Source organism: Microtus oregoni, unplaced genomic scaffold, assembly GCF_018167655.1.
Source record: "Microtus oregoni isolate MIOR12 unplaced genomic scaffold, Mior012 000152F_000, whole genome shotgun sequence".
NCBI lineage: Eukaryota > Metazoa > Chordata > Mammalia > Rodentia > Cricetidae > Microtus > Microtus oregoni.
Window position 1 is genome coordinate 99,336 of NW_024544802.1, and position 288,358 is coordinate 387,693.

At 42.3% G+C, this 288,358-nt stretch overlaps 1 protein-coding gene and 1 pseudogene across 5 annotated transcripts; one reads left to right on the top strand and one right to left on the bottom strand.

The window, feature by feature from the left end:
- Positions 1 to 4,831: 4,831 nt before the first annotated feature.
- On the bottom strand, positions 4,832 to 217,218 carry LOC121444983 (transmembrane protein 164). 5 transcript variants are annotated; one of them, XM_041646946.1, is made up of 7 exons: positions 216,419 to 216,554; positions 215,034 to 215,692; positions 150,954 to 151,003; positions 128,205 to 128,271; positions 88,732 to 88,810; positions 8,666 to 8,766; positions 4,832 to 7,094 (listed from the first exon to the last, which is right to left on the bottom strand). In XM_041646946.1, the coding sequence occupies exons 2-7, from the start codon at positions 215,418 to 215,420 to the stop codon at positions 6,888 to 6,890; spliced, it is 891 nt and encodes a 296-aa protein (XP_041502880.1). In that variant the 5' UTR covers positions 215,421 to 215,692; positions 216,419 to 216,554; the 3' UTR covers positions 4,832 to 6,887. The 5 variants fall into 5 exon arrangements, with proteins under 5 accessions (XP_041502880.1, XP_041502881.1, XP_041502882.1 ...); XM_041646947.1 differs by lacking the exon at positions 216,419 to 216,554 and adding an exon at positions 216,031 to 216,128; XM_041646948.1 differs by lacking the exon at positions 216,419 to 216,554 and adding an exon at positions 216,008 to 216,074.
- LOC121444984 lies at positions 123,021 to 124,075 on the top strand (annotated as a pseudogene).
- Positions 217,219 to 288,358: the final 71,140 nt, after the last annotated feature.

Below are 288,358 nucleotides of genomic sequence, written 5' to 3' on the forward strand. Positions count from 1 at the left end.
ATAGACTGTCAGGTCAAAGAGATGACTCAGAACCTAGAAGCTTAAAGCAAGAACAACAACCACAGAAAAGTTTGCTTGGAATTATGTGCTTGAGTCAGGGCTCGGCATTGACATTCTCTACCTGACCACCACCCCCGCCACCGCCTCCCAGGCCATAAATACACAGCATTTATGAGCCTGCCCACTCTGGCACACTCTGAACCTAAAGTATGTCCAAGAATGCATAGGAAGGCCTGAGTTCCCATAAGACATAATACAGGAGGGCCTGGGATCTTTGCGAAAAACTGAAATGGCAAAGAGGTTGTGCTCCTGACTGGTAAGGAAGAAGAAACTCTAGACAGAGCAGGAGCAGGTGAGTACCACCTCTGAAAGCCCCTGGGAAAATGAGGTTATGGACAAGAATCAGCAGGGAAAGCTGGTGGCAGGAACAGAGGTGAGGCCAGGATCGAGTTGCTAGACAGAAGAGTTGACCAGTGGTTCATGCTACTGTCCTTAGACCCTAGCAAGGATAGGCCAAGGCAGCCCCATTTTTATTACTGAGACTTGCCTTGTGAGATGCTGACACACAGGAGCCACAGATTCTAATCTCTAGAATCAATGGAAAAGCCAGGCTTGCCTAGATGTCCCTTTAAGCCCAGCACTGGTGGGAAGGGGACAAGAAGGCTGCTGGGGCTTGCTGTTTGACCAGTCTAGCTGAAAAAATTAGTGAGCTCCAGCTTCAGCAGACGAGGACGGTCTCAGTCAAAGTTAGTCTGACTCGTCTCTCCGAGTCAGTGTTATGCATAGCATTGAGGTGGCTTGAGTTGCCGGTCAGGGGGCTTCCTGATCAAGTTTAGGGGGTCTGCTAAGACAGAAGGTGTTATCGACTGGAGCAAGCTCTCCTACTGCCTTTCCGGAAGCCCCCTGACCGGCAAGTCAAGCCACCTCAATGCTATGCATAACACTGACTCGGAGAGACGAGTCAGACTAACTTTGACTGAGACCATCCTCGTTTGCTGAAGCAGGAGCTCACTAATTTTTTCAGCTAGACTGGTCGAACAGCAAGCCCCAGCAGCCAGCCTTCTTGTCCCCTTCCCACCAGTGCTGGGCTTACAGGGACATCTAGGCAAGCCTGGCTTTTCCATTGATTCTAGAGATTAGAATGTTTTTCACAGCAATCTCTTCTCATCTACAGTCATCTCTGCAGCCCTCGCCCCCCTTTTCTCTGAGAGCTTGGTTTCTAAGCTATGGTCTCCCTAGCAATCTAACAAACCAAAAAGGCAGCGGGGCCCAAAGGAGGGGTATCATACAGTGCTAGTTTCCAGCTTCTTGCTGATGACTAAAGTAGAAACTACAGTGGCAGTCAACTCACAGAGCACGGGGGGGGGGGGGGGGAGTATTTTGGGAACACATGGAGAGGCACTGACCACCGGTATGGATACACAGTACAGAGTGGGAACCTCAGCAGCCAATGAAGAAATCGCCAAGCTGGTTATTTCTAGTCTAGGACTATATACGGTGCTGTGCACTACACAGCCTAGGGGGCCCACGCCTGGCCAATGGGGGTGAGGGGAATCCACCTGCACTGACTGCCACTATATCCCCTTCTAGAAGTGGCAGCATCAACAAAAAAGACAGAGGACTTTGGGCTGTTCCCAAAGGACACTATTACCTTGCTCAGAGTCTTCGCCAAGGGACAGTCTGAGCCTATATGGATACTACTTACTTGAAGAACATTTGGGGCTCTGGGCCAGAAGTCATCATATTTTAAAGTTACATTCTTTCTTGTGTATGTGGTGTGCATGTGTGTGTGTACACTCACCCACATGTGTGTGCAGAGATCAGAGATGAACGACCAGTCTTCGCATTAAACCCATAGGCTGTACTGATTGGCCAGACCAGCTACCCATCAAGGCCCTGGAATCCGTCTCCACCCCAAGGGCTGGGGTTAAAGGTTGATGCTGTTGCACTTGGCTTTTGCATGTGTACCTGTGATTGAAACTCAGGTGCTCTTGCTTATCCTACAAGCACTGTACCCAATGAGCCATCTCCCAAGGCCCAAAGTCGCATTGTCTGACCTCACCATCTAGCCTAGCCTACCATGGGGCCCAGAGAGCCTAGGTCCCTGACTGATAAGCTCCCCTTAGAGCCAACGGCCTGATAGGAAGTAGGCAGTGTATGGGAAATCAAGTCCAAGTCACTGTTCTACCCATGGGGCCAAGCTGGGCTGAGTCCAGCTGCCCTGGCTGGGGGAGGTGGTGACTACTGTATAACACACTAGGCCAGCAAATGACCCCTTTTGTCTACTTTGCAAAGCCTTCTTGAGAGGGTTCTCAGAAGCAAAGCCCGGACGCCTGAGTTCTCATAAATCTTTTAATAACAGCAAATGAAGAAAACATTGTAACAATAAGTCCCATGGGGAGGGTTCTTTTTCATTCAGGGATCTTCAACAGCAGGAACACCTGAGGCTAAGATTCAAAAAACGCTAAGTACACAAATTAAGGACCATTTCTTTCCAAAGGTGGCTGCAGAAACCACTTAAGTACAATCAAAGGTGTTGTACAAAACAGAGAAAACACATTACAAAAACACCCAAAGAGGGGAGGTAGACTAGAGATGGGGGAGTAAAGAGCGCCCTAGAAGCAGCCTCACAAAGAGGCTCGATGCCATCTAGGGAGTTCAGAGACTGGCTCTCAAGGGAGCCTGGCACATGAGGGTGACAGTACATGGCAGTCCCAGCTGGAGAAGAAGGATGGAGGAAGAGGCGCTCACCAGTGTTCCAGAAGAAATAATTGGACACCATTCAGTCCTGTTCTCTTCACTACAATTGCATCAAATAAACCAAGAATGCTTTAAAATCAAATAGGACATCGACACCAAAATAAATCAAGAGTTTCCAAAACATCATTTCTACTTAAAATGACTTTTGTTTCTGATCTGTTTATCACTGAGAGGGGATGGGGGTGGGGGTCTGTTCAATGCCACAAGTAGCAACTCAGTATACACAAGTGTCTCAAGATGAGGGCAACATCAAGTACCTTGTGGTCTTCCTGCAGTTGTATATACCAGCGGAAGACTGGCTCTTCTCGTGGACTCAGAGAGGGCAAGGCCGGGGAGGTTGTGGGGGAGACACAGGACATGGCTTCCCAGTCCTGGGCCTTCCCAAGTTGCCTGGGATGCCTGGCCCTGGCTCACTAAAACCAGCAGCAGGGTCATGTCCTACAGTGTAGGAAGACCCCCCCCCCCCCCCCGCAAGCCTCTCTTACAGTAGAAACCATTCAGAAACTTCTCTCCCAAAGAAAACGAGTGACAGAATTCCAGGAAAGTCTATTTGGCAGAAGGAGGGTTAAAAAGGGCCCTTGTCATCTCCCAAACACCAAGCTCAACACAACTCAAAGCATTCCCTAACCCCAGTTCTTCTGCGTAGAGCCCTGCTAACACTGAGTTATCTGGGAGAAGCTTGTAATTATGTCACAAAACACTGACTCTTCCATGATCACATACAGCAAAGCCCCAGCAGAGGCTACAGCAAAAGCGATGGTCTGACAGGTACTTGGAAGAACCACAGAATAAAGTGCACAACAGACCCTAGATAGCCCACTTAGACCCTGGAAGTCCACAGGTACAAAGAAGTCCACAGGAAGACAGAAGACAGACTTAAGAAAGGTGGAGGTGGTGGCTCCCAATCGCTACAGTGTACCCCAGGAGGACAGAAGTGCTAGCTGCTAGGCTTCTGGGAGGATGTTGGGCCAAGTCTTAGATATACAAAACCAAATACTGGGGGTGGGAAGAAGCTTTAAGTGGGAAAAACAACCTCTGTTACTCAGAGTGGCTGCCACAAATTTTCTGGCTTAGCCAATTGTTCTTGGTGGCACAGCCCCTTGACCATGTATGCTGAGGGCTTGAGGATGCACTAGGCCCTCTTGCTGGGACAATCTCAAAGAAACGGGCCCTCTCTATGAAAAGTCTCACACAGGCACAGAGCTACTGCATGGTAGGCGATATACAGAACTCTGGCCAAGGTAACTAGGGAACAGCCTTCACAGGGACAAGAAAGGCCTGAGAAGGCGCTGTAGAGTCAGTCCCAACTGTCTTCTTTGTCTCTGGTCTCCTTTGTCTCTACTGTCAGAAAGGCTGTTGGACATACCTGGGAGCAACTTCCACAACATAGAGTAGAGCCTCGGTAGGTTACCCCTTTTCATGTGGGTCTGGACCAAAGTAAGAGTGAGAAGCAATGAAGAGGGTCCCCTGTACCCCAACATTTCAAACCTAACCCAATACTCCCTGTGGAATCTGTTGAAAGAGCCACAAACTGTTTATTTTAATTTCTTTACCTATGAGCCAACCTAGAGCCCTGCATCTCTGCTTTACTTCCTCCTTCTTGACAGGTGTGTCTGACTCTGGCCTGGCCGAGCCAGGCAGCATGGCTTTGAGTTTCTTCTCTCCCTCTGAGTGCCAGAAAATGCCTACCAGAAATGGGTTTGTTGATTTGCTGCCAAAGCAGAGGCAAGCTACTGGAGGCGTGCCAATGCAGGGAAAGCCCAAGATGCCTAGCAATCTGGGCCACAGTGCCCAGACGGGGAAGAAGCGTGTACGGCACTCCCACCTCTGTGGCATTCTGGAGTTGGCTCCCTCAGCTGAGGCCCTACATCACCGCAGGCAGCAGCTATATGTTGTGGCAAGGGCCATGGTAGGCCTCATGTGTAGCAACATTTCATTTGTATTTTAATAAATAAAGCTTCCCTGAAGATCAGAGAGTAAAAGAGCCCCACTGCTCAGCCTTACAGACCAGGCAGTGGTAACCCACACCTTTAATCCCAGTACTAGAGAGGAATACAAGACAGGAGGAAGCAGCTCTCAGACACAGTCTCATTCTGAGAACCTGGACTGAGGTAAGAGCCAGTGGTTGGCTGCTTTGCTTTTCTGATCCTCAGGCTGAACCCCAATTTCTGTCTCTGAGTTTTTATTAATCGAGCTTCATTCATGACCTCTTTCCATGCTCTTCTATAGAGAGGCCCAGGGCCAGGGAGGCTCTCACACATTTTATTCACCCAAGACTTCTCTGAGGGGGTGGGGAAAACAGCAACAGAAGAAGCACTTCCAGAGACCAGCAAGAGGGCGAGAGGAGGAAGAGGCATGGCAGGAGCTCAAGGGGAACAAGCACACTAGGAGTTCTTCTTTTCCGGTTCTCCGTACCTCAAAGCCAATCAACTCATGTTCAAGCAACCCTTCCCAGAGATGCTTCCCTTAGTTTCCATTTGCTCAGGGACACTCTCCTGCCGCTGCTTCCCTGGTAAGTCCGTTTCATGGCCACTGAGTCACTGAAGCTCAGGTTAGGCCTAATACCCACAAACTCAGGTTGAATACTGCAACCGGAACCGGGACATGGGGTGGTTATGGCACAAACTTCTTTCTCTATTCTTAAACAAATCTCCTCCTACTTAGAAGCTGACAAGGAGTCAGCAATGTCCAGATACTGCTGTCCTTTGTGGTCCATACATGACTAAGTACCTTTCTTTCAACCGAAGTTCCTTCCTAAAGAACACTTGAACTGCTACCTATGGAGACCTGATCCATTGGCAGTTCCCTTTCAACCTACACATGGGCTTTGGACGTCGTCAAGCTGCCAAACCCAGGATGTTTCTCCACACTGAACACTTAAGCAGAGTCTAGCTACACGAAAGAAATCAAGCCATAAAGAAACTGCCTTGGGGAGCTGTGGACATGTCCTCAAAGTGCCAGGAATGGCTCTAGAGTACCTTCCCGAAATGCAAGGGTTCCCCCATTTCAAACATCCAAAATAGGAAACAGCCAAACAGCACCCAAGCCCCGCCTCCAACTCCCTCTTCCATGAAGCGGCCACAGACAAAGAGAAACAGCTAGACATGTACAGAGACAATGAGGATGGTTGGGGGCAGCTGAGACTAGAGTGTTGCCTAATTATCCACATGACATAGACTAGGCTTCAGATCACAGCTTTCTCAAGTTGCCACTCGACTTAGTTGGCTTCTTAATTTCTTTGCTCACTTTGGATTGGAGTGTGGATCGGCTCTCAGATTTCACAGGGAAGGTTTTTTTGGGGGACAGGAACCGGGGGGTGTCCTGCCTGGTACTGTACACACCTTCACCCTCTTGACTTCAGACTCGCTGTAGCGACAGACCTCTGGCAGCCCACTGTGGAATCTTGCCCTTGGCCTGCACACTGCTGTCACCTTCCACCCCAGGCAGCACCCTAGAAGGAGTGGCTGGGCGGCTCCCTGCTTTACATCACGGGACACCCATCACTGGAAGAATCTATTTTGGCTGTGATCTGGGAAGTCACTCGGCTCTGGGCTTGCAGCTGGTATAGAAACAAGGCCTTGGTCTCCTTTTGGTGGGGGCTATGCTGGAGGTAAAAGGGGACCCCACCATGAGCCTGGAGGTCCCTGGCAGTGGAGAAGTGACCCGAACACTGTTTCATTGCTGGGGTGCTGGGGGAACTACCGCTTGCTGCTCCCCGCTTCTTCAACTAGCTGTTGTTAAAAAGCACCGACAAACAGTGTGAAGGGCACTGACTACCATTTCTCTTGGTAAGGCCAAGCACAGGGACGGGGCACACAGTAGGGACCCAGAGGCCAGGGGATGAAAGGAAGTAAGTTCCAGCCCCCAGCACTATCCCAGGCACAAAGAGCCATTCATGGGGAGGAGCTGAGGAGGGAAGAGTCGTGGAAGAAAGGGACAGAGAGGAGGAAAAAAAGAAATTCACCAAGTATCCTATTGCCCTCGCCAATGAGTCTGTCAAGAACTGGATGTTCTCTGAGTCAAGTCAGGACTTGATTCCTCAGGGAGAAACAAAACAAAACAAAACAAAACAAAAAAACAAAAACAAAAAACAAACAAAATAAAACAAAACAAAACCCCAAGCACCTTCAGTCTATTTTCTTGGCTGGAAGCCGGAGCAAATCCAGCAGATATTTACACAAGGGCCCAGCCATGTATGAGAACAGGATGACCAGCTTCCCGTGGGTCATGGTCATGAGAGTCTGGTGTCCCGAGGCCCAGATGCGATACCAGGGGCCGTAGAATGGGTCTGAGATGGCCGGACACAGCATGTTGTTCAAATTCACTTCGGTGACCTGCAGGGACAAGGGAGGTAGAGTGAGCGTTCGCCATCCCGAGGCTTTCTCCGGCTACTGCCAGTTCAGCCATCTCTCCTCCCTAGGGACGACTGGACAAGGAGGGATTGACCAATCCCCACCTGTTCATAAAGGGGCTGCTTTGCCCTAGGCTTTCTTGGTGGGGGATATAGCACTGTCCTGGGGGAAAGCTGTTCAGTTTTGCTCAGTCCTGCTCTCCAGTTGGGCCCAGAGTCCATTGTCATTCCTAAGCATTTATCGTGTGCCTAGCTCCTGGAGAAAGGTTGCATTAATTTTTAGAGCCATTAGCTTCATGGTCGCTGTCTCCAAGTAGCAAGGGCAATCAGCTGACTGTGTCTGGTCTCCAACTAGATGGTGCCCACTAAGCTTTACATGCCACGAGGAGGTCTGAGGAGCATTTGGAAGATTTTGTGAGGGGAGTGGCACGTGAATGGACTCATGAAAGATGGACAAGGGTTATGGTGAGGAGTGGGTGAGGAGAGCTTTGCTGGTGGAAGGTGTAGCAGAACATGGTAATGTATGGTGACGTGAGCAACACCGACATCCCTAGAAACCAGCAACTAGGTGGGGAGTAGCAGGACGTAAGGAGGGGATGTGTGCGGCTCAGGAACATGCTGAGCCTTCCTATATAAGCAGAGGCAGCATCCACACTATTGGCAAAGAACCCAGCCGACCTCTGGCAACCCAGAGCAAGGAAGACAAAGAGGGTACTTGCCCTGAGGCACTGGGGACATCCAGTTACACGACCTTATCATGCAAGGCCGCACACGGCTCCACATGGCTAACCCTGCATGCCAACCACGCAAAACCAAATATGGCGTTCCTGCCCCAAGGACAGCCAGAACACCCACCTTCAGGAGCTCTTAAGAGCTTGCTCGCATTAAAGACAAGTCCTCCCTATCTCTCAAGGAAGCTAGGCTTTTGTATCTCGCTACAGGGAGGGAGAAAACTCCATCCCCACACCCAGGCATGAACTCTCTCTCCTCACTTCAGCACTGATACATACCCTTGCATTTTCGGCGCTATTGGACTCTGGATATTTCAACATTGAGGCTAGCCAGTTTCCATATTCCAGGCACTTCTCAGACTACAGAAAGCTCTGGGACTCCCAACCACTCACTTCCACTGGCCACACTGCTGAAGAAAGGGTCTCCTGAAAGACCTGCGAGCATCTCCAGAATGTACCCAAAACCAAAGGCCATCACAAGGCCCAGGGCCATCAGGATAAGGATCATACACGCCCAAGAGGTCCACAGCATAGCACTTGCCAATTACAGGTCACTGTTTCAGACCCAAGGAGCCATGAATGAAGGGTACCGTTGCATCCCCAGAAATGAAGGAACGACCATTGCTGAAGGATTCAGAAAACTCTCCGGAGAAGCCAAAGCTCTGTATCATAAATCAACACCCCAGACACAACAATCTGACATCCTGGCCTTTAGCATTGTGCATTTTTCAAAGCAAAATGATACCACAGCACCAACCAGGATTATCAAGATTTATGAAGAACTCCAAACAGAGGGGAGAGAAGGGGATCTAAGCAAACTTACCAGGCCGAGGATCTGCAGGATGCTGAAGTGGTAAAAGAACATGAGGCCCGTGGAGAGAAGAGCCCACCGGAAACTGCTGAGGGGCTCTGGGGTGTAAGCACCTGGAGGAAGACGGGAGATGGTGAGCCAGGAGGAACAGCCACTTCTCCTCTGCTCGCATGGGTGCAGGTGCTGAGGTCACAGTCACAGCTGCAGCTGGCGTGGTGTCTCTTGCACATATCAACGACAGCATCTTCCAAGGGCCTCAGCACTTAGCTAGGAACCATGGCAGCCCTTTCTTAACCCCGCTTTCTACCCATTGATATCACAGCATTAGAAAGAGCGGTTAATTCATGCAAACTAAAAGTGATTTGGATTTGTTTAAAAAACGAGAAAAGAAGATAGAAGCCAAAGAGGGACTCAATCCCAGGACTTGACTCCTAGAATAGAAGCCACACTAATACACTGTTGTGTTTCTTTGGTCATTTTCTCCATGCCCCAGGATGCATTTTTAAAATTAATTCTAATATTAGTACTATATATGCAACTGTCTTTGTTTCTGAATTTATTTCCTCGTGGTTCTATATAGTATGACGTAGCAGTTGAAAACGTTATTGTTGAGGGCAGATAGATTTGGGTTCAATTTTTTTGTTTGGTTGGCTTTGGTCTTTTGAGACAGGGTTTCTCTGTGTAGCCCTGGCTGTCCTGGAGCTCGCTCTGTAGACCAGGCTGGCCTCGAACTCAAAGACCCACCTGCCTCTGCCTCTCCAGTGCTGGGATTAAAGGCTCGCACCACCACTGCCTGGCAAATTTGGGTTCAAATTCTGACTCTACCATTCTTTAGCTGCTTGGCTCTGACAACATTTCCAACCATTTTGCAAATCTTACTTGCCTATCAAATCGGGATAGTTGTGTCCCCAAAGTCTGGCATAACATGACTGCTCAATGGGGATCATGTTCTCTTACTGTCGCTGTTAAATCTAGAGCTCTCGTGAATGTTTTAACCAGTGGTTGTGCTATTTCTCAACTACTGAATAACTCTGTCCCAAGAAAACCGAGTGATGTCTTGCCTCTTCTATTGCTGATGTGAACTCCCTTCTTTGTAGGTTTGGATGTATTTCAGAGCTTACAGAGCAGGAACATGGTAGACAGGAGACTTGGAGTATCTCTCTGTTTGGGCACTTAGCAGGGGTGCTTCAGAAAGGAACCTGAAAAACACCTTCCCATCCCCTCCAAAGTACAGTACTGTTTACCCAGGTCAGCTTTTCATTGATTCTGCCCTTTGTCCAATGGTTGTTTGTACCTTGTAGCTTTTGGAATAAGACAAGGTCCCTACAGTTTGAGAAATACAGGCAACAAAGACAATACAGCAAGCTGGGGGCGGGGTGACTGAAAGCCATACTTCCTGGTACTTCCTGTTATGGGAAGACAAAAGTCAGCCTGGGACTGGGGGTGGAGGTGGGGTAAGGAAGGTTTCTTGATAGAGGCAGCATTGGAGTAGAGTCCTGAGAAACTAATGGGACTTCAGGAGGGCCCTAGGCCTTTCAACCTGCACACAGGCAGACACATAAGGCAGGCCATTCAGAGCTATGCAGATAAGAGGTCAGTGACAGCCGTGAGGGCTGGGGGGTGATGGCTCAACAGGTAAACCTGAGCATTGTTCTAGCCTGATGACGTGACCCTGCTTCCCAAGTAGAAATGCCAGAAGTGATGGGACACGTCTGTAATCCCAACACTCCTATGGTGAGATGGGAAGAAGGCACAGAATGATCCCCGAGAAGGTTGTGGTCCAGGTGACCCAAAGAACGCAGCCCAGCATAAACAAGAGACATCGTTCCTCAAAACAAGGTGGAACAAGAGAATCAATTTCCAGAAGCTGCCCTCTAATGCCGCATGCATGTTGTGGCACATGCATGCCCACACTCACACATACACATCTCTCTCACATACACACACAACTCACTTACACACACACAGAATGATAATCGCCATAACAATAATAATGAAATAATTCAGTAGAGTTACAGGGAGAGTCCAATGGAGGTAGTGAGGAAGCGGTTAGCAAAGCTGGTCTGCCCCAGGCCGAGCCATGTGAGCCTCAAGGAGCTATGCTTGGGGCTTCGGGTACCATGTGTGCAACAGAACCGCAAGGCCAAATGTGTCTTGTCTCACAAAGATTCTAGGATGCAGAAGCAGGACTAGGACCAAGAGATACTCAGGAATATGCGAGCCTGGTAAATAGACCACGCCCTTTCTAAAGAGCGCAGTTACCACTTAACTCCGCCATCTGCTACATTGCTAGACCATGGTTCAAGAGGTGCCTGCTTCTTGCTTTTTCAAAGGAAAGCCAGAAACATGAAACTTTATGTGGAATGTCCGGATTTTTAAATGCAGGCAACTATTCAAAATGTTTTAGAATGCTCAATGGGCCAAGCAAAACATGTATTCCAGATGGATTTCAGTCCCTGGGAGGGCATCTATGTGATCCGCTACAGAGCCACCAAAAGCTGCAGGGCATTTGAGGAACGTGAGCGCTGGTCACTCAGATTAGGGTACAAGGGTCAGAATAAAGTCAGTGGTACTGCCAAGGGGACTCTCCAGGAGCCCAGAGCAAGGTAGTTTTTGGAGGTAAAAGCGGCAAGGTAGAAAATTAAGAGAGAAGTGAAAATCAGAAGGATGTGGTACAAGGCAGGAGGGTGGGGTTGGGGGAGAGGAAGGATAGGAGGGACTCTCAGAGTTGTATTAATAGCTTGGCCACCACGGGATTGATGATGCCATTTATTGCGATGGAAAAGAGAGGCAACAGCAGATTGAAGCAAGGGTAAGGAAATGATGAAGGCCATTTTAGACATGTTGAAAACGGAGTATCTGTGACTATGAAATGTCCACATGTAAACATTCCTGCAGGGACTGCATATATTCTAAGGCATGATGGGTGACACTGGATGCCAGAGCCTAGAAGGGGCAACTATTCAAACCCTGCTTCTATCAATTATGAATTTCAGAGCTTTGGCCAAATCGCAGTATCTCCTCAACTCAGTTTTACTCATCCGTATAATGCAACAGGCACCGCCTCATGCACAGAGCTGTTGGTCAGAGGAGATGACACAGTTATTGCATGGTCCCAGGGATTTAACAAGTGCTTGTTATTTTTATGACACGAACCACAGACTCCATGAAGAGGATAAGGTGAGCATACAAGGATGGGTGACGTCAGCACAGAGGAGAAACAAAGTCATGGAAACGCGTACACAGTGAGAGAAAACTGAGACCCGAAAGCAAGATACCAAGGAACAAGTGCAAGAATGGGGAGTAGGCAGGAGGAACAAAGTAGGGTGAGTGAAGTCGGGGGCTACCTGTGAAGTGCGTCCTGGACATGTTGACGTGTCTGTGCTTTAGGATTGCATGCTGGGCTATATTTAGAGCTATCTTGAGCCACATTCAGCCTGTGTGTTGGACACACCTTTGTCCCAATGTTCCACCAAGTCAAGAACCTTGTATGTCTCCCCAAATGCCCCCCCCCCACAGTGCTTGGTTGATAACAAAATGTTGAGCAATAATACTAAGAGTGTGGACACTGGTCAGTCTGATAAATGAGGATGGCCTGGGCACCACACTGTCACCTTAGTTTCCGAGGGCACACGGAGAAAGAAGAGACCTGGAAGGCTGACAGGTGCCCAGGAAGTTACGCACTCTCCTAGAAAGCTATTCTTTTCTTCCCTCTGACTTCTGCTCAACAGCCCCCGCCCCAATGCAGCTGAGCGGCAGTGACATGCCTCAGACGCCAAGTGTGGTACAGGAATGGACTTGAACACATGTGTGTCCTCAACCAGGAGTCAGCTCAGCAGCCACAGTCCTAGGGAAGAAGGGGACAAGGATTCACGCACAGGACAGTTGTCCCTTCCCTGTGCTTCTCCCACGTTGTGTTCTAGGGGAAAGGAACACTGAGATACTATCAGGGGACATGGTTTTTAGTGTGCTGACACTTTGCAAAGCCCCATCCCTTCCCTGTTGCATTAGCTCCCTCAACCAGACTGCCTGTTGACAGAGGGAGAAGCTCTCCCTCAAGCTCTGCTTTTACCTCAGTCCTGGATGAATGGTGGCTATTGAAAGGCTTACTGCATGGCCGAAGTAGTGGCAGAGACTTGTGAGGATCATAAAAGGGAGATTAAGTCAATGCTAGCACTGGGAAGATGATCTTCAAACACCTATAGAGCTCCCAAGCCACCCTTATCTGCACCAAGATATTTAGGCTTGTTTTCTCTATAATGTTGAGAAACTGGAAACAAACCAACTAGGGAGATAGGTTAAGTAAACTCCAATACCTCAATATTGTGTAAGAGTCCACTGCCAGTCAAATGGCGACCGGATTGTCCATGCATGAAGAAACCAGACCCGGATGAGCAACACCAAGTATAAAAGGCAGAACATCAAACAGCACAGACATAAAAGAAAATACAATGTAGTAGCTTAAAAACAAGGGGGGGGGGGGAATCAGACAGCCCCATGTTCCCTGTGGGAGTGACCCTGAGCAAATCACACTTCCTTTAAAGCTGTTTTCCTGTGTAGGAACTGCAGGCAGTGTCCACTGCTCAGGGCGGAGGAGTGGCAGAAGGCATTACAGAAAGCAGATCCAGCAGCTGCCTAGCAAGGAGCTATTTTCACCCTAGGGATCTCAGGCGTCCAAACTCATAGACAGGCAGGAAGAGGAGGGGCATTCTGGAGAAGTGGCCACCTCCCCTGCGGGGGAGAGACTGCCTGTGGCAAACAGGATCCAATGTTCCATTTCCTTCCAAAACCACAGTCGAAAAGCACCCTATGCACTGCTAACACGGCCCATAGGAATACATGCAAATTATATGCAAACCCACATAATACTTTGTTGGATACCTGGATGTGGCCCTTGGGATAATCCTAGTGAAAAACCAGTTTTCTTCAAAAGAAAAACAGAAACTGAATCACATTCAGGAAAATTCAACACATCATAAAATGCTTTTTCCCCCCTACTTTAAGAAAGTATGTGACATTTTTCTGCTAGCATTTTCTATCCCAGGAGGATAGAAGCGCGTCATCAGTAAAGGTAGGGGGAAACCAAGATGATAGTTTCTGGAAAATTGATTTCTGCCAGAAGGAAGCCGTAGGAGTACTGGGAACCAAGGCAATTGCACCAGCAGTAGCAAAGACCCCCAGAGGCCCCCACAAGGGATCTTTCTCTCCTCCTACACTCTCACTCAGGAAGGATGATACCAAGTACTCAACGCTGGGTAGGGTAGCCTGCTATTATCCCATCTTTCTGCTTCCTTCAGGTCACTGACTTATCTATGCTACCCACTCATTCAACAGCTCTGACGCACGTTGCACTCCATGGCAAGAGTGGGGATCCAATCTGCTGCAGTTGACAAACTGAAGTTGACAAACGAAGGGAGAGCAGACAGAGTGAAGGGAATACGTCGACACTGGGGACACTGAGGAAGGGAAGACACTGGAGATGGTTACAGTTCAGAAGATTTGAACAACAGGAAGCAGCTGGGGTAAGACGTGACTGAAGGAACATTTTAGGTAGAAGGTAGAGCCAGAAAAGAGGTATAAGGGTGTCAGTGGCCTGCTGTCTATATACGATTACGTGCGGTTCCCTGTTACAGGAGAGCAAAGGAACGCAAGAGGGGTCGTGGGTCAGTAGGTGGCTGGAGCAACAAGAAAACAAGACCTGAAAAAGGAAGAGCCTTGTTATCCTTTATCCTCTATCCAATGAGAGGCCACTGAAAGGTGTGAGTAGATAAAAGGGTGAGATCTGTGTTCTAGCCAGCTGGATGGCTCCAGCGGGAGGACAGATAGTGGGCCAGAGGGAAGGAGAACTCAGGTGCTGTTGTCATGACGCAGATGGCTTGGCTCTTTGCCAGACATAAAGGAGGACCGTCTACAGGAACTTCCAGGTCCATGCCTTCAGGAACTGGCAGGAGGTTTAGGGGAGAGATGAGCTCGGGTTGGGACACAGTACTGGAAGGCGTACCAGCAGATGCCTCCATTGGGTAATGGCTGCCCAGGTATAGATTTCAGGAGAGAAAAATGGTTTGGGAACACAGCTTGGTGTGTGGCTAAAACGGACAAAGAAGAGTCCACAAAATGAGGTTATAGTTCTAAGAGTGGGGGGGGGGGGTCTGGAAAACAGCGATATTTAGGTGGTTAGAAGAAAAGAGAGACCTATTAGAAGATGAGAGAGATGAGCAAACTCCAGAGACAGCCACAGGGTTGGAAGCGAGGTGCTGTCCTAGACCTGGGAGAGAGCACAAAGAAGGACCAGCAAGCAATGCTAAGCACTCTATCTTTGGTACCGGCCACGAGTCACATGCAGCAGCATTACTAAAATGCATTTAACCAATAATGTTTCCCCACTTATGTGAGCCACATCTCAAGTGCTCAACAGTCACACGTGCCGAGTGACAGCCATATTAGATGGTATAGACAGAAAGCACTCCCATGACCACAGAAAATTCCAGTGGGGAAAGCCTCCTCTTGTAGGAGTGGCACAGCAAAGCCAAGACGAACGAACTTTTCAGAGTTCAGAAATGCGCTGGCCGCTGGGACTCTCTGCTAGGGCAATTTCAGCGAAGGAACTATGAAAGAGCCAATTGTCAGAAGACATTTTTCTGCTAACCAAAGTGAGGAAGTGAATTCTAAGAAAATGCGTCAGAATATAAAACCACATAGAAATGATCAGCCAACCCCCTACCTTCTCAGTCTCTTCTTGGAAGGACTCCTGTTGTTTTCTTTTACGTTTTGTTTTGGTTTTGAGACAGGGTCTTGTAGCCAAGGCCTATCTCGAACTTTCAGAAATGCCCCTGCCTTGGCCTCTCAGGGGTGGTGATTATAGGTGAAAACAGCACCACACCTGATTCAACCCTGCTTGTACCCACAAACCTCTTCCTACCCAGCCTCTACTGCCTCGGCAGCCCTCAAAAGCGCTTGCTTTCTCTCCATTGTTCTCCCAGTCTGATGACTCTCTCTTCGCCCCAAAGCCCCACGACCACCAGTGGCCTGCACAGCATTCTCCCCTTTGGCTGTCAACTAGAGATGATGGCCCTTTTGCTCTGAAAATATTGATACCCGGTACTCTCTCTAAAACCATCCCCGTCCTATGCCTTGCTCATTGCCACATGTCCCTGAAAGAATCTTCCAGGATCCACTCAGTTCCATGGTCTTGTCCCATTACTAGACTTTGTCCATTCACTGTCATGGTCGAACCTGAGGCCCTGTGATGAGGAACAGTTACAGCCTCTCTCTAATCTCAAAGACAAGCAACCCCCCCCCCCCCCCACCTAGCCATCATTAGTACCTTTGCTGCTCACTTCCTCCAACCATGACCCAATCTGGCCTTTGACACAAATAGAACCTGTGATCCCTTCACCGGTCCTGCCATCTTTTCACTCAACAGTCTCCCTCCCTTTCTTAAATCCCATGCCCTGTTATTCTGATTTTTCTTTGCTGACACCTTTGTCTCTTCTCACAATGAGAAAAAAAAAGAAGAGAAAAAAAGTCCTCCACCCTGGCTAAATCTCCTCCTCCTCCTCCTCCTGCCTGTCCCTACACAGCTTAACATGGCGGAGGGGCAACGGCGGTGCTGACTATTCTCATGTCCCGTTTGTGTTCACAGACCTGAGGTACATCTTTCATGTCGCCAGGCAATCACACTATATTCCCCTGACTATTCACTCTCCGCTTTCTCAGGTCACAATTTAATATCTTCTTCTCTCTTCACAAACCTTTAATCCTTTCCTCCCAGCCTCGCTGTCAAACGGTGACCCGGGTGTCACTTCGCACTTCACCTTGAAGAAGGGAATTACTGAAGACATCCTGAGCCTCCAGACCAGCACAGATTCACACTTGCCTGGCCTGCTCTGCCTTCATCTCTGCAACACAGAAGAGCTGTAAAGAGAGGGCCTCAGTCTGGGCCAAACTTTCCTCTGCGACCCTGATGTGACTCCCTCATCTACCCACCACTCCATGAGGTTTTATTCCTGTGACCATGAAAACAAACAAAATATAGAGAGATTGCTCTCATCTAAAAACAGACACCTGACAACTCCCTAGAGCTCCCAGTAACTGCATGCCTCTCCTTTACAACAAAGATGGAATTGGCTATATCTGACCGGGCCAATGTGGTAGTTACTAGCCACGTGTCATTCAGAGCTTCGAATGTAACTAGTTTGAATTGAGCTGTGCACCTGGTATAAACACTGGATAGTAAAGAATATATACTAAACTATTCCAGTCATAATTTAACATTAGTTATATTTGAATGATAGCTTTTGGATAAGCTAGGTACAATAAGTTATATTTTTAATATTAATTCCACCTGTTTGTCTTACATATTTTTAGTGTGATTATGAACACCTGAAATAATAGACATATGACTCACATATTTTTTTTAGTAGACACTCTGGTTTATTCTCTTTACTCAAAATTTCTCTTCCTGCTTTCTCTTAAACCCACTTAGATTGGGTTCCTCTTCCTCCATTACAACTGTTCCCATCAAAGTCACAAATAACCTTTTCATTTCTAAATCCAATAATCAATTTGCAGGCCTCACCCTACATACCAATTTATTCTTAGAACACTGGGCGCTTGGTTTCTGAGCTTCTGGTCACTCTCAGCTATCTTCCTACCTCTTTTCCTACTTCTTTTTAAAAAATAATTTATCTATTTTTATTATATGTGCACTGGTGTTTTGCCTGCATGTATGTCTATCTGTGTGAGAGTGTCAGATTAGAGTTACAGACAGTTGTGAGCTGCCATGTGGGTTCTGGGAATCGAACCCCAGTTTTCTGGAAGAGCAGTCAGAGCTCTCAACCTCTGAGCCATCTCGCCAGCCCCTTCCCTGCTTCCTGACGTGTGCTCTGTCATTTCCTCCCCATGGAGCTGATCTCGAGATGATACACAAGATCAGGCTGCAGATCTCAGAGCTCTGCTGTTTACTTTTACCCTATAGCTGGTGTCAACACAGCTCACAGCTTTAATACGATCAACATGCATATTAAATAAGTATTAAATGCATATTTAATACTACTCCAAAATTTACATCTCTACGGACCTCCACCCTGAACTCTAGAATCAACAGCTAGTGGGTGTCCAACCTTCTCATCTTAGCTTATCACTGTCCAAAGGACTGTGTGTGAATTACAATTCCTTAGAATCCAAACTTTTCCAGAACAACGTGTGTGGGGGGGGGGCGGGGTAGAGGGATGGAGAGAGGGAGGGAGGGAGAGAGAGAGCAACCGACAGGGCTTGATCACATGGCTTGCTTTAGCAAAGAAAATTCAATTGGGGGTTTGATGTGCACCTGGGCACCGGGAGTTGCCCTCTTTGAAACACTACCCTGAGATCCACATGCCATGAACAGCTGTAGGAATGAAGAGGTCCAAGTATTCCAGGGACCCAGCTTGGTCCAGGGAATACCAGAGGAATGTCTCAGTCAATTCAAGCCATTTTAACATAGACTGGATGATAGAGGAGGGTTATCTGTCTATGTGTTACTCTCATTGGTTAATAAAGAAAACTGCCTTGGCTTTTTGATAGGGCAGGATTCAGATAGGTAGAGTAGACAGAACAGAATGCTGGGAGAAGGAAAGCATAGTGAGTCAGACGTCCTAGAGCCAGCCACCAGGTCAAACATGCTGAATCTTTCTGGGTAAGCCACCACCTCGTGGTGCTACACAGATTATTAGAAATGGGTTAGTCAAGATGTGAGAGTTAGCCAAGAAGAGGCTAGATATAATGGGCCAGGCAGTGTTTAAAAGAATACGATTTGTGTGTTGTTATTTCGGGTATAAAGCTAGACATGCGGGAGCCGGGTGGGATGAAAAGCAGGCCTGCTCGCCTCATCACTACAACTGGATATCTTAAAAACAACAGAAATTAATTTGTGAAAGCTAAAAAAGTCCACAATCAAGGCATATGATAGTTGGTTTCTACTGAGGGGTCACTTCCTGGCTTACAGATAGCACCTTTGTGCTGTCTTCCTCACGTGACAGAGAGGGGGTAGTACCAGTTCAAAATCTGTCCTCTAGCAAGGGCATTAATTCCATCATGAGACAATGTCTTATGACTTCAATTCACCCTAACTATAACCCAAAGACCCAATTCTGATACAGAATCACATTGTGGGGCACAGCTTCAATATATGAATGATCTTAGATGAACTCCAATGTTCAATCCATAAAGAACAGGCCAATGGGCCCACCCAACTGTGGGAAATTCCCAAAGCCTGCCTTTCTTCCTTCCTTCCTTCCTTCCTTCCTTCCTTCCTTCCTTCCTTCCTTCCTTCCTTTCTTTCTTTCTTTCTTTCTTTCTTTTTTGGTTTTTCGAGACAGGGTTTCTCTGTAGCTTTGGAGTCTGTCCTGGAACTGGCTCTTGTAGACCAGGCTGGCCTCCAACTCACAGCGATTCACTTACCTCTGCCTCCCGAGTGCAGGGATTAAGGCATGTACCACCACCGCCCAGCCCAGCCCAAAGCCTTTCTTGTTTCAGTAAAAGGCCATCTATTTCATTTGACCAGGCCCAAAACCTTAAACTCACTCTTGGACCTTTCTTCGTTTTCTTTCTCATGCATTTGATCATTCACAAAATGTTGGTTGTACCTTTAACATGTTCTCAGAACCTAACACCTTTTCGTTATCTCTGTTGCATCCTGGTCCAAGCTAGCATCAGCTGCTTCCTAAATATTGCTGAAAGCACTTACATTGCTCCCTGCATCTGTCATCTGCTGTCACACCCTTGCACACCCGCGTTCTAACGTTAGTGCCATCACTGAGCAATCCTTTAAAGAAGAATCATTGGTCTCTCCCTCAACAATCCTCCAATGATCTGGCTCTCGTTCGCTTGTCTTACCTATTTTTAGTGTGATTAGCATCTCTAACTTCATACCCTACTATTTCCCCCTCACTTATATGGAAGTAACCATACTAGTTTATACGTGGTTGCTGGAATAATCTAGAAACATGTCTGCCTCATGGCCATTTCACTTGTTATCTTCCCAGCTTGCCATATCTTTCCTAGAGGGATCAAAGGGCTTGCTCCTTTGCCAGTGAGCCTTCATTCAGATGTCACACTGTCAGTGAAACATTTCCTTTAACAGAGGCCACCTCATTCAGAACATCAGCCTCCACCTCCATGCAGCATCTCTGCTTAACTCTGTATTATCGCCTCCTGCATTGCACTTTATATCTAACTCATGCATCATTTCCCTATTCCTTTAATACCTCCTCCCACATGGATATATGTCCACGAAAGCCAGGATTCTCGTGTGTTTACTCTCATTGACTACTCCACTGCCAGACACCAAGTGGGGATTCCACGTTTGTTGAAAGAATGGCATGAGCCAGCCAGCGTGCTTAAATCCTTCACATAGTCAAACATGCTTTATTAGACTTCTGTGAAAGAGACAGAATGAGGTACTAAGGCCAGTTCAAGGAGAAACCATCTTACTACTTTACGTATTTGGGGCATCATAGATCACATTGGGACTATGTTAAATGCATAGTGGGCATCTGGGCAGGGCAGAGCCTCTCCATTTCTAACCAGCTCCTTGGAGCTGCTGAGCCTCAAACTCCCCTCTGACCAGTAAGGACTAGAGTTTGCAGGCTGAAAGGGAGAGCAGAAATAGGGAGACTGGGGAGGAAGCTGCAACCGGAGACTAAGCAGGGATGGTCTAATCTGAGCTAAGAAAGTCTAGTGGAAAATGGATCATGAGGGGAGATGGCACAATGTCATCACCAACTAAATGTGATCAGTTAGCCACTGGTTAACTTTAGAGCTATGGCTTGGCTAAGAAGCGAATTACACAATATGACTGGAAACTTTGGAAAAGGTGAAGGTTTGGACATAAGAAAGAGAATGGCAAGGTTAGCTCCCGACAATGATGCCATCTTATCTTCAGTGCTTTATGAATGAGACAGCTCCACTTCTGGCTTTTGTAAGCCTTTGTCATTATATTGAATAGGTGGTACTCCCCATGAAAGTGTGGCTAGAACCAGTGTGATTATTGCATTGTGAAGCTGTTAACTTAAATCAATGGATTAATCAACTGACGAGGTTCATCCCCTAATGGACTCACTGCAGGGAAATGGCTCACCAGAGGCATGCCTTGCAAAGACTGACCTTTGCTCTGGTCCTTTCTTGGGCCGCTCTGCTCCTGCCATCATGAGGTGAGTGAGCATCTCTGCCCCACTAGGTCTACCCTCTCTGCCACGGTGATATTCTCTACCATGCACAGGCCCATAAACTGCAGAGCTAAATTAACCACAGATAGGAAACTCAAAAACTATGAGTCAAACTCTACTTTCCCACCTTTGAAGATGTTTTTCTCAGGTATTTGTCATGGTGACAAAACAAAACATAACAAAAAAAAAAAAAAAAAACCTGACTGATTCAGCTTTAATCTCCCAGAAGATACCTTCCAGTGCTACAACCCCTGAGATGACAATGATATCTGATTCAACATTTGTAGCCACCGACTACAGGCTCAGGCTACACTTCCTTTCTCCCAGGCTGGGTCAAATGAGCCCCACCCCCACACTGAGCAAGATTTGTGACAAAGGTGGAGGAGAACTGTGTGCTGGCTGCTGCTTCCGAAGGAGGTGAATGTGCTCAGCACCTGCCCCAACAGACTAGAGAGGCCACACAGGCCGAGTTTTGGCTCATTGTGTGCTGTGTGGGCTGGCTGGTTACTGAGCCTGTGACTTAGGCTTCATAAAAGCCCACCTTCATCTCAGGACGACAGTCAGCACTTGGGCTAGAGTTCTGAGCAGGTACAGAGTCCAATGGGTGGCCCTGACCTAACAGAAATCCTGGAGTCTAAAGAGTCAGCTCCCGGCTGCTACTCTTTGCAAAGCCTGAGGGATCCTTTAGCAGGAAACTTCCCACCTGTAGCAAGCGGCCCTCCCTCCCTTCCAGCGACAGAAAAGCTAAAAGCATGGAGACACGTAACACCCACCACTGTACAGCCAAGTTAGGCACTGAGGACAAACCAAGTTCTCAGTGTGCTCTGAGTAAGGGGAGACTAACTCCTGAACCACTTGAGGCAATGAGGCTTGAGGATCACTCTGCATCAAATATTCTGAGGGCAGAGACTCAGTCTTCCATGGCACAGGACTCCCTGGATGGCTGTTTAAAAACCAGTTTTCTGGCCTCCACCCAGCAGTTTTTTTTTTTTTTTTTTTTTTTTTTTGACTCAGTAGATACAAAGAGTGACCTCCAATCTGGAGTCCAAGATCATACATGGTTCTGTGGCTCCCTGGTTCAGCTGATGCTGCGGATACAGGGAGTGCTCAGTCCTGGGGACTTTACAGCAAATGCCAATGCTTCCTGGGGTTCGAACCCTAGAGCTAAGGGCCGATCCTGCAGTTCCTATTTAAGTAACAAGCACCTCAGGGTGACCAAAAACTCAGGTTTTCTGATAACACAGGAGGTCCACTGATAGAGAGCTAACCCTGGAGCTTGAAGCCAAGAAGCCTGGGAAAAGCCACCAGTAAGGGGAAAACAATGTAGCCAGGCAGGAACTGGGGTTGTTTTCTGAAAGGTGATCAAACTAAGGCAGAAAACCCTTGACCAGCGCCTTTGTTCCCATGTGACGGCCTCCAGAAAGTCTCCAACAGCCCGTGTAAGGCCCAGCCCTTGGCTACTATTTAAATTCCTCCACTCAGTCTCCCACCCCCTCCTATCACCCGCCAGGGGCCTTTGTCCTTTCTAGGAGTTTCTCAGTCTTTCCTCTGGTCTTGTTTAACTAGAAAACCAAAGGGGGAAGCCTATTTGATAAGAACTTCCTTGAACCTTAACCTTTGGCAGCAAGGACAGACAGTGGGCTCACAGGGGCAAAGAAGCAGGAGACCTAACCTGGACCCTGAAGGAATGACCTTTGGGGCCTGTTTAAGCCTTCCTAGACAAAATTCTTGGTTCTGAGAGGTCCTGGAAAACAACTAGAAGAGGGACTCTGCCTCAATTCTGGTGCTGCTGAAAAAGCTGAAAGTCAACTGGAGAAATAGGCCTTCCCGGATAGCATAACACCAGGGTTCTTAAACCCCAGTCTCCTGAAATGGGACCCCAAGGGTTGCTGAATTGTTAGCACTTCAAAACACCCACTTCCTCACTAAAAGACCCTGTTTGCCAATTCTGAAGCTAGAGCGCCCTCTAGTGTAAACAACAGAGGCTTTCTGCAGCCTAGAGTCCAGGCAAAGGAGGGTCAGCAAGTCTCGTTTTCTATTATTTATGCTTAAAAAACAGAAAATAAAGAGGAAAGAATCCCAAGAGGTAGCACAGTTAAAATGATTATCAAAATATCGTTATGGTTTGTAACCCGGGTATGTTTCTTTATAAACACATACCCTAAGAGTTAGCAGCAAATTTGACAACGGCCCTAATTTCAAAGCATTGACGAGCACTGGCAGGTATTGGGAGGTGGCCGCGCTATTATAATGTGATAGGCAGCAGACTGTGCTGGCCAGTGACAACAAAGTCACAGGTGTAGTCAACAGACTTGGTGCTTACCAGTTAGTTCCCTTATTAAAACTTGAGACGCCTTAACTCCTGCTGGTGGGCCATGGCTAAGAACCATTGCCTAAAGAAAGCTACCTCAACTATCCAAACCACCCAATCACTCAGCACTGCAGGATGAAGAAAGATGGCAGGCAGAAACCAAGCCTGTGGCTACAGCTAAGCAGATGCACTCACCACCAACCCTGTGGCTTTCCTCCCAATCATCCCACGAGTGCATCAGGAAAAGGAAGAACCTGGCTACCATCAACTAATACTGCGTCTGCCACCTTTCTCCAGTGTCTTCACACTAAGGAGACTATGGTGCCCTAGGATGCCCCTCTACACAGAGCTCACTCTTTCCAATCCTTTGGTCCCCACTGTCAGCCTCCTGGCAGAGGAAACCTAGTGCCTGAAGCCCTCTGGGCTTGCTCTGAATGCTCATTCCCCCCCCCCACCACCACCACCACTCCTTCTCCTTTCAAGATTGCACTCTTAGCCGGGCGATGGTGGCGCACGCCTTTAATCCCAGCACTCGGGAGGCAGAGGCAGGCGGATCTCTGTGAGTTCGAGACCAGCCTGGTCTACAGAGCTAGTTCCAGGAACAGGCTCCAAAGCCACAGAGAAACCCTGTCTCAAAAAAAAAAAAAAAAAAAAAAACCCCAAAAAAAAAAGAGATTGCACTCTTCCAGGTCTCACTGTCATGGTCACTACTGCTCTCCTTGCAGTCACTAGCAACATCACCCAAGATTAATATTACTTGAATCGCAGCCCCTCCTTTCCACATTACCCCCTCCCAAGAGCATTCAGGGAGATTTCAACATCCATTTGGGCACCTCTTCCATTGGCCTCGCCTAGTGGCATCTTGAAGCTCCATAGGTCTGCTGGGCCTTGTTACTCACAACCTGCCATCTGCCGTCACTCTATGGGCCCCACCTTGGCTAAGATAACCTCACCACAACCTCTGAAGAGTTTAGCTTTCATACCCTCATTCTTATAGTGGATGGGCCCCTAGATCCCTTGTGGTCCTCGCCCTTACACACACACATACACACACACACACACACACACACACACAGAGAGAGAGAGAGAGAGAGAGAGAGAGAGAGAGAGAGAGAGAGAGAAGAGAGAGAATACCTACTTGCTCCTCTGCTCTGTCATGGTCTCCCTTCTCTCCAGCCCAGTGTTGTGAAATATTTGTAAACTGACAGTTTATTGATTGTTGTGATTGGTACAATAAAGAGCTGAACGGCCAATAGCTAGATAGCTAGGTAGGAGGTACAGGCGGGAACTTCCGCGCAGAGAGAGAAAGTAGGAGCAGATAATCGTGATGCACAGGACATGCCAGGAGACACAGAGAGAAAACAGGAGGTGCAAGATTGAAGAGAGATAATGTCATGTGATAGAACATAGGTTAATATAAATGGGTAAATTTAAGTTATAAGAGCTAGTTAGGAACATGCCTAAGCTATCAAAATTAATATGAAGTCTCTGTGTTGTTATTTGGGAGCTAGCTGGTGGGACAGAAAAAGACTCATTAATATGATATCCAATGTGTAGGTTCAATAGCCACACAGGGCCTGAGAAAGCGGTCTCTTGAGTAGGCCCAGAGGTTTTGCTGTACAGGTGGCACTGAGTACAAACTCCTACTTGAGGCAGACACAACAAATTCCCAGACCTGGGGTGGGTAAATCAGGCTCCAGGCCAGTCAGTTTACCTGCCAACCTGAGACTAGCCTCCCACAGACCAGAGCTGGCCATCGGTGAACCATATGCTAAGTGGTGGTTGGCTCATGCTGTCAGAGGACACTATGAACACACAAACACACAAAAAGTCAGGTCCTCACAAACACACAAAAAAGTCAGGTCCAGGCTGAAAAGAATCTCTGAACAGGTTACAGTGTGCTTAAAAATGTACTTAGATTATAAATTTAAAAAAATGGGTATAGACAGTCACAGAAAAAATAGCTTAAAAATAGTAAAGTAGGGGCTGGAGAGATGGCTCATTGGTTAAGAGGTCATGAGTTCAATTCCCAGCACCTACATGGTGGCTCACAACCATCTATAACGGGATATGGTGTCCTCTTCAGACATGTAGGTGTACATGTAGACATAGTACTCATAAATAAATAAATAAATAAATAGATTGAACAGAAAATGAAGTCTTTAAAGAAAGACTAAAGTAAGATAAAAGAATAAGCCACATAAAGATGGAAAATACACAGAGCATCTTGATCCTGTATGGTGCTTTGTTGACTTTGAATTTTTAAATGAAATTCAAAAACTGCTGAGGGACATTGGATTATGGAAACTGCTAAATTAAACCAACCTATATATTTTAAGAATGTCTTCACATCAGAATGAAGTCAATGTTGGGGGAGAGGTTATGCTCTTGTTTCCACAGGAAACAAATAGCTATGGTTCTTTCCAAAATTAATGAAGATCAGATTTGACCGGGGGAGACCTACAGAAAATCTTGGCTACAGACATAAAGAAACCAAGAAAGGCTACAGAACAGGTGATGTATATGTCAATTCCTCTACTATAGGAACAACTCTGAGACTGGATGAGACATGATAAATTTTGTTGGCTGATGTGGGTGTGTCATATCAATCTGTTGCTTTCATTGGTTAATTAATAAAGAAACTGCTTGGCCTGATAGGTTAGAACATAGGTGGGTGGAGTAAACAGAACAGAATGCTGGGAGGAAGAGGAAGTGAGGCAGATGCCAGATGCTATGCCGCTCCTCTCCAGGGCAGACGCGAAGAAGCTCCGACCCAGGATGGACGTAGGCTAGAATCTTCCTGGTAAGCGCACCTTGTGGTGCCACACACATTAATAGAAATGGGCCAAGCAGTGTGTATATGAATACACTTTGTGTGTCGTTATTTTGGGGCATAAGCTAGCCAGGCAGCCGGGAGCCAGGCGGCAGGAATGCAGCCCGCAGCTCCTTCTATAGTTGGCTGCAGAATCCTCATGATTTATTACATGTCATCCTTTCATATGGAATACACAGAGATCTGGTTATACATCCCAAACATAAAACAAAAAAAATATCTTTAACTGACTTGTGCACACTGCATATTCCATACCTGTGTTGATGCAGATATATATGTTGCCTTTAAAAGTTTATGTGTTTTCAGAACCAGATACCAATAAATATAAGCAGCCCAGGTGATCCAGCCTTTCAGAATGTCTCTGTTGCCGTTTCCTCAAATTCTGCATCCAGAACAACTTCAAAACTGCTAGCTGAGATGGTACAGCCTCATGCACTACTCCAGCCAAGACTTCAGATAAGCTCTACACTTTCCCATCACACAGACACTAAGCACAAAATAATACAACTATCTCTCCCAGGACTTGAACATTATTTCAATTTTCTCAAGGTCCCCTAAAGATGGCATTGCTCCTAGACAACAGGAAACAGTCTAGAAAACATGACACCACATTCCCAAGAGGTGGGGTGGGTAGCTTGTGGCCATTCAATGGATAATGGATGTGTATCATTATTTAGGGAACTTGGTTGCTGTTACTGGCCATGATAAGAGAGGAAACTAAAGAAGGGAGGTTGGATTCAAGGATCTCTTTCTGAAAAGAAAAAAGGGGGATATAGGAATGGCAGGCTAAAAGGGTAGATTATTGAATCTACTTTAAACTAAAAATCAGCCATTAATCTCAAATATTTTATAACGGTATGAATTTTTGTATATTGATACAACTTTAAGGTTATTTTTGCTATGTGTGTGTTTCTATTTTTGTTTAAAGTATTGTACCTATGCAGCTCATTTAACAATGTAATGTAAATTTCTATTATTACTAATTATTTAAGGATAAGTAAGAAATACAGGTTAATAGTCATCTAACAATCAAATTTGTAGCCATATTAGGTATGTCTTCAAGGTCAAACAGATATATTTTAGATAGATAGTCTTCAAACCCTTCACAGACCCACAGAATACAGCATTTAAGATGTTTTAGTAACCTCAGGCTTTTCATGACAGAAAGACATATCTGCTTCTGGCAGCACCAATTAAATTCACAAATGGATGATAAGCATCAAAGAACCTCCATATGGAGTTTGCTTTCAATGTGGCAAAGCTAGCCATTTGGGCAAGAAACTGCCCTTGCCTCAACTGCTGACAATCTGCTTTCCAAATTAGACAAGCAGGACACAAAAGGAGGTGACAACTGGACATTGCCAAGACAAGGTCAAACAGACCTTCAAAAACTTCCTGCTTCCCAAAAAAGTCTGCCAAATATTCTAGGCCTGTAGGCCACAGACAGATGACCCAACATCGCAGAGAATCCTTAGATGGCTCTCTAGGCAGACAGATACCTCTGTTGTTTTGATAGTTTTGGAAGTTGCTTGCTCTGCACTTCCTGTTTACTCAGGCAACATTATATCCTTCTTGGGTCTCTGATGGGGTTAAACACTAGATAGTTATAGTTTTCCTTGTTACCAATTTCAGAAAAAAAAACCTTAGAGATATAGTGTTTAAACAATTGAGAAAAATAAGAGCATAAGTTGTTTATCTATGAAGATATTTTTATGTCTAAAAAGGTATTTTTAGCATGGAAATAGAAGTTATGATAGAAAATGATTTAGATATAAAACTTTGGACTCACTAAGATAGGATAGATAATACAGTATGTTCTCTGAATTTGTCAAACAGATACGGACTAAACATTCTGAATGTAATTCTTACTTGATAATTATTCTTACTGTATACAGTTTTACTATGTTAGAGTTAAAACCATTCATTTTTATTTAGACAAAATGAGGAAGTGTTGTGGAATATTTGTACATTGTGTGAAGGTATATTGCTGTGACTGGCTAATAAAGAGTTGAATGGCCAATAGTTAGGCAGGAGATATAGGCAGGAATTCCAGGCAGAGAGAGGAAGTAGGATGATATCATCAAGGTGCACAAGAGACACCAGGAGACATGGAGAGCAAACAGGTGGTGCAAGATGGAAGAGAGGTAACACCCCATGAGAGAATGTAGATTAATATAAATGCACTAATTTAAGTGGTAAGAACTAGTTGAAAACAAGCCTAAGCTAAAGGCTGAGCTTTCATAATTGATAAGAAGTCTCCATGTTATTATTTGGGAGGCTGGTAGAACATAAAAAGACTTACTACAGTCCAGTTTGGGCCCTTCTGACCTTAAACTCTGGCACCTTTGATTTGATCTGGTGGCAAGAAGGAACATGCCCTTCTTACCCTCTTCTTTACCCTCACAGTAGGTAATTCCTGGGGCATCTCCCATGCAAAAGGTGGGAGCTGAAGAAACTGCTGATACCCCATTTTATTGGACTAGTAGGTAAAGTCTTGGTACACTGACAAGCAGAGCCATCCCCATAATACTGAACACTTTACCCATCACGGCTTATGCAAGGTAAAGACTATACACATGATGTTATGTAGTGTTCCTTATAACCCTATAAGGAAAGACAACTATTATTCAGACTTTAAGGAACTTGGCTGATTGCACAGCTGCCAAGGAAAAGAAACAGAATTTAGAAACAAGTAATCTAACTGCATAGTGCACAGCATACCTCATTATCATGGACATGCCAGTATAGGCTATATCTGAGCAGACAGACCTGTATACCTTTGTCTCTACTTCTCAGTGCCTCTGACAGGAGGGGAGTAAGGTAGGACCTGCTTTAGCTGGAGGCACCATCCGCTCTCTACGTGCATATGCGGAGCCTCCTTCCATTCTCTCTGTGCAGAGCCTCCTTCCATTCTCTAGTGCGGAGCCTCCTTCCATTCTCTCTGCGTGGAGCCTCCTTCCATTCTCTCTGTGCGGAGCCTCCTTCTATTCTCTGTGTGCGGAGCCTTCTTCCATTCTCTCTGCGTGGAGCCTCGTTCCATTCTCTACGTGCAGAGCCTCCTTCCATTCTCTTTGCACAGAGCAGGAAGCTGTTAGGTGTCCAGAGGGAAGGTGCTAAAGAAGACCTGCATAAGATGCGCTAGCATTTGGCTGCTACCATGTGTCACATTCCACTGGCATTCCCTGGGTGACTTGTTCAATGCTGGAAGGTGGTGGCAGGATTACTAATCCCAAACATCCCTCATGTTCCCAGTGTTCAACAGAATTGATCGTACTTTTAAAGCCCTCCCAAGCCAGATGCTCTCCTCTCCTCAGGATGCAGAATGTGTCAGAGTAGGACCAGAAAAACGCTCGGAGTCCCCACGCAGAATACTCCTATGCTGCGTTGCTCTCCATCTTCAAGGGAGAGCTTGAACAAGGTTTTACAATACTGTAACACCAGGCCACACGTCGCCACTGAAATGTCAACTCAAATTAAACGTCAAACCAAATTAGGAATTCAACTCCTCGGTCCCACCAGCAATATTTCAACTGCTCAGGAGTCACTGGTAGCTAGTGGGTAACATGTTGACATATACAACATCAAAAATTTTCTCATTCATTTTCTCTCCCTTCTTCTCTTCCTCCCTTTCTCCCTCCCTCTCCTACAGAGTCCTATGTAGCCTACCCTGGCCTCAAATTCAAGATCCTTCCGTCTCAGCATCTTGGGTGCTGGGATTACAAGGTATGTAACATCACATCCAACTCAATGTATGAGCTTCTTCTATCATCAAGAATGGGGAGCGGGTATGAGGAGAGACATGGTGTAGTGGTTAAGAGCACTGGCTGCTCTTCCAGAAAACACAGGTTCAATTCCCAGCATCCAACCACCTGCAACTCCAGTTACAGGGGATCCAAACCCTCCCCTGGTCTCCACAGGCACTTGCCATGCATGTGATACATAGACATCCAGGCAGGCCAAACACCCATATACACAAAAATAATAAAATAGCATATATACGCAAAGTAATAAAATAAAAATAATTTTTAAAAATAGTTTTATGGGATAGCTCAGTTGGTAAGATGATTGCTTTGAGAACCTATGTGTAAAAATCAAGTGTTCACTGGTCCACTAAAAGAACATAGCAATAAAACGGCTCCTAAGGACATTCTGCTATGCCCATAGATTAGTGCCTTGCTCAGCCATCGTTAGAGAAGCTTCCTCCTGCAGTAGATGGGAACAAATACAGAGACCCAGAGCTGGACAATGTGCAGAGAGTAAGAGACCTTGGAACACTCAGTTCCACTGAATCCCTCCCCTCAGGACCAGGGAACTGTGTGAAAGAGGAGGCAGAAAGACTGTAAGAGCCAGAGGGGATGGAAGAAACCAAGGAAACAAGGATGCAACAGGACTGATACCCATGTGAACTCACAGAAGACTGTGGTACAGCCACAGGACCGGCATAGATTGAAGCCAGATAGCATCCAGGTGCTGAAAGGGGAAGTAGACACAAGCCCATCCCAACCCAGAAGCTATCCCCAGCTAACTGCACGCAAAGAAAAAATTAGGTTTCTCCAATGGAGTCTCACTGAGGTCATAAACCATACTTAAAGGCAGGCCATATGCCCAGAAATAGATGGCCAACACAAAACGAACTCAATAGGATTTTTTATGAGGGCTTTTTTTTTTTTTTGTCTCATAAGGCCTTGTTTGGGCATGTTTTAACCTTCTAAGTCTTTTGCTTATATTCTATAGTATGTATATGTTAGTTTTCTAATGAGAAAAAGAAAGGGTGGGTGAGGAAGTGAGAGGGATCACAGGAGTCAGGGGTGGGGAAAGGGCGATCAGAATATATTATATGAAAAAAATCTATTGCCAATAAGAATTAGAAAAACAAGTTTTGTGGCAGGCACGCGTTTATAATTTCAGAAGGAGAGAGATGGATCCTTGAGGCATACTGACCACCCACTTTGTTCTGGAGAAAAGGTGCCTAGGGAGCAACACTAGAGGCTGACTTCCAGCCTCCACACGTACCCCCACGCAAACACAAACATACACACATGAACATGCACACACGAAACAATTCTATGGGCGCTACTCAAAGAACCTGGACTCCTCATGTATTTTTCTCATCACCTGGTCCTCTTGGGATCGTCATTTCCAATGTACCACCAAATCCCTGCCACTTTCAGCACGTGTCCTGACTACATAATTCACTGACTTCCGCTTCTCCACAATACTTTCAAAGTTCTCTCACGCCAAGGACCTTATCATGGGATCTGAACATGCCCAGTCCTGGGGAGAGGAGACAAAGGAAAGAACCAAGATGAGGGAAAATGGAGGTAGCAGTGAAAGGCAACTTCTCCCATCAGTTCTGCAATGCTCCTGGGTCCTTGTCTCTGGCACACACAACTTCCCCTCTTCTCCAGAGGCCCAGTCTTGTACTTCTCAGATCCCACGTAGTTTGGCTACTGTTATTCAAGTGAAACTTTCTACTTTTTTACCTTCTGGACAACTCAACTGTCCTCCTGTTGCTCCAGCCATTCTTACTATCTCCCAACAGCCTTTTATTCTCTGTCCACCTTCTGCAGGTTGCTTTACCCCGTGCGTTCTTCCCAGGCTCCCTTACCTCACCAGCTACCTAGCTACCCTGGACCAACTTATCCATTACAAAGCTTCTATCACCAATTCTATACCAGTGATACTAAAGCCCACCCCTTTCCAGAATTCCCACAAACAGCTGTAGCACTTTCTATCCTACTGCCTCCTGGACAACTCAGTGTGAACAGGTTAGAGGCACCTCAAGCTCAACCATTTCTTTTCTGTTACAGATTGAATACTTGTCCCCTAAATTCATGTTGAAACCTCACTGCCAATCTGATGGTACTAAATGGTAGAACCCTTGTAAATGGGACCACTGTCCATGTCAACTAGGCCGAAGAGGACCTGTTCGTCTGTTTGTCTGTGTAGTTTGTACTAGAAGGTGGAGCATTACAGAGTAGAACCCTTGTAAATGGGACCACTGTCCAGGTCAACTAGGCCGAAGAGGACCTGTTCATCTGTGGCACATGTGTGGATGGAGACAGACAGTGGTACCCATGAAGAAGGGGCCCTCACCAGACATTACATCGGTTAGTACCTGGATCTTGGGTTTCCCAGCCTCCAGAATGGAAGCATCAATTTCAGATTTTCTGTGCCGCCTCCTCTCTGTCAGGAGCACTCTCTCCCACCCTGTCCTAAGCTCAAATCCTAGAAGGCTTGTGGGCTGCACTGCTTCCCTTGATCCCACAGAATTTTAATTACAACAATGATTATTAGCTTATCAATGTTTAGCATTCATTTAATGATGTAAAACAAATATCCAAACCGACTTGCTCGCCTGAGATTAAAAATGTGTGACTACTGCCACCTGGTGGTAAAATACAGATTAACATCCATTAGCTGTGGTAGTTAAGGGAAATGCCACATAAAGGAAAATACAGGCTGAAGAGACAGCTCTGTGTTAAGAGCGCATACTGCTCTTCCTGATACTGAGTTCAATTCCCAGCACCCACATCAGGTGGCTTACAACTGCCTGTAACCCTTAGCTCCAGGGGATCTCACCTCTGACCTCCGTGAACACTTGAATTCATGTGCACATACCCCTCCATACACATAATTAAAATAACAAAAAACAAGGCAAGCAGTGGTGGCACACACCTTTAATCCCAGCATTGAGGAGGCAGAGGCAGATGGATCTCTGAGTTTGAGGCCAGCCTGGTCTACAAAGTGAGTTCCAGAATAGACTCCAAAGCTACAGATTAACTCTGTCTCGAAGAAACAACAAAGAAAGGATCTTTAGAAATCTTTTTCTAAAATGCCCAACGGTGGTGGTGCACACCTTTAATCTCAGCACTTGAGAGGCAGAGGCAGGCGGATTTCTGTGAGTTCAAGGACAGCCTGGTCTACAGAGTGACTTCTAGGGCATCCAGGGATTTGTTGTCTAGAAAAACAAACAACGATAAGGGAAAAGTGCTTTCCAGCTGCCTCAGTGAGAGACACCTCCAGAAAAAAGGCAGCACCCTTAAGCTAGTTTATAAAGAAGGGCCTGGGGTCCACTAGGTTACAGAAAAGAGTTGGTGTATAGGTGTGTGTGTGTGTGTGTGTGTGTGTGTGTGTGTGTGTGTGTGTGTGTGTGTTTGGAGAACAGCAAACTGGTTGAGTCAAAGGACTAATAGGGTCAGGGTCCACATGATGCAAAACAAAACAGGTTAGGCAGGTGAGATTGGAAGTGATCTGCAGTACCACATGAAGGAATAGGCAAGTTAAAAAAAAATCCTAGGTGAGAGTTAGAAGCAGCGAACAAAATCTATCAGCTCTGCTCTTTTAGACAACTCTGATGCTATGACGGGCAGAATTGGTGGAGGGCAGGAGGGGGATAGGGAAGACAAGGATGTGAGCAAGAAAACAAAGTAACCCCCATTTTAGTGGATAAGAAACTACACTTTACGCTGAGGGCAGGGTAAGGGTGGGGGGCAAAATATGCCAGCATGGCTAGGCGTTTGAGGTCAGAACTTCTCAACTGGTCAGTGGAGAAAATGAAGCAACGGAGGGGGACTGAACTGGAGGGAGATGGAGGACAAGGAAGGAGTACAAGTTGGGAGAAGGGGACAACTGAGGAGTCTGGTGCTGGCCGTAATCTTTTGAAGTGTCCGTAGTGAGAGTGTCCAGCTTGTACTGCCTGTCCACAGGCAACTGGGCAGGGTGGGCAAAGCGGAGCATCCCAAGCAGCATAGCTCAGCCAGAGCAGGAGACCAGGTAATAGGAGCATCTGGCCCTGGAGAGAAATCAGCATCTCAAAGAAGGGGGCAGAAGCCACTAAATCCACTGCTAATCATGCAATCTGTCCATGTAGGGTTCTGTGGCTTTAGAATTGATCAAGGCATAATCCTCACCGCCAGAGCCCCCAGTCTAGTCAGAAGACACAGATGTAAATTCATAAGAGGCAGAAGAGTGGTGAATGCTAATAACAGCGAGGGGGGGGGGAGGTCACCGCTAGTGCCGGCACTGCTCTCGGGACATGGCAAGCCATGTCAGCTTTGGGGGTCCTTGTGACAGTGAAGAAGGTAGGTTCTAGTACTACCCCCCAGTGTGCAAAGTGACAAACAGACACAGAGACCTCAAAGCAATAACCGCTATGCCAGAGTCCACTAGCAACTGGCAATATCAATTTTCGAACTCACAGTTCTAAATCCAGTGATTCTGTGATGTGCAAAAGCCAGCCTGCAGGGCCCCTTTTCAAGTGCTGGAATAAACTCCACAAAAAGTACCCCTCAGTTTGGGTACCATGGACCCTTGGAGAAGTTGAAGAAGCCTAACCATTCCTTCCTCTCAGAATACACACACACACACACACACACACACACACACGGTAGCTCTTGAGTAGCCAGGCAAGTCTGGGACGAGACCCATTATATACCCAAGGATAACCCTGTTTCTACCACCCAAGAGCTGGGATTCCGTGCCCGTACTACCACACCTGGTGGATGTGGTGCTGGAGACTGAACCCCAGGCTTCGTATATTGGTAGGCCAAGTCCTTGATCAACTGAGCTACATCCACAGCCTTGAATAAAAATTATAAGCAAAAAAAAAGCACAAAAAAGCAATAAATAAATAAATAAAAAATGAAGAAATTATAAGCATAGGACATAGAGAAGTACAAACGAGACCAAACATATTAAAATCTGGTTATTGAAATATTTTCAAATAGAAAATTCGAAAGGTTTTAGGCACTGATAAATATGAGTGCGTTTTTGAGCTCTCCACATCAATAGTAGTATGGGAAGAGAAGATCCCTGATTTACATTAAGGGAAATGTGCCAAGTGCTGCAGATGTAATTGGAGTTCGTTGTTGATATTCAATAACCGACTGAAACACTTCATTTCACTTGGAGTTAATACAGATGATATAGTTGTTTGGTTTTGCTTTTTTTTCATTCAAGGTCATGAGCCCCAGGTGTGTGAGGCTCCCCTAAGTCTGGTAGACTTGGGGAGATTAAATGAGATCAAGATTCTACAAAGAAAAGTAGAACAAAAGTGTGCAGCGCACAGACAACCTTCAGCTCAGAAGCCACATCTTCCCTTTTGTGTGTGTGCAGAGGCTCCTTCACTCATTCACCCCACTCTCCAACCAATAACAAAAGAAAAACTCTTGTCCTTCAGGGGCCCAGCATGTAAAAGGACACCAAAAGCCACCTGCTCAGCAGCCTGCAGAAGGAGGGAAGGAGGCAGCCAAGGAGTAGGGAGTGGGGTGCCTGGAGAAGGCCACAGCTGAGGGGAGCTGAGTGGGGAGTGGGGTGCCTGGAGAAGGCCACAGCTGAGGGAAGTTTAGAGAAACGAATACTGTCCAGGCCTGGGACTGGCAGGACGAAGGCCAATCTCAGCAGAAGCTGCAGCAATTGGAACACAAAGGATTCTGGTATGGCCAAACACTAGACTGCAAGGAAAGGGCCAAAACATGTGATAGGAGAAAAGTTAAGAGGCCAGGTTACAGGGGGTCTTTTTGTGCCCTGGGTATAATGGGGGCCACAGAAGGTTTCTAAATAGGAAGACACTTAAGAAGTGACTTTAGAATCAAGTCCAATGAAGTGTCAAGGTGAATGGAAAACCATCGGGAGCCAAATGTCACCACTGAAGAAGCAATGGACTTCAAGGCTGGACCCCAAAGAGCAGCTCTACAGATAGCAGGAACTGCTATAATTATTTTAATAATAGCTAGTATTAATCCTTTATTATACCTAACTTATAAATGAAAAGATCATCAAAGGAGAAAACATATTATGTACAAGGTTTGATGCTACCTGAAGCTGCAGGCACCCACTCCTTGGGTTCTACCCCTACAGTAAATAAGGGAGGGGTCCTACATGCTTATAGATTACCATGGAGGAGGAACGACCTTCTTAGCACAACTCAAAAGGCAGATGCCATGGAATTAAAGACAGGCAGCTTGTGCTAGAGAGATGGCTCAGAGGTTAAGAGCACTGAATGTTCTCTAAAAGGTACTGAGTTCAATTCCCAGCAACCACACGGTGGCTCACAACCACCCAAAATGAGATCTGACGCCCTCTTCTGTCGTGCAGACAAGCATATATTAAATAAAATAAATCTTTTTTTTTAAAAAAAAAAAAGACAGACAACTTAAAACCACATAGAAATTCTGCCTGATCAAAACCAAATACAAATAAAGTCAAATAAAATCAAAAGTCAAAAGACAACAAAGCTTGGCTCCGTATCTGCTATTCATATGTAAAGAGCTTTTGGGATTCAATGTATTTAATGACTGACAGAATAGAAAAACGAGCACATAGGAGAAACATGGAGTTCAGAGAAGGGGGAATCAAATACAATCCCAAACATAAAAGAAGAAACTGGGAGTGTGCCTTACTTAGTGTGTAAAGTGTTGTCCTAGCATACATAAGGCCCTGGGCTCCATCCCAGCAAGGAGAAAAAAAGACTGTGAACTTGTTCCTAAAGTGCTCAGCTGTACTCGAACAAAAAGAAACTGAGAAGAAAATTGAACTGCTATACTAGTTTGCTTTCCTTTGTATTTTTTTTTCACCCACCAGATATGCAAAAATACAAAAGACTGGAAACACATTGTCTTGGTACATCTGTATGGAAACAACCCAAATGCACATCAGTCAATAAATTATGGTCCACTCTTGTAACCCCCATGTCCCTCTTCACAGGGAAGAGCCCTTTGTCAACCCACAGTCTCCCATTCAAATGCTGCATCTGCCACAGACTAAGCATCCATTTCCTCATAAATAAGCAGAAGATAACAGGTATACCTCCCTAAAAGTGTTATTGTGACCAAGTGAGCTAAAGCTGGAAGGAATACCTGGCATTAGCTATGTTAGAGAAGGTACGATCATTCTTATTATACTATATTCTACCATCGATATATGGAATTCTAGGCTGACATGGAAACAAAGGGCCTACCTGAAGCCATTCTCTAAGCTAAACCAAGGCAAGAGCCACACTAACAACAGCGACAGCAGACATACTGCTTTTGAGTATTTGTCTTAAGAAGGGGTAAAATCATGTTTTCATTTCCTTGTATAGTTATCCCTTGATATCTAAGGGGCTTGGTTCCAGGAACACACATAGATACCAAAATAAGCACTACTCCAGATGATTATACAAAACAGAACAGTGTTTGCACATAACATACACAAACCTTCCTCATAATTTAAATCATCTCTCGATCATTCACAATACCCGATACTTTATAAACATTATATTAAACGTTGTTATACTATATTGTTTAGGGAACAATAATGAGAAAAAAGGCTGTACATGTTCAGTGCAGACAATTAAAAAAAACTTTCAAATAAAGTTTGACTGAATCCAGGGATACGGAAAGAAACAGAACCCGGTCCCAGCAAGATGATTCAGTGGGTAAAGGTGCTTGCTGCCAACCCAAGGACCTGAGTTTCATCCTCAGATCCACTCCCCAGTTTAGTGGAAGGAAAGAGCCATATCCAGCAAGCTGTCCTCTGACCTCCACATGTGTGCTGTGACACACATGCACACACAGAAATAGAGAAGTAAATGCAACAGAACCCGTGGACACAGACGGTCAACTGTATGGAGGGAAACCACGGAAGGGTATGAAAAAACCCAAAGTAGCTGCTACCTCCATAGTGAGGGCAGGGAAACGTGGATGGAACAGGAGTAGAGAAAGGGCACTTTTAACATAACAATACCGTAGGTTTTAGTATTTCCGCTCTTAAATTGTAAATTGTAAACTGTAAATTTTGTAAATGAACCTGAATCTGGAAACAAATTCAATGTGAAAAATGAGCCAGCATTCACAACCATCTGTAATGGGGTCTGGTGCCCTCTTCTGGCCTGTAGGCATAGACACAGACAGGAATATTGTTTACAAAATAAATTAATAAATATTTTTTTTTTTAAAAAATGAGCCAGCATTATGCCCTTCTTAAAACGTTGACTGCTTCCCCTGTGTTGTATAAACAAAACCAACCTCTCATGGTTCACAGAGCCTTTTATTGCTACCCCACCTGCCTGGGCTCACTGTCACATGCCTCCTCCATCACTCTCACCCTTGCCACAAATATACACGACATTTTGTCCAGCCACAAGAAAGAGTTGACGGCTTCTACAGCTTCACGTGCCTGATAAACTCCCACTTACCCTTCCAATCTTCATTTAAGTGTTAAGGGACATTCTCTCTCCCCCAAGCCCCCAGACTGGGTCAGCTTGCTTTGTCCTATGCTCTCATGAACGAGTGCTCCCTTTCTTCCCAGTACTCATCTCCGTTTTACCCTATTTCTGTAACAGATTCATTTTTCTCTGGGCAGGGAGGCACAAAAGCTGAGTGTGACGAGATACTGTCTGCGGTTTGCACACTAGAGCACCCCAGTGGCCAGTGAGGAGACTTACTGGGAAAAGGCACTTAATATAGCATAGAGGAATGAATGAATGGGTAGGTGGGATCCTGGGGCGGGGATCTTCCTAGATTCTACCTTGAGTGACTTTATGATGCCACTGAGTAAAATCAGAAAAACAGACATGCTGGAGGGGAAGTGAGAAGCATAAAATCACAGGCAGGCTGAAGCGGGTGTGCTGGGGACACTCAGGTAGAGCTGGTGATGAGCTTTAAAAATTAAGCCTTGTGGGGAAATCTCTTCTGCAGTGGGATGTTCACATCTTACCTCAATATCTTCTTTTGAAAAAATCTTACTTTTGTTTCTACATAATTCAAAGCTGATCCCAGCCATTTTCAAATGAATGTGCAATATACTGGAGATAATGGGCATGATTTTTAGAGAAAATAAAAGCACTTTCAAGTTTGAAAAAAAAAATTAAGCCTTGTGACCCACCGGCAAGATGGCTCAGCAGGTAAAATGCCTCTCCTACAGGACTTGCGATCTGAGTTCAACGCCTGGAACCCGCATAGAACTGGAAGGAGAGAATCAGTTCCCGAAAGCAAGTCTCTTGCCTACGCATGCACACCATAGCATATTCTTCCCACCTCCAACAGCATGAATTAGAGCTATGGATGGTGGCAGCAGCCAGCCCCACAGTGACTGACATTCAAGCTCTAAAACACAAAATGATGCCAGGATCTTCAAGAGGAAATGTGCCTAGATCAGATCTCTTGGGAAACAGCCACCCCAGAGGACTACAGAAATGGGCCTTGTGAGAGACATCGTGAAAGCAGAGGCAGTGAGGAGCGCAGGCCAGAAGAAAGGGAGACTGGGAAGGCAAAACCCAAAGCCTTCCAAAAGGATGCAGCCAAGAGTCTCCACTGCAGCAGGGTTCCTGTTGGATAAAAGTTAGTTATTAGCTTTGATCAGACGGGTATTGGTGGTGACCTTGGCAGTGCCATTTCTGTGAAGTGCCTCACAAGAGAGGGGATGTCAGGCTGCACTGTTTTAAGGATTAATGGAGAAGGCAGACTCAGAGCAGACTTGTCTTCCACAAGTCCACAGAGCTCATGAGGTGATATGTGGTTATAAATCATTTAAAAAGTGATATATATTTCAAGTGTCTAAAAAATAGACAGGAAATCAAAGCTACACTTTAACGAACATTACGAGGGTTGCCTTAAGAATAACCATATTTTTTAAAATCAATAGATTCAAGGGCATATATTTCATTCTGAGTAAACAGATGTTGTTCATATGAAGAAGGCAAAAAAGCCATCATAAGTAAAGAGATAAACATGTGGAAATATTATTGACACCATGCATCCTTGGCCTTTTGATATTGTGGCCTCCACAAAATTCATGCTAGAAGAACCGAGTCACCAAAAAAAAAAAACCCACAATATTTTAAGTGAGTTTATGATTTTGTGCTGAGCTGTCCTCAACTATTCCTGGACTGGACAAACAAAGACAGAACTGTGCTGGGCTTAATTGTTTGAAAAACCTGGGGAAAAGAAAGGAAAAGGAAGGGAAAGGAAGAAGAGAGGAAGGGAGGGAGGGAAGGAGGGAGGGAGGGAAGAAGGAAAGGAGGGAGGGAACATACTGTTGCAGAGGCAGGTGGATCTACGTAGTCAAGGCCAGCCTGATCTACAAAGCAAGTTCCAGGACAGCCAGGGCTACACAGAGAAACCCTGTCTCACAAAGCCAAAACCAACCAAAAAAAGAACCAAAGAAATGAGGTCTGCCCATGAGGTTCAGAGGGTAACAGAGGTGTGACTGGCCAGTCAGGACTACATCTTCTTCTGAGATGGAAGAAGAAGGGACATGAACATTGAGTCAATGTGATATGGAGAAAGACAGTAAAGAAGGGGTGACAAGCATTAGAGAATTCCCATACACTAACTTCCATTTTATCCGTCAGAGGGGTGGGCAGAGTCTGGAGCATGTAAAGACTAGGAAGTGTGAGTACAGTGAGCAGGACAGTTGAGGTGGAAAATGTTTAAACATGTGTGGAGGAAGCATCTAAGCAAAGAGAAAACAACCGAGCCACAGTGTTGACTGAAGTTGTAACAGAGACTGCAGCTTCAGTGGCCAGCATCAGAATCCCCTACTTTTTCTCCACTAGGCTAAGACTAAGCACATGACAAAGGAACTGGAAACTGCTCCCAGTTACAGGGGACAGGGCATAGGAAACGGTCAGGAGCTTGGGAAAGGAAAATTCCAGCAGTTGCTCATGGTGGCACAAGCTAAGTGGGAAGACCAGAAGTTGAGAAGAGTAAAGCTATAGATCAAAGACATGGACAGAGCAGTTTGTCATCTCAAACAGAGCAGTCGTGGGGGAAAGCAGGACTTTGGTAGTGAAAGAGAAGGGCATTTGGAAGCCAATGCAATTTATAGGCCCAAACCTTGAGAAGGCAGGGGTACAACCAACATTCTTCACAACAAGTCTCAGGGAATGTCGTCTAACACTGCAATGAAAATTCTGAGAGCCATGGGACACAGACTTCTAGGAGTGTGAGGGAAGCAAAAAAGTATAGATGAATGCTATACAGTAGTCCCCCACTAGCTCAGAATTGAGTATAATAAAGGGTTCTTTATTTACGGGTAGATTCAGATCACAATTGTAGAAGGAGCTGCGGGCCGCTTCCCACCTCCCAGCTCCCGGCCACCGGCTAGCTTTATTCATTAAACTGTATTCATTTAAACATTGCTTGGCCCATTAGCTCTAGCCTCTTACTGGCTAACTCTCACATCTTGACTAACCCATTTCTAATAATGTGTGTAGCACCACGAGGTGGTGTCTTACCAGGAAGATTCTAGTGTACCTCCATCTTGGCTGGAGCTTCATCATGTCTGCCCTCGAGAGGAGCGGCATGGCGTCTGAGCTCACTTCCCTTATTCCCAGAATTCTGTTCTGTCTACTCCACCTAAGGGTTGGCCTATCAAATAAGCCAAGGCAGTTTCTTTATTAACTAATGAAATCAATAGATTGACATATGACCTTCCCTCATCACGCAGTCCTCTGAATGATCAGGGAACAGGAACTGAATCCAGCAGCCGAGAGAGAGACTGCACAAACTTTACGTATGCATTTATAGTACAAGAGACCACATCCAAGTGGGCTGGTATCTTAAAGGCTATTGGCGGAAGGAGCTCCCACAGCAAAGAAGAAACCCAAGTGATAGTAGCAGGGAATAGGAGAATAGAGAGGGATGGGGGAATATATATATATATATATATATATATATATATATATATATATATCAATTGACAGATTGCTTGCCTAGCAAGCACAAGATCCTGAGTTTGATCCTGGCACTGTATAAACCAGGCATGGTGGTATGTATGCCTGCCTCTCACCCCTCACTCAGAAAGGGGAGGGGGAGGGAGAAGGGGAGAGCAGGATGCAGTAGTTCTAAAGAGATTGATAAAGGAGAAAGCATTTTCCCCAGAGTTGAGATGCAGCAATGACCTAGGGAAGATGGTGGAATTACCAGGCAATACATGGGGCAGGGCACACTGCACAGACCTGGGAAAAACATCAGAGTCTTGGTTCTGTAGAGAGTTGCTGGCCAGGTAAGGGGTGTTTCCAAGAGTGAACTTTGATTAGCATGACTCAAATATTATACATCATATATGCTTGAGCATTATTCTGTATCCTATATACAAGTGGATTCAATCATTCTACCATGTGTGTGTTATTGTGGTGTGCCCTGTATGCATATACAACTACAATGTGGCAAGATACAATAAGAAAAAAACACAAACATTAACAACAACAAAGGGGAAAAACAAAGAGGAAATTTTGTCTAGGAAACCAAAGACAAAGAGTTGGGAAGAAGGGAAGAGTCAGGCTGGAACAGGAAAAGAACATTAGGGCCAAGAATGGCCACATGACCTGTGATGATGCATTAGCACCATGGAAATGAGGAAGGAATGGGGTTCTCACTCAATACCCCACACCAGAGCTCTGGGAACAGAAACTTTGTGCTCATGCCAAAACTCCCAAGCATTCTTTCAGGAATATGTCCAGAGTCTCAAGGAGTCTAGAAACCAAAAACTATGGTTTCTTGCTTTATCAGGTACTTAGCATCTCATATCTCCAGATTCAAGCCTCCTCCTGAAGGGGTAGAGCCCAAGGCTAAGGACAAGAAACAACACTAGTCTTACTTTGACAGAAATTTAAAATTTTCTTCTTTGTGCTCACAATTCTCAAGTGAACAGTAGGTGGCAGCAAAGAGTCAGAAAAGAAGCCAAATCCTGGGAACTGCTCTCCACTGTCCAGACAGAAGGGAGAGGACCTTCAAGTTTTACCAATTAGTTAGGAGCTCTCACCCAGACCTGGAGTAAAAGGGACATATCCTTACAGTCTTGCCAGCTAAATCCCCACCAAGTTCAGGTGACAATGAGTTATTACCAAAGAGCAGACGGCCTCTTCTTATGGTGCTAGTTTGTATCTCCTGAGTTAGGACCCTCAGATAATAGCAGCATTTTCTCTAAGAACATACAATTGCCTTCCTGGAAACAGTAGAGAAACGAAGATGAGTTGGCATTTGGCAACAGCATTCTCTTTCCACACTCCTGTCTGAAGCACCTCCCACGCTGCACTGCAATGCTCTACCTTCCCCAGGTTCCCCATTTGCAAATGCCTGACAAATGGGAGGTGTTCAACAAATCCACAGTGAGTAATTGAACTGAAGTGGAGGAGAAAGAACACACAAGGGACAGAACTCCCAGGCTGATGTGGTAAAGGCAAAGACATTTGGCCCTCTGGATGGGATGGTGTGTGGGGGGAAAGCTTTAGTCATGGGAGGAAGTTTGGCTAGCCACTGAACTCTAGCTTTGCCCCTTAGAGCAATGGACAAGGTATGTAACATTTCTCAGCCTTACTTTTCTTGTCCGTAGGAGGGTCCATCAATAGACCATTTAAAAGTGCATGTAGAAAACATGTACACATATTCTGCACAGGGCAAGTAGTCAATAAAAAGGCAGTTACTCCTATTTACTGTGGCTCTTAGTACTGCTGCAGCTTCCCATCAAGTGAAGACTGAAAATAGGAAACAAATTGAAGACTCAGAATACCTATTTCCTCAGCTCAGCTGCCTCAAAAAAAGGCAGAAACCGCCTCAACAGAGGGTTGCAGAAAATCAACCCTGTTTAGAAGGCATGACATCCTGAGCTGTCTCTTCCCGACCCCTCACTCCACCTCAGAAGGTGAAACGCTAACCATCCAGCACGTTCCACGGTAGACCACTGTCACACAGCTACTGGACAGCTTTTGATGGTGAGCTCAGAGTACAAAATCATGCCAATGACAAACATGTGGATTTGGCCATACTTCCCAGCACACATCTTAGAGGAAAGGAACAATTAGCTAGCTACGGGCTGGATGTTCTGGTTCCACTCGGAATGCATGAACTTCTGAGATTTGATGATGACTAGACTGCTGCTGCTTCTGCCACCCAGGACAGAGCTGAGAAACAGCAGGCATCTCCTAGATGGAGTAATGTTAGGATTCCCTAGGTGTACTCAGTCGGGAAAACAATACTTTCAAATCTAACTAAAGGGAAGAGATCTTTGACAGTGTGAGACACCTAGTGGCAACATTGGGTTAAACAGCCTCAAAGGACAGTCAGTCACCAAGTGTAAAGAACAAGGGAAGAAAAGACAAATCTGGATGACAAGAGGCAGCTGAGCCCCTCCTTTCTTCAGGAGTACCAACTAGTGAGCACAAGACTCCAGGTGGCCAATTTAAAAGTAATAGAAATGGAATTTGCTGCCTGAGATGCAGTAGGAAACGGTTTGTCTCCCAGAAAACTCCCAGCAACCAGGAGAGACAGGCTCTGGTAATGAGTAGAAAAGAAAACCCTCCAGTTATAGAGGTTTTCAGGAAGCATAGAAGCCACAAGAACTGTCCTGGCCTCCTGTCCATCCATCTAGCACAGCAGAGTCACTAGCACTTCGGGTCCCTTTGCAGTCTGTGATGGGGGAGTCTTCTGTTTGTGTTAATTTCATTGGTTAAATAAAGAGACTGCCCTGGCCCTTTAATAGGACAGAAAATTAGGTAGGCAGAGTAAACAGAACAGAATGCTGGGAGAAAGAAGCTGAGTCAGTGAGTCGCCATGATTCTCCCACTCCAGGCAGACGCAGGTTAAGATCATTCCTGGTAAGCCAGCTCGTGGGCTACAGACATTATTAGAACTGGGCTAGTCCAGGTGCGAGAGTTAGCCGAGAAGAGGCTAGATAGAATGGGCCAAGCAGTGTTTAAAAGAATACAGTTTCCATGTAATTATTTCGGGTATAAAGCTAGCTGTGCAGGCAGCCAGGTGTCCCCGCCGCTCTTACTACAAGTCTGTCTCTCCTATGTCAATGCCGTCTCCTGTTTGGCTAAAGAGACAGCTGTAATCCTTTCTCAGACATGATGGATGATACTTTCACTGCCACTCTCTTCAATCCCATAATTTCCTATTCTGTGAACATCTTCAATCCCCTAATTTCCTATTCTGTGAATGTCTTCAATCCCCTAATATCCTATTCTTGTGCACGTCTTCAATACTATAATCTATTCTGTGCAGTCTTCAAGCCCAAAATCTCCTATTCTGTGCATGTCGTTAATCCCATAATCTCATACTGTGTGCACATCTTTAGTCCACTAATCTACTCATGCATGTCTTCAATCCCCCAATCTCCTATTCTGTGCACATCTTCAATCCCATAATCTCCTATTCTGTGCATGAATACAATCCCATAATCTCCTATTCTGTGTATGTTTTCAATCCAATAATCTCCTATTCTGTGTACATCTTCAATCCCCTGATTTCTTATAATGTACACATCTTGAATGCTATAATATACTATTCTGCGCACATCTTCAGTCCCATAATCTCCTATTATGTGCATGCCTTCAATGTCCTAATCTATTCTGTGCATGTCTTCAATCCCCTATCTTCTATTCTGTGCATGTCTTCAATCCCATAATCTCCTATTCTGTGCATGTCTTCAATCCCCTAATCTCCTATTCCATGCACGTCTTCAATAACAATCTTTTATTGTGTGCACATCTTCAGTCCCCTAATCTATTCAGTGCATGTCTTGAATCACATACCTTCTTTTATGTGCACATCATCAATCCCCTAATATTTTATTCTATGCACGTCTTCAATCCCATAATCTCCTATTACGTACATGTCTTCAATTACTGAATCTCCTATTTTGTGCATGCTTTCAATCCCATAATCTCCTCCTATTCCATGCATGTCTTCATTCTCTTAATCTCCTATTTTGCGCATGCTTTCAATCGCCTAATTTCCTATTCTGTGAATGACTTCAATCTCATAATCTTCTATTCTGTGCATGCCTTCAATCCCATAATCTCATTTTCTGTACACATCTTCAATCACATAATCTCGTATTCTCTGAACATCTTTAATCCAAGAAGATCCTATTCTGTGCAAGCCTTCAATCCCATAATCTCATATTCTTTGCAAGTCTTTAATCAAATAATTTCGTATTTTGTGCACATCTTCATTCTTCTAATCTTCTATTATGTGCACATTTTCATTGGCATAATCTCCTATTCTGTGCAATTTTAATCCCATAACCTCCTATTCTGTGCATGCCTTCAATCCCCTAATCTATTCTGTGAACGTCTTCGATCCCATAATCTCCTATTCTGTGCACATCTTCAATCCCATAATCTCTTATACTGTGCATGTCTTCAATCACATAATCTCATGTTTTGTGCACACCTTCAAACTTCTAATCTCCTATTATGTGCACGTTTTGAACCCCATAATCTCCGATTCTGTGCTGTTTCAATCCCATAACCTATTACGTGCATGTCTTCAATCCCCATAATCTTTTCTGTGCACATCTTCAATCCCATAATCTCCTATTTTGTACAGTTATGAAGCCCATCATGTCCTATTCTGTGCATGTCTTCAATCCCCTAATCTCCTATTCTGTGCTCGTTTTCATTTAAATAATCTATTCTGTACTCGTCTTCATTCTCCTACTTTATTCTGTGCAGCTTTCAATTCCCTAATTTCATATTCTGTCCACGTCTTCAATCTCAGAAACTCCTATTCTCTGTACGTATTCAATTTCATAATCTCCTTTTCCTGTCTTCAATTACCTAATCTCCTATTCTGTGCACATCTTCAATCCCCAAATCTCCTATTCTGTACAAGTCTTCAATCTTATAATCTCCTATTTTGTGCAGGATTTCAATCCCAAATCTATTCCTCTTCTGTGCATGTCTTCATTCTACTAATCTTTAATACTGTGCACGCTTTCAATCCTCTAATTTCCTATTCTGTGAACGCATTCAATCGTTCACATAATCATATTCTGTGCATGTCTTCAATAGCACAATCTCCTATTCTGTGCAAGTATTCAATCCCATAATCTCCTATTCTGTGCATGTATACAATTCTCTTATCTATTCTGGGCAAGCCACCAATCCCCTAATCTCCTATTCTGTACACGTCTTCAATCCCATATTCTTTTATTGTGTGCACACTTCCAATCCCCTAATATATTTAGGGCATGTCTTGAATCACATTATCTTCTATTATGTGTACGTCATTAATCCCCTAATCTTCTACTTTGTACATGTCTTCAATCTCATATTCTTTTATTATGTGTACACTTCCAATCCCCTAATATATTTAGTGCATGTCTTGAATCACATTATCTTCTGTTATGTGTACGTCATTAATCCCCTAATCTCCTATTCTGTGCACGTCTTCAACCATATAATCTCATATTTTGTGCACATCTCCAATCTTGTAATCTACTATTGTGGGCATGGTTTCAATCCTATAATCACTGATTCTGTGCAGTTTCAATACCGTAGCCTCCTATTATGTGCACATCTTCAATTCCATAATCTCCTATTCTGTGCACGTCTTCAATCCCATAATCTCCTATTGTATGAACGTCTTCAATCCCATACTCTCCTGTTCTGTGCATGTAACCCATCTGCTAATCTCCTATACTGTGCACTTTCAACCCATTATTTCCTATTATGTAGATGTCTTCAATTTCTCATTCCCTATTCTGTGAATGTTTTCAAACCCATACATTCCTACAATTCTGTGCATGTCTTCATTCTCCTAATCTCCTATTCTGTGCAAGCCTCCAGTCCCCATCTCCAATTACGTGCATATCTTCAATCACCTAATCTCCTATCCTGTGCACGGTTTCAATCCCATAATTTCCTCCTGTTCTGTACACGTCTTCATTCCCATAATCTCCTATTCAGTGAAGGTATTCAATCCTCCAATCTATTTTGTGAACATCTTCAATCTCATTATCTCTTATTCTGTGCAAATCTTCAATCACATAATCTCGTATTTTATGCACACTTTCAATCTTCTAATCACCTGTTATGTGTACATTTTCAGTTCCAAAATCTCCTATTCTGTGCACGTCTTCAATCCATAATCTATTCTGTGCATGTTTTCAATCCCATAATCTTCTCCAATTCTGTGCACGTCCTCATTCTCCTAATCTTACTTTTTAAAGATTTATTTATTTATTATGTATACAACATTCCTTCCAAGTATGCTTACATGCAAGAAGAGGGTACCAGATCTTATTATAGATGGTTGTGAGCCACCATGTGGTTGCTGGGAATTGAACTCAGAACCTCTGGAAAAGCAGTCAGTGCTCTTAACCTCTGAGCCATCTCTCCAGACCCTCCTAATCTTTTATACTGCGCACGTTTCAATCCCCTAATTTTCTATTCTGTACAAGAATGTAATTCCATAATCTACTATTCTGTGAGTGCCTTCAATTCCATAATCTCGTATTCTGTACACATTTTCAATCACATAATCTCGTATTGTGTGCACATCTTCAATCCCAGAAAATCCTATTCTGTGTACATCTTCAATCTCATAATCTCATATTCTTTGCATGTCTTTAATCAAATAATTCATATTTTATGCATATACTCAATCTTCTAATCTCCTATCCTGTGCATGTTTTCATTGCAATAATCTCCTATTCTGTGCAGTTTAGATCCCATAACCTCCTTTTCTGTGCACATCTTCATTCTAATCTCCTATACTGCGCACGCTTTCAATTTCCTAATTTCCTATTCTATGAATGCCTTCAAACCCATAATCTCGTATTCTGGATATGTCTTCAATCACATAATCTCGTATTCTGTACATGTCTTCGATCCCAGAAAATCCTAATCTGTACACATCTTGAATGCCATAATCTCATATTCTTTGCATGTCTTTAATCAAATAATCTCGTATTTTGTGCAGATTCTCAATCTTCTATTGTGTACATGTTTTCATTACCATAATCTCTTATTCTGTGCAATTTCAATCCCATAACCTCCTATTATGTGCATGTCTTCAATCCCCTAATCTCCTATTCTGTGCCCATTTCCAATCCCCTAATCTATTCTGTGCACATTTTTAATCCCATAATCTCCGATTCTGCGCAGTTCCAATCCCATAACCTCCTATAATGTGCATGTCTTCAATAACCTCATCTCCTATTCTGTGCATGTCTTCAATTCCAAAATCCCCTATTCTGTGCTCATTTTCAATTCCATAATCTCCTATTCTGTGTACATCTTCAATCCTATAATCTCCTGTTCTGTGCACATCAATACCCTAATCTCCTATACTGTTCACTCTCAACCCATTATCTCCTGTTATATACATGTATTCAATATCTTAATCTCCTATTCTGAGCATGTTTTCAACCCCATAATCTACTACTATTCTGTGGGTGTCTTCATTCTCCTAATCTCCTAGTCTTCAAAACATCCTATTCTGTGCAATTTCAATCCCATAACCTCCTATTATGTGCACGTATACAATCCCCTAATCTTCTATTTGGTGCATGTCTTCAATCCCATATTCTACTCTGTGCACATCTTCAATCCATAATCTTCTATTCTGTGCATGTTTTCAATTCCATAATCTTCTCCTATTCTATGCATGTCTTCATTTTCCTAATCTTTTATACTGTGCGCACTTTTGATCCCCTAATTTTCTATTATGTGCAGGAATTTAATTCCATTATTCATGGCTAGAATCCACTTATGAGTGAGTACATACCATATACATCTTTTTGATCGTGGTTATCTCACTCAGGATAGTGTTTTCTATTTCCATCCATTTGCATGCAAAAATTCAAGATGTCATTGTTTTTTACTGCCGAGTAGTACTCTAAAGTGTATATGTGCCACACCTTCTTTATCCATTCTATTGAGGGGCACCTAGGTTGTTTTCAGGTTTTGGCTATTACAAATAGTGCTGCTATGAACATAGTTGAACAAATGTTTTTGTAGTATGATTGGGCATCTCTTGGGTATATTCCCAAGAGTGGAATTGCTGGGTCCTGAGGTAGGTTGACTCCCAGTTTCCTGAGAAACCTCCACACTAATTTCCGAAGTGGTTGAACAAGTTTGCATTCCCACCAACAATGGATGAGTGTTCCTCTTACTCCACATCCTCTCCAGCATAGGCTATCATTGGTGTTTTTTATTTTAGCTATTCTGACAGGTGTAAGATGGTATCTCAGAGTTGTTTTGATTTGCATTTCCCTGATCGCTAAGGAGGGTGAGCATGACCTTAAGTGTCTTTTAGCCATTTGAACTTCTGTTGAGAATTCTCTGTTCAATTCAGTACCATTCTAGCCATAAATAAAGGACATGGAGCCTATAATTCATGATTCTAGAGAAGCTAAATAAGAAGGTGAACCCAAAGAATAACATATAGTTATTCTCCTGGATATTGGAAGTGGACAAGATGGCAGGTCAGGGGTTGGGAGCACGGGGGTGGGGGTGGGGTGGGGATAAGGAGAGATGGGAAGAAAGAAGGGAGAAGGGGAGGATGGGGAGAGTTTGAGAGAATGCGATGGTTGAAATGGAGGAGGGTAGGATGAGGGAGCAGAGAAGTAGACATCTAAATTAAGGGAGCCATTTTAAGGTTGGCAAGAGACTTGACACTGGAGGGGTCCCCTGGTGTCCAAGGAGATGTCCCCAGCTTGTTCCTTGGGCATCAGAGGAGAGGGTGCCTGAACTGGCCTTATCCTATAGCCACACTGATGAATATCTTGCATATCACCATAGAACATTCATCTGGCGATGGATGGAGATAGAGACCGAGACCCACATTGGAGCACTGGACTGAGCTCCCAAGGTCTATATGAAGAGCAGAAGGAGGGAGAACATGAGCAGGGAAGTCAGGACCATGAGGGGTGCGTTCACCCACTGAGACAACAGGATTGATCTAATGGGAGATCACCAAGGCCAGTTGGACTGGGACTGATGGAGCATGTGATCAAACCGGACTCTCTGAATGTGGCTAATGGTGGAGGCTGAGAGAGAAGCCAAGGACAATGGCACTGGGTTTTGATTCTGCTGCATTGACGGGCTTTGTGGGAGCCAAGTCTGTTTGGATGCTCGCCTTCCTCGACCTGGGGGAAGCAGGGAGGAACTTGGACTTCCCATAGGGGAGGGAACCCTGACTGCTCCTTGGACTGCAGAGGGAGGGGGAGGGAGAGTGGGGGAAGGGGAGGAAAGTGGGAGGAGGGGAGGAGGTGGAAGTTTTCAATAAAAAATTAATTAAAAACAGGAAAAAAGAATTCAATTCCATAATCTACTATTCTGTGAAAGCCTTCAATTCCATGATCTTGTATTCTGTACACATCTTCAATCACATAATCTCATATTCTGTGCATGTCTTTGATCCCAGAATATCCTATTCTGTGCACATCTTCAATCCCATAATCTCATATTCTTTGCATGTCTTCAATCAAATAATCTCATACTTTGTGCATATCTTCAATTTTCTAGTCTCCTGTCCTGTGCATGTTTTCATTGCCATAATCTTCTATTCTGTGCAGTTTAGATCCCATAACCTATTATGTGCATGTCTTCAATCCCTTAATCTCTTATTCTGTGAACATCTTAATTCCCACAACATCCTATTCTGTGCACTCTTTCAATCCCTTAATCTCTTCTTGTTGTTAGCATGTCTTCAATCCCATAATCAATTCTGTGCATGTCTTTAATCCCATAACATCCTATTTAGTGAAGTTATGAAGCCCAACCTCTCCTATTCTGTACATGTGTGCAACCCCCTAATCTCCTATGCTGTGTTCATCTTCAATTACACAATCTACTAATCTGTGCCACTCTTCATGCTCCTAATCTCCTATTCTGTACCTATATTCAATCCCATAATCTCCTATTCTGTGCAAGTTTTCAATCCCAAATCTCCTCCTATTCTGTGCACATCTTCAATCACATACTTTCGTATTTTGTGCATGTCTTCAATCACCTAATATCCTATTCTGTAAATGCCTTCAATCCCATAATCTCATATTCTGTACACGTCTTCAATCACATAATTTCGTATTTTGTGTACATCTTCAATCACAGAATATCCTATTCTGTGCACATCTTTAATTCCATAATCTCATATTCTTTGCATGTCTTCAATCTATTAATCTCGTATTTTGTGCACATTCTCAATCTTCTGATGTCCTATCCTGTTCATTATTTCCCATTGCCATAATCTTTTATTCGGGGCAGTTTAGATCCCATAATCTCCTATTATGTGCACGTATTCAATATACTAATCTCCTGATCTGTGCATGTCTTCAATTCCAAAATGTCCTATTCTGTGCACGTCTTTAATCCCATAATTTCCTCTTCTGTGCACATCCTCAATCCCCTAATCTCTTATTCTCTGCATGCTTTCAACCCCCTTATCAATTCTGTGCACATTTTCAACACCATTATCTCTTACTTTGTGCATATCTTCAATCATATAATCTCGTATTTTATGCACATCTTTGATCTTCTAATCTCCTGTTATGTGCATGTTTTCAATCCCAAAATTGCCTATTCTGTGCAATTTCAATCCCATAACCTTCTATTATGTGTACGTCTTCAATACCCTAATGTCCTATTCTGTGCATGTCTTCAATTCCAAAATCTCCTATTCTGTGCACGTTTTCAGTCCCATATCTCTTCCTGTTGTGTGCACATCTATTCTGTTCATGTCTTTAACCCCATAACATTCTATTTACTGGCATTATGAAGCCCATCATCTCCTATTCTGTGCATGTCTGCAAACCCCTAATCTCTTATTCTACGATCGTATTCAATTACACAATCTCCTCCTAATCAGTGCTAGTCTTCAATCTGCTAATCTCCTATTCTGTGCAGTTCCTCAATCCCCTAATCTTCTATTCTGTGTACACCTTCAATCCCATAAACTATTCAGTGCAGGTTTTAAATTCCAAATTTCCTCCTATTCTGTGCACATCTTCATTCTCCTAATCTCCTACAATGCACATGCTTTCAATCCCCTAATTTCCTATTCTGTGAACGCCTTCAATTCAATAATCTCGTATTCTGTACACGTCTTCAATCACATCATCTTGTATCCTATGCACATCTTCCATTCTACAAGATCCTATTCTGTGCATGAATTCAATCCCATGATCTCATATTCTTTGCATGTTTTCAACCAAATAATCTTGTACTTTGTGCACATCCTCAATCTTCTACTCCTATCCTGTAAATGTTTTCATTGTCATAATCTCCTATTCTGGGCAGTTTAGATCCCATAACCTCCTATTATATGCATATCTTCAATACCCTAATCTCCTATTCAGTGCATGTCTTCAATTCCAAAATCTATTCTGTGCACGTCTTCAATCCCATAATTTACTGTTCTGTGCATGGCATCAATACCCTTATCTCATAATCTCTGCACGCATTCAACTCCCTTATTGATTCTCTGCACATCATTATTTCTTATTTTGTGCACATCTTCAATCATATAATCTCATATTTTATGCACATCTTCAATCTTCTAATCTCCTATTATGTGCATGTTTTCAATCCCAAAATCTCCTATTCTTTGAAATTTCAATTCCATGACCTCTTATTATGTGCATGTCTTCAATCCCCTAATCTTGATACTGTTCACTCTCAACCAATTATCTCCTGTTAAGTACATATATTCAATATCTTAATCTATTTTGTGCGTGTTTCCAATCCCAGTCTCCTACTATTCTGTGCATGTCTTCATTCTCCTAATTTCCCAGTCTGTGCAAGCCTTCAATCCCCTAATCTCCCATTATGTGCATGTCTTTAATCCCCTAATCTCCAATTCTGTGCACATTTTCAATCCCATAATCTCCTATTCTGTGCTCATTTAAAACACATAATCTCATACTATTCTGTGCACGTCTTCAATCCCATAATTACGTGCAGGTTTTCAATCCCAATTCTCCTCCTATTCTGTACATGTCTTTATTCTCCTAATCCCCAACACTGCACATGCTTTCAATCCCCTAATTTCCTATTCTGTGAATGCCTTCAATCCCATAATCTCATATTCTGTACATGCCTTCAATAACATAAACTTGTATTTCATGCACGTCTTCCAACCCAGAAGATCCTGTTCTCTACATGTCTTCAATCCCCTCATCTCCAATTCTATGCACATTTTTAATCCCATAATCTCCAACTATTCTGTGCACGTCTTTTTTCTCCAAATCTCCTATTCTTTGCATATGTTCAATTCCATAATCTCCTATTCTGTGCTCATTTAAAACACATAATCTCATACTATTCTGTGCACATCTTCAATCCCATAATTATGTGCAGGTTTTCAATCCCAATTCTCCTCCTATTCTGTGCATGTCTTCATTTTCCTAATCCCCAACACTGCACATGCTTTCAATCCCCTAATTTCCTATTCTGTGAATGCCTTCAATCCCATAATCTCATATTCTGTACACGCCTTCAATAACATAAACTGTATTTCATGCACATCTTCCAACCCAGAAGATCCTATTCTCTTCATGTCTTCAATCACCTAATCTCATATTCTTTGCATGACTTCCATCAATAATCTCATATTTTGGCACATCCTCAATCTTCTAATTTCCTGTTCTGTGCATGTTTTCATTGTCATAATCTCCTATATTGTGCACATCTTCAATTCTATAATCTATTCTATACACATTTACAATCCCATAATCTTTTCCTATTCTGTGCACGTTTTCAATCCCATAATCTCCTTCTATTCTGTGTACATCTCATTCTCCTAATCTCCTATACTGCACATGATTTATATCCTCTAATTTCCTATTCTGTGAACATGTTCAATCCCACAATATTGTAATCTGTACACATCATCAATCACATAATCTCGTATTCTGTGCATGTCTTCAATCCCTGAATATCCTATTCTGTACAGGTTTTCAATCCCAAATCTCCTCCTATTCTGTGCACATCTTCATTATCCTAATCTCCTATACTGCACATGCTTTCAATCCCCTTATTTCCTATTCTGTGAATGCCTTCAATGCCATAATCTCGTATTCTGTGCACGTCTTTAATCCCAGAAGATCCTATTCTGTGCATGCCTTCAATCAAATAATCTGGTATTTTGTACACATCCTCAATCTTCTAATCTCTGATCCTGTGAATGTTTTCATTGCCATAAACTCCTATTCTGGGCCGTTTAGATCCCATAACCTCCTACTATGTGCAAGTTTTCAATACCCTTATCTCCTATTCTGTGCATGTCTTCAATTCCAAAATCTATTCTGTGCACGTCTTCAATCCCATAATTTCCTGTTCTGTGCATGTCATGAAGCCCCTAATCTCCTATTCTCTGCACGCTTACAACCCCCTTATCGATTCTGTGCACATATTAAACATCATTATCTTCTATCATATAATCTCGTATATTATGCACATCTTTGATCTTCTAACCTCCTATTATGTGCACGTTTTCAATTCCCAAATCTCCTGTGCAATTTCAATCACATAACCGTTTATTATGTGTTTGTCTTCAATCCCCTAATCTCCTACTCTGTGCACGTTTCCAATCCCATAACCTCCGATTCTGTGCAGTTCCAATCCCTTAGACTCCTATTATGTGCACATATTCAATACCCTAATCTCCTATTGTGTGCATGTCTTCAATTCCAAAATTTCCTATTCTGTGCTCGTCTTCAATCCCATAATCTATTCTTTGCATGTCTTCAATCCCATAATCTCCTGTTCTGAGCACATCATCAATACCCTAATCACTCTCAACCCATGATTTTCTGTTATGTACATGTATTCAATAAATTAATCTATTCTGCACATGTTTTCAATCCCATAGTCTCCTATTATTCTGTGTCTTCATTCTCCTAATCTCCTAGTATGTGCAAGCCTTCAATCCCCTAATCTCCTATTCTGTGCACATTTTCAATCCCATAATCTCCTCCTATTCTGTGCATGTCGTCTTTCTCCAAATGTCCTATTCTGAACATGTGTTCAATCCCATAATATCCTACTATTCTGTGCACATGTTCAATCCTATAATGTCCTATTCTGTGCTCATTTAAAACACATAATCTCCTACTATTCCGTGTGCATCTTCAATCCCATATTTTCCTATTCTTTGTAGGTATTCAATCTTCTAAATTATTTTGTGCACCTCTTCAGACCTCTAATCTCATATTCTGTGCACGTTTTCAGTCCCATAATCTCCTATTGGGTGAACATTTTAAATAACATAATCTCATATTTTGTGTATATCTCCAATCATCTAATCTAATATTTACACATTTTCAATCCCATAATCCACGATTCTGTGCAGTTTCAATCCCCATAACCTCCTATTATGTGCACATTTTAATCCCAGAATCTTGGATTCTGTGAATGTCTTCAATTTCATAATCTGTTTCCTTTCTTCAATCCCCCAATCTCCTATTCTGTGCACGTCTTCAATCCCACAACCTCTTTCTCTGCATGTTTTCAATCCCATAATCTCTTACTATTCTGTGTGTATCTTCAATCACCTAATTTTTTCTGTACATGTCTTTAATCCCATAATATCCTATTTTTTGGAGTTATGAAACCCATCTTCACCTACTCTGTGTATGTCTGCAATCCCCTAATCTCTTAGTCTGTGCTTGTCTTCAATTACACAATCTACTCCTAATCTGTGCTACTCTTCATTCTGTTAATCTCCTATTCTGTGCATGTCTTTAGTCCCCTAATCGCCTATTCTGTGCACACTTTCAATCCCATAATCTATTCCATGCAGGTTGTTAATCCCAAATCTTTTATTCTATGCATGTCTTCATTCTTCTAATCTCCTACACTACACATGCTATCAATCCCCTAATTTCTTATTCTGTGAACACAATCAATCCCATAATCTTTTATTCTGTGAACGTCTTCTATCCCAGAAGATCCTATTTTGTGAACATCTTTAATCCCATAATCTCATATTCTTTGCATGTTTTAAATCAAATAATCTCGTGGTTTTTGCACATCCTTAATCTTCTACTCTCCTGTCCTGTGCATGTTTTCATTATAATAATCTCCTAAACTGTGCACGTAATAATCCTATTATCTCCTATTCTGTGCACATTTTCAATCCCATAATCTTTTCCTATTCTGCGTATATTTTCAATCCAATAATCTCATTCTATTCTGTGTATGTCTTCATTCTCCTGATCTCCTATACTGTGCACAATTTATATCCCCTAATTTCCTATGCTCTGCACATATTTAATCCTACAATATCGTAATCTGTACACATCATCAATCATGTCATATCGTATTCTGTACACGTCTTCAATTCTAGTATATCCTATTCTGTACAGGTTTTCAATCCCAAATCTCCTCCTATTCTGCGCACATCTTCATTCTCCTAATCTCCTATACTGTGCACGCTTTCAATCCCCTCATTTCTTATTCTGAGAACGCCTTCAATGCTATAATCTCGTATTCTGTACGTCTTCAAAGACATAATCTCGTACTCTGTGCATGTCTGTAATCCCAGAAGATCCTATTCCATGCATGTCTTCAATCCCATAATCTCATATTCTTTGCATGTCTTCAATCCCATAATCTCATATTTCGTGCACATCCTCAATCTTCTAATCTCCTATCCTGTACATGTTTTCATGGCCAAAATCTTCTATTCTGTGCATTTTAGATACCATAACCTCCTATTATGTGCAAGCCTTCAATCCATAATCTATTCTTTGCATTTTTCCAATTCCATAATCTTCTCCCATTCTGTGCAAATCTTCATTTTCCTAATCTTTTATACTGCGCATGCTTTCAATCCTCTAATTTTCTATTCTGTGCAAGAATTCGATTCCATAATCTACTATTCTGTGAACAGCTTCAATTCCATAATCTAGTACTCTATACACACCTTCAATCACATAATCTCGTATTCTGTGCATGTCTTCAATCCCAGAAGATCTTATTCTGTGCACGTCTTCAATCTCATAATCTCTTCCGGTTGTATGCACGTCTTTAATCCCCTAAAATATTCTGTGCATATCTTTAATTTAATAACATCCTATTTAGTGGAATTATAAAGCCCATCCTCTCCTATTCTGTGCATGTCTGCAATCCCCTCATCTCCATTCTATGCTCAACATCAATTACACAATCTCCTCCTAATATGTGCTAGTCTTCATTCATTAATCTCCTATTCTGTGCATGACTTCAAACCCATAATTTCCTAGTCTGTGCAGGTTTTCAATCAGAAATATCCTCCTATTCTGTTCATGTTTTCATTCTCCTAATCTCCTATACTGTGCACGCTTTCAATCCCCTAATTTTCTATTCTGTGAATGTTTTCAATCCCATAATCTAGTATTCTTTACAGGTCTTCAATGACATAATCTCATATTTTGTGCATGTCTGTAATCCCAGAAGATCCGATTCTGTGCACATCTTCAATCCCATAATCCATATTCTTTGCATGTCTTCAATCGAATAATCTCATATTTTGTGCACATCCTCAATCTTCTAATCTTCTATCCTGTTCATGTTTTCATTGTCAAAATCTTCTATTCTGTGCATTTTAGATACCATAACCTCCTATTCTGTACATGTCTTCAATCCATAATCTATTCTTTGCATTTTTTTCAATCCCATAATCTTCTATTCTGTGCAAGTCTTCATTTTCCTAATCTTTTATACTGTGCATGCTTTTAATCCTCCAATTTTCTATTCTGTGCAAGAATTCGATTCCATAATCTACTATTCTGTGAATGCCTTCAATTACATAATCTCGTATTCTATATACATCGTCAATCACATAATCTCGCATTCTGTCCACGTCTTCAATCCCAGATCTTATTCTGTGCACGTCTTCAATCTCATAATCACTTCCGGTTGTATGCACGTCTTTAATCCCCTAAAATATTCTGTGCATATCTTTAATTCAATAACATCCCATTTAGTGAAATTATAAAGCCCATCCTCTCCTATTCTGTGCATGTCTGCAATCCCCTAATCTTCATTCTATGCTCAACTTCAATTACACAATCTCTTCCTAATCTGTACTAGTCTTCATTAATCTCTTATTCTGTGCACGTCTTCAATCCACTAATATCATATTCTTTGCAAATTTGCAATCCCATACTCTATTCTGTGCAGATTTTCAATCCCAAATCTGCTACTATGCTGTGTACATCTTCATTCTCCTAATCTCCTACATTGCACATGCTTTCAATCCCCTAATTTCCTATTCTGTGAACGCCTTCAATCACATAATCTCGTATTCTGTACACATCTTCAATCACATAGTCTTGTATTCTATGCACGTCTTCCATCTCAGAAGATCATAATCTGTGCACATCTTCAATCCCATAATCTCATATTTTTTGCATGTCTTCAATCAAATAATCTCATATTTTGTGCACATCCTCAATCTTCTGATCTCCTGTCATGTGCATGTTTTCATTGTCATAATCTATACTGTGTACGTCTTCAATCAATCCTATAAACTCCTATTCTGTGCACATTTTCAATCCCATAATCTCCTTCTATTCTATGTGTGTCTTTATTCCCCTAACCTTCTATACTGCGCACAATTTCAATCCCTAATTTCTTAATCTATGCATGTGTTCAATCCCAAAATATTGTACTCTGTACACATCTTCAATCATATAATATCATATTCCGTGTGTGTCTTCAATCACAGAATATGCTGTCTGTACAGGTTTTCTCCTCCTATTCTATGCACATCTTCATTCTCTTAACCTCCTATACTACACACGCTTTCAATCCCTTAATTTTTTATTCTGAGAAAGACTTCAATCCCATAATCTCTTATTCTGAGCACATCTTCAATCACATAATCTCATATCCTGGCACGTCTTTAATCCCAGAAGATCCTATTCTGTGCACGTCTTCAATCCCATAATGTCATGTTCTTTGCATGTCTTCAATCAAATAATCTCGTATTTTGTGCACATCCTCAATCTTCTAATCGCCTATCCTATGCATGTTTTTATTGCCATACTATCTTATTCTGTACAGTTTAAATCCCATAATCTCCTATTATGAGCACGTCTTCAATCCCGTAATTTCCTATTCTGTGTACGTCTTCAATCCCACAAACTCCTATTCTGTGCATGTTTTTAATCCTTTCATCTCTTCCAGTTGTGTGCACGCCTTCAATCCCCTAATCTATTCTGTACATGTGCTTAATCCCATAATATCCTGTTTAGTGGAGTTAGGAAGCCCATCCTCTCCTATTCTGTCCATGTCTGCAATCCCCTAATCTCCTACTCCGTGCTTATCTTCAATTACACAATCTCCTCCTAATCTGGGCTAGTCTTCAATCTCCTAATCTCCTATTCTGTACCCATCTTCAATCCCATAATCTCCTATTCTGTGCAGGTTTTCAATCACAAATCTCCTATTTCCTGTGGATGCCTTCATTCTCCTAATCTATACTGCACACGTTTTCAATCCCCTAATTTCCTATTCTGTGAAGGCCTTCAATTCCATATTCTCTTATTCTGTACACTTCTTCAATCCCAGAATATCCTAATCTGTACACATCTTCAATTCCATAATCTCATATTCTTTGCATGTCTTCCATCAAATAATCTTGTATTTTGTGCAATCTTCAATCTTCTAATCTGTTAGCCTGTGAATGGTTTCATTGCCATAATCTCATATTCTGGGCAGTTTAGATCACATAACCTACTATATGCACGTTTTCAATACCCTAATCTCCTATTCTGTGCATGTCTTCAATTCCAAAATCTTTTATTCTGTGCATGTCTTCAATCCCATCATCTCCTGTTCTGTGCACTTCATCAATCCTCTAATCTCCGAAACTGTCCACTTTCAACCTATTATCTCCTATTATGTACATGCATTCAATATGATAATCTCCTATTCTGTGCACATTTTCAATACCATAGTCTCCTTCTACTCTGTGCATGCCTTCTTTCTCCAAATCTCCTATTCTGTGCACGTGTTCAATCCCATAATCTCTTATTCTGTGCTGATTTAAAACACATAATTTCCTAGTATTCTGTGCACATCTTCAATTCCATAATCTCCTATTCTTTGCAGGTATTCAATCCTCTAAATTATTCTGTGCACATCTTCAGTCCTCTAATTTCCTATTCTGTCCATGTTTTCAGTCCCATAATCTCCTATTCAGTGAATGTTTTCAATAACATAATCTTGTATTTTGTACATATCTTCAATCATCTAATCTCCTAATATGTGAACATTTTCAATACCAGAATCTCCTATTCTGTGAACATATTCAATTTCCTAACCTCTTTTACCTGTCTGTAATTTCCTAATCTCTTATTCAGTGCTACTCTTCAATTAAACAATCTATTCTGTGCTAGTCTTCATTCTCCTAATCTCTTAATCTGTACACATCTTAAATCCATTAATCCCGTATTACTGCAAATTTTCAATTCCATAATCTATTCTGTACAAGTTTTCAATCCCAAATCTCCTCCTATTCTGTGCACATCTTTATTCTCCTAATCTCCTACACTGCACATGCTTTCAATCCCCTAATTTCCTATTCTGTGAATGCCTTCAATCCCATAATCTCGTATTTTTACACATCTTCAATCACATAATCTCTTATTCTGTGCACGTCTTTACTCCCAGAAGGTCCTATTCTGTGCACGACTTTAATCCATACTCTGATATTCTTGTCATGTCTTCAATCAAATAATCTCTTAATTTGTGAACATACTCAACCTTCTAATCTCCTTCCTGTGCATGTTTTCATTGCCAAAATCTTGTATTCTGTGCAGTTTAGATAACATTACTTCCTATAATATGCACATCTTCAATCCCCTAATCTCTAATTCTGTACAAGTCTTCAATTCATAATCTCCTACTCTGTGCAGGTTTTCAATCCCAAATCTCCTCCTATTCTGTGCACGTCTGCATTCTCTTAATCTCCTACACTGCAATGCTTTCAATCCCGTAATTTCCTATTCTGTGAACACCTTCAATCCCATAATCTCATATTCTGTGCATGTCTTCAATCACAAAATCTCATATTCTATGCACATCTTTCATCCCAGAATATCCTATTCTGTGCACATTTTCAATCCCATAATCTCAAATTCTTTGTATGTCTTCAATCAACTAATCTCGTAATTTGTGCACATCCTCAAACCTCTAATCTCCTGTCCTGTGCATGTTTTCATTGTCATAATCTCTGATATGGTGAACGTCTTTAATCCTATAATCTCCTGTACACGTTTTCAATCCCATAAACTTTTCCTAGTCTGTGCATATTTTCAATCCCATAATCGCTTTCTACTCTGTGTACGTCTTCATCCTTCTAATCTCCTATATTGAGCACAATTTCAATCCCATAATTTCTTATTTTGTGCACATGTTTAAACCCACAATATCATATTATATACACATCATCAATAACACAATCTCGCATTCTGTGCACATCTTCAATTCCAGAGTCTTCTATTCTGTGCACCTTTTCAATCCCATAAACTTCTACTATTCTGTGCATGTCTTCATTTTCCTAATCTTTTATGCTGCATACGCATAATCCTTTAATTTTTCTATTCTGTGCAAGAATTCAATTCCATAATCTTCTATTCTGTGAACACTTTCAGTTCCATAATCTCGTATTCTGTATACATTTTAAATAACATAATCCCATATTCTGTGCATGTCTTCACTGTAAGAAAATCCTATTCTGTTCACGTCTTCAATCCCATAATCTCATATTCTTGGCATGTCTTCAATTAAATAATCTCCTATTTTTGTACATATTCAATCTTCTAATCTCCTATCCTGTACATGTTTTCATGGCCAAAATCTTCTATTCTGTGCAGTTTAGATACCATTACCTCCTATTATGTGCACATCGTCAATCCCCTAATCTCCCATTCTCTGCACATCTTCAATCCATAATCTCCTATTCTGCACATGTTTTCAATTCCATAATCTTCTCCTATTCTGTGCATGTCTTCATTTTCCTAATCCTTTTACTGTGCACACTTTCAATCCCCTAATTTTCTATTCCGTGTAAGAATTCAATTCCATAATCTTCTATTCTGAGAACGCCTTCAATTCCATAATCTCATATTCTGTACACACGTTCAGTCACATAATCTCGTATTCTGTGCACATCTTCAATCACATAATCTCATATTCTATGCACGTTTTCCATCCCAGAAAATCAAATTCTGTACACGTCTGCAATCCTATAACCTTATATTCTTGGCATGTTTTCAATCAAATGATCTCATATTTAGTTCACACACTCAATATTCTAATCTCCTATCCTGTACATGTTTTCATTGCCAAAATCTCCTATTCTGGGCAGTTTAGATCCCATAAACTCCTATTATGTGCATGTTGCAATCCCATAATCTCCTATTCTATGCATGTCTTCAAACCCATACTATATTCTGTGCATGTTTTCAAGTCCATAATCTCAAATTCTGTGCAGTTCCGAACCAATAACCTCCTATTATGTGCACGTCTTTAATGCCCTATTCACCTATTCTCTGCATGTCTTCAATTCGAAAATCTACTATTCTGTGCTTGTCTTCAATCCCATAATCTCCTATTCTGTGAATGTTTTCAATCCCATAATTTCCTGTTCTGTGCAGTTATCAATCCCCTAGTCTTAATACGCTGTTCACTCTCAACCCATTATTTCCTGTTATGTACATTTATTCAATATCTTAATCTACTATTCTGTGCATGTTTTCAATCCCATAGTCTCCTACTATTCTTTGCGTGTCCTCATTCTCCTAATCTCCTAGTCTGTGCAAGCCTTCAATCCCCTAATATCCTATTGTGTGCATATTTTCAGTCCCATAATATCCTCCTAATTCTGTGCATGTCTTTAATCCCATAATCTATTCTGTACAGGTTTTCAATCCCAATTCTCCTCTTATTCTGTGCACGTCTTCATTCTCCTAATCTCCTATACTGCACATGCTTGCAATCCCCTAATTTTCCATTCTGTGAACGCCTTCAATCCCATAATCTCATATTCTGTACACGGCTTCAATCACATAATCTCATATTCTGTGCACATCTTCAATCCCAGAATATCGTATTCTGTGCACACCTTCAATTTCATAATCTCATATTCTTTGCATGTCTTCAATCAAATAATCTGGTAATTTGTGCACATCCTCAATCTTCTAATCTCCTATTCTGTGCATGTTTTCATTGCCATAATCTCCTATTCTGGGCCGTTTAGATCCCATAACCTCCTATTATGTGCAAGTTTTCAATACCCTAATCTCCTGTGCATGTCTTCAATTCCAAAATCTATTCTGTGCACGTCTTCAATCCCATAATTTCCTGTTCTGTGCATGTCATCAATCCCCTAAACTCCTATTCTCTGCATGCTGTCAAGCCCCTTATTGATTCTGTGCACATCTTCAACATCATTATCTCTTATTTAGTGAACAACTTCAATCATATAATCTTGTATTTTATGAAGATATTCGATATTCTAATAGATTATGTGCACGTTTTCAATCCCATAATCACCCATTCTGTGTAATTTCAGTCCCATAACTTCCTATTATGTCCATGACTTCAATCCCCTAATCTATACTGTGCACATCTTCAATCCTATAATCTATTCTGTGCACGTTTTCAATACCATAATCTCCAATTTTGTGCAGTTCCAATACCATAATCTCCTATTATATGCTCGTCTTAAATACCCTAATCTCTTGTTTGTGCATGTCTTTAATTCCAAAATCTCCTATTCTGTGCTCTTCTTCAAACCCATAATCTCCTGTTCTGTGCACGTCATCAATCCCCTATTCTCCTATACTGATCACTCTCAACCCATTATCTGCTGTTACCTACATGTATTCAAAATCTTAATCTCTTATTCTGTGCATATTTTCATACACATAGTCTCCTACTATTCTGTGCATGTCTTCATTCTTCTAATCTTCTATTTTGTGCAGCCTTCAATCCCTTAATCTCCTATTACGTGCATGTCTTCAGTCCCCTAATCTATTGTGTACATTTTCAATCCCATAATCTCTTACTATTCTCTGTATGTCTTCTTTCTCAAAATCTTCGATAGTTTGCACATGCTCAATCCCATAATCTCGTATTATGTGTTCATCTAGAAGACATAATCTCCTACTATTCTGTGCATATCTTCAATCCCATAATCTCCTATTCTTTGCAGGTATTCAGTCCTCTAAATTATTCTTTGCACATCTTCAGGCCTCTAATCTCCTATTCCCTGCAGGTTTTCAGCCTAATAATCTCCTAACCAGCGAACATTTTCAATAATATAATCTCGTGTTTAGTGCAAATCTTCAATCGTCTAATCTCCTAATATGTGCACGTTTTCAAACCCATAATCTCTGATTCTATGCAGTTTCAATCCAATAACCTATTATTATGTGCACATTTTCAATCCCCTAATCTTCTATTCTGTGCACGTCTTCAATCCCACAACCTCCTACTCTGTGCACGTTTCCAATCCCATAATCTCTTCCTGTTGTGTGCACGTCTTCAATCCCCTAATCTATTCTATGTCTTTAATCCCATAACAACCTACTTAGTGAAGTTATGAAGCCCATCCTCTCCTATTCTCTGCATGTCTGCAATCCCCTAATCTATTATTCTGTGCTTGTCTTCAATTAGACAATCTCCTCATTATCTGTACTATTCTTGCTTTTCCTAATCTCCTATTTTGTGCATGTCTTCCATCCCATAATCTCCTATTCTGTGCATGTCTTCAATCCCATTATCTATTCTGTACAGGTTTTCAATCCCAAATATCCTCCTATTCTGTGCACATCTTCATTCTCCTAATCTCCTACACTGCACATGCTTTCAATCCCCTAATTTCCTATTTTTTGAATGCCTTCAATCCCATAATCTTGTATTCTGTACATGTCTTCAATCACATAATCTCACAGTCTATGCATGTCTTCCATCCCAGAAGATCCTATTCTGTGCATGTCTTCAATCAAATAATCTCGTATATTATGCACATCCTCAATCTTCTAATCTCCTGTCCTGTGCATTTTCCATTGTCATAACCTATTATATGCACGTCTTCAAAACCCTAATCTCTATTCTGTGCATGTCGTCAATTCCAAAATCTCCTATTCTGTGCTTGTCTTTAATCCCATAGTCTCCTATTCTGTGCATGTCTTCAATCAAATAATCTCGTCTTTTGTGCACATCCTAAATCTTCTAATCTCCTATCCCGTGCATGTTTTCATTGCCAAAATCTTCTATTCTGTGCAGTTTAGATACCATACCCTCCTATTAGGTGCACGTCTTCAATCCCCTAATCTCCCATTCTGTGCATGTCTTCAATCCATAATCTCCTACTCTGTGCATGTTTTCAATCCCATAATCTCCTATTCTGTAAATGTCTTCATTTTCCTAATCTTTTATAGTGTACAGGCTTTCAATCCTCTAGTTTTCTATTCTGTGCAAGAATTCAATTCCATAATCTTCTATTCTGTGAACGCCTTCAATTCCATGATCTCATATTCTTTACACATGTTCAATCACATAATCTTGTATTCTGTGCATGTCTCCATGCCCAGAATATTCTATTCTGTGCATGTCTTTAATCCCATAATCTCATATCCTTGGCATGTCTTCAATCAAATAATCTCGTGTTTTGTGCTCATACTCAATCTTCTAACCTTCTATCCCTGTGCATGTTTTCATTGCCAAATCTCCAATTCTGTGTAGTTTAGATCCCACGAACTCCTATTATGTGCACATCTTCAATCTCATAATTTTCTGTTCTGTGTAAGACATCAATCCATTAATCTCCTATTCTCTGCACACTTTCAACCCCCTTATTGATTTTGTCCAAATCTTCAACATCATTATCTCTTATTTAGTGCACAACTTCAATTATATAATCTCGTATTCTATGCACATCTTCAATGTTCTAATCTCCTATTATGTGTTGGTTTTCAATCCCAAAATCTCCTATTCTGTGCAATTTCAATCCCATAACCTCCTATTAGGTGCATGTCTTCAATCCCCTAATCTCCTGTTCTGTGCATGTCTTCAATCCTGTAATCTATTCTGTGCACGTCTTCAATTCCATAATTTCCGAATCTGTGCAGTTTCAATCCCATAACTTCCTATTATGTGTACGTCTTCAATACCCTAATCTCCTATTCTATGCATGTCTTCAATTCCAAAATCTATTCTGTACTCGTCTTCAATCCCATAATCTCCTATTCTATGTGTGACTTCAATCCCATAATCTTCTGTTCTGTGCACATTATCAATCCCCTAGTCTCCTATACTGTTCACTCTCAACCCATTATCTCCTGTTACATACATGTATTCAATATCTTAATGTCCTATTCTGTTCATGTTTTCAATCCCATAGTCTCCTAATATTCTGTGCGTGTCTTCATTCTCCTAATCTTCTAGTAAGTGTAAACCTTCAATCCCCTGATCTCCTATTATGTGCATGTCTACAAATCCTCTAATATCCTATTCTGTGCACATTTTCAATTCCATAATCTCCTACTATTCTGTGCATGTCTTCTTTCTCCAAATCTCCTATTCTGTGCACGTGTTCAATCCCATAATCTCCTAGTCTGTGCTCATTTAAAACACATAATCTGCTACTATTCTGTGCAGATCTTCAATTCCATAATCTCATATTCTTTGCAGGTATTCAATCCTCTAAATTATTCTGTGAACATTTTCATTCCTCTGATCTCCTATTCTCTGCAGGTTTTCAGTCCAATAATCTCCTAATCAGTTAACATTTTCAATAACCTAATCTTGTGTTTTGTGCATATCTTCAATAGTCTAATCTCCTAATATGTGCACGTTTTCAATCCCATAATCTCTGATTCTGTGCAGTTTCAATCCAATAACCTCCTATTATGTACACCTTTTCAGTCCCAGAAGGTCCTATTCTGTGCACAACTTCAATCCCCTAATCTATTCTATGCAGGTTTTCAATCCCAAACCTCCTCCTATTCTGTGAACGTCTTAATTCTCCTAATCCCCTATACTGCACATACTCTCAATTTCCTAATTTCCTATTCTGTGAATGCTTTCAATACCATAATCTTGTATTCTGTACACGTCTTCAATCATATAATCTCGTATTCTGTGTACGTCTTCAATCCCAGAAAATCTTATTCTGTGCACATCTTCAATTCCATAATCTCATATTCTTTGCAAATCTTCAATAGAATAATCTCGCATTTTGTGCACATCCTCAATCTTCTAATCTCCTATCTCTGTGCATTTTTTCTTTGCCATAATCTCTTATTCTGGGCATTTTAGATCCTATAACCTATTATGTGCATATCTTCAATCCCATAATTTCCTGATCTGTACAGATCATCAATACCCTCATCTCCTATTCTCGGCATGCTTTCAACCCCCTTATTGATTCTGTACACATCTTCAACATCATTATCTCTTATTTTGTATACATCTTCAATCATATACTCTTGTATTTTATGAACATCTTCGATCGTCTAATTACCTATTAAGTGCATGTTTTCAATCCCAAAATCTTCTATTCTATGCAATTTCAATCCCATGACCTCCTATTATGTGCATGTCTTCAATCCCCTAATATCCTATTCTGTGCACGTCTTCAATCTCATAATCTATTCTGTGTACGTTTTCAATCCCATAATCTGATTTTGTGCAGTTCCATTTCCATAACCTATTATGTACCCGTCTTCAATACCCTAATCTATCCTGTGCATATCTTCAATTCCAAAATCTCCTATTCTGTGTACGTCTTCAATCCCATAGTCTCCTATTCTGTGCATGCCTTCAATCCCATAATCTCCTATACTATTCACTCTCAACCCATTATCTCCTGTTATGTACATGTATTCAATATATTAATCTCCTATTATGTGCATATTTTTAATCCCATAGTCTCCTACTATTCTGTCCATGTTTTCATTCTAATTTCCTAGTCTGTGCAAGCCTTCAATCCCCTAATCTTCTATTATGTGCACTTCTTCAATCCCCTAATCTCCTATTCTGTGTACAATTTCAATCCCATAATCTCCTCCAAATCTGTGCATGTCTTCTTTCTCCAAATCTCCTATTCTGTGCATGTGTTCAACCCCATAATCTCTTATTCTGTGCTCATTTAAAACACATAATCTCCTACTATTCTGTGTACATCTGCAATTCCTTAATTTCCTATTCTTTGCAGGTATTCAATCCTCTAAATTATTCTGTGCATTATTTTCAGTCCTCTAATTTCCTATTCTGTGCACGTTTTCAGTCCCATAATCTCCTATTCGGTGAACGTTTTCAATAACATAATCTTGTATTTTTTGCAAATCTTCAATCGTCTAATCTCCTACTACGTGCACATTTTCAATCCCATAATCTCCTATTCTGTGCAGTTTCAATTCCATAACCTCTTATTATATGCACGTTTTCAATCCCAGAATCTCCTATTCTGTGGATGTCTTCAATTTCATAATCTCCTTTTCAGGTCTTCAACCCCCTAATCTCTTTTCTGTGCACATCTTCAATTCCACAACCTCCTACTCTGTGCACATTTTCAATCCCATAATCTCTTTCTGTTGTGTGCTTGTGTTCAATCCCCTAATCTATTCTGTGCATAGATGTCTTTAATCCCATAACATCTTATTTAGTGGAGTTATGAACCCATATTCTCCTATTCTGTGCATGTCTGCAATCCCCTAATCTCTTATTCGGTGCTTGTCTTCAATTACACAATCTCCTTCTAATCTGTGCTAGTCTTAATTTTCCTAATATCCCATTCTGTGCACATCTTCAATCCCCTAATCTTATATTCTTGCAAATCTTAAATCCTATAATCTATTCTGTGCAGGTTTTCAGTCCTAAATCTCCTCCTATTCTGTGCACGTCTTCATTCTCCTAATCTCCTCCATTGCACATGCTTCCAATCCCCTAATTTCCTATTCTGTGAACTTCTTCAAACCATAATCTCACATTCTGTACACATCTTCAATCACATAATCTCATATTCTATGTACATCTTCCATCCCAGAAGATCTGATTTTGTGCACGTCTTCAATCCCCAAATCTCCTCTACTGTGCACATCTTATATCCCACAATCTCCTATTCTGTGAAGGTCTTCAATCCCATAATCTCCTGTTCTATGCATGTAATCAATCCCCTAATCTCCTATACTGTGCACTCTCAACTTATTATCTCCTATTATGTACATATTTTCAGTTTCTTAATCTATTCTGTGAATGTTTTCAATCACATAGGCTCCTACTAGTCTATGCATGTCTTAATTCTCCTAATCTCCTATTCGATGCAAGCCTTCAATCCCCTAATCTCCTATTATGTGCATGATTAAGTCCATTAATCTGCTATCATGTGCACGGTATCAATTCCATAATCTCATCCTATTGTGTGCATGTCTTCATTCTGCTAATCTCCTATTTTGTGGAGCTGTCAACCCCCTACCTATTATATATATATATATTCTGTCCACGTCTTCAATCCCAGAATCTGCTATCCTGAACATGACTTCAAGTCCATAATTTCCTATTTGGTGCATGTCTTCAATCACATAATTTCATATTCTCTGCAGGTATTCAATCCTCCAATCTATTCTGTGCACATCTTCAACCCCCTAATCTCCTATTCTGTGCACATATTAAATCCCATTATCTTTTATTCCATGCACATTTTCAATCTTTTAAACTCCTATTCTGTGCACGTCTTCAAACCCGCAATCTATTCTGTGCACGTTTTAAATCCCAAAATCACCTCCTATTCTGTGCACATCTTCATTCTCCTATACTGTGCATGTTTTCAATCCCCTAATTTCCTATTCTGTGCACTTCAATCCCATAATCTATTCTGTAAATGCCACCAATCCCATAATCTAGACTCTGTACAATCTTCAATCACATAATCTCATATTCTGTACATGTCTTCAATCCCAGAAGATCCTATTCTTGCACGTCTTCAATCCCATAATCTTATATTCTTTGCATTCTTCAATCAAATAATCTTGTATTTTGTGCACATTTTCAATCTTCTAATCTCCTATGCTGTACATGTTTTCATTGCCATAATCTCTTATTCTGTGCTGTTTGAATGTCATAACCTCCTACTATGTGCACATTTTCAATACCCTAATCTCCTATGCTGTGCATTTCTTCAATCCCAAAATCATCTTCAATTCCCAAATCTCCTGTACTGTGCACATCATCAATCCCCTAGTCTCCTATACTGTTCACTCTCAACCCATTATTTCCTGTTATGTCCACGTATTCAATTTCTTAATCTCCTATTCTGTGCATGTTTTCAATCCCAAAGACTCTTACTATTCTGTGTATGTCTCCATTCTCCTAATCTGCTATTCTGTTCAAAACTTCAATCCCCTAATCTCCTATTATGTGCACGTCTTCATACCCCTAATCTTCTATTCTGGGCAAGGTTTCAATCCCATAATCTCCTATTCTGTGCGTATCTTCATTCTCCTAATTTCCTATTCTGTGCACACGTTCAATTCCCTAATTTTCTATGGTGTGTACAACTTCAATCCCATAATGCTCTGTGCATACCTTAAATTCCATTATCTCCTATTCTGTGCAAGTCTTCAATCACATAACCTTGTATTCTGTGCACATCTTCAATCCCAGAATCTCCTATTCTGTGCACATGTTCAATCCCAAAATATCCTATTCTGTGTATGTCTTCAATACCAAAATATCCTAGTTTGTGCACATCTTCAATCCCATAATCTCCTATTATGTGCACGTCTTCAATTTCTTAATCTCTTATCCTGTGCATGTTTTCAATTCCATAGACTCCTCCTATTTTGTGCATGTCTTCTTTCTCCTAATCTATTCTGTACACGTCAATACCCTGATTTATTATGTGCACGTCTTCAAGCAACTAATCTCCTATTCTGTGCACGATTTCAGTCTCATAATCTCCTCCTTTTCTGTGCATGTCTTCAATCCCATAATCTTGTATTTTGTACATATCTTCAATCCTCAAATCAATCCTCTGTAGGAATTCAATTCCATATTCTCCTATTCTGTAAAGTTTCAATACCATTACTTCCTATTACATGCATGTCTTCTACCCCCTAATCTCCTATTCTGTGCACGTCTTGAATCCAATAATCTCCTGTTGTGTGACATCATCAATCCTATAATCTTCTATTCTGTACACTCTCAAACCATTATCTCCATTATGTAGATGTCTCCAATTTCTTAATCTATCCTGTGCATGTCTTCATTCTCCTAATCGCCTATTCTGTGCATGTCTTCAATCCCCTAATCTCGTAATACGTGCATGTCTTCAATCCCCAAATCTCCAATTCTGTGCACGTTGTCAGTCCCATAAACTTCCACTATTCTCTGCATATCTTCATTCTACTAATCTATTCTGTGCACACCTTCAATCCCGTAATCGCCCATTATGTGTGCATCTTCAATCCCCTAATCTCCTTTTCTGCATATGGTTTCAATGCCATGATCTCCTCCTATAGTTTGCATGTCTTCATTCTCCTTATCTCCTATTTTGTTCATGTCTTCAATCCCATAATCGAGTCTGTGCATGTCTTCAGTCACATAATCTCCTATTCTGTGCACATTTTCAATCCCCTTAATCTCATACTCTGTGCACTTTTTTAATCTACTATTCTGCGCAGGTTTTCAATAAAATAATCTATTGTGTGGACATATTCAATCCTATAATCTTCTATTCCGTGCATGTCTTCAATCCCATAATCTCATATTTTCTGCAGGTATCAAGCCATTCAAGATCCTATTCTGTGCATGTCTTAAATCCCCTTATCTCCTTTAATCTATTCCATGCACATCTTAAATAATATAATCTCGTATTTTGTGGACATCATCAATCTTCTAATCTCCTATTCTGTGCAGTTTGAATACTATTACCTCCTATAATGTGTATGTCTTCAATCCCCTAATCTCCTACTCTGGGCACATATTCAATTCCATTATCTCATATTCTGTGCACATCTTCAATCCAATAATCTATTCCATGCAGGTAAAATCCTCTACTCTGTGCAAGTTTTCAGTCTCATAATCTCCTATTCTGTGCACTTCTTCAATCACATGATCTCCTATTTTGTGCAGTTATGAAGCACATCATCTCCTATTCTGCGTCTGTCTTCAATCCCATAATCTATTCTGTGCTCGTTTTAAATCACATAATTTCCTCTTTTCTGTGCACGTTTTTAATCCCATAATCTCCAAATCTAGGCATGTCTTCAATCACATAATCTCCCTTTCTGTGTACGTCTTCAATCCCCTAATCTTCTATTCTGTGCACTTCTTCAATCACATAATCTCTTATTCTGTGCATGTTTTCAACAACATATCTCCTATTGTGTGCACATCTTCAGTCCAATAATATCTTCTGTGCATGTCTTCAATCCCACAACCTCCTATTTTGTGCAGTTTTCAAGCCCATCATCTCCTATTCTGTGCATGTCTTCAATCTCAATCTCCTAATTCTCTGCACGTCTTCAATCCCATAATCTATTCTTCTGTTTTCGCCTTCAATCAATCTATTTTGGGGACATCTTTAATCACATAATCTATTATTCTCTTTTCGTCTTCAGCCCCCTAATCTATTCTGTGTACATCTTGAATCACAAAATCTCCTATTTTGTGCACTTCTTCAATCCAATAATCTATTATCTCATTTTTGCCATCAATCCCTTAATCTATTCTGTGCATGTCTTAAATCATATAATCTCCTATTATGTGCACGTATTCAATTCCAGAAGCTCCTATTCTGTGCATGTCTTCAATCCACTAACATCCTAATCTGTGCGTGTCTTCAATTACATAATCTCCTATTCTGTGCATGTTTTCCATCCCATAAACTCCTATTCTGTGCACATCTTCAGTCCCATAAATTCCTATTTTGTGCAGGTCTTCAATCTCCTAATCTCCTATTCTGTGCAGGTTTCAATACCATAATCTACTATTCTGTGCAGTTTTCAATCACCTAATCTATTCTGTGCACAATTTCATTCCCCTAATCTTCCTAATCTCCTATTCTCTGCATGTCTTCAATCCCCTAATCTCCTATTCTGTGCTCGTTTTCAAACACACAATCTCCTCCTTTTCTGTGCTTGTCTTCAATCCTCTAATCTCATATTCTGTGTACACCTTTAATCACATAATCTATTCTATGCATGTTTTCAATAACATAATTTCATATTGTGTGCACATCTTCAATCCAATAATCTATTTTGTGCAGTTATCAAGCCCATCATCTCCTATTCTGTGCATGTCTTCAATCCCCTAATCTATTATGTGCTCATTTTCAATCACATAAATTCCTCCTATTCTGTGCATGGCTTCAATCCCATAATCTCCTATTCTGTGCAGGTCTCAAATCCTCTATTCTATTCTGTGCACATCTTCAATCCCCTAATTTATTCTGTGCACATCTTTAATCCCCTAATCTATTCTGTGCATATCTTCAATCCCATAGTCTATTATTCTGTGCATGCCTTCAATCCCCTAATCTATTCTGTGCACATCTTGAATCACATAATCTCCTATTATGTCCACGTCATCAATCCCCTAATCTATTCTGTGCACATCTTTAATCACATAATCTATTATGTCCCCGTCATCAATCCCCTAATCTATTCTGTGTACTCTCAACACATTGTCTCCTATTATGTACACATCTTCACATCTTCAATTTTCTAATCTAACATGCTGGTCCCATGTTAGATCACATAATCTCCTCCTACTCTGTGCACATTTTCAATCCCCTAATCTCTTCTGTGCACATCATAAATCCCATAATCTTATATTCTGTGCATGTCTTTGATCCCATAATCTTCTAGTCTATGCAAGTCTTTAATTCCTTAAACAACTATTCTGCGCACATCTTCAATCCCATAATCTCCTATTCTGTAAAAGACTTCAGTCCCCTAATCTCCTATACTGTGCATGTCTTAAATACCATAATCTCCTATTTTTGCATGTCTTCAATCCCCAAATCTCCTATTCTGTGCAGGTCTTCAATCCCATAATCTCCTACTCTGTGCACGTCTTCGATCTCATAATCTACTATTATGTGCACGTCTTCAATCCCAAAATTTTTATTCTATGCACATCTTCAATCTCCTAATCTATTATGTGCACATCTTCAATCCCCTAATCTCCTATTCTGTGCATGGTTTCAATCCCATATTTTCCTCCTATTCTGTGCATGTCTTCATTCTCCTAATCTCCTATTCTGTGCACATCTTCAATGCCATAATCTCTTATTCTATGCTATCTTCCAGCCCATAATCTCTTATCTGTGCATGTATTAAATTCAATTATCTCATATTCTTTACACATCTTCAATACTCTACTCTGTGCACCTCTTCAATCCCCTAATCTATTCTGTGCATGTATTCAATCCCATAATCTTTTATTCTGTGAATGCCTTCAATTCCATAATCTCCTATTCTGTGCACGTATTCAATCCCCTGAACTCCTATAGTGTGCATGCTTTCAATTCCCTAATTTCCTATTCTGTGTATGACTTCAATCCCATAATCTGTTCTGTGCATGCCTTCGATCCCATAATCTCCTATTCTGTGAATGTCTTCAATCACATAATCTAGTATTCTGTGGAGTTCTTCAATCCCAGAATCTCCTATTTTGTGCATGTCTTCAATCCCTTAGTTTCCTATTCTCTGCACATTTTCAATCCGATAATCTTGTATTTTGTGCACGCCTTCAATTCTTTAATCTATCCTATGCATATTTTCAATCACATAATCTACTATTCTGTGGAGGTTTTCAATCACATCATCTCCTCCTATTATGTGCACATCTTCTATCCCCTAATCTCCTATTGTGTGCACATCATCAATCCCATAATATGCTAATTTGTGCATGTCTTCAATCACATAATCTATTATATGAATGTCTTCAATCTCCTAATCTATTCTGTGCACTTCTGTAATCACATAATCTACTATTCTGTGGAGGTTTTCAATCCCCTAATCTCCTCCTCTTGTGTGCACATCTTCAATCACTTAATCTCCTATTCTGTGCACGTGTCAAATCCCATAATCTATTTTGTGCAGTTATCAAGCCCACCATCTTATATTCTGTGCATGTCTTAAATCAGCTAATCTCCTATTCTGTGCTCATTTTCAATCACAACATCTCCTCCATTTCTGTGCACATCTTCAACGCCATAATCCCCTCTAATAATATTCTGTGCACCTCTTCAATCGCCTAATCTCCTACTCTGTGAATGGCTTCAATACCATAATCTATTATTTTGTGTACGCCTTCAATCCACTAATATATTCTGTCATGTCTTGAATCACATAATCTATTACATGCACATCATCAAACCCCTAATCTCCTAATTTTTAGACTCTGTGCATGGCTTCAACCCCAGAATGTCCTGTTCTGTACATGCCTTCAATCCCATAATCTCTTATTCTGTGCAAGTCTTCAATCATATAACCTCATATTTTTTGCATATCTTCACTATTTTCATCTCCTATTACGCGGACATTTTCAAACCCATAATCTCCTATTCTGTGCAGTTTCAACCCATAACCTGCTATTTTGTGCACATCTTCAATCCCCTAATCTATTCTGTGCGCGTCTTCAATCTTAAAATCTCCTACTCTAAAGGCGTGCGCCACCACCGCCCGGCTACGTCTTCAATCTTCTAATCTATACTGTGAACGTGTTCAATCACCTTGTCTCATTCTGTGCACGTTTTCAATCCCATAATCTCCCCTTCTCTGCACGACTACAATCCCATAATCTCCTATACTGTGCATGTCTTCAATCATCTAATCTCCTCTGGGCACATCTTAAAACATTTAATCTCCAATTACATGCATGTCTTCAATCACATAATCTCCTATTCTGTGCATGTATTCAATCCCCTAATCTATTATGTGCACACCTTCAATCCCCTAATTTCCTATTCTGGGCAAGGTTTCAATCCCATAATCTCCTTTGATGTCTTCAAATCCATAATCTCCTATTCTATACATATCTTGAATTTACTAATCTCCTATTTGGTGCACATCTTCAATCCTCTAATCTATCCTGTGAACATCTTCAATCCCTTAATCTCCTATATTGTGCACGTCTTCAATCCCATAATCTTTTATTGAGTGCATACCTTCAATTCCCTGATCTATTCTGTGCATGTCTTATATCACATATCTCCTATTATGTGCATGTCATTAATTCCCTTATCTGTTAATCTGTGCACTCAAAACCCATAATCTATTATGTACATGTCTTCAATTTCTTAATCTTCTATTCTGTGCATGTTTTCAATCCCATAATCTCCTATTCTGTGCACATCTTCATTCTCCTAATCTCCTATTCTGTCCATGATTTCAATTCCCTAATTTCCTATGCTATGCACGACTTCAATCCCACAATCATGTATTCTGTACACGTCTTCAATCACATGTACTTCATGTACTTTGCACGTTTTCAATCAAATAATCTCAAATTTTGTGCACATCTTTAATGTCATCTATTATGTGCATGTTTTCAATGCCATAATCACCTATTCTGTGCAGTTTCAATCCAATAACCTCCCATTGTGTGCATGTCTTCAATACCCTAATCTCCTATTCTGTGCATGTCTTCACTTAATCTCCTGTTCTGTACTCGTTCTCAAGCACATAATCTCGCCCTTTTTTGTACATGTCTTCAATCCCATAACCTCCTACTTTGTGCACATATTCAATCCCTTAATCTCCTATTCTGTGCACATCTTGAATCCTATAATCTTGTATTCTGTGCATGTTTTCAATCCTATAATCTATAATGTGTGTGTCTTCAATCATATAATCTACTATTCTGTGGAGGATTTCAATCCCATAATCAACTCCTATTGTGTGCACATTGTCAATCCCCTAATCTCCTATTCTGTGCATGTCTTGAATCCCATAAACTCCTAATTTGTGAATGTCTTCAATCACATAATCTATTCTGTGCATGTTTTCAATCCCCTAATCTGCTATTCTGTCCACTTCCTCAATCACATAATCTACTATTATGTGGGAGTTTCCAATCCCATAATCTCCTCCTATTCTGTGCACATCGTCAATCCCCTAATCTTCTATTCTGTGCACATCTTCAATCCCATAATTTCTTATTTTGTACATGCCTTCAATCCCCTATTGTGTGCACATCTTGAATCACAAAATCTCCTATTATGTGCACATCATCAATCCCCTAATCTCCTATTGTTTGCACTCATAACCCATTATCTCCTATTATGTACATGTCTTCAATTTCTTAATTTCCTATTCTGAGCATGTTTTCAATTTCATAATCTCCTCCTATTCTGTGCACATCTTCATTCTCCTAATCTATTCTATGCATACTTTCAATTCCCGAGTTTCTTATTCTGTGCACAACTTCAATCCCATAAATTGCTATTCTGTGCACGCCACCAATCACATAATCTCGTTTTCTGTGCATGTTTTCAATCCCATAATCGCCTATTCTGTGCGTGCCTTCAATCCCAGACTCTCCTATTCTGTGCATGTCTTCAATTCCATAATCTCATATTTTGTGCATGTCCTCAATCTTCTATCCTATTCTGTGTACCTTTTAAATCTCACAATCTATTCTGTTCAGTTTGAATCTCATATGCTCCTACTATGTGCATGTCTTCAATCCCATAATCTCCTATTCTGTGCATGTCTTCAATCCCATAATCTCCTCCTATTATGTGAATGTCTTCGATCCCATAATTTCCTAACTGTGCTCACTTCAACCACATAATTATCTCCTAATCTATGCACATCTTCAATCCCATAATCTCCTGTTCTCTGCCCATCTTCAATCCCATAATCTTTCATTGTGTGCACTCCTTCAATCCCCTAATTTATTCTGTGCATGTCTTGAACCACATATTTTCTATTATGTGCATGTCTTCATTTTCTTAACCTCCTATTCTGTGAACATTTTCAATCCCATAATCGCCTCCTATTCTTTGCATGTCTTCATTCTCCTAAACTCCTATTCTGTGCAAGCTTTCAATCCCCTAATTTTGTATTCTGTGCATGTCTTCAATCTCAGAATCATGTATTCTGTACACATCTTCAATCCCATAATCTGCTATGATGTGCATGTCTTTAATCCCATAATATTTTATTTTCCTAATCTCCTATTCTGTGCAAGATTTCAATCCCAATTTTGTATTCTGTGCATGTGTTCAATCCAAGAATTTCCTATTCTGTGCACACTTTCCATTCCCTAATTTCTTATTCTGTGCATAACTTAAATCCCATAATCTCATATTCTGTGCACATCTTCAATACCATGATCTTCTATTCTGTTCAGTAGCAGTCCCATTTCGTCCTATTATGTACACATATTCAATTAACTAATATAATATGTGGTTCACATTTTCAATCCCATAATCTCCTATTCTGTGCCCATCTTCAAACCCCTAATCTCTTCTACTGTGCACAGCTTCAATCCCATAATCTTGTATTCTGTGTATGACTTCTATTACATAATCCCATACTCTGTGAAATTCTCTAATTCCCTTAAAACCTATTCTGTACATGTCTTCAATCCCATAATCTCCTATTCTTTCCAAGACATCAATCCCCTAATCTCCTATTCTGTACATAACTTAAATCCCCTAATCTCCTATTCTGTGCACTTCTTCAACCCCAAAATCTACTATTCTGTGCATGTCCTCAATCCAAAGATCTCCTATTCTGTGCACCTTTTCAATCCCATTATCTCCTACACTGTACATGTCTTCGATCTCATAAACTCCTATTATGTGCACATCTTCAATCTCCTAATCACTTATTCTATGCAAGTTCAATCCAATGATTTCTTAGTGTGTGCATGTCTTCATTCTCCTAACCTCCTATTGTGTGCATGCTTTTAATCCTCTAATTTCCTATTCTTTGCACGACTTCAATCCCATAATCTGCTACTTTGTGCATGCCTTCAATCCAATAATCTTGTATTCTGTGCATGTCTTTAATCTTCTCATCTCCTATTATGTGCATGTTTTCAATGCCATAATCACCTATTCGGTGCAGTTTTAATCTAATAACCTCCTATTATGTGCATGTCTTCAATACCTTAATCTTCTATTCTGTGCATGTCTTCAATCAAAACTCTCCTATTCTGTGGTGTTTTCAATATCATGATCTCCTACTCTGTGCAGTCCCAATCCCATTGTGTCCTATTATGTACACATCTTCAATTTCCTAACAAAAGGTGATGTTCACATTTTCAATCCCATAATCTCCTCCTATTCTGTGCACGTCTTCAATCCAATAATCTATTCTGCCCACGTCTTTAATCCCATAATCTCCTACTCTATGCACATCTTTGATCTCATAATCTCCTATTCTGTGCAAGTCTTCAATCCCCTAATCTCCTATTCCATGCACATCTTCAATCCAATAAACTCTTATTCTGTGCACGTCTTCAATCCAATAATCTCTTATTCTGTGCACGACTTCCATCCAATAATCTATTCTATGCATGTCTTCAATCCAATAACCTCTTATTCTATGCACATCTTTGATCCCATAATCTCCTACTCTGTGCATATCTTCGATCTCATAATCTTATGTTTTGTGCATGTCTTCAATCCCCTAATCTCCTATTCTGGGCACGTCTTCAATCTCCCAATTTCCTATTCTGTTCCTTATTCAATCCCATAATTTTCTATTCTGTGCAATTTTCAAGCCCATAATCTTCTATTCTGTGCCTGTCTTCAATACCATAATGTACTATTCTGTGCATGCCTTTAATCCCATAATATCTTATTCTGTGTGCATCTTATATCTGCTAATCCTCTATACTGTGTACGTCTTTTATCCCATAACCTAATCTCCTATTCTGTGCTCGTTTTCAATCACATTATCTCCTCCTATTATGTGCACATCTCCAATCCCATAATCTCCTATTCTGTGCACATCTCCAATACTCTAATATATTCTGTGCACGTCTTCAGTCCCATAATATTCAATTCTGTGCAATTCCTCAATCCCATAATCTTTAATTCTTACACACATTCAATACCCTAATCTCCAATTCTGTGCATGTCTTCAATCACATAATCTCCTATTATGTGCACGTCTTCAATCCCAAAATATCCTATTCTGTGCACTCTCAACCCATAATCTCCTATGATGTACATGTCTTCAATTACCTAATCTCATATTCTATTCATGTTTTCAATCACATAATCTCCTACTATTCTGTGCACGTCTTAAATACCCTAATCTCTTAATCTGTGCATGTCTTCAATCCTAAAATCTCCTAGTCTGTGCATATTCAATCACATACTCTATTCTGTGCACGTCTTGAATTCCATAATCTCCTATTCTGTGCATGTCTTGAATCCCATAATTTCTTATTCTGTGCATTTCCAATCCAATAACCACCTATTCTGAACATGCCTTCAATCTCCTAATTTCCTATTCTGTGCCAACTCCAATCCCATAATCGCCTGTTGTGCATGTTTTAAATCCCCTGATTTATTGTGAGTACATCTTCAATGACATAATCTGCTATTCTGAGCACACCTTCAATCCCATAACCTCCTATTCTGTTGACATCTTCAATCCAACAATCTTGTATTCTGTGCATATCTCCAATCCCAGAATATCCTTTTTTGTGTGCATGACTTCAATCACATAATCTCCTATTCTGTGCATGTCTTCAATCTCCTAATCTCCTATTCTTTGCATGTCTTCAATCCCATAATCTCTTATTCTGTGCAGGACTTCAATCTTCTAATCTCCTAAACTGTGCACGTTTTCAATCCCATAATTTCCTCATGATCTATGCACATTTTCAATCATCTAATCTATTCTGTGAACGTCTTCAATCCCCCAATTTCCTATTCTGCACATGTCTTCAATCCCATTATCTCCTATTCTGTGCACGTCTTCACTCCTCTAATCTATTTTGTGCACCTCTTCAACCCCCTAATAGCCTATCCTTGCAGGTCTTCAATCCCATAATCTCTTCTGTGAATTCCTTCAATTCCATAATCTCCTACTCTGTGCATGTCGTCAATCCCAAAATCTATTTTGTGCAAGTCTTCAATCCCCTAATCCCTTTTCATGTTCACATCTTCAATCGCTTAATGTCCTATTCTGTGCAGTCTTAAACCCGTTATCTCATATTCTTTGCACGTCTTCAGTCCCCTAATCCAATCTGTGCATGTCTTCAATCCTCTAATCTCTTATTCTGTGCACGTCTTCAACCCTCTAATCTACTCTGTGCACATCTTTAATCAAAAAATCTCCTATTCTGTACATGTCTCCAATCCCATAATCTCGTAATCTATACAGGTCTTAAATCCCATCATCTCATATTCCTTGCACATTTTCAATCAAATGATCTCGTATTCTTTGTATGTCTTCAGTCCCCTAATCTAATCTGTGCACGTCTTCAATCCCCTAATCTCCTATTCTGTGCACATATTCAATCCTCTAATCTGTGCACATCTTAAATCCCCTAATCTATTATTCTGTCCACATCTTCAATCCCATAATCTCCTATATGTGAATGTCTTCAATCCCATAATCTTCTATTCTGTTCACATCTTCAATCCCATAATTTCCTATACTGTGCATGTCTTGAATCCCATCATCTCCTATTCTGTGCACGTCTTCAATCACATAATCTTTTAATTTGTGTATAACTTCAATCCTCTAGTCTCCTATTCTGTGCATCTCTTCAATCCCATAATCTCCTGTTCAATGCACTTTCAATCCAATAACCTCCTATTATGTGCACATCTTCAATACACTAATCTCCTAGTCTGTGGATGTCTTCAATCCCCTAATCTCCTCCTATTCTGTGTATGCCTTCAATCCCCTAATCTCCTATTCTGTGCACGTCTTCAATCCCTAATCTCCAATTTTGTGCACGTCTTCAATCCCTAATCTCCAATTCTGTGCACAACTTCAATCCCATTATCTCCAATTCCTTGCATGTCTAAATTCTCCTAATCTTCTATTCTGTGCACAATTTCAATCCCCTAATTTCCTATTTTGTGCATGACTTCGATCTCATAATTTCCTACTCTGTGCACGCCTTTAATTTCATATTCTGTGCATGTCCTCAATCACATAATCTCGTATTTTGTGCACATCCACAATCTTCTAAACTCCTCCCCTGTGCACGTTTTCAATGCCATAATCTATTCTGTGAAGTCTGAATCCCATAATCTCCTATTCTGTGTATGTCTACAATCCCATAAACTCCTATTCTATGCACATCTTAAATCCCATAGTCTCCTATTTTGTGCATGGCTACAATCCTAAAATCTTTGATTTTGTGCACATATTCAATCACACAATCTTCTATTCTGTGCATGTCTTGAATCCCATACCTCCTGTTCTGTGCTCATTTGAATCCCATAATCTCTTCCTATTCTGTGTATGACTTCATTCTTCTAATCTCTTATTCTGAGCATGCTTTCAATCCCAATTAACTATTGTGTGCATGTCTTTATCCCATAATCTGCTATTCTGTGCATGCCTTCAATCCCATAACCTCATATTCTGAACACGTCTTCAATCACATAATATCATATTGTGCGCACACCTTCAATCCCATAATCTCATAATATGTATACGTATTCAATCCCATAATCTCATATTCTTTGCACATTTTCAATCAAATAATCTCGTATTTTGTGCAGGTCTTCAATCTTCAAATCTCCTGTCGTGTGCATGTTTTCAATGCTATAATATCCTATGCAGTGCAGTTTCAATCCAATAACCTCCTATTCAGTGAGACATCTTCAATACCATAATCTCCTAGTCTGTGGACATCTTCAATCCCCTAATCTCCTCCTATTCTGTGCATGCCTTCAATCCCCTAATCTCCTATTCTGTGCACAGGTTCAATAACATAATCTCCAATTCTGTGCATGTGTTCAATCCCATAACCCGTTTTTATGTGCACTTCTTCAATCCCCTAATCTATTCTGTGTACATCTTCAATCTCATTATCTCCTATTCTGTGCATGTTCACAATCCCATAATCTCATATTTTGTGCACATCTTAAATCTGCTAATCTCCTATTCTGTGCATGTCTTCAATCCCATAATCTTTTATTCTGTTCATGCCTTATATCCCCTAATCTAATCTGTGCAATCTTCAATTACATAATCTCCTATTCTGTGCATTCTCTACCCATAATCTCCTATTTTGTACACATCTTCAATCACCTAATCTCCTATTTTGTATGCCTTTTCAATCACATAATCTTTTCCTATTCTGTGCACATCTTAAATCCCCTAATCTATTATTCTGTCCACATCTTCAATCCCATAATCTCCTATATGTGAAAGTCTTCAATTTTATAATCTTCTATTCTGTTCACGCCTTCAATCCCTTAGTCTTCTCTTCTGTGCACGTTTTCAATCCCATAATTTCTTATACTGTGCATGTCTTGAATCCCATCATCTCCTACTCTGTGCACATCTTCAATCCCATAATCTTTTAATATGTGTACAACATCAATCCCCTAGTCTCCTATTCTATGTATGTCTTCAATCCCATAATCTCCTATTCAGTGCAGTCCCAATCGCATTATGTCCTATTATGCACACATCTTCAATTTCCTAATCTAATATGGTGCTCACATTTTTAATCCCATAATCTCCTATTCTGTGTACGTCTTCAATCCTCTAATCTCTTCTGTGCACAGCTTCAATCCCATAAACTTATATTCTGTGCACATCTTTGATCCCATTATCTCCTATTTTGTGCAAGTCTTTAATTCACTAAACACCTATTCTGTATATGTCTTCAATCCCATAATATCCTATTCTCTGCACGTCTTAAATTCCCTATTCTCTGTACATTTCAATCTTCAACTCTCCTATTCTGTACACAATTTCAATCCCATAATCTCCTCATATTCTGTGCACATCTTCAATAATATATTCTTTGTATGTCTTTAATCCCCTAATCTCCTATTCTGTGCATGTTTTCATTCCCATAATCTCCTATTATGTACATATCTTCACTCCTCTAATCTATACTGTACACATATTCAATCCTCTAATTTCCTATTATGTGCATGTCTTCAGTCCTGTAATATTTTATTCTGTGCCCATCTTCAATCCCATAATCTCCTATTATGTATACGTCTTCAATCCCCTAATCTCCAATTTAGTGCACGTCTACAATCTTCCAATCTTCTATTCTGTTCAATACATCAATCCCATAATCTCCTATTCTGTGCATGTTTTCAATCTTTTAATCTCCTATTCTGTGCACATCTTCAATCCCATAATCTCCTATTCTAGTCATGTCTTAAAACCCCTAATCTATTCTGTGCACATATTCATTCACATAATCAATTTTGTGCACGTCTTCAATGCCCTAATCTCCTATTCTGAGTATCTCTTCAATTCCCTAACCTCCTATCTTTGCATGTCTTCAATCCCATAATCTGCTCTTCTGTGAACACCTTTAATCCCATAATTTCCTATTCCGTGCACATCTTCAATCCCATAACCTCTTATCTTGTGCACTTCTTCGAGCCCCTAATCTCCTATTCTGTGCACGTCTGCAATCGCATAATCTCTTATTCTTTGCAGACTTCAAGCCCATAATCTCCTATTCTTTGCAGGACTTAATTCCCCTAATCTAATCTGTGTTTGTCTTCAATCCCCTAATCTCCTAATCTGTGCAATTCTTCAATCCCATAATCTATTATGTGCGTGTCTTTAATCCCATAATCTCCTACTATTCTGTGAAAGTCTTCAGTCACCTTATTTCCTATTGTGTGCACGTCTTCAATCCCTTAATATCCATTCTGTGTATGCCTTCAATACCATAATCTCCTGTTCATGTCTTCAATCACCTAATCTACTATTCTGTGCACGTTTTCAATCCCATAATCTCATATTCTGTGCATGCCTTCAATCCTGTAATCTATTCTGTGCACATATTCAATCCCCTAATTTCTTATTCTGTGCATGTCTGCTATTTCATAATAATTTATTCTGTGCATGTCTTCAATTCCCATAATCTATTAAGTACATGTCTTGAATCCCCTAATCTCCTCTTCTGTGCATGTCTTCAATCACCTAATCTTCTATTTTGTGCACGTTTTCAATCCCCAAATCTCCTATTGTGTGTACATCTTCAATCTGACAAACTGCTACTCTGAGCACAACTTCAAACCCATAATCTCCTATTCTGTGCACGCCTTCAGTCCCATAATATTTATTCTGTGCATATCTTCAATCCCATATTCTCCCATTATGCACACATCTTCAATCCCCTAATCTCATAGTCTGAGCATGCCTTCAATCTCCTAATATCCTATTCTGTTCAATACATCAGTCCCATAATCTCCTATTCTGTGCATGTCTTCAATCCTCTGATCTATGCTGTGCACATCTTTGATCCCCTAATCTCCTATTTTGTCCACTTCTTCAATCCCATAATCTTTTATTATGTTCATGCCTTCAATCACCTAGTCTCTGATTATGTGCATCTCTTTAATCCCATAATCTCCTATTCTGTGCATGTCTTCAATCCCCTAATTTCTTATTCTGTGCATGTCTTCAAACCCCTAATCTATTCTGTGCATGATTTCAGGACCGTAATCTATTCTGTGCATGTCTTCAAACCTCTATTCTCTGCACATATTTAATCCCATAATCTACTCTGTGCACCTCTTCAATCCCCTAATCTACTATCCTCTCATGTCTTCAATCCCATAATCTTCTCTTCTGTGAACACCTTCAATCCCATAATCTCTTCTGTGCACATCTTTAGTCCCATAATCTCCTATTCTGTGCACATCTTCAATCTCCTAATCTATTCTGTGCACTTCTTCAATCATATAATCTCCTATTCTGTGCAGTCTTCAAGCCCATAATCTTCTATTATTTGTATGTCTTCAGTCCCCTAATCTAATTTGTGCACATCTTCAATCCGCTAATCTCCTATTCTATGCAAGTCTTCAATCCCATAATCTTCTCTTCTGTGTACGTCTTCAATCCCCTAATCTCCTATTCTATGCAAGACTTCAATCCGATAATCTCCTGTTCTGTGTACGTCTTCAATTCCCTAATCTATTCTATGTATGTCTTCAATCCAATAATCTCCTATTCTGTGCAAGTCTTCAATCCCATAATCTCCTTTTCTATGCATGTCTTCAATCCCCTAATCTCCTATTATGTGCACATCTTTAATACTGTAATCTATTCTGTGCACATCTTCACTCCCATAATATTTTATTCTATGCACATCTTAAATCCCATAATCTTTTATTCTGTGAACACCTTCAATCCCATAATCTCCTATTCTGTGCATGTCTTCAATCCCATAATCTTTTATTCTGTGAACACCTTCAATCCCATAATTTTTTATTCTGTGCATGCCTTCAATCCTCTAATCTATTCTTTTCATGTCTTTAATCCCATAATCTCCTATTCTGTTCACATCTTCAATCCCATAATCTCCTATTATGTGCACTTCTCCAATCCCCTGATCTTCTATTTTGTGGATGTATCAGTCCCATAATCTCCTATTATGTGCATGTCTTCAATCTCCTAATCTATTCTGTGCACGTCTTCAATTCCATAATCTCCTATTCTGTGCATTTCTTCAATCCCATAATCTCCTAGTCCTTGTACTTCTATCCAATAATCTCCTATTCTGTACAGATTATGCCTTCAATCTCCTAAACTCCTATTCTGTGCAGTCTTGAATCCCATAATCTCTTATTCTGGGCACATTTCCAATCCCATAATCCTTTCCTATTTTCTACATGTCTTCAATCCCCTAATCTTTTATTCTGTGCACATCTTCAATCCCATTATTTCCTATTATTTGCAGTCTTTAAGCCCATAATCTCCTATTTTGTGCATGTTTTCAATCCCCTTATCTCCTAATCTCTGCATGTCTTCAATCCCATAATATATTCCCTGCACGTGTTCAATCCCATAATCTCCTATTCTGTGCACGTCTTCAATCCCATAATATCCTATTCTGTGCATGGCTTCAGTCTCTTAATATTCTCTGTGCACTTCTTCAATTCCCTAATCTCTTCTCTGTAGTCTTCAATCCCATAATCACATATGCTATGCTTTCTTCAATCCCATAATCGCATATGCTATGCTTTCTTCAATCCCATAATACCCTATTCTGTGCACATCTTCAATCACTTAATTTCCTATTCTGTGAAGTCTTCAATCCCACAATCTCCTATTCTGTGCGTGTCTTCAATCCCATAATCTCCTATTCTGGGCACGGTTTCAATCCCATAATCTCTTCCCATTCTGTGCACATCTTAAATCCTTTAATCTCCTATTCTGTGCATGTCTTCAATCCCATAATCTCCTATTCTGTGCAGTTTCAATCCCATAATCTATTCTGTGCACAGACAAGAATCTCATAGTCTCCTTTTCTGTGCACGTCTTCAATCCCCTAATCTCCTTTTCTGTGCACGTCTTTCAATCTGCTAATCTCCTATTCTGTGCACGTCTTTAATCCCATAATCTCTTAAGTCTGTGTATGTTTAGCCCTTTCCATAGCTTTTCTGGTTCTGAGACGATGGACTCAAAGAGCAAGATTGCAGTCTCTTTCTTGAGAAGATGGAGTACCTTCTTTCTCTCCTAATCTGAGGTGCGCAATGGCGCAGGGGGAGGCAGAAGCATAAGAATGACACAGTGTGCTAGGTTCCATGCACATCCCAGGCCACCACCAAGAACCCAACACCGAGGTTCTGTGACAGGCAGTCAGTGGTACCATGCTCAAAGACTAGGGATGATTCTGAACAGTGCCCAGACTCTTTGCAGGCCTCTTTCATGCCCCAGCGCCTGGTGGCCGACATTAAGCATGCTGTAGACACTCAGCCAAGCAGCACCCAAGATCTTAGTAGGCACCCAAAAGAATGTAACCCCTCCAGACAGAGAGAAAGGAAAGGCGTGGAGAGTCCAGAGGCGTGTGCTATGCTGGTCTTACCTCCTTTCCAAAGCAGGTAGATGGGGACCACATAGAGCATAACATGCTGAATGTAGTAAATCTCCAGTTCAAAGGGGAGCTGTGTGGAGAAGACAGAGAGACATTCAGAACAGACAGCGCATTAGACTCTGCTAGACACCCTTAGCCTTCAGGACCCACAAGGTGGCAATCGCGACATTCCATCCTTTCACCTCCTGTCACAATACAAAAAAAAAAAAAGAATAAAATGATTGAACTTTCTCATCTCATCTGGCATATTCCAAGCTGTATTTTACAGAAATGGCACAAGGAAAACTATCTACCAGGAAAAGTGTATTCAAATTGAATGGATGTCACATGTAGCAACATATCCACTCGGAGATGCACCATGAAGACCACTGGTGAAAAACGAACTTCAGTGGTTTGTATGGTGCTTTCTGAAGTGTTTCCTTAGGAAAAACATATTTCTACCAGGCAGTGGTGGCACACGGCTTTAATCCCAGCACTCGGGAGGCAGAGGCAGACGGACCTCTGTGAGATCAAGGCTAGCCTGGTATACAGAGTTAGTTCTAGGTCAGCCAAGGCCACCAAAAAAACCCGTCTGTCTGTCTCTGTCTCTGTCTCTCTCTCTGTCTCTCTCTCTCTGTCTCTCTCTCTCTCTCTCTCTCTCTCTCTCTCTCTCTATATATATATATATATATATAATTAAAATACTAATAATACTCTGTAGAATACATTTGAAGAAACAACCTTATAGTTCCACTCTTGGAAAAGCAGATGGCAGAGAATTTAAAAGTTTACTTCTCATTTGAAAAGAACATTCAATGGAGGGTTTAAGAAACTCATATTCAGCCGGGCGTTGGTGGCGCACGCCTTTAATCCCAGCACTCGGGAGGCAGAGGCACGCGGATCTCTGTGAGTTCGAGACCAGCCTGGTCTACAGAGCTAGTTCCAGGATAGGCTCCAAAGCCGCAGAGAAACCCTGTCTCAAAAAACCCCCCCCCCAAAAAAAAGAAAGAAACTCATATTCAAATGAAAAAAAAAAAGAGAAACCCTAGGTGTGGTCAAGTCCAGCTCCAAGAATAATGCGTTTCCCCATGGGATCCCTGGGTGTCTGTTGAGGGTTTACCCTATTTTAGAGTGAGTACTAAGGAGCGCGGCCAATTCTGACAGTTTTCCAGAAAGACCTTCCTTGCCCTCCCCACGTCCAACACTCTCTCACCCATTTCCTATCTCTCTCGAAACAGAACTGCTGAGAGGATGAAAAAGAATATAAGGATATGCTGTATGAAATCCTCAAAGAATTAATTTTTAAAAGACCAAAATGAAAAAAAAAGACAACATAAAATAAAACTCAGTGCTGGACTACTAACTCTGGAGAAAAAAAAAATTGCCAGGTGGTTCATTCAAGGCAAAGTCTCAAGCCCTGGCGCGCATACCTACACACACCCACACACAATACACACAGACACCAAGGCAAGCCCACGAGACAAGAATTCCAGAGAAGGTGTCAGCTGCTTCCCTGCTCCCTTCAGTGTAAGCGCAGAATCAAGTCTGTGTGCTAATGAGAGGAAACAGTTATAGGAACTAAAGCACATGAGCCCAAGGTTGCCTTGTGCCAGGAGCTGAAACCAAGACTTGGCAGCATTCCCAGAATGGTAGCTGGGCCAACTATCGACCCTGGACACAGACAATGGGTCTTGACTACAGAATTCCACACTGAAGGAAAATTTCCCAGGGGCTGAGATTATACACAGCTACTACTTTATGGTCACAGAGGAATGTCTAAACCCAGAAAACGAAACAAGGTTACAAACCAGTCTGCAGAACATGCCACAGCTGGTTATGCCATCTGTCACACAGCATCACTAGCAGAAGGCTGGTATGGCAGCCTAAGAGACTCCAATGTGAATCTAATTGATATGGTTAAGAATGATTATAGTGGTTTTAATTTGGGGTATTATTTATGCTTTTCAAATATTTTTATACAAAGTGCTATTCAATCTCTCACCTTTGATAGATAAGGAACCTAAGGCACAGAGGCAAATGAGGGGTTGGAGGGTAGGGGTAACAATTATTTCAATGAAGTCACCTAAAACGAGACAAGGAATCCCAGGATGGTTTGACTCTCTGGGTAAAGTCCTAACACTGACCACTCTCCAAAATGAGCCTGAAGTCAGGCTACTATCCCATAGTATGGAACACAAAACCAAATCAAGGTTGTGTGTCCAACAGTCACTGTGAATTGCCATGTGATTCCGCTGCCCACCTGTACCCTGTACCCTGTACCCATTTGCCCATGCCTCCTGTAGAGCCCTCTGAGAAAGCAAAGCATCCACCTGCATGTCCTGGTAGGCGGCTGAGCACACTGGCTTTAAGATACGCCATTCAAGCTTGCTATGTCTGTGTTCGAGATTTGACTCTGTTACTCAACATGCCTATGTCTTTGGGCAAGTCACCTAACCACTCTACTCAATTTCTTGGGATCAACTAAATGGAAAGAATTATGGTGTTCTAAGATAGATATATAATTTATATAGTGCTTCATGAGAGACAAGAACTACTATGACAGAAACATTTTGTAAACTATTAACTATACTGCCTCAACTATCTGTTTTTCAGATAAGAAACTGGGGCCCAGAAAGGTAAGATAACTTACATCTCATTGTGGAGGCAGGATTCAAATGCATGCATGCTGACCTCAAATAGATAATCTCAGGCAGTATACATTCAGTTTTTACTCAGTTTCTTTTGGGTGTGGGGGGGGGGGTTGATTCCAAGATCCCACTACCACATTCCAAAATCTGAAGATGTTCAAGTCCCTAGCAAAAAAGTAATTCAGCCCTTGTATATAAACATCTGCCTAGACATTTTAGGGTTAGGAGGATTCTATTCCACTTTTTAATTTTCCTTTTACTTCATGTGTATGGGTGGTTTGCCTGCATGTATGTCTGTGTGCCATGAGCATGCAGTATCCACAGAAGTCAGAGAGGTCATATGATCCCCTGGAACTGGAGTTATATGTGGTTTGAGCTCCATGTGGGTTCTGGGAATTGAACCTGAGTCCTCTGGAAGAGCAAACAGTGCTCGTAGCCACTTAACTATCTCTCCAGACCCCTTTAATTAATAATCCATTTATTTATTTTAGGTGTATATGTGTGTGCCTGAGTGTATACGTGCAGTGCCAAAGAGGCCAGGAGGGCACCAGGCCTCTAGAAACAAAGTTACATTGGCTGTGAGCTGCCCAATGTGGGTCCTGGGAACTGAACCTGGGTCCTCTGAAAGAACAGGGCATATGCTCTTAACCACTGAGCCACCTCTCTAGTACCTGCCTAGATATTTTAGACCAGGCCTGGTCACATGGCCCCAAGACAACTATGAACGCAGGCCACACACACATGTGTAAATGGCAATTTCATGTCACAATGTCAAAAGGCTAGATATCCCTGTTAAATTATATATAGATGACTTATAATCCCTAATGTAAATGTCAATGCTGAAAAAAAGAGAGCCCTCATACTGTGCTGAGCAGGGAATAACAACAAAAGTCTGAACTTGTTTAGCATAGACTTGTGTTTCCAATACATGCAATCCAGTCAGTGAATCTGTGCATGCAGAATCTATGGTAGACACATCTATGGCTGAAGAACTCTACTCTGCCCTGCTCAGTACCCCCTCCAAAAGTCTGTCCCACAGAAGGCGCTGATGCAGAAGGCCACTGTTCTCAACCAGAGTGGTAACAGTGATAGCAAAGATGGGTGCTGTCATGGAACTAGAACATGTCTCTACTTGTCTCTCTACAATTTTATGTGGCCCAGCCCCTTCCTGTTCAAATGATTACCACCTTCATAGTCTGCTCTGCCCGATGTCACTCCCACACACGTCAGAGTGGCTAATCTTTGCCTGTAATGGTTTCCTGAGCCTCTTTACCAGACCTCATCTGGAGTACCCAAGACCCTGTTCCCACCTATTCAAATGCATGCAATGAGGGGTGTCTCACTCCCATTTGAGAGTTCCCTACAATATGATGCCACAAAGAAAGCTGAAATAAGAACAGAGGCCAAATCACAAGGAATAGGCAGGGGGAAGACACAACGGTGGCAATGTGAGAGAACGGAGAGAAAGGGACAAGAGAACTGAGAGCTGTAGAGCCATCACACTAACAGTAGGAATAAGGGAGCAAAAACCAATCCAAAGCTCACAACTACAACAAAAAAGAAGGGAGCCAAATGGCAGCTGAAAATCCAGCCTTTACCACTTAATAGCAAATTATACTTACTAAGCACTTCTATTAAGCACTGTGTGATGTGTTAAATAAAGTTTTCTGCATTATTGTAACATTTAATTAGTGCAAATTTCCAATGCAGTTGTTAAAGGAGGAAATGGCTAGACACATTTGACAGATAAGAAAAATTTAATGGCTTTTTTTCCACAGCAAACATCCTGGGGCAACAGCCACAGCCTCCCTCCCTGGGGCTACAGCCACAGCCTCCCTCCCTGGGGCTACAGCCACAGCCTCCCTCCCTGGGGCTACAGCCACAGCCTCCCTCCCTGGGGCTACAGCCACAGCCTCCCTCCCTGGGGCTACAGCCACAGCCTCCCTCCCTGGGGCTACAGCCACAGCCTCCCTCCCTGGGGCTACAGCCACAGCCTCCCTCCCTGAGGCGACAGCCACAGCCTCCCTCCCTGGGGCTACAGCCACAGCCTCCCTCCCTGGGGCTACAGCCACAGCCTCCCTACCTGGGGCTACAGCCACAGCCTCCCTCCCTGGGGCTACAGCCACAGCCTCCCTCCCTGGGGTGACAGCCACAGCCTCCCTCCCTGGGGCTACAGCCACAGCCTCCCTCCCTGGGGTGACAGCCACAGCCTCCCTACCTGGGGCTACAGTCACAGCAGCCTCCCTCCCTGGGGCTACAGCCACAGCCTCCCTCCCTGGGGCTACAGCCACAGCCTCCCTATGCTGATGCAAGTCAAAGTGAAAAACAACACAAAGGTTATGAGCAAAACAGATCATTAACTTTTTTTCCCTCACTTCCAAGTCAAGATGATTTTTAGCATAAAAGGAAATCAGATGGGAAAATTATCAAATCCGTGTCTAGAACAAGGGCCACAATTTGCTTCCTTCCATCTCACAAACCTGATCATAGTTTTTGCTATGGAGACGGAGCCCACTGGACCCTCCATCCTTGTTTCTACTACAATCACCAAAAGGTGGCCAAGACACTGGGTGATCAGGAAAAACCGGAGTTCTAACTTCCCTATGTCTCTGTCCGTCCCCTCCTCTGTCTCATTTCTCACTTTTTGAAGTCCTCCTCTATATTCTGGGTCCCTCTGGTCATCATTAACACCATCCCCTCTATTTTTCATCACAGCCCAACACTTTCTTATTCTAAAAAACTTCAGTAGCTCCATGAAGACGCTGATGTCCTCATGGGCCTCTCAAGGGACAGCTGCTCCCCCTCCCCTCATTGCAGGCTCTTCACTGCTTGGGTGATGCACTTGCCTTACCTAGCAGAGCTACTCCGAAGTCAGGTGGAATGTGGGTCTGAACTGCAAGAGAGCTGGAGAAGGTGAGAAGAGATGCAAATGAGACAAGTGTACCTAGGTTACAAAATGGGTGTAAACACACATATGCTGGATGAAATTGTGAAATGCACAGAACTCATACCAGGTTCTTCAAGCACTCCAAAGTAACACCTTATGCCCTCCACTTTGCAGACTCCACCCTCTTTCAAGAAGACATGATGGGGAGATGGAAGCTCTAGCTAAGAGGCAGTGGCGATACAGAGGCATAACTGTTAACACTGGAAAAGGCTAAATGCATTTATAGACTGGAAGTAGATCGAGAGAAGTGCAAACAGCAAGGGCAGAAAGTACTAGACAGAGGACAGGGCTCAAAACACAGAGTAAAGGTGAGCCTTAGGCTCCCCAGAGATAAAGAAAGAAAGGTTGGGATAAGAATAACTGTATGCAGGTAGGGTACATGCTTTGTGTTGGAGAAACTGTTGATACCATATTACAGGAGACTTGGTATCACTAAAGGAGTTGTGTGTAGGGCTGGCAAGATAGCTCGGCAGGTAAAAATGCTTGCTGTCCAAGTCTGATGACAAGACTTCAATCCTCAGATCCCATGGGTCAAGAACAGAACCAACTCCTGAAGACTGCCCTCTGACACCCCCTCACATACATACACACCCATACACACATACCCCCCACCACCACACAGAAGAACAGATAACAATAAATTATTTTATCATAAAATAGTTCATATCTGATGTCAGGATGTTCCAAAACTTAATCTGTATCCTACCACCCTCCCTCATTTTTTGTTTTTTGAGACAGTTTCTCTGTGGATATCTATGGCTGTACTGTAAACTCACTATGTAGACCAAGCTGGCTTTGAACTCACAGAGATCTGCTTCCCTCTGCCTCCTGAGAGCTGGGATCAAAGGTGTGTACCATTAGGTCTGGCAATCCACATCCTTTTAAATGGGAAAGGATACAGCCCAGAGGTACAATTGCTCTTGGCATTGTTCCTTCCAGCAACTTTTGGCTTTGGAACAGTTCATCTTCACTAACTAATCACAGACTTTAACTAGCAAATTGAGACCACAAATTTCTTTGAATCAAGTTCTGCCTGTTAGAGGAGTCACAAGAGGATGGCCTACAACCTAGATAACCATCAGTCAAGAGCTAGTTAAATAAGCCACAATACATTCAGGGAACATTAATATTATGGAAACACAAAACATCAGGAATATGGACTATTCTATAAGGTAACTATACAAAGCCATACCATGAAGGGGGTGAGCGTTCTTAGACTAATTAAGTAAATCAATAAAAGTCAATAAAAGTTAAAGAAATAGAATAACCAAACCAATACTTAAAATCTGACTAGACCGAGAAAGGGGGAGTAGTGGAGAAGGAGAGAGGGGAGAGAAAAGGAGAGAGAAAGGGAGAGAGAGAGAGAGAGAGAGAAAGCACATATGCACACACACAAGTGGATATTTGCAGAGACTAGGAAAGGAATTTAGGAGTCTTTTTCTACGGCTATTCACCCTATTCCCTTGAGGCAGCCTCTGACTGAACATGGAGCGCACCGGAATTTTGCTGTTACTTTGTTTTTGCTTCAATTCAGCTAGACAGCAAGCAGCAGCCCACAGCAATTCCCCTGTCTCTCCACCACCACCACCACCACATCCATGCACACCTGGCTGGTAACTTGGGTACTGGAGATCCGAGCCCAATCGCTCATGCTCCCATAGCAAGCACTCTTAGCCACTGAGCCATTTCCTGCAGCCCTAGACCTTGGTTTTTAAAAAGAAGTTATGTAAATTTGGAGAGATAATTGGGCAAATTTGAATACAAATTTAACTAGAATTATAGAATTATTGATGATTTTCTGGAACATGATAAAGCTACTATGGTTATGCAAGAGGATTTCCTTATTCTTCCAGCTGCAGGCTGACAGACCAAATGAGCATAAATTTGTCTCTAACATTCAGCAAGTTTGGAGACAGGATACACTTAGAAAGTGAATGTGGGAGAGTGGTAAGCACTGCTCTAGCAGGAGGGAGAAAGTACTTGATGCTGCTACTAGTTCAGCTTGTCAATGTTTCAATAGCTGTTTACTAAAATGTTGGGGATTCTTTTCAATTTAAATGACATATACCGTCATGAACCAATATTGCAAAAATTGCGTGGTGGGGGGAAGAAAGAGAGAAATAAAATTCATTTAGGAGAACAATTTGTCAATGTTATCAAAAGCTTTAAATGGTCATTCATTTTCACTTGCTTGTCTCCCTCCTAGAAATTTATAATTTATGGTAGCCGGATATGGTGGCACATGCCTTTATTCCTAGGAATAGGGAGGCAGAGGCAGGTGGATGTGTCCCTGTGAATTCAAGGTCAGCTTGTTCCACAAAGGGAGTTTCAAAATAGCCAAGACTGTTACACAGAGAACCCATCCTAAAAAACCACTACCACCAAAAATAATGGAAAGTTATGATAACTTAGATTCTGGCATATCTAAGTTACCAAGAAGTTTTTATTTCCTTTTATTTCATGTGTATGAGTATCTGCCTCCATAGATGTAAGAGCATAAGGTGAGCTCCTGCTGCCCGTGGAGGCCAGAAGAGGGCATCAGTTGCCTTGGGACTGGAGTTGCATATGGTTGTGGGTGCCATGTGAATACTGGACACTGAGCCCTGGCCTTCTGCAAGATCCGGAAGTGTTCTTAACTTCTGAGTCAGCTCTCCAGGTCCCAAAGAAAATTTTAGAAGCAATCCAAAATTTGGAAAGTAAATACAAAAAGGAGAGATCAGTTTAACTGTCCATCAATGAGATTTTCACCAGGAAATACTCTGGAAGATGAACTATGCCACCACCGTTTTTAAAGAAGGCATTAACCATTTCTAGGTGAAAGAAAACAATTTCATTTTTTATAAAATGTGATCTTTTTTATAGGACAAAAAATGAAAAGTTTTTATACATCTTTTGCATAGAACAAAGACTGGACTACAATTTACCAAATTGAATAGGGGAAATGAAGATAACTTGACTTTAGATTTTATATACTTTTAGAGGCAAATTTATTAGCAAATTAAAAGTAGCCCAGTACTAATTGCACAACTAAACTATTTTAAAGCTGCCCAAATGTCAACAGAGGAATACTTCACACTATTATCAGCAGCTGCCTCTTTAGCAGGAAAGGAATTTTCTCAGTATATGCTGTTTCTGCACTCTGCTGTTGACTGCAGCAGCATTACCAATAGTCAAGGTATGGAGTCCACCTACGTGTCCATCAACAGATGTAAAGATAAAGAAAATATCATATATTGGAGCTGGAGAGATAGCTCAGCAGTTAAGAGCACCTGCTGCTCTTTTAATAGGACCTAAGCTCAGTTCCTAGTGTCCATGTTTGGGCAGCTCACAAACAACTGTAACTCTAGCTCCTGGGGACCCAATACACTCTTCTAGCCTTCACGGGCATCCACATGACATGGAACATACACACAAAGATACACACACGTACATAAATGAAATAAATTTCCTTTAAATAAAGAAAATACAGTATAGATGTACAATAAATAGCATTCAGACTCATCGGAACCCACCCCTTACTGAGAAACTAGTAGCAGTTATTAGCTACTGAGGAAGGAAGAGTTATTATTCTTTAGAGATGTGGCTACTGACAGGCTGCCCATACTTTAGTGGATGTACATATGGGTAGCACTAAATGGATTTAGTAGACTCTTATTTTACAAATAAAGACAAGGACATGAAATTGGGAGGCAGACATAGGGGAGGAGATCCACAGGGAGTTGGGAGAGATGGGAGGGTATCTATGATTGAATTTCATATCTCATTGCATACACGTATGAAACTGAAAGAATCAAAACTAATAATGAAGGCCTGTCATTTGAAACAATCCAGTTGATGCTTAAATGAAGTAAGTCAGACATGAAAAAGCAAGCCCCACATGAATGCCATCACTGTTAGAAGAAAAAGGAAGAACAGGGTATAGAGAGTGCTTCTATTTTGTAGTTATTTTTAATTTTTGAGCGTCTACCTACAGAATCTTAAGCATATTCTTCCCCTGCCCTTTTCTTCCTATCCCCTTCCCATTTGTCCCCTTTTTCTCCTAGATATTTTTTATACTTTTCTGTGTCTTATACTTTATACTATTATATAAAATGCAACAACCACATATAAGAGAAAACACAAATATTTGTCAATCTGAAACTGGTTAAGCACACATTCAGTACTGGTTCTCATGAAATTTGCTATGTAGACCATGCTGGCCTTGAAATTCCAAAGATCCATATGCCTCTACTTTCTGAGTGATGGGATTAAAGCATCAGGGGTTCTCAACCTGTGGGTCATGACACTTTAGAGTCATATATTACAATTACATTACAATTCGTAACAGTAGCAAGATTACTGTTAAGAAGCAGCAATTAAATCATTTTATGGTTGGAGGGGTCACCACGACATGAGGAACTGTATTAAAGGCCTGGAGCACTGGAAAGGTTGAGAACCACTGGGTTAAAGGCATGTGCCACCACACTCAACTTAAACATTATTGTCTTTATGTGTGTCAGAGGACGTTTAGTCAAGAAAATGGATTAAGCTACTAATGATGGTTAGAGTTCATATGTGCTATTACTTTTTTAGTTCTTTCCCTCTGAGTATCTGAACATGCTTAAAAAATCACTTCCAGACCCATGGATGAACTTCAGTAGTAGAGGGTTTGCTAAGGTCACTTCAGGCCTTGGGAATTGGTCTCCACCACACACATACACAGAAAAATAGTAAGGGTAGATCCCCAAGATCCATGGCAATTTTTATCTCTCCTAATGACTCTACTCACAAATATCTTTTGAGGTAAGGTACCCACAACCCAAGCAGGCACACTGTGATCCGCCTCATTCCCTTTGCTGACATTATAAGGTGAAATGAGTGAGTAAGGGCAGCACGCTGGTCTTTCCCCCCAGCACCACCCCTGACTTCCTCCTTTGTTCTCTGAATCTCAGCAAATAGGAACACACCAGTACTTGCCAAATGGCTGCTAAGCTTCCTAGTGTCAAGGGAGATATTTTGAGCTTAGCAAAGACGCTACTTGCTCTGGTGACACAGCAATTTGGGCGAGCGTATTTCATGGTGTAAAAAGCATAGTTGCCCAGACCTGCCTACTTTGTTTGGACAGGCCCATAGAACTATATGGAGTGCCAGTTTCAGCTCTTTGAGCCATGAAGTACTCTGCAGGATTCATTTAGCTCTTTATTTTAACCAAGGTGAAAATGAACTCTCTTAGTTCCAGATCTTCCACCTCTCACTGACTTTGGAGCTGTTACCTGTCCTCATGGGAAATGACCAAATGCTACTCTAGTTGCTGGGTCCTGAAGTCACATCTGAAAGGAAGGGTGAAGCAAGAAGCCTTGATGGCATAGGATGCTGAGTGAAAATGACAATAATCACAGCAGTAAGAACAGCAACTACAATGCAGAGCTCCTAGGGAATATATCATCACAAAATCCGAGGTATTTCCCTGAGTTTTAATGATGAGGAGAAAGAACATAATGATAATGATCAATACTTCCTAACTCTGATGGATTTCACTATCTCCCCAAATTTCGAGTGTTAAAGTCATAACCCCAATACTTAGTTATGTGACCATACCTAGAGACAGAGTCTTTAAATAGATCATACAGGTGGGTTCTAGTTACCATTAGGTCCTAATTCAATAGACCACCAATATCCTCTAAGTTGGAAAAGATTAGGACACATAGAAAAACATGGAAGACATCAAGGAATGAAAGAGGGGACCCAAGATGAATATTATCCACTGATCTCTTGATGTTGGACCAGTAAGGAATACCCATTTACCCAGTGTGTGGTACAGTCCTTATTACAGAAGTCCTAGCAAGTTAATACCCTGGCCAACTGTGGTGGCCAATCTTCATCTTCAACCTGGCAAGACTTAAAATGACCTAGAAAGCATATCCCTGGGCCTCTGGTTCTCAATGATGTGACTCTTTCTAATGTGGCGACCCTTCAATAAAATTCCTCATGCTGTGGTGACCCTCAACCATAAAATTATTTCATTGCTACTTCATAACTATAATTTTGCTACTGAGCGGTGTCTCAGTTCCTAAGACCACCAGAAATGAGTGTTGTCCGATGCTTCTGACCTGTGCACAGGTTGAGAACAGCACTAGGCTACCTCCATGTGTATTTCTAAGAGGTTTGACTGAAGAGGGAAGAGCTACCTCAGATGTTGAAGATATCGCATACACCAGTATTCTAGTCTGAATAAGAAGGCAAAAGTTCCCTGAGCTGAGAACAGTGCTCAATGTCCTCTGCTTCTGGACTGCATGCAAGGTGACAGCTGCCCCACGTTTCTGCTGCCACAGAAACTAGCTCCACCATGGACAACTTGCAGCATGGAGTGAGTTTAGTCAACTACTAGAAACCAAACGGCTATTCCAGGTAGATCAGAGAAGGACACTGGTCAACTTATGTGAGGGGAGGTCACAATGAAAAGTGTATAGTTATAGGCATGAATCATGCTAACATACTCTTGGGTAGAACATGAAAGTCCTAGAAAATGACACACACACGATACCATCTTCATAAAGGCCAGTAAACAACTAAAACTAAATAACATCTTGTTTAGGAATCTATAACTGCATACTCATGTTTATAGACATATCTGCACACCTGAGAGATAAAACAATTTTTGGGGAAATTGTACACACGGATATAGTATGTACTGATCAGTGCCACTCCCTATCCCCTGGACTCCAATTCTTCCTCCACTTCTGACCACTTTTCTCTCCCAATTTCATTTGCTCTCTTTTTGGAAACCCTCTGAGTAAACTTAGTGCTGTCTGTATGTGCATGATAAAGGCCCATCAGCTGGAGCATTGGCAACCTTCAGTTGCCACATCCCTGAAGAAAATAGACTTTCCTCCGCTCAACAGCCATCAACTGCGAATAGCTTCTCAGCTATTGGGTGAGGCTTCATGAGGCCTTCTTCCATCTGCCCTGTGATTTTGGACGCTTGATCTTGTGTAGGAATTGGGTATGCAGTCACTGAGCGGCCATGAGCTGATGTGTCCAAGAGCCCTGTCATGTCCAGCAAGTATCGCTTCTGCTATGTGTGTCCACTACTTCTGACTTGTAAAGAAAAATAAAAAACTTTCCAATGGAACTTTTTTAAAAGACAAGCAAAGAAATAATAACTGTAACTCAGGCCAGTTGTTTTCTCTTGGGGGCGGTTAAGGCCAGAGGCAGCAGGAGTGGAAGGCTAGCACATGGGTTAGTTCTTATGCTAGGCTTACAGGAACTATGTTGCCCATAAACAAACACATGCAAAAGCAAAACAAAAACAAAACAGGCAGGAATGAATGGCAAAGATGCTAGAAAGCCACGATTGCAAATTTGATGACCCCAACTGTGTGTACCAATATCTATTTAAAAGAGAGAGGAACAGAGGTTTGTTTAACTAGCCTGTTCATTGTTTTAAAGCTTGTTAAATGGCTGAGTTGGGATTTTAACTCAAGACATCTAACTTCAGAACCCATGACTTCCACCACTGTGGTCTCCTCCATTCTTTATGCCACTCTACTGATAGAATAGAGCTAGGGTTACCTGTGAGACTCATGCCGGGCTCTACCTGGCTACTATGAGATGGGCACTGCCGACAGAGGTGGACACAGAGGTTCTGAAATTCACCAGCTCTGAAGCACGATTAATAAAAACTAAGAGACAGATACTGGGGCTCAACGTGAAGGTCAGAAAAACAAAACAGCCAGCCACTGGCTCTTACCTCTACCTCAGTGCGAAATGGCGTTCCTGCCTCCAGGAATCTCAGAATGAGACTGTGTGTGAGAGCTGTCTCCTCCCATTTTATAATCCTCTCTAGGGTTGGGATTAAACCTGGTTTCTGCGGCAAACTAGTGTAGCTACTGGGATTAAAGGTGTGTGTCACCACTGCCTGGTCTGTAAGGCTGACCAGTGGGGCTATTTTACTCTCTGATCTTCAGGCAAGCTTTATTTATTAAAGTACAAATGAAATGTCACCACACAACTCTAGGTTTCACACTTTTTCAAACTTTTGCACGCTGTGATGCAATCTACAAGGCCACTTTCAGGGTTCACAAGAAGGTACATCAGGTCTTGGAAGACTAGCCAGGAACGCATTGATTTCTCACTCAAGGAGAGAAAGTCAGTACTTGTTTCTCTCTGCAGAACCCAAAGGAAAAGCTAAGCTCAGAGACAGTTTAAAAGGTCTCCAGAGGAACCGAGGGCAAGGCAAAGGTCAATCAGACTGTTTCTGTAGAGGCCAAATGACACATCCAGAGTGACCTGCCCAAGGCTGGACCTGATGCTTAGTAGAGTGGCAAGGGGCTCAAAGAGGGCCTTTCTACCCACTCACCAGCCCAGACATCATTCCGTCCTGCCTCAGATTGCAGATTCGACCCTGACCATTTCATCCACATAAAGTTAACCCCCACTTCCTCAATAGCCCAGGCCATCTGTGGTACCCTCCCCCACCTTCCCTATTTACTGACTTCAAAGGACTTCAGCATCAAGTGGCTAGAGATAAGGCCAGTCTATAAGCACTAAATCAAAGGCTCTCGGTCTTGCTGTAACAGTTCAAGGGCACTCAGCCTGCCCTCTATCCCTCAGTTACCAAGTTGGGAATCTAGTTAATCTACAACCCTCTGGAGGACCCATTTCTGGGGATGGGGGACGTTTTATAGGCAGGCCTGAAAATGGGAGGCAGGCCTCCTCGTCTTGCTACCTTCAACATCTTTCTTAATTCACCATATAAGCCTTGCTATAAGCTTCAGCCAAGTCCACCACTTTCTCCATCAATTAAAGGCAAACATCAAACACCTCCCTTCAAGCCACAAGACGTGAAAGGTACTTGACTATATCCTGGCATGATTAGACGCTGTTCACTTCTCTTTCTACTTCTCTTGGAGTTCTTTCTCCCATTCTGTCTCCTCCCAGGTTTCAAAGCTGTTCCCAGATTTTCCATCAACACTAACAGTTGATAAATTTATACTCCCAGTAGATCCTGTCTCAAGCAACATAGTGTGTACAATTTTTATCTCTATAAGATTGGCACCAAAAATAATCTTCTTTGGATAGAACCCAGCAATTTGTAGTTTCATAAAACTCCCTAAGGATATTTGGGTGTAGAAGTGTTCAATGTACACTTCGAAAAATAAAATCTCTTAATCTCTGAATGGGAAGTGTAGAAACTAGAGCAAGTTCACAAAGGAATAGAAGGCAGCTGCCAGGGAAATGTATTCATTAGAATAGTAATGTGACTAGCACTCAAAACAACTACAAAAAGTCAGAATTACAGGAATGACAATTAATAACTGCTGTTGGACAGCATCACTCTGCAGGGCACTGGCTGGAGAACCTTCCGCATACTAATTCTTATGATGTGTCCCTCAGATAGCTTTAAATTTTCCTTTTTATATACAAGGAAATTGAAAGGAGATATTAATTGGGTAACTGGCCCAAGGTTACTCATAGCAACAGTAGGTAACTCGGGAGGCAGAGGCAGGGAGATCTCTGTGAGTTCGAGGCCAGCCTGGTCTACAGAGCTAGTTCTAGGACAGGTTCCAAAGCTACAGAGAAACCCTGTCTCAAAAAACAAACAAATAAACAAAAAGAAACAGGTAAACTAGACAATTTGACTATGGGATTTGATATTCTTATCCATTTACCTATACTACCTTTTTGGGTACAGAGGAATACCTTTTTTTTTATTTTTGTTTTTTCTGAGACAAAGTTTCTCTATATAACAGTCCTGACTGTTCTGGAACTCACTCTGTAGACCAGGCTGGCCTTGGACTCACAGAGATGTGACTGCCTCTGCCTCTCATGTGCTGGGATTAAAGGTGTGCAACACCACTCCCGGGCCAGAGGAATACATTTAAACTTGATTACAAAGGACATGACATTTTGACATCCACTGTTTATTCTTTCCCTCCCCCAACCCATGCAAACTAAGACAGGGAATCATCTATTTATATGGGAGTTGATCATGCCTCACACACCCCAACATATTCATTTAGCAAATGACACCACCATCAGTAAAATACAAAGGATGATGTCTTGCCTTCATGAACGTTAAAGCCTTATACTCCCTCACCCCAGAGGCTGATTTCTAGAATGTAGAAATTTAGCTTAGTTTAGTTCAGTTTAGTTTCAAGGACTCAAGGCCACTGATAAATTAGTGGCATAATAGGTCAAGTTGACTTTCTGCTATCTCACAGAAAACGGCAATACTAAACACAATGTAGGTATTTGTTGACTGACGGAAAGCTATTTCTGAATAAGGACAACCTGTAGACAAACTTGTCCTCCTAACTTCTGCTGAGGAAAAGGACATGGTTATAAAAAAGATTGAAAAGGGTTGGAAAACCAGATCAACACACTCATTTCTGATCACTCAAATGCTAAGTTTTTTTTGTTTGTTTGTTTGTTTTGTTTTTTGTTTTTGGATTTTCGAGACAGGGTTTCTCCGTAGCTTTTTCTGGTTCCTGTCCTGGAACTAGCTCTTGTAGACCAGGCTGGCCTCGAACTCACAGAGATCCACCTGCCTCTGCAGGTGCTGGGATTAAAGGCGTGCGCTACCACCGCCCGGCCAAACGCTAGTTTTTAAAGAGGTCTTTCACTGAAAAAAACCCTGCATGGAATAGTTTGAGTTGTTTTTTAAGGACACTTGGAACGATTGGTGGACAAAGGTATGGCCTAATTGCAGAGTGCTTGTCTTGCATGCAGGAGACCAGGAGATGGACCCACAGTGCCACCCAAAAGAAAAATCTGAAACAAAAGGACTTTTCTGGCTATTTTTACCAAGTAAAAACAGGACCCCAGTGAAATAAGTGGGATCCATTACATCATCATTTTCCAGTTTAGCTAACTAAATGTGAGCTGAGTTTTATATAGGCTAATGAGACACAGGGAATGAGCAAATATTTTGCAGAGTCTAAGAGAGGTGAGACACCCCCCCCCCCCCCCCCCGCAAAGAACTACACTTTAGTTTAGAGGAACATGAGAAACACAAAACAGTCTCTTCACTTACAGTGGGAGGGCAGGCCCAGTCTTGTAATTTAATGCTGATTTAGGACAGGAGGAGCAAAGGAGGCTTTTCCACTATCCCTTTCAAACCACACGGACCTCACCATCTGAATATACACTACTTGGGTAATCCAAAGACCATAGAGTGAGAGTTTCATATGGCATGTCTCCATACTAGTGGCCCTAATGTGACTAGCAAGAGCAAAAACAAGTCCTCTAGAGAAACTTGACACTCCAAATATCCCCCCAAATAAACATCCTAAGGAAAAGAAGAAACTTAGAGTAAAATAACAGTGCTAGGCAAAGACATAAGGAGACAAGATCTCATATGACAGACTACACCATTCAGTGTTTTAACAATTAAATATACAGTAATTGACACAAAAACTCAATAGGTGACTTACTAATTGGGTACAACTAAAGAGATAGGAACTGGACTATAGAACTGAAGGCATTATCCCAAATGCAGTATATAAAGACAAAAAGGTGAAAACTATGGAAGAGAGACTAAGGACTTGGAAGATAGGGATGAATAATGTTCTTCCAAATATTGTTCCAGAAGATAGATAGAAAGGCAGCTTCAGTGGGTATTACAGCCTGGACTGTTCAGAAACCTTCTAAAAGACACGTACAGACAGACTTGAACAGCTCAGAGGAGTCAGGAGTATAGTTTGGTGGTCTGGTGAGTGCCACATCCCCAGTTGCATGGGACTGGGAGAAGAAGGGAGAAAAGGGGGAAGGGAGGAAGGGGAAACAGAAAAGAGAAAGTCTAACAGAATAAAGAAAAGTTAACATCAAAACATCCCATAGTGAAACTGCAGAACATCCAATACGAAGAATCTCTTAAAAGTGACCGAAAAGAAAAGATTTTTTTTACTAAAACTATAACACTGATCATTGACTTTTCAAAGCACAGACTATAAAAGACACAATATAGAGAAAATATAACTTCATTTTACATGGGAAATATGAACCTAGAGAATGTGAAGCAATGAAAAAGACCTCCAAGAATGAAAGAGGAATATATATATATATATATATATATATATATATATAACTGTGTGTGTGTGTGTGTGTGTGTGTGTGTGTGTGTGTGTGTGTGTGTGTGTGTAAAATCATAAAGTAATTCCAGAAAAAAAAGATCTGAGGTGCAATAAGAAATGCCAGCTATGTCAGTTTTTCATGACTAATGAAATCATCCATGGTGGGCTACTTGATAAAGAAAAAAGTCTTCATTTTGCTAATAGTTCTGGGGTGTAAGATTTAGGTACCTTATCTAGTGTTGACCTTCTTGCTGGCAGAGTCATAACGCATAGATTTGCTTGGCAAGAGACTAGGGTAGAGGGGGGAGACAGGTGGTGTCCTAGTGTTTGCTCTTCTTATAAAGCCATCACAATTCAACCATGGACACTATACGCTAAGTTACTCATCATTTTCCGAGGGTTCTATTCCAACAACTCACTGCTACACATAATTTCCACTATCCCAATAGATCACAACAAGGATTATCTTTCAGTATATGAAGCCTTGGTTCACAGAAGGTAGCTCTCCAAATCATATCTACATCACAGCAATGAGTAAAAAGGGGGATAAATATGTATTCAATGAACACTGATTATATAAAGCAATGCTATGCTTTCTAAAAAGAAAAGCTAAAAACAAAAGAAAAGAAAAGCTAAAACGATACAGAATAAAAACTATTTTGTTAAAACAAGCATCTAAGTTGAGGGATGCTAACTAAATATTATAGGATCTATATGTAAATAAGTAAGATTACATTCCTACCTAATACAATATACACTGCTAGAGAAATATCTAGGAAAGATAAAAAAAAGTCTACGCCAAAAAGGTTGCACATAACCATAGCTGCATTTTTTTTTTATGTTTCAAAACAGGGTTTCTCTGTAGCTTTGGAGGCTATCCTGGAACTCGCTCTTGTAGGTCAGACTGGCCTCAAACTCCATAACTGCATTTTTAACAATAGCCTAAAGTAAAAATCATTAAGATGCCCATCGATTGGTGAATAAAAAAGCATGGTGTATTCATACACTTGAATGGCACATCCACATAATCAAATGTTATTAGTAGGTAATAAAGGAGGAACCTTGAGAACTGCATGCTGAGTGAAAAGGAAGACAGAACAAAGGGGAAAAGATTACATGATTGCTTTGGAGCACAGTGCAAAGAACAGGCAGACCTAGAGAGGCAGAAAAAAAAGATTAGTTGTTGCTTATACTTGGGAGAGATTCTAGAGCACCATGGAAACACTAGCTAAAAGACACAGATTTCTTTGGGGCTGATCCAAATATTCGAAGATTTATTGTGGTTTGGCTGTACAAAAGTGAATATACTAAAAAGCAGTGAACTGTATAGATTAAGTGGGTATAGATTTTGCTGTGAGAATTGTATCTCAATAAAGCAATTCCTAAGAAAGTGTTATAAGGGACTGGTAAGATGGTTCAGCAGGTAAAGGTATAAAGGCACTTGCCACCAGGTAAAGGTATAGACACTTGCCCCCAGTCCCACGTGGTAAGAGAGCACTAACTGCCACAGACTGTCTTCTGACCTCCACGTGCGCACCAGCATGTGTACATGGACATGCATGTACACACACCACAAATAAATCAGTTTACTTAAAGATGATATGGCTGAAAAATCAGAAAAAAGACATGGCTACAAAAAAACAAAAGGGAAAAATCCCAACATGCAGTTCATAACCTAAAGTAAAATGTAATAGTCCATGCAAGACACAGCAATCACATGTGTGCTGTCAAGCAGCCTCTTTTTTTTTTTTTTGGTTTTTTGAGACAGGGTTTCTCTGTGGCTTTGGAGCCTGTCCTGGCACTAGCTCTTGTAGACCAGGCTGGTCTCGAACTCACAGAGATCCGCCTGCCTCTGCCTCCCGAGTGCTGGGATTAAAGGCGTGCGCCACCACCGCCCGGCTTCAAGCAGCCTCTTTTAGTTAAGTTTTAAAGATTCATTCCTAAATCTGGGTGGTGGTGGTGCATGTCTTTAGTCCCAGCAATCAGGAGGCAGAAGCAGGTGGACCTCTGGGAGTTTGAGGCCAGCCTGATCTACTGGGTGAGTTCCAGGACAGCCATGGCTGTTATAGAGAAACCCTGTCTCAAAAAATCAAAAGGAAACAAAATTAGTCTTTATTTTTATGTGTAGGTTGGAAAGGTGTTTAAACACAAGTACGGGTGCCCTTGGAAGCCAAAAGAAGGCATCCAAACCCCTGGAGCTGAAGTTACAGATGGTTATGAGCAGCTTTATGTGAGCAGCAAACATTCTTACTATCAATCCATCAGTCCAGCCCCTATTTTATTAGTATATTTTAGTCATATATAATGGGCTTCATCAGGACAATTTCATCACATACAGAATGTGTTTTGATCATATTCACCCCAGGAGTTTCTTACTCCCCTCCCCCTCACACTGATTCCTTCCCTGTTCCATTTCGATTTTCATGCCTTTTTGATGTGACCAAATGAGTTTTATTACATACAGGAGCATGGGGGAAAGGTTATTTAAAAAAGCATGGGCAACTTGCCAGTGGCTACACCACTGAAAAGAATGACTCTCCCTATCTCAGAAACTATTAAGTGTGTATAAATCCTTATGGCGAGGTGGGGCTCTATGAACTCCTCCCCTCTCAATGATGGCTAGATAGGTCACAGGTTTTAGTGGAGAAGGTACTGCTATTGCCTTATATATAACTGTGCGTGTGTGTGCGTGCGTGTGTGTGTGTGTGTGTGTACAGAGAGAGAGAGAGAGAGAGAGAGAGAGAGAGCTGCTTATACAAGCAAACGGTGGGCAATGGTGGTCGAAGTGACAAGTGATGTCTGTAAGGTTAGCCCTGTGCTGAGGAGATGACCCAGTGGGTAAGAGCACTCACTGTGAAGCATGAGGATGAGTTCAGATCCCAGGTATCAACATAAAAAAAAACTGGCATGGCCACATACAACAAGCAGGTTGACCCCAGGAGCTCCACAGCCAACTTAGCTGAAAAGTCAAAGTTCTAGTTCAATGGGAGAGCCTGTCTCAAGAGAATGAGGTAGAGAGATATAGAGAAAGATGTCTGGCCTCCACATATGTATGCAGTGAAGTGCACACACACACTCTCACATGCATGCACCAGATATACATACAATACACACACAGACATACCCCCAAACTAAAAAAAGAAAGCTCAGCCCTAAATGTCGCATTTATATAGCTAATTCATACTCCTCCAATGCCTAAAAAGCAGAAGAAAGGGCGGGAAAGGTATAAGAACTGGAAGAAGGGAGGTATGATAGAGAATGCTGTCTTCTTGGCATGGCATGGCCACTGTAATCTTATGCTCTTTTGTGTGTACTGGAATACACAGTCCTGCCTGCCTTCATTCATAGAGCTCATATATTATGGTTTGGATATAAAGTGGGTCCAAAAAGTTCATGAGTTGAAAGTTTGGTCCCCAGCAGGTGGATTCAAATCACCGAAAAGTAGCCAGATTCAGGGGGCTTGGGCATAATTAATGGATTTATCTACTATGAATTCATAACACATAAGGCAATGCTGGACATGAGGACTAGTTAGAAGTGGTCACTGGGAATACAGCCTGGAAAGATACACTCTGTAACCAGTCTCCTTTCCTTCTTTCCTCCCTCCCCTCTTTTGCCTCCTGGTCTTCATGATCAGTTCTGATCTACCACGGTGCCCCCATGTTGACACAAGTTCAGAGAGCAATGATTCAGCCAAGCACACACTGAAGCCATGAGCAGAACTAAATCCTTCCTTCCTTTGAACTGTTTCTCTCAGACGTTTCTCATGCCAACAAAAGACTAGCATATCATGGGAAAGACTATCACCTAGGACCTCTTAGAAAACATCATGTTGGAACAAGACATCCTCCCTCTGATTAGCAGAGGACTTATCCAGTCATGAGGGACTTACAGTTCTAACACTGAGACAAATTCTATCATCAGTGAGTTTTCTGAATGGCAGTGGCCACAAAGGTGTGAGTCAAGGGTAGAATGGGAACACAACTTGAGTGAATCCATGGTTGGCATGTTCTGTAAGGGTCTGCCCTTAAGCCTGGAAACAACACAGGGCCCATCTCTTTCACCCAGCTAAAGGTGACTTCTAGCCTAACTCAAAGACTGTGAAATGGCAGGTGTATACAGCGAATGTGCCACGAGGCACAAATGGGAGTCACCCAATTGTTTCAATACCAAGTAGATGCCCTGACAAGGTTTCAAGTTACTTAGGCCTTGACTACCCCTCCATGTGGAAGCTTGCCTCCTCTACCCCAACATGCATACACACACCCGACATATTGCAAATCCCTAAAGCCTTCTTCATGGAGCTCTATATTCCTGAGGTTTGTTTTTACTGTAGGTCTCAGGGAAACAGATGGGGAGATCATTAGTTAATATGCCTTTGGAAAAGACTCCTGGAAGGCGACAGGCCATGGAGAAGCTTCCTTCCCAACCAAATCAAAGAAAGCAACAGTTAAATAGGCATTTAGATCATGTGTAGATCCAATAATAACAGTAAAGCTAAGAATACCCAGAGTTATGTTTTCATTTGATTCTGAGACATTTCCTATGGTAGAAGGAATAGGCATACTGCTTGGTGAATTCCCAGCCCAGAAGCTGTCCTATAGAAAGGTCAAACGCAGAGTAATCAGGCACCTCATACATCCACTCTTCTTGTTCTCTGGCCAACAATCAAAGAGGCTGTATCTAAGTTGCTGCCATCTTAGAAAACTAGTCTCCTAGTCCAGATGTACATATTGAGATTCTCTGAGCCCCCTGCTTGCCATTTTAAGCCAGCATAATTTACAATTGCCAGAAATGCTTGAGAAGCAGTATATATGCTTCTGGTGCCAAGCCTGGCCGGGTTTACAGATTTTCATTTAGCAGGTGTCTGTTGCTAAATCAGTAGCAGCTGCTAATTGTTTTTTCTCCCTCAGACCCTTAGACAGAATGAAACATCTGCTGTTCTCTCACTTTGGGTTAAAATCAGATACCTTATCATTTCTCCTTTGGGCTTCATTTTTATTAAAAAGATCTCAGCTGATGCCTAGAGCAGGCCATCTCAGTGCAAGAGGGATTTCCAAGGACAATACAGCAAAGTGAATCTGTTTCCTGTCCAGATCCCATGCCAGAAAGCAGTTTGGCTCAATGGGGGCGCTTCATGTCCATGGCCATACAGGCAGCAAGGAGCTTCACTTGGAGACCCACACCCCTTCAAATGCAATGTCCTTTCCTACCCCAAATAGCTCCCCACATTGGAAACTCCCATGCCTACATGCTCTTGTCTCCTCCAGGGAATGGAAGAAGTTTTCAGTATCTACATCATAGTACCATGGTGAACAGAAACCCTGGAGGAGTGGGGAGAGAGCCACGGACAGCAGATGGTAAGGATGCTGTTATTTGTAGATCTACTTCCAGTTTATACCAGTGCTCTTTGGTAGTTTGGTGGGGACCACTTTCTAAATATTTTTATTATTGTTCTCAAAAAGAATCCATTTGCTCTGCTCTAAGTATGAGTACTGATCTTAAGCCAAATGATTCTCAAAGGCACCTTAATGACAGTTAATGTGTTTTATATTACTAATAACATTAGGTGAGCTTTATTGAACATTTACTACAATGTGTGAAACTTGAAATATGTACCTCATATTCTTTGTCTTACTGAACAATGATAAGATTTTTTATCATCTTACAATATGAAACTGACTATCAGAAAGTTATTGGTGCGATAGAACAAATCCCAGAACAGTAGCCTGTCTACATTGAAAGCATGTGTTCTGCTGAAAAGATGTGTAATATTAAGAAATTGTTATTCTAACTATGATTATGGTATTGTAATGTGTGCATCCTTATACTTTCATTTCAAATTACATGAATTCTTTTTCCACATATTCAGGAATAGCTATTTATGTTGGATGAAGGTAGACTTGAGAAAGAGTAAAGTACACCGATTAAACAAAGCATGAGCCATGAGTTGAAAACTGCTGAAACCACGAGACAGATGCACAAGGATACATCTTTCAATTTTCTGTAATATAAATCTTCAAACAAAGATGTAATGAGTAAATATTAAATAGCCAATTGGATCATTACATATTATATGTATATTAAAATATCAGTGTACCTTATAAATATATATGATTATGTGACAACTGAAAAAAATTGAGACAAGGTCTTTCTATGTAGCCCTGGAAGTCCTGAAACTCACTCTGTAGACCAGACTGGTCTCAAACTCACAGAGACCCTCCTGCCTCTGTCTCCCCAGTGCTGGAATTAAAAGGCATGTGCCATCATACCTTTTTAAATATTTGAGATACAAATGTTCTTTGCACTGATTTGATCATTACACACCAGTAATTCACATACCAAATTATACTGTATCCCATAAATTCATACAATTAAAATACTAATTAATAAAAACTACAGACAGACGACGCTACATGCACACGTCCATGGTCATAACTGTATAGCATTCTGTATAGTTTTCCTGGCTTCGCACATTTCTCTGCCCCAAACTTTCTTCCTAGGTCAGTGCCTTGTATCTTACTCATCTCACCACAGTCTTTCCATTGGCCTTATTTCCTTCAGCAGAACACATGCTTTCAATGTAGACAGTCTACTGTTCTGGGATTTGTTCTATCGCACCAATAACTTTCTGATAGTCAGTTTCATATTGTAAGATGATAAAAAATCTTATCATTGTTCAGTAAGACTTAGAAGGGACTTCTCTCCTCTTCAACTTTCCAAAGTCTTGGTTTGTACTCAGGTCTCAAGTCACTTGACTCTGGGTCCCAGATGTATGAGACAAAGCATCCCACCCAGGGCTCTTTCTGGGAGTACTGACATAAATGTCTCCCAAAATTCCATGAAGACTTAGTTACCAGACTCTGACTGTATTGAGAGGTGGTAAATCTTTAGAAGATGGGCCTAAAGCAGTGGTTCTTATCCTGTGGATCGCAACCCTGTAGGGGATCAAAAGACCCTTCCACAAGGATCTCCATAGACCATCAGAAAATACAGATATTTACATTATGATTCATAACAATAGCAAAATTACAGCTATGAAGCAGCAACGAAAGGAGGTCACCACAATATGTATTAAAAGGTCACAACACTAGGAAGGTTTGAGAATCACTGCTAACAGAAGCAAGTTAGGTCATTAGAGGCCTGTACTTGAAGAAAATATCAGGATCTCTTCCCTTCTTTTCCTCCTCCTCCTATGATTCTTTATCCCTCTCTCTTCTCTTCTCTCTCCCCCATCCCTAGATGCCAAGCTGTGAGGAAGCTCTTACACCACCAGTCATAATGCTCTGTCTTGCCAGAGGCCTGAAAGCAAAAGTCAGACAATCATGAGCATTCAAACTTCTGAACTATTGAGCCACAATAAATACTTGCTTTTTATAAGATGATTGTCTCAGGTCCATCATCTCTGTGACAGAATCCCAACACAGATGATGTGGGATGCCCCTCTGTATGTTGTGAAAATCTTTTATTACCATTGGTTAATAAAGAAGTTGCTTTGGCCTCTGGCAGGGCAGAATGTAGGTAGGCAGGAAAGTCAAACTGAATACAGGGAGAAAGAAAGCAGAGTTGAGGGAGATGCCAGCAGCTGCAGGAGAAGCAAGATGTGACATGGTAAAATATAGACTAATAGTAATGGGTTAATTTAAGTTGTAAGAGCTAGTTAGTAATAAGCCTGAGCTAACAGGCCAAACAGTTTCTAATTACTATTAAGCCTTAGAATGGTTATTTGGGAACTTGTGGGCGGGAAGGAAATTTCCAGTTACACACAAACATTAACACAGGGTTGGTGTCCTTGAAAGAGCCTTAAAGACTAGTTTATACTGAACTGACTTCTTTCTTGCACTGTGAGAAGTCACCACCAGCAAGCCAGAGAAACCCTTTAGCATGTTGTCACTCAAAAAGCACATCTCCACATTTCCAGAACTAGAATTTTTCTTTGTTTGTTTGACCATCCTGTCAACTGCATTTTGTTATGAAAGCCTAAGCTGATTCATACATCCCTTCTAAGCGTGGTAGTCATATCACAGTTATTTGTTGAGATCAACTATATGCCAGTTCTGAAGTGGCATTTTATTTCACCTTATGTGCCTCATTACAATATAGTACTACAATATTTCACAGAAGCTATCTGCTTGGAATAGTTATTTACATATGCTTATACTCTCAGGTTTTAAAACAAGATCTTGGTATGTAGCCCAGGGTAGCCTCAACCTCATAGTTCTCCTGCCCCTGTCTCCAAAGTACTGAGATTGCAGGTGTACACAACTGCCTCACACAGAATTCCATATTTTAATCTGAACACAGCTTGCTCAGATCTCTGAATCATCATAATAGCTGCCTTTTAAAGAACTGATATTTTCTCACTTATTTCAAATTCAGCAATGACTAGCTTTCCCCATATTAAGCAACATTATGCGCAGTTCACTAACAATGTTTGTTAAAGAAGGAATCTCTCTGTGTGATAAGGACATCTACAAACACTGCACGCAAGTTACTTAACGAGATGAAAGACAGCATGGCTTCCCTTTAAGGTTAGGAATGCATATAAAGGTGTCTGCTTCTGCTACTTATGTTTAACACTGTTCTAGAAGGATCCAGCTACAACCACTGAGCAAGGAAAATAAGAAAATGCTTCCTGATTGTAAAGGAAGAAGCAGAAGTATTTCCATTCACAGGTGACATGATTTTGTTATAGAAAATCCTCAGAAGCCCATATATAAAGTATTAGAGGCAATAACTAAATCTTAAAAGGTGAGGGGATACAAAATCAGCATGAAGATTGAGGTGCATTTATACAGAGTAGCAGTAAACAATCTAAAAGGTCAGAATTCCACTTAGGAGCTGGCGGTGGTGGTGCACACCTTTAATCCCAGCACTGGAGGCAGAGGCAGGCGGATCTCTGGGAGTTCAAGGCCAGCCTGGTCTACAAGAGCTAGTTCTAGGACAGGAACCAAAAGCTACGAAGGAACCCTGTCTCGAAAAATCAAAAAAAAAAATAAATTCCACTTAGGAGCTGAGTGGTGGTAGCACATGCCTTTAATCCTAGCACTCAGGAGGCAGAGGCAGGTGGATCTCTGTGAGTTGGAGGCCAGCCTGGTCTACAAGAGCTAGCTCCAGGACAGCAAGAACTATATAGAAAAATACTATAGAATACTTAAGAAAATAAACAAAAGAATAAAATACATAGGAACAAATTTAACAAAAGAAACATACATCCTATACATATACCCTACACATCTCATTTAAACTAGGTATCACTGAAAGCTAAAGAATAGAATGCTTAGATACCTTGTGTTTATGGATTAGGAGATTTAATATTCTTAAGATGCACAAGCTGAGGGGGAGAGGGTGGATCTGGTTGTGCACCATGGGAATGATTATCACTGAGCTATACCCCCAGTTCCCTGCTGTAGCTTCTTACATAAAACGTACCTAAAAAAAAAATGCACAAGCTTCTAAAATGAATCTACATTCAATGCAATCTCTATCAAATTCTCTATTGACTGCTTCACAAGAATTCTATGGTAAACCAGGGGTCTCAGAAAAACTAAAACCATCCTGAAAACCGTTTATGTCTCAGCTTTCAAACTTTCCATCACCAGGCATGGTGGTGTGAATCTATAATCCAAGCACTTGGGAGGGTAAAGAGAACCAAAATTCTGGGCCAGCTTGGGCTATGCAGAGAGATTCTATCTAAAAACAAAACAATATCAAGCCTCCTCTCATGAGACAGTGAGTGACACAGTACAGTGCATTTATATCAGGCAAGACAAAGATAAACAGGATAGAACTGACAATTCCAAAATAAACTTGATATTTATTTTTGGCTGACTTTTGACATAGATGGCAGTGTGAAAGCAGTCATTTCAGCAAATGGCACAAAGAAAACTGGATGCTCATATATTAAAAAAATGACTTTAGACTGCTGACCCACACCATATTCAAAAATTCACTCAAACACGATCATAGATCTAAAGTAAGAACTGACTTTATGAGGCTCTTACGTGTCCTCTCTTCAGCATCTTAGCCAATAATACATTTCATGTTATACCAAAAAGTAAAAGCAACCAAATTGAAAGGCGATATATTAGAATTTTTTTAAAAAATTTAAATGTATATTTATTTCACAGGACAGCCAAATTAAGGCAATTAGAGTTTCTTGAAATTCAAAAAATGTTTAGTTAAAAGGACATAATCAAAAAAATGCAAAGATACCAGATGTGACAGCGAACACCTGTAAACCTAGCACTTGGGAAATGGAGATGAAGGCAAGAGGATTCGTTCAATGTCATCCTTGTCTACATGGCAAATTCAAGGCTAACCTGGGATATATAAGATCTTTTCTCAAAAATTAGAAACAAAACAAGCAAAAAGAAAATGAAAAAAAACAGCCAATAGAAGAAGAGAAAATTTTTTTCTAATCATATGTCTGACTATGGGTCTAATATTTAGAGAATTCTTAAAACTGAATAATAAAAAACAACTCAATGAAAAATGAAAAAAAATTGAAAATAACCCCCCAAAGGTATAAAAATGGCTCGCAAGTGCATGGAAAGGCATTCAACATCATTTAGTTTACCAGGGGAATCAAAACCACAATAATATTCCACATTTGAGGCTCTAATGAAATAGACAGAAGATTGCAAGGATGTGAAGAATTTAAAAATGATTCATTGTTAGTGAGGCTATGAACTGGTACAAAATAATCTGGTAGGTTCCTCCGAGTCCTAGACAGAGTTACTTTATGATGAAGCAATCTACCTTCAAGGTACACACCTAAATGGACATCTATTATTAAACAAGTGTGCACAGCACATCAGCCATACCCGCCCAAAAAAGAAACAACATCAATGCCTGATTAGCTAAATAAAACATCACACAGATATTATATGCTCACAAACATGACATATTAATCCATGCTGTAGTATGAATGAACCTTGAAAGCATGATCAATGAAAATACACCAAGCCTGGCCATGGTGGTGTACACCTTTAATCCCAGCACTCAGTAAGCAGAGGCAGGTGGATCTCTGTGAGTTTGAGGCCAGCGTGGTCTACAGAGCTAGTTCCAGGACAACCGGGGCTACACAGAGAAACCCTGTCTTGAAAAATAATAAAAAAAGGATGCATGTGTTGTATGTAAGTTGAACCTCAATTAATTCCGTGCTCCAAGTATATTACTGAATGATGGCAGAAGGCCAAGGAGTCCTTTTCATAGTACTTTTGACTTTCCAAAGCTCTTATCTACCCTCTTTTTCTTAGTATTTTTCGCTCCATGCCGTATTTAGGAGGTACAGAGAATGAATATCACCAATCCTACTTGGCTATCTGATGCTAGATGAGGTGAACTGAACCGTTCCAAAGACCTCAGGTCCAGCTGAGACAAACTGGGACTAGAGCAGCCCAGCCGCCCTGGCTGCTCAGTGGGATGGCCAGCGGTCCTTTGTGTTCAGTGGTGTGCTGCTTTGCTTTCTCTCATGCATCCTAAGCTGACTCTGATGCAGCTCTGGATGACTACGAACTTCTGATCCTCAGCGCCAGGATTAAGGGCTTGTGTCACATTTTGCTGTTGCTTGTTTTTTGTTTGTTTTTTTTTGTTGTTGTTGTTTTGTTTACATTTTAGTGAAGTGCTGGAGTGCAAAGCCAGGACTTCATGCATACAAGGCAAGTACTCATCCTACTGAGCTACATCCCGACTTCTCCACTGGCACATTTTGGAAGGAGCATTGGGAATCTGAACTGTGCAGTCAGAGTTGACAATCAACAATCTACAGACTGGAAAGAAAGAAGTAATTTTGTAAATAAGACCTCTGATACAGGAAGAAGCATCTCTTAGCTGGGTATGGCAGTATATGGCCATTATTCCCACACTTGAGAAGTGTGTCAGGAGATCTGGAGTTCAAGGTCATCTGTGGTTACATAGTGAGTTTGAGACCAAGCAAGGACACATAAAACCCTGCACCACCCTTAAAAGATCAACATTTAGAACAGTAGCTCCAGGTGAACAAAAAGATAATCGGGAGGAGATGGAGGAGGGTCATCTGTCTACTGGTTAATAAAGAAACTTTCTTAGCCCTTTAATAGGACAGAAAATTAGGTAGGCAGAGTAGACAGAACTGAATGCTGGGAGAAAGAAGCCGAGTCAGTCAGTCGCCATGATTCTCTGACCCCAGACGGATGTAGGCTAGAATCCTTCCTGGTAAGCTACCACTTCGTGGTGCTACACAGATTATTAGAAATGGGTTAATCAAGATGTGAGAGTTAGCCAGTAAAAGGCTAGAGCTAATGGGCCAGGCAGTACTTAAAAGAATACAATTTCCATGTAATTATTTCGAGTAAAGCTAGCTGGGTGGTGGGACGCAGCCCCGCCGCTCCTACTACAAGGAGGATTGTATCCTACAGAGCCAAGGCAAGCCACCAGGAGCTCAGAAAGCAAATAGGCTGACATGCGACTCCAACCATGCCAGTCCCTGAATAGTTTCTCAACCTCTGGCTTGGGACTTCTGACCTACCCAATAGGTCTGTCTATTTTGTTTTAGAGAAAGGAGAAGAGAGAGGAAGGTAGTAAAGAAGAGAGATAGGGGGTGGGAGCAGGAGTGGGCCTAATTTACCTGTCAGAAGGGAAGGAAAGGGGGAGGGCTGGCTGGTTTCCCAACCAAACAGACTGCCCCTAAACAGAACTCAAAAAATACAAGTAGTGTTCATCAGCGCAAACAAGGATCCCTGCCAGGGAATTTTAATCTCACTCAGCAAGGCTAATTCAGAAACAAAGCCCCCTTCATGACCCTGAGTAAGCCAGGGAGCTGAGGCCAAAATGCTGCAGAATAATGTTAAAAACAGCACACCACAGGAGGCCTCCTCAGAATTATTGAGATAATATTAGCAGTAGTAGTGGCCCCTCCCAAAGGGGTGCTTCTCCACAGCTTCCTGTGGGGCAGGCCCAGCTAACTATGAGCCTCCTGGAGCACAGGCACAACAGAACTTACAGATAAACTAATGAGGACCACAAGGACCCCCACTACTTTAAGCAAGGTCATGTGGCTGTAACCACAGGAACTGAGTAGAAAGCCACAGGCAGGTTGGCTCCACACAGGGCACTTGTGATGTCGACAGAGGGGGGAAAAGGCTCTTCTAGAACACGAAATGACCAACATTGGCCGTCATTATTGCCCTATAATTTCAGCTTGATTTGAGTATTTTTCTCAATTTTCCTTTTCTCTGCACTGTACATATATTAATTTTATCAAAAAATCATACATTCAAAAATCATATATCCAAGCCAAGTGGTCCAGCCTATAATCCTAACTACTTAGAAGGGTTCAAAATTCAAACCTACCTCGACTACTAAGTGAAATGGCATTATAAAATAAAATGTAGAAAAACTAACAAAGAAAACAAGCCCCAGGATGGAGCTCAAAGGTTCATTGCCTATGATGAATGATGTCTGTGCTTGCCCAGTATGAATAAAGCTTAGTCTCTAATATAGCCACATATATAGTACATACACACACACATACACACACACACACACACACACACACACACACACACACACACTAGACAAGAGCCTCTTGCACTCGTTGTTTGTAATCTACAGGAAGAACCATCTACTAATTGATAATGACCTTTCTGTTTTACTATCTTGCATGCATTTTCAGTAATAACTTTGTCTTTTGTTATAATCACAGAAATAAAAAGGATTTTAAGTGGCTGGAAAAAAGTAACTCACCTAGAAAAGATCTCTACCATCTTTCTTTCTTCAAACCCAAGATCCCAAAACACATGAAAGGGACCTCAGGACATTCTCTTGATATGATGGAAGATTTGATGGTGAGTCTTTTAATCTTTTTTAAAATGTTTTTCTTGACTATTTGAGAATTTCATGCACACTTAAGATCATATCTACCCACAATTTCCCCTGTCCATCCCCACTATGCTTCTACCAACATGTTACCTCCCAATCTCAAGTCTTCTTTTTGTATTGGGGGTAAAATCTAGGACCTCCCACATGTTAACCAAGCATTCCAGCACTGAATTAGCCCCCTTTTTAATTTTTATTTGGACACAGGTCTCACTAAATTGCTCAGAGTAGCCTAGGACTCAAGATAAAGCCCAAACTGGCCTTGAACTTGTGGCCCTCCTGTCTCAGCATCATAAAGACCTGCATTTCTAGGCCCTAAATATTCAATTATTCTTCTCTGTGGTATCTATAAAGTTCTGAGCATGAGGCCCTGCAAGGCCTAGGCAGAAAGCAAGAGACACTGTCCACCCTCACACAGAGAGAATACTTATGATGTATGATCCAGTCCAATCATCAAGCATGGAGAAGAAGTGTGTGTGTGTGTGTGTGTGTGTGTGTGTGTGTGTATCTAATGAGATTATTGACTGTCTAGTTGTCTAGTTTTAGGTTATAGGAAAAATACATTGAAATAATGTTTACAACAAAATCTCAACTGTGGAAGAAACTTAATCTCAAATAATTCAGCAATCTAAGAACTATGAAAATCTTTATCTGCAGGTATGAGCAAGAGCGAAGTATGAAAAGACAGACACATAAGTCCTCAGTACAACTTATTCCTCGGGTGATAACACTAAAGGTTGGTAGCAGAAAACAATCCCCCCTTTTTTATTTTCTTCTGACTAGTTTTTTTAGTAATCATTACTATACTTATAACCCAAATATGAGGGTAGAATTTAGTTAAACGTGGGAGCCTCAAACCCTTTTCAACAGACCCCACAGCTCCGACACACTGCATTTATCTGATTGAATACACATTATCCTTTGTAGAAAGCGAAGGAACAATTTTGCCTCAGTCAATGCTTCAGCAATTTAAGGCCTCTTTTGAAATCAAGCTTTTGATGCTTTAAGTACCCTCAAGAAACCGAAAAGATAGTCTGTCCTCAGCTCAAATCGAAAATCCAAAGTATAACTTTTAAAAGCAGCTCCATTTTATCAGTCACACAAATAACTCTTCCAGGTCAATTAGCACGTTTCAATGTGCCAATTAGCAGAGAGTAAGATTCTCAAGCCTATTTGCACTGCTGACAGCAAAGCTGTTCCGGCAACACACATGGGGACAAGGTGTGCCAGCAGCAAAGCTGCATCCCCAGAACACTGTGACAATGTTTCTGAAGTTCTGTTGAGGCTGAGAGTGGGGAGAACTTCAAAGAACCACTGGAAAGAGGAGGACTGGGAAAGGGGGAGGGGTGGGAAAGGGAATGAATCTAATAGCTCCACAAAGACAGATACACAATACAGGGCAATTTGGATAATGAGATAAACATATACTAGAGGCTTCAGGCCTTAGAGAAGAAAGGAGCTGGATGAAAAGGATCATTATCACTCTCGTTACAATCCTAGTAGAAGACAGAAGTCTGCAAATGCAGGCACAGGCTATGCTAGCTTCTTCCATCTGGCAAAGGGCCGATACAATGTCTTAAGCTTGTTTTCTATGCCTGCTCTCTGCTGCTCAGAACACCTCACACAAAGAAGGAAGTGTCATGGGAGTTAGCAGACAAAAGGAACAGGCAGAGGGCTAAGGATGTCACGTGGGCCCAGTCCCTCTTTTCAGGGCCAGATTACCAGCGTTGGAGGTAGCTGGTAATCACATCTCTAAACTTCCATGGCCATCCTCCAGGGATACCACTTTTGGGTTGCTTGGCCTTACCAGAAGGTAATTTAGTTAGGTGTCTTAGTTAGGGTTTCTATTGCTGTGAAGAGACACCATGACCATGGCAACTCTTATAGGAACACATTTAGATAGTGTGGCTTCCCTTACAGTTCAGAGGTTTCAGTCTATTATTATCAAGGTGGAACATGGTGGCATGCAGCCAGACATGGTGCTGAAACAGTAGCTGAGAGTCCTATATCTTGCAGGCAACAGGAAATGGTCTCCAACACGGGTTGCTATCTTGAGCATATATGAGGCCTCAAAACCTGCCTCTACAAGGACACATTTCCTCCAACAAGACTACACCTACTCCACAAGGCCAAACCTAATAGTGCTACTCCCTTTGGGGACTATTTTCTTTCAAACCACCACACCAGGCTTACATAATAATTTCTTTGCAAAGACATAGGTACAGATGTGGAACCCAGCATCACTGTAAAGACAAAAGGCTCATGCCGATAACAAGGGATACACAAAGTACACAGCACATCTCTTTCCCAAACTATGGTCTATGTGGGCAGAAGAACATAATTTTGGATCCATAAATGGGTAGGAAAGAGGAGAAAGAAGGGAAGTGGTGGTCCATGTCCCCCCTGATACTGTATACCAAATTATGTGATTGGGGCTAGGGCTCATTGGTAGAGGACTTGCCTAACATGTTCATACCTCTGGGTTTGACCCCTAGCACTATATACACAAAGAAGAATATCTGTGCATCTATCTGGGAAGAGGCTCTACAGTTTCTTCCAGCTACTCAGCAAGCCCTATGATCCAATTCTTAAAGCTAAAAGGAAACTAGAAAGCATTGCTTACACCTCATCTCAGAAGCTAGCATACACACTCAACTATAAAACCTTGGTCACAGAATAGATGTGGCCATTGGGCCTGGGTTCTAGGCATGCCTCCTCCTTCAGCAAGTCACTTAACCTCAGAAATCTCCCTGCCATGGCAGTCCATAAGAGAACCCTCCTTCCACCAGATCCATGAAATGGGGTGCCCACCTTCTCCATGGTCAGATACCTGGCTTCAAAACTGTCCCTCTCACACGCACCAGGGATGGGAGTCACGGTAGGTGGACCCTCAGACCTGGAAGGTTCCAAGGTTGTCTGATTGAGCCCAAAATCAGACCAGGGGTTTGGCCAAGCTTGGAAAAATGGGAATCTCCCCATGTCCCCCAGTGTATGAATTATGCAGAGGATTGACATACTGTGGGCCTCAGGTTGGAGTGGGACTAATGCCCCAAGTTAGCCTGAAGACCTTGCAGCCTGAGGCAGGCAGGCAACTTGGAGGGGGCTTCTCTGAGTCCTATACTATCTGTTCACCCCAGTGCCATGAAGGTAGAGAAGGAGAGAGTAGAGGCCAAATCCCAAGAAGTCCCAGGACATGAAAGTCCTGCAGAAATAACTAGAACAGCTTGCCAAGCTGCTAAAGTGGAAGAGGATGACCTTGGGGTATACCCAGGCTGACGTGGGGCTCACCTGGGCATTCTCTTTGGGGAAAGGTTCAGCCAGATGGCCACCTGTCAAGTTGAGTCCCTGCAGCTAGTTTCAGGAACAAGTGTAAGATATGGGCCCTGCTTGAGAGACATGGGGGAGGAAGCCAACACCAATGAGAACCTTCAGGAGGTGTACAAACTGGAGACCCTGATGTAGGCCCATCACAGAAACTGGAGCATCGAGGACCACATAAAGAAGAACCTGGAGAACATGATCCTGTATTCCCCAAACTCACCCTGCAGAGGATCAGTGGCATTGCCAAGCAGCTTAGACTAGAGAAAATTACAGTCTGCGTGTGCTTCTGTAATTGGCAGGGGAGCAGTCAAGCATTGACTATTCCCAACGAGAAGAGTATGAGGCTTCAGATCTCCCTTCCCAGGGAGGCCTCAATCCTTTCTTCTGTCCCCGGGGCCCAGTTTTGGTGCTCCAGGAACGGGGACACCCACTTCACCATGCTCTACTCTGAGATCCCTTTCCCCAAGAATGAAGCCTTTTCATCTACTCCTTTCACTAACCTAGGCTCTCGGATACATTCAAACTGAAGCATTAGCCCTGCCCAGGGATGCGGGAAGCAGAGGGAAACGGAAGAGGTAGATCAAGAGAACCTGGAGCCTTTACCACCACAGTTTGGGGATTAATAAGTTCTTCAGTTACTGAGGAGGGATTGGAGGCACAAAAGGGCAGGGGGACAGGAAGTGTTGGGGGGTAGTTGAAGGGAAGAGAAAGTTCAGTGATACCAATGATCATGAGTCAATCATTCATCATTTTGTTCTTAAATAAAGAAGCATGGGATAGCAAGAAGAGAGAGAGAGATGGAGGGAGTAGAGAGTGAGGAAAGGAAGATAAGATAAAATCACACAAGCTCTGGGTACTTGACTAATCTAACAAGTGGTTCATGATGAACTTCCTCTGCTTGCCTTCAAGAAGCAAAAGGACACAGCGCTGCAAACTGCCTTGAAGATGCTTCGTCTCAGGCTAGATCCTAGCTATAAGAGGCACTTATTTTCTTGGAACTTGGTCCATTGAAATAGAGGTCCTTCCTCTAGGGTGTTAGCTTTAAAGATGGAGAAACCCATAGGACTGAAGTTGGGGCATTTTCTAGATCTGAAGACCCTGCTGGCAATTAGCCACGGGGCAGAAGAGTTCCCACAGAAAGTCACTGATGACCTCAAATCCTTCAGCTGACCGTGGTGACCTCTTCCACCTCCCTCTCACCCTGTCTTCGTGCATGCAAGTGTCCGCATGTCATAGAATGGGCACACCACTAATTAGTCCTTTTTCTTGCTTCTTCATCATTGCTAATGAGGAAAAAAGATTAAGAAGACAAAGGGCCAAGAAGGAAAGGCAAAAGAGAAGTCAAAGCTGCTATTCCTGCCTAATTGGACCATCATCAGGTCTAAGCAAGAAGGGCCAGCCTCCCTGTTTCTCATTTGAAGACTATCTAACTCGACCACTGCAAAGTCAGCTGCCCTAAAGGCCAAAGTTGCTCAAGAGGAGCCCTGACTATATGAAAGAGCCAGGTCAATACCAATTTCACGGACAAATGCAGAAGGAGACATGAGCTTTGGTCAGCTTTATTTTAGAATGGGGGAGGGTAAAGATTTACTAGGGTGACTGGACTCATGTCTTAAGAAATTTCAGTGACAGACAAAGTAATACACATTCTTGGTAAGCTAGTTGATTCTACCTTGACATTTATTTAGAAAGCATTGTGTACTGTAGTAGCTGATCCATGCCATGACAAAGGAAAGAAAAGAAAAGAGATGGGGGGGGGGGGCAAAGAGAGAAAAGGAGGAAGAGGAGAAGGGAAAAGGGATGGAAGAAAGAAGCCAGGGATAGAAAAAAAACATCAAGGGGGGCAGAGATGAAACAAGGTTATTTGTGTAAGACAGTCCAGTCATCATGGATCGAAGGTCCTCTGCAACCCCCCATTTATATGTCAAAATCCTAACCTCGTATCTCAGAATGTGAGTGTATTTGGAGACAGGAATTTAAAGAAGAGATTAAGGTAAAAGTAAGCTATTAGAATGTGTTCTGATCCAATGTGATAGATGTCTTCATGAGTAATTAACCACACCAAGAAATCATGAGACTAAACATATGATGGCTGCTACTTTCAAGCCCAAGAAAGAGGCCTAAAGAAGCCAATCCCTCTAGCATGTTGACCTTGAAGATGATAACTGAACACAGCCTCAGAAGCTGAAAAGATTAACTAAATCCACTCATGCAAAACAGTTACAGCAGCACCCGGCATAAAACAGGCCCTCAAGAAGTGGCAGCTGAGGTTGCTCCCACCGTAGCGACTGATAACAAGCTGAGGACAACATCAGGAGACCTGGTGAGACACCCAATTGCAGTTAACAAGACTGTCTCAATGAACACCTCGCCACCAGCATCCTAGATGCCCTCAGGTGTGTGACCAAGCCCCCTGGGACTTCCATTCTCCTCATTTCTCAATGGTAGTCTGAACTTCTGCCTGGCACTCAGGATTCTACAAGGTTTTCACTGGGAACAGAAAGGCAAGTGGCCCAAGCTGTTTAGCAAGAGTTTGGGGGGGGGGCACCTTCAAACTCAGAATCACTGGCTTCATTAGTCCAGGGAATGATTTTCTGAGGTACCTTCACCCCCTGTACTAGGCCTGGTAGCTGAGAGAGCTGAGGAATAGAAAGACAGCAGCTCTTGTGTCACCTGGCCTCTCCTGGAAGCTGGACTCAGGTGAGGAGGGAGATGGGAGACGGCACAAGAGAGCAGCAGGCGCTTTCCTAACTAAGCCTTAGATGTTCCTACCACAGGCAGACAGCAACTTCTGCTCCACATCCCTGGGCCACAGCAGGTTAAGAGCAATGGGGTACAAAGTCAGAAAGTACAAGTTTATTCTGTTAATGTGGGTTATCTATGCCATTCTGTGATACATTATGCCCTCTGTTCTGAGGACCAAGGGAGAGGTATTTTATGGTGGTTGTTTGTTTGGTACTGGGGAAAGAATCCAGGGTCTTGTATACCAGAAGTATATGTTCTCCCATGGAGTCCCAAGGCATGAATTCGGATTCTACAATTTAGCAGGCCAATTCAGGAAAATTATATTATGCGGAACATAGAATTGAGAGCAAACGTGCCTCTGATGCAACCTGTTCCTGCCCATGCCATCTCATAAGGGAACACTGATCAGAATGAACCCTGCGTATTAAATGAGGAACAACATTGCCTGCCATTTTTCATTTCACATCACCCCAAATGGTCCACATAAAAGGTGCTTAAGGGGCTCCTTGCGGGAAAGGATCTAAGTCATCTAGGGTACCATCTCAGTAGATTCAGAAATAGGGAATCTGCGGTGGGGCCTGAAGCCCCACATTTCTAATAAGCAACACCCAGTTGATGCTTAATTTCAGGCCACACTTCAAATTATACACTTAAGAGTAACTGAATTAGAAGTTCCTAACACATGGGTTCTCTGGGAACAGTCTGAGGAGCCCTGCTTTGATATCACTTGGGGGTCTGTTTGCTACTGTCCCGCCAACCAGTTTCTCTGACTGTGGGACCTCGTGAGCCTCCTTATTTGCTTGTTTCTTTGTTTCATAGTGCAAGGGGTGGGAACCAGGCCCTTGAATAGACTAGGCAGACCTTCTAGCACTGAGCTAAAGCCATAACCACAGCTAATAATCTGATGAGTCTGGAGCCTAGTGAGAAGGTTCAAAATTCATTGCTTTATATGAAATTTGACTTTTAATTCCTACTGCTATGTGATATAAATCTAGACCAGCACAATTTACAGTACTGAGAAGCATCTGTGAAGTGAAGATGATTACATGATGTAGAAGGAACAGCGTGCAGTTTGACATTAGGACTGAGAGGCTCAGACTCTGGTCTTAACTGTCACAATTCAGGTGACATCCTGAGTATCAGTTTCTTCCTCTATGAAGCAAGAGGCTGTAATAGCTGTCCTATGTACCTACCTCAAAAACAGCCTAGCATAGCAAAAGACCTTGTGAGCTATGAAATTCTATCCACAAGTGGAATTTCCATTTCAAGGGTAACGCTATAATGTTCATCAGAAAGGCAAACTTAAGTCGTGAAAGCAAAAAGCTGTATTAGTCATGTTTAAAAATAATCGTCCCCTGGACTTTCAATGAGTGTCTCACTAACTTCAGGAGCACCACATGTAGGAGTCTAGACAGTATACTATTCCCCCAGCCTTATTAGCTCCTCCATCTCCTGAAGGGGGAGGTGGAGGAAGCGATCCATTCTGCCCTGTGGCTTTGAGTGGATGGATAAGAAATCTGCTTGCTCGCGAGGGTCTCCAGTAAAACAGACAAGTTTTGAGGCTCCCTGGCATGTTAGTCTACATCATTGCACCTCTTAAAACATCTACAAGTCTCAGCCTAAGGGTGAAGACTTAGACCCATTTACTTCCATAGAACCTCTCCAATTTCTATATAAAATTTTGGTTTCTCTACTTCTGATCTAAACCCATGCTGTAGCGCAAGTCTAACACAGTACTCCTGCTCCACGAAGCCTCCACTAACTATAGACACAACTGTGGCAAACATCAACAGATATTCACAACTTCAAATCATGTGGCCAGAAGGGCAAAGATTTAGGAGAAACAATGGGTAGCAAAGAAGTTCTCCTGACTCAGATGTTGCTGATTCATTCTTAGGAGAGATGACTTACCAGCCGCGTATTTACCACAGGAAACAGCAATGCCAGAAGAGCTCCATTCAGCATGTGCATCTGTAACCTGTAGGAGAAAGAAGACCAGCAGGTCACAAGAGAGAAGAAAATGTTTGAGGTTGAGCTAGGACATGTGTAAGAAGCAGCCCTCTGTGTAAAGCAGCCCCAGAGCTCATCCACCAGAGCTCATCCAAATGTAAAGCAGATGAAAATCGGTATATTTTGTGTTTATTACCTGAAACACATACCACCTCAGAATCCCCAAACTCTTCCTGAACACGCGTTGGTTCCAACCGACCGTTCACTACATACCTGTAGTCTGTTTCCTAAACATTCTGTCAGCCCCACCCAATGCTTCTAATTGCTGCAGCATTTGTCTGAAAAGGGGAAGTGCAGCAGTTAAGTGCTTGTTGTTACTATACCAGCCAGTTTATTAGAAGGCGACTGCTTGTTTACTGAGCTATGGTCAGCCTTTCCACCAAAGACCTGGACAGAAAGTGTTGGTACAAGCTAGAGAGCTGTCTATGAGGATCTGTGTAGTCAACGTGACATCTAGGAGGCAAGCTTCCAGGAACGCTTGTGAAGAACTCTCCCGGTTAACGTTAACTCCAGAATGCCTGTGATGGACTATCAAACTTGGGTTAGCTGAGACAGAAAGACCCACCATGAGTGAGCAGGACCATTCCCTGGCCTGGGATTCTAGACTGTGTAAAATAGAGAAGGAAACTGAGGTGCATGTATTAATTTATTGCTCTTTGCTCTTGGCTGCACCTGCAGCCTTGACATCCTGACACCGAGGGACTAGAACATGGAATTGGGAGCAAAGTAAACCCTTTCTTCCTTAAGTTCCTTCTGTCAGTGTATTTTAACATAGCCACAGGAAAAGAAACTAACAGGATCTGGTTGTGGTGTGATGCAAACTGTTTCCTTGCTGTTAGCAATGCCTTTAGTAGCTACTGCAAGAGGTGGGGGAGGGTAAACAAGGAAACCTTCAGGCTTTCTCTGATCTATTTTATATAAGGGATTCTGTCGCTTAAAGGCTGGCAGTGCTAGGACCTTAGCTTAGTGGTTGAATCCTTGATTAGCCTACATTACAGCATTACAGAAGAGGGGAGAGGAAGGGACCAAGAGAAGAGGAACATCAAGTAATTGATCGTGTTTCCAGGTCTCAATACCAGACTTGTTGAATGAGTACTACTGCCAGGTGGTGGTGCATGTCTTTAATCCCAGCACTGGTGAGGCAAAGACAGGCGGATCTCTGGGAGTTAGACGCTAGATACAGAGCGAGTTCCAGGACAGGCTCCAAAGCTACAGAGAAACCCTGACTTGAAAAACCAGTAATAATAATAATAATAATGGAGGAGGAGGAGGAGGAGGAGGAGGAGGAGGAGGAGGAGGAGGAGGAGGAGGAGGAGGAGGAGGAGGAGGAGGAGGAGGAGGAGGAGGAGGAGGAGGAGGAGGAGGAGGAGGAGGAGGAGGAGGAGGAGGAGGAGGAGGAGGAGGAGGAGGAGGAGGAGGAGGAGGAGGAGGAGGAGGAGGAGGAGGAGGAGGAGGAGGAGGAGGAGGAGGAGGAGGAGGAGGAGGAGGAGGAGGAGGAGGAGGAGGAGGAGGAGGAGGAGGAGGAGGAGGAGGAGGAGGAGGAGGAGGAGGAGGAGGAGGAGGAGGAGGAGGAGGAGGAGGAGGAGGAGGAGGAGGAGGAGGAGGAGGAGGAGGAGGAGGAGGAGGAGGAGGAGGAGGAGGAGGAGGAGGAGGAGGAGGAGGAGGAGGAGGAGGAGGAGGAGGAGGAGGAGGAGGAGGAGGAGGAGGAGGAGGAGGAGGAGGAGGAGGAGGAGGAGGAGGAGGAGGAGGAGGAGGAGGAGGAGGAGGAGGAGGAGGAGGAGGAGGAGGAGGAGGAGGAGGAGGAGGAGGAGGAGGAGGAGGAGGAGGAGGAGGAGGAGGAGGAGGAGGAGGAGGAGGAGGAGGAGGAGGAGGAGGAGGAGGAGGAGGAGGAGGAGGAGGAGGAGGAGGAGGAGGAGGAGGAGGAGGAGGAGGAGGAGGAGGAGGAGGAGGAGGAGGAGGAGGAGGAGGAGGAGGAGGAGGAGGAGGAGGAGGAGGAGGAGGAGGAGGAGGAGGAGGAGGAGGAGGAGGAGGAGGAGGAGGAGGAGGAGGAGGAGGAGGAGGAGGAGGAGGAGGAGGAGGAGGAGGAGGAGGAGGAGGAGGAGGAGGAGGAGGAGGAGGAGGAGGAGGAGGAGGAGGAGGAGGAGGAGGAGGAGGAGGAGGAGGAGGAGGAGGAGGAGGAGGAGGAGGAGGAGGAGGAGGAGGAGGAGGAGGAGGAGGAGGAGGAGGAGGAGGAGGAGGAGGAGGAGGAGGAGGAGGAGGAGGAGGAGGAGGAGGAGGAGGAGGAGGAGGAGGAGGAGGAGGAGGAGGAGGAGGAGGAGGAGGAGGAGGAGGAGGAGGAGGAGGAGGAGAAGGAGAAGAAGAAGAAGAAGAAGAAGAAGAAGAAGAAGAAGAAGAAGAAGAAGAAGAAGAAGAAGAAGAAGAAGAAGAAGAAGAAGAAGAAGAAAATAAAATGCATACTATCCATATTTCCTATGTCAAGAACAAAGAGCAAGGAACCCAGGAATAAACCTTCTTGGGAGGTTCTGAGAAGGGATTGAAGGAGTTAGCTTTCTTCACCATTCCGGACAAATAGTTCTTGAGAAAGAGGCAAAGACGGGGAGAAAATTGGGATCCTGGGGGTGGGGTTGGATGGGGGTAAGGGGAGATGGGGAGAGAAAAGTGAGAGGAGGAGGATGGTGGGAACTTGGGGAAACAGGATGATTGGGATAAAGGAAGGTTGGATAGGGGAGCACGGAAGCACAATTCTTAGTTAAGGGAGCCACCTTAGGGTTGGCAAGAGACTTGAACCTAGAGTGGCTCCCAGGAGCCCAAGGCAATGTCCCCAGTTAGTTCCTTGGGCAGCTGAGGATAGGCAACCTGAAATGACCCTATCCTATAGCAATACTGACGAATATCTTGCATATCGCCATAGAACCTTCATCTGGTGATGGATGGAGATAGAGACAGAGACCCACACTGGAGCACTGGACTGAGCTCCCAAGGTCCCAATGAGGAGTGGAAGGAGGGAGAAGATGAGCAAGGAAGTCAGGACCACGAGGGGTGCACCCACCCACTGAGACAGTGGGGCTGATCTATTGGGAGCTCACCAAGGCCAGCTGGACTGTGACTGAAAAAGCATGGGATAAAACCGGACTCTCTGAACATGGTGAACAATGAGGGCTGATGAGAAGCCAAGGACAATGGTACTGGGTTTTGATCCTACTTCATGTTCTGGCTTTGTGGGAGCCTAGCCAGTTTGGATGTTCACCTTCCTAGACATGGACGGAGGGGGGAGGACCTTGGACTTTCCACAGGGCAGGGAACCCTGACTGCTCTTTGGACTGGAGAGGGAGGGGGAAAGGAGTGGGGGGAGGGGGAGAAGAGTGGGAGGAGGGGGAGGGAAATGGGAGGCTTGGGAGGAGGCAGAAACTTATTTTTCCTTTTCTCAATAAAAAAAAAAGAATTAAAAAAAGAGGCAAAGAAAATGAGTTTGTTCCTCCTAAAGAAAAGCTGATTGGACGCTCATGGCCAACCATCACTGACCTGTGTGTCTCAGCACAAGCTCAGGAAGACACACACAACTGAAGAGGCTAGATGACCTCTGAGCCCTGCCCTCCACCCCGACACACACATACTAGTCCTAGGACAACAGGATATCTTGAAGAGAACCCTACTAGGTGTGTCCATCTTTGGGCCATGGGCTGCACATGCCCAGTATAACTAGGAATGTGGTCCAACGAGCAGTCATGAACGTAAAACACAATGCTGGGACTTTTGCTATTGTTTTCAAAGGAGAACTTTGTAGATGACAATGTTATGTCCCGGCATCAAAAGTTTGAACACGCCTGCACCTAGACATTTGGCGCTCCTCTTGTCGCTCACAAAAGTGCCCCAACAACCAAGGAATGTTCAAGCGCAGCCCCATAATATGGCACAGAAATCCCGAGACTTGTTTTTCATCCCCGCTAATCTGTTTCCTCCTGCTGTTCTTTGTCACCAAGGCCTCAATGATCATGATGTTCACTTAATACACTTCAGGAAAGTATCACATTAATCACTTTGTATGAACCTCTCACCTAGTTCTGGTAGCGAATTTCTAAACAGGCACTCTGACTTTTCCATCATTTTGATGTGAAAACAAAGTTCATTCAGGAACAAAAGGTAACATGCTCAATGCCAAGACTCACTCAAATCTATTTGACATCACACTTCAAATTTCCAGCATTTATCACTACCTTATATCAGTGCGCCCACCCACTGAGACGGTGGGGCTGATCTAATGGGAGCTCACCAAGGCCAGCTGATGATGGAGCATGTTATCAAACCGGACTCCCTGAACATGGCTGACAATGAGTGCTGACTGAGAAGCCAAGGACAATGACACTGGGTTTTGATCCTACTGCATGTAATGACTTTGTGGGAGCCTAGTCTGTTTGGACGCTCACCTTCCTAGTCCTGGATGGAGGGAGGGGAAGGTGGATGGGGGGAGCGGGAGGGAAATGGGAGGAAGGGAGGAGGTAGAAATTTTAATTAAATAATAAAAAAAAGAATAAAAAAGTTCTCAAAACTCAGTTATACGAGGTGAGTGGGGAGTGTAACGTGAATTATATTTAATACATAAAATGGACTTTGCCATAAATAATTACAAAAATATCGAACATTTATAAATCACTGGGCTAAGTATTCAAAGATATCTAATTCAATCCTCCTAAGTTTTTATTTTGTTTTGTTTTGGTTGTTTGTTTCAAGACAAGGTCTTACTATGTAGCTCTGGCTGTCCTGGAACTCTGTAGACCAGGCTGGCCTTGAACTCACAGAGATCCATCTGCCTCTTCTTCTGGAGTGCTGAGATTAATGGTGTATACCACCACACTAGCTTACCTAGGTTTCATTATAATGATCATTATCTTCTTCATTTCATAACTGAGAAAACAAAAACTCTAAATAATTGACTTGCCCAAGATCACGTGGGCAATAAGTTTCAAACTTACATTTTTGTCACTGTACTCATCTTCACGCAAGGCATGAGCATTACATGTATCCTGTATAATTAGTTATTACCCATCTTCATGCATGGCATGAGTGTTAAGTATGTCCTGCATAACTAGTCACCTTTTTGTTTTATAATCTAGAAAGACTGTCTGAGGTCTTTTAAAAAATATTTTAATTATTTTTGTGTGTGACAGAGAGGAATGGCAGAGGAAAGATCACTTGCTTCATATGTTTCATGTGCACAGCCCTGGGTTCTATCCCCAGTGCTTGCACACACAAACACACGCAGGCACTCACGCACTCATACACACACACGCACACACACACACACACACACACACACACACACACACACACACTCAAGCATGTACTCCCCATAACCTTTCTGACTAGGGAAAGTATGTCCTTTCTGGAGACTTAGTCCTAAAGACAGAAGGGCTCAGTTGTGGGCAAATCTTTGGTATGTAAACTAATCAGTCCATAGCTGCCCTTCCTCTGAGTACACTTCTCCATTTTAGCCATCCCAGGACCTGGTGCCATGCAACTCAAATCCACCCCTCAGTTAAAGCATATAGAAATAAGTCAAACTAGCCAGCCCTGAACCCTTTACCCAGCTCTGCCTTGTCTTGCCTTCCCAAAGACTACTGAAGGACAGTGGCCTAAATGGTCCCTTCTTCTTGACCACTTCATCTTGATGTCTTTTCCATGTGGCCCCACTGAGAGTACTAGATCTTTCCAAACGAAATAAACTTTGTTCTCCAGCCTCTCTTCTGTCTCCTCGTTAGCTACACCTGACTGGCCACCTGGTAAAAGAAAAACACAAAAGAGCAACTACTACTATCACTCACGCTTCCTCTGCAGACAGTTTTTTTTTTTTATGAGACTTGGTTTTGTTTGTTTGTTTTATGTGTATGAGTGTGTGCCTGCATGTATGTGTGTATAACACTGAGTGCCTGTTTCTCCCCAAGGCCAGAAGAGGGTGTCAGATTTCCTTGGAACTGGAGTTACAGACCGTGGTGAGCTGCCTTGTGAATACTAGAACCCAACACAGATACTCTACAGGAGTGGAAAGTACTCTAAGTTGGCTAAGCCATCACTCCAACCCTCCTGCACACAATTTTAGTTCATACTGTTCTCTGGGAACTTAGTTGGTTAGAACCTAGAGCTCCACAGAGGGAAGGCTGCAGCTCGCACCAAAATCATCTACAGCTTCCAAGCACTTTTGACCAAACTCCCAGCAGCATGTTTTGTGTATATGGATAAACTGATCTTAAAATGTACATGGAAAGGACATAGGGACAGAAATAACCAGGACAGTAGCTGATTTTAAAGTTACAGCAGGCAAAACAATTTGCCATTGGTCAAGAACAGACCCATCAGTCATCAAAACAGAACACTTCAGAGTCAGACCACATTGATATGCTCGTGTGCTTTTGGCCATAGTGTAAATACTATGTGAGAACAGCAGAACATGTCCATCACCTTCAAACAGAATTGCTAAAACACCACAGCAGAATTTGTTACACAGAAAGGAAAGAAACTGGAGGGCTTATTCGTTGTAGGAAACAATGGGAAATATAAAAAGACTACTTCAGGAAAGTTGGGCTGTATAGTATATTTGATCATATTCTTCTCTTCCCCCCAAGTTCGTCCAGTTCCTCTCCACCTCCCCTCTACACACCCAACTTTAAGTTCTTTCTCAAACAAACTAAAGGCCCAATACAACAAAAACCCCAAAATCTGAAAAACAAACTGCATCACCCCAAAAAGAAAAACTCCTGAAAATGAGATCTGCCCTGGAGTGGTTGATGTACCCTGTGTCATTAATACCTTTGGAGAACTCACAACTAGATAGCAAGTAAACAAATCCAATGAAAAGTAAAGTTATAAAAGTGTAGACAGCTAAAACTGCCTATTCTGTGGCCCAATAATTCTGCTCCAGAGTATTTAGCATCCCGAGGTAAAAATGTATGTTTCCGTGAAAATGCGCACACTAATGTTGACAGCACTTCTGTCATAGCCAAAATATAGATTCAGCACAAGTCCCTTTAAATGATAAAAAAAAGACTAAAGAAACTGGACAATGTATATTGTGGAAAATGACTCAGAGAGAAAGCAAAGAAACAAGTGACAAAGGTAACAATTTGAATGCATCTCAAAAGAAGCATGTGGAAAAGGCAAAATGTATGAACACCGTGAGTTCAAGAACAGTCTGGTCTACATATCGAGGTCCAGCACAGCCAGGACTATACAGAAAAAGTCTATTTCAAGAATAAAAATTAAAAAAAAAAACTATTCTTTGAGGTCAGGTGGTGGTGGCACATGCCTTTAGTCCCAGTACTCAGGAGCCAGAGGCAGGTGGATCTCTGTGAGTTCGAGGCCAGCCTGGTCTAGAGTGAGTTTCAGGACCACCATAGAGAAACCCTGTCTCAAAAAAAAAGAAAGAAAAACAAAGAATAAAAAGGCCCTATGTTGCATGCACAAATGCACAAAGCCATTCTCCAAAGGTTATATGCAGTAAGGTTCCATTTATATGACACTCTTAAGATAAAACACTAGTCCATCCTGAAAACATCATACAAAGTAACATTCTACAGACAGAGCAGACTATATCCTATTCCAGCGGATCCCACACCCTCATACAGACGTACATGCAGACAAAACACCAATGTACGTAAAATACAAATAAATATTTTTTTAAAAAAGAAAGAAAATTGGAGCATAAAAAAAAGCACATAAAGATCTTTTAAAGTACAAGAGGAAGTCTAGATGGTTTTGCCTGCGGGCACAATGACCATCATCCCCCCCCCCCCCCATTGCAGCCAGTGGCTTTCCACTACCTTATACTGGATCAAATGGGGTCAGCATAAGCGCAAAGGTTCCAGAACATTGCCCCGTCATATGAAGTTGACATTAGGTTTCCATCTGGAAAATGCTCAACTGGTAAAAGAGGCTACTTAAATGAAAGTAATTTCCATTCTGAAATTCTACTTATCTAAATGAAAGCAATTTTCAATCTCAAATTTTAAAAGTGAGGTACAGGGAGAGATGGCGAAGGATAAAAACAAGGCTAATGCTAGTATTATTAGGAACACTTATTGCGTACTTAGTGTACGTCAGCTCCATGCTAAAAGATTTCCAGGGGTCAGCTCCACAAACTGTTAGCGGCATACAAGGAGGGAGCCACTACTAATAATACATTTTTAAAAATGCAGAAATGGAGGCTGAGGTCTTCATCTTTACTCAGGATTGAGAAGCAAGTAGGCAAAGTACACATATAGCCCAGGTCATGAAATCCACTGGATGACTCAAGACTCCTTCAACATCCATCTAGCCAAGAAGATAAATGCTAAATTAACAGGACACTGTTTATAGTCACTCATATTATCTTAATTAAACTACATTATGATACATTATTCATCCAAATAATAGATATTTATATGGCCATTAGAAATAATTTTTAGAGAGGTATTTAATAAAATAGATAGGGAAACAACTATAGTATATTAACTAATATATAGAAGTAATTGTGATTACTAACATATGTTTTGTTTGCCTTTTTGTTTTTTTTGAGACAGGCTCTAACATAGCCCATTACCTTGCTATATAACCTGATTCCCCTGATTTCACCTCCTATGTGTTGGTATTACAGGAATACACCATGTCTAGTCTGTTTGCTTTTTAAAAAATTACAAAGCATAAAAAAGAATAATTCTTATTTCTGAGTACATACATGAGGAAAATGAGAAGAAAATGATATCATTCTGCTAACAGAAATTATTGTTATTCATGACTGTCTTTGTTGTTTTATGAAATGTTTCATTTTTTTCTGTACAGCAAGCACACATGACTTTAAAAGACTCGGGCATCTCTACTTTTCCATTATTGACTGCACAGCTTCAACATACCTTGCCCAAATCTTATTAAACTGTATTGTTCTTTTCTCAAACACACAGTGCAGGAAGAGTCCACACTTGGTTTTCTCAAGATGGGAAAAGTTATCTGGAGTGATAGCCTTCCTTTCTCCTGAAGATGGTGCATGCCCAAACACATGTCATGAAACAGTTACACAGAAGAAAGAAAAGGAAGAAAAAAGAAAGCAGCCCCTACTCAGTAAGATCGTCACAGGAGATGTGTAAAAGGCAAAACTGAATATGTGAGGAAGAAGCTAGTTTATGTTGTGAACATGGAAGGGAAAGAGACCTAGAATCAACTGGAAAAGTCCCTCACTACTCAATGTGCTAAGGAAAGAATGCTTGTGAATATAGGCAGGGTTCAGACAGTTAAGTCTTAGGAAAGGCTATACCTGAGCTTAGTACCACACCACCGAAAAAATTGTTTCCCAGAACTACTGCTAATTTCTTAGGAGTCTTTTAGATTTCTGGTCTCCTTCCCTCTTAATTGCATAGTGTTCTGGCCAGCTTTCTCTCCCTTGCCAAGACCAAGCTTTAATAAAGCTGCACAGGTCAGAGGCCATCTTCTAAACACCTTTCTCAGTAATGAGTCCAAAGTCAAGCCCAAATCAGCCGCCTCCACACCAAGGGTGCCAAAAAGATTATCCCTTTAAAAGCTGTATCTATGACTCTAAGCTGAGCTACAGTTCCAAACCTCAGGTTCCACAGAAGATAAGCACTGGGAAAAACAGACACAACCGGTTAGGGTTGGGGCTATGCTCAGTGGTGAAACGCCTAACTCCAATGCATGAGACCTTAGGCTCAGTCTTCAACACTGATGAGGGGGGTAGGGGGGAAGGGAGGGAGGGAGAGAGGGAAAAAAAGAAAAAGAAAACCAACTTCAACTGAGTGTCAGAGCCTCAGAACACTCACAGATCCAGATATGAGGCTCTTTGGAGAAAGCCATGATATTTAAAATTCAATAATTATATGATAATCCCAGAAAAAGTAACATTTAATTCAGGGAGTACAATAAAGTCTAAGTGGGAGCTGAAAAAGAGAGTATCACAAGGCTACAGAATTATCCTAATATCATGTGCTCTAAAGGTCAACGGGCTATCAGTCTTTCAATGCCATGATCACATGTCAGGCTGTCCTAATTCTTACCCTCACCCACCCCCACATTTCCTCACCTACCTTGGCTCACACCTGGCCTATAGTCCTCTCTCCATCCCGCAGGGCACCTCTGCTCTCTGCGGCACAGATGAAATTTCATCTCCTCTCATTTAAAAGCCTCCCGGGACTGAATCAACAGATACTCATGATCAGATAATCTCAGGTGCATCCCAGCTCCTCTGCTTTCCATGTGCTCATGATGAGCAGCTGTCAGAGTTTCAGAATGGGGGGGGGCGGGGGGGGAGGGGTACCATAGGCTTCCAGAAGCAGAGGGTGTTGGTCAGCCCTCTGCCAGCCACTTTTCTTACACAGGATGTGTGGAGGAATCTGTAGCCATTCAAAACGTCACAGACTTAAGGCTTGAGCGTCCCTGACTCTTGGTGCACAGTTGGGTTAACCCATCACATTATCCATGGGTGTTCACAGTGCAAGGGAACTGTTGGTTCATAACCCAAAGCTTGGAAAACCTTAGCTGCTGCTCTTTTCCCTTCCATTCCTTCAAAGTATCCCAAGAGAGAGAAGGAGCAAGTCCTAAAAGATCATCTTCTCTAAGAAGCTCCTAGACCCCTTTGAAATCTAAAACGAGCAACCAGCCGGCCAAGGCATCACAGTCCTGTAAGTCCCAACAACTGGTAAGGCTTGGAAGGGGGTCACTTGAGCCCATGCATTCAAGGTCAAACTATACAATAAATATAGTAAGACCCAGGGATGGATAAATGGATGGATGGGTGGATGGGTGGGTGGATGGATGAAAGGAAAGTACAGCAAGGGCAAAAAAAAACAAGCTGAAAATTACATTTGCCTGTGGAGACAGGCTTCAAAGACCAGGAAGGGGTGTAAAAGCATTCTCCCATGTGATTATAATACCACCTTTAGCCTAACTAACAGACCCAATAGAGACAGAGGAAGTCTGAAACTGCTATGTGGCTCCAGGACTTCGGTGCCCCTAGCCCTGAGATCTTAGCCTTCCTGTAATGTCACAAGAGTAGTGGAAAATAGACCTGGATCTGCTGTTTTCCAGGCATGACATCAAACACACCAGAGCCGTGCTTCCCCAGCTCCTAACTCCTGGACAGACTGAAGAATGCAGCAGGAATTTAGGCTGTTCATAGTTGCTGGTCAAACAGGGCAGCAAAGGCTAGAGCTGAGAAGTAGAGACTATCCTCTGTGCACCAAGAGAAAAGTAATAGGCTCAGAAGTGCTCTCCATATGTAAAAGCCCAAGTCTCCAGCTGACAAGGAAGAATGTTTACCTTGAACTTATCTATAGACCACAGACTCCAGCCAGTGTGTGCTCTTTTATCTAGTAAACCAACTGTGGTCAATAACTTAAGAACCAGTGCTTTCTAGCCTTAGGAAGTGTTAAGATCAGCTATGAGCAGTCTAACAACTGTATTATAATCAGGAAGGAGAGTCTGAGGATTTTTAAAAATATTGTAATTATTGGGGGGGGGGGGGAGTGCATGATTGCCATGGTAGAAAATCTAGAGGACAGAGAACAACTTTTTGGCATTGGTTCTCTCTTTCCACCTGTATGTGGGTTTTGGATATTGAACTCAGGTCATCAGGATTGTTCAGCAAGCACCTTTACCCACTGAGACATCTCAAAGGCCCTTTCCTGTTTGCTATTTAAGATGCCTCCAATATGAAGACCTGTGGTAGTACCAGAACTTTCCCAAAGAGAAAAATCCTTGTATGATTCTTGTATCAGAAGACATGATGACTAATTGCAGCCTTAACGACCATGGGATGGCATCACCAGAAGCAACTTCAGCTTTCAAGAATCCTTTATCCCTCCTCAAGCTATTCATCCCAATAGGCAAAAAATCACCTACTGCTATCTACATAACCAACAAGGCTAATGTTCTATTGGACAGTCCAAACCTCATTCCACCTCAACTGTGAACTCTCTGTAAGCTAGATCTAACCCTTGTAAAGTCAGGGTTAGCGAACTATGGCCCTGCTCTTCCTTTGGGTGTGTGAAAACATATCTATCACTGAATTCCCTATATTAACTATTTTTACTTCTACGATTCAGCACTAAGAACAGTGATGTCACACAGCTGTTACCCTGAGCAGTCCCTACAACTTTTGCATCTGATCCTGCTGCTTACATAACTAACACTTTAGTGGAACATAGCCATATTCATTCCTTTGCATATTTTAGGTTCCTTTCTCGCTATCAAAAGAACATTGTTCAAGGCCAGAGATTATGTTGTTCTATGTCATGAGCCCCTGAGGTCTAAAATGTTGCTATGTAGTTCTTTATTTTATGTATTAAAAAAAGTCACCCCAAACCAAAATATACCTAGGTTTCTACTTTAAAATCCATGGCTTACAGCCTCTCCCAACTTTCCATTCAAGTAACTATAAGGTACCAAAAATGATCAAATTCCCCAAATCAGTGAAAACCTTAAATGACTGTCAGACAAACCGACAGCCAGAATTTGCAAGAAAACTTCATCAGTAATATAGATAGTGCTAAAGTGAGGGGGAAAAAAAATCTGTGGCTGAGCCATGCAGCAGCTTCTAACAACCTGAAAAGAAGAGAGCAAGATCTTGCTATGATCAGCCTCATGACTGGCAACCCACAAATCAGACAGCTGTTCCTCCATGGCTGACAACTGCTTTCAGGTAATATTAATAATTCCTGGATCCTGTCTATATCTAGTTAGGGGCTCTAATCAATTCTCCAAAGTCAACAGAGTACAATATGATCTGATTGGTGCTAGCAAATCTAATTGGTACTGAGAAGGGGAGATTTCACAAGAAAACCTCTGGGAATTACACATAAAGGAGTCTAGGACTTTTTACAGACTTTATTTGTTCAGCATATCTGAGAGTTTAGTAGTTGGGACAGAAAATCTGAGTAGTTACTAGACTGTGAGAAACAGGCTAAAAAGCTGTATGCATTAACCTGCCAGCAAAGAATGGAGCTGAGAAGTGGTTCTAATCAGTAGAGAATATAAAAATATTCACTATATACAATCTGTCTCTGACAAACAACAGACCCTCCTTTGAATATGCAGAGACATACAAAAAGCCAGCACAGCTCCTATGAAAACGTCTGGCAGCACATGGGGAGGCGCATATCATTCTGAAGACTTGGAGAAGCACAAACATCCAAATTTAGTGTAAGAACTAGAAAGGATTTTACAAAACTCAGTGCATCCTAGAAAGTATGCAAGAAAACCTGGACTCAAAGAAGCAGGTATTTTTTAAAGCCACCAGAATAAGGCGCCCTGAGAAAGAAAAACAACAAGCTGAGGCAAAGAGAACTCTGCAAAGTAAGGAAGAATGACAAGGAGTTAAATTTCATGGTGGGGTGACAGAGAGCAAAATCAATCAAGTTCATGCGAAGGAAGCCAAATATGAATCTCTTGCAAACACACAGAGGAAAAGAGGAGATCATATTAGCAGCCCTTCAATAGTTGTGATTAGGAATTCTATCAAAACAATATAACAAACGAGGTCAAAGGGAAAAAAGTACCAATGAACCATTCAACATCTTCTATCTAGAAAGTGTTGACTAAACTCAATAGCCACCTATGTCCTGAGGGGGTGGTTCAGCAGTAGAGTGCTTGCCTAGCATGTCCAAAGCCCTGGGTTATAACCCCAGCACTGCAAGAAATAAACAAATAAATGGATGGATGGACGGATGGATGGATGGATAAATTCTTAATTTTTAAATGAACTTAACAACTTAAGAACAAGATAATTTCTTCATATTATATCATATCTAACTTAAGCCAATAGGCAATGTAAGAGTCAAACATAAAAATATCCCCATTTGTACTGGTTGGCTTTATGTTAACTTGACACAAGCTGGAGTCATCAGAGGAAGGAGTGTCATGCATTTTCTCATTTAGTGGCCAATGGGTAGAGAACCCAGCCCATTGTGGGTGGTGCCATTCCTGGACAGGTGGTCCTAGGACCTATAAGAAGGCAGTCTGTGCAAGCCATGAGGAGCAAGCCAACAAGCAGCATTCCTCCATGGCCTCTGCATCAGCTTCTGCCTTGGGAATCCTGCCCTATTTAAGTTTCTGTCCTGACTTCCTTCCGTGATGAAAAGCAATGCTGAAGTATAAATCAAATAAACCCTTTCCTTAGCAACTTGCTTTTTAGCCATGTTTCGTTGCAGCAATAGAAAACTTAGCTAACACACCATTAAATGAAGCACCAGAAATAGTTCCATTAAAATCAAAACCAAGATAAGGATTCTTTCCAGTATTAGCATTATTCAAAATGATGCCAGAAACTCTAGCCAATACAACCAGGCTTGAGCCAAAAAAACCAAAACAAACAAAAAACACAGTTTTGCTCTTTAAAAAGAGGTAAAATTACCATTTGGAAAAATGATCCAAGGGGAACAGCTGAAAATTATTATATAAATAAGACTGAAGCATAGTAGCCCAATATAAAACAAACATACAAAACTGGAAATCTCTCCTACAAATCATCAGTAATAAAAGAGGATATAATAAAAGATCATGAACTACAAACTGTATTTAAATGGCCTTGTTGAGAAATATGTGAGAAATACAACACACACACACACATATACACACACAAGGGAATATAAAAGAAAATGTCAAAAAATTAAGAAATGAATTCATGAAGGTGGGTAGTAGTGGCACAAACCTTTAATCCCAGAACTCAGGAGGCAGAGGCAGGTGAATCTCTGAGTTTGAGGTCAGTCCAGTCTACAGAGTGAGTTACAGAACAGTCAGGGCTACACAGAGAACCTGTTTCAAAAAACCAAAAAAAAAAAAAAATTCCTGGCTGAAGAGATTCAACGCTGTGATGACGTCAATGAAATCATAGGATTAAAGTAAGCGGAGTCAAAATCCTGAGGAAAACATTTAAAGTTCCCCTGAAACCAAAATACTAATTGAGAGTAGTTACTAAAAAGAACTGTAGGTTACGGTATAGTAGGCTAAGAGGGCAAAGGGAGATCTGGTCTACCTACCTGCTATTACAAACCCAATGCTATGAAGCTGGGGCCCTAACCTGTTCCTTTGTCCACCCAAAGAAAACCATGATAATCTGGGCCATTCTCTGCATCAAGAAACTTCTTGTGGTGCTAGAAAGCTAGCTCAGCAGTGAAGAAAACTAGCTGCTCTTGTAGAGAATTTGGGTTCAATTCCCAGTACCCATATGGTTGCTCACAACTGTCTGTAACTGTGGGTCCACGGATCTGACACCCACTTCTGCCTTCCATGGGCACCAGGCAAACATGTGGTGCACAGACGTATATAAAGACAAAATTCCCATACATATAAAATAAAGTAAGAAGAATTAAAAAAAAAGAGAATATGAATCTGGGTTAAAACCCAAGAGAGGGATAAAAAGAATAATAAAACATCCCCTGAGCTAACTCCTAGCACATAAAAGAGCTTAAGTGTGATAACGACCTTAGAGAATCCTTGGCTGGGTGTGACAGCATCTATAATCCTAGCAATGGGAAAGAATAGTCAGGAAGACTAGAAATTAAATTCCAGTCTCTGCTACATGGCATCCTCTGTCAAAACAAATGAACAACAAATACAGGGGAAAAAACTACTTAGGAAAAAATATAAGCTATAGCCCTACTTCACCATCTTCCTAGTACAAATTTTAAATGGCCACATTAAATATTTTTTTACAAGCGTAACATTGGATTTTCTATAATCTTATAATAAACAACCTGTTTAGGCATAAAATACAGAAAGAAAGTTGGCCGTGGTAGTGTATTTGGGAGAATGACACAGGAAAACCAAGAATTCCAGGCCATACTAGGATACACAGTCAATTTCAAGCCAGTCTGGGATATAGGATGAAACCCTGTCTCAAATAATTAAATACATACATACATACATACATACATACATACATACATACATAGGAAATACTCATGTTCTGAAGGAAGAAGTAATCAATTTGATCAAGAAAAATGCAAAATTGCTGTATAGCAAACACTTCATTAAAAAGTTAAAAGGTGTGGGCTATGTGGTATAGATTTTAACCCAGCAATTAGGAGGTGTCAGATCTCCTGGATTTGGAGTTACACACAGTACTGAGCCTCTGACATGTGTGCTGGGACATCCGCAAGAGCTGCAAACTCTCTTAATCATGGAGCAGTCTCTCTCCAGATCTCTTTTGGAAGTTTAAGACAGCTCTTGATATGTATCTCGGATCAGTCTACAAATCACTATGTAGCCAAGGCTAGACTTGAACTTGAGATCATCCTGCTTCAGCTGCCTCAGTGCTTGGTTTACCACTATGCCTGGCTTACGTTATAACATTTCTTTTTGAGACAGGGCATGCTCTGTAACTCCTGATGGCCTCAGACTCACAGAAATCTGCCTGCATCTGCCTCCCAAGTGCTGGGATTAAAGGAGTGCGCCACCCCACCCTACCCCATCACATGTCAGTTTCAAGAAGTCTCATTTACTAAGACTGAGGGTTTCACAAGGTTTCACATGCCTTTAATACCAGTGTTCCAAGTCAGCAGATGAATCTGTATGAGTTGGAGCCAAGTCAGGGATGCATAGTGGGAGTCTATCTTGAAGGAAAAACAAATGAACTAGGGAGGGGGAAGACCAACTGCTTCACATAATATGACAGGATAGGTTCCCTAATGATAACTGAGATAGGTAACTAACTTCAAATTTGCTGCATTTCAATGCTTGCTCTCTCTCCTAGATTACTTGGTTGTTGTTTTTAACAACACTCCATGCAATGTAAACACTCTGTAAACATGTGTTACACTATAGTGTTTAGGGGATAATGACAAGAAAAAGAGCCTCCTGTTAGAACAGATGCAATTTGAAAAGAAACAAACAAACCTTTCGGTGTGCAGCTGGTTGAGTCTGGAGAGGTGGAACCTCAACACAGAGGGCAGAATGTATTGATTTCAGTATTCTATAGGGTGGCCATAGAAAGCATTGCTCTTAAGGAAAAGGCCATTCTAAGCAGTCAAATGAGAAAACCAAAGTGGCTCAGTTTCAAAGAGATGGAGAACAGCATTGCAAGTACAAATACAATACAACAAACAATGCTAGGGCTGCTCATCCAGAAAGGAACACCTAGAAACATAAAGATAGGGGTTCTAAGAAGCAGAAAGCAATCAGACTAGAATTTCAGAAGCTGGTGAGATTAGAGTTTGCAAGACCGCCATGCCCAAAGTTGCTGTGGAGTGGGCCAAGTAGAAACCCTGCCAAATCTAGCTCTACATCTCAGACGCATGGCTTCTGCTAAGGCATCCCTCTTAGCAGCAGACTCCAGCAGCGGCACTTAGCAGGTTACATGTTGGCAGAGGTGCACAGGAACAAAACAGTCATGACGCAGCTGGAACACTGGCAAACTATCATTCTCCCCTGTGAAACAGACCATGGGATCCCTGTAGAGAATCCTGCGCTGACTCCATCCCCAAAAGAACTGTCAGTCCCAAACCATCATGGGGCAATGCAGCCAGCTGTACACAACAGAACCCCTTTCCTGCAGTGGCTGGGCATGTCTCTGCAAAGAACATGCCAAGCTCTGTTTAGCTGGGAAGCCAGAAAACTCGCACAGGACTGGTACAGCTAAGTACTAGTGAAGGAATAAAAAATAGGTAGGTTGTGCTTGTCACCAAGCCCACAGCGGAGCCTAGGTGTGCGCACTGAGATGTAAGGACTGCTAAATGACATAGGTCGACGGTTTTAACACTTAAAAGGAAGTCTGAAAGGGCGAATAAATCCAAGACTTTATTTTCTACAAAACAATCAAAAATTGATAACACTCTTGCTGAGCAAATTTAAATACAGAAGAAGCAACAGAAAACATACAAGATTAAGGTCAAGAAACCAAGCATAACTACATGAGGAATGAGTGTCAAGTGATGATAGAGAAGTCTGCTTACTCAGCCACACTAATGGGAAGCAATCTGAAGATACAGAATAGGTAGATAATCTCCTAACAAACACAAACAACCACTACTAAAGCCAAAGGATTTGAATAGATTGATTTCCAGAGAAGAAGACACTGAAAAGGTAATTATGACTCTACCTATCGAAAAAGGGACCAGTTCCAAATACGCTTTACAAGGGAGGTTCATCAGACCTTCAAAACACATATCATTTCTAAGGGTAATTAAGTATTACAGGCCAAAGAAAAAGAAGAGACTTTCTCTACTATATATTATCCATCTTTAATCTTCAAATCTAATGAAAAACACAAACGATTTCTATCTCACATATGAATAATGAAGACATATTCTAAATAAAAACACTGATGAACAGAATTCAGCCTTGTATCAAGATGATAACACACTGTGATCGGCAGGCTTACTTCATAAGCCTTTGTAATTGTAGTTCAAAACCAGAAATTATATCAACATAATTCACTTATATTTTTCATATTTAAAAAAATAATTGAGAGCTCAGGGTATAGCTTAGTAGCACAGAACTTGACTAAGGTGCTCCAGGAAAGACAAGAAAAGGCATAGAGCACAATTGCGAACTCATGCAGCTGCTGTTCAAATACAGCAACCAATTCTGTAAGGAAATGTGGAAATACAAAAAAATAAAAACTCGAAACCAAATAAATAAACAAATGCCAATAGAAAATGTAAAAGAACACAGAAAACATTTTGATTTTAAAATCTTTAGGCAGAGTAGGCCATCAACAGATTTTATATGTAACTATCTGAGTTTCAAAAAAAAAAACGGAGCAAAAAAATGTAAAATGGAACAAATAAGTATTGAAAAGATACAAGAAAAATGAAATTTACCAGAAATAAAAGGAGAGTCTGTATAATAGCTGAATGTAAAATAAATATTCATAAAGTCAATAGTCATTTTCTATGATAGCAAATAGCACTTAGCAATGGAGATGAGGAAGATATTTGAGCCCCAACAGGAGAAAAGCTATTAATTCTTGAGAAATGTATCAAAAAGAGTGTATAATAGATAAGAAGAAAAGAATAAATCTAATTAACACAAAATCAGATGTGAACATGAACATGCAAAGAAATACAATTTCTTAGCTAAAAAGAACCACATAATTAAAAAAGCTAAACCCAACGTAATGTAATTCTAATTAGAATCCTATTAGAAGTAGAAGGGAATATTAAGTAAAAGGAAATCTTAAAATTTATAAATAGGAAAATTGACAAGACAGTGCTAACTGAATTTTAAACTAATGGAATCAAGTGAATATGATCTTGGTACACAATTCAGTGGAACAGGACAGAGAATCAAAAACTCAAGCCTAGTACATAAAACGTCTACCAGCTGACAAGGATGGATGTTCAGTTTACAGGAAGAATCGGGGAGTATGGAATATACGGTTCTAGTGCAACTGGTTACCCATCTTTGGTAAAGCAACTTTAAGTAGAATTGGAAATGTGGAACTTATATAAGAATAATTTTTGTATAGAAAAGACAACTATTATGGCAAGACATTCACATATACACACAAACGAAAATTGAAAGCAACAATAAACCAGGTTAGTACACAGCAATGGTTATCACAGGATTATGGAAAGAAAATAAATATCCGTTAATATGTCAATGTCAAGATAAATTGTGTATTTATGAAATATTTTGCAGCTTTCTGAAATAAGACTTATTCCAGTAGACATTGATAGATTTCGGTGAAATGTTGCTGAATGAAAAAGCAGGATGCATTAAAGAATAAAAACAACCTTGAAAGAACAATACTCAACTTCATATGGAAAGGTAAAAAACCCAGGATAGCCAAAACAATCCTGTACAATAATGGAACTTCTGAGGGCATCACAATCCCTGACTTCAAACTCTACTCAGAGCTACAGTACTGAAAACAGCCTGTTGTTGGCATAAGAACAGACAGGAGGACCAATGGAACTGAATAGAAAACCCAGGTATCAATCCACACATCTTCATACACCTAATTTTTGACAAAAAAAAAAAGCAAAAAATATCAAATGGAAGGGAAAAGGCATATTTAACAAGTGGTGCTGGCATACCTGGATTTCAACATATAGAAGAATGAAAATAGACCCAAATCTATCACCATGCACAAAACTCAAGACCAAAGGGATCAAAGACCTCAACATAAATCCAGCCATACTGAACCTTATAGAAGAGAAAGTGGGAAATACACTTGAATGCATTGGCACTGGAGATCACTTCCTAAATATAACCCCAGTAGTACAGATACTGAGAGCAACAATTAATAAATAAGACCTCCTAAAATTGAGATGCTTCTGTAAAGCAAAGGACCTGGTCAACAAGACAAAATGGCAGCCTATGGAATAGGAAAAGGTCTTTACCAACCCCACATCAGACAGGGGGCTGATCTCCAAAATATACAAAGAATTCAAGAAACTAGTCATTAAAAGAACAAATAATCCAATGAAAAAAAATGGAGTACAGACCTAAACATAGAACTCTCAAGAGAGGAATCTAAAATGGCTGAAAGACACTTAAGGAAATGCTCAACATCCTTAGCCATCAGAGAAATGCAAATCAAAACAACTCTGAGATTCCATCTTACACCTGTAAGAATAGCCAAGATCAAAAACACTGATGACAATTTATACTGGAGAGGTTGTGGGGTAAAGGGAACACTCCTGCATTGATGGTGGGAGTATAAGCTGGAACAGCCCCTTTGGATATCAGTATTGCGATTTCTCAGAAAATTAGGAAACAACCTTCCTCAAGACGCAGCAATACCACTTTGGGCATATATCCAAAGGACGCTCAATCGTTCCACAAGGACATGTGCTCAACTATGTTCTTAGCAGAATTGTCATAGCCAAAACCTGGAAACAACTTAAATACCCTTTGACCGATGAATGGATAAAGAAAATGTGGTACATTTACACAATGAAGTACTACACAGCAGGAAAAAATAATGACATCTTGAAATTTGCAGGCAAATGGATGGATCTGAAAAACATCATATCAAGTGAGGTAACCCAGACCCAGAAAGACTAATATCATATGTGCTCACTCATAAGTGGCTTTTAGACATAAAGCAAAGAAAATCAGCCTATAATTCACAATCCTAGACAACGAGGACACTAATAGAAACATACATGGATCTATCTACATCAGAATTAGAAAAAGGCAAGATCTCCTGAGTAGACTGGGGACATGGAAGGGGAGGGAAGAAAAATATATAGCTCAATAAAAACAAAAATAAAAGAAGTATAAATATAAAAAGAAAAAAGTAATTAACAAAAACTTCTAAAAGCCACATAAGCTTGTCCATGTACATGGAAAAAAATACATACTGGTTTAGTATAGGGAGAGATGGTATGAGTTAAGGGCCAAGCAAACAGAGATTGCAAAGGGCCACTATGACATATCCAGTAATCATATTTCTATATTTATGTATGAGTATAAAATATAATCAAATTAAATTAAAATAAGAAAATAAGTAGTAAAAACATGAGTAAACATTTCTGCTTATCAAAAAAGCAAAGGCAATAACTGAAATTATCTCTTGGGGGAAGGATAGAGGTGGTGATTATTTTCTTTCTGATGAGAATTGCTGTTTTCATCCTAATGAAATAAAATCAATGAATATTGCTTTAAAAACATTACAATGAATAATTGAGTTCATTTCGAAAAGGCAAGGGAGGGAAGCGAGGTTAAATAGCCCTTTTCTGTGGGAGCTGTCTACATAAAATATATGAAGTCAGGATCCATTTAGCCCTCACCCAGAAGAAAGTTACTTACCTTAGGCAAGGGACTAAGTGGCTATTCTGAGGAGCTGTTTGCAAGGGCAAATGGGGTAGCCCCCTACCTAATACTCTAATGACTTAAGTAAATCAGAAAGCCATTTACTCTACTCTCAACTATCGACACATCTCCTAGGCCTATTACTTCCCGTTCCTTCCCTCTGGCCATTTCACTATTCAGAAATAGCTCCAACATGCGGGGGGCGGGGGAGGGGGGAGATTAATTCAGCCCATTTTACCTCGCACTAGCAAGTCTAATAAAAGGTCTGATGAGAGAGATGATCACACCTCATGGCTAAAATCAGAGCTCTGGACCTCTTACTAATTTAATTTAAGTAAACTTGTCTTCATGTTTGCTTGCAGTACACTTTAATGGATTTGATGCTTGCTGATATTCTCAAGAAAGTCAGAATTTGTAAGGCTAAGGGTGTGGCTCACTGGTTAATCATTGTGCATAGGTATAAGACCCGGTATTCAATCTCCAGAATCCCTGTCACTTCATTTTGCACCTGAAGGAAAAATGTCCATTAAGACACAGGAACCTTTAGTACCATGCCTTTAGTACCATGTTCTCGGTGACAAGACAGTTAGAGGGGAACTATGGACTAAAGCCAGGTAGTCCCCAGCAGCTTTCACATGTAACCTCAGTAGGCCAACAAGCTGCCAAGCTACCCTGCCATGCCTGGGTAATTACAGAGATTGCTTCAGTGGGATTTGCCAGGGCTCAGCAACAGCTACAGCCCACATACAGCATGTGCATGACAGTTCAGAGAACCACAACAGATGTTCATTCCTTAGGAAAAGCCAGAGGACCAAGAAGTACAGTCCAGGGGGTTGGCACTACATTGTCCTCTAGCATGAAATGAAAAGAAGAGCCGGAAGAGGAAGAACCATGGAGTAAAACACAATTTTCTCTTACTTGAAGACGACGATAGCTCCCGGACATGGAGGGCAGGCCAGGAGGAAGATCTGCAATTAAAGAATTAAGAATGGTTAGTGAGTAAAACACTGAGCACAGCAACTTGGGGTTACTTTAAAAATGCCACTTACTTCAACAACAAAAATAAGTATATAAAAAATTAGAAAAGTAAAATTTGTATATTTGTGTGTTGGTTAAAATTTTTATAGTTACAAGGCAAACAGATAGTTTATCAAAGTACATTTGTATTTTCGTGTGCAAGTGTGTATATGGAGAGGGAAAGAGAAAGACTTGGTTTTCAATGCTTTACCGTCAATATGCCATAAGTAGCCAGTCTTTGAAGCTTTTACCCAGGGCAGGTAAAAATAGATTCTGCACATGGAAGATGCACACACATGCCATCTGGTTTGCCTCCCATGGGGGTAGGTGGGCTTATCAATACTCAGAGCTGCCAAATTTAGCACATGAAGACACCAAGTTAAAATGGAGTTCCAGAGAAACAATGAGTAATGTTTTTGTGTAAGTAGGCTGGAAGTGTTGCATGAAGCCCATTTCTTTAAAACATTGCTTTGTGTTTATCCGAAAGTTGGATGTAACTGGGGATACTGAATTTTCCCACAACTCTTAACAAACTACCACCACAGACTCTAAACCCACTGGATTTTGTTTGTATCTACAAATTGACCTAGGTAATTTGAGAAGGTCCTATTATCATGACAGGCAAAAAGGCAAACCAGTAGAATCTGTCATTCTAAGAGGAGACCAATCAGTTCCCTGCTCTTGGTGTGACACAGGCCTGGACTACAGCCACTGAAGACCCGCAGTTGATGGAACTTTTCCCATATGGTGGTCTTCAACTGTCATCAAGGACAAAATATCCTTTGCAAAATTTGCTAAATATGCAAATCCCAAGGTTCTCACAGAAAGCATTCTTATTCTGCAAACCTGGGACCTCTCCCCACCACATCTGCATGGTGAACGAAAGTTCCAGAAGGAATGAAGTCAGCCATTCTTGGTAGCCTCACATGCTATGAGTTTGCTCTTGGACTAAACTACTCTGAGTGCCAAAGACATGAGGGACTGAGGATCAACCTTTAGTATATACCTAAACCTTATGTTTTCAGGGTCCCTTGACCCAAACTGATTTGATTATGTAGTTTAAAAACTCATTGATGACTGTCCCTATCATAGTGAAAGCTCTGACAATTTCCATCATTGGACGTTGGCTTTGCCGAGTCTGCATGCTTTGGCATTTTGTTCTCCATTCTCTCAGAGTCTACAGGGAGAAGAATAGTCTATACCACAGGGAAGGCATCTGTTTGGCAGCTAGAATCCCTCCTAAGAGGAAAAGAAGGGAGTATGGAAAAGAATACCAGTGGGAGTCCATCACACGGGATACCCCATCAGAGAGCCACTCAAAGGAAAGAGCCTTCTACCAGCACCCCAGACCATGCCTTTCTCCCATGAGTCCATTTGACTAAAGTGCAAACTCAAAGATAACTTCAGGTCCACAATTCTCTATTGGACCCCAAATCCAAAAGGCTCTAAAACAGAAAATGAATGCTTGTTTAAAGCATGACTTGAATGGGGGTGATCTCCCTTTATTATGGGGAACTGCCATTTATTTTCCACAAAAATAAGATGTATTTCATTGTGTGGGGTGCATTCCCAGACCTCACTGTAAAATGCTTTTAGCATCCATTGTTGCCTAAGAAGTGGATTTCTGAACCACATTGAACTCTAGCTTAGCCCTCAGGAGCAGCCCAAAAAAGAACTAAATGAAACTGGTCTTCTTTACCCCAGACACAGCAGGAAGGTTACTTACCTTAGGCAAAGAACCAACTTGGAGGCTGTACATAGTGACCCAGCATCAGGCCCACCAAAGCCCACACTTTGAAGCTACAGTACAGAGAGGAAAACGGGTCCCACCCACCTTGGAAAGGTCTCCAGGTTATCTGGAAAATGCCAGAAAGTCGTGCCAGCAGCCTCCCCAAATTTTGGAAATACCCAGACACTTGCAACATGCCAAACAGAAAGTAAAAATCCAATAGCGGGCCTCACAATTAATGAAGTCTTACATTTCTCTCTGTAGCCTCGAGGGGCAAGTATATAACCCTTTAACTGATTCTGTCCTTCTCTACAGCAGGTATTCATGAACCTACTTTAAGGATTAAGCCTCCAGTTCCAAGCTATTCCATTGTCTGGTTATCCTCTACCACTCACAGAGACAGCAAGCTAGTCTTGAGTTTACAAGTGCTTACCAACAGTTACTTTCACAGGGCCCAACATTCTAATCAACCTTTCTAGCCTTTCTCACCTTGCCTGTCTATGTCTATCACCAGGATAGAGTTTTTTTTGTTTTGTTGTTTTTTTTTTTTTAGCAATCCTTTCAGATAAATACGGTGAATATACTAGCAAAAAATTCCCACCTCAATATTCAACACATTCCATTTCTAAATAACCCATAGACTCTTTCAGTCACTTGAAGGATTTCTAAAGTCAAACCTCTGCTTAGTCAGGCTAAGGTCACAACTGTAATGATTCTTAGTTGATCAGGAATTGTAAAAACATTTTAACTTAACAGCCCAAGGATCCCCAGGAATTCACTGGGTGGCTCCACCACCTCCATCTTTTGATAACGTATGTTTTTGACTGGCAGAAGGAAAACTAAAGCACCCCCTTGAGCTACATACAAACAGTAGAAGAGGGCATCTAGAAGAACAAAGCAGATGAGAGATGAGAACGGATGCCAGCAGATCCCAGCACCCACTCGGTGCTCCCTATCTGTGTTCAAAACTGCCCAGCACAGTTCCTGAAGGTAAGAGAAAAACTAGGGAGCAAGCAGACAGTGTTACACAGACACATCCCATCACAGGCAGGGCCATGTTATTTAACCTCATTTCCCAGATGAAGAAACTGGGGAAGAAAAGCTCTCACGAGCATTTCGGATGAAACCCCAATTCCATGTACTTGCCACAAAGGCCCCTCCTCCCCCTACAGCTCTGCCCATGTACTGTGCTCAAAGAACACATGGGGTTTTATGTCAGTACTACCACATACATTCCTGAGATCTATTTTCGACGCCATGAGACATCTCAAAACACACCCAACAGGGCAGGCCAGCACACAGATCCAGCAATGCCCACACTAGTTCATTTTAGCTCAAACTCATCTCAGCCCCAGGTCTGGTAGGTACATGTGATTCACAAACCCTTATAAAACTCAAGTCTTGATAAGATTTGTCACATGAGGCTAGTCATCCCAAGGGAAAAAAATGTCCAGATGCTATTGAAAACTAGTCTTAATTCCCTAGGGGGATAAGTAAATAAAAAAAAAAAACTTCATAAAAGCACAGAAAACAGTACATTTAACTCTTTCCAGTTACACAATTGCTGTCTCAATTCACCTTCTAACTCTGGACCGTTGTGATTCTAGGCCCCCTCCTGGCCTCCCACCGTCTCAGCCTTCATTTGTCCTACTCCCTATCCCTGTCCCCAATCATACTGGCCCCAAGTTTACCATGGTCCATCCTAAATGAGCTGTTGGCCTAGTTAAACACTGTAGGGACATGGTTGAACTACATGAAATAAAAACTGAGAATAAGAGGCTCAAGAGACTGATCTTGGAGCCTAGCACACTAGACTCCAGGTCCTAGTGCCCTCTGGCTTTAGTTTTCCTGATTCCATTTCTGATGAAAATACCCAGATATCTAGGGATTCCTTACAAGTCTTACTGACCATAGGGAAGATCACATTCCTGGGTTGCACAAAGTCTATCCTGAAGCTCTACCCACTCCTGCTCATACATCTTGTAGCCTTATCATTTCTCTCTGGACCATGACAATCTCTTCCATATGACCCCCCATCAGGCGCCATGATACAAGAAAGATCTAAAATGCCACTCTGCTGTGCTATTTTAAATCCTCCCAAGTCTGGCCAATACCTAAAGAAAAGCACAGCACAAAGAACATCTGTGCTCCAGGCTCCTTCTACCACGTAAGCAGGCACAATGCCAACAGTACCCTTAACATATAATATGCTGGTCCATGTGCTTCTATGGCTTCATTTCTTTGTTCTTTTTTTTAAGCTTTAAATGTGACATTTTGCCTGTGCGCATGTCTGTGCACAACATGGATGCAGTGCTCAAGGAAGCCAGAAGTTGGCATCAGATCCCCAGGAACTGGAGCTTACTGACAGCTGTGAGCTGCCATGTCGGTGCTGGAACTTAAACCTGGGTTTTCTGTAAGAGCAGCCAGTGCTCTTAACCATGGAGCCAGTCCTTTCTACAGCTTAATATCTAATAGCTTCACCTTACTCAATTACGTACACATGCCATAACTTTACCATTTCCTTAGTACACAGTTATAGGAGACTTTCTGAGTCCAAGAAAATAGAAATAATTACCCCTCCATATCCATGGGAAATTGGTTCCAAGACCCCTCCGAATCGGCATCTGTGAATGTCCAATTCCATTATAAAAATGCTGTAGCATTTATATGTCACCTATTTTTGTTTTCCTACATATTTTAATGATCTCTAAATTACTTATAACGTCTAATACAATGTAAACGCTATGTAAATAGATGGTAAACTGCTGTGGGAACTCCTTCAGACAATAGCCTTTAAGATACTGGCCCACTTTGGGCATGGTCTCATGCCCTATAAATGCAGACTTAAAGCATGGGGGAGGGTCTTGGCTGCTGGATTCACTTCCAGTTCCTGTTCCCAGTGCACACAAGTTTACCCCCCCCCCTAATAAATAAACCTTTGTTATACTCCATTCTAGGCTAGTATGGAACTCTTTTGTACAGCAGCATTAAACTATATCATTAGGCGGGATAATGTTAAGAAAAAGAACTGTCCCACACATTTTAAATACAAATGGCATTTTTTTTAAAAAAAAAAAAAAGATAGTTTTGTCCTGAAGTTGGTTGAATTCTTAGATAGTAGAACCAAAAGATATGAAAAGCCAACCACATATGCCTTAAGGCTTTTGATTTCATAGATAAGCTGTGCTCTAAGAAAGTTATTGGAATTGATATTTCCTCCAGGCATATATGAGAACGTGTTTTCTTCTGCTGCATCCTGATCAACTCTCATTTTGAAAAGCTCTAAGAAACTTAAGTGGGATTTTAGTTGTTGTTTTTTTTTTAATTTGTGTGTCTCAGACATCCAGAAACATTAAACTGCTTTACTAACTAGATGTATTTCTCTTGGGGGGAAATGTGGCCCTCTTTGTACTTTTTCTATTGCAATTTATATGCTTCTGTTTTAGTGAGTCGCAAAAACTATCTACACATTAATAGCATTTAGAACCTGGCAGGGCAATGAACACCTGTAATCCCAGCAGGAAGCAGGAGTTTAAGGTAAGTCTTAACTATAGGAGATCTTATCTCAAAAGACAAAAGCACTTAATCTAGACAACACACACTTCTGTTGTAGACATGTTTCCCTCCATAACAACTCTACCTAGAGTAGTTTCTTGATGTATAAAAGCTTTTTTACTATTAGCCCATCAGATGTACATATTATTTCCTTTATGGCTTCTATCTCTGAAAATCCTTTACAACCCTGGGATTATAAAATGGCTCACCTTTTGCTTTCCTAATACTTTTATAGTTTTTTCATTTTAATTTTAAAAACTACAACACCAGCCAGGCATGGTAGCTTACAAATAGAACCCCAGCATGTGAGAGAACTGAGAGAGCAGGATGAGTTCCAGGCCAGTCTAGGTTACGTAGGTACTTGAAGCCCATGGACTTAGAGAGTGAAACCGGTGGTTTGAATAAAATGTCCCCCATAGTCTAAGACATTTCAACCCTTGGTCTTAGTTTGGTGGCACTGTCTGGGATGATTTTGGAGGTGTGGCCTTGCTAGTGGAAGTATGTCACCTGGGACAGGCTTTGAAAAGTAAAAAAGCCTCACCTACTGCCAGGTCTCTATTTCTGCTGCCAGCAATACTTCTGCTACCACTTTCTGACATGGACTTTTAATCCCCGTGGAACAGTAAGCCCAAATAAACTCTTTCTTCCAATAATTACCTTGGTCCTTGGTCCTGGTGTTTCATCACAGCAATAGAAAAGTAAACGATACAGAAATATTGCCCCAAACCAACCAATAAATTAATTGATCAGTCCGCAACACCAAGAAATTGCCCTCGGTAGTCCTATTCACTATTCCAGAATGGCCTCCCAGGATACCTTTCCCTCCTGTGGCTACTTCTGACGCACTGTGCAAACGCAAACCATTTCCCCAGGAACCCTTAGCCAAGTACATACCCACAGTTAAATGCTACTCCCCAGTCCGCAAGCCAGCTCTCTCAGCTTACCTCTTTCTAAGAATTTGCCATTTCTGCCAGTGTAAGAAGCTTACAGAGAAGCTTCCCCTGAGAACTTAGATAAATGGAAATAAATGTGCCTGGAAACAAGTAAGCTGTAAAGTCACAGACTCAACGGACCAGGTTGCAGCCTTCTTTGAAAGATCTCTGAAAAATTATCAGGATTGGCTGGGCAACCACTGGGGTGCGGGATAAGAAGTGCGGAGGGATGTTTAAGTTTAGTGGCATCCATTACTCAAACAATGGCCACTCCCAGGCTCATAAACAATGTTTTCTGATCCAATTGGCAAATCCACCCAGACTAAAAGTCTGGGTATCTTTTGTTTTTGACAGGAACACACAAAGTAGCCCAAGTTAATCTGTAACTCATAATCCTCCTGCCTCAGTGTGCTGAATGCTAGAACTACAGGCATGCACCACCTTGGTCTGCTTATGTATAGGTTTTTCAGTACAGGCAGATGTGAATCGACACACTGATTCTGACACTCACAAATCCTGTGGCCTTGGAAGAGAAGAGGGTTTTTATCTGTAAAATGGGACTGAAAATAGGACCTATGTCTCACTGGGTTTCAGACAATCAAACGTGATAAAACAAGGAATAGCATTTTGCACAATGCCTACCACAGAGTCAGCCCTAAATACATGGTAGCTATTGACCTGATTTCTATAGAACACCCATTCATATTGTAAATTTCATTAGCAACAGCTTAGCTTAAACTTGCAATCCACTCTACCTCGTTTGTTCTAATTTTATGCTCACACTAATAACACTTTTGATATATGACTTGGCTTTCCTTGTCCAGCTGCCCGAAGGGAGAGAAATGCTTAACCATTTAGGCTCAAATTCCTCGTCTGTGAAATGGGGATTACAAAAGAACTATCTCATAAGGTAGGTGAGAGAATGAAATGTTGGACCGGAGTTCAGTGGATGGCAGAATCTAAAGAATCAAGTGAATGCAACCTACGGAGAGTATCAGGATAGCCCTTAAGCGTCTCCCGGTAAATTCCATCCACCAAAGCACAGGGTAAGTTATATTGCCCCCACAAAGTCTTCCTCAATAACTCCAGACACCCTCACACCCTGTTATTGGATTTCATTTAATTTGGGATATTAAATGGCTCTTTTTTTTTTTTTTTTTTTTTTGGTTTTTCGAGACAGGGTTTCCCTGTGGCTTTGGAGCCTGTCCTGGAACTAGCTCTGTAGACCAGGCTGGTCTCGAACTCACAGAGATCCGCCAGCCTCTGCCTCCCGAGTGCTGGGATTAAAGGCGTGCGCCACCATCGCCCGGCTTAAATGGCTCTTTATCATCACACACAGTTGCACGTTGTGGCATGGTATATTGAATGCTAGGATATGGTTACCAATGCTTCCTTTCAGACATATCTCCAATTGCCAGGGCTGAGCCACTGAAGAAGCCCACAGCAGCATAATCAAACGCAGCCCCCACCCTTGCCAATGTGGCCTCCCAATGACGCCTTGCCTATGTTTTCTACTGAACCTCCATTTCTGCATTTCTAAATGGAAAGAATAGTGGCACTTAGCTGTGATGTCACAGCTTTAAGTGCTATTTCCACGTAGGTGTGAAATTCTTTCTGAAGATTTTCATGAGGATGGCATACATGTACCTCCCAGGGAGCATGCTTAACTCTGAACTTGTTGCCTTCTTTCCCTCTCTACTCCACTCTAACAACTGGGAAAGAAGGGCCTATCCTTCCATATGGTAGACTTCCAATTAAGAAGAGTACAAAAAAAAAAAAAAAAAAACTGAGAGAAATGTAACAATTGCCACTAGGCCAACAACCACAGCCAAAACTGTTGCAGGCAAGAAGCACTAAAAACTAAAAGACACACTAGTTGCCAAGCGGTGGTGGTGCACGCTTTTAATCCCAGCACTTGGGAGATCTCTGTCAGTTCGAGGCCAGCCTGGTCTACAAGAGCTAGTTCCAGAACAGGCTCCAAAGCCACAGAGAAACCCTGTCTTGAAAAACCAAAAAGACACACTAGTCAATAAGGAAAGTGCTAACCATTTCCAAACTAGTAATTCACAGTGGGGAAACCTGATAGTTACCACCCAAAGCAGGAAAACCATCTAGTACCAAATTAATAAGACATGTCACCATGTTCGTCGTGTGACACACAGAGAGAATATGCCATTTTTGTGATAATAGGACTCAAATGACATAATCCCAGTTGAAACATGAAGAACTTTTCCACAGAAACTGGCCAGCATTCTTTAAAAACTGCCAGGGTCACAAAAAAAAAAAAAGACTAGAAGACTGTCCTGGCTAAAAGACTCAAATAGCAGGTCAAGGCAGGGAACGTGAGGCTCTGGAGTGGATCCTGGAGGAGAAAAGGGAGTTCATGGAAGCACTGTTGGGACCTGAACTGAGTGTTTAGCTTAGCTAATAATGCTGTACCAACACTCACAGTGTTGGCATTGTGCTATCATTACACAAGATACTAACACTTGGAGAAGCAGGGCAGGAGGTATATGGGACAGCTATTAGTTATCTTTACAACCTTGCTATAAGTCACAGTCATTTCAAGAAACAAAATTAAGAGCCAGGCATGGTGGAGCACGCCTTTAATCCCAGCATGTGGGAGGCAGAGGCAGGTGGATCTCTGAGAACTCGAGGCCAGGCTAGTTTACATAGTGAGTTCCAGGACAGCCAGAATTACATAAAAGACCCAGCCTAAAGGAGGAAGAAAAAGAGGAGGCAGAGGTGAAGGGAAGAAGAAAAAAGAAGGAAGATTGAAGATGAATATTAAAAGAACCTGTGAGCCAATCACAATCAGCTTCTCTTCGAACCTCAGAGCTATTTTGATGCCTCCCATCTTTCTTTCTTTCTTTTTTTTTTTTTTTTTTTGGTTTTTCGAGACAGGGTTTCTCTGTGGTTTTGGAGCCTGTCCTGGAACTAGCTCTTGTAGACCAGGCTGGTCTCGAACTCACAGAGATCCGCCTGCCTCTGCCTCCCGAGTGCTGGGATTAAAGGCGTGCGCCACCACCGCCCGGCATGCCTCCCATCTTTCTGAACTGAATCCTCACATGCAGCCAGTCCCAGAGTTTGGCATCTTGCCACTACAACCTTTTCACTGTGTCTCAAGTTCACCCTTACAATCTTTTCCTAGTTTCATCAATATCACTCACCCAACCTACAGTTTTCCTTGCTAAACTCCGGTCTCCAACATCTCAGTTCAAAGTACTGTTATATTCCTACTTTTAAAGCAGTGTCTGATCACATTACAGTCCTTAAGAATTTCTAATGACAGATTTACTGCAGTCATCACAATCCCAGGGACTGCAGAGAGTGGCAAGCTAATTCTCAAATTCACCTAACAATAACAGCCAAAGCAACATTTAAAATAAGAGCAAGTAAAACTCATGATACCTGGCTTCAAAATTCCACCTATGGCAATAGGAACCAAAGCAGTATGGTACCAACATCAATGACTGGCATACAAATGATGGGACAGAACCCTCTCAACTGATTTCAAAGGGAATGAATGACATGACCATTAAAGGTAGAAAGCATACTCACTGTAGGAAATGATGCCAGGCCACCTAGTTATTCACATGCAAAAGAATGTCTTACCATAAAACCATAGACAATGGTTTATCAAAATCAAAGATCTAACCAAGATAGTCAAACTTTATAAAGTGTGTGATAAATCTTGATGACTTGGATTTGACAATGAACTCAAAGATATGACATCAAAACCCAAGCATGAGGAGGAGGAAAGTCTCGAGTCCTCACTCCTGGCTGAGGAGTTAGTTGTAGTTTTTCTTCAGCTATATGGCCACTGGCAGGTTGTCCATGTTCTATTGTATAACTTCACACTTAAGTGCATAGGGGCAACTCTAATTAGATTGAGCCATTTTTTTAATTATTTATTGATTTTTCGAGACTGGGTTTCTCTGTGGCTTTGGAGCCTGTCCTGGAACTAGCTCTTGTAGACCAGGCTTGCCTCGAACTCAGAGATCCACCTGCCTTTGCCTCCCATGTGCTGGGATTAAAGGCATGTGCCACCACTGCCCAGCCAGGCTTGGTGGTGCTTCCCTTTAATCCCATGACTCAGGAGAAAGAGGCAAATGGATATCTCTGAATTCAAGGGAAGCCTGGTCTACATAATGAGTTCTGGGTCAGCTAGAGGTATGTAGACCTTGTCTCAAAAAAAAAAAAAGCCATTATATGGGGAAAGAGACATTGTAAGGGTATCTGGAAGAAGTTGAAGGAGTAAAAAAGTGGGTACAATCAAATACACTGAATACACATATGAAATTTTCTTTAAGATTTTATTTTAGATTTGGCAGGGACAGGTAATGTGCATGTAAGTACAGGTGCCCGCAATGGCCAGAGGCATCAAATTCCCTGGAGGTGGAATTATTTTAAGAAGTTGTGTCGTCTGACATAGGTGCAAGAACAGTATGTATTCCGAACCACTCAGCCATTTTTTCAGTGCCTAATTTTTTAAAAAAAAAATATATGTGTATGAGTATTTGTCTACATATATGTGTACCATGTGTGTATCTACGACCATAGGAGCCGGAAGAGAGCATCTGATTCCCTGGAACTAGAGCTATGAATGGTCATGAGTGGCTATGTGGAACTGAGGTCGTCTAGAGGAGTAGCCAGTGTTCTTCTGAGTCATCTCTGCAACCCAACATGGATGAAAGCTTTCAAAGACAAAATTAAAAAATATTATAGTAAAAACAGAGGAGACAACAGAAAATATACAGTGAACTTTTGAAAAATTGAAATATTTTGTGCTTCCGAGGATACCGAGAAAGCAAACAGAGAGTTAAGATGCTGTGAGCCGTGCAACTAACAATGACCTAGTATCCGGGCCTTTAAACCTCTCGTTGCTAACCCTAACCATCTGGGTTCGATCCCTGGAACAAAAATGGTTGAAGGAGAGAACTGATTCCAGCAAGTTGTCCTCTGACCTTCACATATGCAAACACACATAAACAAGTATAAAGTTTTAAAGACAAATAACCCAATTTTAAAAATAGATTACGAGTTCAGCATAATGGCAGAGTCTATAGTCCTAGCATCACAGAAACTGAGACAGGATTGCAAGTTTGAGGTCAACAAGGGATAATAGTAAGACTATATATCATAAAAAAATTGTAGAAAGAAAATCAAAAATAAAAAATGAGCTAAGTATTTCAATAGACATTTCTCCAAAGAAAATGTACAAATGTCCATATATATATATGTGTGTGTGTGTGTGTGTGAAAAGATATTCAACGTCACTAGATATGAGGAAAATGCAAATTGAATTCTCAAGGAGGTAACATTGTCCCACACAGTGGCATAAATACAATAAAAGAGACTACTAGTACTGGGAAGATTACCCAGTGGACAAAGTCTCTTCCAAGTGTGAGAAACTGTGTTTTGATCCCTGGAGCTTACATCAACCTGGATGCATCTGCAATCCCAGCTCACCTAAGGCAAGATGGGAAATGTGGACAGGAGAATCCACAGGAGCTGTCAGGCCAGCTAGCCCAGTCTATGTTGCAAGGAACAAGAATTTCTGCCCTAACAAGGTGGAAGGCAAAGACTGACATCCAAGGTTGTCCACTCACCTCCAGGCAAGCAGTCACACCTGTATTCACATGCATATATGCTTATTGGCATAAATAAGTGGACACATGCATGCACATTACACATGCACACACACATCGTATAGATTTGTTAAATAACAGTAATTAGTAATCAACAGAATATGAAGAAATTGAGGCCCTCCTACACTATTTAGAAAACTGTTGACAATTCTCCAAGAGGTTAAATATAATTATCATATAACCGAATAATTCTACTTCTTTTTTAATCATATTCTATTATGTGTATGGGTATTTTGCCTACATATGTATCTGCACCATATGTATGTGTGTGGTGACTAAGGAGGCCAGGAGATGCCATCAGATCTTTCGGACTGCAATTACATATGGTTGTGAGTCTCTATGTGGGTGCGTGGGTGCTAGGAACTGAACCAAGATCGCCTGGAAGAGCGGCCACCAATGGTCTTAAAATTCTGAACCACTTCTCCAGCCTCCATACTTCTATAGCCAAGAAAAATGAGAACATATGCAGGCCCGAACGCTGATACATAGAGGTTAAAATATTATTCATCAAAGCAGATAGAAAGGATTAATTACAGTGTTCATCAATGAATAAAAAGATACACAAAATGTGCACATCCATATAAGACAATATTACCGTGACATAAAAGGAATGGAGTACCAACGTTATGCTACAACATGAATGAACCTTAATAATGTCATACCAGGGGCTAGAGGTGAGGCTCAGTAAGTGCCCTTGACTAGCGTGTAATGGAGCTTGATTCTCAGCACTGCAAAATTAAACAACCCACGTAATTACAGACACACACAGTGAAAAAGGCCACACAAAAAAGACATGTTATAACTTTATTGATACGAAATTTCTGAAACAGGCCAATCTATAAATCAAAAGTACTCTGAGGCTTTGCAGGTGGTGCAGGAAGGAATTTCTGTGGGAAATTAATGAAAATGTTCTAACCCTTCCTATGGCAACGGTTACATATTCATATGAATGTATTAAAAACCATTCAAATCGTGCACTTTATTTAGCAAGTCATTCATTTCTTTCTGTTTGAAACAGGGTGCCACTATTGTAGCCCAGGCAGGCAGTGAACTCTCCTTTCTCCTGCCTCAGCCTTGCAGATGCTGAGACTGCAGATATGCACCACAAGTTCTCAAAGAAACACTCTAAATGAGAGGATTAAAGATTGTGTAAATATATCTCAATAAAGCGGCTTTTAAAACCCACAAACTTTGAATAGCTTCATATTAGTTGATGAATAAAGGCAAAGGCTTTCATTTAGCCATCAAGTTACCCCTTTCATCACTTGATCCTCCACAAGTTATTGCCCTCCCACTTCTTTCACAAGCATTTCTATACACCCTGATAAACCATTCACCATCACCCAAATACCCCCCCATAGGCTCCAACCTCCATATATCCCTCCACTACGCCCCCCCCACCCGGTGGGAGGGATTCTCTCCTCCTTACTTATCTTTATAAGTTTCTGCCCAGCTTCACTTGCAAGGCCCATTGCTAAAGCTCTCCTGTGCCAGCCCTTCCCCCACTTCAACTCTTAGGATAGTAGGATCTCCAAGCATCGTTTACTGAATAAAGGCAAACATACCTCCCGTGTGCTGATAGCCTCTGCCAGAGAATAATGATTCCCACTCCCCCTCAACCCCACCACTACTTCACATCTTTCTGATGTTTCTGGTTAGAGCAGCAGCTTTCTGTTTCAGACCTCTTGGAAACACTTCCAAATTTTGCCACCCTCTTATTTCTGCCCCAAACCACACCCTCGATGAAGACAGCACTAATACATTCATTCATTATGTCAGGAACGTCGAGTACAGCTGTGCAGGTTGTGCACTGCACAACCCTAGTGGCGCCATTCAATTATAGTCAATGTGAATGGCACCCCCTCCTAGGGTTGTGCAGTGCATAGCCGTTCGCGGACGCCCTCCGTGGAAACATACCTGGAATTTGGAAATAAAGTCAAAAGGAACATTTGAGGGGGAAAAATGACTTTAACAATACCATTTCAAAACCTTGTGAAGATAAGGTGGGCGTTGCAGTACAAACCTGTGTTCCCAGCACTCGGGAGGCTGAGCAAGAGGATTAGGAGCACCAGACCGGCCTGGGCTATACACGGGGATCCGCTGGCTTGGACAACACAGTGAAATCCTGTTTCAAAAAAAAACAAAAAAACAAAAGACATGGCAAAGAAACACTAGAAGAATGAATATATGGGCTGTATACAGTTTTTACACGTTATCAGAAAAAAGAAACTCTCCAAAATTACTGATGTATTCACAGCAATGGAGAAAGCAAAACACATTCAGGTCATACAACAAGGCGTGATTGACAAACAAAAAAGGACAATTCTCTGTAGCCCATCTGACACTAAATGGACTTTCCCATGGAGCCATTCAGTGATCCAGAATCGTAAAATAAGCCACGCTAAAATTAGGCTCCAGGAATCTTACTTTCAGAAATGGCTAATCCAGTGTTACCATCCCTGTGCAGCTCCGTCTCACCATCAACGTATATATTGGCCACAGGGTTTCCACCACATCTGAGTAAGGCGATGAAAATAGGACTCCAAAGCCACAAACCAATTTCCAGTTAGGACTTAGGTCAAGTCCACTAAAGCACAGAGACACTCAAGCTGAGCTTAAAGAACCAACTTGAACTGTAACCTCATTCTTCTGTATTGCATACCATAATGTGAGTCTCTTGAAATGGAGAGCCACAAAGGGCTGGAGATAATTGGTCATGATGACAGGTAGGTAGACATCAAAGCGTGTCAGACATGGTCCCTACTCCAGATCACTTCAGACCCCAATTCCAGATCTTCTCCACCTTGCATATTTTATTCCACTTCCTCATGGAATGTTTTTGTATAATCATACAAATTTCTCCTTTTCTCCAAATCCATTGGTTCTTATTGGTACTGTCCAAAACAGCAGTCCCAAACTCATCACAGGGAATACCTTCCAAGACCCCCAGCAGAGACCTAAAACTGAAGTACCAAACTCTAGAGATGACGTTTATCCCTTAAATTTCGAAGCTTATGAAAGATTCAGAAGTGAGACACCATAACAAAGCAAAGACAACAATGAAATACAAATACAATACAAATACAATGAAATACAAAAATTATCACAATACAAAGTGTATACAAATGAGATCTCTCAGGCATAGAATACTGTCACATTAGATCTGCTAACTGCAACAGCTACAAAGTAACTACCTTACAGCTAGCATACACAATGTGCAGACACTGGACAAAGGAATTATTTGTGTCCTGGGCAGAACAGAACAGAAAGCATCTCGCCCCTCAGAATGGTACTCAACTTAAAATGTATGAATTATTCATTTCCGGAGCTTTTCACTTCGTATTTTTCGATAACAATTTACTGGAGATGACCAAAACTGCAGAGGGAGAAACTGCATGTGAAGAAAAACAACTGTAATTGGTTTGCTGGTGCCGGGTTGTTGCTAATAACAAAATTCATTATCAGGCACTTCGTATGTGGCTGACATGAGAGCTGGAATGTCTCATGTGTTGTTTCATGCATTCCTCATAGCAATCCTGTTGTGTGATATCTGAGCCTTCCCACCCTCCAGTAGACACATAGGAAACTATACCAGAGTCACTTTTTGAAGGTCACACTACTAAAGAGTTAAGGAGCCAGACATTTTGCTGTGGTCTTAACTTAGAAGTATGTATATTAAACTGTGCATATATAGGAATGTACCCTCCCCAAACTGCCTCGCTAATATGAATTCCTCATACTTTCTTTAAGGGAGGAGAACATGGCATCTTTGGAAACTGTATTTTCGTATCATCAGTAAATAAAAATGCTTCTTCCCTCTTTGATGTACGGGCTGTGATTTTTGACTTTGTACTGTAAGTTTGTGAACCTACTGTATTCAGTTATAGAGAGGCTAAGAGTAGAAGTTCAAGGTCATCCTTGGCTCCACAGTAGGACTAAAGTCTGTCTGGGCTACCTGGCACCCCCATCTCAAAAGAGCAAGTCCCCAGAGCTACCTAATAATAGTCATGAACATAGCCATTACGCCTTCCTGTCTCCACTACAAGGTGATTTGCTGCATTCCCTGTGGTGCCTACAACAGTGTTGGGCAGGAAGAGGTACTGTAGGACATCACTGGCGGAGCCCAGCCAGGGATGCAATCTGAAAGAGAATGGAGGACTGGATCTTTCAGGGGGTGTATGTAGAGTCCTCATCTGACCCACTTGAGAAGCATTGTGCTCACGCCTGGACCTCAATCCCAGAAAAATATTTAGAACAAGATGACCTGGTTATCATGGAACTTCAAGGGAACTTTAGTTCAAGGGAACTAAAGGAACCAAGGCTACACCAACCTGTGGGAGGGATGGGCAGTATTCAGTCCCACTGCAGGAAGGTGATCAACTGGGTCAGGGTTCACAGGCACGCAAATTAGGGTTTGCTGAGTTTAACAATATCCAGCTATGACTATGTGCAATATTGGTGAAGGGTCTCATTTTGGTTTCAGGTTTTTGGCATAAACTGTTGGGTGGGAAAATGCATACACAAAGGAAAGAGGTTTTCCCACATCTTTAGGCCTTTTCACTTCTTTTTCCATCATTTAGTTTTTCTTTTTTTCTTGATTTTTCTTTTTGAGACAAGATTTCGTGTATTCCAGAATAGACTCAAACTCCATAGATAGCCAAGAAAGATTTTGAAGCTTTTAATCTTTAATTCTCTTGTCCCCATCTCCCAATTGCTGGGCTTACGGATGTGTGCCACCACATCTGGTTTATAAGGTGCTAGAATTGTAACCCAGATTTTGTACATTCTAGGCAAGCACTCTACCAACTAAGTCACATTCCCAAACCTGAGGCCAAATTATTTCTACCTTTTTTTAAATTTTTTAAATATTTATTTACTTTCTGTCTATGAGTATACACCCATGTCTGTGCACCATGTGTGTGCCTGAGGAGAGCAGAAGAGGGTGCTGGATTCCCCGGAACTGGAGTTACAGACAGTTGTGAGCTGCCATATGAATGCTGGGAATTGAACTCAGGACCCCTGGAAGAGCATTGCTCTTAATCAATGAGCCACCTCTCCATTCCCTTTTAAAATGGGAATAAGGGTTTGAGGATTTTGATTAGTGGTATATCACTTGCCTATAAACTCTAAGACTGAGTTTGGTCCCCAGCACTTGGGAAAAGGGCATTAAAATAAAACAGGAGTAAAAACACCTTTCGTGGTGCTGGAGAGATTACTCAATGGCTAGTCAGAAGCACTTCACTATTCTTGCAGAGGACTGCCGTTCCAGCACCAGTGTCAGGCGGGTCACAATTGCCTATAACTCCAGTTTCAGGGGATCTAATGCCATCTTCTGGACTCCACAAGCACCTACACACTCATATGCACACCACACACACACACACACACACACACACACCTATTTAAAAATAAAGCACAATCTTTTTTTTAATACAAGAATTTCTATCACATGTGGTGTTCCTTAGAAGAAAGCAGCGAAGGGGAGAGAGCCACAGCCCAGTACCTGCAAGCAGTTTGTGTTCTAGGCACACAAGAGATCCTGAGCACAGCTCCTGTCTATAGGAAGCCTGCAGACTGCCCAAGAGAGGGGTATGTAACACAATCAACAATAAGTAACAAAGCGGGTTGGTTTGTAATTAACTTACCTCCTAGCAACTCATTATTCCTAGCCCGAATAAGTTGTGGTGGGGTATATTCCTTTGTTTCTGTGGCTTTGTTGCCAACCTTCCATCCATACCTCTGAATCAAAGAACTCGGAAAAGGACTTGGAAAACAGTTGCCAGAAAAAAAAGTGGGTTAAGGGATTGTGTATTTAGATCAGTAGTAGAGTGCTTGCCTAGCAACCAAATGGCTGAGTTTGGACCTTGACACCAAAAAATATTCAAATAAACATACTACAGCCACAACCCAATTATCTAAAACCAGTCCTATCACTCAGGAGGCTGAGACAAGAAACCCACAGCTTGGAGGCCGAGCTGGACTACAGTCAGTTCCTGTCTCAAAAAAATAGCTACTTGTCCTTCTGCTACCTGAGTCAGACTACCTGGAACCCAGCTACTAGGCTTGGCCATGTAACTGGGTGGTCTGAAATCCTCAGAGCACATGAGAATTACCTCAGGGATTTAATTTTAAAACAGCCATTCCTGAATTTATGCCTCACACCCCTCCCGGTCACTGGGGCCTGGGCATCAGTATTTCTGTGTCCTCAGTGACTTCAGTTTTCCAATCACTGTTCTCCTGCTCCTTAGAGAAAGGAAAAGGCCTCACTCAAGAGGAGGAGCTATGTGTAGACAGCTGCTAGGAGAGGGAGAGTCTTGTTTGAAGGCAGATCAAGCACACTCCAGTGGAAGGCCAAACAGCCAAGCATGCATACATGATCAGCAAAACTGTATTCACCAGATTAAAGAAAACAAGAGGACACGAGTTAGACTAAGAAGTGGAGGTAACTATGGGAGGAGTAGGCGAAGGGGCTGTGATCAAAATACAATGAACAAAAATTCTCAAGGATCTTAGAAAAAATTTTTTAAAAAATACCTTCAGTTAAAAAAAAATCTACTTTAAGCAAGCTATTCCCCTCAAAGGCAGGTCTATATTCAAGACAATGCAAAGGTAGCTCTTCCACGATTTGCAACCAATGGAACAAAGGAGTCTTGTGAGAAAAAGCGCTTCTGTGTTAGCAGCAAGGTCTGTGTTCCACCGCACAAACTCTATCTCCACACTGATGCCCTACAGGCTGAAAGCAACTCGAGTCAGCCTGTTAAAACCTTAAAACCCCGTTCTCTTCTTAATCAAACTTATTCTGAAAACCGGCAATTTTAGCTTTTGTCAAGGTTGCAAACCATCCGTTCAGGCTCAATCCTACTCGCTCTTCCCCTCATGTACCTGACCCAATTGGGAAGCAAGATGACTAGAATGAAACATGAAATCCACACGTGCTTGGGCTTTAAAGAGGGTCTTTCCTCTGTTTGTGCTCTGCCCCTGGAGTCTGTGGAGGATGAAAGCGCTGGGGGGAGGGCTGCAAAGTGAGAGCTGGGGAGATGGCCTTTTCTTTTTCTTCCCTTTCTTTCTTTTATCCCCCCCAGGCAGTGACTATTCTAGAAAGCAGACATCAAACAGAAAATACCAGCAGCGAGGGGCTGAAATTGGACAAAATGTGATGAGGCATAAATGAAAAAGAAAAAAAGAGGCAGAAAAGAAAGGAAAAAGAAAGAGACTTTTTGTATCAAAAGGGGCCCTTCTGAAAACTACCTCAAATTATGGCACTTTCCACATTTGCTTCACAACAGGTAGCTTCACGTTGTACCAAGCCCTAGACCTCATTTTGCAGGGTTAGGAGAAAGTGAGCCGGATGCAAAGGGACCAGTTTGGTGGTTTGGCAGCCACTAGAGAGAAAGAAATGTGTGCCTCTAAGAAGAGCTCCTCGATTCAGACAAACACGTGAGAGTTACTTCAGAGTGCCATTAAGGAAGGAGCATAGAAGCTAGTCTGTGGTAGAACAAACTGCAAACCGCGGCTGGTCGGCTAATGCACACAGTAGTGTGCTCCTACCTCCACAGCTGGAGCAGTGGGTGGTACTCTCCTTTATTATGTTGCTGGACAACCAGCTGTGAAGGAATCTGTGAGGCCAGAGAAAAGGACGCTGGGTCTCACAAGCCTTTATTAAACAGTAGCTTTGGGACTTACAATCATTTTCTTTACATCCCCGCCAACTAGCTTTTTCATTACAGAGAAAAGGCAGTGTGGTGTGAAATTCCTGGTGTGTGTCCTACAGTAAACCAGGCAGAGCAGTGAACAATGCCTTTCCCCCAGGCAGCCACAAAGCAGCCAGGGGAAGCCAACTCTCAATCCCAAACATACACCCACAACAACCCTCTTTTTCTTCCAGGGGTTGTGATATTTCCTCTCTTCAAACGGGCCTTCCTCCTAAAAGCCTTTGAACTCTCCAAAGTTTATCCATTAGGCTTTGTGCTGTCTACTAACAAATCCTATTCTGCACACTGAAGACCCACAAGGAAACAAACAGCATTTAGCAGCAGGCATCCAAAGCACAGGCTGAGTATATCTATTCTAAAATGTAACTACAAACAATTCAGATAGCCAATTTCATTCAGATTTGGGAATGACTGCAGAGACTTTAGCGGATAAGCACCCCTAATTCTAAACTTGGAAACCTGACATTTTCGATCACTGCCCACCACTCCTTAGTAAGGAAATAACCCAGTGCCCTCGGAGAAAGAAAGGCATCAGACAGTTGTGGAAGACATTCAGAGAGTGCCTCACTATACGTAGCTCTTGGCTGGCCTGAACCTGAAACCCACAGATCTGCCTGTCTCTGCCTCAGGAGTGTTGGGATTAAAGGTGTGCACCACCACACGCAGCTGACATTTTTTTTCTGCATGTACATTTGTCTACCTCACTCAAAATTACTTAAAATGCAATGATGAACCCAGGACAAGAGCATTCTCATCTCCTTAAACATTTATTATTTCTTTGCGTTGGCAAACCTTCAAAATCTTCTCTTACAAATCTTTAGAAAAGGAATTTAAAACATAGACCCTTTCACTGATATGCCTATCATCACTTTTTAAATGCATTAAAATTTATTAGTGCTTTTGTGTGGTGTGTGCACGTGTTTGTGTGCACATGTGGTCGGCACACATGCCACAGTGGAGTTGGTTTCCTCCTTCCACCTTTACATTGCTTCTAGGGATTGAACTCAGGTTACCAGGCTTGAACATTGCACAGCAAGCACCTTCATCCTCTGAGCCATCTCTCAAGCCCACCTGTCATCCTTGTCTGACAGCCAAGCTAATTTTCTATCATTCCAATTTTAAAATATGTGCTGCCAGGTGAACATTAACTCTCAAACGTTTTGAGCATCATATTAAAACTCAGAAAGTTTCACTTCTCAGCTTTTCATGTAATAGATAATCAAGATGTATTAAAATGTATTTTAATAGTTGAGGCAAATGACCTAAAGAGTTTTCTCAGCTCCACAGCAAAGCACTGCTATTATTCAGATGAGTAAATAAAGTTTATCAAACCACATGTTTATTAAACACAAAATGGGCAAAAATAGATTCCAAATGGTGTTGTCAACATAGTGAGTGATGTCAGCAGAGCACACAATCAGGAAGCCTCCACTAAGCATGCAGTGATGCTCTATAATAGTATGACATTCCACAATAATGAAAAAGCACCCACTGTGTGTAGACTGTAAGGAATGCCTTGGTTGAGCTAATCTCTTTTGGCTCTCCTCTCAGCTCAACTGAATCAAATCGGAATGCCAGGAGGCACTTAACTTCATTATGGCATGTTATTGGTTGTAAGCACTCCATCACCAGTAAGAACCCTAGGCAAGTGTTTGAGACTACCTGAAACATCCCCATGCGGATTAGTTGGCTGCAGTGCATTCTGGCTTTATTTATGAAGAAATAACACTTCTGGAAGGAAATGCAATAGTTGGGAATCAGGTTAAATGCCAGAATACATTCTAAGGAAACTTACAGACATGTACAACTGTTTGACATCATGATACGGTGTATTCATCTGCAAAGTTCACGCTTTCAAAATTGCCTTGATTTATGACTTTCTTTGTCCTTCCACAGAGGAGTATGGAAGCTGGGGTGACCTAGCTCCACCTTCCTGGACTTTGGACACTCATATGTGGCTCCAGAATACACTATCTCTTATTCCTGTTGAGGTGAGAGGAGCATTTTGGTGGGCAGAGAGCATGAGGATGAAAACCTTTCTAACGTGTATTCCCATTATATTTTCTTGAATCAGAGAAAAAAGGCTTGAACAGATAAAGCAATCAGAAATTCTGTATAACATAAATATCACTGTATTATTGTGAACTACAACTTAAGTATATTGAGCACATGAAGACCACCATTCATGTGTGCGTATAAAAAAGGTTGAAAACACTTGAACTAGATATCATCTGTTCACCTACCACATAATTAGCTGCTAGTCACCATACTAAGTACATGAAGATAGTGAAGCAAGTAACAGAAAAGGTATTTGCTTTTGTGTAAGTCCTCAGTCTAGAAGAAATTAGCAAAAGCATGCAAACACACTGCAAAAAAGAAAAAAAAAAAACCTGTGGTCAGTTTTGAAAGCCTGAAGCACTGGCACTCTTTGGAGGGCAGGAAAGGAGAAGTTCCAGGAAGAGAAAAGAGAGGAGATAAAAGCTTAACTTAATGGTCGAGAAGTTATAAAGACACACTCAGGGAGTACAAAGTAGTCTTTTTGCCTAGGCACAAAGCAATGCCAAGAAAACGGTAAGACAAGATACTAGAGAGGTGAGCAGCTGCCAGGTCACATAAAACCTAAGTAAGAGGCCATATGAAAGATTTGGAATTGCTCCTTCCACCCACAAAATCCTATGATTCTGCTAAAAATGAAGCTGGGGCATGTGCCTAAGATCACAGGGCTCAAACTGGCTCTTTCCTCCATTAAAAACACATTTAGGACTTCTCATTAGTTGCAGAAGGTCTGTCTTTGGACTTTGCTACATATTAAATGAGCTTTTGCAAGCTGCTCTGGGAACCTGAACCACCAGAAGAATATCGTGTCCATGGGAAAGTGCAACCTGAATTCTAAACAGACTTCCAAAGATGCTTTTGGGAAAAAAACCCATTCAACAGTTGCTGGAGAATGCCTGGAAAGCAATGAAATCCAGGACCATGCTTTGCTCCACTGAAAACAAAAAAAGACGGAAGCCTAGTGTAGTGGCACAGGCCTTTAATCTCAGTGCTCTGGAGGCAGAGACAGGCAGATCTGAGTTCGAGGCCACCATGGTCTACAAATCAAGTTCCAGGACAGCCAGGGCTACTATTACACAGTGAAGCCCTGTCTCAAAAAAGAAAAAGTAAAATGAAAGAAAGAGATGGAGAGAGAGAGAGAGAGAGAGAGAGAGAGAGAGAGAGAGAGAGAGAGAGAGAAATACGTAGTACCTACTAATATATAGTATTCAAATAAATAACCCACCCCCAGTATGTTAAACGTAACTGGCTGCTTTCACTATAAAGTCAACACTAAAACAGAAGATATCATAACTTTAAAAGGCAACATGGATGACAACCAAGTCCTTTAACTTACAGTTTTCCTGTGCCCTTGCCCAATCAACTCTTAATTTTCCAAGCATTAATTAAGGAGAGATGAGAGTGCCTCGTACCATCTGATCTTACCCCAAGGCTTCACTATTGTTTGGCCTTTCCTTTCACTAAAGATCACTTAGCTATCCCCTCTGGCACTTAAAATGCCAGTTTTGTTTGTCTGTTTGTTGGCTTTTTGGGTTTTTTTCCTCCCCACTCCCAATAACAGTAGTATATGACTCAGAGGTACTGCGCTTCATTTCCCAGAACCACCCTCCCCCCCAGTCCTCCTCAGGTGATTGCATAGTGGCTCTTCTCAAAAGTGAGTGTGCGCAATTATCAGCGGGAGGAGAGTGGATTAAAATCCATATTCATAGCCAGGCACAGTGACACGTGCCTGCCAACCTAGCACTCAGGAGGCCGAGGCAAGTGCATTGTAACAAGCTGAAGGATGCGAGTAGGGCCATGGTGGATTAAAGAGTGAAATTCTTTTCTTTTTTTTTCAAAAAACAGAAAACAATCAATGCATGCGGTATTCATAGACCAGCCTCCCTCCCTTCCTCCTCCGTGGGATCTGGACGCACTAGGTCAGCAGGAACACTCAGGAATTAGCATACTTAACAAACACCCTGAGAGACTGTGAAGCCGGAAGAGTCAAGGGCTGACAAGCACCACTCTGGGTATTTTAGCCAGCCAAGCCCCAATCCTGAACTGAGAAGAGCGGCAAAGAGCCAGATGTTCGTGCTATCTCCCATTAGATAAAGAACTTAAACAGCGAGCGTTTCAAAAGAAGGAACAGAAAAGAAAACTTGTGAAAAATATTAATTTGCATGACCCACCCCAATCTGTCCCAACCTCTTACCTCTTGCTAGATGTTTCCATTTCTGTTTCTATTTCCGGGGTTCAATGCCACTGTGATGGGAGGAAAGGCCAAGGTGGGCCGGTCTTCTCTAATTCACGTGAATGGTTTTCCCAAATACATGAATAGTCAAGACGAACTATGTGAAAGGCAAATCCTCCTGAGCTGAGAGGTTAAATGAGATTTAAAAAAAAAAAAAAAGGCCCCCTGCTGGAGCGGAGCTGTGAGGTGACAAATGAACTGTCAGGGTCCCTGCCTAGTTTCTTCTGTGCTGTTGTGCCAGGAACAAGGAAGGCCTCAGCTCACAGCACCAGGACTAAGCTGGAGAAAAACAAGCACGCGGCTTGGGTTTTTCCACTCTTCCCAGCAATGCCTTCAATGTCGTCAGCATTGCATGTGAGCCCCAACTGGTACCTGACAGCTGCTGGCTCAAGCCAATGGTAGAAGAGGAAGGGGCTTCCTCTAGATTCAATGTGAGAAAATGGAGCCCAGAGCAAGCTGGCTCCAGAGGACAGCTCTGTGGGGAGAATGAGGTATTAATAGAAGCCGGCCTCAGAATTGGGTAGCTGTGGAGAGAGGCTCCTCTGTCTCTCGGGGTTACCTTCGCTCCTCCCTTATAAGCTCCCTCTGCCTCGTGGCTTCTGTCTCCACACAGCACCACCATTGGCCTGGCTTACCATGGTTGCCTGCCTTCCAGTTTACCTTTGTCCCTGTTGCAAACTGTCATTGGCAGCCTCTTAGATGCCCAATTCTAATTTCCTGGGAGAGGAACACAAATTGCATGGGCTCGTCTTGTCAAGCCTGTGTTCCTCTCCACTTGATGGATGGGCTATCAAAGAAACAGGTGGCCCACTCTTCGTTCAATTGAGCCGTGCCAGGAAGGCAGGCTCTCAGGCACAATTGCCTGTTGATCTTCTACCCCAGCACAGCTGGTACAGACACATTTTACCTTAGGAGGGAATCTGGTCGGAAAGAACAAAAAATATCTACATGCTGAATGCCTAGCTAAGAATTTGAAAGAAAAATGGTATGTTCACCCTTGAGCTTCAAACACGTACAATCTTGAGTATCTCCCCCTGCACCCCGCCCTCACATGTGTGAAATGTTCTGTCTTTGTGTGTTATTTCTCTGCCCCCCCCCTTTCTGTGTGTGTGTGTGTATTGCTGTTGTTGTTTTTGGAATGGAACCTAGAAGAGCACACACACTAGGCAAACATTCTATAACTGAGTCGCAACTTCCAACTCTAAATCTTACCTTCTTAAGAAAAAAAGCTAGCATTTCACACCAAATCTGGAAACTAAGTCTCTTCATCCCTATTAAAAAAGCCTTGGTAGTCAGGCAGTGGTGGCGCACGCCTTTAATACCAGCATTCAGGAAGCCAAGGCAGGCGGATCTCTGTGAGTTCGAGACCAGTCTGGTCTATAAGAGCTAGTTCCAGGACAGGCTCCAAAACCACAGTGAAACCCTGTGTCAAAACAAAAAAAAACAAAAAACAGGAAGAAGTCTCAGTAAACTACTAAAAGCTACTAAAAGAATTGGCACAAGTTGAATAGAAGGGGCAGCATCAGCTAGCAGCTCGCCCAAGGGAGGGAAGGAAGAAGAGGCTAAGACAGACAAATGCTAATAAACGGACACCACTGGCTTGCAGCCCATCTCTCCACAAGCACTCGGTCCACTTGCTTTACACCCTATGATCATCTTATCTTCCAGTAAGTTCCACCAGATGCCATATGGGGTCAGTGTTCAACGTTAACTAGAACGGGGCAAGCAGCATCACAAACTGACAGATGGCAATTGAGAGCTTATCATTCTTGAATTATTTCATTCCCAGGAGGGAAAAATGCCAGAAAGTAAAGCGCACTATGTTGACAGCCACCTAATAATAGCTCTCCATACTTCCACTACCTCCTTCCCCCAGATAACCTTCTCTTCCATCAATCCCCTGGTGTCAGAAAAACAAATTGCCACACCGGAGAACCTCAACAGGAGCTTTACTAGTGACAACTGCCCAGGATAAAGAAACACTGACAACCACTGAGAGCAGAGAGATCAGAACCAAACAAGAAAATCTACTTGTAGATCATTTTACCTGGGAAACCTGGGGGTTAATTCCTAGCATATAAAAAACTGGGCATGGTGGTACAGACCTGGAATCCCAGCATTCTCAAGAGGTAAAGTCAGGAGGGTCAGAAGTTTAACAACATTGTTGGCTGCACAGGGTGAGTTTAAACCAGTGTGGCCTACATAAGAAGCTGTCTCAAGGGGCGAGAGAAGCCCTGAAAGAACTGATGTGCATATGATGTGCAGTCTTGCGTCTTAATTATCCCTGAGTAGTTTTAAGAGCTTTCTTGTAACTCATAACAGTATCAACTGATTTTTAAAAGGTTTTTATTAGCATATATTAATTATACACAATGAGCTTCATTATGACATTTTCACACATGCTTATAATGTATTTTGACCATATGCAAGCCCTGCTACCCTCTCTTGGCCCCTCCTCCCCTGACATCCTTCTTCCCAGTTAACCCCACTTCTATTTTAATACGTATATTCTTTCTTTCTTTCTTTCTTTCTTTCTTTCTTTCTTTCTTTCTTTCTTTCTTTCTTTCTTTCTTTCTTTCTTGTGACTCAATCAGTTTAATTATGGGGGCTTACAGAAACATAGCAACTTACTGGTAGCTATACAACTGGATAGTGTCTCTCCTTCCACTACCAACTGCCTATGGATCCTCAGGGAGAGGTGGAGCCTCCTGAGGCCATCCCAACCATTTGGTAAGTTATAGGAGCCAGAGGAGAAAAAATGGACAGTATGGTGGCTTGGTTCACACTCAACAGCAGTTAGCAGCCTTTCTATCTAGTCCATATGTCACCTACTATCCCGCTGCAAACTAGCTCTTCAAAAACCTCTTAGCTTCCCTTTCACACAAGGGAAATTATGCAACTGTTAGAAGAAGAGAAATATTTCTTTTCACTGACCTGGAGAACACTCCAAAACTACTATTAAAGGGGACCGTTTCAGATACCAGGGAGCAGTGCCACTTCTGTGTTTCTAATGTGTAAAGACAAAGCCCTAACAGAATAAGCACTAGCTCTTACTAATGATTATCCGTGGCAGATGGGACTATGGAGGATTTTCACTTTCTATTTTTGCCATTTCTGACTTGCTCAAATTCTCTTTATAATACATGAGTTTCTACAATAAGGGAAAAAAGGCTATCTTTAACCCCTTACAGTTCTGTACTTGGTACATCAGAAAAGAACAAAGGTCTATTGATATAATTGAAGATCATGTTCCCTTTTAACTCTAAGGACAGTGATTTCAAACACTTGCAGTACACACACAGAAAGATGGTGTTAGGTTGTGCTAGCCAATCACTCTACAAGGCCAGCCTGAAACATGAGATCCTCCTGTCTCTGCCTCCTCACCATCAGAATCCAGTTTAGTCTTATTCTACACTGTATAGTGGTTAGTTAATATTCTGGGAATCTAACAGCACTGGTGGAAAATTAAGGTCCCAAAATCGTCAATTTTGAAGTATGACCCTGAGCCTCTGAGGCAATAGGTTTAGTTGCTGCTCAGCCTCAGGAGTTTAGACCAAACAGCAAGTAATTCCAGAGAGAAAGACGGGTGTAGGGGAAAGGTGAAGGCCAGGAGAATGGTGTACACCAAGAATTCATTCAGTTTTTGCTGTTTAAGAACCAATCATACATGGTGTCGTTACAAAAAGCGACTCTGCATACACTTGCTTAGAACGGAGAGGGGATGGATGGATGGATAGATGGATGAATGAATGGATGGACAGATGGCTCAGTGGTTATAGTCAGGGGTTCCAACCACCTGGAACTCCAATTTCAGAGGATCCATCATCCTCTTCTGGCCTCAGGGGGCACTGGATGCACATGGTACAAAGACATAAACACGGGCAAAACCACCACACACAAGCAATAATAAAACTAAACCTATTTTTAAACACATACAGAAAAACATTGCTAGCTGAACTAGTAGAGTTGCTGCAACTGCCCCTAGGCTTTAGTCACTAGGGACACAGATGAAGGGGGATTGTGACACTGATTCCATTTCCCTAGATACCTAAGTAGAATAGGAACATATTCAGCCACTCCACTAAATGGAGGTTGTAGCTTGGGATAAAAGTAATCTCCCTGCCGGGCGGTGGTGGCGCACGCCTTTAATCCCAGCACTCGGGAGGCAGAGGCAGGCGGATCTCTGTGAGTTCGAGGCCAGCCTGGTCTACAAGAGCTAGTTCCAGGACAGGAACCAAAAGCTACGGAGAAACCCTGTCTCGAAAAATCAAAAAAACTTGAGATTTTCCTGACTCAAAAACAATGCATCCGTGCTGGGCAGTGGTGGTCCACGCCTTTAATCCCAGCCCTAGGGAGGCAGAGAAAGGCACACGGATTTCTGTGAGATTAAGGCCAGCCTGGTCTACAAGAGCTAATTCCGGGGCAGGCCCCAAAGCTACAGAGAAAAAAAAAAAAATACAAAGCTGTCTCAAAAAAAAAAAAAAATACATCCTCTTCCACACCACTTTCTGCAGCAAACAAAGGCCACTTTACCACTCGCCAAAAGGCCAGCAGTAAAATCTGCCCTGTATCTACCTATGATCAAAATATATTTATAACCAAAAAGAGCAGGAAAATAAACACAGTAATTTAAAAAAAAAGAATCCTTTTAAGCCGGGCCTGGCTGTACAGGCCTCTAATCTTAGCTATCCAAAAGGAGGACTCCAAGTTCAGGACTTTGTAAGGACTACAATACAAGTTCAAGCGGAGCCTGGACAATTTAATGAGACCCTGTGTCAACACATCTAAAACAGGGCTGGGGCTGGAGCTCCAAGAAGCGCCCTTGTGCGCATGTGTAAGGCTAGCTCCCCAGGACTGACCCTGGAGACCCTCTTATACGAACCACACAAGGCGGACATCATTATCTCCACTGTAGAATAGGTAAACTGAGGGTTGAAGAAGTACAGAAAAGTGTCCAAGTTCAAAACAACTAACAAGAGATAGAGCCAAGATTTTAATTCATTAGCATCCAATTCTAGCACCTAGCAGAATTAAGCAACAACCAGGCATGTTGGCACATAGCTATAACCCTGTCATGAAGACCTCTGGTTGAAAGCCAGTCTTTGCTATCTAATGAGACTCCATCTTTTCAAAGATATCTACTCTTCTGAGCCTTGAACTATGCCACTTACATGACCAGCAGAGAAACCATATAAATATACTTGATTTCGCTAAACATAACAGGTGTACAGTTCCAAATTTATTTTAGTTTTTTGTTGTTGCTGTTTTATACTGGTTCTTATGTAACCCAGACTGGCCTAGAACTCATGTTGCAGACAAAAAATGACCTTGGATTTCTGATCCTCCCACCTCTACCTCCTAACGGCTGAGGTTACAGCTACTAGCCACTATACGAGTTGTAGTAGGACTCAAACCCAGAGCTCCGTGCAGACTAGGTGAGCACTCTACCACCTCCACACAACCCCTGCCTCTGAAAATGTGTGCTCTGTCACATTTTTGGTTTTCCCCTTTCTTCCTACCCCACCCCCATGGCAACTCAGTCCAGAACTTTGTTGTTTCCTCTAAAGAGGCCTCCCTAAGGAAACTGTTTCACTATGCAAAAAAAAAAAAACAGTGCTTCCCCTAGATGTTGCAAGCTCTCTCCCCAGAGCAGGAAGGAAGACGCAGCCCATCAAAGGCCACTGAACAACCTCCGTGAGCACTGAACCATTGGGAAGTATACTAACATGTGGAGAATTGACTGTTGGCTATATCCCAAGGCCCCTTCTGGGTCAAGGGTTTCTGGAGATTTCTATATCTGGTTTAACTAGAATGAGTTTTCCCAAGAAACAGTTTGACCCTAGACTATGCAATCTCCCTTAACCAAAGTGGGCCTGGAAGTGCTGAGGACAGGGAGAGCAGAAATGGCAGTGGCTGGGCCAGATCAGCAGGTAGAGTGGGTTTGAAGAGAGAGAGACTAGCCTGAGCAGCCTTTTTCTTTAAGAGGGAGTCTAGAGGGCCTTAGGATAATAGCAGCTAATTATTAAGCTCATTTGTTGAAGTCATGACACAATTATGGAAACACAGGCAATGTAGTAAAGAAAGGGTGAGGGCAGGAAAGAGGAGGTAAAAGGGAAAAACCATAAATGTATGCCCTAATTCAAGGTTAAGAAATGAAATCAGACATGGTGAGGTAGTGCATGCCTATAACCCTAGCACTCAGCCGAGGCAAGATGGGTACTACAAGTTTAAGGCCATCCAGGGCTCCAATATAAAACTATAAAAATAAATGATAAATGAAAATGAGATTTTAAAATATTTTCCAAAGAACAACTGTTAACAAAAGCAGTCTCCCATCATAGACCCACTGCAATCGTTTTCTCTTTTGAACCAAACCAATGTTTTATTCTCTCGCCACAGTTCTACCTAGACCTGAGCTAAAATTTCTAGACTGTCATAATTTCAATATTACTATGAACTTCTGTAAATATTTGGTTTCTGGGCTAGGGCTATGGCTCAGGCTTGCCTAGCATTCACAAGGTCACAAGGGTTTTGGTTAGTCACCAACTACTTTCTTTATAAGTCAGGTGTGCTGGCTCAGGCCTACATGTCCAGCATGTAGGAGTACAGAAAGAACGATCAGAAGGTTAAGGTCATAGGTCATCCTTGACTACATAGTGAATTCAAGGTGAGACTTGGTCTCAAAAAGAAATTCAACTGCCATTGGACATAAAAAAGTAAGACACTAAATGTTCTATATAATCTTGCACTGTCCCATACAATAGCTACAAGCTTCATTTTATTTAGTTAAAGACACTGTGGCTACTCTTAAAAGTATTTTCAACTAAATAAAATGAAGCAAAAATCAAGACTGTCAGTTGCAGCAGCAACATATGAAATAGCCACATTTGACCAGTAGCTACCGTACAGACAAACCTGCCACCTCAGGGCTCGGTGGTGCATGCCTCTAATCCGGGCAGAGGCAGGCAGATTTCTGTGAGTTCTGATGCCAGCCTGAGACTTTAAAAAAAAAAAAACAGAAACTTTTGGAGCAATTCTATACGTGACTGAACAGTAGTCTCAGGTATACTAAAAATTATTTTTTACACTGCTTGTTAAACTTGATAATTCAGATTTCATAGAAAAAGAGCAACCAGACTCTTTTAAAAGACAACCCACCTTAAGTTATCAGCCAAGTTGTGGGAGATTCCAAAGAGTTCTGTGAACATAGCAAGTAGTCGCGACAGGGCACATAAAAGAAGGAATAAGCAACAAGACCTTTGAATCCTTTCAACAAAGCACCAAGAGACTAACTACACTGTCCATTGCATACTCTGCCCTCTAAGCTCTGGGAGGTCCATACAAAACAAACAATGGCCCAGTCCCTCCTCTAGGAATGTCAGTACACAAGATAACACCAAAATGGGGGCAGAAAGAGAGACGTGCCAAGAGCAAGGCACACTGTGCTACCGAGTTCAAAAGCCAAGCGATCATATCGAGTGGGAGGAACTAAGGGAGGCTGCACTGGCTGAAGTTCAATTCAGACCTAGAATGGGGACTAAAGGATGAATGAAACTGACACAGAGAGAGTCAGAGGAAGTATAAAAAAAAAAAAAAGCCACGAGGAAAGGGGAATCGAGTTAGGTCCAATGTGCCTTTAGGAAAAAGTAACCCGAAAAGACTATGAGAAGGAATAATTATTGGAAATCCTTTCAATAATCATCCTAAAAATCAAAGAATCATGCATTAATCTCAATAGCACTTTTAAGAGTTTGCTTTACTAAGAATAGCTGCTGTTGACAAGAAGAAGGTGGCACAGGCTGTTCCTTATTACTGTGGAAATGGTAATGGCCACTTCATGGCTCAACACAACACTGAGCAGCAGCTTAGCATTCACATCCCCTGACTCATGGGAAAAGACCTAGGAAGTCATCTGCAACACACAGTTCTATACAGAGAACTTTTCTGTAATCGCCTTTACAACTACAAAGAATTAGAGGACATTATCAGGTACGTAATGTTGTAGTTATGTGATGGAATACTATACAGCCAGTATGCACTGATTGCCATAAATTTTCAATATAGACAATATTCGTAATAATCCCCCCAAATGGGGTCAAAGTTGATAAGATACAGTACAGTTACAATGGCATAAAAATAATATATACATAGGAAAGACAGAAGAATGTGCAAATCTCAGTGGTGAGATCATGATTGCTTTTGATTCTGTATGTAGGGCCCGGAAAAGTATGCTCTACAAACCAAATCTGGCTCGCTGACTTATTAGATATAATGTGTAGTTGGAGCCCAGCCACACATACACTCTTTACATCTTGTCATTACCCGTGATTGCGCCTGCACTTCAGTAACGGTGTTGAGTAGCTGGGACCTGGCCCACAAATCTTTGCAATGGTCATTACTGAAGCCCATTTACAAGAAAAGGTTGCAAGTCTCTGTTTTCCAAATTCTCTATTACAAGGAATGCATTAGTATTTTCCCAAAAGGTGTATTTCCAATTGGGGATGGCCTTCATGGAACAGGGTCACAATTTCAGATAAACACCTGCAGCAGTAGAGATTTCTCAAGAAGGTAGGGCAGGATAGGACATGATCCGAGCTAATAAAACACTAAACCTGTCATTTAGGAAGACAGAATTTAAATGGTGTACCCATCAAAGTCAATGATTCAGCAACAGCTGGAATCCAGGGCCGCTCCTCATTTCCAGGAGGTTACCCTAAGGTTTGGCACGTTAGTCTTCAACTTTGATTGAACTCTATATGACACAGCCTCCTCCCTGTAGCAAGGACCAGTGGATCTTCCCCACAAAAGACAAGGAAAGGCTGGCTGTGTGACTGTGAACTCTGGCTGGAGAGGCAGTTTAACATTTAGTGATGTTTCAGGCTTCCTGAAGTTAACTTGTCCACTTCCAAGCTTTTTCCTGTCTCCTAATTTACAACCTAGACGTGGCATGGGTGAACAAGGAGCTGACGCAGGGGAAAGTGAAGCAAGAGGCAGAAAGGAGAGACAAAAAAAATGTATTCTACACTCCTGTCTCAAAGAGGCCTTCAGGGAGCTCTAAGATCTACCTGCCCTCAGAAACAGGGCCCAAAGACTCTGAGACCTGTCCCCAGCAAATGATTAAGTTTCACTTTTAGGAACTGGCTAGTGTTGTCTCTGTAGACCCAAACCTCCATATGCACAGGCGTCCTTTCCCCTCATCTGCCATGTCCTCACCTCCTGCCTCACGCTCATTTCCCCAGATGCCCACAAGCCGCTCCCTCCAACCACTGTTTACCCTTCCTCTCAGCTATGAACACAGCAAAGGGCGGAAATGATCTGAAGAGCAGGTTTCCTTTCAAATAAACACACTACCTACTTCCCTCCCTCCCTCCCTTCCTCCCTCCCTCTCTCTGTCTCTGTCTGTCTCTGTCTCTCTCTCTCACACACACACACACACACATGCACAGAGACAGAGAAAGAGAGAAGAGAGATTAATCACTGGCAAAATGAAAAACGGCATTGTCTGTATTTCAACAAATGAATGCCGTGGATTTCATTTGGGGCATTTTAAAAAGAAGAACAATTTCCATGTAACTCTGCTCATTCATTTTTCATTTAATTTTATTTATATTGTACTTTATTGAAAAGAGAAAAGATATAGAATATACCAAGATGCTCAATTATTTAACAGATCATACTTAACATTATATATTTTAACACAGACCCGTACCAACAATTGTTCTCATGAGCTTTCTGAGCCATTTAGCTGCACTGCTCCCCTTCTAAATCAAATATAAGTAATTTGTTGTCATACCAATGCCTCTTCCTACTCCAAAATAGTTCAATACATGCTTTGTTTCAGCAGGCAACTATCTGTCTACCAAAAATTGGTCATTATCTTCCATCTTCTTGACAAATGTCTTATTAAATTTATCTGCCTGGTTTTTACAATCATCAGGAGACAGTATTTCTATGCTACTTCCTGGCACCTGTACAGGAAAGGGGCTTACAGGACCTCTCTCAATAACTGCCTGCAAGGATAGCACAGCAAAGTCACAGGGTGACAGCCAATCTTAGAAGCCATGATGACAACCATCCTTGGCATTATTACCCAGCTTGTACAGTTTACAGAGCACTGACACTTATTTTACTGTATTCGAGGCAGGGCGAGGTGCTACCCATGATGCTTCTGTTACCCCCGACACCACCATTAGTTCTTTATTTGTAGGCATCACTAGAGGAAGTGACACTTATTCTATCCCTTCTTTTCTGAGGCTGACTTCTGATCTTCTATCCTTCTGATGAGGTATATAGTAAGGTAATAAGGGCAATTACATAAAAAGTTGCTGGAATTACAGCAACAACAGTTATGGAATATCGTTTTGTCAGGGCCTTGTGCAATGGTCCAGCGATGCTATCAGAAATCATATGGCAGTGAGTGCCAGTGTTAATGCTGATCTTGTATGTGTGGTGAATGTTACAGTTTATTACCCAGCCTCATAGAAGTGATATAACTTGAACCGTACCGCTTTGCCACCCATCCCCCCAACACATACAAAGACAGCTGAATAAGAGTGTCTGCACCTACAACCTTATTCTCTGCTTTAAAAATTATCCATTGATATTATATATAAATATATATTATATATTATATTAAAATATATATTTATATATAAGCTAGAGAGATGGCTCAGTGAAGAGCATTGCTGCTCTTCTAAAAGACTGGGGTTTAATTCCCAGCACCCACATGTGGATCACAATGGGACCTGATGCCCTCTGCTGGCCTCCAAGGACACCAAGCACAAATATGACACAAAACACCCCCACATATAAAATAATTAAATAAACACCAAAAATGCATATGCATGACTAACTGTTGTTTTGAATTGCTGTTCCTTCAAGCTCTGATCTTTATCTCATGCAGCTATGATCTATAGTATCTGCAGCCTCCTCCCTCCACCAAACTGGGTGGCTTTCATCTTACGCTACACTTCTATAGAAAATACAAAGCAACATTTGCCAAGGCCTTTTCAGAGACAATGGGGAAAATAGATCTCCAGGTGCCACTCCTTTCATTTATCCATCCTCTATTTTTACTTACGATCATTTTTGTTGCTGTAATCAAAACTAGATAAAAGTTTACTTCATAAAAACCAAGATACTGAAAGCGGAGGCTCATTGTACTGACATGAAATGACACTGGCTCACCTGCTCCCACTTCTCGAAAATTCTCTGCGGGGCAAGGAAGATGACAAGAGAGAGCTTATTTGGGAAATGCAATCAGAACTAGGAACTGCCCTAACAGAGCCTGAAAATAAGATTTCACAGCACCGTGTAGGCTCAAGAGCTGAAGCTGAAAACTTCCATTCCTGGCCGGATGTGCTCAAATGCAATTTACCTCTCAGTAGGACTTCCCACTTCACATAGTCTGATTCCGTTCAAAAATCTAATAAAAACAGACAGCAGTTGCCATCATTTCAGTCACTTGGTCCTTGTGAACATTTGTCTTCTACAGATTATAGATGCTTCTTCTTTCTCAGCAGATTGAGCAAAAGAGATTATTTAGAACACCAATGTAACTATTATCTCAATTTTCCCACACCTCACACCTGTCATATAATTAGAGCCCCAAAACTAAAAGGAAGAGGGAAAAGTCACAAGATTTGGGTCAAGTCTCAAAGAAAAGACAAGCAATTGGAAGAAGCCTATGGGAAAGAAGCCTGTCTCAGCTTCTATAGCCATTAAGGCCAATGAACAACAAAGCCTTGGCTCCCAACTCCATGCCCAAATCCTGAAGTATGGAGCTTTACCAGTGTTTGAATGCTGATGAAAGACTCAGACACTTGGAGGATATGAGGTGGTCCATTTCGTCTGGCAGTGCCAAATTTAAAACTTTACTATAAGCCTTTAGCTGAAAATGTTCAGTTTTGACTTTAAATGCGTTTCTTCCCTGGGGTTCAAAATCCAATTTATCCAGCCCACCTAGAAGGATGCTTTTGTTACCACTATGCCACCCTTATTGATCTTCCATAGACCAAGTTGCTGTGAGATGCCTATATAAAATATGTGATAAATATGACAAAAAATAAATAACTTATTACGCCTAATAATAGTCCTAAGATACATATTATAAAAATTGACTAAAAGAAGAAACAGATAAATCCACCCTGTGACAGCAAACCTTAACAGCTTTTCCAAATGGTTGGTATACTGAGCAATTTCTATAAAATTCTAACAAAAAAATCAAGTAAGATCTTATTCCCATGCAAACTATTCGTAAATTTAGGAAAAAAAAGAGACATTTATCCCACCCATTATATGAAGCTACTGACATAATACCAAAACCTGAGAGAAACAAGACAACAAAGGAAAACTGCACGCAGATTCACTGAGGAACACAGCTACCGAATCACCAAAACATTAGCAAGCCATAATGAGGAATAATAAAGACGATAATACATCATAATCAAGGTGATTTGATTCCAAGAATGCAAAGTCAGTTTAATATTAGACAATCAATCAATGTAATCCACTACATTTAAAGACTGAAAACAAAAGCGATATGATCGTCTCAATTTTTTAAAAGTCTGTTAAACTGCAACATCCATTCATGATTCATTTTTTTTTAGTCTTAGCAAAGTTGAGAACAAAAGGACCTACTATAATCTAATGTACATCACTGAACAAATCTACAGCAACGCCACAGGGACTGGCACAATGCCCAAGTCATACATATCCTTTAAAGTAAGGAACAAGATAAAGGTATGAACTGTTGCTATTTCTACTAAGCATTGTACCAGAACAGTAAGACCACAAAGAGAAATATTAAGGGTGCTAAAAAGATGACCCGATGGTTAGGAGCACTTACTGCTCTTGGAAAGAATGAAGGTTCAGTTCCCAGCACCCACATGGTAGCTCACAAGGACCTGTAACCCCAGATCAAGGGGGGATCCAACAGGTATGCACACGGTGCACACACATGTGTACAGGCAAGACATTCATATACATAGATGAAAATGAGTAAATCTTAAAAACACAAAACACATCAAAATACAAACTAGCAAAAAAGGAAGCCACAGGTGTCTCATTTATCAATTATGCATGATTACCAACACAGATAACTCAAAAGAATCCAAATAAATTAGTTATCATTAACTTAAAAGTACTTAGCAAGGTTTATAGCTAGATCATAAACAAAAATCAGTCATATTTCTAGGCACCAGCAACTAACAAAATTATATACCAGTTAAAAGCGAAAAGGCAGTAAGTATCTGGTTATGCCCGTAGGCTCTGGGTCCAGACCATCTGTTTTCTAATTCAAGTTCTAACCAATAAGTTACATGACTCTGGACAAGCTAATTCTCTTTAAGAACTATTATGAGTCTTAAATGAGCTAAGACACATAAACTACTTAGAAGAGCGCCTAAGAAAGTCAGAGATAACTAAAATGGTGCTTAAGATGACTGCAAAGAGGCAGCTAGTAGGCCTAGGATCCAGAGCTCTACTGGACTCCAAAATGTCTCCAGGGATGAGAGTTGGGGAGTTATGTCACAGGAGTCAGTGAAACTTGCCTGTGTTTTCCCAAAGGGTGGGCACTGAGCTCCCACACCCAGCATACAGCTCATTACCTACACACCCTGCTGTCTACAGAGTAATTAGCAAAAGAACACACCCTCTCTCTGGAGACGACTGCCCTAATCTTACCAGCTCTTTAACTGGCAGTAAAAGTCAACAACTTCAAGCTTCCAAGGAAGATGAAATCCAGACTTCCTGGTGGATACCCTTCATTATCCAAAGAAAAGGCTTATCTCAGCCCCCACTGTGACTGAAGTCAGTGGCAATCCCTGGGTTGTCAGAGGAAAGGTGAGGCTACTGACTCCATAAGCCAGGGCTGTGGTGCATTTTTAATACATAGCACACAGTACCCTCAGGGCCTTAGAAATTGTAACTCTTGGGTGGGAGGAACAGACTCAAGCTATTGAGAGTATGTGCTGCTCTCTTCTAGAAGATCCAAATTTGATTCTTTGCACCCATTGTCAGGAGGCTCATAACCACCTGTTCCTCTAGCTCCAGGGATCCAGTGCCCTCTTCTGGACTCCATAGGTGCCTCTACTCATGTGCACTTACCCACTTAGACATAATAAGAAGACCTTTAAATGAAAAAGAACCACTGACTGAATTCTCAAATAACCTGATGGAATAGACTTGCAGTATGTGCCAGGATGTACTTCATTGGAACCCACCTGTTTGGTCTTCCATGCCTGGTCCCCTGGTAGAAGATGTTGTTCCTTCTCCATACAATACATAAACCATTTTACCTTATAAAAAAGAAGCCTGAATGTTGCCAGATATCTGATTATACTGTGTAAGGATATGACACCATGATATGTTTAATAAAAAGCTAAAAGGCAAATGACTAGGCAAGAGGCATAGGAGGGGCTTCCAGATGGAGAGCTCTGGGAAGGAATGGAGAGTCACCAGCCTGACACAGGGAAAGTAGGCCATGCAGGAGGAGAGGTAAAAGCCACAAGCCACATGGCAACATGAAGATTAATACGAATGGGTTAATTTCAATTATAAGCACTAGTTAGAAACAAGCCAAAGCTATAGGCCAAGCTCTCATAATTAACAAGTCTCCGTGCCATTATCTGGGAACTAACAGGACAGAGAAGTCTAAAGATGTGCATGAGGCAGCAAAGGAGGAGAAAGTGCCCAACCTCCCTGCCATGCTCTTAAACCAAGCCTTTGTTATAAATGTTCTAAATTTCTATCAAGCCCAATTTTTCTATTTAAAAAAAAAAAACAAGACTTATGGGCATAAGAACACCCCCCTCACACACAACCCCTATTGTAACATTTTTTTTAAATCAAAGCTTTAGGATTAGGGATGAAGCCAAATTATGGAGTTCTTGCCTAATATGCAGGAAGCTCTGAATTCTACACCTATTACCACATAATCCTGGAACATGCCTGCAATCCCAGCACTTGGGAGGTGTAGACAAGGAGGATGGGGAGTTCACTACCATCCTCGGCTGTATAACAAGTTCAAGGCCATCAAATCCTGTGTTCTGTGAGACCATATCTCAAATGAGAAAAAAAATCAAAACTATCATTCTTCTAAATGGAGTATTGGGGTTTTACAGATTATTAGCCTTAGTGATATTTAAGAGAAAATAGAAAAAAAAAAGAAAATTACACTAGAACTAGTTACGTAGCTACATAACTCTTAAAAGTTTGCAGAGAGATAATAAACATGTACATGAGCCATTGTTTAGACTATTCTCTTCTGGAAGCAAAGCTCTCGTGCAAAATAGAACACACATTCTTGTAAATGTAACATAGAGTAATAAAATAGGAGTATCTCATACGTATTTAAGTCCCTTGCTAACTTTCAGCCTTTATTTGATGTTTATAGATATCTTTAGAGACCACAGCCCTGAAATTAAGTAACAACAGCCACTAAGAAAACACTTTCTGACATGGGACTAAGAGCAAAGAAACTCCATTTCGGTATAAGAAAACCCACTGGAAAATCAAAGCATGTGTACCTGGCTGAGCATGCTGAAGCCATGCATGAGCCATATAGAATGTCTCACTAAATTCTTCCCCATTCTTACATTTGTGACACATTTGGTTCCCCCATCCTCTTCAGTTTTTCAATTCTACTAAAAAGCAAGAAGTGACCTGATGTTGTCACATATTGACTGAGCAGCTGTGTCAATACTGCCTGCTCCAACTCTCCCACAGATAAAGAAACTGAGTCTCAAGAAAGGGAAGTGACTTACGCGACACAGCAGGTGATGGGTAGGTCTCCTCAAACAGTTGGTCCCCCAGTACAGAACAGATGTCTTCTGACAAGTTCTCTAAAAAAGCTTACAGAAAATTGTCAACAGGTTCGCCACAGATACAAAAATCTAACTGCGGAGGTCCTTTAATGGTAGGTTCTCTTACTTTAGCACATATAGACCAAACCTACCCAAACAGCAAACCAAAGCCAGGCGGCAGTGGCCCACACCTTTAATCCTAGCACTTGGGAGGCAGAGGCAGGCGGATCTCTGTGAGTTCGAAGCCAGCTTGGTCTACAAGAGCTAGTGCCATAAAAGGCTCCAAAGCTACAGAGAAACCCTGTTTTGAAAAAAAAAAAAGTGTTTTTCCGAAAAGCAAATCAAAAAAGAAAAAAAAGTCCAAAATCCAAAATTTTTTGTGTGCTGACATGATCTGGCAGTAAAGCATATGCAAGGAATCCAGAATCTGAAAACCTCTGAAATCTTAACTACTTCTTTTTCCAAGAATTGTACAGATGAAATAGTCGACCTCTACTTAACCACGTTAGCTCTGGGATCAACCAGAGTTAACTATCCATACCAGTTCGGCCACTTCCTAGCTGTGTGACTTCAGACACACTATTTAACCAATGGGGACTTTACTTTCCTCTATGTAACCTGGAAAGGCCAAATCATGTATATGTGCATTCCTCAAGATGCCTACCTGGAGCATGGTATTATTCACCAAATGCCAGTAGGGACTATGACATCCTCAGCACTCTGTATGAGAAGACGACTCAGGAAGTTCAAGTCCACCATCTTGACTTCAGATTACACCAGCCTATTCCAAGAAAACCCCAAACTTGGGTCTGAACTTCTGACCAACAAGGAATAAGGACCTCAAAAAAAATGATTCTAGCTGGTACCATTGCATTCTTGGGCCCACACAAAAGCTGACACCTCCAGTCTCCTAGGACTCCAGTCTCCTTTTCACAAAAGGAGACTACAGAAAAGAGGAACTGGGGGCAAGAGGGATCAGAAACACACCAGGCCTGGGAAAGGGCCTTAGAAGCAATCGAGAAGAACTCTAGGAAACGGGAGTCCCAGCTACTCTAGTCAAGGAGAAAGCAGCCATACTTAGTCTTTGATAAGGCAGTGCTATCTTCTGGGCAAGGTCTTAAGAAATGAGATGGCTAGCCAGGCACTAGGGAGGCAGAGGCAGGCAGGTCTCTGAGTTCGAGGCCAGTCTGGTCTATGGAGCAAGTTCCAAGACAGCCAGGGCTGTTAAACAGAGAAAAAAATCCTGTCTCAAAAAAAAAAAAAGAAAAAAGAGAGAGAAAGAAATGGTTGCCTGGGGAGGGGTGTCATTTTCTTTAGTGATAGAAGCACCGAGACTTGCCCATGCTCCAGTAAATAACATCCCACCCACACTCGCGCAGGAAGCTCTAATTAAACTCAGTGGGTCACACACAGAAAGCCATGAAAGTAGGTGAACAACATATTGGGAAGAAGATGGGTTTTAGGAGGAGAGGGGCAGGGATGATCATGGGGAGTGAAAGGTGAAAAGGCCTCTCATTATACACATATCTAAAACTGGTAAAAACCAGACACAGGCACACAAAGAAAGAAATTTCAGTCCTTCTCTCCCTCCCCCAAAACACAAGGAAGCCTGGAAGCATAAAGCACAAAATGGAATTCTCATTAAACTTTTAAGATGGGACATTAGGTTCACTCATCCTCCAAATGAGACAAAGTGTCATATAACCTCAAAGGGTGGTGGCCTGAGAGACCAGTCATGACTCTGCTACTCCCAGGTGGTGTGGCCTTGGGCAAGTAGCTTCCTCTCTGAGCTTCTTTGCCCATCTGTAAAACAAAGGTCATGAACTACATGAACTCAGCTCCCCCCTACCTCTCCCATTTTCTGGACAAGAATTCAGTATGAACCTGCCACCTAAAAATGCGGTAATGACTACAAATGAGCCTTGACAATAAATTCCCTGGAGGCAGAAGCAAGCACCGTGGTTTCTCTCACTTGCCATGCTAGGCCCCGAGTAATTGCTTAATAACTGTTAAATGATGTAGATTCACCACACAGTACTTAGCATATAAGAAGCTTTTTGCATGCCAAAGAGATCTCCTCAAACCTCTCTCCCACCAGACTTTTTAAATATGGCAGATTTTTACCACCCCTGGGCTTTTAATACAAAGAAGCATTGCAAAAGAAAACAAAGTTCCTTGTCACATTATGTGACAGTGATTGAACAGCTAGGTAGCACAGATTCTGCTCGTTTCCCCAGAACGGAGCAGATCCGGGCCTGAGCTCTGGTACCCCACCCATCCTTCAAGTTGTGAGTCAGTTAATGTAGCTCATTGCTAGGCCCCACAAAGGCAATGACTATTATAGAAGAATTCCTGAATTTGACATCATCGGCCTGACCTCATTTGAGACAGAAGCAGAGCTCACTAGCATGCAATGAGATGAACCACTTACACTAACAGTGGAGCCCAACGGCTTTGGGAATGCAGAGGAGGAAACACCTGTGTTGAGACAGATTATTCAACACACATGTCCTAGTTTAGGCTCTGAATATTTAACGCATTAATCCTGTCTGCTGACTGGAATCATGTGAGGAACTTTAAAAGATGCCTATATTCAGGCCTCAGCCCAGATACATTTAAGAACAGGGTAGAAAGCCAGACATGGTGGCACACACTTTTAATCCCAACATTTTGAGGGCAGATCTCTGTGAATCTGAAGCCAGACTGCCCTAAAAGGTGAGTTCCAGGATAGCCAGGGCTACATAGAGACCATGTCTCAGAAAGAAAGAAAGGAGGGAGGGAGGGAGGGAGGGAGGGAGGGAGGGAGGGAGGGAGGGAGGGAGGGAAGAAGACACTGAACATCAGACACTCAACTGTCCTGAGTGAGAGTTCTTCATTTTCTGGAAGCTTCTATACTCCTAAAATCGGTATTTCATGTATCCCTTCTTAACTCCCCTACCCTGTTTCATGCTGACATTTCCACACAGTGCTCCAGGATCTTTTATACCTCAGAGCACCAAGTCAGTCAGTCTGTCTACCTCAGAGCACCAAGTGAGTCTGTCTGTCTACCTCAGAGCACCAAGTCAGACAGTCTGTCTACCTCACAGAACCAAGTCTGTCTGTCTTCCTCACAGCACCAAGTCAGTCTGTCTACCTCAGAGCACCAAGTCAGTCTGTATATCTATATATCTCACAGCACCAAGTCAGTCTGTCTGTCTGTGCAAGGGGGGGGGGGGGGATCGTGGATCTGTCTGTCTCTCTCTCACACCACACACACGAACACATGCACATACAATTACTTTTTCAATTCTATCTTAATCAGCCCTTGCTTGGCTCTAGGGGACTGATCTACTCTTCTATGAATCTCTTGGCTCAACTTCCCAACACTGAGTAACTGCTTGGTTTGGGGAGTCATCTTCCACTATCACCAGCCCTGGTACCACCCAGGCAGCAAGGCACCTGGGGCACAGCCTCTCATACACCGGATGTTTCCTCAGTGGCCAAATCTTTCCTCCATTGGATCTTTTATGATGACCATTCCCTCAAGCTACCAATCACCTCCTTTCTTTGGCCCTATGTTTTCAGGCCTTAATGATAGAACCTCAAATGTCTTCATGCATGTGAAACATGTGTTCCACCACTGAGCTACCCCCCAGCATCCTTCCCTCCTTTAAATATTTTCCAAGTGCCCTTGTTGTTCTCATTATTTCATTTTGCTGGGGATGGAGCCCAGAGCCTGACACACGCTCGGCAAATGTCCTACCACTGAGCTACTCCCATAAGCTTAAACATTTTTCCTAATTACTGTTGAAAATCTGAGCTCACAGCAAATACACACAACATAGGATGGTAGCAAATAAGAGTTTAGAGTGGGTCCCTTTCCCCAACCACTCAGGAATAAGCACTCTTTGGTATATGTTCTTCCAGACTTTTTAAGAGTGTGCTCATTAGGAAATGCACCTATAAAGGGTTTTTCTCTCATGCATATCATTCTGCTACTGTTCCTTTTCATTTTAATAATGTACAGTGAGCAGCTTTCAAAGTGGTTACAGAAGCCTCCTTTGAAAGCCACACAATATTCACTGACCTGATTTACCATTCGCCTACTGATGGATGCATTCCCAATGCTCTCTGTTTACGAACTGCCATAAAGAGCCATACACACAAAGGTCTTCACACATTAACATTTATAGGGTAAATATTTAGAGGTGGGTGGAGTGGTTGGCAACAGAAGACAAGCCTTTTCTTGAGTCCTTCTGGGCCTCCGTCTCAGCATTGCTTGGCAGAGGATCAGCCCCTTAGCTGAAACTCTTGCCACTCCTGGGTATCAATCACCCCACTTCCCTGGGTGTCTTTTCGCTTCCAATATGGTTGCTGCCTTGCTGAACCATCTTTCTGTCCCTAAAAGGAAACATTCCCTAGAATATTCTTCCACTTTCACTTGAGCTTCAAGGATGTACCTTGTCTTTTCTTCCTTTATATTCTTGAGGCAAATACCGCCTTAACTGACATTTCTAGTCCTAACCACACCTCAGTTGCCTAGGGAATATTACAGCCTCAAAGGTCTGAATGTCTCAAACATCTGAAATTTAAACAAACCCCAAAATGTACTCATGACCTTTTTTTCTGAGCCCATCTCTTCATTTGAAAAGCAAAGGGAAGGAACAAAACTCAATTAACTCAAAAACAAATTTCAATAGAAACAGGAAGGAGCCAGGGATACAGGCCAACTGACAGACAGTGCTTGGAAGGTGCCAAGCCCCCAGCATCACACAAACTCAGCATGCTCACACAGGGCTATGATCCCCAAAGGCCTGGAAACCCACCACTCATAGACAGAAGCGGGAAGATCAAAAGTTCAAGGCCACCCTTAGGTACTTACAGTTTGAGGCCTGTCTGGAGATGGAGGAAGAGAGGGAGGGAAGGAGAGGGGGTTACCTAGGGTGCACCAGAATTTAGAACATAGAAAAAATAACTTAAAAGAACCAGACCTCACATTTAAGGGACATAAACTCTGAGGAAGGGACAAGGCATAAACAGTTACATAACATAGGGCAGAATAACATGCTAAAATGGATGAGAATCATTAAATCGGGCTTGGAAGCCTGGAGACAGCTTCATAGTGACTGTCTGGACCAGGTCTTGAATGATGACTAGCAATTATTTCAATAGAAAGAAAGGAGTATATCTCATTGAAGGTGCAGCATGAACAATGTATAAACTCATGGAAGCATGGAAGGACAGTGTGCATGACTCAATCTGAAAGCACAAATAAAAGACAAAACTGAAAGGGCTGGGAGCAAAAATCGCAGTGGATCCTCAGTTTGAATGTATGGAGCTCAGGCCTTGATTCCCTAGGGGACCTGCGCATTCACCAACCCTGTCTGTGTGCCACCTCTGACTGATTTGATAAGTGGCTGACTAGAAAATTACTCTAAAAACATTTTGAACCTGAACAGATACTCCCTGGGAAACATGCCTATGGCTGATTAGCATCATCAGCCAAGAACACCAGAAAGTATATGCACCTCTTTGTCTGCCATCCCCACTGAAAGACAACTGAGAGCGGTTGATGGCTGTTTCAAGATCGTATCACTCTGGCAGGAGCAGTAGACAGAGCAGGAATGATACTTGAAGCAGGGACTATCCATCAGTAAACTGCTGCAAGAAGACACCGGATAGAGATGATGGTGGTGATGAAGATAAAGATAATGAATAATTGGATGAACTAGGACAGAGGAATAAGAAGAAAAGGAAGAGAGGGATTTAAGACAAAACGAAAAGGACTAAAGAAAAAAGAGGTGTCAGTGGCTGTATAAATGCTGGAGCCGTCAGGCAATGCTAACCCTGCTTCTGCCTTCCCAGTGTCCTCGGGGGGCCATTAAAGTCACACATCTCAAATCAAGTGGCTGGAAGAGTTGGAAAGAAAAGCATGTACTGTTAGGATAGTTTTCCCAGAATGTGCCTTAGTTCCTGCCATCACAGTTCATCTAGTGACCCAGATTAAACAATTGTTAATTTGTCACCCCCTTCATCCTGATCATTCTGTATGTTAAGGAAAAGTTTACATTTGTTTGTTTGGTTACAAAGGGTGATTCCTTTGGCTTGGCATTTTATTTACAAGACAGTGCACAAAGGGCAGAGGTCATCCATCCCTTCCAAACAGCCCTGGCTCATACCTCTGAACATTTGTTATGCATGACCACTCCAAACACTTCCCTAGCAGTCCTGTATTTAATTCTTATAAGAACCTCACAAGATGGCTCAAGGGTTAAAAACACCGACTGTTCTCTCTGGGGACCGGAGTTTGACTCCCAGCACCAACATGACAGACAGCTCATAACTGACTATAACTCTAGCCCCAAGGGACCTGATGTCCTCTTTTGGTGTCCTTGGGCATCTGTAAGGTGCACAGATGTGCATGCAGGGAAAACAACTAGACATATAAAAATAAATTTAAAAATTCTGCTTGTCAGTGGTTGCAAACACCTTCAATACCAGGACTTGGTAGGCAGAGTCAGGCAGATCTCTGAGTTCAAGACCAACCTGGTGTACAGAGTGAGCTCCAGGACAGCCAGGGCTATATGGAGAAACCCTGCCTCAAAAAAAAGAAAAAAAAAAGAAAGAAAAAAAAAGAAAAGAGAATCTCATGAAAGAGATACTGTTATTATTGCTACTCTACAGTTAAGGAAACAGACCCAAACACTTTGTATATATTCACCTGGCAACAAACAGGAGAAAAGGATAGCTTTGGAAACCTAAAGAAAAAAGAAATGAAAATAAACCAGGCCCAGAAATGTCAACAAACTTATCCAAGCTAGAAAGCAGCCATGCTGGGATTCAAAGCCAGCTAGTCTGGCTCTGGGGCCTGTATATTTAACTAGCTACCATATGTCTTATTCTATAAGAAGATTGAAGCACAGACAGGCTACTTGACAATCCCAAACAACTCGGTGTTGTCAAGCAGTTAGTAACAAAGCTAAAACCAGGACCCAGGTCTACCCTGTACTAAACCCAGTACTCTATTACTGTGCATTGTTCATGTCCAGTAGGTGAGCGGATCATCTCGGCCTTTTTCAAGACCACTGTTGCTTAAGCTTGACAAAGCTGCTAACCTCTGATCCGAATCTCAGATGCCAGTCTCTTTCATGGAGGAGGCAATGGCCTCTTTCTAGCCACAGCTGCGTATGCAATGAGTGTAAGCAAACAGCATCTGGAGTCAGGCCACGCTGGCTCTACATACAGGCTCACATGCTCACACAGCTCCCTGTGCCACCTGCCCATGACAGGCAAGCAGCAAGATCAGGCTCTCCTGTGGAGAAGCAAAGGCAAGGGGGAAAAGGCCAACAGCAAAGGAAATCACTGTACCAAGTAGATACACAGGCAGATTGTAGCCAAAGGATCCTCATTTTGAGAACTGCTAGGGACAGCAATGTTCAAACTTCACAAGATTTCTGGGGCTAGGGATGTAGCTTAGGGGTAAAGTGCCAGCGTGTACAAAAGTCTTGAGTTTAATCCCACATGGCACAGGAAAAAGTGTCTAGTTCTACTGTATGCTGCGACAGTTAGAAGTGGAAGGAGGCCACACATGGGATCACAATATGAAACTAAGTTGTCAATCTAGAGACAATCCAGAACGGCTCCCATTTAGCTGTGTAACTTTGCAACAGGTAGACACGCAAATCTATGACACTGGACATCTGCTGAGAATCCTTAGGTTCCGTTGTCCCAAAGTAAGAGATTGGACAGAAATAGGTGGACAACAACAGAATGACATTTCAATAAGAGAGAAGGGAGCAGAGCTGGGAGAAAGCTCAAGGGTATCCCTACTGAACAGACTGGCAACTGGTATAGCTACACATTTGCATAGCTCAAGCCTTTTTTTGCACGTGCTATTAACATGCTGATCTTGATAAAAAAGAGGTTCTCAGTCCTTCTCACAGCTAATGGACTTCTTCATACACTAATTTTGACCCCACTCTCTGAGCTACTCTACTGCCACAACTTTGGAGAGTCATTTCACCTGCGTCTGTTTGCTCATCTAGAAAATGAGGGAAGATGTCAGGTGTAGTGGCTCACGCCTTTAATCCCAGCACTTGGGAGGCAGAGGCAGGTGGATCTCTGTGAGTTCGAGGCCAGCCTGGTCTACAAAGTGAGTGCTAGGACAGCCAGGGAAGTTACAGAGAAACTCTGAGGGAGGGAGGGGAGGGAGGGAGAGAGGGAGGGGAGGGAGGGAGGGAAAGAAAAGAAAGGAAGAAAATAGAAAATGAGAGAGGATAGACAACTCTGAGCTAATCTCTGAGGGTTTTTTTTTTTGTTTTTAGCTCTTCTCCCCATCACTCAGCTGATTCAACAATCGAAGAACGTGTTGCTAGAATATCCTGGGTCTGGAAGTCAACAAACAGAGAGATGAACTAGAAGTGAAAAACGTAGATAACTCCGAAGTGACCTTTGCGGAAGGCTGCAAACGAAGCTAACACAGGGGCAGCAGACTTGGCCCCAAGCCTGCAGCATATCTAGTGAGTGTTCAAAAATGTTACAGATCGGTTTGGGGCATGGTGGTGCACACCTCTAACCCTGAACTCGGAAATGGAGACAGAAGTCTCCTGAGTTCTCCGACAACCTGAACTACATAAAAAGACAAACGCCTTGTCTTAAAACACAAAGTCACAAGTGTTATTATTACTGTCAATTTTTCCAGGAGTGTGTAAGATAATGAAAAATTACCATGAGCTCCTCCTCTGAAATCTCACACTTCTTTGCCCCTCAGACCCAGTTCCTGGTTTATAGTCGTTCAAAGGTCTGCAAGAGAGTCAAAAGGCAATAAGAGTTTCTGCATGGCAATCATGCCAGTTACACTGCTCTATATACCTATAATCCCAGAACTGGCAGCCAGCTATGCTTAAAGTACATGACAAGAAAATGAGAAACCTGACAAGGAAGACATGAAGAATGTGGACGAGATAGTCAGAGGGCCATCAGACTGGGGTGGGGGGTCATGGAAGATGGACCCTCCCACTTATGCCCAGCCTTGGATCCCACCCTCATTTCTCCAGCAACACGACAATTTTAAGAAAGGGAACCATCACAATTACTCCTCCTGAAGATCCACAAAGCCATACAAAAGGAAGGCAGAGGCAGCAGAGCTTTGCTGAGGCTGGCCATTCAAGGACCAGTAACCCCCTACCACCATCTCTCCTTCAAGTACAGGGTTTTGAGTTAAGAGAATAAGATCTGAGCTCTATCTCTGGCTTGGGGTAGACACAATGTCCTAGACTGCCCAAAAGGTCACAACATGACAAAACATGCTACTGCCACCCTCCCTGCCCTCAGTCATTAACCCACTTGTGCCTGCCACTGTGCTAGGAGGCCACGTCAGGAAAGCTGAGCACATGGCTAAGGAGATAGGAGGACAGTGTACTTATACATCCCAGAAGCTTCTTCCACGAGGCACTTGCTGCTAAGCCTGCCCTGATTTTCTGATTTCTAATTCAAAAAGCATAATGTTTTGCTTCCCTCCTTTTTATTCCTTCTTTGGATAGCAGTTAAAATCCTACGTATATACAATAGAAACTTAAATCCTACACCAGGCGGTGGTGGCTCACCCCTTTAATCCCAAATTCAGGAAGCAGAAGCAGATGGATCTGAGTTCGAGGCCAGCCTAGTCTACAGAGCGAGTTCCAGGACACCCAGTGCTACACAGTGACACCCTGTCTCGAAAAGCGAAATGAGAATAAAAGGTAAGTCCTACATGTGCTTGTCCTGACATCCAGTGTTTTCATTCTTTCTCTGATGCTTCCCCTCCCTGCCTCCTTGCAAACTGACATCCAGCTCAAAAACATGGCTTTCCTTCCTCTTACCCATTCCAGGCAGCTGCCAGGATCTACAGCTTGGCTTGCCTGTTTTTTTTCTCTAAAATGCTAATAAAATGTTTTTTATATTTCTTTCTGAGTTAGTTTTGAAGTTCTATTATCAATGAAACTACCATGATTCAGGACTTAATCCCAGGTTACAGAAAAGGAACTGTGGAAAAGGAGGATTTTTATAATAATAATAACAGGTGTGGACCACAATGTACTTTGCAAATTGTTTTTCAGGACAGACCGAAAGCAGGGAGTAAGAAATTTGGGAAGCTGATTCAAGCATGCTTTCCACATGCGTCCATCTGAGCAAACACAGCGCTAGCTGTGAAATCAAACACGGCCAAACAAGAATGGGCTGGTCAGGAGACCCAGGAACACAGCAGCCTTCACATTCTTTGCAAACCCAACTCAACCTTGGCCAATACTAGGTCACCCCTAACCTTGGCCCAAGATAATCCTTCCCTCCTAAGAGGGCTTTCCAGGGAGGATAGCCACGGGACTGGAGGTCAATCTCTTTTCTTCACTTACTGGCCAAAAAAAAAAAAAAAATCCCACAAGCAAACTAGGACACTTGACCTTGGCTGGTGCTAGCTCACACGGGACTGTTCTTAGGAGAGCTGGCTGGGGCAGTCAAACAGAGTGAAGATCCACAGGTAAAAAGTGTCATTTTTCCTCTGGGTGCCCATATTGCTATTGTTCATGGCTGGGAAGGAGAAATACCCCGGGGAAGGGTGGGGAGAAGCAGCAGCTGGCTGCCCAGGGGGCCCACTGTGAAAATGTTCAAGATAATGAGGCACTTGTACACAGGGTCTCAGCAACATTCCTGCAGGGTAGAGAATAAAGTGCACCCAATGCCTGATGCTTCAATAAAGAAAACCCTTAACAAATGCAAAGGGTTAAGGAGGAAGTAGTGAGACGAACAGAATCCTTTATTGCAAACTTTCCTAGGTCTTAGAATGCTGGGTGAGTCTGGAAAAGCTAATTTCTAACGTCTGCCCTTCCCTTGGGTTGTTGCTTGCTACAGACATGCCCTTCAAACAGCTCTCTCAGGGAACCAGGACCACTGCAGGAGAACACCTTAGCCTGCCTCCCCAGTCTTCAACTAAAGTACCGCCTATTTACCCACCAATGCTTGTGAATGCACCCAAGGACCTTCCAAGGTGGGAGTGAGACATCCCCTAACGCCTGGCTGTAAAGTCACATGACAAAGGGGTAAGGCCTGGAAAACGCATTTGAATTGGTTCTCCCTCAAGAGACTGGTGACTCAGACTCCAGAGCATAGTCTCTTTTAAAACAGCAGTAGTTCTTGAAAGGAGAGGTTTACCAAACACTAGGATGGCAGATGGCATTGTGATTTGTTGGTGGTACTGTTGTTTTGTCTTGTTCAATTTGCTGATAACGTCAGTAAAGGCATCAGGAGTCTGATCCCCTACCAGCACCCTTTCTACCACACTGTGCTGGCCTTTCACCTAAGACACTGGCCTGCTTTATACCCTGTTCTTCTGGGCCTGGGTACCTACGTAGCTCAGTGGTAGACTATTGTGTCCAGCATGCACAGGGCCTGGGGTTCTTCTACCCCCAAGCTTGGCAACAAAATAAAAAGTGAAAAATAAACCTGTCCTTCTCTAAGGGCAGTGAGAATGAGCCTGTGAGTGGTTCATTCTCCACGAACAATTCCTTCAATCAAAAGACATTACGAAAAATGCAAAAATGAAACCCATTCACCTCTCTATCCATCCCACCCACTGAAAACCACTCCTTTCATACTTTTACTCATCTACTCACTGGTTTCCTAGGTTACCAGTCTCAAGACAGCTTGTACCATGGAGTCAGCCCACTGATACAGAGCAGGAATAAGCCACTGGAGCCACCTCCTGCCATCCCTCCCACCCCCGTTCCTCCAAAGGGCTGGTTAACCTCAAGTAACCTTCATAATGCCCACAACCATTACCAGCCAGGCACTAGCTTCATGAAAATCAGTATTTCTGTCCACTGCATGCCTGACACAAAGGTTCCAGGGGAGTTTTCATTAGCAAAAATCCTAAATCTAGTATCAAGTCTCTACCATCAGGCACCCAAGCTGAAAACAGCAACAGTCATAATGCTAATCCTGAAGACACCTCTCATTTCAGATGCCATCATGGCAGTTGGGGTGACAGTAGCAAGAGTGATTGTTGTCACCCCCACTATCACTATCAGAGCTGAGATATTAAATGCACACTGTGTGCACACCATATACTATCGTAAGCGACTTACTAAGAGTCTTGCAGTCTTTACACAACCCTGGTATATTTATGTGTGATCATCTCATTTCACAAATACGGAAATGCAGGCTCAGCTACCCAGGGTTACATAGCTAAAAGAATTTGAACTCAAGACTACAACACCTCAGCCCACATTCCCACCATATGCCACCCCTGCCTTGAAATACACAGTACCACAATGACTGCCAGGACAAGCTAACGTCCGTTGCTTGCTCACAGTGAGCCAAGACTTCTGCTCAATTCTTGACTGAAATGACTGACAACCCTGTCTGGTGAGTGCTATTAATTCTCCCATTTTACAGATGAATGAAACTGAGAAGAGTAGTTATACAGCATGCCTAAGGTCACATGGTAATGGAACTCAAAGCCAAACCTAGGAAACAGAAGAATTCAAAAGCTCTCTCTCTTCACTAGGACCGACTTACATTAGACCAGGGAGATGATACTTCTATCGCCCTACTCAGCTAGGAAGCCTGCAGGGTCCCAATCCTGACGTGTTGAGTCTTGGCAGATTAATGTCAGTGAGGAAACCTCTCTAGTCCTTCAGTGTCCATGCCAGCAATTCGGGTCTGGTGACTCTAGGAAAAGAAGATCCATCTTTTTCTAGAAGTGTCTCTTAGCTCCCATTTCCTTCAACCCGATTTCTGAAGATAACGCCTCAGCACGGTCCTCAGCTACTGCTGTGCCCAGAACATCTAATAAATGTTTACTCAGAGCTCCCAGGGCCACAGTTAAGGACCTTAATGTGCAATCTGGCTCAGTGCCTTATTTAATCAGCACCTGAATGAAATGTCTTTTTGCTAGCAACAGCCAGAGCACAGTCAGCTCGAGTTTTTCTGCAAACACAGCTGGGGAACTGGCAGAGGCCATTTTACTCACAGGCAAAAGAGACCCCCAAGGTGACACAGCTCTGCTGACACGTGCTGGGGATACGGAGGCGCAAGGTGCTGAGGTGGGACAACAACAGGTTCACGCTTCCTTTCTCCTCCAAATGATCTCCTCCTTCTACAAACCTGAGCACCTGCCGCAGTGTTTGCACTGGTCCTGCCCAGCGTGCCAGGACGCTAGCACCCGTACACCTCCTGCTGCTCACATCCCCTGGATGCTATCAACGCAGCACAATACTCCACCTGAGTGGACAGAAACTGACAGCTTTCATACTATCTGGAAGAGGATGGGAGAAAAAAGCACAAACTTTTCCGAAGCTACAGAGAAACCCTGCCTTGAAAAACAAAACAAAACAAACCAAACAAAAAGCATAAACCCTGGGCAGGAAATAAAGGAAAAGCCAGCTGCTTTAAAAAAAAAAAATACCAGACCAGGGAAAAGTAACTAGGAAATTTTGTCATTATTTTTCTTTGAAAAAGAGGTTTATTGATTTGATTTCAGGGGGGTTTTTTTTGGGGGGGGGTCGAGATAGGGTCTCTTATATAGTACTGGCTATACTAAAACTTACTCTGTAGACCAGGCTGGCCTCAAACTCAGAGATCCACCTGCCTCTGCCTCCTGAGTGCTGGGATTAAAGGTATGTGCCACAACTCCTGGTGAGATTTCCTGAGTTTTAAACTCATAGTCATTACGAAAAGGTTTTTTTTTTCTTTTAAACAAATTCACACAAAGAAATCCTAGAAAATGACAGCAGTGAGTAGCAAGAGGAATAATTATATTCATTCCGCTTGCGCGTAGCAGTTCTGTTTACACTAACATTAGAAAACATGAAAAATCCAAAGCCCAGAGTATCAAATCTAAGTAGAATGTCTTAAATAAATGCATGAAGTCAAAGGGTTTTCCAGTCCCACCCCTTTTAAAGAACTATGCATAATAGGCTGTCTGCCTTCTTTATGATCAAAGTACTTTGAATCCAGTGAAGCTGGACTTTAGACTTTGTCTAGAGACAAAGAAACTCAACTTCCAGTCCAATACAAAGGAAGAATTCTAAAATAAACAATGCAACAGCTTGCTTCATTTTAAAAATTAATTTGTCCTTTCTTTTTTTGAGACACTGCCACATTACATTACCCAGGCTAGCCCAGAACTCACTATGAAGACCAGGTTGGCCCCCGATTTATCACATTGATCTGCTTGCCTCTGCCTCCCCAGTGCTGAGATTAAAGATGTGTGCCACCATACCTGGCCTGGTTTTCATTTTTAAAAATGAAACAATAGTGGAATATGAAGTCAGTTCAGCAGGTAAAGACTTTTGGTGCCAAACCTAATGACCTAAGTTCCATCTCCAGGACCCACACGGAAAGAGGAGGGAGGCAACTCCAAAGGCTGATATTCCACATATGCACATGGCACGCACACGGTGTGTGCACAAACACACACACAAAACACACTAAAAATAAAACACCCAAAAATTCATCGTTACAAAAAATGTTGAAGGATAGATAATAGGCTAAAACTGGGAAAACATAGTTTCTTAACTCCTTCTTTCCCAGACAGCCAATGGAGTCTGCCTACATGCCTTTCCCACTTCAGTGTGAACCTTTAAAATGGAGGTACATTCCTCCCAGTTCCCTTGGGCATGTCCCATTCTCTAATGAAATGGAGATTTTTATTACATTTATTTACTCAGTGTGATAGGAAGACCACTCGCAGGGAGAGGTTCTCTTCTTCCATTAAGTGAGTCCCAGAGATTGAATCGAAGGCATAGCAGCAAGTACCTTTACCTGCTGAGCCATCTTGCCAGTCCTGGAACAGGCATTATAGAAGGCTTTGTGTTAGAGCATGAAATACTCTGGAAGGAAGCCAACTTGAATGGAGTTGTCAGGTAGAAAGACAGAGAAATGGGAAAGAAAGAATATGAAAAAGAAAGATAGGAAGGCAGCAATAAGTCTTGAAAGAAAAGGAAGGAGAGGGGAGAGGGGGAGGAAGGGAAGGAGATAGGGAAGGAAGAAAGGAGCAGGGAAGACATGTTGAATTGTTTCTGTTGTGAAGCTAGCTCATTCAGAAGGGCAACCATCTCATGAACAAATCAATAATTGCCTCCAGGTTGCACATGGGTTCATGCTATATCCACTGATCTCTGATAACTTACCTCAGTGCTCTGGGCATCTGTCCTCAATGGCATGGGTCTTCCTTGGGACAGGGCAAAGATGACTCTCTATTGAATATCCCCTAAGGAAACTTCAGGATAAAAGTCTGGGACTTTTATCAATGGCCCAGAAATGACAAAGCATTCTTAAAGATTCACTTGCCTTGATGAGAAAGAAGCAGGAAATGCGACCCTGGTAAGACGCAAGGTTACAGATGAGACACCGACTGTGAAGGAGGCAGCAGCTCTAGGGGCTAGAATTTGCTTTTGTTTTAGCAAAGGCAGGGATCAAATTTAGGACCTTAAACATCAACACCCTCATTGTTTATTTTTCTTTCTTTTTAAGAAATCAGGATCTCTCTCAATGTAGCCCTGGCTGGCCTATAATTCATTATATAGACCAGGATAGCTTAAAACTCAGAGATCAGCCTGCCTATGCCTCCTCAATGCTGAGATTAAAGGCCTATGCTCCCATGACTGGCCCATACATTGAGTCTTATGTCTAGAATTCTCTTCTTTCCCTCCTTGTTGGTCCTCATTCTAGATAAACAGAGACCAAGACTAACAAGGGTCCTTGCTCTCATGAAGCTAACATGCCTCCTACATGGTGTCACATATGGAGTTAGCATGCAACAATCAGGGGTCAAAATGGCCTCCTGTCAGTTGAGAGACCCACTGGCTTAGAGAGGAATAAAGAAGAATTAGGAGGCAACAAAGACTTGCTTCAAATATTCTAGCAATAACAACTCCCTTAAAAGCTACCTCACAAAAATTTCATGACCTTACCCTACTTCTTAAGTCATACTACGTGCATTATAAACTACATGGCCTATACACAGTGCTTTCAGAAGCCTAAATGTCTTGCCCATAAGCTACCCAGTTTCACATCAGTCAGGACGAGCATGTGAGTCGTCTTCCCACTATTTCTGCCACAGGATGTCTTCCAAAATGGGACCCAAGACTGGCCAACCTTAGAACCATGAGACAGTTTTGTTTCTGTGAGACAGTTCACTTCTGGAGTGCTGGGATTACAAGTATGAGCACTACATCCGATTACACATGCTAGGCACATTCCCAGTTCACCAAGGAGTTTCTTTAAAATTCAGAATGCAAAGCTGAGGGTAGTGGAGCACACCTTTAATTCCAGCACTTGGGAGCCAGAGGCTGGCGGATCTCTTTGAGTTTATGGCCAGTCTGCTCTATGCCATGGGCTTCTGGAGAGCCAGAGCTACAAAGAGATACTTTGTGCCCTAATAAAGCTTGCCTGAAGATCAGAGGGCAGATCCAGCCACTAGTTAACCCAGAGGTCTGGCAGTGGCACACACTTTTAATCTCAACACTAGGGAGGTGGAGACAGGAAGAGGTGGAGGTCAAGGCCACACCCGGCCACTAGAGATTCCACCAGTCTAAAAGAGAAAGAGCTCCCAGCACTTGGGATCTCTGCCTTAAATTCCCAGCACTAGGGAGGTGGAGACAGGAAGTAACAGGGTGGAGAGAGGCGTATAATGGGGAGGAGACAGGAACTCAGCCCTTTCAGTTTGAGGATTCTATAAAGGATGGCTCTCTAAGTGGCTGGCTCCTTTACTTCTCTGATCTTTCAGGCTTCACCCCAGTATCTGACTCCAGGTTTTTATTAATAAGATCAATTGGATTAACACTACAGAGACCCTGTCTCAAAACCCACGAAAATATTCAGAAGCCAGCCCCACCCCTTGTGGTAGGACCTTTAATCCTAGCACTAAGGAGGCAGAGACAGGCAGATCTCTGTGAGTTTGAGACAGCCAGGGTTACGTAGAGAGACCCTATCTCCTCCCCCCCCCCAAAAAAAATCATAATGCTATCCTTGCCCTGGACCTGCTTGGGTGTCTATAGAGGGAGCCAGGCATCTTTATGATAATCACTCCTCTCCATATTCATAGCTCTCTTCATGCCCGGTCAGCCTGGCCAGATAGGGACCTTCGAGACAGATATGCTCTCAATGGAGCAAAGCATATACACACAGCAAAAAAAAAAAAAATGGGGCTCAGTTATAGCTCATTGGTATGACACTTACCTAGTACACACAAAGGATGGGATCCATTCTCCAGTAGTTCAGAATAAATGACAATAAAAAGATATGAAAGACAAGGACAAGCTGAAAAACTTGGCTCTTGTTGAGAATATTTCAAGTAAACACAATAACAATGAGCTACGACTGAAAAGTATAGGAGAGAAAGAAAGAAAAGTGAGTCACTGGCCTAATACCATTCTTTTTATTTCTATAGTAAAGCAAGAAATTAAAGTTGTCATGCCCAGATGTCTGCCAAGGGATAAAGGAAAAAAATCCAGCAGCATAATTTCCCCGATCAGGATGAAAGCCGTACTTTGGATCCAGAGTGCCTCATGGTTTTAATAAGCCCTCTTTGTGGCAGAACTTCCACAAGACTTGTATGCGCTAAAACTGAGCCCGCTTCTATCCTCTGTCTATTTCAAAAACAGATCAGAGCCAGGCGGTGACAGAGAAAGTCTTTAGTCCCAGCATCTCTGTGAGTTCGAAGCTAACCTGATCTACAGAGCAAGTTCGAGGACAGCCAGAGCTACACAGAGAAACTACCTCGAAAAAAGCAAAAAACAAACAAAAGAAGCAGATCAGAAGATTGACTTCATGAGCACAACAGACATATGCACCATGTCCATGAGACCTCAAGGGAACACAGGTCACCATGGGTGAGGGGGGGCACAAAACATCAAGTCTGTCAGTCACTTAGTCACCATTATCCAGGCCCACACCAATTAACATGCATGTACATCACTCTACTCAGGCCTGCGTGACATGGAGTTAAACTAGTACAGGCCTTTTCTTATAAAAACCTGTCTCTGTTAACAGTGGAAACTGAAGCTGGGCGGTGGTGGTGCACACCTTTAATCCTAGCACTCGGGAGGCAGAGGCAGACGGATCTCTGTGAGTCCGAGGCCAGCCTGGTCTACAAGAGCTAGTTCCAGGACAGGCATCAACGCTACAGAGAAACCCTGTCCCAAAAAACTAAAAAAAAAAAAAAACAGTGGAAACTGAACAAGCAGACAAACGAGCCCTCGCCAAACAACAAACAAAATGTGCTGTGAGGGGCTGGGAATTGAACTCAGAGAGTCACGCTTGCCCCTGACCTGTACCCGAACCCCTTGCCCAATATTCTGAGAAGTGTTGTCAAAGGAGGACATATCATTTTAACAGAACAAACTGGAGTCAGGTCAGGCTCCTCTAGAAAGATTTCAAAAAGGAGAAGCCTGGGAGGAGACTGGGCAGGGAGAATGGATGAAAAACAAGCCCCACGAAGACTGCAACAGTGGCTGGTGGCCACGCAGTAAGGGAACAAAACCCATTGAGCCTGCAATCAGGCACTGAGCAGGAGCCAGGACCATATTGTTATTTCAAAGCAAGCATGATGGCAGTGGGCTGTGTTCACAGGTGCACAGCAAGAAAAGGCTGAGAAGGAAATGCATTCCTCCTGCTCAGTAGGAGTTGGACCTCTCCTAAGAGTTCTGGTGTCCAGTTTTGCATGCTGTGCGTCACAAGGGCATGGAGACATGGGCAAGGATCCAGAGAAAAGCAACAGGCTCTATTAGAAGAATGGCTCTCACTAGCCATCGGGGAAAAAAATAAAAAGAGGTTGAGACTAATGTAAAACCATATTGGTCATCTGCCGCTTTAATCAGTTTTGCCCAGCTTTGCTGGGTTAAGTGACTACATAGTTATTTTGTAAATTAAAAAGATTTGCTTTCCCTGTATTCATTTTCGTGGTGAAGATCTGGAGAGGAAAAGGTTAAATAATTTGCTCAGGTTCCCACAGAAAGCCATAGACATCCTAATATTTAACTCCAGTGTTAGCTATAGATGCTTAATCCACTAATCCACAGCCACCTGTTTATAATGAATGTGGTCCCCTAAAGACGGTGACAATGAAAGATGGGGAAATTCTCTGCAATTTTCTCTGGAGGGAAGACTAAAATAATGTCATGTCTCGACGCTTAAGTACATATAAACATGAATTCCTTGGTACCCTCCTGGTTTGATGACGCAGGATACAGTCCATCTGACAAGCTGCGAGCAAATGGCTGGATCCCTCATTGTACCCATTCCCCATGAACATCGATCCCATTGTAGGAACAGTAATCAGTGCTCCAGACAACAGAGGGGAGTGAGGAGGTGTGTCTTATCTGCAGTCAAGGGGGAAAGAGAAAGCCTCATTCTCAACTCGTTGCCTGGTTTTCTCTAAAACAAATCTATCATATGGTAAATGGAACACACCTGTGAGTGTTTCAGTTCGTCAAAGAAGGTATCACCAAAGGCTCAGTTTTTATTTTGTTTTTGTTTTTGAGGCGGATCTCATCTATCCCAGAATGGCCTAAATCTTGCTTTGTAGCAGAAGATAACCTGGAACTTCTGACTCCTCCTGTCTCTGCCTCTCCAGTATTGCAATTACAGGCATGTGCCACCATGCTTTGTTTATCAAGCGGTGAGGCTCGAACCTAGAGTTCCAGGCATGCAAGACAAACACTTTTCCAAGTGGGCTCCAGCCCAGCCCAAAGCTCAGAATCTGTGAATATATACCACTCCATAAGATGGGTCCCACATTTTTATTCCCATTACTCAGGAGGCAGAGGCAAGCAGATGTCTGTGAGTTCGAGGCCAGTTTCATCTGCAAAGTGAGCTCCAGGTCAGCAAGTGCTACCTTGGTGAGTTTTCATGAGGGAGGGAGGGAGGAAGGGAGGGAGGGAGGGAGGGAGGGAGGGAGGGAGGGAGGGAGGGAGGGAAAGACAAAAGTAGGAAGAGAAAGAAACAAAGAAAAGGAGAGAAAGAAAAAAAAAAGGGGTGGTGGATTAAACTTCAGCAAGCCCAAGGCAGGAAAGTCCTATCTGGTGAAAATTGAACCTCATTAATATATTTTTAAAGGCAGAACATGTAACAACAAACACAATTCTAAAACGAGGCCTAGGCTGCAGAGATGACTTAGAGAATAAAAGTGCTTGCCATGCAAGCTTGACATCCTGAGCTCAATTCCCAGGACCTAGAGTAGATTCATAGGATAACCAACATCTGGAAGCTGTCCTTTGACCTCTGTATATGCACGATGGTATACACACACAGAATAATAAAATAAATTTAAAAAACAAGAGAGGGTTAGGTATTACTGACCAAAATTTAAAAAATAAAGTACTGGCTGGGAGATACAGGTCAATTATCATGAATTATAATTTGCTATAAATACCTGATTTGCTTCATGTGTTCAGGCATTGAAAATTAAATGGCAAATGTTACACCTGGCTAAGTTCAGTGCCTAATCATATGTTAACAGACACATGCAGAACCCACAGGAATTTAGCAGTTAAACAAGGTATGGAAAAAAAGAGGTCTTTTCATTAAGTTCTTAAGACAAACACAACATAACTGGATTCAAGAAAAAGAAAGTTAAGATGTACTGAAAGAACCAAAGAAGGAAGGAAAGAAAAAGAACCAATGTGTTAAAAGTTACTCAAAGATCCCTATTTGCAGACACTATCAGCCAGACTGCATTTGTTTTGTTTCAATTTGACAGTCTCATTATCTAGGCCATACTGGCCTTGAACTTGTCATCCCCCTTCCTAAACCTCCTGGTGCTGAGACTGTAGGCATTCGCCAGCACATCTAGCCTGTCTGGCATTTTAACTCTTCTGCCGAGAAACTGTCGATTTTTTTTTTTTTTTCAGACTTAAACAGCTACAAGAATCTCTCCCGACTAATCCCAGATTCCCACTGTGGCAGCTGAGATTTAAAGCCACCTGCGCCACTAAATTGCTGGGGGATTTTTGGTAAACAGCCCAATGGCTCAGGAAGTTCATTCCCCGGAATGCATACCTGCCAAAATTCGTGGGCAAAAGGGGATTGAGTGGCCATGCTTGAAGAAATTCTCATTGGTGCAGCTGGCAGAAAGACCTGCTATTTAGCACGGGGTTTAATAAAGCTCTGCTAACCTGGGCATCCGCATCTGCAGCTGGAACTGAGTTGTAGGCCAGTACTCATGTAATCCTACAAGCCACTATCAGACTACGATCCTTAAACCTCAGAGAAATCACGAGACTAAAAAGAAACTCAACAGCAGGAATGTTAATCAGGGACAGAATTCAGCCACAAGTTATGCCCTTCCTTATGTTACTACAGTTGGCAGCCACCCAAAAGCAGCATGGCTGTGACGAGGGTCTGTGTAACAAGGCGTTGCAAATAATATTTTGCAGACTGAAAAATGAGAGCTGGAGAATGGAACCAATTTTCCCTCCAACTCTTCTACTTCCTGGCCTAAAGTAACATGGCCCTTGTTACACTCGACTGGGAAAGAACTTTCTAGAAAGCCAAAAAAACAGAGTCGTTAAGAGACGCTATCAAACATAAGTGTGTCCACCTTGAAACCCCCTTTCCCTTCAGCTAACAGCTCCCTGGCCTTGTCGCTGCTTCTAATCTCCAAGGTCTGTTGCTCCATTATAGCCTAATTCATCTAATTCACTTGCAAAAGCATTTCCTGGTTCATAATATCTCCTTTTTGCAATAGACACAATCACAGAAAGCATTTTAACATCTTTTTCTCCAGGCCTAGGCTGATCTATCACAGCCTCGAATTAGATAATGCATGAGTGGTAAAGTGCGAGATAAACGTAAGTGATTAGTAGTCCTCCAAAGTATCGTTAGTGATGTGTGCACCCGAGTCATAACACTGCTCGCTACCATCTGTTGGTCATTATTTTTTTTTTTTTACCGACTCTCGTCAACTTTCAAAAATCCATACGGTCCTACTTCTAAGGAAAAGCCACACAGAAGGCACTAGAAAGTCGAATGCATCAAAGCCTAGGACCTTAGTAGGTTACAAAGCAGTGATTGGGGACAGAGGACAAAGGCGTAAAATCCCCAGGACGTGGCAAGAATGTGTAAGCACCGGTCCTTTCTCTGCCTCCACTCTATAGCTTCAGGGCATAGGCTAAGAAAAAAACCTACACAGAAGGATCTGCCTGTAGTCCCCCAAATTTCTATCTGTCCCGACATCAAGTGCTTGAGACTCCAAAGGTTGCCTCAACAATTTTATTTTACTGGGAGCTATATGGAGCGAAAGTGAAGGGTGGACTGGCTGGCTACCTGACGTCCACAGAGAAGAGATCAATTTGCCTTTTTTGCACAATGAGGTCAAAAGCCTTTCAAAGTAGCTCTCTGTCATATTACCATCTGTTATGAGACAAAAGAACCACAGACCAGACTGTCAAGGGCTAGGAGTACAAACTCTGTCTCATCTTTACAGGTAGAGAAACTGAGGCCCAGAAAGGGGACTTCCCCCAAAGCCATAAAACTAATTAATTCCAGAAGTAGGTCTCCCGAGTCGTAAAAGCCTCTAAAATCTCTTCCTTTAAAAATCACAATTGCTGCCAGGTTTGACATCATCACACCAATAGCAGCCCCAGTGAGGATGAATTTAGCCCTTTGTTGACCTTCAAGATTTGTGGTGGCCAGAGGCCTCAAGACCCCTTTGGAGAGGCACCCTCTGACCCTTACCACCTGCCGTCCTTTTTAAAAAAGCACTCCTGTCTTAAGAGGCACACACGACAGCGGCTGGGATACACTGTTTTCTCTCATTAACAAAAAGGCCATTCATTTAAAAAGAAACACGAAAGAGGACTGGTCAAATTTGCACAGAAGGTCCATCTATGACAACCCTGTACTAGCTGCGAATGGCACCCCTTCCTAAGATGCCCTCTCAAAAAAGAAAGAAGAAAGAAAGGAAGGAAGGAAGGTAAAAAGAAAAAGAAAACCATTGCCCACTCCATCTCTTTTCCATGCTTTTAGTGACCCAACTGATACCATCCCCTTTATTCCAGAGCTATCTACACCCTCTTGCCATCTGCAAGATGCCAAGGGGCAAGCCAATGTCATTCTCCACATTTTATAGAACAAGAAACTGAGGCCAAGGATGTGTAACCAAATGGATTTCTAGGAAAAGTGAGCTAGTAAATATTCGAGCCACAACTATACAGCAAAGTCCTACAGGATGGACTCACTACCCTCTGCCACTCCCAGTTTAGGACTGAAGGCTTGCAACTAACTCCAAAGGAGAGCTGGCTTTCCAACCCTGTGTTAATCCCTCTTTTGCCTAGAAGCAAGTGACCTCTCACCTTGAACCCCGCAGGGATTCTCAAACTCCTCCCGCCTCCTGAGAGCAACCTTCAACAAATGTAAAAGCAAAAAGGACGCTAATGATGGGCTTCAAAATACCCCCAGTAACACTCACCAAGTTAGCCACAGCCCAGAATCTAAAAAGACCGAATTGCTTTCCTTGTAGTCCCTCGTCCCTCCGTGACTTTAGAGCTTCAGGCTGAGTAAAGAAATTCTGTCTTTGGTTCTCACACAGACTATGTACCTAGCTGGCAATTTCCCCTTTCAAGCCCATGTTTGCCTTAGCATAACTAATGGGTAGAAGTCAGAAAAGCAAAAGAAATCAGCCCTCTGAGGACCCTCGGAGCATGACCAGAGGACAGAGAATCGGGTTTGAAAAATGTAAATACCCTCTCACCTCTGATCGAGATTCCCCAACCTAAAGTCCACAAATCAGTACGGGGCCGAGTTCAGAGAGCTCTTAGCAGCCAGGGCTACTCAAGCTTCTCACAACCCAAAAGTAGACCTCTCCCTAAGAGCATAAACTCCCAAAGGAGTCAAGAGAAATCCCTAAAAGTATTTCCCCAATGGACCACAGTGGAGACAAGGAAGCTGTGTGACCACCTCCAGGAAAGCACGTGACCAGGCCCCCGGGGTGTGGGGGGGGGGGCCCTCCTACAGAAGGCAAGAGGGCTGGGCCTCCACGGGGCCACAGACGTGATTCTGAAGGGGCACCTAGCTGGGGCTGGACTTCCTGCTGGTGAAAAGACCAGGCTCCAGCAGGGCTGGGAGGGGAGGGGCATGGGGCTCAGAGTGCAAGTCATTTCTAAGGCTCTTCACCTCCACTGTAGGGCTGATCCATTGTGCAAGGCTGAAGTTAGCACAAAGGCAGCAGCTGGTTGGAAAATCATCTTTAAGGGTCCCACTTCCCACGGGGACGAAGTGCTCTACACTAGTTTCCTGAGCACACAAATGACTCTTATCATCACTTAGGCTGCCCAGGAAAAAGTCAACAGACTCACATGCATCATGGTGACCAGGTGACAAGGGTTGAGCAGGTAGATGACGGTCTTGGTGGCGAACTTAAAGCCCACCTCCACCCCGAAGATCAGGCACAGGGCTACTAAGAGCAGATTCTTGCTCAGGCTCTCCTTGCCTTCATCGGGCCGCTGGGTCACCTGCTGTGGCTGGCTGCCACGGCTACCCCTACCGTCCTCCGTCTGCCTCAGGATGTGCCGAAGGGCCACCAGGATCTCCAACAGGGCCAGGGTCAGGACCACCACACTTTCCAGCAGCCGCTGCTGCCAAGACAGGAAGGCAGCACAGTCGGGGCCACCATTGCCTGCAAAACTGGGGTCGACACCCCCATAGAGCCAGTCCAGGAGACTTTGGTAGCTATACCGGGACATGATGCAAAGTGGCTCCACTTGACTACGGTACAGGAAGCAAGAACGAGATGGAACACGAGACGGAAGGGTTGCCCGGGCGATGGAACATGTAAGGAGGGCACACCCGCACCCCCCTCTGGACACTGGGGCACCTAGAACAGGGGAGGGAAAGCTACACGCGAGGCCCGGGGTAAAGTGCTGGCTCTAACTTGTCCCCACGGCTGTCTGGGGAGCCCCCCGCGCTTCTCCAGTGGCCACCAACGAGGCAGGGTTGAAAGGAACCGTTGGCCAATCTAAAAGGAAGGAGAGGAAAAAAAGGTCTCAAAGAGGCAATTGCACGGGAATTAACGAAGCGGGGAGGGGTAACTAGCGAGGGAAGAAAAGGGGAACGGGAGTGGTGGCCAAACAAGCAGGGGATGAGGGAAGTTGGAGACCAAGAGGGTCAGGGCGGGGACCTAGGGGACCCGGCACTGCCAAGGGAGCCAAGCGGGAGGCAGAGGAGGGTGAGAGAGAGGGGACACTGGAGGCTAGGAGAGGAGCTAGCAGGGCCGGGCAGGCGGGGAGGGCGACGGGGAAGGCAGGGACGCCGGACTCCTCGTCTCACGCACTCCACGAGAGGGGGATGTCTTACTCCTGCAACCGCGTGGCCGTCTCTGCCCCCAGCTAGCAACTTCGCCGCCGACGGGGCCCCCTCTCCAGCCAATTTAGAGCGGTCCCGGTCCAGCCTCCCGCCCCCGGGTACACTCCCAAACCCCCAGCTCCACCCCCCCCCGGCCCCTCACGCCCGCCCTCCCGGCCAGCACCACCCTCTCAGCCCGCAGCCCGCCCGGGACCAGCCCCCTAGGCGCAGGCGGGCGGCGGGAGGAAGCTGAGAGGGAGGGCGGGGAAGCGGGCCAGCCAGGGGCCGAGCCGCGGGGCCGCCACCCTCCGCCCCGCCGCCGCCACCGCCGCATCTTCCCGCTCCTCTTCGCCTGGCCCCCGGGGGACGGGCCACCGCGTCCCCTTGGGGCTCCACTCACCCGCTGCTCGGCCCCGCCGCTCGGGCTCGACCGGTCTCTCCGTCTCCCCGCACTCCCCGCAGCCCCAGGCGGCACTCGGCTGGGCTCCCCAGGCGGCCGCAGCAGCCGCTGCCACCGCCGCGGCTCACGGCTCCTCCTCCCAGCCTTCCTCCCCCAGCAGCCGCCGCTCGCTTCCTCCGGTTTCCCCTCCCTCTCTCCTCCCCCTCGTCGTCAACTCCCTCCACCTTAGGCCCTCCTCCCGTCCACTTCACCACCATCCCCCCCCCCCCCCCCCCCCCCCGCTAGCACAGACACACGTCCTCTAGCCACACTGCCCCGCCTTGCCGCCTTTCCTCCACAACCTACCCCCACGTAGCCCTCGACTCCCACCTCCCGCCCCGCTTCCTCTCGCCAACCCCCCTCCACACCGCTGCCCTCCCGAGGCCCCATCCCCGCCTCTTTCCTCCTTTTCCTTGCCTGGTCTTCTGCACTCCATGGGAGCATGCCTGCAAAGCTTAGCTCCTTCGCCACTGTAACTGAATTCACCTCCCCGCCTAAGCCTGGTGCACGAACTCCTCAAGTGACCAGTTTTCAGGCCACTACTTTGTATACCTGGGCACATACTAGGCACACTGCTGGCCTTCGCTAACTTCTAGGAGTAAGGCTATGAAACTACTGGAGCACTGGCTTTGACTTTTGAAGTGTGCTCCTGCCCCGCTTCCTCTCTTCTGCCTTGAAATGGGAGATTGATAAAAGACCATAAAAGTATCTCTTACCCTTCCAGTCAAAGCCTCACTTCCTACTTCAGTGCCTAAGTTGGGGGCTTCTCCGAGGACTTCCTCTAACCCGGTTCTGATGTTTTTCCTCTCTCCTCGTGCTTCACAAATCACTCTGTCTCTCTCTGCTCTCTCCCCCTCTCTGTCTCTTTCCCTCTCTCTCCCTCTTTCTCCCTTCCCTCTGTCTCTCTAGTGTGTCGGTCTCTTTCGCCCTCCCTCTCCCTCCCCCTCTCTCACTCGCTCTCTCTTGCTCTCGCTCTCGCTCTCTCTCACTCTCTCCTTCCCTCTGTGTGTGTCTGCCGTCTTCCACAGCAGAGGAAAAGAAGCTTCCCTGACGTCTCTCCCTCCTCCCTCCCCAAAAGAGAGCAGCTGCTTTCTAACCCCGCCTTGGAAAGAAGGCCAGGACAGAGTGAATGCTAGCTTGAGTCCAGGGGCCCCCTCTTCCCTGGCACTTTCTACCTAGTGACTGTGTTGGTTCTTCTTAGGATCAGGAATTAAAGAAAGGACTACTCAGAATGTACCTCATATTGGTTTAATATTTACTGAAGACTCGCATAAGTTAGAAAAATATCCAGAAAAAAAAAAAAACACAGTAGGCACCCTGCCTAGGAAACACTTTCAGATGTTGGCTGCATGCCAGCCTTCCAATGTAAAATCCAGTCGACTGTATTATCAGGCCACCACCCTCCCATCCTTTCCAACCTCACAAATACAGCCAGGCAAGTTTGTCTGACTCCAAGCTTTGTGAAGCATCCACCGCAGGCATGATGTTTTCCAAGTGCTAATTAATAAAGAATGGCAACAAACAAGAATTAGTTCAGAGGCTCACTGGCTCTCCTTAGGTGTTTTGCTAAAGCTAGGCAATATGACCAAAGAACAAAGGAAGGGAGCTCTTGGCAGTGGAATGTAGCATCTGGCGGCCTCAAGTTTCTAGCTTCAAAGAAGTAAGGATGAGGGTATAGCTCTCAGTATTGGCTTCATTAAACCCTCTCATTTCCATGCTGACCTTCAGTAGGGAATTCGGCCTAGCCACTCCTGTGAGTGCAAAATGACTATCTTTAATGACTGGAACAAGCCAACTTCTTGACCTAAACCACAAATCCCTTTTTCTTTTTTTCGTAGGTTAGACAAAGTGGGTTTTTCTTCAATATTTTACAATTTTTTTATTATATGTGCATGAGTGTTTTAGCTGCATGTATGACTGGTGTCCATAGAGGACTGAAGTGTGAGCCATCATGTTGTTGCTCGGAGTCATACCTGCTTCCTCTGCAAGAGTTATCCAGTGCTTTAAACTGCTGATCCATTTGTATAGCACCCCCCCCCCCCCCCGCACATTCTGGGCTGAACAGCTAGTTCGATGGTTAGGAGTATTTGTTATTCTTGCAGAGGATCTGGGTTCAGTTCCCAGCACCCATATGGTGGTTTACAACCATTTGTAACTCTAGTTCCAGATATCCGACACCCTCTTCTGGCCTCTGGTCACCAGGCAATCATGTAGTGGTGTGCAGACACCCATGCAGGCAAACAGCCATGTACCTAAAATAATCTTTAAAAATGATTAAAAGATCCACATTCTAACTAATCCTATTTATGCCAGTTACTTTGGTAGCCTTGAGTAATTTGCTCAACCTTTCATTGCTTCTATTTCTTATCTATTAATTGAAAGATAGTGTCATCTGATTCATAGAGTTACACACATTCAAATGAGCTGAATTCTGTATAGTGTTGGATGCACTGAAAGTATCCACGGAATGCTGGCGCTAACAGCTAACAAGCCAGGCATTTGCATGTGCCTTTAAGTGTGTGGGCACACACACACTCCAATTCCGTGCCCTCCCCCACATCTGCAGAAGCCAACCATCCTCCCAAACCCACGGAAACTAACACTCTTCTCAATCCCCCGCCCAGTTCCCAGATCCCTCTCCCTCCTCGAAACTTCTATAGCATTTATTGCCTGCACTACTTGTTTTCTTCTGAATCACATACTGCCTTCCATTGTTCTCAGTGAGCCCTGCCTCCCACACCCAGCTCTTCGGCAGCGTGGAAGGGTCTTAATCTTTTCTACACAAGCACACCCCTCAGCACCTAACAGGGTGACACATAGTAAACACCGCACAAAGACAAAGAGACCGTTGTCGTCATAGGTGAAGAGGCAAGCGAGAACTGAACTGAAATGACGGGTCCAGTTTTACAACAACAAAAATCTTCAGACTAATGTCTAGACATTTCTTTGCTGAGATTTATCTCCAACCATTGACAAGAAGAAACAAAGTTTGCTTTTTAAGGGGGTATCTTTTAAATTATTGGACTTGTTTATAATGTGTGAGCACACTGGACACTCAAGCACCTCGCCGTGTGTTTGGAAGTCAGAGGACAATTTGCAGGATTCGGTTGGTCCCCTCTCAGTTCACCATGTGGGTCTTCGCAGGAGTCCAACTCAGGTCTTCAGGCTTGGTAACCAGTCCCTTTACCTGCCGAGCCACCTCATGGGCTCTTACGGAAGTCTAAATGGCACACAGTGAAAAGGGGACCTGGACTCCACAACAGGTCCAGCAGTTCAGAGAGGCTGGGATGGGAGGACAGCTGGGTGCAGAGGGAAATGAGAGCAAAGGTTTTGCAGGGGCTGGGTAGGTTGTGGAAGGAATGCTGTGAGGGGCGGGGCAGGAGTGGCTTGAGGGCCAGTGTCTCTGGGGTAAAGTGGAAAGCGGAAGGAGGGTCAAGGGTGGAGGGAGTTGATAGGTGTGGGGGAGGTGCGAGTATTTGCTTGTTCCATTGTTTTGAGACTGGGTCTGGCTTTGTAGCCCTGGCTTCCCCAGAATGTAGATCAGGCTGGCCCGAAACTTACAGAAATCTGCCTCTGAAATGCTGAGATAAAAGTCATACAAGTCTACCTGGCTTCTTGGGGATGTTTTTGACAACAGGCTCTGAAATACCTGCTGGCCATAAAAGGGTAGAATTCTATGAACTCCGCCTCCCTGTCTTCTCAGGCCTTTTTGGGCCTTAAGACAGATAGTTGATCTCCTGGTCTGATGGCATGAGTCATCTCTCTGCTTGTAAAGACAACCTCCTAAATTCTTTGGGCCAATGCATCTTTTCAGTTATGAGCTCAGGTGACCTCCTGGAGCCTATAGGTCACAGGAAGTGCCTTCTCTTTTGTTAAACTCTCAAGTTAAACTTGGAGTTTCAAGTCTAACTTTCTCCTCTGGCACGTGGTTCTTGGACTCTCCTTCTGCCTTCTATCTACAATGAAACCTTGTTTTGTGCAGCCATTTCCTCCCAATTGAAACATTTCCCGAGAGACAGGCGAGGCTCTTCAGACGTGGGAAGCTAAGGAAATTTACAATGCTGGGAAAAACTCAAAAAGTTACAAGAGTCACAAAACCACTTCCTAAGGCTAGGTACATAGTAAACAAATTCGTTGGGAAGAAGAAGACTCGAGCACAGTTGCCTATGCATAGTAAAGGGAGGTCCAGAGATGTGACTTGAGCTGAGTTGTCACCCATGCTGGGGTGAGCTTTTCACTGACCACAGCTTCTTTTGAGTGGCCTATGCTTCTATAAGAAAGCCCAGATAAACTCACTAGTTCAGTAAACTAGGCTTCAGTGGAATGATTTTTTTTTTTGTTTTGGGTCTATCATTAATGCCCTATCTGGGATGAATTGGTACTTGCCTACTTCTCCCCCGGGAAAAGACACACAGCAAACCCGCAAAAGTCAAACACAAGCAAAAAAAAAAAAAATGCACAATTGAGATGTTCTATGAAGTGCTATCAGGAGTGCACAGTCCTGATGTTCTGAGAATTGCTATCAGGAATAATAAACTGCATGTGCATGGAGGAGGATGAAGAGAGAAGCCTTTGTCTTGGTCTGTCTGCTTACTTCTCCCTCACCCGCAGTCATTCAACACCAGTATTCATTCTCTCCATAGTCAGTGAATCTCTGTAATGTGTAGAAGAATGTTCTGAACCTGTGAGCGATTCTTGACCCGAAGGAGCTTAAGATCCACCCTAGAGAACACTTATGAACAAGAAAGGTTAAATAATAACACTGGGAGGGTGAGTAACAAAGCCAAGCAGACAAGAGAAAATTCTGCCTGACCAAATGACCTACGCAGGTAAGATCTGGGGAGTGACAAAATCCCCCGGGTCCCGCTATATGATGGTACTCGCCCACAGTCCCAGAGGCAGGAGACCGAGGGAGGAGCATCAGGGCTTGAAGCCAAATTGTGCAGCATAGCATGTCCCAGGCCAGCTAGGGCTATTACAGCAAGATGCTGTCTCAAAACCAAACTGAAAATCAGGGGTGTGGGGGAGCCAAGGAATCCATGAATGGATGTGTAAAGAGCAAATGAACTCCCGAGTGTGCCAACATGGGCATGGCTGTGTCAGGGACCCAGTGCTTCAGACCCTTGGAAACTGTAGTGGTATGTTATTCGTATTTGGATAAATCTTGCCTGAAGACCAAAGGCAAAGCTAAAGCCACTAGAGTTTAGACAATGGTGACACACACCTTTATTTTTTGTTTGTTTTTTTTATTGTTTTTATTGTGCTATACATTTTTCTCCACTCCCCTCCCTTCCTCCCCTCTCCCCTTCTACCCTATCCTGTGACTCCCATGCTCCCAATTTACTTAGGGGATCTTGTCTTTTTCTCCTTCCTATTTAGATCCATGTGTATCTCTCTTAGGGTCCTCTTTGTCGGCTAGGTTCTCTGGGGGTTGGACACACACCTTTAATCCCAGGATTTGGGAGGCAGAGACTGAGTCAGTTGGATCTCTGTGAGTTCAAGGCTGCCACGGGCTACACAAGATCAGTGTAGAAACAAATCCAGGTGGTGACTCACACCTTTAATCCCAGCACTAGAGGGGATATAAAATGGGAGGAGAGAGACTTAGTGTGCTTAGTTTACTGTCACCCAACCTTGGTAGAGGTAAGACTTCTCTCATTGTTTGGCTGCTTTGCTTTTCTAGTTTTGGGGGTGAACCCTAATTTCTCTCTCTAGGTTTTTATTATTCATGCTACAGGAAATAGCAAAGTGTCTGGTCCAAATACAAGTGCTTACTATGACTGTCCAAAGTGTGTGAAAACTAGTAACTGTGACCTCTGCCTCTTAGTTGTTTACAACCTGAGATTGCGCGCCTATAGAAATCTACTGAGATCATAATAAAAAATATCGAGGCTCCGGGTTGTTGCTGTAGTTGGCACCACGCAGTCAGATTTCACCTGACCCCCGCTCTTCTCTGTGTGTCTGTGTCTGCCGTTTCTTTGTGCCCCTTTTGCTCACACTCAGGTCAAATCCCAGGCACACAGGTAGTTTTAACAAAGCTAAAGCCATCTACAGGGAGAAAGGTCAGCATGCTATGTACCATGGAAGAAAGCTGACAGTGCCCTAGGAGGAAGCCTTCAAAGACATTAGTCCGGTTCAGTGTCTTGATATAGGTAGTGCTACATATGAAAACATTCAGAGAGCTGCACCCTTCAAAGCTGTCTGTCTATGTTGGGTCACAGTTATACATCTTTTTTTTCAGAGTTCAGAAAAGAAAAAGAAAAACAAAACAAACCACTAGGAGCTGGAATGACCACGAACTTCTCCTGACTAAAGAGACAGCCATTTGGAGGTGCAAAAAAAATGTAATCTATGGTGATGAGCTGTGGCTACACTTGAGAATTGTCCAGCTGCTGCCATAAGAAGCTGAGCCTCAGGCTGGAGAGATGGCTCAGCAGGAAAACGTGCTTGCTGCTAAGCCCGACTACCTATGCTTGATCCTGGGGACTCACACAGTGGAAATAGGGCAAATTCCTACAATTTGTCCTCTGACTTCCACAAGTGTACTGGGGTATACACATGTTCTTGAGTGTGTGTGCATACACACACTCAATTAAATAAATAAATGCAATTAAAGTTTAAAAACTCAAGAACTGGGTTACGCCTCAGGCCTTTCAGACCAATGTAATCAGAACCTCTGGAAGTAAAAGCTTACAAAGGGACTTTTTAAAAAGCTAGAAAACTACGAGTTTAGTCACCGAAGTTAGAAAACCTAGAGGCTGTGGTATAGTGGTATAGTGTTTGCCTAATATGCAAGGCCTCGGGTTCTGTCTGCAACCCCTAATCCCCATACACTCAATGGGAGCTGGCAAGATAGTTCAGTTGGTAAAAAGGTGATAGCCACTAATAATTACTACCCGAAAAACTAAATACTAAAGTTTGATCCCGGGGCCTTACATGGTAGAAGGAGAGGACTGACTCCCAAAGATCGTCTTCTGAGTGCCACATATATACCATATGTACACATGCATACATAAAATAGATACATAAATGGAATAGAATATATTTAAATTTTAATTATGGGTGATCAAACACATTAATTGGCCCAGAGATTCACTTAAATTATCTTATTTAAACTTTGAGACCAAACAACCTGAGACACAGTCACTATACATATTTATATACATAATCCCTATTGCTATGGTTCCTATTTTGCAGGCAGCAGATTGGAAACTCAGAGGATACTACCTCCAAGTGCCACAGCTCAGATGTTGTCCCAGATCTGCACTATCCAAAGCTAGTGACCTGAGCATATGTACAATATTGCCTCTCAGGGGACCATGCCACAGAGCCAGTACTGCAGAGACTCTTGGGAGAAGAGCTGACCAATCTGTGAAAAAATCACATCATTTATTCTTTTTCTTTCCATCCAGGGCTAGCTGACATCCACTAAGATGCATTATTAGTCTTAAGTGTACAGCCTGGCGAGGCTGACAAACGTGTACACCCCTGTAATCACCATTCAGACCTCAAGGCACACCTCCCAATCAATCCTCACCTCTAGAGGTAACCATTGCTCTGATTTTCATAACTATTCACATGCCCATCCTTGAATGCCATACAAATGGAATCATTTTGCTATTGTGACTAGCTCCTCCTGCTCAACATTCTGTCTCCCAAGTTCATCAAAACAGCTCTCTCTCTGTCTATCTGTATCTGTCTTTTCAGTCTCTCTCTTTGTCTGTCTCTGTCTCTCTCTTCTCTCTATCTTGTTCTGTCTCTCTTTCTGTCTCTGAATGCTGAGTGCAGGAGACACTAAACTTTCAAACTCCTGAGCTAGCAGAGGGTTTTAATAAGAGGTCTGGCAATACTGCTTCTGGGAAGCCTTTTCCCACCCCACCCCCAGAGCTTTAGTTCCAGGGGTGCTCTCACAGCTGATGTTATGTTCGGAGCCTGCATAGCGTAGTCCCGTAGAACCACTCAAACACCTTGATAATATATCAAGCTCACGCATCTTGGGAAACAAGAGAATCCAGCTCTTGTAAATAAATAAAATAAGTAAATAAAAGGGATATGCTACACAGATTTCAACTTTGTGGACTTTAAGATTACAGGAAAAAGCCAGGCAGTGGTGGTACATGCCTTTAATCCCACCACTTGGGAAGCAGAGGTAAGTGTGAGTTTGAGGTCAGCCTGGTCTACAGATTGAGTTCCAGGACAGCCAGGGCTACACAGAGAAACCCTGTCTCAAAAAAAAAAAAAACCCCACAAATTCATTAATTATACATACATACATACATACGTATGTATATATATATATCACAGGAAGAATTCTTTTTTATTTCATTTATTTTTCTTTTATTATCTCTGATATTATAATGAAGAATTCTGATCCTCACAGTTTCTAACTCAATGTCACAACATTTGGCGAAGAGGGGTGGGAGAGGGCTGGGCAAGAAAATGTAGGCACAGTGCTGTGTTTGGATACAGTTTGTTTCCCAAAGCTTCGTAAGTTAGAGGTTGGCTCCTCAGTGTAGTAATGTAGGAGAAGGAAATGGGACCTTTAAGAGGTGGGACCTAGAGGGAGCTACACAAGGCCTGGGAGGATCTGCCCTTGGAAAAGTAGTGCTTGAACAGCTCCAGATAAACTCTTGGGGCATGGGCTCTTTAAAAGGAGCCAGCCTAGTTCTAAGCACTTTTTCTAGTTCTCTGTATGGCAGCATGATCCCTTCCTCGGACTTGAACTCAAGCTGTTTGTCATCAGGTCCTTGCTTGGGCCATCTCCATGCTATTTCCACTTTCAGCCTCAAAACTCGTTGAAGCCAACAGGCTTCATTTCTTCATATGGATTTTCTTTCTAGGGTACTTCTTTGTAATAACAATAAAGTTCTCTCTCCCAAATACCCCCCCCCCCCCATCAGAGATGAGCTCAAAATGCTCTGGTTGACCCACAAATAACACCAAATGGAGACTGCTATTCTCCCTGTCCTTCCTTCATCCTTTCACCCCTAACAAACCCTGGTCTTGTTTTCTATCCTTTCCTAAAACAGGCTACCCTTCCCATGTAGGCCAGGCTACCCTTGAACACATGACCTTCCTGCCTCTGATTCCTGAGTGCTGGGTTTATAGGTATATACCACAACATCCCCATAACATCTGTAAACGTTCTAGATTCATGGCTGAAACTATGTTAAACGGATTTAGTCATAGGCATGTGAAAGCGCAGGCCTTTATTTCCAGCACTCGGGAAGCAGAGGCAGGCAGGCTGTTGTGAGTTCAAGCCAGCCTGTTCTGAAATAGTGAGTTCCAGGACACCCAGGCCTGCATAGTGAGACCCCATCTCAGAAAGCTCAAATAAATAAATAAATGAACTAGTGGCTTAGTCACACTGCTGAAGTTTTATTCTTCAGCTTTCTCTCCACTCAAGGTCTTCAACAGGAGCAGTGATGACTTGGGCTCTTTTTCCCAGCAGAGAGTCCTGTAATCACAGCTGTGATGTAGCTCAGCAGTAGAGTGTATGCTTAGCATGCATATGCCCCTGGTTCGCATCCCAGTATCTAAAAACTATCAGGAAAAAAAAAAAAAACAGTTTTGAGAGGGAGAGAGTAAAATTCTTGACATTTTCTTTCTTGATTCATTTTAGCTATTGCTTCATTTTAAAGAAATATGATCTCACTATGTCATCTAGGTTTGCCTCAAGCTCCCAGACTTGACTGACTAATGCTCCTGCCTCAGCTTCGCATGTCCCTGAGATGCCAGGTGTGAGCCAGCATGGCTGGCCCTGGCTTTCTTTCATTTTTGTGGTGTTTAGGGTCAATCCCAGGACCTTAGGCAGGCTAGGCAAGTGCTTCCCGCTGACCTCTCCATTTGCTGCCCAGTTTTAAAGGGTTCCTTCCTAGACAGCTTCCTTCACTATCTGAACTTTATTCCTCGCTCTACTGCAGTCTCCTGGTCCGGGTAACTTATCTAGACGGTTACCTCACATTCTGTGGGGGTTTTGCTTATCTATTTTATTATTTAGATCTTCGATTTCTGACCTACTTGATCCTTTTAGCAACACCTTTTCACTTATTCCCCCCTATATCACTCCATAAGAGAGCAATGAAGGTTAGTTAACTTTCCCTGTTGAATTAAGTGGATTTTTGTTTTTGTTTTTGGAGATAGGGTTTCTCTGTGTAGCCCTGGTTGTCCTGGAACTCACTATGTAGGCAAGGCTGGCCTTGAATTCACAGAGGTCCATCCATGCCTCTGCCTCCCTAGTGCAGGGACCAAAGGCATGTGGAAGACTTGAATACATTATTGGTACCTTAAAGCATGTCTATGAGGGCATTTCTTTTTTTTTTAAATTTATTTATTTATTAAAGATTTCTGTCTCTTCCCCGCCACCGCCTCCCATTTCCCTCCCCCTCCCCATATGAGGGCATTTCTAAAGAGGATTAAGTGAGGAGAGAAAACTAGCCATGAGTGTGATGGATACCATCACACTGGCTAGAGGCCCAGACCGAACAAAAAAATAAAAATGAGAAAGCCTGATGAATGCTGCATTCCTTCTCTGCTTCTGCCTCTCGACAGGATCTAAACAGCTGCCTCATACTCCCACCACCACATCTGCAAGCAGCTGCCACCAGGATCCTCCCCTGCTAAGATGGACTGTATCTCCCTTGACCATGAATCAAAAGAAATCCTCCCTTAAGTTGTTTCCTGCCAGGTATTGGCCACAGTGACAAGTTATCAGTATCAGAGCAGAGACATGAGTTGAGACAAACATTATTATCTTAGGACACATAAACTACCCAGATAAAATCTTGGGTCTTTAACCTGTTGTCTAAGCCACTTCCTGCTTTGCTCTCCCCAGAGTTGGCAGAAAGACACAAATCCTAGCATCTCCCTGTTTCTGCAAGAATATTCCCAGAGTGAATAACATTGTATACATACATACGGCTCTTTTTAGTTTTTGGGTTTTTTGTTGTTGTTTTTAACAGTCTCACTGCGTAAATCCTGGCTGTCCTGGAACTTGCTATGTAGACAAGGCTGGCCTGGAACTCACAAAGACCCACCTGCCTCTGCCTCCCGTGTGCCAGGATTAAAGGCGAGCTCTATCATTCCAGCATACAAAGAAGGTTCTAACTGTATTGTTGCCCTGTCTGCTCCAAAGATTATGGCCATTATCAAATCCAACAATAGCAGGAGGAAGGTGAGACTTTTGCAGGGAAACCATTTTAGATACATATGTCATGTACATACTAAACGAAAAAAAAAACTTTGACAGAAACACTTCGGTGTGATGGAAAGCAACTTTAAATACACACTGACACGCTTAAACCTTTTATTTATAATCTAGAATGAACAAACCAAGTTGAAGCAAAGTTAAAGACTAACAAATTATCCCTCAAGCTTCCAAGCTTAAACTTTCCTTAATTCCATTCATCAACTGTCATTGACAAAATATTTTCTTGGCTTCTAGTCCTAAACTACCACGTCCTTTGTCATCCAAAATTCAATTTGGCATCATTTGGCTACTTACATCACAAAGTCATGAGATGACTGTCTTTCTTCCAGGGGTTTCAAGAAAAGTCTGTGGTCAAATGTCCTGAGTTCAAGCAGAGCTAAAACAATGTTGCTGAGGAATACTGAGCACAGCAAAGAACCTTTCAGGATTTGCCCAGCCTTTGGCCTAGTGTGGGAAAGCCTGACTGGACAGCATCACCATGCAACTGAAACTCCAGTAGTCCTCCTTAACATGCAGGAAGGGGTTGTATTCCAAGGCCCACACTGACTCATACAATCTATTATGTTTATGTTTCTTTTCTGTTTGTATACAAAATTAATGCCTTTTCCACCAAAACTAAGCATTTATCATTCACCATGGCCATAGCTTTTTGCAGTTGGGGGAATGAGGCAGTGCTAACACGGGGTTTCTTTTTCCCTCTTCACAGTTTCACAGGTAGATTTATTTTTACCATAGAGCTTCGCAATCTAAGCATAAATTTTTTTCTTCTTTCCCTTGGCATGCAATTTTTTTTTCTTAGTGAGTCAAAGAATTTTTTCTTTTTTAGCTGATCATGATATTGTACATGTCTAATCCAAGTATCTGGGAGACCGAAGGAGAAGGAACAAGAGTTAGAGGCCATCCTGAGTTACATACTGAGATCCTGTTTAAATAAAACTACAAAGCCTTTCACTGTTCAATTTAAAGGAAGCGTGGGCAGCTTCTCTTCATATCTAAATAGCAGCATAAAGGCCAGGGAGGTGGCTTATTGGGTAAAAGCCTTTTGATTTCAGATTGATTTTTAGAACCTAGTGGAAGGAGAGAGCTGACTCCTGGAAGTGTCCCCCCTGACATGTACATGCATGGCATGTAAGCACCCTCATTCACACACACAACACACACCATCACACACACACAAATAATAATAATAGATTAAATCAAAATTTAAGTTGTAACATTACAATGCTTGCACATTCGAGTCATTAATAAGTGAAATAAGAGTCAGTTGAACACTAGCACAGAGATACCAGAATAGTAGGGGTAACATAGATGCAATGCGTCAGGGGATTTTTCATGTCCCAGGAAGGGTAGGAAGACATACTGTGAAATCTCAAAATCCTACTCAGAAAGGTGTGGGATTTAAAACTTACAAATTGTTTCCTTCTGGAATTTTCCACTAATATTTTCTGACTGAGACTAAACACAGGTGACCAACTTCAGAAAGCCACATCATAAGGATGATGTACAGAAAGATGCGATACTGTACAGAAACAGACCATTGAGCTGGACACCAGAGTTGGTTCAACCAGCATCAGTCAGTCATGCTGTCTTCGGGCTCCATTTTCTCTTTTAGACTCTAATATACTTCCACTCGCCTCTGAATTCCCTTCTAGCTTTAATAATATCCTTTCAAAAGAACTAGGAAGAGCAGTGTGAAAGAGTTGCCCTTACAAATTTAGGCTGCAATTTGAAAACTTGAATTCCTAGCTCATTTTTGTTTTTTCTGTCTAGACCCTGGAACACTAATGAAGGGATCGCTTCATTGGATACAGACATAAACTGATTCGTTCCAGGCTAAGCTAGCTACAGATGTGTAGCAGATGGGAGACCTTGTACCTTCTTGGGGAAGATTCATCTCTACACGGGCTGTTTCCTTACATTCTTTGTTGTCGTTACCATTATTGTTTTGGTAAATGTGAATTGAGTATTTGTTGTGTTCCAAGTAACATGTACAAATAAGTATAAGTAAAATTTCACAAAAGGTAACATTTCAAGCATTAGGACACACACACACCACATTCTTTGTTTCTCCGTGGTTTAATGTTGCAAGAAATATTTTAAGTCCCTGATGTTGAAAGTAGCATGAAAGTAAATAGGGACTCGAGATGTAACTCACATGGTAGAGCGAGTGCTTGCCTAGTATGTCTGAAGCCTCAGGCTTGATTCCTTGTCCCACATAAGACCGGATATGATGATCGAGACAGTAAGATTCAAATTTCACAGTTATCCTTCAGCTACACAGTGAGTTTGAAGCCAGTCTGGAAGAGAGATCCTGCTCCACCTCCCAAAACTATGAGTTTTATTTCATGAATCAGTATTTCAATAACAAAGTAAATGAGCAAATTGAATCTTAAAGGAGAAAAGTAAGTTCTGATATATTTCCCAACGATGAGCCCTGGCATCCCGAGGCATGTGGCTTAATCATGCAGAACCTCTTTCCTTATACATGACATATTATTCCCAGTGTCTGTCTTGTAGTGTAGTTGTGAGGTTCAATGTGGCAGTGCATATGCAAAGTAGCTAGCATCTTAGCTGGCAAGTAAGTAATGCGACAACTGTTTACTTGAGGTCCTTCTTCCCGTTAAATGGCAAGTGATAATGTTTTCATCATAAGGCAAAAATAAAGCCTACCCTAAGTGGATCATGATGCCTGAATTTCTGTTCAAATAGCCTTTTGCCTCTATAGCCTCAGGTGAAGCTGACATCCTGTTCTGCCTTAACATGGCCGAGTGTTATTAGAAACCACATACTTTCCGGCAGGGGAGGAAGAAGAAAAGCAAAGAGAAACCCAAGCATCTGTTCCATGTGCAATTGATTTGGAGTTGTGGGCAAGCTGGCAGTTTGTAGTTGCTCTTTTCCTGGATCGGAGTGCTGTCAGAAATCAATATGCTGAAAGCGCTTTTAGAAAACTCATATGGGAACCCCTGGGGGATTCTGAGAGCCGTCGGCCACATCCACGCTAGCTTTAGGCAAGTCCCCTCTCACCTATGACACTGTTTGCAGTGTCATATAGGGCCCTGTCCTTTTCCTGTTCCAAGGGAGGATAAAGCTATCAGCCCCTCCTCAAGGGGAGGCCAAGAATTCAGCTTCATGGCTCCAGGAGTCAGACAAAGAAGGTAGACAGATTCTAGTTCACTTGAGATTACTTAGGGTTACTATTATTAAAAATAACTCTTGCAGGGAGTTAAATAATCTCTTCCATCCTGCTGAGGGTTTAAGCCACGACCTTGCACATGGCTGGAAGTATGCTACCTCTGAGTCACACCCTTTGCTTCTCTTCTGAGAGGTCTGGAGGGCAAGCACCGAAGGAGCAATTGGTTGCCAAGTTACACATGGATTTTTATCGAAACCTGTTATTAAATGACAAATGTCAATAGTAGCAATCATATATATTAAGTAGTTATGTGCTAAATTATCTCAAACCTAGAAGAGACAAAAGGAAGAAGGGGGGGAAGTAGGGAGAAGAAGGAGGGGAGAAGGAGGAAGGGAGGGAGGGGAGAGGCTGGAAGAGGTGCTTTAAGTAGAAGGACATATTTCTAGAGCTGAGCTGTCTAAATTCACAACGCAATCAACTATCCTTGCACCACGGTCCCTCTTGCTAGGACACTCATATGACCTGTGGCTCTTTGCAACATAGTTGACGAGGTATGGAGGATCAGGCTGTAGATAGGTACTCAGACTCTGCTTTTCAGGGCTGGGTAGAGACAAACAGTCACAGGACTTTGAGTCCCAGATCTGGCCTCATGATTTGAACCATTTGAGAGCTTTAGTTATGCTGCCTCCTCAAATGAAAGATGGATAAAATCTTTTCTTTTTTAGTTATTGCTTCAAATCAAGAAAAAAAATTGGCTCTTTTGTGGATTCATCTGCATCTGCTTTCAAAACAACACTTGGGAATTGAATATACTGTTGGAGCCACTCCCTCTTGAATGGGGTTCTCCAGAATCTAATGGATCTGTTTCTAAGGAAACAGGCAGAAAGAACAGATGGATTAAGAGATAGGTGCATCCCCATTTTGTCCTTGTATTGCCCCTTATGATGTACCCCTTTCTTTCTCTCTCATGCACACATGCACGCACGCGCACACACACACACACACACACACACACATCATGCACACCACGCACAACCTCCCACACACCAGGGATCCCAGAAATGAACATTTTCTACTCATTCTTCGTTCATCTTCATGCATCGTGGCTGCATCCAGAGCCTCCTCCATCTCGTGCTATTCCTTGTGGCAGAGCCTTAACTTTAGGGCCACTTCCTGCCACCTTCCTCCAGCCTGTCTCTTCACCAGCCTTCCATCTGTTCTTTCCTGCAGATTGCCTCTTCAGATGCCCACCTTCCCCTGGAAGGAATACACAGCACAGTGTGTGTGTGACCCACACAGCTTATGTTATGCTATTGGTCCAAGGAACAAATATAGATGCCATGATTCTCCATATTTGATAGTTCCTTGAATCTGGTTTAGAAATACTTTGCAGGAACTCTGTAGGGAAATGCAGAATCTGTCATCAAGGCAGGTAAATAACGAGCCGCGGAGATTGTGTGAGGTTCAAGTGCAAGTTTTCGGTTTTTTCCTTTGAAATGGACTAGTGTGTGTGTGTACACATCTGTACATGTATGTCAGCAGGTAATAATGTGGTTGTGTATGCATGTGTGTAGAGACTAGAGGCCAATGCCCAGAGTCTTCATCAATTGCTTTGCATCTTAATTTTTGAGAAATGGTCGCTCTAAACCAAGAGCTTGGCTATTCAGCTAGAATGGTTGGGGATCAAACCCTTGGAATCTTCCTTATCTCCTTACAGGCATGAACCACCACACCAAGTGAATGCTAGGGATCACTTTAAGAGCTGAGCTATCTCCCCAGACTTGGAATGCACCATCTTTAGCAGTCTATTTATAATATTATATGGATATAACCATGAGCATGAGAGTGGGGAAGCCACTATCATAAACCCTAATTGGTCTTGTTTAGATACAGAGTCTTGATATATAGCGTAGGTTGGCTGCTGTCTTTTGATCCTTCTGCTTCAGCACCTTGAATGCTGGGATTATGAGTGGGAACCACACCATTGTCTTCTCCCTGTGCTTTAAAATTCACATACAAGTGTGGCTACAGTTGAGTATTAGAAGGTTTACCTGTGTAAGGGTCTAGGTTCTCCCCAGCAACATGTATAGACATGGGAATGCAGCTTAGAGAGAGTGTGCTTACCAAGGCATGCTCAAGGCCCTAAGTTGAATCTAGAATTAAAAAAAAAAAAGAAAAATAAAAACAACAAAGTAAATTGTCTATGTGGTCTTTCGTTAGCATTTCTTACCATTACATGTGGATCTAAATAGCTTCAAATGAAAAGGCTTAACACAACAGCAGATGCTCCAGCTTGCTTTCTAGGCTGTCGTGTGCCTGTGAAAGTTAGAGGGTGACTTGTGGCGATCAGTTCTGCTTCTTTCCTTCTATCATGTAGCACCTGAAGACTGAACTCAGGTTTCCAAGTAGCTTTACCTGCTGAGCCATTTTGCTGACCCTAGAACCACCCCACCCCCATCCCACTCCAGGGTTTCCCAGTGTCCCACTGACTGGCTTGGAACTCTTTATGTAAAGTAATCTGGCTTTGAACTCACAGAGATCTGTTAGACTCTGCCTCCCCGGTGCTGAAATCAAAGAGTGGCATGTGTGTCTGGATCTTGGGGGTATCCTTTATCCTTCCCAGTTATTTTCTTTTTTTAAGTCCTTTTTCCCCTGGTGGTGCTAGGGATTGTACCCAGAGTGCAATGCATGCTAGGCAAGTTCTCCACCACTCACCTGGCCCCACAGCCTTGACATTACTTATTGTCATTCATTATTTTCCCCTGCATTTGGGTCCACAGCAGTCACCAAAGCATACTATAAGGGAGCCACATCAGCAAATGGGACTGACTGTGTCAACTCAACTTTACACACAAAGGTGTGTCCCAAAATATTGATTTTAGAGAAATGGGATTTATCAGAATTCAAGGGGCGTTTGCCTTCACTGGACTTCTCCCAGTGTGGCTGGCCTGTCTCTCTTTTTATCCTTTCCTGACACATCACCTCAAGATTGAATTTCATCCTGTTTTCTATAGGAGACAGAATAGGCTGGCCTGGAAAGAAAAACATCCCTGCAGAGATTAGACGCTGACTAATTCCCGTTTCCAGTATCTAAAGGCAGAGGATTAGATTAAGAGATGAATAACATAATACTGTGCTCCAATTGTACTATATGAGCTCTCTTAACATGTGGCATGTTTAATGGAGGCCAGCCAAGGTGGTTCTTAGGAGTAAACGCTGAGTACTATATTGGTCACAGGCCCTGCAAACATAGGAGTAAGACAAGAGGAATAACTTAGCTTCACAGCAGAAAAATGACTTCTGGTGTTTCTTCCTGCTCAGAGAGAAGCATTCAAAATCACAACTTAAAGTAAGTGAGTGTGTGTGTGTGTGTGTGTGTGTGTGTACATTCACTAGTGAGTGTGAATCACAGCATGCATGTGGAGGGCAGAAAACAATCTCGGGTGTTGGTTCTTGCCTCCCACCTGGTGTGAGACAGGGTCTCTTACTTTGTTTGCTGTTGCATGTGCCAGGCTAGCTGACCAACACGCTTCTGGGGAGTCTCCTTTCTTTCATTCCCATCTCTTTGGAGAGCACTAGGTTTCTAGGTGTGTGCTATGGTGCCTGGCTTTATGTTGGTCCTCATGCTTATGCAGCAATCGCTTTAACCAACCGAGCTCCCTTCCCAGCCCCTCAAGTAGGTTTTTATGGCTCAGATGTGGAATGTTTCCCATAGACTCATATATTCTCGCAATTGGTCCCAGATGATTCAAGCTGTTTTGGCAGGTTGTGGAATATTTTAGACATGACACACAGCTTTGGGCATTAGGGCCATATGGAAGGGGCCCGGTAAGTTGTAACCCTGCCTTGCTTCTGGCCCAAGGGCTCTACTTCTTCATCCACCCAGATTTGAGCAAGCTGCTTTATGGTTTTAGCTGCCTTGGACAGGAGCCAGTCTCCCATCATGCCTTTCCCAACATGAAATCGTTAGTGAAAAGAAATCCTCCATCTCATAAGTTGTTCCTGTCAGGGATTTTGTCCCAGCCACTAGCTCATTAATACCCGTGTGATCACAAAACCAGAGACGCTCTTTTGATACAGCTAGCGTCCATAAGTAAGGAGCCAAAATACTGACATTTATTATTAAGCAGAATCAGCCTGAGTGCTGTGATTTCAATGAGAAATGTCCTTCAAGGGCAAATAGATTTGAGCATCTCATGCCCGACTGGTAGCATTGGTTTGGAGAGACGTGGAAACTCTAGAAGGTTGTGCCTAGCTGGCAGAAGTGAGTTACAGGGAAGATGTGTGCTAGAGGATTTCTAGCCAAGTCCACTTCCTGCCCAAACTCTCTGCTTCCTGTTCTGCTGAGATCTAAGGAACTCCAGCGTCCTTCAAGTTATGAGCTCCTGCTACCATGAATCCAGATGTTGCTCTGACTTCCTTGCCCCAAGACAATTGTACTCACTCCAGACTGTGATCCAAAACAAACCTTTCCTTCCTTCCTTCCTTAATTTTCTTCTTGTCCTGGTTTTTATCACAGTAACATAAAAAGTAACTAATAAGCTGGGTTTCTGCTTCCTGTTTCTCTCAGACACAATTGCAGTATCTTGTATCTTTTACTGATCTATCTTTACCACTATAGCAGCTTTCTTATCTTTCCCTTACCATGTCTCCTTCCATTTCTCCTTTCTCTTCACCCAGAATGCTGCGTTTAACTTTCAAACACAGCCTGAAAAATATCTAGTGTCACATGACTTGGAAAGTAGATTTTTTTTTTTTTTTTTTTTTTTTTTGTCTCTCATATTTCTCTGCTGCTCTGGGTCTCCTCATCTTTCTGGGGATAGATAATTCAGCCTCCCAAAACAGAACATGTACTTCTCCAAGTGTCCCAGGTTAGCACAGTTGAATCTTGCTGCCTTGCGGCTAGCTAAGGTGAGATAAAAATGTCACTTACCTATGCTGAAAGAATTCCCTTGCTTGTTTGCCAACCCTACAGAAAAGCCGAACTGTGACAGAGTGACTCTAGCATGTTGTTACTTGTCATATGGTGGTTTCCTATCAATTGGAATACTCCCTCCAAAAGGGAAAAGGAGGTCCATGCAACTTGGGAGGTACACAAAACCTCAGATGCCTGGGAAAGCAGAAACTTGGAAGATTCTTGAATCCCCTTTGGTTTCATAAAAGGAATGAATAAGGGCTGGTGGCAGAGACTCTGATCATTTCTGCTGCCAATTCCTGGACTGTTGAACTGCCTGAAAACTGTGTGGAGAGCTCCAGGGTTTCAGTTTTCTTGAGTTGGCACCTGTGTTTGTATGGACTTTTCGGCAACACAGGGGCTTTTGAGGCGTCCCTTAGAAGCAGCCCCTCACTGACACTCCTCGTAGCAACCGCAGTACAAACTCACCAGTTCACCACGCTGCATTTTCTTTTTTTCTTCCCTCTTGTATTTATTCTTCTTTCTTACAGTACATCCTTGACCACAGACTCTCCCTCTCTCCACTCCTCCTAGTCCCTCACCCCCCCCCCCCCATCCTCTGCTTCTTTGTTTCCCTTCAGAAAAGAGCAAGCTTCCCAGGGCTATCAGTTGAATGCGGCATAACACGTTACAGAGACCAGTTACATACTCTCATTAGCAAAGCTGGATGAGGAGACCCAGTAAGAGAAAAAAAGGGTCCCAAATGCATGCAAAAAAGTCAGAGACATTCCCACTGTTAGGAGTTCCACAAAACCCACAAGCTAAACAGATTTGCAGAGGACCTAGCGCAGACCCAAACAGGCTCTGCAAATGCTGCTTCAGTCTCTATGAGCCCCTATGAGTCCTGCTTAGTTGATTCTGTAGGCCAAATTCTCCTGGTGACCTCAACATCTCTGGATCCTGTTCTTACCCCCTGTCTTCTGTGGGGTTCTCTGTGTTCCATTTAATATTTGGCTATGGGTCTCTGCATCTGTTCCTATCAGCTGCCAGAGGAAGTATATCTGATGACGATTGGGCAAGGCACTGATCTATGAATATAGTAGAATATCATTAAGAATCATTTCATTGACCTGGACAGTGGTGGCACACGCCTTTAATCCTAGCACTCACTCAGGAGGCAGAGGCAGGCGGATCTCTGTGAGTTTGAGGCTAGCCTGGTCTATAAGAGCTAGTTCCAGTACAGCTAAGAACTGTTACACAGAGAAACCATGTCTCGAAAAACCAAAAAGAAGAGGAAGAGGAGGAAGAGGAGGAGGAGGAGGAGGAGGAGGAGGAGGAGGAGGAGGAGGAGGAGGAGGAGGAGGAGGAGAAAGAAAAGACAGAAAGAAAAGAAAAGAAAGAAAGAAAGGAAAAAGTAAGTATCATTTCATTGATTGAGTGATTTTTTTGCCAGTCATCTTTGGTTCTACCCTAGGTCTCTGGGCCATCCAGCTCCCAGATCCTGGCCATCCAGGCAGTGTCAGGCATTGACTCCCTCTCGTGGTGTGGGTCTCAAGTTAGACCAGTCATTGGTTGGTCACTCCTACAGTAGTGTGCCACCTTTACCCCAGCACATCTCACAAGCAGGACAAATTGTAGGTTGAAGGTTTTATGTCTGGCTTGGTGTCCCAGTCCCACCACTGGAAGTCTTGCCTAGTTACAAAAGATGGCTGGTTCAGACTCCGTATTTCCCATTACTCGGAGTCCTCACTAGGGTCACCCTCATTGTCTAAATGTACCACATTTTCTTTATCCATTCTTTGGTTGAGGGGCATCTAGGTTGTTTTCTCTTTCTGGCAATTATGAATAAAGTTGCTATGAGCATAGCTGAGCAAGTTTCCTTGAGGTAGGATAGAGCTATCCTTTAGGTAGCACTGGATCTTAAGGTAGACCGATTCCCAATTTTCTGAGAAACTGCCATATTGGTTTCCAAAGTGGCTGTACAAGTTTGCACTCCCACCAGAAATGGAGGAGTGTTCCCCTTGCACAACATCCTTGCCAGAATGAGCTGTTGCTTGTGTTCTTCACCTTAGCCATTCTGACAGGTGTAAGATGAAATCTCAAAATAGCATGTAGAAGAAAGTAAACAGATTCATATCTATCACCCTGCACAAAACTCAAGTCCAAGTAGATCAAAGACATCAACATTAAATTGGATACAATGAATCTGATAGAAGAGAAAGTAGGGAACAGCATTAATTTATTGGCACAGGACTTTCTGAACAAAATACCAGTATCTCAGGCACTAAGATTCATAATAAGTAGAACCTCATGAAACTGAAAAGCTCTGTAAGGGAAAGGATATTGTCAATAGGACAAAATGGTGGTCTACAGAATGGTAAAAGATTTTCACCAACTCCACATCTGACAGAGGGCTGATATCCAAAATATATAAAGAACTCAATGGGAGTTCTCCTTCACTGGCTGAAGACGATCTATGCCGAACAGCCCCAGTTTAGCAGAATAACAGATACCAGAAAATTACCATAGCACACTGAGACTGCTACTCCCCACTAAACAGAAACTGATCCCAGTAATAAACTTTGATAACAAAGAAGAAAAAAAGAACTCAAGAAAGTAAACACCAACAAACCAAATAATCCAATTTAAAAATGAGGTATAGACCTACACAGGGAATTCTCAATAAAAGAATTGCAAATGGTTGAGAAACACTTAAAGAAATGTTCGACATCCCTAGACATCATGAAAATGCAAATTAAAGCTACTTTGAGATTCCATCTTACACCAAGTTGCATTTTTAGACAGTCATCACTTTGGTCTTTCATGTGTGCCCTTTGTTGAATGAGTAGATGTGTATTGTGTGTCCCTGAGGGAAAACTCTCACACACTACAGCGTTTTTCACCATACTTCTCATTCCCTTCAGCCAACATCCTTTCCTATTTCATTGAGCAGAAGAAATACAAAAATAACTATTGCTTCTAAGATTGCTTGAACTACTATCAAGGGCAATATTAGATATTTGTACAGGGAAAAATGGAAGAGAAATAGTATTCTCTGTCTATTAAGCCAGTATTACAGAAAAAAATGACCCACAGCAATTGTTGGCTTCTCTAATGCAGTCCTCTCTCTACAGTGACAGTATAATCCAGAGTGGGGAGGTAGAACTTTTAGAGACCTTAAGATAAGCCAGAGAGACATGTTTTTTTTTTGTTTTTTGTTTTTATTATTTATTTATTTATTAAGGATTTCTGCCTCCTCCCCGCAACCGCTTCCCATTTCCCTCCCCCTCCCCCGATCAAGCCCCCCTCCCTCATCTGCTCGAAGAGCAATCAGGGTTCCCTGACCTGTGGGAAGCCCAAGGACCGCCCACCTCTATCCAGGTCTCATAAGGTGAGCATCCAAACTGCCTAGGCTCCCCCAAAGCCAGTACGTGCAGTAGGATCAAAAACCCACTGTGATTGTTCTTGAGTTCTCAGTATTCCTCATTGTCTGCTATGTTCAGCGAGTCCGGATTTATCCCATGCTTTTTCAGACCTAGGCCAGCTGGCCTTGGTGAGTTCCCGATAGAACATCAGGACCACGAGGGGTGCACCCACACACTGAGACAATGGGGATGTTCTATCGAGAGGCATGTTTTATAGATTAAATTCTTCACCCAACCAAAAGGCAAGTGGAAATGTTGACCTAAATCCTAAGGACACAATGCTTGAGTATGTGATGGACAGTGCTGTGTGAAGTGTCTGGATAGGAGAGGTTAAATGGTGGCGGTGGGGACGCTGGTTTTAAGTGAGAAGAGAGGTTTTGTTTTTGAGACAGTATCTTGCCTCGTTTTCCAAGCTGGCTTCAAATATCTGGATTCGAACTATGCTCCTGTCTCAGGCTCCAGAGTAGCTGAGGCTACAGCTGCATTTCAGTGTGCCCAGCAAAGGAAGATTTGGCTCAAATTCTAGCCCATTCACTTACTAGCTCCACTTAAACCCTTAATCCCATCTCTTCTTGTCTCCCAAAGAACATGATTCTAGGCTGGAAATGTAGCTCAATGGTAGAGTATTTGTTTTGGCTTCCATCTCAGCACTACAAAGATAAATAATATAGAACACTTTTTTCTTACATCTTTGATTTCATCCTTTACATGTTGCAATAGCCAAGATTTTAAAAAGAAAATGTTCTATTCTATCTATAGCTCTGTTTAGCCTTTGCCCATTTCCAATCTCCTTAGTGCAACAAGATTCCTTGAAAGAGCCAGCTCTATTTATTGTCCCCAATTCTACTCCCCCTTTCTCTTAAACCATCTTCACACAAGCTTTTGTCTCTATTACTCAACCGAAACATTGCTTCTCAAGCCCTCTAGTGAATCTCCATGTTTCAAAGCAAATGGCTGATTCATATCATTTTGCTCAACACTTCAGTTGAATTCTGAATAGACGAATGTTCCTTCTCCTTGAACCACTTTCTTTCCTGGGATTCTAGTGTACACACACACACATACACACACACACACACACACACACACACACACACACACACACACACCATGGTAAACCATATGTGTGGAAGCCCGAAGACAAATTAGCAGAGTCAGTTCATTTCTTCCACCATGTGGTCTCTGGAGATCAAAACTGGATCCTCAGGCTTATGGGAAAGTACCTTTACCTGCTGAGCCACACCTCTCTGGCCCAGTCTCTGACACTTTGTCACAGCAGGACAAAGACATTGTCCAAACAGGATTCCTAACTGCCCACTTCTCCAAAATCTGCCCATTTGTGCAGATGACAATTTTATGCTTCCAGTTGCTAAGTCTAAACCCTTGGAATCTTTCTTACTGGATGCCCCATAACTAAAGCATCTGCAAAGTATGACCGACCCTTCTTTAGAACATCATTAGAATCTACTAGGCCTCCTGGCCCCCGTCACCACCTTAATCAGATTCAGGCCACTATCCTTTTTTACTCAGTCTCCACGCCCATTCCCACTTTGGGGCCCTTGCACTAAACTTTTCATCTGTATGCACAATGCAAATAACTGTAATACTATCCACTTAGGTGTTCTACAGACTTCTGCTCAAACGTCCTTCAGAGTTCTTCCCGATCCTCTGTTCTGAATACATCCCCAACATTCCTTTCTCCACCAAACCACCTCATTGTTTCGCTTGATCAATATCTCCACTGGATTTACTACATCTTTTTGTTCATCTTTTTCTCTTTCCAGCAGGACATAAGTTTCCGACAGATTCCTTGATCTGCTCACCAGCACTTAGAATACCTGGCACTTAATATTTAGTTAATATTTGCTAAATGGAAAAGTAACTAGACAATGAGCCTCTGCCTGAAGACCCCTCCACATAGACAGTGCCACGTAGGATGAACCCTGAGGACCACATGGACAAAAAAAGTTTGCTCATCCTAAATCCAACACATCCCAGTGAAAAGATATGTCAAAATAAATATCAATTCGCAACTCATCTCCAGTTTTTATGTCTAGTCCTCCTAAGTGGAAGTAGAAATTGTCATCTAGTGCACAAATGGGAAAAATGTTGGTGCTTACAGCTTATTAACTTTCCCAGAGGAATCCAATCAGCATGCAGCTTTTCATTTGCTTATTCCATCAATGAACATTTGTTAAGTGCTTCCCTCTGTCAATCACACTTTTAGATGGTAGAAAAATGATGTGAAAGATGCATGAATTTCCTGACCTTCATGAAATTTAAACCCAGAGCAAAAACGATATTTTTTGTGTATTACTGCGACAGGGCCTTGTGTATTCAAAGCAGGCTTTGAGCTCAAGACATATGTGAGGATGAATTTGAACTTCGGATTCTCTTGCCTCCACTTGCTAAGTGCTGGGGTTATAGGCATGCAGCATCACTTCTGGTCGAATTATCTTATAATCAAGAGACACTTGAAGAAGTTTTGCTGACTTGGTAGTAGATCCACTGCTAGCTCAGATAGATATTTCTGAAATGCAAATTTGGCTGGTGAGTGGGACCGCATTTTCTGCATTTCTAAAAAGCTCTCAGGTACCTTTGGTCTAATGAGCACACTTCAGTTAAGCCCCTGGTATAAAAATGTACCGTCAAGGGAAATCGGAACTTCTACTCGTCCCCTTATCTATTCCTGTACCACAGAAGAGCAAGAAATGTAATTACCGCAGGTGAGGCAGCTTTCTAGGGATCGTGACTTGGGAGATCTTGCTGGGTATGGTAAACAGCACATGGGATGGGGGAACTCCTAAAGCAGTGGGTATTCAGATTAGACTGGGAGTCAGCCACAAAGTTGCAAGGTTACAGCTACTGAAGAATTGCAGTTCCTAGGAAAGAGAAGTCTCCCTGTTATAGGGGATTACTATTTTAAATATTTATTTATTTTTATGTACATGTTAGGCCTGTGTGAATATGCACCACGTGCATGCAATTTCTGTGGCAACCAGAAGAAAGGATCAGAACTGGAGTTACCGCTGGTTTTGAGACAGGATGTGGGTGCTAGAGACTAAACCCAGGTCCTCTGGAAGAGCATTTCTTATGCACTGAGTCATCACTCCTGCCTCTACAAGTGATTATTAAGGCCTGAAGACTTGGGAGAGGGGGACCAGAATCAGAGTGAGGCTATAAGATAGGGACTTGAGCTCAGGACACAGGATAAGTCCTCATCACAGCATCATAAGAAGGTTGACCTTGAACCTGAACTAGAGGTCCTAAAATTCTTGGTGGAGTAGAGTTGAGGCAGAGCCCAGCGCATCTGTGTGTGGTTTGGGGTTAAGTCATCTGAGGCGCCTCATGACCAGAGGAGGATTTTCAGGACAGGGAACTAAGCAGATTCTGTTATGCCTGAGTACTGCAGGGTGCTCCCCTCCCAACCCCAGACTAGGCACAGACCACACCCAAGCACCAATTTCCTAGCACAAACCAAATGCAAAGAGATACTTTATTAAGCAAGGCAAAGAGATAAGGTGGCTAAATCTGAATCAGTCAGAAACAGCAGCAAATAGCTTTGCAAATGTTAATTTTAAGAGGGAAAAGGGCAGGAATGAGCTAGTATGTGTTGGTAAGTTCTGATTGGGTATTTTAATTAGGTTATTCAAAATAATGGATTTTGATTGCCGGACCTTGAGGTTTTGATAGCTGGACCTTGTTGATCAGTCTCAGGAATGAGTCAGTGGCCAAATAAGGGAATAGACCTTGGTGGCTAGCTTTACAAAAGTAATTTAATGGTTTAGCAAGGGGGAGAAAGGCAAAAACAAAACCAGTGGGCACCTTGTTTGCCATGCTCTGGTCTGTGTTTGCCTTGCTCAGGCTTGCTAGAGCCCTTCAAAGTCCCTCTGAGAAATCCTTAGAACTCACAAAAACATAGAAAATGTCTGGAAATTTGTTTCCAATGGCATGGTACCAAACAGGAAATTTAATATTGATTATTGACCAAAGATAATGTGAAAACATTCCATTGATTTTTTTTTTGTAATCTGCCAGGCTAAAAATCATGTGGCTATGAACTAATAATAAGAAGAGATAGGAAGACAGATCTGTTGAGAGAGGACTTATAGAAGAGACTGAAAATAGAGGACAGAGTGTCTGCTGTTTACCAACAATGCCCCTGATAAAAGAAGGAGAAATGCAGGACAAACAGAAGGATGCCAGAATCACACAATGGGAGTAAACCAATGCACTCTGAGTGAAGTTCAGAAAGAAGGGAGTCCTGGATGCTCTAGGGTCTTACACATTCACCGATCAGAGTGGCCAAGAGAGGCTGAATGTCTCCTTCAAAGCTCTGTTCATTTGGAGGCTGTACTTGGGAGAAGTGCTGGTCTAGAGCGTGTCTTGTATAGAGCCTGGTAAGTGTGGGTCCATAATACAGCTCTGCCACCTTATTTCTCTGGGTCACTCTATTATCATCTGTAAATAAATGATAAACCACCCATATCATGGAACTGCGGTGAAAAATACATTGCTCCATGCATTGAAAATGCCTGGAACACAGCTAGACGCATTGTTATCGTTCAGTCAACATTACAGCTCCTGTTCCTGCCACAACAGGAAGAGATGAAAGGAACATGAGAGTTCACAGCCCCGTTTGTGTTCAATTATTACTTCTATTCTATATCTAGCTCCTTTGAAATGGGAGTAAGCCGTTTACATCTGTCTGTAACAATTCTTCTCAACCGATTTGGTAAGATTCATTTCCACTGTTGTGTGTTGGATAAGGAGAAAGTCACCTGCAGGAAGACAAAGGATGAAAGAAGTTGGATTTTTCACTGTCACCGAAGAAAGTTACAAATAAAACAAGAGTGAACTTTGTGGTATTGGATTGAACTTAGAGATGTTGATACAAATTTAAGGTGTATTCTTTTTCTGCTCCTGGCAATAATCTATAATAATAATAATATTATATATTAATATAATAATAAATATTATATAATATTAATATAATAATATAATAATAGTATCTACTGGCTTAAGAGGAACAAACAGAGCTCAGAGATGTGTTTCCATTGGTAGAGTGCTTGCCTTGTGTGAGAAGCAACAATCTGCACCTTTATAATAACAGTACTGGAGTCTCAGAGTAGAGAAAGTGAAGCAGTTCAGTTTCCAACCTTGCAAAGTTGGATATCAAACTAAAGAAAAGGCAAAAATGGCTGTGTGCCAATGTGGCACAAAACAGTGCTTTTTATATACCTACTTATATTTATCTGCTCTCCTTAGTTCTCCTTATCTGAATTCTCCAGAGAAGTACAATCTTCTGGACATCTAACATTGTCCCTTCTCCAAGCTCCCCAATCTATTGGTTCAGGATGTAGAACTTTACCTAATGTAGAGGCCAAGGCTTGCGATTCCCTCCATTTCTGATATGTGGGCTAAGTCATATGGCCGACTTCTCTAACTTTTCAATCTGAAAATGAACTGAGAGCCCCTAGCTAGACAAGCAGGCACCAGCTGTCCACTAAAACAGACAGGGGCCTACTGCTTCCTGCTTATCTCTGATACGCTGATGAGTTCTAAATGCACCTCATATTGAAAAGAGAGAATGATGATTAATTTCTTATGTGGAGCATGCACAAAGTCCCAGATTTAATCTCCAGCAGTGGTACACGCCTTGTGATCCCAGCACTCAGGAGCCATGGAGACAGGATAATCAGAAATTCAAGGCCATTTCTGGCTACACAGCAAGTTGAAGGCTAGTTTGGGTACTCAAGACGCAATTTCAAACACACAATCAAATGAAAGCCACAAATATGTTACTTTATGGTACTGGAGGAAAGAAATCTAAAATCACGGGCTGTGTTCATCCTGGAATCTTAAGATGAGAATTAGTTTCCTTTCCTTTTCTAGTTGCTGGAGGTTGCCTGCAAGCCTGGGGTGGTTATCTTTTCATCTGTCTTTTACTCCGAACCCTGCTTCCATTTTCACTTCTTTCTGTAAGTGGCATCTTCTTTTGCCTCTCACTTATGATTGTCTCAGATCTTCCATGGTGATGCCAGATCATCTGCACACCGCAATGATGTCCTTAGATTGGAAGGTGGAGGAATACGAGCAGTCTTCGCACAATTGTGGGAACGACAAGAATCAAAGCAACAAAGCAGAACATATACACCAGGAAGTAAAAGAAAGGAGAAGCTCAGGGAATTAAGGGAGGCGATAGAACAGCCCAAAAGCATCAAGACAGCTCAGAGAAAGCATAAGTTAAGCCTGGAGAGTGTAGTCAGCCAAATCATAATAAAAGATTGGCAGTTTTCCCTGCAGGAGAAACACATAGTTGTTGGAAACTTGAACTCTACCAGCAGGATTTGGCTGGAAAGTGACTCTTGCACGGCAGCCCAGCGTCAGGGAGGAAACCCTGCTCACTGTCTCTTAAGAGTGCTATTGCCAGGATTCTTCTTCTTAGGGACTGAATTAGGCTCAGAAAATGAAAAAAAAATTCAGGATCCCAAGATGCAACCTGCTGTAGTTACTGGGTGGGTGGCAGGAAAGACAGTCTTAGAAAGCTTGGATGTTTATCACCCCTAGAGCAAGTCACTACGTGCCTGGCCCATAGACTGGAACATTGTTGAAGCTAGTACTGGCACAGAGTGCACATTTAAAGAACTCATCTAGAGTAAATGCAGGTCTTTGGCAGACGGCACAGCTTCACAAGCCATGCCCAGTAAGGATGAGAAGTGAAGCTTGACCAATGTATAGGACCAAACTTTGTGGTGAAAGCAGAGAGGAATTATGATATATACCAGTCGGGACCCAGAGTCCCTCCATATTTGGTAGATTCCAATAGTAGAGGACCAGAAAGTAAGTTTCTCCCATCTAAGTATGTCAATGAGGATAAATCATCCAACTCACTTTTCTTAACTTTTATCTATTTTTTTATTTAGTTTTATTATGCACTTGGATTTTAAGCTCTTATTCTTTCCTCTTTCATTTTTGTCTCATGTATGTATGCACGTATTATGTATGTCCAGGATGGCCTCAGATTCATTATGTAGCTAAGGGTGACCATAAAAATTCTGATCCTTTGGCCCCCAACTCCTAACTGCTGGGATTATAGGTATGAGCCAAGGAGCCCCATATTGTGTGGTGCTGGGGAGGAACACAGGGCATGCTGGCCAAGTACTCTACTGATTAAGAAGCACCCTTAGCCCCTCCTCCTCTGGTACTTTCAAATCTTGCTTCCTCCTCCTCCTCCTCCTTTTCTTCTTCTTCTTCTTCTTCTTCTTCTTCTTCTTCTTCTTCTTCTTCTTCTTCTTCTTCTTCTTCTTCTTCTTCTTCTTCCTCTTCCTCTTCTTCTTCTTTCCTTTTTAATGCCATCCTTTTTATTTCATGTTAACACTGTCCTTTACAAAAAATTATTTTATTGTTATTTTTCTCGTGAGTGTTAATGACCTGGACCCCATTATGTGTGGCCCGGCTGCCCTGAACCCCACGTTAGCTGTTGGCTTTTTAGTTTGTTATTTTCTCCTTTTATGTTTTACTGCTATTGGTGATAAGAGCTATTAAAATTTTGCTTATTTTATTTATTTTTATTTACTTCTATTATTGTTTTCTGTGGTTGGGTATTTTACCCACATGTGTGTCTGTGTACCATGTGCAGGGCTGGTGCTGAAAGAGGCAAAGAACTAGAGTTATAGATGGTTGGGAATCATAGGTACTGGGAATCACATCTTAGTACTCTAGAAAAACAGCCAGTGTTGTTAACTGCAAAGCCCTGTTAATTGGTCTTTATTATATTGATGTATCTGTTTTATGCTGTTTCTGGGGTTTGTTTCCTTCTCTGTGAGCAGTACTGGGGATTGAGCACTCCTTAGGAGAAAAAAAAAACTCATCTAAAATAGAAAAATAAATCTTTCACAATAAATGATCAAAATCTTAGAAAAGATTACACAGGAAATAGAAAATAAACAAGGCCACATGACCCCTCCAGAAGTTCAGAACTCTTCAGGAACCATACATATTGAAATAGATATTTTGGAAATGACCTATGATTACAAAGAGGATACAAATGAACACTTGGAAGTTAAGGAAGATGTTAGAAGGTATGAAAAAGTAAGTCAATAAAAAAAGAGATTCTGAAAAAGAACAAGTATAAATCAGGGAAATAAAATATTGAATAAGGAGCTGAGATATAGCTCAATTAGTAGTGCTTACCTAGAATGAATAAGCCCTGTGTTCAACCCCCTAGATCACATAAAGCCTGGTGTAATGACATACATCTATGATCTCTGCATTTGGGAGGTGGCAGTGGGAGAATCAGGAGTCAAAGATCAACTTGGATTACATGGTACATTTGAGGCTAGCCTGTGATACACAGGATGCCAACTGCAAAAATAAGTCAAATAAAGCATTCAGTTGAAGCTCTCACCTAGATCAAGTAGAAGAGAGAAGACCAGGTAATAAAAACCAGTTTAATGAATTATCAAATTTAGAAGTAAAGAAACAATAAGAAATTATAAACAACATACAAGAGATCTATGGAACATCAAATACCAAATTTATGGTAATTGCCATAACTGAAAATGCTTAACCAATGACTAATGACATAGAAAATCTATTAAGTGAAATACAAGAAAATTTCCCAAACTATTTTTAATGTCTTATTCGTTCATTTATTTAGAGTGTAATTCTATATATGCACACATGTGTAGAGGTTAGAAGAGGAGTTCAGATGTCCTCCTCTATAACTCTTTTCTGTATTCCTTTGAGACAAGTTCTCTCCCAGAACCTGGAAACCATATTTCTTTTCTTGGCTGGTAGCCAGCAAGGCCCAGTAAAAAAATCTTCTTGCTCCCCCTCACAATGCTGGGGCTCCAGAAACAGGCAAGAAGATATCAACTCGTGCCCTCATGGTTGTGTGGCAAACATTCTTAGCCACTGAGTCATATTTCCAGCCCATTCCTGCATCTTTAGAATGATGTTTGTATTGAGGTAGAAGAGGAAAAATACCATGCGACTCATACAGGTAAGCCCATATTTCTCAGGAAAAATTCTTTGGGCCGGAAGGGGATGGGATGGTGTATTTCTGGTCCTGAAAGAAAATCAATGCCAACCTTGCTAACATTGTCCAGAAAAGTTATATCTCAGAATAAAATAAATAATAAAGGTATTCCAAGGTGAGAAAAGACTAAAGCAACTCTTGACCACTAAACCAATACTATAGAAGATACTTGAATGACTTTTCCATATAAAGACGTAAAAAGCAAACAATAAAAGGACACAGCAAAGTAACAAGTAAAAAAAAAAAACTAGACAGAAAGACAGAGACTGGAAAGAATCAAGCAGGATTAACTGAGTAAATCTCCATGCCCGGAAGAGGAATACAGAGGAAAAAAATGAACAAAACTTCAAAATAAGGATAAGAAAAGGAGTGAGAAGATAGGAATTAAGAGAGACCTTTAGATGTAATTCTGAATGTAAACACTCTTAATTTTCAATTAAAAGATCAGGTGGTTGATTTAGTAATCAAGACCCAACAATAGGCTGGCAGGAAGTAATTTATCTCATCGTGATCTGCATGCAGATTGAAAGTGAAAGTATGCAAAAAAAATACGGTCCAGGCAAATGGGATCCAAATGGAAACAGAAGCAACTGCACTCAAATCTGAAAAAGTTAGGCTTCAAGACAAAATGAGAAGAGAAAAACAGTCACAGCCTATTAACAAAGAGAGCAATCCAAGAAGATACAATGATTAGGTTATGTGTGCTTGTGCATGCCCATGAGCACTAAACATCATAGAACTAAACTTTTTAAGTCAAAATCTACAGCACATAAATGGAGAAGTAGTCTGTGATGCAATAATGGTGGAGGACTTCGGTTTCCAACTCTCACCAACAAATAAATCAGCCAAAAACATTACCAAAGAAATACGAGAGTTTCATTAACTCTGGAGGTGTGTGGCTGGAGAGATATCTCAGCAGTTAAGAGTACATGCTGCTTATCCTAGTTAGGATTTCTATTGCAGTAATGGAACACCATGACCAAAAGGCAAGTTGGAGAGGAAAAGGTTTATTTGGCTTACATTTTTGTATCTATGTTCATCACTGAAGGAAGTCAGGACAGGAACTCACACAGGGGAGAAACCTGGAGGCAGGAGCTAATTCAGAGGCCATGGAAGGGTGCTGCATACTGACTTGGTCCTCATGGCTTGCTTAGCCTGCTTTCTTATATACCCCAGGACCACCAGCCCAGGGATGGCACTACCCACAATAGACTAGGCTCTCCCCCAATCAATTACTATTTAAGAAAATGCTCTACAGGCTTGTCTGTAACCCAACCTTATGGAGATATTTTCTTAATTAAGGTTCCTGCATCTCAGATGACTTTTATTTATGTCAAGTTGTCATAAAGCTATGTAGCATATACCTCTTCCAGAGGACCAGAGTTCTGTTCCTGTTGACTGAGGTTTCTGTCCCACCCAGTCCTGAAGTCATTAAGTTTCAAAGAGTCACACAGGGGGCTGGTGAGATGGCTCAGTGGTTAAGAGCATTGCCTGCTCTTCCGAAGGTCCTGAGTTCAATTCCCAGCAACCACATGGTGGCTCACAACCATCTGTAATGAGGTCTGGTGCCCTCTTTTGGCCTGCAGGCTTAATAAATAAATAAATATTGAAAAAAAAAAGAGTCACACAGAGGTCTACATTAGTTATAAACTGATTGGCCCATTAGCTCAGGCTTCTTATTAACTACTTCTATTTTTTTAATTGAAAGAAAAAAAAAAGAAATTCCCGCCTCCTCCCAGCCTCCCATTTCCCTCCCTCTCCTCCCACTCTACTCCTCCTCCCCCCACTCCTCTCCCCCTCCCTCTCCAGTCTGAAGAGCAGTCAGGGTTCCCTGCCCTGTGGAAAGTCCAAGGTCCTCCCCACTCCATCCAGGTCTAGGAAGGTGAACATCCATACTGGCTAGGCTCCCACAAAGCCAGAACATGAAGTAGGATCAAAACCCAGTGCCATTGTCTTTGGCTTCTCATCAGACCTCATTGTCCGTCATGTTCAAAGAGTCCGGTTTTATCCCATGCTTTTTCAGTCACAGTCCAGCTGGCCTTGGTGAGCTCCCAATAGATCAGCCCCACTGTCTCAGTGGGTGGGTGCACCCCTCGTGGTCCTGACTTCCTTACTCATGTTCTCCCTCCTTCTGCTTTTCATTGGGATCTTGGGAGCTCAGTCCGATGCTCCAGTGTGGGTCTCTGTCTCTATCTCCATCCATCGCCAGATGAAGGTTCTATGGTGATATGCAAGATATTCATCAGTATGGCTATAGGATAGGGTCATTTCAGGTTCCCTATCCTCAGCTGCCCAAGGAGCTAACGGGGGACATCGCCCTGGGCACCTGGGAGCCCCTCTAGGTTCAAGTCTCTTGCCAACCCTAAGATGGCTCCCTTAATTAAGTTATGTGATTCCCTGCTCCTCTATCCAACCTTCCTTTCTCCCAATCATCTCGTTTCCCCAAGTTCCCCCCATTCTCCCCTTCTTACTTTTCTCTCCCCATCTCCCCTTACCCCCGTCCCACCCCACCCCCAAGTCCCCAATTTTTTGCCCGGCAATCTTGTCTACTTCCCATTCCCAGGATAACAACTGTATGTTTTTCTTTGGGTTCACCTTCTTATTTAGCTTCTTTAGGATCACAGATTATAGACTCAATGACCATTATTTGTGGCTAGAAACCAATTATGAGTGAGTACATCCCATGTTCCTCTTTTTGGGTCTGGAATACCTCACTCAGGATAGTGTTTTCTATTTCCATCCATTTGCATGCAAAATTCGAGAAGTCATTGTTTTTTACCACTGAGTAGTACTCTAATGTGTATATATTCCACACTTTCTTCATCCATTCTTCTATTGAAGGACATCTAGGTTGTTTCCAGGTTCTGGCTATAACAAATAATGCTGCTATCAACATAGTTGAACAAATGCTTTTGTCATATGATAGGGTATCTCTTGGGTATATTCCCAAGAGTAGAATTGCTGGGTCCAGGGGTAGGTTGATCCCGAATTTCCTGAGAAACCGAAACACTGATTTCCAAAGTGGTTGTACAAGTTTGCATTCCCACCAGCAATGGATGAGGGTACCCCTTCCTCCATAGCCTCTCCAGCAAAGGCTATCATTGGTGTTTTTTATTTGAGACATTCAGACAGGTGTAAGATGATATCTCAAAGTTGTTTTGATTTGCATTTCCCTGATTGCTAAGGATCCCTGATTGAGCATGATCTTAAGTGTCTTTTGGCCATTTGAACTTCTTCTGTTGAGAATTCTCTGTTCAGTTCGTGCCCCATTTTTTAATTGGGTTAATTAGCATTTTAAAGTCTAGTTTCTTGAGTTCTTTATATATTTTGGAGATCAGACCTTTGTCTGATGCGGGGTTGGTGAAGATCTTCTCCCAGTCAGTAGGTTGCCTTTTTGTCTTAGTGACAGTGTCCTTTGGTTTACAGAAGCTTCTCAGTTTCAGGAGGTCCCATTTATTCATCATTGCTCTTATTGTCTGTGCTGCTGGGGTTATACATAGTAAGCGATGTCCTGTGCCCATCTCTTGTAGTGTACTTCCCACTTTCTCTTCTATCAGGTTCAGTGTGTTCAGATTGATATTGAGGTCTTTGATCCATTTGGACTTGAGTTTTGTGCATGGTGATATATATGGGTCTATCTTCATTCTTCTACAGGTTGACATCCAGTTGTGCCAGCACCATTTGTTGAAGATGCTTTCTTTCTTCTATTGTATACTTTTAGCCCCTTTATCAAAAATGAGGTGTTCATAGGTTTGTGGGTTAAAATCCGGGTCTTCTAAACGATTCCATTGGTCGACTTCTCTGTTTTTATACCAATACCACACTGTTTTCTTTACTGTAGCTCTGTAATAGAGTTGGAAGTCAGGGATGGTAATGCCTCCAGAAGTTCCTTTATTGTATAGGATTGTTTTGGCTATCCTGGGTTTTTTGTTTTTCCATATAAAGTTGATTATTGTCCTCTCCAGATCTGTGAAGAATTTTGATGGGACCTTGATGGGGATTGCATTGAATCTATAAATTGCCTTTGGTAGAATTGCCATTTTTACTATGTTGATCCTCCCAATCCAAGAGCAAGGGAGGTCCTTCCATTTTCTGGTATCCTCTTCAATTTCTTTCTTCAATGCCTTAAAGTTCTTGTCCAATAGATCTTTCATTTCCTTGGTTAGAGTTACTCCAAGATATTTTATGCTGTTTGTGGCTATCGTGAAAGGTGAAGCTTCTCTGATTTCCCTCTCTGCTTCCATATCCTTTGTGTATAAGAGGGCAACTGATTTTTTTGGAGTTGATCTTGTATCCTGCCACATTACTAAAGGTGTTTATCAGATGTAGGAGTTCTTTGGTAGAGTTTTTTGGGGTCGCTTTTGTACACTATCATATCATCTGCCAATAACGAAAGTTTAACTTCTTCCTTTCCAGTTCGAATCCCCTTGATCCCCTTATGTAGTCTTATTGCTATTGCTAAAACCTCAAATACTATATTGAAGAGGTATGGAGAGAGTGGACAGCCCTGTCGTGTTCCTGATTTTAGTGGGGTGGCTTTGAGTTTCTCTCCATTTAATTTGATGTTAGCTGTCGACTTGCTGTAAATAGCTTTTATTATATTTAGGTATGACCCTTGTATCCCTAATCTCTCCAATACTTTTATCATAAAAGGATGTTGAATTTTGTCGAATGCTTTTCAGCATCTAATGAAATGATCATATGGTTTTTTTCTTTCAGTTTATTTATATGATGGATTACATTGATAGATTTTTGTATGTTGAACCAGCCCTGCATCTCTGGGATAAAGCCTACTTGATCATAATGGATAATTTTTCTAATGTGTTCTTGGATTCGGTTTGCCAGTATTTTGTTGAGGATTTTTGTGTCGATGTTCATGAGTGAGATTGGCCTGTAATTCTCTTTCTTGGTTGAGTCTTTGTGTGGTTTTGTTTTAATAACTAATTCTTATAAATTACATTAGCCCATAATTCTTGTCTTAGTTAGCCACGTGGCTTGGTACCCTTTTCAGCAAGGCAGACACATCTTGCTTCCTCTGTAGCTGGGTCACAACTGCAGACTGAGCTTTCCTATTCCCAGAATTCTCCTGTTCTTGTCCTACCTCTACTTCCTGCCTGATTGTCCTGCCTATACTTTTTGCTTGGCTACTGGCCAATCAGTATTTTATTAAAATACGATTGGCAGGGTACAAACCATTGTCCCACAGCATTTCCCTCATTTTTTTTTAAAAAAAACAAGAACTCTGAACCTAATATCCTTTGGGAGGCAGAGACAGGCAGATCTCTGTGAGTTCAAGGACAGCCTGGTTTACAGAGTGATTTCCAGGACAGCCAAAGATACATAGAGAAACCCTGTCTCAAAAAGCCAAAAATTAAAAGTAAAAATAAAAGAAATACAATATAAAGTAAAGCCACATAAAGATGGTAAATACACAGAGTCTGGATACTGTATGTTATTATGTTGTCTTTGAATTGCTTGACAGCTGAGGAAGGAGTAACAGCTGCTAAAAGACATTTGAATATAAATGCTGCTGGATTAATAAAACGTAAATATTTTGAAAATATCTTGACTTCAAAATGAAGTCAAAAGGTATGTTACTTTGGAGAAGAGCCTTTGTTTTTGTTTCCACAGGAAATGAGAGGGTATGGATTTATTCTGAGTTAAAAAAATCAGGTTTGAGCAAGAAGACACCTTGAGAAATCTCTGATAGGAGCGGATGGCCCAGATGTCTGAGTTCTACATCTAGAAAAGATTCAAGGCTGATGTGTGAGATGATCAAGCCTCGCAGGATACTCCAGTCATGACTTGATTATAATTCTAAATTTTCTGTAGGTCCCCATAAGATTATCAGTGCCCCCAATCAGCAGGAAGTTGCCTGGAAATCTACACCCTCATTCTCAAAAAATTGACTATGTATATTTTCCTTTGTTTAGAATGTTTGTTACAAGTTGTTATGGATAATGGTCAGGAAAAGAGCTAAGCAAAGTATATTAGATTCAGAGTTCTTATTTAAAAAGGGGGGGAGTGCTGTGGGAAAATGATTTGTACCCTGTCAATCGTATTTTAATAAAATGCTGATTGGGCAGTAGCTAGGCAGGAGTATAGGCAGAGTGACCAGGTAGGAAGTAAAGGTGAGGCAATGAGAATGCTGGGAAGAGGGAAGTGCAGTCTGCAGTCCAGACCCAGATGCAGAAGAAGCAAGATGTGACAGCCTCGCCGAATAAAGCACGGAGCCACGTGGCTAACATAGAAAAGAATAATAAGCTAATATTAGATTTAAGAGTTAATAAGAAGTCTGAGATACCAGGCCATCGGTTAATAACTAATGTAGACCATTGTGTGATTTCTTTGGGACTTAATGACTGCAGGAATCAGGCAGGACAGAAAATCTCGGTCAACATGTTCCTAACACCATGTCAGCCTGTTCAAACCTGCTTGTAACTTCAGCTCCAGGGATTCTAATGCCATCTTCCCACACTGTACTCAAGAGCTCAAACCCATATACAGACATATATATATATATATATATATATATATATATATATATATATAGTATTTATTTTTATTTTTAATTATAATTTAAAAATAAAAATAAATACTATAGGTCAAATTGACTTAATAGGCATCTACAGAAGATTCTGCCTAGTAGCTGTTTCTTGCCACACCCTAGCCACAAAACTAAATTACAGTCCAAGTAAATAAAATTAGAGGCAAAGATATCATTGAAATCTAGAGGATCATTACAGGCTATTTGAAAAATTGTATGCCACAAATTGGAACATCTAAGAGAAACGGACAAATTTTTAGGTAAGTATGACCTTCCAAAATTGAACTGAATGGATTGGATACAGTACAAATTCAATGACAATAATGAACAATGAAATTGCAGCTATCATAAAAAGGAAAAAAATCTACCTACAAAGGAAAGTCCAGTACCGGATGGATGCACAGGAAAAAAACCTAGTATCAACACTCCTCAAACTATTTCACAGCTGAGAAATGACAAAACAAGCTTCCAAAGCTTTTCTATAGAGCTAGTATTCCACTCATAACAAAATTTGATCAAGACAAAAGAAAATGATAGCCTATGAAAAATAATAGGTGCAAAATCAGCAATTGTATATCTATTAACTAAATGAAGCAACTGTATTAGTTATCTATTACGGTTTAACAAATGACCCCAAAACTTAGCCTTATAAATAGCACAAGCTATTATCTCTTTTATCCCCACTTTCATAGCTCAGTCTGATCTCATACTCTCTATGTAATCCAGGGTTTGAACTTGAAACCTTCCTGTCTCAGTCTTTGTAGAGTTAACTGAGTTAATTGTATGCTGGGGATCAACACACATACACACACACACACACACACACACACACACACACACACACATACACACACACACACAATTTTTTTTAAAAATCCAGGTACTGGCAGTCAGAAATATGAGTATAATTAGTCTAAATCATCCCATTGGAGTGTCTTAGAAAGCTACAAACAAAATATTGGCTGGGGACTTTATCCTGTGAAGGTTTAGAAGGAGCAAAATCTATGTCCAAGTTCACATTCTTGGTAGCATTCGATTTCTCAGAGGCTGTTGGACAGAAGACCTCAGTTACTTGTTGGCTATTGGCCATATGTCACCCTTCAGTTTCTTGCCACATAAGTTTCTCCATGTGAAAATTCATATTGTATCAGCTGGATTCAGCAGAGAAAGTAAATGAGAGAGAGAGAGAGAGAGAGAGAGCGAGAGAGAGAGAGAGAGAGAGAGAGAGTGAGAGAGAGAGAGCGAGAGAGAGAGCGAGAGAGAGCGAGAGCGAGAGAGCGAGAGAGAGAGAGCGAGAGAGAGAGAGCGAGAGAGAGAGAGAGAGCGAGAGAGAGAGAACTCATCCTCAAAGGGCAACTCCTTTCATGCTTTTTTCCATTTCCTTTTTTTCTCTCAGGACTGGGGCTCTGACTGGCCTAGAAATTGCTCTATAGACCAGGCTAACCTCAGACTCAGACAGCTTCACCTCCCTCTGCCTTCTGAGTGCTGGAATCAAAGGCATGTGCACTATGCCTGACTTTACTTTTTCTAAATTCTTCTTGCTATGGGAAAGTCACTAATTTCAACACCTACCCAGAGTGAGGACATTAATAACAGAGGTTAAGATCACTGGGAGACACAGATGAACAGTTTACCTTCAGCTCCTCCAATAATCACCATCTGATGCAAATATTTGCCCAATCCTCATGCCCCTCAGAATCTTCTGATTACCAGATCAGTTTAGAACCCAAGAGTCTTGTCATCTAAATGGGAAATTCTTCAGATATAGTTACATTTGGAGACCGATAAAATGAAAGAGACAAGCTGTCACCCCATGCAAAACAAAGAAAATTTTCTCGCAAATAATGGTGAATCAGCCCATCAAAATCTCAGCAAAATTCTTCAAAGACCTCAAAAGAACGGTACTCAACTTCATATGGAAAAGCAAAAAACCCAGTATAGCCAAAACAACAACAACAACAACCCCCCCCCAAAAAAAACAGCTGGACAATAAAAGAACTTCTGGAAGCATCACAATCCCTGACTTCAAATTCTACTACAGAGCTACAGTACTGAAAACAGCATGATATTGGCATAAGAACAGACAGGAGCACCAAGGGAACCAAATAGAAGACCCAGATATCAATCCACACATCTTCAAACACCTGATTTTTTGATAAAGGAGCAAAAAACATCAAATGGAAAAAAGAAAGCATATTTAACAAGTGGTGCAGGCATAACTGGATATCAACATGTAGAAGAATGAAAATAGACCCATATCTATCACCATGCACAAAACTCAAGTCCAAATGAATCAAAGAACTCAACATAAAGCCAGCCACACTAAAACTTATTGAAAAGAAAGTGGAAATACACTTGAACGCATTGGCACTGGAGACCACTTTCTAAATATAACCCCAGCAGCACAGACATTGAGAGCAACAATTAATAAATGGGACCTCCTGAAATTGAGATACTTCTATAAAGCAAAGGACACAGTCAATAAGACAAAATGACAGCCTACAGAATGGGAAAAGATCTTTATTAACCCCACATCAGACAGAGGTCTGGTATTTAAAATATACAAAGAACTCAAGAAATTGATCACCAAAAGAACACATAATCCAATAAAAAAAAATGGAGTAAAGACCTAAACAGAGAAGTCTTAACAGAGGAATCTAAAATGGCTGAAAGACACTTAAGGAAATGTTCAACATCCTTAGTCATCAGAGAAATGCAAATCAAAGCAACTCTGAGATTCCATCTTACACCTGTAAGAATGGCCAAGATCAAAAAACTGATGAAAATTTATGCTGGAGAGGTTTTGGGGAAAAGGGAACCCTTTGCATTGCTGGTGGGAATGCAAGCTGGTACAGCCCCTTTAGATGTCAGTGTGGCAATTTCTCAGAAAATTAGGAAACAACCTTCCTCAAGACCCAGCAATACCACTTTTGGGTATATATCCAAAGGATGCTCAATCGTGCCACAAGTACAAGTGCTCAACTATGTTCATAGCAGCATTTTATGTCATAGCCAGAATCTGGAAATAACCTAAATGCCCCTCGATTGAAGAATGGATAAGGAAAATGTGGTACATATACACAATGGAGTACTACACAGCAGAAAAAAATAACATCTTGAATTTTGCAGGCAAATGGATGGAGCTAGAAAACATTATTTTGAGTGAGGTCACCCAGACAAAGAAAGACAGTTATCATAGGTATTTACTCATGGATGGTTTTAAAACATAAAGCAAAGAAAATCAGCCTACAAACCACAATCCCAGATAAGGCTATTTTTTGTTTTGTTTTGTTTTGTTTTGTTTTTCGAGATAGGGCTTCCCTGTGTAACAGTCTTAGCTGTCTTGGAACTAGATCTTTTTTTTTTTAATATTTATTTATTAAAGATTTCTGTCTCTTCCCCGCCACCGCCTCCCATTTCCCTCCCCCTCCCCCAATTAAGTCCCCCCCCCCTCAGCCCGAAAAGCAACCGGGATTCACCTGCCTTTGCCTCCCGAGTGCTGGGATTAAAGGCATGCACCACCACTGCCTGACCCACAATCCCAGAGAATTTAGACAACAATGAGGACACTAAGAGAGACTTACATAGATCTAATCTACATGGGAAGTAGAAAGTAGAAAGTAGAAAAAGAAAAGCTCTCCTAAGTAAATTGGGATCATGGGGATCTTGGGGGAGGGTTGAAGGGGGGAAGGGAGAGGCAGGGAGGGGAGCAGAGAAAAATGTAGAGCTCAATAAAAATCAATTAAAAAGATAATGGTGAATCAGACAGAATAGGATAACTGCTAATGTACTAGAGGCATTCCTGTTCTTAATGGGATGCAATCAGATCCACATAGGAGTTTCTGGTCCATAGCAATTCTGAAATCCAACCATTCGAGCATTGTAAGTTCCTTAATTAGGTTTCATGGCTTATGAATAATTTTCCATGGCAGTAGGCACAATTATCCAAGTTTTTGTTCCCATTCTCTGAATAGTCCTTTTTTTTAAAATGAAAAAAAAAATAGCACGTGGCTGCAAATGTGTAGATTCCTCAGTCTATTTATTGCTAATAAGATTGTGATATATTTCTTTAGTGTTGCAATCTTTGTGGAATTTCTATGAGTCTCACTAAATTTTACAATAGACACATAATACTTGCAATTATCTTTAAAGATATATCATTTATTTTTATGTGTTTGAAAGTTTTGCCTGTATGTATGTCTATATGTGTGCTACATATACTGCACACCTGCCTAGTACCTTGGATGTCAGAAGAGGGAAACAGATTCCCTGGAGGTATGAATGGTTGTGAGCCACTTATAGGTACTGAGGACCAAACCTGGTTTCTCTTCAAGAGCAGGACGTGCTTTTAGCCACTGAGCCATTGCTCCAGCCTTAACCTATAATTATCTTTAAAATAAACCATTTTCTATGCTGCAGTTCTACTAATCCAGCTCAAAGAAATGTCACTTGGTTTGGTGAGAGCCATTATTGTTCAATAAGAAGATCTGAGAATTGAGCACACATTTAATTGCTTCTGCAGGTTCTTGGTATTACTGAATAATATTTTCAGTTTTAAATATAGGTCATAAAATCTTATTTCTGTGGATTATTTTTTTGTGTGTACATGAAGCAATTTCTCTTTTCTTTTTTTTTGGTTTTTCGAGACAGTGTTTCTCTGTGGCTTTGGAGCCTGTCCTGGAACTAGCTCTGTAGACCAGGCTGGTCTCGAACTCACAGAGATCTGCCTGTCTCTGCCTCCCGAGTGCTGGGATTAAAGGCGTGCGCCACCATCGCCCAGCTTGCAATTTGTCTTTTATTTTCCTTTCCTCTTTCTTTCCTTCTTTCCTTTCTCTGTTTATTTTATTTCTTTCTCAGATTCTTGCTGTGTAGCCCTGGTTGGCCTGGGACTTGATATAAAGATGAGGCTCATCTCAAACTCTTAATGATCCTCCTAAATCTGTCTCTTGAATGCTGGGATCACAACTGTGCATCACTGTATTCGTTGGGGTTCTATAGAAGATCAGGACTGATAACATGAATATATATATTAAATGGGGATTTATTTGATGGGCTTGCTGGACTTGGTGCATATATTAGTTACTTTTCTATGGCTGTGATGAAACAATTTAAGGAAGGAAGGATTTATTTGGACTAATGGTTCCAGAGGGATAAGAGGAAGTATGACAGCCAGAAAGCATGATGACTGGAACAACAACTGACACACCTTCACCACCAGCAGGAAGCAGAGAGGGTGCACCAGGAATGGCTCATGGCTTTTTTCAAAGCCTCAAAATCGGCTCCATGACATGCTTTCACCAACAAGGCCACTCCTACTAAGCCACCAGAAACCTGGAGAGCAAGTGTTCAGATGCCCAGTGGTTAGTCCAATGTCTTCACACTAGAGAGGTTTAAGACACAGTAGCTGCCAAGTCCATGAAGCTGGATGTCTCAGTGGCCCTGGACTGGCCCTGAAGGGCTGGTTGAATGATGCCTGGCAAGATCTTTAGTTACTAATTGAATCCTGAAAAACCTGTGTTCTGATAGGAGTAAAAGAATGTAGCAGCTACAGTGGCAGCCATGACAGGATACTCAAAAAGTCATAGCGAAATGTTAAAAAAAATAAATCAAGAGCAAAGCTTTCCCGTAGACCTCTGTTGTTTTATCTTTGGCACAATGGTTTCACCTTAATCTACTGCTATTTCAGCCAGCAATTGCAACTCTGCAGTTACTGGCCTGCTTCTCTTTTGGCCACTCAGGAATTCCTTGCAGAAATTCTGTTCCCACAGGCACTGGTTCTGTTGCTACTGCTAAAGGTAGCATTAACTAAATCTCTATCATTCTATTTATAAATAAGACTCAAGATTCAAAGGCCTTTTTGAAAACCTGCTAGCTCAGAGAGGCTGGGTTGCAGCTAACCTCTCCTTGCTGGCTTCTGAAAGATCCATGCTTCTGCTTTGCCAAACCAGAAAAACCTGTGCCACTCCAAATCCCTCCCTATTACTTCCGGTGCATCTCTCTATCTCTTTCAGGTGCCCTCTGATGCCTATGATTATGTTCTGTCAGCTAGTTGCTAACTCAGCCTCCTGACCCAAGGTTAATTTTATTTAATCAAAGCAAATTCAAATTCAGGGTTCACAGTGCAATGGACTGTACCCCAACAGATGTCTTTTAATCCAGGTCACTAGAAAGTACCACCGACATTTAGGGTGAGTCCTTCCACTTCAAATAAGCTGATCAAGAAACTCCCTTAGAAGTATGCCTGGCAGTTTATCTCTTAGTAGATTCAAGATGCAAAGAAGCTGAAAAACAGATTAACTATCACAATGACCATGGCTACAGGAAGCTAGTTAGTTCTTCAGTATCGTTTATTCCCTGGATCAATTTCTGGTTCCATTACATTTGAAATTTCTCCTCTTGTGGCTGGAGATGTGACTCAGTTGGCAGAGAGAGTCCTTGCCTATCATACACAGGCCCTGGGTGCAATCTTTTGCATAGCATGAACTGGGCATGCCAATACGTTGTTCAGACGGTGGATGGGGGCAGATGAGAAGTGTGAGATCATCTTTGAACTTGAAAGTGAAAGGTTGAAAGACAGAATACTTCCAATGAGCAAAGATTTCAATGAGCAACCAGGCAACTTGACTAAATGACCAGAAAGTCAAACACAAAATTTGAAGAAGCAAAGGAAAAAGACCATGGGAAAGAGATGAAATTGAAGCAAAAAAATAATAAAACCACAACATTAAAAAATCCTCCACTCTTTATTTCAGAAAGTGGCAGTCCTCTAATGGGGAATCAACAAAGCATGGCCCATCAATTTAAGACAGTACCAATTTCCTTCACCTACATTAAGGCTGCATGAGGCAACCCAGCATGGGGAATAGGCTCCCAAAATCCAGCTTAAGCTCCAGGAACAGGTCCTTGTTGTCGGGGTTTCTGTCCTGACTGGTTTCTGCAATTGTTAAGTCCCCCCCCCCCCAATCACACAGAGGTCTACATTAGTTATAAACTGGTTGGCCCATTAGCTCAGGCTTCTTGTTAACTCTTATAACTTATATTAGCCCATTATTTTTATCTATGTTAGCCACATGGCTCGATACCTTTTTCACCAAGGCAGTCACATCTTGCTTCTTCTGTGGATGGATCAGGACTTCAGAGGAATGGGCTTTCCTCTTCCCAGAATTCTCCTGTTCTCATTGACTCTCCTCTACTTCCTGTCTGGCTGACTCACCTATACTTCCTACCTGGCTACTGGCCAATCAGCGTGTATTTAAAATATAATTGACAGAATATAGACATTTGTCCCACACCAGGTACTGATCCCACTGTTATGAGCCCCATGAACAGACCAAGCTATACAACTGTCACCCACATCAAGAGGACCTAGGACAATCCCATGCAGGCTCCCTAGATGTTTGGTCCAGAGTCTGTGAGATACCACAAGCTCAGGTCAGTTGTTTCTGTGGAATCCTGACCCCCACCCCCCATCATGACCTTAAGGGCCCCAGCTCCTACAATCCCTCCTCCCTTTCAACAGGACTTCCGGCATTCGGCCCAGTGCTTGGTTGTGGAGCTCTGCATAGGCTTCCATCAGTTAGTGGATAGAGAATTTCTAATGACAATTAGGGTAGTCACTAATGTGATTATAGGAGATGGCCAGTTCAGGTACTCTTTCCACTGTTGCTGTTGCTGGGATCAGATTTGTGGATTCCTGGGAGTTTTCCAGGCACCATAACCCTGTGATAGTACCCCTATCAAGACCTCTCTCTCTCTCTCTCTCTCTCTCTCTCTTTCTCTTTGGTTTTTCGAGATAGTGTTTCTCTGTAGTTTTGGAGCCTGTCCTGAATCTAACTCTTGTAGACCAGGCTGGCCTCGAAATAGCAAATATCCACCTGCCTCTGCCTCCCACCTGACTAAGGCATCTATCTCTTTCATTACTCTCCCCAGACAGTCAGCCCAAACAGATCCTTCATGTTCCCATCCCCCCTCCCCACACCCTCCATTTACCCAGGAGACCAGAAGATCTCTTCTATTTCTCATTCTCAGGGAACTGTGGTGGGTACATAAAATAAATGAAAAAAAATAATTAATAAAAAACCAAAAAAGGTAATATATATATATATATATATATATATATATATATATATATTTCTTATTCACAACCTTAGCCCTCCCCAACTTCTGTGGGTAATCAACTTCGATAGGAGTCTTTCCTGCCTTCCAATGTTTCAGTTTTAAATACTAACACTTATAAAGATACTATCTTGTACTCTCATTTAACACAAAATGTCCATTGCTATGTCTATATTGTTGGGAGTGTTATTGTTGTTGTTTTAACATAAAAGTTTGCCCAGAAAAAAATTCTCCACTCAATTTCTCACTCTTCTCTCCCCCTTCACTTTAAATGAGAAGAGGGAAGGAAGTAGTATCTTCTAAAGTTGAGTTGAAATCCAAATTTATTAAGCATGTGCTTTGCTATCCACAACTGTGTCCCTAAACCTCATGTTTCCAGATAATATGCACCCCTTTTCTCTGGTGTTTAATCACATATTCTCCATCGGTTTGCTCAATATGGTTTACTATCACTAGCATGATCTTCTACCAGTCTTCCAGTATTCACAATTTGGAGACTTCAAAGCGGCTCCCGCTTTCTCATGTATATATAAACAGGGCCATACTTTCTAGTACCCAACTCTTTAGAACTATTAATATTTATGTGTAAAAAATTAGTCTCAAATTTAGACACATGAAATAGTAGTGTTGAAAATGTTTTGCTTTCTGTACTTTAAGATTTCATTGACAGTTCAGGTAGATTTCTGGATCTTCTACAAGCTACAGAGTGGTCTCATGGCTCAACTGGGGAAGCACCTGTTTCCAAACTTGTGCCTGTAGCTCATAGGACAGTTTCTTCAAGCTTTTGGATTGATAGTCTCAGGTCATTAATGGTGGCTGGTCAGAAGGAATCTTCATTTCTTGTTTCACGAATCTTGTCATTGGGAAACTCGTAGACATTTACAAACTAATCTCAGAAAAGCCATCTTTAGCCAGATGTGGTGGCGCATGTGTTTGACCCTAGCACTTGGGAGGCAGAGGCAGGAGGATCTCTGTGAGTTTGAGGCCAGCCTGAGCTACAGAGTGAGTTCCAGGACAGCAGGGGATACACAGAAATCCTGTCTTTAAAAGCCAAAATAAAAGCCACATTTATTAGAAGAAAATCACTAGACCCAACCCAAACTAAAAGGACAGGTACTACAGAAGAAAAGAAAATCAGGGCAATGAGGACCATTTTCCAAGTAGTTTTCCACAGTAATAAAAATGATTCAAAATGAAACACACTGACAGAAGAAAATATATATATATATATATATATATATATATATATATATCAGAGTAGCAGTGAGCGGTGAGACAAGCAATATGTGTAATGGATTGTCCAAAGGAGAAGGAAGGAGGAGCGAGACAAAAATACTTAAAGAAATAACAACCCCAAATTTGATCACAGTTATAAAACTACAGGTACAAAAAAGCTCAATAACCCCAAGCACAACAAATCGAAAGGTAACCATACCAAGCACATCATCATCAAATTGCTCAACACCAGGAATAAAGCGAAAATCTCCAACATGGAAAAAAAGCATTCTATACAGAAAAACAAAAATAAGGATAATAACAGATTTTTCATCAGAAATAATACAAACAAGAAGACCTTTAAAAGCAACTCATTTAAAGTGTTGAAAGATTGTCTACTTACAATTCCTACCAAGTTGAAATATCTTTCAAAAAAATAAAAGTAGAGGATTACAGGTCTTCTCCTTCAGGGGAGGTAGAGAAGATACCCCCTACCCCCTCACAAGTACACTCTTCCTACTATATGCAGCCAAAATCCCTGGGAATTTTATATAAAACAAACAAACTTAAGAAGTTTCAGAAAAATAGAGACAACACACTGGCTATGACCTTAAGAACGCAACGAACCATGTGGTGGCAAGTTACCTTACTTTCCCTTGGTCTCAAGTGTCTCATAATTGAAGCTGAGGAAGCCAGAAACTCCAAGAAGATAACAGGGAACAATTCTGGTCTCTCTAGCAAGAGGATCAGAAAAATGGGCAGCCTAGCAAGACAGACCACTTTCATATGTTAGCCCTCCCAATTCAGTGCTACTGGAAAATCTACCGTCTAGCGCCCACCATCATCTGTGGCTGATGCCTTGCAAGGTGGAGGGCTGTCTTAGGGTTTCTGCTGCTGCAGGAAAACACCCTGAACAAAAAGCAAATTGAAGAGGAAAGGATTTATTTAGCTTCCATTTCCACATTGCTGTTCATCACTGAAGGAAGTCAAGGAACTCAAGCAAGGCAGAAACCTGAACTGGAGGCAGGAGCTGATGCAGAGGCCATGGGGGAGCACTCTTTATTGACTTGTTCCTCATAGCTTGCTCACTCTGCTTTTTCATAGAACCTAGGACCATCAGCCCAAGGATGGCACCACCCACAATGGGCAGGGCCCTCCTGCACTGATCACTAATTGAGAAAACACCTTACAGCTGTCTCTCATGGAGGTATTTCCTCAGCCGAGGCTCCTTCCTCTCTGATGACTCCAGCTTGGGTCGAGTGGATGCACAAAACCAGTCAGTACAGAGACCTTTAATCTAGGCTCACTGGACAATAATGAAGTTCCACAATCCACACTGCCAAAGAAGTCTCAGAATAGCCGCCTGGGACTTCCACCACTGCTAGTTTATAGCAACACCCTCCACATTGTCAGTGGAAACCATATGAAACATCTGAGTTTCTACCCTAGCAACGTGGCAGAGGTACTATGCCCCTTGCCTTTCCCAGGTGTGAATAATATCAAAGGAAATTTAACCAAAGAGTCAAGATGCTGATAAATGGTAATAAAACTACCGCCACTTACCGTGTCAATAGCAAATAATTCTTATTTTTCTCAGCCAGAGAATATAAATAGAGGCCCCGTAGAGATTGGAACTTCGCATTTCCACCTGTAACTAATGAGTAATCCCCATTCTTGATTGTCAACAGAGGTTGAATGGGGAACAGAAAACAGCATTCCCACACGACAGTAATATGAATGCACATGAGTCATTGATTCTTGAAAGAAGTCAGTGAAAACAGGGGCTTAAATAATACCTGGTAGAACATAATGCCTGAAAAAGTCAGATTTCAAACAAAAACCATGTGTCATGCTAAGAGTTAGGAAGATCTCAAATTAAGTGCAAAAATAAGTCAATAAATACCAACACCAAGATGATAGATATATCATCTACAAAACACACCTGCACCCGAGGATCAGGGAACATTGCAGAAGAGAGAACTAAAAGATTTTAAGAAGCAGAGGACAGTTGAAGAGCCATGGGGAGTTTCCTGTGAGATTATATGTCCTAGTAACATCCGAAGCTATACATATAAGTTCTCACCAATAAGACTGCCCAAACACGAGCTGTGTAAGGATGACATTAGTGGATGGGGAGATCCACAAAGAACTATAGGCAACCTAGAAAGCTGGGAGGAGAGGTGGTCTTCCCCAGGGAAGAGCACACCAGTGTCAAATGATCAGCCTGGAAATCATATATACAAGTAGCATTATACAGACTCAACAGGTTATATTTAAGAATATATATGTATACATTTATACATACATGCATGCAACAAGAATTAGCGAAAAGAGAGGTCATGAGGGCCGGGTGTGGTGGCACAAGCCATTTGTTCCAGGACTCCGGTGGCAGAGGCAGATGGACATCTGTGAGTTTGAGAACAGCCTGGTCTAAAAACACGACACCTTGAATTTGAAGGCGAGCAGGGACGGATATATGAGAGAGTTTGAAGGGAGTAAAGGGATGGGGAAAATGATCTAAAAATTACAGTCTCAAACATAAAAACATTATGACTGGAGAATTAGAAAAAAGATGTCACATATCAGAATGATCTGATAAAGAGTTTAAAACCTTTATCACTCAATGTTTCAATAAACAATTACAGACCTGAGTACAAGTATAAAAATCAGATATTCTCAGAAAAGAAGCAAAGATACAAAGCAAATCCAAGTGCCAATATTGAATTCAAAGACCTCAAAGGCAAGTTAAACATCTTAAAGAATGGGTTCAGTAGCAGAGTGGAAAGGAAGAAAGAAAGAATTTTGTTATTTTGCTCTGAGTTCACCGATCAGAGCAAAAATAACAAAAATGAACCAACCTGAATGACGGAGAGAAAAGAGACTGGAAAAAAATAGACAGAGCCAATTGCCCGATAACAGAGATTCAGCACACATGAAACAGACACTGATGAAATTTCTAGGAGAAATAAGCAGTTCTACATCTAATTAAATATTTCAATAACTCTTTTCAATAATTCACGAGTCAAGAAGACAGGAAATCAGTAAGGACATAGTTTACTCAACAGCACCATCCGTCAGCTGAGTGTAATTGACACAGAATGCTCTATCTAAGAAGAGTATAGCCAACATATCTTACAAATACACACAGGGTATTTACTGAGATAGACCACATTCGGGGCCACAAATTAATTTTCAGTGATTTATGAAGGTTCAAATTATAAAATGTGTATGTTCTGACCACTTTGGCATTATTTAGTACGTTGGTAACAAACAGGCGCTTAGAAAAACCTTTACATCCTTGAAAAGTGAATAACCTTTTAAATAACTAATGGTCAAAGAATAAGTCAAGGAAACTAGAAAATATTTTGAATAGAATGAAAATGAAAACATAACATATAAAAATAGATGGACTATTACCACAGCAGTATTAAGGACACAACCTTTATGCAGAAAGAAGATAAGTACAAATCCATGACATCAACGGGGAGCTTACTTTGTCCATCCATATCCATAATGTCAACACTCAGGAGGCTGATGTACAAGAATTGAGAGTTCAAATCCAGCCTGGCTACAGAGTGAGACCCTATCTCAAAAATAAACAAACACCACAAAAAAACCCCACAAAAGATAGAAAAAGAGAAACAGAAATTTCTTTAAGAAAATACATATAATTAAATTTGTTTTTTGACAAAGCCATGTAGCCCAGCATGGACTCAAGGTAACTATATCACTTAGTCTAGCTTTGAACTCTTGATCCTTCTGCCTCTACCTCTTGAGTGCAGGTATTATAGGCATGCCCCACTATATCTGGCTATCATTAATTTTGAGGGTCCAATTGAAAGTTATAATATGAAGACATATTATGAATTTTTAGAAAATAAAACAAAAGCTCATAAGATATGCACAAAACAAAAAAAACTGATAATATATCACTGCATGTAATAATATGCCACCACTTGCAGTCATCACAAAAAGTAGAAATAAAACTAGCATATAGTCTAGCCACACAACTCCTCAGTGTCTAATTGATGGAAATGCAGTCCTCATACTACACAAATACTACACAGCCAGGAGAAGAAATCTAACTACGTGTCCATTAGCAGGTAAGTAGATAAAATAAATGGTACCTTGAAGGAGAGGTAGCTCAGCAGTTAAGACCACTGGCTGCTTACAGAGGAACCAAGTTTGATTCCCACCACTCGCATGGTGGATAACAACCATCTGTAACTGCAGTTCCAGGGGATCTTATGCTTTTTCCTGGGCTTTGTGGACATCAGGCAAACACATAATGCACAGACCTATATTCAGGCAAAATACCCATACACATAAAATAAAACTACATCTAAAAAATTTAAAAGGACATATGGTACATGCCTACAATGGTAATTCATTCGGCTGTACGAAAAATGAAATGATGTCACTTAGAGGGAAATGGATGGACTGAAAAATCATTACATTAAGCAAAATATGCCAGACACCAAAAGACAAATGTCAAATGCTTTCTTTAGCATGTAGGATGTAGATTAAACTAATATACACATACACATGCACAGGTGGAAGTAGACCAGGGACTATTCACAGAGAGGAAGAGGACTAGTAGGAAAGGGTAGCTTAAAGCAAGAGCAGATGATGGGGTGGCTAACGTGAGCAAAGTACACGATCTACATGTGTGAAGATGCCATAATAAAACTCACTATTTTGTATGGTGATTTAAAAATTAAAGGTAAAATCATTTAAAATATTTAAAGCAAGAGAAATGCTATGGGCAGTTACAAAGAGCATGGCATTTTAGGGTTCGGGATTTGTTGGCCAGCACTCATTGCCTTGTTTGAAGGTGCTCTCTCAAAATGGAACTTTACATCCTGTGTGTACATGCCCAAGAGTGGTATTGCTGGGTCTTGAGGTAGATTGAGTCCCAATTTTCTGAGAAACTGCTATACTGATTTCAAAAGCAGCTGCACAAAGTTTGCACTCCCATCAGCAATGGAGGAGTGTTCTCCTTACCCTACATCCTCTCCAGCATAAGTTGTCATCAGTGTTTTTGATCTTGGCCATTCTTACAAGTGTAAGATGGAATCTCCGAGTTGTTTTGATTTGCATTTCTCTGATGGTTAAGGATGATGAACATTTCCTTAATTGTATTTCAGCCATTTTAGATTCCTTTGTTGAGACTTCTCTGTTTAGATCTGTACTCCACTTTTTAATTGGACTATTTGTTCTTTGATGACCAGTTTCTTAAGTTCTTTGTATATTTTGAAGATCAGACCTCTGTCTGATGTGAGGTTGGTAAAGATCTTTTCCCACTTTGTAGGCTGTCGTTTTGTCTTATTGACCATGTCCTTTGTTTTACAGAAGCTTTTTTTTTGTTGTTGTTTCAGGAGGTTCTATTTATTGATTGTTGCTCTCAGTGTCTATGCTTCTGGTGTTATATTTAGGAAGGAGCCTCCTGTGCCCATGTGTTCGAGACTAATTTCCCCGTTCTCTTTCATCAGGTTCAGTGTAACTGGATTTATGCTGTTTTTTGATTCATCTGGACTTGAGTTTTGTGCTTGGGGATAAATATGGATCTATTTTCATTCTTCTACATGTTGATTTCCAATTATGCCAGCACCATTTGTTGAAGATTCTTTTTTCCAGTATACAATTTTGGCTTCTTTGTCAAAAATCAGGTGTTCACAGATGTGTTGGATTAATATCAGGGTCTTCAATTTGGTTCCATTGATCCATGTGTCTTTTTAATGCCAATACCAACCTGTTTTTATTACTATAGCATACCACAAAGACATTTGCTCAACTATGTTCATAGCAGCATTATTCGTAATAGCCAGAACCTGGAAATAACCTAGATGCCCCTCAACCAAAGAATGGATAAAGAAAATGTAGTGCATTTACACAATGGAGCATTACTCCATGGCAAAAAAATAATGACAGCTTGACATTTGGAGGCAAATGGATGGAACTAGGAAAAAATCATCCTGAGTGAGGTAACTCAGACCTAGAAAGACAAACATGGTATGTATTCACTCATAAGTGGGTATTAGATGTAAAGCAAAGGATAACCGAGCTACAATCCACAACCCCAGAGAAAGTAGGTTAAAAAGGGGAACCCTAAGAGGGACACATGGAGGGCCCCAGGAAGGGTAAATAGTTAAGATCTCTTGGGAGGGGGTAGATGGGAGGGGATGGGAACATGAGGGATTGAGAAGGCCAAGTTGGGGGATGGATGGACAGGGAGGGCAATGAAAGAGATATCTTGATAGAGGAAACCATTATGGGGTTAGGGACAAACCCGATGCTAGGGAAATTCCTAGGAATTCACAAGGATGATCCCAGGTAAGACTCCTAGCAATAATGGAGCGGGTATCTGAATGGGCCTTCCCTTTAATTTGATTAATGACTACCCTAATTGTCATCATAGAACCTACATCCAGTAACTGATTGAAGCAGATGCAATGACCTGCAGCCAAGCACTGGGATGAGCTGGAGTTCAATTGAATAGAGGGAGGAGGGATCACATGAGCAAGGGGGCGGGCCAAGATCATGATGGGGAAAAACACAGAGTCGAACCAAACTAGTGGGAGCTCATGGACTCTGGACAGCTAGGGGACCTGCATGGGACTGAACTAGACCCTCTGAATGTGGGTGACAAGTTATGTGGCTTGATCTGTTTGTGCAGTGGGGGATGCTGGTAGTGGGATCAGGACTTATCCAGTATTTGTGAACTGGCTTTTTGGATCCCATTCACTAGGGTAGGATACCTTGCTCAGCCTTGATACGGGGTTGGGGTGGGGTTGACTTGATCCTGCCTCAGCTTGGTATGTCAGACTTTGTTGACTCCCCAAGGAAAGCCTTACCCCCTCTGAAGAGTGGAGGAAGGGTGGGAAGGGGGTAAGTGACAGGCAGAAGAAGGGAATGAAGGGAGAACTGAGATTGGTATGTAAAATGAAAAAGTATTAAAAAAAGAAAAATGGAATTTAGTAGGATAATACTCAGCCTTAACTCCAGAGGTAGAAGGAGCCCTTCGCTTTTCTCCTCTTCTGGGATGATGAATCTAGAACTGACAGAGAGACAGAGGTGATGTGTATCTAATAACAGTTGTGAGGATGCTAAGCTTTGACTATAATGTCTGGGACACACTGTCTCTGTTAGAATCTTCCGATGGCTTCTCTGGAGCTCTTTCAGCTTATGTCCATCTTCCAATCCTCGTCTTTCAGCGGTTTCTTGATTCTGGAAGCCCATCCCTCATGATAACCTTTCGGGAAACTTTTCTTTGGCTTGCTTTGTTTGATTAATTAGCTATATTTATTTATTTCTGGTGACAATACAGATTGATTATACAAGAGAATGCAATAACATTGATAATACACAGAAAGTGAGTGTTGTGGAGGAAAATTCTGCAAAGTCCACCAAACATCTATGAAGAAGGATCCAAATAGTTGTATTATTTAATAAGATATAAAACCCCACTGAAATCAAACCCTGGAGTCTCTTTCCCAAGAGTCAGGAAGAAAGATGTTCACCAATATATTATACCGATGTGGTTTTCTAGTTGGTTCCAGATGTGCAGACTATAATCTTACCTTCAAAGGCTATGATGACTGATATGAATGAAAACTCATAAAAACAGGCTGTGTGCTGTGTCTGCAGAGACTGATTGATTGGAATTCCAGTACTGTGAAGAGCCTGGAATGCTGCAGGTCCAGAGGCTAATTGCCTTATCTTGTGCTAGTTCTAGCTCTCTGGAACAGCCATTCCTTGCCCACTTTTACGCCCGAACTAATGTCTTGTGACTAATAAACAAAGCTCTTTTGGAATCTATTAACAGACCACTAGCTTCCATCAATCCAAAAGCTAAGAATGACGTCAGATAGCATCTTGAACCTATAGAAAAGCTTCCCCCCGCTCATGTGCCTGCTTCTCTGATGTGCCCAGCAATGTATTTAAAACTTGCCTTGATTTATGACTTTTTGCTATGTAAAGCTATAAAACTTTATGAAATTGCTTCCACATTGGAACAAAGAATTTGGGGTAACTTAAATCTGTGTTCCTGGGCCATGGTCATTCAAAATGGCTCCATAATAAACTGGGAACTAAACTGCAGACTCTTTCCCATCGGATTTTTCTGTCAGTGTTTTCATGATTACTAGTTGATATGTGAGGGGCCAGCCCACTGTGATCCTAGAGAGGTGGACCTGGGCTATATAAGAAAGCTAGCAAAGGGAGCCTGAAAGGCGAGCCAATAAGCAGTGTTCCATCCATTGGTTTCTGCTTTAAGCCCTTGCCTTAAGTTCTTGCTTTGGCTTCCTTCAGTGGTGGACTATGACCTGTAAGCTAAAATAAATCTTTCTTCCCCAAACTGCCTTTGATCATTCTGTTTATTACAGTAACAGAAAGTAAACCAGAACAAAGGTTTTCCCCATAGGTCTGGTTTGGGTGGTTGGGCACTAAATTCAGTTTTCCTTTCTTTTGTCAGTAAAGATGGGGCTGGGTTCACAGAGCAGGCCAAACGGCAACAGTTCTTTACCATATATGGTTAGTGTGAAAAATGGTACAGAGACCCTGGATCTGACCTTTGCTAGCATGAGTCAGACTCCAGGCAACCCTCTATAACCTACTCCACATTTCTTTATCCTTCCTTTTAGCTGTGGGACATGCTTCAAAATTCCTCCTCAACATAACGGCCTCTGAGAATCTAAACCCGCGCCTCCCTTTGCAGGGGCTGGGAGGCACAGCGAAAGCTAACATTCCTGTAGCATTCTGTGAGAAAATGAAATTAGGCTGTTTGCATCCTAGGGTGACTGTTCTGGGGCCTTCTTTGTTATCCTGGCACACCGGTTAGGAAACTCTGAGCTGCAGCTATTGAGAACAAGTTCTGTGTGTAGCTATTTCAGACCTTCAATACCTGCGCCAGCCTGCTGTTATTTCACTAGCTACCGCCCAAGCTGTCCTTTGCCTCCACATAACCGACTTCATTCAAGTCCGCTGACTTTCAAACGCTGTTCCAAAAAGAGCTCTAAGGTTTGGCAGAAGTGAGAATCAAAGGAAGAAAGTTTTAGAAACATGATTCTGCTCCTTAATGACCTCTTTTTCCCTTACCTTATCTTGATTTCCTTGTCAAAGATCCCACTCCACTTTATATGTAACATTTCGGGCTGGAGAGGTGGCTCAGCCTTTAAAGAAAGGCTGGGCTCACAACCAAAAATATACACAATGTTTCATAGGTTGTGTTTTGTCTTGTATTCCCAGTGCAATTGTAAAGTTTTGGAAGGTTCAGAGCACAGCTCATTCCAAGCACTTAACAAACACTCATGGAGTGAATGAATTAGTGGACGAATGAAAATAACTAATGCTTACTGATTGCTATGAAGCAGGCACCATGCTAAGCAGTTTGCATGCATTATAGCATTAAATCTTCATAACAAACCCACAGAAACAAGTATCATTAACCAGCTCACTTCACAAATGGGGAAGTCGAGGCTCAGAAGAGGGCAACAATTCATGAAATGTCACTTAGTGAATGACTGGCTGTCACTGAAACTAGTAGTAGGTTCAAAGTTAGGAAGGATGTGGCTAAGGACAGTTAAGACTTTTATGCTTGAGGGGGCTGGAGGAATGGCTCAGTGGTTAAGAGTACTCGTTATTCTTAAAGAAGACTCAGGTTCATATCTCATATAGTGGCTCACAACTCTGTAACTCCAGTTCCAGGGGTTCCTATGTCACTTCTGGCTTCTGCAGGCACCAAAGAGGCACATAGTGCACATACATACATGCAGACAAAGCACTCAAACACATAAAGTAAATAAAAAAACATAACAGGCTTACATGCTTGAGATACCAGATGTTCTCTAACAGACTTGACAGGCAGTATATTGGAAAACTCAGTGAATAAATCTCATTGACAGAAAAGGAAGCCATCATCAAGCTAGAATAAATGGACTTCCTTTTCCCTGCCATCCTCCCCTGCCCAAAGTCTTTCCAGACCCAAGGCAACTTTCCGCTCTCTACTAAGTGAAACCAGTAATCTACATTCCTTCAAAAAGCTCCAATCAAGCAGCTGTTTGAGCCTTCCATGTTACACACACACACACACACACACACACACAAACACACAAACACACACACACACACACACACACACACACTAGCGAGAATCAGCAATGTATACAGAATGCATCACAGTGCCTAGCACATATGCAATGGTCACTTCATAGTGTACTGTAGAATTTAGCTCGACTGGGGAAATAACCAGGCCAGCTCAAAGATAAACAATTATATTTTTAATTGTTATAAGTGGAAACTCATGCCACATGAATGGGAAGTCCGAGGTCCTCTGTGTCCGGCGGGAATCTCCCAGAGAGAGCACGCCACCTGATCCATCCCGGTTTTCTTCCTGGGCTCCAGGTAGCCACGTCTTAAGTAGGCTCCACTTCTTAAAGGTGATTGGTCAATAGAGCTTTCCTCATCAGTGTACCTATGATATTGTTAGTACTAGTAAAGCTAATATACCTAAATGCCCAATATTCTAGATGTTTTCAATAATCCTCACTCACAGTCCCTTATTACTACTCCTTGAATTCAATGATTTGACTATATTTTAACAAAGAAGGTAAGCCTCGTTGTAGCTAAGATTTGGTCAAAGTCACACTAATCTGATATATAAAAGCTTATTTTTATGACATCTTGTATGGATAAACAAAAATATGTTAATATAAATATATAAACAGGGGTTGGTAGGGCGTAGCCCATTTGGTAGACTGTTTGCTGAACATGCACCAAGCCTTGTGTTTCATCCCTAGAACATGAAGTTTGGCATGGTGGTACATACCTGTAATCCCAGGATATGGAGATAGGAGGATGAGGAGATCAACATCATCCTAAGCTATGACTTGAAGGCCAGCCTGGGGTAGATGAGACCCGTCTCAAGAGAACACATAACAAAATAAAGAAAAACAAAACAAATAGATTATCAGAGTGGAGAAAGAGATCTAAAGACAAATGGGGAGCTAAAACAAAACAAGAATGAATGAACAAGAAAAGAAACCAGCAACTAGTTTTATCAGGGTCTTGGAAACAGTGCCTATAATGAGGTTAGTAGAAATACGACACACACTCAATGACATCAGTTCAGTGACCCCCTCCAGCAGCTTCACCAGACTCCACATGTAAGGTCTGCCTGGGTAGCGTTCTAAGGCAATTTTACCAGTAGTTTCCCATTAGTTATATGCTCAATTGTTTTGATAAGAAAGATCCCAAACTATCTCAGAGGAGGAGGAGGAGGAGGAGAGGAAGAAGGAGAAGGAGAAGGAGAAGGAGAAGGAGAAGGAGAAGGAGAAGGAGAAGGAGAAGGAGAAGGAGAAGGAGAAGGAGAAGGAGAAGGAGAAGGAGAAGGAGAAGGAGAAGGAGAAGAAGAAGAAGAAGAAGACGAAGACGAAGACGAAGACGAAGAAGAAGAAGAAGAAGAAGAAGAAGAAGAAGAAGAAGAAGAAGAAGAAGAAGAAGAAGAAGAAGTCAGGCCTGGTGGCACAGGCCCATAATAGCCTATTCTGAAGGCTGAGGCATAGGGATGAGAAATTTAAGACCTGCCTGGAGTTTACAGGGGCAACATGAGCAACTCAGTGAGACCATGTATCAAAATACAAAAGGAGCTGGGGATAGAGCTCAGTGGTAGAGTGATTCTGCTGCTGACCATGCTCTAGTCACATGATCACTTCTAGACACAAGGGATGCTGGGAAATGTAGTCTTAATCTATGCCATGTAGCTAAAGCTCCTACTACTATAGGAAAAGGTGAGAATAATTACTCCAGGGAGTCAAATCGCTTTGATTCCTTTCTCCTCATGACTCCAGCGCATTGGCTTGTTCCTCATTGCCCACTACCAAGCACGCAGCTTCTGTCTTTTTTTTTTTTAATTTTATTTTATGTTTATGGCTGTTTTGCCTGCATCTGTGCCTGGGTACCACTTACATGCCCTGTGCCCATGGAGGCCAGAAGAAGGCATCAGCTCTTTGGAACTGGAGTGACAAATACTTGCTGCCAAGCAGGTGGTGGAAATCAAACCCCAGTCCTCTGGAAGAGCAGTCAGTTCTTCTAATTGCTTAACCACCTCTCCAGAACTGGCTTTGGGTATTTTGCTTTCAGTGTTTAGTGAAAGGAAGGCCTTTGCTATCATCTAGTCCAAGGTCTTTCTTGGATGAGATCAAGGAAGGAGGGATTCCTCTGCGACTGTATATTCAATTACAGGTTTAGATTCCCACCCTGTTGCCGTCCAACAGAGCTATACTCTTTCCTTCTCCTTTTTTGGTTTTTCGAGACAGGGTTTCTCTGAGTATCTCTGTTTGTCCTGGAACTCACTCTGTAGACCAGGCTGTCCTCAAACTCACAGAGGTCTGCCTGCCTCTGCCTCCTGAGGGCTGGGATTAAAGATGTGCGCAACCACCACCCAGCCAGAGATATACGGCTTTATGCTTTTGACATTATTAAAGGCCAAAAAAATGAGTGCCCTTCCTAAAACTACAAGGCCTAATTTTTCTTTGTTTCCAAGCATGCCAGTTTCTAGAAGCAGGTGTGTGATAACCCCTTGAAGGCCAGCACGCTGATAGAGTGGAGTGTTTAACTGTTTTAAAAGCACTTTTTCTTTTAGGCAAATTTTAATTTGCCTGCATGCATGTGTGTCTACCACATGCATGCCTAGCACACTCAGAGGGCGAATGAAGGTATCAGATGCGCTGAAACTGGAGTTACAGATTGTTGTGAGCTGCCATGTAGGTGCTGGGAATTGAACCCAGGTTCTCTGTATGATCAACCAGTACTCTTAACTGCTGAGCCATCTCTCCAACCGCAGTGTTTGATATTGATGCCAACAGTGGCCAGTCTGCTGAAAATAGTGGCACCAAATTTATTCAATAGTGAGAGTGTTATTTTTCCTCAATGATATTTATTTTATGATTGTTCTTAGCTAGCTATCTCATCTCAAGATCAATCCAATGCTAAGTCATTTTAATAAAAAATAGTTTTTTAATTGCTTTTTTTCTAGGACTCATCTTAAGTAGACAAACAAATATCTAACAGTTACCTTGTAAATAGAAGGAATTGTTCGATCTTGACTGAAGTAGACAGTGAGTTGGGGAAGGTTGACACTTGTGAGACAAACACTCAGCACTACATCAAAAAATCTGTTACATGGAAAGCATGCTTGAAAAGCAGTTTTGTAACAGAGTGTCAAGCCAAACAAATATCATTGTCCAGAATGCTGCAAGCTCAGGTAAACAGAGAAGCCAATTACTTTCAGCAAACAGGGCTGAATGCCAAAGACGGTGTAATGGGCCTGAGAAGAATGTGAGAAGAAGAAAAGAGATCTGCTCACAAAAGGATGCTTACAGCTATGCTACATTGTCCCTCCACAGCAATCTCTACATCACAGTGGTGTATTCAGGATGACTATGTCTTGGTAGGTTTAGAGAGAGGGGGTGTTCAAGAGGATGCTTAGATGGATCGCTGAGGCGTAAGGAGTTTATTAGAAAAGTTTTGAATGCCATGAACAGAGAGAGAGACAACAGCATGAGAGGAGAGTACAGACTCCATCACCAGAGACTGCATAGGTGTGGTCTCTGAAGAGCTGTTTCGGGGCCTTTGTACCTTTCAGCGGATGGGGACGGTTTCACAGCACAAGCGTGCAGTCAGGCTATCTGATTCCCACACAGATGGCAGGGCAGAGGAAAGGGAGCTGGACACATGGCCCTTGTCTCCTTTGTTGTTAACTCACACCCTAGGTGAGAAATCCTGGCCCCTGGATGTTAGTCCCTGATAATATCTCAGTAGGATGCCTGTCAGTATCTGTGAGAGGAGGCCGCTGCAGCTATTGTGACATGAGCAGAGGCTGGATTCTGACAGTTCATTTTCACCAGCAGGGTTAGAACCAGCTTCAGAAGGAGTCCTGGAGGCAGGGTACAGCAACTAATCAACTCAGAGCATAGCCTTTGCAGCCAGATGTTGCTCTATTTGAATCCCAGATCTGCTGAGTGCTATTTGTCTCCCCTTCATTTCTCAAGCTCTTAGTTACATTATCATTGAGATACATATAATATTTTCTTCTCACAGTAACTGCAAAGATTAAATATATGAGAACAATATCCAAGGTACTTGGTAAAAGGTTTGGTATATAACAAATGTTCAGTAAATACACCCTACCAGTCATTGCCACTGTGTTTACATGTGCTTGTAACATTGGAACTGATTTGAGAAGAAAGGGCAGGAACCACCAAAACAAAGCTCTCCAAAGGCCAGTGGATGCAACTCAGTTGGTAGGACGCTTGCCTGTGTGCAGGAAGTGCTAGGATCAATCCCCAGCACTGCTTGGAATGGAAGCCCATACCTGTAATGCCAGCAACCTGGAGGCATGCTGGGGACTGTGGACCTCCAGATCCAGAATTTCCTGTGAGCCCCTGCCTGCCAGAGTAAACAACTGTCTTCCTGCGTTTAGCAGGAGACCCACAGGAGTTCCTGATGGCAGGGGAGATGTTTCTGGTGGGCTTGCAGCTGAGAGTTAATGCATGGCTATTAGTCAAGGAGACCAAAGCTGCCCTGGAACATAATAAAGAGAGCATTCTTGGCAGCCCCTCTCTATTTATCTCTCTCTGTATCTCTCTGTATCTCTCTCTCTCTCTGTGTATCTCTCTCTCTTTCTGTATCTCTCTCTCTCTCTCTCTCTCTCTCTCTCTCTCTCTCTCTCTCTCTCTCTCTCTGTCTGTGTGTGTGTGTGTGTTTGTGTTTCAATCTTCAGGCCCTTGCCTGACTTGTGAACCGTCATGCAGCATGTAGCACGTCAAGCAGGCGTTGTGCTACAGAGGTGGACCTGGATGAAGTTCAAGATCATTTTCAGGTGCTTTGCAAGTTTGAGGCCAGCCTAGGTAATATGAACCTTGTCACAAAACCAAATAAAACAAAAAGAGAAAAAGCAGACCTGCTCCTAGTAAGAGGGGCAGCTTTTGTCTTTGGGGGCATAACAGATTTCCCAGGAAACTTGAAGAAAATGCAGATTCCTGGGCACCCCATGGCCAGAGATTCTAACTCTGTAATCTGAGATGAAATATTTCTGAACAAGCTTTCCAGGTGTTTCTGGCAGATGTGTTCCAAGGACTATACTTTGAGATGAGCCCAAGACACTGGAATGCATAGATAAACTCTGGAGAAAAGCTGCTAATGACTCCAAAAGTCCAGCATTCTTGGCTAAACTTTGCGATCCTGGCAAAATCCCAGGTCATCCTCTTGCTTGGAAATGGGGTTGGGAGGTAGGAAAGCTCCAGCTGTGGATGCTCAGTTCCCTCGGGCTGTATATGTTCCAGAGTTAAAGAAAAACAAGAGCTAAAGCAATGCAAGTTTCTTCAGTACCAGCTTTCTGCGGTCCCCCCCCGCCCCCCCCCCCCCCGTGATCTCAGAAGACAAATGATTGATGACCAGCAGAGAGGAGGCTGTTACAGCTATGGCTGATTAAGTGGTTGAATGAGGCGCACGCTACTTAACAACTGTCTTATTCTTATCAAAATTAGAACTGCGGAGTGACTGATAACGGTATGAAAATGGCATCTCTTTTGTCTGGTGTGCTTAGCCCCTACAGTCAAAAGAGCTCAGGCTCCCTTGATCTCTTCCCAGAAATCTTCAATTGACGACTCACTCTTTTCAAGCTGAGCACAAAATTGGGGTGTTAATACAAACACTCCCTCTTCATTTCATCAGATCTTACAGAAAGATGAAGCAATAGATGAAGCAAGAGCCAGGTGCGGTCATGCCTGCAATCCCTGGCACTCAGGAGATGGAGTCAGGAAGATCAAAAGTTCAAGGCTACCCTCCCTCAAGGTTATCCTCAGCTACATAGTAAATCTTCTTTTCCCTTTATTTATCTGAGAAAGTGAAAACAGATGTTGGAATTGCTACAGAAGGAAATGTGCCCTGGTTAGGTTTTGTGTGTGTGTGTGTGTGTGTGTGTGTGTGTGTGTGTGTTTTGTCAATTTGAAACAAGCTAGAGTTCTCTGGGAAGAGTGAATCTTAGTGAAGAAAATGCCTCCATCAGATTGACCTGTAGGGAAGTCTGTGGGGACCTTTTCTTCATTAATGATTAATGGGTGACAGACCAGTCCATTGGGGGTGGTGTCATCCCTGGGCAGATGGTCTTGGACTGTGTAAGAAAGCAGACTGAGTGAGCCATGAGGAGGAAGTTAGTAAGAACACTCCTCCACGGCCTCTGCGCAACAGCTCCTTCCTCCAGGTTCTGGCTTGAGTTCCTGTCCTGACTTCCCTCAACAGAAAAACTATAATCTGGATGTGCAAGTCAAATGAATCCTCAATGAAAAGTGAATTTCTGATTCTCTTTTCCCAACCACTTAAGTGCTAGGATTAGAAGTATATGACCCCATCCCCAGGGCTTTTTGCATGTTAGGCAAGCACTTTACCAGCTGACCTACTTCCCCAGCTTCTATCTAATTCTGGTCTTCTATGAAAGTCCACTATTCCCTGTCTGAAGAGATCTGGCATCTACCCTAGGCTATTTCGCCTCCTCTTTCCAGTACATTTCCTGCCTGCCCTGGCTACCGACTATAGTATTTTGCACAGGACATGCCTTATTGGTTTGTAGATGACAATTCACCTGCAGCAAAACTCTGGCCTGAAAGTAAGGAAATCTACACTCCAGTTACAGCTTTTACCAACATGCCATGCAACTTTGAGGAAAATCCTGCCCTCTGTCCAAGAATCAATTTCTCATTTGTAACAAGGAAAAATATTTTTAATGTCCCCCCCTTAATTCTCCGTGCCCATGAGTCTTCATAAAAAGGTTTAATCAAATGTGGATTAGCTGTATCACATCAGCAACCCTCAAGCCCTATGGTCTTATAAAAACAATTCCTTTTGGAAATGTATCCTACATCTGTAAAATGATGCATGTATGAGATAACTCATTATATTAGTTGACTATATTACTCAAATATTGGAAACACCCACTCGTCCTTCAAAAGAGAAACTACTTAATAAAACTTAGTATAGTTTCATAATTAACTTTACATTTGTAAAAGTAGTAAAAATATCCCTGACGAATAGAGAAAGACTTTTAAAATTATATCTATTTTGAGACAAGGTCTCACTATGTAGCTCTGGCTAGCATGGAACTCACTACACAGTCCAGGCTTGCCTTGAACTCTTAGAGAATCATCTGTTTCAGTCCCTTGAACACTGATATTAAAAGTGTGTGCTCTCATACCTGGCCATATTTTTGTGTTTTTAAGGTTTTGTCCCGTGTGACTGTGTTATGTGCTCAAAAATTCAACTCCCAAAATTCATGTATGTGTTTGCTAGTAAACAAGGCAGATGGTTGAAATTAGTGAACCAAAATGGAGGGGTCCAGAATCTACACTTCTCCAATATGTTCTCAGGCAAGTAGTCAGCGAAAACCACTTTCAAAATCACTGGCCCAAATTCTTTCCAAATTGTCAAAGACGACTAAGACGTCTGTGGCTCATGGTTTGAGTCGGCCTTCTCTCTCCCAGTTTCTGACACAGTCTCTCCGAAGCATCACTCTGGAATAACAAGGCATGCAGATCCACAGCTTCCATTTCCTTCTACCTCCCAGGAATGTTCCTTCTTGGGGAAATCTTGATAGATTTTTTTAAAGGCAGGATTTCACGTAAGCCAGTATCTTAGTTAATTTTCTATTGCAGCAAAGAGACACCATGGCCAAGGCATCATATAAAAGAAACATTTAATTTGGGGGTTTGCTTACAGTTTCAGAGGATGAGTCTATGATCATGGTGGAGAGCATGGCAGCAGGCAGGCAGCCATGGCACTTGAACAGTAGCTGAGAGCTTGTATCCTGTCTGCAAGTTGGAGGCAAGGAGAGAACTCACTGAGAATAGCAAGGGCTTTTGAAACCTCAAAGCCCACCCCCAGTGACACATGTTCTCCAACAAGGCCACACCTTCTAATCCTTTGTAAAAAGTTCCTTGTCCTGACCAGTGGGACACAAAAGGGAGTACGAACCTTGAAGGAAGAGGAATGAAGGGACAAGAGACACAAGAAACAGAGAGCAAATCTGTTTTCTGATCAAGCTGCCAACTTTATTTTTTCTCAGGAGCATTATATAGCAAGAAGTGAAGAGAGATGGGTAGGATGCTGGAATGTCAGGTCTGGAGACATCCCTAGCTGACAGGAATAGATAAGGAAATACTGAGGGTCTGTAAAAGTTAATTAACAGGGGATGCTAATTGCTTCTGGTGCCTGGGATCCGCAGATCTGCAGGCAATCATAACTCACAGGGAGATAAGGGTTATATCCTAGGCCCCGAACTTGCCCTACAGAGGTGACAGAGGTGAATATCTTACTTAATTTGTGTTTAAGATGGCTATAACCAAATACAGGTCTTTGCTCCCAGCAGTTCCACTACCTGGGAACCAAGTACTCAAATATATGAGTCTATGAGGGTTATTTTCATGCAAACTGCCATCCCCAGGCTGGCCTAGAACTCAATATATAGAGAATAGTGTGCTTAAATTTCAGATTCTCCTGCTGCTACCTCTCAAATGCAGAGATTATAAGCATGTGCCATCATGCTGGATGGAATCCAGTGCTTCGTACATCCTAGGCAAGCGCTCTACCAACTGAACTCCATTCCCCAGTATTTCTGCTAGTTCTTGGCAGTAGGAGATAATACTGCAGCAACTCTATTCGTATGTCTGTGGCAGTAGCTTTTCTCATCACAAGATCAGGTTAGCAGGGTCTGCATACTTAGAGGAATAAATATTGCTGGGAAACAGAAAATCCTCTTTGGAAAGACAGGATCAAAGAAAGATTTCACTTACCTGTACCCCTGCTGCCAGCAGGATGGAGCTGTAGTAATAAGAGGAGCAGCGGGGCTGCGTCCCCAGCACCCCGGCTGCCTGCTCGGCTAGCTTATGCCCCGAAATAACAACACACAAACTGTATTCATTTAAACACTGCTTGGCCCATTCTCTTCTAGGCTAATTCTCACATATTAATTTAGCCCATTTCTAATCATCTGTGTGTAGCACCCCAAGGTGCGCTTACCGGGGAGAGTCTAGCCTAGTCCATCCTGGGTCGGAGCTTCATGGCGTGTGTCTGCTCGGGAGCGGGGCATGGCGTCTCTGCTCCAGCGAGCAGAGCTGTTGAGTCTGAGCTCACTCCCTCTTCCTCCCAGCGTTCTGTTCTGTTTACTCCTCCCACCTATCTTCTAACCAATAAAATGGGCCAAGGCAGTTCCTTTATTAGCCAATGACCTTCCTCCATCATGGAGCTGTAGTGGCCTTTGCAAAGCTAGCCACAGGAACAGAGGCAGTAGCACTGCCCTTGCCTTGTGCTCAGGATGTCTGCTTAGGGATTTCAAGCGTGAGTAGTATGCTTGGAGTTGGTTTACATTTATCTCTTGATGTCCTTTAAAAAATTTGAGGGGCAGCTGGGCAGTGCTGGCTCACGCCTTTAATCCCATCACTCAGGGAGGCAGAGGCAGGTAGATCGCTGTGAGTTCAAGGCCAGCCTGGTCTACCGAAGGAGTTCCAGGACAGCCAAAGATACAGAGAGAAACCCTGTCTCAACAAAACAAAACTGTAGAGGGAGCTGCAGGCTGCGTTCCTGCCTCCGGCTTCTGGCCACCAGCTAGCTTATGCCCCAAAATAACAACACACAAACTGTATTCATATAAACACTGCTTGGTCCATTTCTATTAATGTGTGTAGCGCCACAAGGTGGTGACTTATCTTGTCTAACCCATATTTAGGAATCTGTGTATCACCAGTCTTACCAGGAAAGATTCAGCATGTCTGACCTGGCGGCTTGCTCCATCGCATCTGCCCTGGAGAGGAACAGCATGGCGTCTATCTGGAGTGGGAGAATCATGGTGACTATCTGACTCAGCTTCTTTCTCCCTCAGCATTCTGTTCTGTTTACTCTGCCTACCTAACTTTCTGTCCTATCAAAGGCCAAGCAGTTTCTTTATTAATTAACCAATGAAAGCAACAGATAGATACAAGACCCACTTCCATCACAAAACAAAACAAAATAATGTTAGGGGATGGAGAGATGGCTCAGCAGCTAATAGCACTTACTGCCCTTGTAGAGGACTCAGACTCAGTTTCCAACACCCACCCACCTGGGGGCTCATGACCACCTCCTATAACTTCAGTTCCAGGGAATCTAACACCCTCTTCTAGCCCCCATGGTTTATGTTTGGATGAACATAAACCTATACAGGCTCATATATAAATAAAGAAAAAAGATAATATTAAAATGTATATCATTTATGTATGTTAAATCCTCACTATGTCCTCATTTGCTTCTTGCTAACTAACCCAACAGAGTGGGAATGAACTGCCTTCCTTACCTTTTGCACATGTAGAAAAAATTATGAAGGTAAACTCAATAACCATGGGTCAAACAGCTGATAAATAAGACTCATTGGTGACCCAGGATGACAGTCTGATGCTAGAGTGGATGCTCCTATTTACCCCACTGTGACACTTCTTTTTGGTGATTCTAGTGACGGCGAGGTAATCTTGTTCAAAGGGACCCATAAAGGGTTTCTGCAGCACTGTCAAAGGACTCAGAGATCTGTGCTGCTCTTACTCTGCCTTCCTCTTGCTCTGGGCTGCTGTGCCTGAGGGATTTTGTTTGCTTATTTTTGTTTTGTTTTGCTTAAGACAGGTCTCTCTATGTAATGAGATTTTGGTTTGGGATTTTTTGTTTGTTTGTTTGTTTTGTCTTTGCTTCTGCTGTTCTGGACTGGTTTTGCAGAGTCCCCATTATGTCCCTTTGGTGTACTCATTGAAATGGGTGTTCCCATTGAACTCTTTACCCAGATTTCACCTTCAGCTTTCCTGATTGGTGACCTTTGCATCACCTCTGTCTTTAAGTCTCCAGATTACCAGCACTATGATCCCAATACCAATATGGAATCCTGGGAGGTTATAGCCCTGCTAAGAAGAGGAAAACGGATTCTTCATCCCTCCCAGAGCTACCTGCTTCTGCTGGTCCCCTTCACATAGTCACATGCAGGGCTCCTAAGTTTTTTCTTTTCTTTTCTTTTTTTGGCTTTGGCTTTTTGATTCTCTGTGAAACAGTCCTGGCTGTCCTGAAACTCACTCCGTAGACCAGGCTGGCCTCAGACTTACAGAAATCCACCTGCCTCTGCCTCCCAAGTACTGGGATTAAAGGCGTGTGCCACTGCTGCCCAATGATCTCCTAATTCTTAACAAACAAATTACTTCTGGCATACAAAAAAGAAAGCCAAGCCAAGAGCAAGGACTTATTCATGGACCAGGATAGGATCTTGGCCCCATAACTGCACTGAATAGAATTTGGTGCTTTCCTTTTCACACAGCTGTGATATAACCTAACCAGTACAGGAACAGGAAGAGGGAACCTCTGTATTTTTCTGGGCAGTTTGTTTTTCAGAAAAGTCGAACAAATTTGTTCCAAACCAGTCATTTGTTACTGTCTCCCTTTATGGTTAGATACATTGAAGATAGTTGGCTGTAGCAGGAAAAAAAAAAAAAAGGAGAGTTAAAAGAAGCTGGTATCATCTCAGAGTGACCCAAAAACTTTTATCAGCTGTGCTAACCAATCACAGGTAAGAGGATAATAACAGCCCTGACTAGCTTTGGCAGAATATGTGCTTAGTTCCATTAGCTTTGCGGGAAGCCTGATTGTGCTTGAACTCTGCTAATTTTAAATGTCTTCTTGACATTTGTCAAGTGCTGGGGGCTGTGTGCAGGTAACTACTTTCTCTCTTTTGCAGCTTTGACCACATCATCCTTTCTTTCCACCAAAACTACCGAGCAAATCTTTTATGAGAACATCAGAACAGTTATACGAGATCTACGGTCTGTTTACACATTATTGAGTGCATGCATTCTGGAGCCTCAGCGCCCATGAATTTTGTTTTGTTTTTAGACAGGATCTCATGTGCCCCAAAATGTTCTTAAGCTCATTACATCTCACCAAGTATGGCCTTGAAGTCCTGGTTCTCCAGCCTTGAACTATCAAGTGTGATACTGTACTTGGCCCTTTCTCTTCTCCTCTTTGAGATGGGCTCTCACATAGCCTAGACTACTTTCAACCTTGCTGTGACCCGAGGCTGTCCTTAAACTCCCAATCTTTCTGTTTCCACTTCTCACCTTTTATGTTACAGGCACGGTGCATTATATCTGATGAATGCCTGAGTTTTATAACCTGTAAAACATCTGTGATTGCATAACATACTAAATGTCTCTAGCTCCCATTATCTTTTCTAACATGAAAATAGTTATTAAGTTGTTATAAGAAATGAATTAATATGTATAAGGCACTTAGAACAGTGTTTGACAGTGAGTGCTACTGTAAATGTTAAACACATAAATAATATATGTTCATAAAATAATTATCTGTTGAATATCTTTGAACCAGCCAGAGCTTGACAAACATTTTCCATAGAAGAAGTAATTGCTTTTAGTTTTTAGGCCACATGCTCTTTTAAAAATTAACTTACTCAAATCTGCTACAGATGAAAGAAGACATGGATGATGTGTAGATAAACTGTACGTGAGTACATTTCTTTTTTACAAAAATAAACTGGGATGGATTTAAGCCACAGGTCACTGACCCTTGTGCTAAGAAATATGACACTAGGAAAGACTCACAAAAATCATTCTAATTAGGACAGAAGACAAATATTTCACAAAAGGATGGAGTCTTTCTGGAGTATCAGCAAAATCTTTTCTGAGCAAGTAGTATCAAGCTGACACTAATGATGGGCTTAACTTAACCAGGTAAAGGAAAGCCAGGAAATAGCATAGGTGAGATTCATTACTGCATAGACATCACCTTCAAAACCCACAGATGTGGAGCTACAATGATGGCTCAGCAGTTAAAAACACTGGCTGTTCTTCAAGATGACCCCAGTTCAATTCCCAGAACACACTCCAGTTCTCAGGGATCTGACACCCTTTTTGGGTCTCTATCAACACCAGTCAGCTTACACTGTGGTGCATAAACCCACATGCAGACTATGGTGGTTTAAATGTGAATGGTCTCCAATGCTTATATGTGTGACTGCTTGGTCCTCAGTTGGTGGAACTGTTTGGGAAGGATTAGGAGTGTTGCCTTTTTAGAGGGACATGTAACTGGAGGTGGGCTTTGAGATTTCAAAAGATGAGCATCATTTAGAGTTACTTCTTTCTGTCTCCTGCTCATGGACCAAGAGATGAGTTCTCAGATGCTCCAGCCAACATTCCTGCTGCTTGCCACCATGCAATGATGGACCCAACCCTCTAAAACGGTAAGCCTAATTAAATGCTTTCTTTCATAAGTTGCCTTGGTCATGCTGTTTTATCACAACAATGGAAAAGTAACCAATAGAGAGGCAAAATGCCTGTGCACATAAAAATAAGTAATAAACAAACAAACTTTTGAAAATGGATCCAACTGGGCTAGAGATAAGGCTCAGAGGTTTAAAGCACTTGCTCTTCCGGAGGACCTGGGTTTGATTTTCAGTACCCACATTGTAGGTTATAACCATTTATAACTCCAGTCCCAGGGGATCTGATGCCCTCTTCCAACCTCTATGGGCACCAGGAATTTACATGATGCACAAATATATATACATGTGAGCCAAATACATACACAAATTAAATAAATATTTTTAAAAATTAAAAAAAGGATGTTCTAAATGCTTCCCATGTTACTGTACAGTTTACATTCGAGTCTCAGTCAACCCTTAAGGTCTCTATGTGATTGTTAAAAATGCTGCAAGATCCCCGGTGGCAGTAGCCAGGCAGGCCCACAGAGCAGCCCCAGGCAGAGATGGCTGCCAGTCCCGAGCAGCTTGGGTGGGCTGGTGCATGGCGGGCGGGCTGATCCCAGCGAGCCTGGGGGTGTGAGCAGGCTGCGGGTAGAAGGCACATAGATAGGCACATTGTACAGAATAGAATTGATATTTATTACTTAGAGGGGGGTTAAAGAAAGAGAAGAAGAGGAGGGAGACAGAGAAAGGGAACAGGAGAGAGGGAACGCATGCACCAGAAGGGGACAGTGAGAGTCAAGATGACGAGAGGGGGCAGGGGGTCACCGGGAGTGGCCGTGGCTTTTTCTCTTAAAGAGACAAAAACCATAACAGTGACCATTTAAATAGTAGAAACTGAGGCTCAGAAATGTTTATTGTCATCTCTAAGGTCAAATAAACTAGTAAGTAGGGGCTGCAGAGAAGGCTCAGTGATTAAGAGTACTTCCAGTGAACCTATGTGATGCTCCTCACCTGTGCAGGGCAGCATACAACTATGTATAACACCAAC

What these genes read in the sequence shown, in the direction of transcription:
- LOC121444983 (XM_041646946.1), bottom strand. Translation starts at nt 215,420, where the DNA reads ATGTCCCGGTATAGCTACCAAAGTCTCCTGGACTGGCTCTATGGGGGT. An exon ending in ACCTGGTCACCATGATGCAT is followed by an intron (nt 151,004 to 215,033) that starts GTGAGTCTGTTG and finishes CTTTAATTGCAG; the next exon opens with ATCTTCCTCCTGGCCTGCCC. An exon ending in CTACCTGCTTTGGAAAGGAG is followed by an intron (nt 8,767 to 88,731) that starts GTAAGACCAGCA and finishes GTCTTCCTCCAG; the next exon opens with GTGCTTACACCCCAGAGCCC.